A 224,797-nucleotide genomic window follows, 5' to 3' on the forward strand; every position below is an offset into this window, starting at 1 on the left:
TTTATTTAAACTAATGGGATCCTATTATATGAGCTGTTCTGTGTTTTTTTTTTTTTTTAATTTTATTTATTTATTTATTTTTGGATGCGTCGGGTCTGAGTTGCAGCATGTGGGCTCTCTAGGTGAGGTGCTCGGGCTCAGTAGTTGCAGCGTGCGGGCTTAGTTGCCCCGTGGCATGTGGGATCGAACCCAAGTCCCCTGCATTGGAAGGTGGATTCTTAACCACTGGACCACCAGGGAAGTCCCTGTTCTGTGTCTTTTTGTTTTTTAATTTTTTAATTTTTAATTTTTAAAATAAATTTATTTTATTTCTTTTTTTTTGGCTGTGTTGGGTCTTCGTTGCTGCACGCGGGCTTTCTCTAGTTGCAGCGAGCAGGCGCTACTCTTCGTTGCAGTGCGTGGGCTTCCCATTGCGGTGGCTTCTTTTGTTGCCGAGCACGGGCTCTAGGTGCGTGGGCTTCAGTAGTTGTGGCACGCGGGCTCAGTAGTTGTGGCTGACGGGCTCTAGAGCACAGGCTCAGTAGTTGTGGCGCATGGGCTTAGTTGCTCCGCGGCATGTGGGATCTTCCTGGACCAGGGATTGAACCCGTGTCCCCTGCATTGGCAGGCGGATTCTCAACCACTGCGCCACCAGGGAAACCCCTGTTTGTTGTTTTTTTAGTTTTTAGGGTATCTTTATGTAGTAACACATATAAATCCTACCTCCTTCTTTTCAATGGCTACACAGTATTCCATTGTATGCTTGTTCCACAATATCGTGAAATGATGGTTATTTATGTTACTAATTGTATTTGCTATTATAAACAATGATATAGTTAACATCTGTGTGCATAGATCTTGTCAGCTTGTATGAGTTTACCAGTAGGATAAATCTCTTTTTCTTCTTCTTTTTTTTTTTGGCCGTGCCACGAAAATTGTGGGACCTTAGTTCCCCAAACAGGGATTGAACCCGGGCCCTTGGTAGTGAAAGTGCAGAGTCCTAACCACTGGACCGCCAGGGAATTCCCCGGATAAATCTCTAAAAACAGAAGTGTTGGCACAAACAGTATGTGCACTTAATATTTTAATAGATCTTGCCAAATATCTACACACTAATGGTGGGGTGCCTGTTTCCTTACATCCTCACACCATTATCAAGGTTTTTTTTTTTAACTTATCTGATGGGTAAAAATACTTTATTATTATTTAAAAATAATTTAAAATAATGGTACATGTTGCAGCTTCTTTAGTTCACAACCACGTGTTGCTGGGAGTTCTCTTGGTAGACAGCGTTACCGAACAAATCAGAATAAATCACACAACTGTCATATGTTGGGGTCCTGCTCTTGGAACCGAGTTTTCACAAGCGCTTCTCTTGTAATTTTTTTGGTCATCATCTTGCTTTTCAGAACTTGTGCAATGGGAAATTCAGTCTAGCCCTTGAGACAGCGTGAGGGGGGAAGTGATCAGGGCACTGTAAATCACAATGCAGATGTGAGATGTCATTTTATCTCCATCCCAAGGTGTAGATTCCCAACCAGTGTGGGTCTGCTGGCTCTGAATACCATGGCACCCTGTCTTCCTGGAGATCAGAGTGTCCTTCTCTGCCACTGTGCTTTGTCCTCACCTGGTTTATCAAGGAAGCAGAGGCTAATCTAGCCTCCCCTTTGAGGCAAGGTCAACTGAAGCCTCCAAAGAGCACATGACCTGCTCAAGGTGATTCAGTGGTCGAGATAGGAGGAGAGCTGAGCCTTACGGGGCCAGTACTGATGCCAGCTTATGTTGTCTGGAGTGGGGGAGGATCCAGGCTGAATGATCTAGTGCCTGCTTCTCTCGGGACATCTGTTTCCTCAGCTTCCTGTAACTGCCTCATCCCCACGCCTGGGAAAGGAGCTTGTTTCATCTTTTACCTCCTGCTGGTGGCTGCGAGGACAGAGCTGCTGAAGTGGAGGAAACCACACTGTCTCTCCCTTCCCTCCTGCCCTCAAGGGACTGCAGATATGATGGAGGGGCTCCTGGCAGGGGCCTGGGCTGCCTCTCCTCCTCTGATCCCAGCCAGCTTTCTCCGCCCCACGTTTCTCTAAAATCCAGAGAACTGGGTGGGTTCCCTGGAGCTCTGTCCTGGGGTTGGGGCTCTGGTTGGTACTTGCTCCCTCAGCTGGACCAGAAATACCCACAGGCCTCCACCGGGGAAGCCAGGGCCTTGTGACTTGATGACCCAAAGTGGGCCCTTCCTCTGTGGAAGGGCAAGGAGCAACCTCAGGTGAGAAGGACTCAGGCATGTGCTCTTTCCTGCTTCATTGTTGTTCTTTCCTGGCTGTTGAGCTGAGCTTTGCTTTCAGGGCCTTCGTTTCCCCATCTGTAAAATGGGCGTTGCGTGAACTGGGCATTGCTGTAGGTTCCAGAGTCAGTGGGGCAGGTTTGATCTGATGATGCAGATCATTGTACAGAACAGTGGCTGAGAACTTGGGCTCTGGAATCAGACCTGGCTCTGCCACCATCACACAGGTTCCTTAACCTCTCTGTGCCTCAGTGTCACCGTCTGTAAAATGGGGATAAAGTGGTGCTATCTCAGAGGTGGTTGTGAGATTGAAAGGTCAGTGCTGACCCATGGTCAACTCACAGTCACAGCGCTGCCCCTGGCCCCCCTGTCCCCATAGCTTGTCCTTAATCTCCACCCTGACTGCCCACATGCTGAGTCAGCTGAGGTTTGGGAGGAAGCTGGGCTGTGCTTGGTGGGGCAGGAGGGCTGGGCCTGGCACACAGCGTGCTTCTCTTTTCTCTTGACTTGCAATCCTTCCCAGAGAGCCATGGACTCCTCGCTGCCCACCTCCACCCAGAAGAAGAACAGAGGGGTCAGAGCAGGGGCAGCTGGAAGCTGCGTAGGACCGAGGGAAGGGGTGGAATCATAATAGATAGTACATATAACAGCTCCGGTAATGGTATGGGAGCCCTGTGCTGTGTTTACGTTCATTTATAGTCTTGTGAGGTTGGTGGCAGCCACCCCCTATTATGGAGGAGGAAACTGAGGCCTAGAGAGGTTAGGTAAGTTGCTGGAGGTCACACAGCTCCAAAGCTTGGGAGCCTGAGCACTGAGGAGAGGAGAGTGGATGAGGCTCTAGAATGGCTCTCACCTCCCTCCCGAGCTTATGCGGTAAAATTGAAAGCTATCTGGGAACTTCCCTTCTCTTTCTCTGGGCCCTTACTCTGGGGGGCGAAGAGGGCACCGGCCCTTCTGGACTCTCAACTTCAAGTCCAGGCTGTGAGTCCTGTGCCCTTCCTGCTGATGCAGCCAGGCCATTGCCGCTCCTTGGTCAGGTGTCTGAATGAATCCCATGACCCCGTGTCTTTTGTGGCTGCCGTGCAAGGTGGGAGAATCCAGCCTGGTCTTGAAATGCTCCTCCCTACCTGGTCCTTGGGCTGCCCTTCTGACCTTCAGATGCTTGGGCTTGGGCCTGTGTCCCCTCTGGGTCTGCGAACATTTGGCCCAGGTGGCCTCCTACCTGGGTTTTATCTGGGTGTCTTGGCAGACTAGGAGGGCCAGAATCAGAGCATCTCTCAGCTGTGTCTTCCCCTAGAATATGTTGGTGGACAGCAAGCACACATGATCACATGTGTGTACAGATAAGAATAGATAAGACGGAAGGCCGGAAGTGCCCAAGCTTGCTGTGACTGCAGCCCCTCCTCTCTCTCCCACATGGAAGCGTGTCAGATGATGTGCTCCAATGATGGGCTCACTAGGAACTCCCTCTAATTGATAAAAAAAGTAAGTACTTTGCAAAAGGAATGTGGGTTATTAGTTATTAGTAACCCATATGACGCCTGGGCTGAGGCTGTGAGCCGTTTCTGGCTTACCCTGGTGCTCCATCCTGTGGTTCAGCAACCCTGGGGAGGAGAGGGGGGAAGCATTGAGGGAGTGAGTCCTGTTGTGTCCGATTAGGTCTCCTGCCCACTCCCAAACCAGTCACTGCAGCCAGGAGGGTGAAGCCCTGGTTGGCCAGGCCTGGCCAGGTGTCCCGCCTGGGGGCAGATATGGAGCACAGAGCTGTCTTGCTCAGAGGGAGGCCAAAAGGATGCAGGACAGGCAGGACCCAGGGTGTCCATGGTACCTGCTGAGCATCTCCTGAGTGTGGGGTGGGTGCAGTAGGGGTGACAGATCTGGGTGGAGTGGACGTCCAGTGGGAAGCCGGTGGTCTATGCAACCCTAGGGAGTGAACCACTTGATCCTTCCTTTTCTGATGAAGGTGAGGGTGGAGGGTGCAACCTGAACCAAGGACCACCAGGCCCCTGCTGAGCAGCCAACTGCCCTGGAGCACAGGACCCCACACTTGCCACCCGTAGCCCTGAACTCGGTCAGGACCCTGTGCTGCCCCCATAGGGCCTGAGGCCCCTTGTGTCCCCTGCAGCGGAGGAGTCAAGAAAATAAAAATGCCGGTGCCCTTTGTCCACAACCTGGGGGTGGCCCTCTGGCACCACAGTGCGGACCTGACTCCCAGCTCCGGGGAAGGTGGGCCAGTGGGAAAGGCCAATGGTGGAAGCTTCTCCACTGCTTGGGAGGGGCGGGGACCTGGCACCCCGCCTGTGACCCTCTACCCTAGGCTGCTGTATGTATGTGCTGCACTCTTCTACGGGGCTCTCATTAGTGAGCACCTACCGTGTACCAGGCACGGTCAGCACTGGTGCAGACAGAGATTAGGACTAGCCTGTGGTTCCAGTGAGAAAGGCAAAGACGTGCACATCGGTGCCACCTGCCACCTCTGCCACTGCCGGCAGGAGCTCGGCACTGCTGACCTCTGTCTAGACGCTCAAGGGCATCTGAGCAGTACAGATCTGTGCCTGTGCCTGTGCCTGTGTACGTGAGGGCGCCTTGTAGGCGTGTGTGCGATCTGAGCGTGCGCCTAGGTGTGTGCACGTGTATGATGTATGTGTGAGCGTGTGTTTGTATGGGGAGTTGTATGTGTATGAGTGGATGTGTGGGTGTCTTTGTAAACGTCACATGCACGCACCTGCATGTGAGCGTGCAGTACCTGCGTGCACGTGTGTGCCGGCGTCTGCTGATGTATGTGAGCACGCGTGCGCCTAGGTGTACCCGTGGGTTCTGTGCGTATATGTGTGCACGTGTGTGTGCCCCTGGGCCCACGTGGGTGCACGTATACTTGTGTCCACATGCGTGCACGTGTGGGGCAGGTTCATCTGGTACGGTGGAGGCAGAAAGGCCAAGGTCCCGCCTCCGGCAGCCCCAGGGAGTCGGTGTGGGCCCGCGTCGGCCCGGCTCCCTATGCCTTCCAGCCAGGTCTCTCTCCCCCTCCCAGGCACAATCATGGGAATCCTCGGGCCTCCTTGGGTTCCGGGCAGCCTGGGCTGTGTGCGGCAGAGCTGCCAACCCGGGCTGTGGTGCAATCTGCCGGCCGAGCCCCTTCCGGAGCTGCGGGTTCCTCCGGGCGTGGGGAAGCTGCCCTCTGCGACCTCCCCTGCCTGTCTTGGTGCGTCCTGGGGGGCAGGACACCCCTCCCACCCCGCGGCCTCACCCACAGGAAGCCGGGCTGGGGGGCAGGCGTTGGGGGAGGTGCCACGCCGGGCGCCCCGCCCTTTGCCGGTGGCTGTCGACCCCGCTGCTCCAAGGCCGCAGCAGTCTTGCCAACAGCCCCGGGGGCATCGCTGGACCAGGGGCCCCTCCGTCACGACCATGTTTGGCAGGAAGCGCAGCGTCTCCTTTGGGGGCTTCGGATGGTGGGTAACAGATGGGAGGGCGGGTGAAGGGGTGGGAGCGAATCTGGCCGTGAAGCCCGGTTGAGCCTGTGGCTGCGACCTGGTCTGTAGGGGGCAGTGGGGGGGTACTTTCAGATGCTTGGCGGGATGGAGATGGACGATCCTGTGGGGGGAGCACCAGGCTTTTCCTCACTGTCCCTTGGGTACAATCTTCTAGGGAATTCAGAGGTCGGAGCTGGAGCCAGTGTGAGTGTGACTCTGACGGGTGAACGTGGGCCTCTGTGTCATGTGTTTCCATATATGTGTATGTGCATCTGTGATGACTGTGAACACGTGTGTATCTGGGACTGTGTGTTTAGGTGTGCACGTCTGTGCGGCCGGGTGTGAGGTGTGTGCCTGGCTGGGTGGGTGTGCTGGCGCGTGACCACGTGTGCACTCTGTGCTTCTGAGCGGATGCCGGTCTGCGCCTCGGAGCTTATGGACCTGTGTGTGCTCTTGTCTGTGCATGTGTGTTATGCTCCTGTCTGGGTCATCTCTGTGACTTCGTGGCCGGGAGAGTGTGTGGCCTGCTCGGCCTTTCGGCTGTCTCCTCTCTGCAGGGGTGAGCAGTGAGAGGAGGGGGCAGGCCTGTCGCCAGGGGCCCCTCCCTGCCCTCCCCCTACAGCCAGTCTGGGCAGCTGGGGCTGTGCCCCAGCGTCTTGCCTGACCCTCTGGGCCACCTTTTGCTGCTAAGTTTCTGTCTGGGACAAAGGAGAGGCTCTTTCCTCCCTATGGGGCCATAAAGTGGGGAAACTGAGGTCAAAGACTTGTCTCTGGTTACCAGCTGCCGGCAGCTTCTCCTCAGCTGGGGAACGGGGTCTAGTGGTTTTCATTATCAGTTTCCTTTCAGCTTCTAGGCTTGGAGCATTGTCAAAGAAGAGGTTCCCACTGCTGAGGTGGGGAGGGTGGCCAGGGCTGTCCTGGTGTGGAAGCTGGGTGGCCAGTAGTGGGGGGCATAAGAGGTGAAGGAGAGTGGGAGGGAGCACAGGGGCTGCAAGACATGGGATGGCAGAGCTTCCTGGTGGGGCTGGAGGGTTAGGGTGGCTATCATACGGGGATGGCTTTCAGCAGGGAAGGGATATTGCAGTTGTTTGAGGGCTAAATTACAGATTCCTGGAGCCCTGGTCCACTCCAGACAGTGAAAAGAATCTTGGGGGTGGTATTTTCGGAGCTCCGTTGGATGCCAGGGTGGTTGCCCACTAGCATTGGTGGACAAGGTGATGAGAGTGAATGGGATGGGGCAGGGGAGAGAGGAGAGAGATGGCACCTGGAAGAACCTGGGGACCTTGGTTTCCTGAAAGGGAAAAGCTCAGTGTCACAGCGCTGCCCTATCTCCCCATCTCAGCCCTGCCAAGCCATAGACCCTGCCCTCCGAGGCCACACCCCCGTGGGAGCCCGGTTGACTGAGTAGGTGTGGATGTGGGTCCCGGGACCGGGGCTGCTGTGGCCCAGAGTGTGACCCAGAGAGTTGGTGGGTGGCTGGTGGCGGGTGGTGGGGTGAGAGGGCATGCTGGGAACCCTGGGTTAAGGAAGGTGCTGCTACTCTTCTGCTCTTTGAGGAACCCAGATGGGACACTTCCTCTCTCCAGGTCTCAGTTTCTCCATGTGTAAATGGGGAATTTCTGCCTTACCCACAACGAAGGGATGTTGTAAGAATTTAAAAAGATTCCTAGGGAAAATATAAAATGTAAGGGCTTATGGATAGGGCTTCCAGTTGGGTTGCTCTGGGTGACGGATGTTAGAGCAGAGTGCAGGGATCTGCTCCTGGGTCCACCTTACTCCCTTTCAGTGAGTTGAATGGGAGAGGAGGAGGGTCTCCATACCAGAGGGGGTTAGGAACCCAGTGAGACCCCTGGGGGCCTCGTGGAAGCACCAAGGAAGGGGCCCAGGGGGCCCGTGGGGAAGAAGCTGGGAGGAGGGACCTGGGCCAGGAGCCTCGGGTGTGGCTTATTTTGCTGTTGGGATCAGAAGGTGCTGGGAGTTTACTCAGGGTGGAAGGATCCCACCCCCCAGCTCAGGGGCTTGGTGCTGACTCGTGATTGCTGAGGCAGCTCTGCGTCCTCACCGTGTGGCCCCTGACACGGCTCCCCTCCTCCCTGGGGCCCCAGTAGTCGCGTGTATGGGGAGCTTGTGGCAGAGCTGAGCCGCTGGACAGAGGTGGCTATAAGAACTTTCCAGGGTTTCAAGCCTCCTGGAGGTGGTGGTGATTTTGGTGGCATTAATGGCAATGATGACATGGCGCAGTGGTGACACTGATGGTGATGTGACCCTGGTATTTGTGACCCCCTAAACAAGAGGAGACAGAGAGTGGGAATCTCGCCTACCTTTCTGTCTCTGGAGAGAGGAAGGGGCCTCTTTTACCAGCCATAAGGGCTGACATATGCAGAGGGTAAAAATAGAAGCCTAGCAGCCCTGCCTTGTCTTCCAGCAAGGGTGGGCGCAGGCTGGGGTAGAGTTGCTGGCTGCCAGGACAGTCTGCCGCAAACGTGATCTTCCGGGCTCTGAGCTCCTGTGCCCGACAGATCCCACCTCCTGTGCACCCTGGCACCTGCTGTCAGGTTCTGTCTCAGGAGTGGCTTATGCCTTCTTAGAGGAACTGGCAGCTCCCAGAGCAGGAGGGTCCCTGGTGCTGGAGGTTGTGGCGTCTTTCTAAAGCAGAATCCCAGGCAATACCCATGCATTGATTGTCCAGCCGCTGTGACCCATGAGGCTGGGTTGCAGAGTCCTCTTGTGGAGCTTGGGTAATGAAAGGAGAGATGGCATACAAAGTGCTTTAGATCCCTGGGTCTGGAGTCAGATACTGGGATCCAGACTGGGCCAGTGATTGTATCCTCCCGAGCCTGTTTCCTCATCTCTAAAATAAGGAGAATAACAGGACCCATCTCACTGGGTTATGAGTGGCTCCAGCCCTCCCAGAGCTCCCAAGTCCTCCCTTTCTGGGCTGGAGGAGGACTTCCTTCCTCCTGAAGCAACATTGTCCAGGACCCTGCAGGGCTGGTGGTCTGGGCTGGCCCCGGGACCTGTCCCCTGCAGGTGCTAGGTGGGAGCCTTCAGCCCTGGCACTGACGGAAGCCCTTGCTTTTCTCTCGGCAGGATCGACAAGACCATGCTGGCGAGCCTGAAGGTCAAGTAAGTAGCCACTTCCTGTTACGTAAAGGTCAGAGGTAACGGCAGATAGAGCTCTTCTGGGGCCCTCATTTCCCTCCTGGTTGTGGAAAACGTGAGCGGGACTGTTGCATTTGTCAGATTCTCCGTCTCAGTCCAGGGACTTGTGGACTTGGAGGAGGCTGGACTGAGCTCTTGATTCCTGAAGTATCCGGGAAAAGGCAGATGCTGGGAAGCAAGCAGGGGGACCAGTGTGGTGGAAGTGTGTACGGCAGTGAAACTTTCAGGCCACAACTCAAGGGTGTAAGAAAGATAATTGTATTTTCCATCACTTTAATTTTTATATTTTAATTTTCCATCACTTATAATCATTTTATTTTTATATATAATTTTTATAGCCCCAGGTCCCAAGAGGCTATTTTTTTTTTTTTTTTTTGCCGCACTGCACAGCATACAGACTTCCCTGACCAGGGATCGAACCCGTGCCCCCCTGCAATGGAAGTGTGGAGTCTTAAGCACTGGACCGCCAGGGAAGTCCCAGGCTGTCTTTCTGACATTCCCACCTACCTGGAAAATTGTGCCACACAGTTCTAGGACCTGGCAAAACACCCCAGTGTGTGTGTGTTTGTGGGTGGTCGGTTGGTCATCGAGTCATCTATTACCAGACGTCTGTCATCCTGATCAGCCTGGCCCTGAGGCTCTCTGAGAATTCCAGCACCAGATTCAGGGTCTGGGGATTGATTGTCTGCCTCGGTTTACCACGTGTCTGCTGGTCTGTCTGGGGAGCCCTGAGCAGACACCCCTTTGTCCTAGAACCTCTGACTGCCCCTGTCTCATCACCTTCGTTCTTTTCCCTCTGTGTTTCTGGCCAAACCATTTTGTCTGCATCTGGATCCTCTTTCTCCCTTGAGACTTAACAAAAGTCGGTTCCCAACTGCATCCCTCCCTTGGGCAATGAGTACTGACCAACCACCTTCTCCAATTAAGTGACTTAAAAAGGAGGGAAATTTTAGGAGGGAAAAACAGCATTGGTCACTAGCTCAAAATATTATCCTGCCACATGTGAATTGGCTCAAGCATGAAAAATTCCTCTACTAAGTGTCCTCCTTTTCAGGCAGCCCCTCCTGCTTGTAACTCCCCCATGCCATGCCATGCCATGCCATTTAGTTGCCAGCACTGACTGTGCATCCCCTGGGTACACTTCCCTGGGCAGAGCACAGCCAATCTTGTGAGTTGGCATCTAAGGGGGGTCAAAACAAGGAAGCTTCCCACTCAGGTTTGTTTTGCTCAGAAGGGTGAGGGTGGGCAGTTAGCAGGGCAGGGATGGATGGAAAACTGTCCCTGCCCTCTGAGAGTTTTCAGTCTCTCTGTAGAGTTGTTGCCAGGGATGTAGTGGGAGCAATCTTGGAAGACTGCCAGGAGGAGGTAGCTTCTAAAGTAGCTCTTCAAGATGGGGCAGGACAATGGGCCTGTCTGTGCCTCTGCTGATTGGCGTGGGGTGTGCATCAGGGCAGTCCAGCATTTAGGGCAAGTCACTCTTGGGCAAGACAGTTAACTTCTCTGGACTTCAGTTTCCGTATCCTTTGTCCAGTGGGCACAGCGATGTCTGGCCTTCCTAGAGCTTCCTATCTGCGTATTGCATGAGATGCTAGGTAGGAAGCTGAGTTACTAAGGGGTGTAGAGTGGCCGGAGTGGGTTTTTTTGGTAACATCTTGGGACATCTAGTTCAATTTCACAAGCATTTATTGAGGGCCTGTTTGTTTTAACTAGTAAAGATGATACATGTAACCTGCAAAGGAACTAGTTACAAGGTGGAGTGAAGGGCTGGGGGCATGGGCCAGTGTTGAGACTGGGACCCCAGTGGCCTCTCTGGGTACGTGGGGGACAGTCTGAGGTCTTAGGCCTTGGGGAGGTGGTGTTGAGAGGGTTGTTTGGGACAGTGTGTAGGACTGTGTTCCTACTTGTACTTGGTTAAGATTCTTTTGATTTCAAGAAACAAAAACCCAGTGTAATCTGGTTAAGCAGAAGATGGAGTTTATGGAAAAAAATCCCAGGTGCCTCAGGGAACCCAAGGGGAGGAGGTGGAGCTAGAGCTCCGGGAGCGTTAAACAGGAACTGGAAATGCATCCCCATCAAAATCCCAGCTGCCTTCCTTGCGAAAATTGATAAACTGATCCTAAAATTCATATGGAAATTCAAGGATAATCTTGAAAAAGAAGAACAAAGTTGGAGGACTGTACTTCGTGAGTTCAAATTTACTACCAAGTGACAGTAATCAAGAGAGTTTGGTAATGGCATAGAGATAGGCATACAGATCAGTGGAATAGAATTCAGAGTCCAGAAGTAAACCCTCACATTTGTGGTCAATTGATTTTCAGCAAGTACAATATGTCATGACAATTCAATGGAGAAAAATAGTCTTTCAACAAATGGTTCTGGGACAACTGATATCCACATGCAAAGGATGAAATTGAATCCCTGCCTCACACCCTATACAAAAATTAACTCAAAATGGATCAAAGACCTAAATGTAAGAGCCCAAACTATCAAACTCTTAGAAGAAAACATAGATGAAAATCTTTGTGGCCTTGGATAAGGCAGTGGTTTCTTAGGTATGACACCAAAAGCACAAACAACAAGAACAACAAATTGATTAATTGAACTCCTTCAAAATTAAAAACTTTTGTGTTACAAAGGACACCATTAGGAAAGTAAAAAGACAATGCACAGAATGGGAGAAAATATTTTCAAATCACATATCTGATAAGGAACTCATGTCTAAAATATATAAAGAACTCTAACAACTCAATAATACAAAGACAAAAAGAATTTAAAAATGGGCAAAGACTCTGAATAACCATTTTTCCGAAGAAGTTATATAAATGGCCAATGAGCACATGAAAAGATGTTCAACGTCATTAGTCATCAGGGAAATGCACATCAAAGCCACAGTGAGATACTACTTCACACCCACTAGAATGACTATAATCAAGAAGACAGATAATAACAAGTGTAGGTGAGGATGTAGAGAAATTGGAAGCCTTACACGCTGCTGGTGGGAATGTAAAAGGGTGCAGCTGCTTTGGAAAACAATTTGGCAGTTTCTCAAAAGGTTAAACATAGAGTTACCGTATGACCAGCAATTCCATTCTTTTTTTAAAAAAATTTTATTATTTATTTATTTATGGCTGTGTTGGGTCTTCGTTTCTGTGCGAGGGCTTTTTCTAGTTGCGGCAAGCGGGGGCCACTCTTCATCACGGTGCGCGGGCCTCTCACTATCGCGGCCTTATTGCGGAGCACAGGCTCCAGACGCGCAGGCTCAGTAGTTGTGGCTCACGGGCCTAGTTGCTCTGTGGCATGTGGGATCTTCCCAGACCAGGGCTCGAACCTGTGTCCCCTGCATTGGCAGGCAGATTCTCAACCACTGCACCACCAGGGAAGCCCCAGCAATTCCATTCTTAAGTATACATCCAAGAACAATGAAAACATATGTCCATAGAGAAACTTGTACGTGAATGTTCAGAGCAACATTATTAATAATAGCCCCAAATGGAAATAATCCAAATGCAAAGATACAGTCTTCTTTTTGGGGTGATGAAAATGTTCTGGGACTAGTTCATAGTAATGGTTGTACAACCTTGTGAATATACTGAAAACCATTGAATTATAGACCTAGAACTTGTGAATTCTATAGTAAATAAACTACATCTCAATAAAACTGTAAAAAAATAAAAGAGGGAATCTGATTGGCCCAGCATGGTCCAATCAGTTTAGCTGGAGAGATGGGGTTTATGGATAAAATATGTCTGCTGCAGCCACCTCTCTCTGTGGGAGGGGTTAGTTCTCAGAGAAGAAGGATGAGTTGTGGGCTGGGCAGATACCATAGGAGGTTTTATCCCGTCACCCCCATGACTCTTAGGACTAAAAGGAAGATCAGTAGCTGCTCCCTCATTCTCCTCCCCACTAATACCTAAGAAGAAATTCTGCCTGGGTGCCCAGGATATGGCTCTGCTTACTGACAGGTCCTTAGGCAGCCAACTGCATGTGCTAGGGCTCTTCCAGGTACCCAGATGCTGCCTTCCTTCGGCCTCTGCTGGGTGAGACATCTTTCTGTACTAATGCAGCCCATTGGCTTCTCCACTGAGCACCAGATACCCCTGGACTGCAGCCCACGCTCCCGATTGCCTCAGCTCCTTTCCCAGGGACCTGGTGTCCTTGACACGAAGAGAGTCAGCCATACAACTCCTGGAAGTGTCCCTGAGCTATGCAGCTCCGAAGATGGGGGTTCTGGCACCACCATTATTGAGCACTTACTATGTGCTCACTTTTCATCACACAGTTTCCCTGAGGTTTCACAACCATCTCGGGAAGCAGCTACCACTACTGTCTGCATTTTACAGAAGAGAAAGGGAGGCTTGGGAGGTTAGGAAACTTGGTCAAGGTCGTCAGGGAGTAGGTCATGTAGCTGGGATTTGAATCCAGGTCTGTACTTCATGGCTGGTTCAGTCCAGGCTGGAGCTAAATAGTTCTCAGCACCTCTCTCCGCCCTACTTTTCCACTCTTTTCCCGATTTAGATAGAGAGTCTGGTGCTTTGGCCGCAGAATGCACCCCTGCCTCCACAACACTGTGGATGGGAGGGCCCAGCCCCCTGCTGGAGGCCCAGGTTGAGAGTGGTCTGGGGTACCTGAATGATGAAGACCCTCAGAGGCAAGGGGTGCTGGGGGCCTGGAGCCACACAACAACACTGGATAGGGGGGTGGTGGCAGCACATACAGGAGAAAAAATTGGGAGGCGAAGACTAACAAATTGTTAACCTCTCCAAGCCTCAGTTTTCCCATCTGTAAAGTGGGAGGGTTGGACTGGTGCCCAGTCTGCTCTCTTCTAGCTTTGGCTTTCTGGGAGTTCACCTTCCTGCCTTTTGTCCTTTTGCATTTCTCTCAGGACCTTGATGATGGTAGGTGCTCGCTGTTGACTAAGCAAATGCATGCACGAATGAATGAGTGTCTTTGAGAGCAGAGGTTCTGCATACTTCATCTCTGGCTCCCCAGAGCCTTACACCATGCTTGGCATATAGCAGGTTCTCAGTCTACATTTGCTGGATGAATTAATTATGGGTCATCTTGGTTAGCCCATCACATGAGATGGGGCGCTGGAGAGAAAGAGGCAGGGACAGCAGGTGGGGAAACGCCCCTTCGCCAGCCTGCTCCCAGGCCAGCTTGGGATACGGTCTGTGTTGCAGTGGTTGAACCATAGTCTGACTGGATTCCCACAGGGGGAGCCTAGGTTGGCAGGGCCATGTGTTTGCTCGTGGAGGTCCTTGAAGCAGCATCCAGAGGGGATGACCTGAACTGGGAGCCTCTGATACTTTTCTCCACTCTTTTTTTTTGCTGCCCCTTGCCCTCCCTCTCAGAGACTCCTGCTTCTTTGCTAAAGAAAAAGATGTGTGTGTGTGTGTGTGTGTGTGTCTGCTGCATGGGCTGGTAAGCCGTGCTCCAGCCGTCTGAGATGACTGTGATACACAGGCACTGGCCATCGTGGGACCGCGTGAGCGTGGAGATGATTCAGTGCAGCCTGTCTCTCCTGCTGGGGGAGGGCATCATGCACATTCTTGATGACCGGGAAGTTAGAACCCACTGCCGCGCAGGGGAAAGAATCCAACTTTTTAATTGATGGTCCTTGCTCTTGGTCACTAGAAGTGGGCATCTCTAAATAGAGAGAAAGCGCGTTAAGAGGGCCCAGAGGTCACTGTGGCGTCTTATTTCTTCCTCAGGAGAAGGAGGGAGAGGGCCTGGAGGAGCTGTCTTCCCAGCAGCCTGGCTGGGGCAGCATTTCAGCTGTCCTGTGGTTTGGTCAGAAGACACCACACAGCCATCTGTACTCTAGGTTTCAGATTTCACCAGCTAAGATTTAAAATCTTAGAAGGGAGGTGAGCACGTAGGGCAGCAGCAGACGCTGTGTCTCAGCGTAACTTCCCTTGGGCCCTGGGGTCCCTGATGGCAGCTGCTGGAGCCGTTGTCCATGCAGGCTGGGGGCTTGCCACATCTAGAAAGCTCAATTTCTTGCTATGTCACAGCCCTTTTAAACTCAGGGCTTCAGTCCCCATCCTATGAGGATTACGTACAAAATCTGGGCGATTCCCTGTACGGACATCTGCCTCTCCAGGTTCTCTTGGTGTTGTTAGCAAGGCTACATTCTCGGGGGTGCGGGGAGAGCAGAGTCAGGGCCCAGGCAGCTGTGCATCAAGTCTCTGCCTCAGCTTTCCAGCCCTACCAGAAAGCCCATCCCTCCACAGTCCACCCCTTGATTCCGATGTAATGGCCTTTTTTTTTTTTTTTTTTTTGGCTGCATTGCAGCACGTCGGATCTTAGACCAGGGATCGAACCCACAACCCCGGCATTGGAAGCACAGAGTCTTAACCACTGGACCACCAGGGAAGTCCCTATAATGGCTTTTTTTCATGCATCGGTTGAGGGTCACGATCACCAATTCACTTCTCCCATCTTTGACCACTAGGTCTTTGTTTACTGTGGATTACGAGACTCCTTGAGGCACAAAGATGCTTTAGAACCTTCTGAGCCTGCCCCATCTGAGTCAGCTCATCTCCTACATATCTAGGGTGTCTGCTGAGTTTGCTGGGGTTGCCAAAGGCAGGGGGAACTTGATGTTTTGTGGGGTTAGAAGGCTGAATCAGTTAAGCTCACATTTATTGGGCACCTGCATTCGAAGCCCAGTGCTAGGCACTGGGGCTGGTGGGGAAGCAAAGATGAAAAAGACACAGTCTCGGGACTTCCCTGGTGGTGTAGTGGTTAAGAATCCGCCTGCCAAGGCAGGGGACATGGGTTCAATCCCTGGTCTGGGAAGATCCAACATGCTGCGGAGCAACTAAGCCCGTGCGCCACAACTACTGAAGCCTGTGCTCTAAAGCCCACGTGCCACAACTACTGAAGCCCGCGTGCCTAGAGCCTGTGCTCCGCAGCAAGAGAAGCCACCGCAACGAGAAGCCCGCGCACCGCAATGAAGAGTAGCCCCCGCTCACTGCAACTAGAGAGCCCGTGCGAGGCAACAAAGAAAAAAAAAAAAAAAGACACAGTCTCTGCTCATGAAAGCTTATAGTCCCATAGGGAGACAGACAGACAGACAGTTGCAATGGAATGTGACAAGTGCTAGCAGAGATGTCCTCAGAGAGGATGGAGACGGGCTTCCTGGAGACTTGGTGATGCCTCAGCCATCTCCAAAGGTGAGTGAGGCCAGCCCGGAGAGGAGAGAGGCACCCAGGGCAGCAGCAACAGCACGTAGGCAGTGGGGTGTGAACGGCGTGGGCTGGGAGGGACCTGGGTGCGGTTATGACACCAGACAGATCACTGGGTGCGACTGCCGGGTCAGGCTGGGCCACGTCCAGGAGTGTGGGAGGGCTGTGTGGAGGGCTGGGCTTGCCCCTCTGTGTGGCCGGGAGCCATGGAAAGGCTTTAAAGCAGGGGAGTAACGTGGCCAGATTTGAGTCTGAACGCCCCGCTGGCTGCCATCTGCTGACTCACTGGAGAGGCTGGAGGCCAGAGCAGGGCCAGTGGGGTTGGGGAGAGTGGACAGACTGGAGAGCTCTTGAGGAGGTGGACTCCCCAGCCTGGAGCTGGTTTGGATGTAGGAGGTGGGAGCAAGGGAAGGGTCTGGGTGAAGACTCAAGGTTCTGGGTGAGCCTTTGAGCGGATGTTGGTCCCGTGTACGGAGACGGGGAGTTCGGGCAGCTTGGGGTAGAGGGAGAGAGTAAGGCTATGAATACACAGTCTCTGCTCCTCCTTTCCCCTCTCCCCTCCCAAGTGGCTGGCTTAGGTCCTGACCTTTATACCTACCCCCCACCCTCCCATAGAAGGGCACAGAGGAGAGAAGCAGCATCCTGAGGGGTGAAGGAGGTGGTCGGCTGCCGGGGAAGCAGGCTGGGCAGTGCCCTCTCCCTGGCCTTGCAGGCAGAGCTGGTGGTGGTCCCGGGCTCTGCAACCCCCCTCCTCCCCAGCTCCAGGTGTGCCTTGGCAGGTGAGCACCAGGTGAGCCCTAGCTGGTGCCACTGCTCTTGTAACCGACAGCTGGCCACACGGGACGTGCAGGGAACCCACTTCCAGACACGTTCCAGGTGGGGCCGAGGGGAACCTCCCTGTTTCTGTCTAAAGTATCAACCCTGGTTCATTGATTCTTTAGGATGATCCCTGAGCCTGAGAACAGTGCTGGCGCGTGTAGGTGTGTGTCGGCGTGTGTGCAAGCTTGCCCGTGCAGGTGGACATGAGCTTTGAGGGCCCATGTGGGTGACTGTGTGGTGCCTTTTTTGGCTGTAGCGAGTTCCTATGGTAACCACGAACATGCCTGTTTTGGGATCTGGAGTCGTGGGGCGTGAGTGGCTACGGGGAAAAGCAAGGCAGGCGGGTGCTTAGCCGGCGTTTGGGCTGTGGCCTGATTTCATTGCCAGGCACTGGGGGAAGCACCTAAAGGTGCCATTTGCCAGGCAGCAAGGTCTGCAAACCCCAGGGATTTGTGTGCTCCTGGCCCTCATCCTGGCTGGTCCCCATCATGCCCAGGAAGCCCTGGTGAGTCCCTGTTCTGATTTCTTGATGGACAAGCCGCTCCCTGGGTCTTGACCAGGTCTGGTGGGTATCTGATGATGGGCAGCAGGGAGCTGGCTGGCAGCTCTGGCCAGTAGGTACTGGGCACTGGGGCTCTTCTGAGATGGGTGCGGGATGGTGGGCAGGAGGGGCTCTGCTTATTCCTGGGGCCCCGTGGGGGTTTTTCCTTGTGGCTGGTGAGCTGAATGGTGCTTGTTGATCCCGTGGGACAGGGCTAATGGGGACAAGGGCAGGGATGCGGGGGATCAGAATGCATATGGGGCAGCCTGTGGCCTGCCAGCCCAGGTCCAACTACCCTGGGGGGCCCCCCTCACTCCAGCTCCCTGAAAGTCCTTGTGGACGCTCAGGGCTCTGGCCATGCCCTTGAGCTTCTTCAGAGGCCTGCTGGCCTGTCCTGGATGGGAAGGCTCAGGGTCCCGTGGGGAGGAGGCCAGAGGGCTCTGCCTGGCTCACCGGGAGCTGGATTTCGCCAGGGCTAGGGGAGAATTGCTCCCACTGGGCTTTGGCGAGAGGCTTTGGCTCCCCACGCTGTGCATCCCTTGTGCTTTCTGTCCACACACTGTGGGCCCTTTGGGTGTGTCCGGACCCCTGCATCCTCTTGGAGAGGCTCCTGATGGACAGGTGCCCAGGAAACACTCCGACGTGTCCGGAGTTGGGGGAGTGCTTGCTTCTATCGCCGTCCTCCTGCTGGTTTCTCTGGGGCTGGGAGCAGGGAGTGGGGATGGGGGTGTCAGGAGGGGATGTAGATGGCCCCTCTGGCTTGTGCTGGGAGCCCCGCTCAGGAGCTAGCTGCTCCCCCTGCCTCTGAGGGGGTGCTGGGTGAGGCTGCGCTGGGATGGGGGCTGTGTGGCAGGGGTTGCTGGGGGCTGTGGTCCTGGTGAAGGGCAAGGGGAGCAAGGAAGTAGACGTTCTATGCTTTTTCCAGACCATCTCGGCCTTCCCTCTCTGGAAGAGTCTAGAGCCTAATCCCCAGCACCTTTCCTTGGGAGTGCTGGAAAAGGGAGAGGGGAGCCTTCAGGAGAGATCCCCAGATCTCTGGAATCCTTGAATCTTAGGGCTTGAAATAAAAAGGTCAAATTAGCCACTATGTGAATCCCTTGTGCCCCTAAAACTAGTCACCCAGCCTGAGCTTGGTTACCTCCAGTGACGGAGAGCTCATTATCGTGTAAGGATGCCTATTATATTGCAATACAGCTCTGATTGTTCAAAGCTGACCATTATTTTCGTCTGGAATTTCTGTAACTGCTACCACTTGGTCGCTCATCTCCCACCCCTAAACAAGGCTAATAATCCTGCTTTCTCCTGAGAGCCCCTCAGAATTTGGAAGATGGCTCCTGTTCCTTGAGTCTTCTGTGCCCCTGGCGGGTCATCCCTGGCCTCCTTGGCTCTGTTTGGGATTTCTCACTGCCTGGCCTGATCTTTGTTGGAAGTGTTCAGGTTTTCTAGGCTTCATTTCAAAACCTGGCCAAGGGGATTGGCCCTGGGCAGCCTGCAGGAGCCTGATGGACATGAGGATGGACGACGAGAGATCAAGGGCTTCAGCCTCCTTGTTTACAGATCAGTACACTGAGACCCCAAGTGGGGATGTTCCTAACTTGAGACGGCCCAGCTCAAAGGCAGTGGGTGCAGGACCAGGACACCGGAGGTCGGCTGTCGGCCTCTGCGCGGTGCCTGGCCCCTTTCCTGCTTTCCTGTCAGCTCCTCCATCTTCACCACTTTCTGATTTAGGACCTGGTCTCTTCTTTCTGAAGACAGACCTGATACCTGCAGGGATCCGGCAGGGCCTAGTACAACTGCCAGGGGGGGCCTGGGGGCACCGACAAGCACACATCTGTGCTCTGCAGGAATGCCACCTGTCTCCCCAGATCTTCCACGTTACAGGAGAAGCTGGAAATCTGGAGTTTTGGGCAACATCTTGACAACTAGCTCAAGAATTAAAAAAAAAAAACAAAGCCATATGTCACCCATCCTGCAGGCCAGATTCACCCCACCTGTGCGCCACTTCTGCTCCAGGTGTGTCAGCCCTGCGGGTCTCAGTTCCTATCTCCCTGTGGCCTACTCCCTGGTCCCTTCTCCCCAAGTCACCCCTTCCCTGGTGCTCTCACCACTGCCTTCAGCCACTGACTGGTCATTTCCTGCTCTGGCTCCAGACTGGACTCACTCTCAATTAATCATCTTTTCTTTCTTCCTAATCCAGTTCTTTCTCTGTCACTGGGTTGTGAGGCCTCTGAGTCACGGGGATTGGTCCTCTCCTGCCCTCCTCCCGGTTCAGGCCCATTATCTCCTGCCCAGATGGTGACAAAGGCTCTCTAATCAACCTCCTCCTCGGGCCTCCGCCAACTCTAATTCATCATCCCCACAGCCGTCTCTAACTGCTCCAAGGAGGCCCGTATCCACGGCACCCATGGTAGACCTTGTTAGCCCTGATTCTGCATATGGGCTTGTCCCCGGGACCCTGGGTGGGGACTGGGCAGTCTTCTTTTTTTTTTTTTTTTTTTGAATTAACTAATTAATTTTATTTTGGCTGAGCTGGGTCTTTGTTGTGGCACGCGGGCTTCTCTAGTTGTGTCGCGTGGCTTTCTCTAGTTGCAGCGCGTGGGCTCTAGAACGCGTGGGCTCAGTAGTTGCGGGGCGTGGTATATGGGATCATACTTCCCTGACCAGGGATCGAACCCAGGCCCCTTGCATTGGGAGCACGGAGTCTTAACCACTGGACCACCAGGGAAGTCCCCCTGGGCAGTCTTTGTTTGTGTTTACTCCCCAATGACTTCTCTTTCTGGCATTAGAAAAACTAACTGTCCATGGTCCACAGAAGATAGTTGGATCCTCTGTGCCCTCAACCAAAGCACTGGTTCTCAAGCTTTTCTGCACTTTGGTATCACCTGGGAGGCTTAAAAAAGTTCTCATGCCCAGGTCGCACCCAATTCCAGGCTTGGAAATCAGAGTATCTAGGGTGGGACCCAGCATCAGCACTTTAAAAAGATTCCCGGGTGATTCCAACGTGCAGCAAAATTTGGGAACCCCTGTCCCAAGGGATAAACGAGTGTGATGAATGTCAATGGCTCAGGTGGGGCTGGATGTTAAAATGGGCTGTAGGTGGGTGAGTCTCTCTAGCCCAGGGTTTCTGTTGACAGTTGGGGCTGGAGAATTCTTTGTTGTGGGGACTCTCCTGTACACTGTAGGGTGTTCAGCAGCATCTCTAACCTCTGCTCATGAGGTGCCAGCAACCTACCCCCTAGTAGTGACAATCAAAAACGTCTCCAGGCATTGCTGAGTCTCCAGGGCAGGGGTGTAAGAGCTCCCCCAACCCACTGAGAAACATTGCTCCCAGTCCAAACAGGTCCACCTCTACAGCATTCTAAAGCATGTGCAGAAGAAAAGGCTACCAGCTGGTGAGCCCCATCTTAGTGGTTAATTCATGGGCTTTGGAGTCAGGCAGCTTATGTTTAAATCCTGATTCTACCAGCTGGGTGACCTTGGGCAAGTTATTTAACCTCTCTGTGCCCCAGTACATATCTAGTTGTTCCCCCCGACCCCCTTACAACTGTGTCTGCTCTTGACCTTTAGCTCCAGCCGGGTGATGTGATTTGCTGTTTCCTGGCACTTTTCGGCCTGGACGTCTGCTTATGCAGAAATGCCCGGCATGAAATGCCTTTACTTCCTCCTCTCCCGTCAGCTTCATCCCACCTGTCCTTCCAGGACCAGCTTAGATGCTGCTTCCTCCGTGAACACCTCCTTCCCTTTGAGGACAAAGCACTCTGTTCCTTGTGCTCCTGGAGCAGCTGGAACCTCAGGGGTTCCACATTTAGCTCCTCCTGCCCTGTGCTGGTCCAGTGGTTTCTGTCTGTGTCCCTCTCGCCTTGAGGGCTGAGGCTGTGGGAGCCTCTGGGGTGCCCAGCCTGGGCTCCGTCACTGTTGGCTGTCCAGGTGAGGCGGCTGACCCCTCCCTGCCTCGGGCTGAGCTGTGAACGGGCAGGTTACCGCACTGTCATTCTCCACCCACGGCCCAGCTCATTCTGAGAGGGTGGAGTGAGCGGAAATCCGTGCCCGGCAGGCCACAAAGCCACATAACTGAATTTTGGAGCCCTGCCCTGGGGTGTGTGTGTGTGTGTGTGTGACAGCAGCTATTACCTCTCTCTTGGTTGCCTTGCCACCAGCTGATGCCATCTGGAATTGAGGAGCATTGAATCACAGACTTTCCCAGGACCATTTCTGGGCCGAGGAACAGCCCCTGACCCCACCCTGCCATGCCTTAAACAACCCTATCAGTCAGCTGAACCCAGGGGACCACTAGTTATCCACCCTGGCCGCGGTGCAGACCCACCCTGGGGACTCTGCTTCCTGAGGCCTGGGTGGGGCCCAGGAAACCTGTGTGTTATCAGGGCCAGAGGTGGTGCTTCTGCTGCAGCAGGGTTTGCAGCTGTTTGGGAACTAATGACATTTAAAGATCTCTTTTCCCCACAGTACAGATTCAGTGGTTAGGTTCATGTGCTCTGGGAGATCTTGGGCAAGTTACATAACCTCTCTGTGCCTTGATTTCTTGATCTGGGGATAATAATAGTACCTATATGTAGGTACTGTTGTTGTGAGGTTTAAAGGAGATAATCCAGGTGAAGCATGGAGCACAGTGCCTGCTACATTGTTAGTGCCTGGTAATAATAGTCCCCTGCTGTAATATTTCTGGTATTGGTAGTAATAGTCCTGGGCTGGGTAGATACACGTAACCATGTGACATGCCCACATGCATGCAAGCACACCCCCATGGGCAAACCAGAGCGATGTGCACCCAGACCCAAGCCTGCTGCTGAGGACAGACGCATGCAGGTGGCAGTCACTGCAGGCTCACGCGTGAACACATGGTCCCTTGATAAATATATCAGGCGGGCAGAGGTATGTGTACACGAGGCCCAGATGATCGGGCTTTTTATTTCATTCGCACTCTGACATTATTCCTGGAGTTAGCAGCACCTGGGCTGAGCTCTGGGAGCTCAAGGTGCCCCTTGTTTCCATAGCAACCACAATGCAGTAAAAATAGGAGGACCAGGGAAGAGATGGAAGAGGCCTGAGCCAGCTGCGAGGCTGTGGGCCTGGTCTCCACGTCCTCGACCACACCGAGCCTCCTGTTTTGTTAGTTTTTTAGAACAACGACATGGCAAACCGCTGAGGACTCATGACCCAGAATTGACAGTTGTTAACATTTTGTTGCATTTTCATCAAATCTTTTTAAAAAAAAATTGTGGTGAAATATATACAGTGGCAGTAAGTACATTTGTAATGTTGCCCAACTATCACCACTATCCATTTCTAGAACTTCTTCATGATCTCAAATTGAAACTCTGTACCCATTAAACACTAACTCTCCATTCCCTGCCTCCCGCCAGCCCCTGGCACCCACCATTCTGCTTTCTGTCTATGAATTTGACTACCCCAGGGACCTTATATAAGTGAAATCATGCAGTATTTGCCCTTTTGTGACTGACTTATTTTTCTTAGCATAATGTACTCAAGGCTTATTCATGGTGTAGCATGTGTCAGAATTTCCTTCCTTTTTAAGGTTGTGTATTATTTTATTGTATGTAAATGCTGCATTTTGTTCATCTGCTCGTCAATCAATAGACGCTTGGGTTGCTTCCACCTTTTGGCTGTTGTGAATAATGCAGCTATGAACGTGGGTGTACAAATATCTCAGTCCCTGCCTTCAGTTCTTTTGGGTTATACCCAGAAGCTGAATTGCTGGATCATGTGGTAATTCTATATTTAACTTTTTGAGCTTTGTTTTTTTTTTTTTTTTTTTAATTTATTTATTTATTTATGGCTGTGTTGGGTCTTCGTTTCTGTGCGAGGGCTTTCTCTAGTTGTGACAAGCGGGGGCCACTCTTCATCGCGGTGCGCGGGCCACTCTTCATCGCGGTGCGCGGGCCTCTCACTATCGCGGCCTCTCGTTGCGGAGCACAGGCTCCAGACGCGCAGGCTCAGTAATTGTGGCTCACGGGCCCAGCCACTCCGCGGCATGTGGGATCTTCCCAGACCAGGGCTCGAACCCGTGTCCCCTGCATTGGCAGGCAGGCTCTCAACCACTGCGCCACCAGGGAAGCCCGAGCTTTGTTTTTTTAAGAAAAGAAGTAAAACATCATAAAGTTAAGTTCCTGGAATCACTCCTTCTTGGCCCTGTTACATTGCCTCTTCCATCAGTAGAGGTGAGATCTGTCAGCAATTTGCTGTGCTTTTCTCAGTCCACATTTTTAATACTTTCACATTCATAAGATAGGTATCTAGAAACACAATATAGTTTTTTTGTGTGTATTAAAAATTCACCTGCATGATGTCCTTTTGAATTTATACGTCATGGTGGTGTTCTGCCATCAGCCTGCCGGGGTTCAGGTCTTGGCTCTGCCACTTAAGAGCTGTGAGACCTCAAGCAGGTTACTTAACTTCTCTGTGCCTCAGTTTGTTCATCTGTAAATGGGAATAAGGGTAGAACCTAAAACCTTCTTGTAGGGTTATTTTGGGGATTGTGCAAATTTACATATGTCAAGTGCTTAGAACAGGGTGGGCACGTAGAGTACACTAGATGTGTTAGTTGTTACCATTATAGTTCTGCATTTGTGCCACTCCACATGGATTTTGGAATCCATCCATGGTATCAGAGATAGGTGTAGCTCCTCCTTTTTAATTGCCACGTAGTATTTTTTGTTTTTCTTTTCGCACAAACATATCACATTTTTTGTTTCCCCCGTGGTATCTCCTACTGATGGAAACTTAACGTTGTTTCCATTTTCTGATGTTGCACACAATGCTGCAGCCCTGTCCCCTCACCTGGCCCTCTCTGCATTTGTGTGAGAGGTCACCTGCAGAGGGACGTGGGGGGGTGGGGCTGGGGGGTTGCAGCTCTACCGGATGCAGCCAGATTGTCCTCAAGAGAGGTTTTACCATTGACACTCCTACCAGGGATGTGTGAGAGTTCTCCTAGAGTCCTCTTCCCCACGTCCTCACTGATATTTAATTTTTAAATTGATGTGATGGACCACAGCACATTTTATTTTATTATTTATTATACAAACATTAATTAATTAACTCTGAATAAGTGAATGAAAACTTTCATGACCTCTTTGAGTCTCTCTCCACAGACCTGTATGGATATGCTTCTGTCCTTTTTTTCTTTGTTGTAGCACAAACATTTTCCCATATCGGTACAGTCTTTTTTTTTTTTCCCTTTTAAAACTAGCATTTTTCCTGATGATAAAAATAAGTAAGGGCTCACTGTAGATTTAGAAAATACATACAAATATTGAGATGAAAAAATAAAAAGCCATTACCCACCACCTAAAATGTTTTCACTTTGATGTGTTTCTTTAGTCTTTTTGTGCTTTTAGCTTCCTTTTAAAACTTACTATATAATGACATTTTCAACACCATTAAATAGTCTTTAAAAACATAATTAAAAATATTGCATACCATGCTATCATTATGATTTTCCATAGTTAATTTAATCACTTTTATTTTTATTTTTAAATTTATTTATTTATTTTTGGCTGCTTTGGGTCTTCATTGCTGCACGCGGGCTCTCTCTAGCTGCAGTGAGCCGGGGCTACTCTTTGTTGTGATGCACGGGCTTCTCATTGCAGTGGCTTCTCTTGTTGAGAAGCACGGGCTCTAGGCACGCAGGCTTCAGTAGTTGTGGCACCCGGGCTCAGTAGTTGTGGCTCTCGGGCTCTAGAGCGCAGGCTCAGTAGTTGTGGCACATGGGCTTAGTTGCTCTGTGGCATGTGGGATCTTCCCAGACCAGGGACTGAACCTGTGTCCCCTGCATTGGCAGGCGGATTCTTAACCACTGCACCACCAGGGAAGTCCCTTATTTTTAGATGTTAATGTTGTTTTTAATTTTTCAAAAAAAACACTAAAAAGAAATTTTTTTTTGGCCGCACCGTGTGGCTTGCGATCTTAGTTCCCCAACCAGAGATTGAACCCAGGCCCACGGCAGTGACGCCGAGTCTTAACCACTGGACCGCCAGGGAAGTCCCTGTTATTATTATTATTTTTTTAACATCTTCATTGGAGTGTAATTGCTTTACAATGGTGTGTTAGTTTCTGCTTTATAACAAAGTGAATCAGCTATACATATACATATATCCCCATATCTCTTCCCTCTTGCGTCTCCCTCCCACCCTCCCTATCCCGCCCCTCTAGGTGGTCACAAAGCACCGAGCTGATCTCCCTGTGCTATGCGGCTTCTTCCCACTAGCTATCTATTTTACATTTGGTAGTGTATATATGTCCATGCCACTCTCTCACTTTGTCCCAGCTTACCCTTCCCCCTGTTATTAATTTTTAACTATTAGTTTTTAATGCTGCAAAAACGTCCTTGAATATAAATCTTTGTGTGTATCTTTGATGATTTCCTTTGGCTACCAATAAAGGTTAAATGTTTTCACACATTTATTTTTTAATTTATTTAAGAAAATATTTCTTAATGACTCTTGCCTATTTTTCTATTGGTATATTCATATTCTTCTTGTTGATTTCTCTCTTTTAATTAAAGCTGTTAACTCGTTGTCATTCATATTTTTATTTACAAATAATTTTTCTCAGTTTACCCTTTGCCCATAAATTTGACTCTGTTGTTTTTTGGTGCAAAAGTTTTCAATTTTAAGATAGCAAAATCTGTCAGTCTTTTTATTTGTGACTTCCTTTTTTACTTTTATGCTTAGAAAAATCATTCTCCATTCAGAAAGTTTGTGGTTGCCTGTATGTTCTTTTTTTTAAAACAATAGTTTTATTTCCTTTTTACATTTAACTTTTTAATCCATTTGAAATTTAGTTTGGGGTAAGATGAGAGATAAACTTACACTTTCATTTTTTCCAAATAATCAGTCAGTTGTTCCAGCACTAGACTTTAGTTTTCCACTTGCACCACTAAATTCTTGCATATCCAAAGATACCTTTTTGGGCTTCTGTTTTATTCCATTGACCTGTCTCTTGAATCTTGTACGGCCCAGAGGTGAAAAAGAGCAAGTTTGCTCAGGGAGTCGGTGTGGCTGGGGTCTCAGAATAATGAGGATTCAGGTCCAAGAGGTGGGGGCCTGGTTGTGCTGCTGGGCCCTGAAGGTCAGACTTCAGAGTGTGTGTTCAGTTTATGGGGAGATAGATAGTTGGAGGTTCTGAGTAGAGGTCTGGAGGGTCACTGTGGCTGCTAAGGTAGAGCCAATGGGACCCCACTGGAAGCAGATGGACGTGGACCAGTAACCGCTCAAGAGAGAGATGAAGGTGGCTTCAGGTGTGATGTGAAAACAAGATGCTCCACGGTAGAATCTGCAAAATGTGGAGACTGGCCGGACTTGGGTTGGGGAGAAATGCGGGAGCCAAGGACTATGCCCTGGTGTGGCAATCCAGATAATTGTTCTATTAATCAGTTTGGTTTTTTTTTTTCCGGCTGTAAAAACTTAGGTAATGATGGTTGGATGTAAAGCTATGTAGGACTAATAATTATTTTAGCAAACACTGAGTGCTTGTTCTGTGCATCTGTACTGTGTGAAATACTCTTATATGCATTCTCTTAACCCTCACCCAATCCCTGTAAGATATGTGCCCTGATTCCTATTGCACAGATTAGGAAAATTAGCCTCAAAGAGGTTGTCACTTGCTTCAGGTCACACAACTGGCAATCTGGGAACTGAACCAGATTTATCTGTCTCCAAACCCATGCTTGTGTCTGCAGTATAAAGACACAGAAAGGCCCTGGGTAGCTCTCCAGTCATGTGGGGTCCCAGCTTTTCCAGGATTGGGGTGTGCAGCATTCTGGAAGCGTGGAGCCCTGCCTTGTACCCACTAGCAGCTCCAGGGGCGTGGGCCCTCTTGTCTTTCAGTAATAGGCGTCCATGCCTTCCTCCTGCCTTCCCTGAACGTGTTTTGTATTCATAGGCCCTAGAAGAGGACCCATTTGGGTCAGTTGTTCATCATCTGATTGGTCAGGACTCTCGGTGGAATTGGCCAGAACCCAGGTCTCACCAGCCTACCTGAAAAAGGGGTGTCTTGGTTTTTGTAACTGGAAGAACCAGGGAGTCAGTCTATCTGCCCCGAGGCAGAGCTAGATTCCAGGTCTCAAACAGTGCTCCAGACCAGTGCTGTCCAATACGGTCACGTGTGGCAATTTAAATTTAAATTACTTAAAATGAAGTACAATTAAAAATTCAGTTCCCCAGTCACACTAGCCACATTTCCAGTGCTCAATAGTCACCTGTGACTGGTGCCTCCTGTATTGGACAGCACAGATACAGAACATCTCCATAATTACAGAAAGTTCTGTCGGACAGCGCTGGACAGACTCCCCTGGAGATCTCCAGACAAGCCCAGAGATTCTACCCAGTCTGTGACAGGTCAAATGCTGATGTTGAGAGAAATTCCCAGATCTCCAGGCCAGAAGATATCTGCGCTGCATAAATCCGGAGCCACTAGGTGGCGCCAAGGAGGCAGCCACAAATTTGATCTTTGGAAGCTGGGAGCTCACACCCAGCTCTTGCCTCCCTGGGCCTGAGAACAGAACTGGTCCATACCCAGTTCAAGTGTATTAAGTCGTGGGTCCTGGCTTCTGCATTCTCATTCAGACACTCCAGCCCCCCCCGCCAGCCACACACACACACATACACACACACACACACACACACACACGTCGTTCAGGGCTACACTCTGAGAAACACAACCCCTAAAAGGCACGAGCTTGGTCGATGCCACCTTATGTTATAACAGCAACAAAACCAGCACCAGCTTTGTTACCTCATTCCACCCTCACCACTGTCCTGTGAAGTGGCTCTTGCTGTTCTTCCCATTTTAAAATGGAAGAAACCAGGAACTCCCTGGCGGTCCAGTGGTTAGGACTCAGCGCTTTCACTGCCGTGGCCTGGGTTCAATCCCTGGTCGGGGAACTAAGATCTCACAAGCCGCTCAGGATGGTTAAGTGACCTGCTGGGTCACATAGCTGGTACGAGACGCAGCGGGTTCCAGCCAGGGTTATCTGACTCAGAAGGCTCTGTCATTCTCTTCTCTTGATCGTACTTAATTCTGAGCACAGGCCCAAAGGCAGACCCAGTGATCACGCTCGAGACACATTCAGGCGTGGAAGGGTAGAACTGTGCTCTACACTCGCACAGACACACATCGACGCCGTTGGTCCCACCGAGACTCGAGGGGCACATGGAGTAATGGAGGGAGTAGAACGGGAGTGACGGCTGCTGCTTCCCAGGGGTGCGAGGCATGGTGTGTGGAAGGTCTCCTGGTGAAGTGTCAAATGCTGTGAACAGTGGTGATTGTGCCTGGGTCCGAAGTATTCTGGTGTTATGGGGATGGAGGATGGGGATGACCTCTGACACTTTCTCTGTTTACGCTTGAATCCAGGACCTCCAGGTGCAGCTGTGGAATCCCTATCAGCCAGGAAGCTGGAGCCACTCCCTCTTTCCCTTGGGACCATGTTAGTTTTTGGTCGTGTGGGTCTGGGAGGGCTGTGTTACAGAAGACACTCAAGACAGCTATGTTTTACGTGGTGTGGTGTCCCACGCGGGGGCCTAAGGTCCTCGCGGTGAATGGGACCCAGGCTGTATCAGGGGAGCCCCAGCAGCGTCGGCACGCCTGTCGCCCAAATGGCGTGGGTTCAGGACCTTGTAAGTGTCTGAGACAGGAAGACTGTTAGGATTCTAAGTCCGTTAAAAAACCATTTCTGCCTCTATCTTTTTTTTTTTTTTTTAACTTTTTATTTTATATTGGAGTATAGTTGATTAACAATGTTGTGTTAGTTTCAGGGTACAACAAAGTGATTCAGTATACATATACATGTGTCTATTCTTTTTCAAATTCTTTTCCCAATTCGATTGTTACAGAATATTGAGCAGAGTTTCCTGTGCTATACAGTAGGTCTTTGTTGGTTATCCATTTTTTAAAAAATAAATTTATTTAATTTAATTTTTATTTTTGGCTGCGTTGGGTCTTCGTTGCTGCGTTCAGGCTTTCTGTAGTTGCGGCAAGCGGGGGCTACTCTTTTTTTTTTTTTCTTTTTTTTTTTAACTGATTGATTGATTGATTGATTGATTGCTATGTTGGGTCTTCGTTTCTGTGCACGGGCTTTCTCTAGTTGCGGCAAGCGGGGGCCACTCTTCATCGCGGTGCGCGGGCCTCTCACTATCGTGGCCTCTCTCGTTGCGGAGCACAGGCTCCACACGCGCAGGCTCAGTAGTTGTGGCTCACGGGCCTAGTTGCTCGGCAGCATGTGGGATCTTCCCAGACCAGGGCTCGAACCCGTGTCCCCTGCATTAGCAGGCAGATTCTCAACCACTGCGCCACCAGGGAAGCCCCGGGGGCTACTCTTCGTTGCGGTGCGTGGGCTTCTCATTGCGGTGGCTTCTCTTGTTGCAGAGCACGGGTTCTAGGCGCACGGGCTTCAGTAGTTCTGGCTCACAGGCTCTAGTAGTTGTGGCACGCAGGCTTCAGTAGTTGTGGCTCGCAGGCTCTAGTAGTTGTGGCATGAGGGCGCGGTAGTTGTGGCTCGGGGGCTCTAGAGCGCAGGCTCAGTAGTTGTGGCGCACGGGCTTAGGTGCTCTGCAGCATGTGGGATTTGCCTGGACCAGGGCTCGAACCCATGTCCCCTGCCTTGGCAGGCGGATTCTTAACCACTGCACCACCAGGGAAGCCCGGTTATCCATTTTTTGAAAAAAATTTATTTTGGCTGCACCAGGTCTTCGTTGCAGTGCGCAGGATTTTTCAGTTGCAGCAGGTGGACTTCTTACTTGTGGCATGCATGCGGGATCTAGCTCCCTGACCAGGGATGGAACCCGGGCCCCCTGCATTGGGAGCACAGAGCCTGTATCTTGTCTTATCTCACAGTCCACTCTTAGTCAACGGCAAGTGTGGAGCAGGTACGATTGTGTCTGCCGTGGAGGGGCCCTGAGCATCCAGAATGATGTGGGCAACTTCAGCTTTCTAACGAGCTGCACGCTTCCTGCTCCCCTCCAGGAGCTCTTGGCCCACACGCCGACTGAGCCAAGGCCAGAGGAGGCAGCCATTTCCCTGAATGGCTGTGTACTAAATAAGGCAGCTGGAAAGAGTGCAAAACAACATAGAGCATTTACTAATTAAACAGTGTGGGGAAACAACGAAATTGAATAGGAAATGGTGTATTGGCCGAAAATTCTGTTGCCTGAGCAGAAGTTAGGAGGCGTGGTTAGAGAAGAGGAAGGGGCGGTAGGTCGAGATGCCTGTGGCTATTCTGAAAGGAACATCTGGAATTTTTACAGGATAAACAGTATCCAGTTTTAGCTAAAAACTTATCATGCTCCCCTTCTCCTCCTGTTTTTAAATATAGGCTTATCACTTGTGTTTCTCTACCTGTCACGGCTGGGTCATTTTTGGCTCACAGTGTGGATGGGAGGAGAGAGAGGAAAAGAGGAGGAGAAACTTTGCTAGTATAACTCGGTCAGACTTGGAACAGAGAAAGCAAGAACACAGGACGTTCATGCCTTTGAGCTGTGAACAACGCTGAGGTCCACTGCAGGAGAAATGAAGGCATTCGTTTTTTTTTTAAATAAATTTATTTATTTTGTTTTTATTATTCATTTTTGGCTGCATTGGGTCTTCGTTGCTGCATGCGGGCTTTATCTAGTTGCGGTGAGCGGGGGCTACTCTTCATTGCGGTGCGCAGGCTTCTCATTGCGGTGGCTTCTCTTGTTGCGGAGCACTGGCTCTAGGCATGCGGGCTTCAGTAGTTGTGGCTCACGGGCTCTAGAGCGCAGGCTCAGTAGTTGTGGCGCACGGGCTTAGCTGCTCCGCGGCATGTGGGATCTTCCCGGACCAGGGCTCGAACCCGTGTCACCTGCATTGGCAGGAGGGTTCTTAACCACTGCGCCACCAGGGAAGCCCGCATTCGTTTCTCTAATGAATATTCACTGGGCACCTACCTTGTGTCAGGTGCTGTTTTAGGTGCTGGGGATCCTGGCTCTGCCACCCAGTAACGGGGTTACATTGGACAAACCTCGAACCTCTCTGAGCTTCCATGTCCCCATCTGGAAAGTGGATGATGAGAGTTCCTTCCTCAGAGGGATGCTTGAGGATTAAATAAGCCAACACATGAAAGGCACTTAGGATAGTCCTTAGTGCTCACGATTACTGCCAGTACTGAAGACACTGAGAGTGGTTAGGTGATTCAGGGCCTGGCCCCTGCACCCCAAGAGCTCACAATCTATGGAGGAGACAGACATTTAAGGGCCAACCACAAAGTGCAAGGCATTGCCGGTAGAGACATGGGAGGAACAGTGAATATTTCCTGGTGGAAACAGGGAAGGCTTCTTGAAGGAGGTGGCATTTGAAGTTTGAACAGGAACCTTCTAGGAGGGGAGGGTTGCAGGGGGCATTCCAGACTGAGAAAATGGTGAGAGCAAAGGCATTGGGTGGGGGAGTGTATGAAGCTGTTTGTGTAACAGTGAGTCAGGTACTGAGGCAAGTGGAGGGTGTGCTCAGGGAGGGTCTCAAGTGTGGTACTGAGGAGGTGGCAGGTGCCCTGAAGACTGGGGTGGGGAGCCGTCTATCTCCTTGGTGGTTGGGGAAGGCATCTTTGGGAGTCCTGGGGATGGATTAAGGAGGTGAGGAAACTGTCACTCTTGAGGAACTGGGAGGTGGGGACTGGGCTGGGGAGGGAGGGTGGGGTGGAGCGGGGGGGGGGGTCCCTCCACAGCGGGGGGCGGCCCGGCCAGGGCCGAGTGAAGGTGGAATCTCCAGATGAGGTGTCTGATCCACGTGAGGAGAGTGAGAGGAGGAGCCCCCTAGAAACCGGGGTTTCACGCCCAGAGGATTTGCAAAGTTGTCACTTGCGGGCACGGAGCTGGGAGCGCAGGAGAGAAGCCCCGTTTGCAGGGGAAGATAATGACTTTGGCCTTGAACAGGGTGAGTTTGAGGAGCTTGAGGGTCATCCCTGTGGAGTTTGAAGTTGGGTCTTTGTGCTCAGGAGAGCTCAGCTGAATGACTATGGAGTGGTTCAAACAACAATGCTCATTGCCAGGGCCAGTTCTGAGTGCAAGTCATATAAAAGTGGACCATTCAGACCTGGTGGGGCCTCATGGTACTTTCTAATGGGGGAGGCAGACAGGAACAGAATAAAGAATTCAGGTGGTCTCAGATAATGCCCAGACACGCTTGTGAAGGAAACAAAATAGTGAGGTGATGGGGGAGGGGCACAGGGGCTCCTTGAGGTGGGTGGTCAGGAGCAGCCTCTCCATAGAAGTGACGTTTGAGCGGAGACCTGAAGAAAGAGAAAGAGCCAGTCATGAAGATATTTGGGGGAAGAGCATTCCAAGTGGTGGGAAGAGCACATAAAGAGGCCTTGAGGCGGGACCAGGCTTGGGAGGTGTGAAATGAGGAAGCAAGAGGGGCAGGAGAGGGGATGGGAAGTTTGCATCCCCAGGGGGTGGGCAAGATGGGAACATAGACAGTTCTCCCCAGCACCAGCAGGTGGCGCTGTCAGCCCAGGACTGCCAACTCTTGGGTGTGGCCAGTCGGGCAGGTGGGCGAGCAGGTGCTTTGACTTGAGGTTTGTAACTTGGAATGTGTACCCCTGCCCTCTGGGGAGATTGAGGTGGGCACACGTGGATGCCCTGGCCAGGGCCAGCAGACCAGGTGATAATTTCCTGACTGTTCTGCTCCCTCAGCTGTATCGTTTTCAGTGTTCCTTTGCTCATCTCTCCTCTGGCTTCTGGGTATCTGCCTCATTTCCCTCTCTGCTTCTCTGTCTTGCTCTCCCAGTCTCTGCTCTTCCCCTCTCCCATTGCTCCCTGGTGCAGCTGGTTCCTATCTCAAAGATTAATTACTTTCCTGATGGTAGCTCTGATGGAGGGCTTGTGAGTTAGAGTCGGGAATAATAGACTGTTCCTAATCTCTGTGCCTGCCTCTCCTTCCTGAGGCTTCAGTTCTCCAGGGAAGGCCAGGGCTCAGGCACTGACCTTCATCAGAAGAGAATGTTCCTAGGACTCCTCACTCCAGGACCCCTCGGGCCTGCCTCCCAGTGCCAGGCCTGTTTTACCTCTGGCACCTCCAGCAAGCAGCCCTGGCCTCATATCATCCCTGACAGTGGGAACCAGGGCTTGAGCTGAGACCAGAGATCTGGATAGCAAAGCAGATGGCATCAGACAGCAGAAGAGCGGTCACCTTCAGGGACTGTTATAATGGGTCATTTTAGTCGGCAAAGATAAAGCGTCTCCCTTACCCGCGTTGGGACGTGCTTTCTGAATTATTTCTCAGTGGAGACTGAACTGGCCGCAGCCTGGAGTTGACCTCCTGGCTGTCATTATCAGGGTTAAGGCTGTTGGGTGAGCACAGTGGTTAAGAGCTTAGTGTTCTAAAGCTTCCTGCTGGGTGGGAAGTCCAGCTCTGCCCCTTACCATGGGACCCCCAGCCAAATGCCTAACCTTTCTGTCCCTTGGCCGCTTCATCTGTAAAATGGGAGCAATAGTAACACCCATGTAGATTGTCATGAGGATTGAGTCAGCATGTGTAAAGTGCTTCCCACTGCAGACATGGTAAATGCAATGAAATTGCTTGCTCTCATAACTTCATCTTTTTTTCAAAAAATAAATTTATTTATTTTTGGCTGCGTTGGGTCTTCGTTGCTGCGCGCAGGCTTCTCTAGTTGCGGGGAGCAGGAGCTACTCTTCGTTGCGGTGCGTGGGCTTCTCATCGCAGTGGCTTCTCTTGTTGCGGAGCGTGGGCTCAAGGCGTGCGGGCTTCAGTAGTTGTGGCTCGCGGGCTCTAGAGCGCAGGCTCAGTAGTTGTGGCGCATGGGCTTAGTTGCTCCACGGCATGTGGGATCTTCCCGGACCAGGGCTTGAACCCGTGTCCCCTGCATTGGCAGGCAGATTCTTAACCACTGTGCCACCAGGGAAGTCCCTACATCTTTTTTATTAATAATTAAGACTGCATTTTTACTTACAATATATTATTAATTAATTGATGCTAATATAATACCAGCAATGGAATGGTAACATATTATTAGTATAATATAAAGAGCTTCCTGGTCTACCCCCCAGTTAAGACTGAGACATTTGCTTCCAGCAGAACTCACTCTCCCATGCTTGTACTTACATATAAAAATCATTGTCCGTGCCTGTGGATATCCATGCATGTCAGTGTCTTTACTGGGAGGATAACATAACCCACTGTTAAAGAAAACATGAGACAAGTGAGCCAGAAAGCTCCTGTGATTAATCTTCCCTCTCTAACACAGAAAGTATTTACAAGTTTGCATTGACACAGAGGACAGTAGTTTTCAAAGTGAACCACCTGGGGTACTTGATAAAATTCAGATTTTGGGCTTTACCCCAGACCCACTGAACTGGAATTCAGAGGGTGGAGCCAAGGAATCTTCAGCTGTCATGATGACCAGTGGTTCTGCTGAGGCACACAGAGTGTGAGGCTCAGGCTGGAAACCCTGAGTGCTGGCGGGTTTCACCTGTGCTGACAGTTATTCCATTCACCTGCACTAAATTGTCGTTGTGCTGACACCCATGTTTGGCCCGTGTGTGTGTGGAGGCTGGTGTGGAGGAGCATCCCTAGGGAGCGAGCCCTGGACTGTCCAGTGGCCTTGTCGCCAGAGCATGAATAATAAGCTGATCCCCCACTAGTGGGCATTTAGGTCTCTTCCAATTCTCCGCTATCAGAAACACCGCTGGAACGACCATCTTGGTGCATGTAGTTTCTGCATGTGCAGGATTTATTTCCTTAGGATATATTCCCGAGAATGGAATAACCGACCCCAGGGGTCTGGACTTCTGTTTTTATGACTATTGCTGATTGTCTCCACGATGCGATCTAATGTATTGTGGTTATCCTGACTGGTCTATTTATTTATAATTTATTTATTTTTTAAAAAAAAATTATTTATTTATTTATTTTTGGCTGTGTTGGGTCCTTGTTTCTGTGCGAGGGCTTTCTCTAGTTGCGGCGAGCGGGGGCCACTCTTCATCGCGGTGCGCGGGCCTCTCACCATCGCTGCTTCTCTTGTTGCGGAGCACAGGCTCCAGACGCGCAAGCTCAGCAGTTGTGGCTCACGGGCCCAGTTGCTCCGCGGCATGTGGGATCTCCCAGACCAGGGCTCGAACCCGTGTCCCCTGCATTGGCAGGCAGATTCTCAGCCACTGCGCCACCAGGGAAGCCCTGTAATTTATTTTGAATAGTAGATATATTTACACCCAAATACATATTTGGTTCAGAAACCAAAGCGATTAAAAAATATATATGGTGAGAAGACTTGCTCTTACTCCAATCCACCTGGTCACCTCCATCTTAAATCCTCTTATCAGGTATTTCCAGTGCTTCTGTATTCCTATATAATACGAACATTTATTCTTCTTATCTCCATTTCTTACATAAGAAGTAATATCCTACGCAGCAATGGTGTTACATCTTACTTTTTTCTCACTGGAGAATATATCTTGCAAATCTTTCTATAGCCGTCCATTGAAAGCCTCTTCCTCCTCCCCCTTTTTCTTATAACTGTGTATCATTTCACTGTGTGGATTTACTTTTAAAAATTGATGATTCTTTTAAGAAATTTAATTCTACATGACACAAGTAATATAAGAATACATTTTCTTTTAAAAAAAATCAGAACATTAAAAATACAGTCTCCAGGTGGGGGGGAGAGATAAACTAGGAGTTTGGGATTAACATATACACACTGCTATATATAAAATAGGTAGATAAGAAGGTCCTACTGTATAGCACAGGGAACTATACTCACTATCTTTTTTTTTAAAATAGATTTGTTTTATTTATTTATTTTTGGCTTCATTGGGTCTTCGTTGCTGTGCGTGGGCTTTCTCTAGTTGTGGCAAGTGGGGGCTACTCTTTGTTGCGGTGCGCGGGCTTCTCCTTGCGGTGGCTTCTCTTGTTGTGGAGCACGGGCTATAGGCGCGCGGCTTCAGTAGTTGTGGCTCTCGGGCTCTGGAGCACAGGCTCAGTAGTTGTGGCGCACGGGCTTAGTTGCTCCGCGGCATGTGGGATCTTCCCAGACCAGGGATTGAACCTGTGTCCCCTGCATTGGCAGGCAGATTCTTAACCACTGTGCCACCAGGGAAGTCCACTATCTTATAATAACCTATCATGGAAAAGAATCTGAAAAAGAATATATATATATGTATAACTGAATCACCTTGCTGTACACTTGAAACGAACACAGCATTGTAAATTAACTGTACTTCAATAAAAAAATACATATGTTACAAAAAAAAAGAAACGGTCTCCTGTGGCCACAATGCCAGTCGCTTCTTCTCCCCAGAGTAGCCACTGTTCAGAGTTTGGTACGTATTTTTCTAAACATTAAAAAATATTTTTACGTGTATCTTAAGTAACTGTCAATGTCCGTACATATAGGTTTAGTTCATTCCTTCTAAACAATGTACAGTATCTAGCTTATGAATATATCACATCTGCTTAGCAGTCTTCACTCTAAATGGTTGCTTCTGGTATTTTTGACTCTTTTCCCAAAGTGCCGCAGTGAACAGCCTCAGACTCATCTCTCTACACACATGCGAGTGTTCCTCTGGATCTGAGTAAATCTTAGAGGTGGCATTGCTGGGTGATAGGGTGGGTGACTTTTTATCTTAGTAATACTGCAAAATTGCCCTCTGGTTTCTACGCCCACCGCTAGCAGGCGTGTGCATTTTGCCAGCCTGTTGGGTGAAACGCCCTCTTTGTTGTGGCTGCATTTTTCCGGTTGCTCACCCCTGAGTTTCTCCAGCTGTGTGTTGCCTGCCACACCCTCTGCTCCTTCCGACACCGTCCTCCCTAAGTCAGTGGATTGTTGCCCTCTGAAGTTCCTGCACCTGCCTGGGATCTTTGCAGGATGGTTTTTTGCTGAGAGTATCCTCAACCTCTCCTTTTTCAGAAGCCCAGGAACCCGGAGAGCTTTATTAACCGGAGGGGTGGCCATCGATTTGTCTGTGAGACTGAATGCACTGACTTCCCCAGCCAAGTTCAGAGGGGTTGGCCTTGGCTTTTCATTGGTTCACACTTGTTAAGGCACTTCTGCCCTGAGGGTCCCTTGGGCACAGCTTGGAGCCCAAATGCATTTCCTTTACTGATTGAACCGAGAGGCCAGTTCTCATTAGGCTGGTCCTGGATATTGCCTGTTGATCTCAAACCCAAGTTCAAATTCTAAGGTTCCTTGAGAGGCCTAGAACTGGGCAATTGGGTGGGAAGGGGGTGACCTTGGAGACAGTTTCTGTCACCTACACCCACTTCCTTAGAAAGGAACCTTAAGATAGAAAAGACCATCTCATCTAGGCCTCTGGCTTCAATTCTTAACCCATTGAAGCACTACTCCAGTACTACTCCATCCACCTAAATGCTCATACTGCGTCTCATGGGTGTATATAGCATTTTCAGCCCTCATTTTACAGCTGAGAAAATAGACTAGGATAAAAGGATGTATGGATACCGAGAGGACAGATCTGCTCCAGAGGCTGGTTCTGCTGACTCAGGCCCAGTGCTCTTTGCACACCCATCTGTTGGGTCACAGAATGCATGTACGTGTGTACATGCATGCTCCCTGCAGGCGTGCACATATGTGTGCAGATTTGAGGGCACGTGTCGGCAAGGGTGATGTAGTTTCTTTTCAACTTTTTGTTTTGAAAATTATCAACCTATGCAAAAATGAGAAGGATAATGCAATGAGCAGCTGTATTCACCCAGATTCACCACTTATTAACATTTGCACAGTTGTTCTCATTTTCTCTGTATAATGAGAGTAAAGTAGAGAAAATAAGTGGCAGACATTAAGATACTTCATACGCAAATATTTCAGCAGGTGTCTCCCCCAAACAGTATCATTTTCTGATATAACCACAATACTATGATCACATGTAAGAAAGTGAATATTAATTTAACCATGTAATTTAATATACAGTCCATTTCCAAATATAGTATTTCCCAAATTTAAATGTGGATTGTATATTAGATTATGTTATTGGCTTATTATTAATGGTCACTCTTTGTACTTGGTTATCACATCTCTTTAGTTTCTTTAAATGTGGAACAGCAGACCTGACAAAGTTGTTTTTGTAGAATGTCCCACATTTTTAGAATTGTCCAAATGTTCCTTTTTTTCAGTGTTTTCCTTGAATAGGCCTTGATTTTACTGAAGAAAGATAAAATGAGTGACCCACATGCTGACAGTGAGGAGGAAGGGAGAAATTCCTGTTTTATCTTCAGGGTTGGATTTAGGCCATTCTGCCTTCCCCGTGAGTAGGGTCAAGAGGATTGTCCCCAAGCCTGTCACTCATGGGCCGGGTTGGTGCCTCCAGGTCTGTTTGGTGTTCCTAGGGGCTCCTCCTGGAAAGACGTTCCTATGGACCATTTTGAGGGATGCTCCCCTCGGGTAAAGGAGTGATGTGCTTTTCTTACTTGTCTAAAGCTATTATTTTGCATGCCCATTTTAACTAATTTACTAGTGACAGAAATCTAACTCAAACTAGTTCAAGGGGGAAAAAAAAAAGACACCAAAAGGAAAAACAGATCTGAGAACTGACTTCAGGAATGGCTGGATCCAGGTGGGTCAAAATATATCATCAGTCTGTTTGTCCCTATCTCTTGGCTCTGCTTTGCTCTACATTCACTTCACTCACAGGCAATTCTCCTCTCATAAGACAGTTTAAACATAAGACATTTGTGGTGCCAGCAAAAATTCAGGTCTTCACTTGTTTGGACCTACTAGGTTTATATGCCCATCCCTGAAGCAGTCATTGTGGCCTGATGAATAGAATACATGGATTGGCCAGGCCTGGACCATGTACCCACCCTACAGCTCAGGGTGGATAGGTTGAGAAAGGGACAGTCCCATCTGAACCACAAAAACCAACAGTGGTGTCAGGGTATTCCCCAAGGGAAAATCAAGGCCTGTCGACCAGAAGAAGGGGCCTGAGTGCTAGGCAGGTGGAAAAGCCAACTCCAGTTTGTCTGGTGACAGGCATGGTGAGCCTCTGATTGGTTGTGTCGTCTCCTAATCCCTTGGGATCTCTATCCTCTTCATTATGAATTTTGTGGGAGTCAGGAACTATGGAGACCTGTGTCTGGGTCCCAGCTCTGCTTCTTAGGAGCTGTGTGATCCTGGACAGAAGAGTTAACCTCTCTGGGTCTCAGTTTACTCATCTAGCAAATGGGGATGATATTAATATTCCTTCTTTACAGAGTTGTGAGTATCCAATGGAATAAAAGATGTGAATGTGCTGTAGCTGTGAAATGCTGCATCAGGGGGGTGGTGTTTATTCCCCTCCGAGGTGATTCTCCTGCTTCAGGGTGAGCAGGGCCTGCCCTCGGAGCTGCTCCTTGGATACTTGGGATGGTGACCTACACAGGGCCATGGACCCTCGGGATGGGTGGGGTGATTCCTCCATAGGTGACCATAGAATGGGGCACAGCACTGTCCCCCCAGGGGACCATCTGAGCCCTTTGGTCATTCTTTGATGAGGAAGGGAAGATGGTGGAAGTAAATGGGCCAGAGGAGAGGGCTCCAAAAATACTGCATTTCCTGCCAACCCTAGAAGACTTATTTATTTATTTATTTATTTATTTATTTATTTATTTATGGCTGTGTTGGGTCTTCGTTGCTGCTTGCGGGCTTTCTCTAGTTGCGGTGAGCGGGGGCTACTCTTCGTTGCGGTGCGTGGGCTTCTCATTGTGGTGGCTTCTCTTGTTGCGGAGCACCAGCTCTAGGCGCGGGGGCTTCAGTAGTTGCGGCGTGTGGGCTCAGTAGTAGTGGCTCGCAGGCTCTAAAGCGCAGGCTCAGTAGTTGTGGCACATGGGCTTCAGTAGTTATGGCTCGTGGGCTCAGTAATTGTGGCTCGTGGGCCCTAGAGTGCAGGCTCAGTAGTTATGGTGCACGGGCTTAGTTGTTCCGCGGCATGTGGGATCTTCCCGGACCAGGGCTCGAACCCGTGCCCCCTGCATTGGTAGGTGGATTCTTAACCACTGTGCCACCAGGGAAGTCCAGAAGACTTTTTAAAAGGTATTTTTAGAAAAATAAAGGAATGTAATTTGTTTCATACCCAAGGGTGAGTGGCCAAACCCCTACCTGTCACCCAAGTGTGGGCCCCAGAGTTAGACCAAGCTTGTCCAGGGTTGGCCCTAGAGAGGTCCCTCCCCTCATCTATAAACATGAGAAGGAGACTAGTACCCTCCTCCGTAGGGTTGTCTGACAGTCAGGGGGACTTTCGGGTGTCCTGAAACAGACCTTGGAGTTGGACCCACTGATCTGAGGTTTCTCCTTGCCAGACTCTCGAGGCTGTGCCAGCCTGGAGTGGGGCTTTCAATGCAGGCATCCTTTTAGCCACCCTATCTGAGTTTTTGCACCGGTGAGAGGGTGGAGGGTGGGTCTCCATCCCTGGAACAGCGATGTTCTGCCCTCCCGTCCAGGCAATCCAGTTCAATTCCAGGACACATGGTCCTCCTAGTGGGAATTCCCTCCCTCACTTCGTTTCTCTCCTCCTCCTCCTCTCCTTCCTCACTTCCAACAATATTTATTGAGGGTTAGAGTGCATCAGGTGCCATTCTGGGCACGGGGTGAAGAGGGAGGAGGTGACGGTGACCTCTACGATATGTACTGTGTCTGCGCTCATGGGGTTTACAGTCCGCTGGGGCAAACAGACCCAAAAAACCAGCAAACAGACAAATCAGTACCGCCCGCCCCGCCCCCCCCATCCCCTCCCTAAGCTAGAATAATTGCCACAAAGGAAACAAACCAGGGGCTAGATGCAGAATAACTAAGGGATGTACTCTAGGTGAGTAGTCAAGGAAGGCCTCTCTGGGGAGGGTACATTTGGACAGGTCAGCAACTGGCAAGATTAATTTCCCCATTGGATTGTCGGGGATTACACTGCCAGTTGCCCCTCCTACACTAATTCCCACACATCCCACGGCCTCGAGGGCTGGATGGGTTGAGACTGTTTCTGCTCCAGGTTCTCCAAGAAGGGACCCTCACAAAGGTCACTGCTGGCCTTGCCTGGAGACGGTCTGACAGCATCTTCTTACGTGTCCTCTGCATGACAGGTTTGATGGATGGTGTTCACACACAGCTGGCTGCTGAGCCCAGCTCCCCGTAACCTTGAAACTGCTCTAATGCATTAAGAAGAAGGAAGTAATTGGGAAACTTTGGTCCTTTAGTTATTAGCTGTGACACATGCAGCCTCATGACTATGAGTGAGGGGGGCTGGGCAGGGGAGAAAATGGATGGAAGCAAAGAGTTTGGAGCCTTGGGGAGAAAGGGAAACAGCTGGTGGAGTTTCTGAAGCTGCTTTGGGACTTGGAGGAGGGGTAAGATAGTGGGAACTAAATGGGGTTTTCCCAACGATGGAGGGAATTATTCACCAGAAGAACTTAGATTACAACAAGAGTGATGCAGGCTAGACAGCTGGAAGAACTTTTCCTGGTGGAAAGGGCAGAAAGGCCCCAGAAAGCAGTCCTGGCGAAAAGCTTGCAAATTGCAGACTCATAGCTGCTCACTGGGAGGCTCAAAGCTTGGCTCCTGGCTGGGCGAAGCTCAGGGAATCTGTGTCTACAAGGAAGATAAACTTTGTGTTTGTCTTTAAGGCTAATAGGACTTAAAGTCATCATGGGAAAGAGCAATGAACACATCAATGAGTTAGATTCCAGAGTCCGTTGTGAAGCAAACTCTAGTTTGGGTTAGGTAAGAAAGCGTTTGATTATGGCCGCCTATAGGGACAATTTCCCTCTAGAAAGGAGTATCCGACCCAGAGTTCTTCCGGGACCCATAGAAGCAGGAGATTAGTTCAGACAACAGGAAAAAAAATTAGGGTTTATTAGGAATCAGGTCAACAGGGCCACAACCTATGAATTTTCTGGTTGCCTAGACTTGTGAGTGATCTGCAGTGTACACAATCCACACAATGTGATCTTCATGTTCTGCTTGGTACACACACACACACACACACACACACAGTTGGGCTGCACCCCGCAGGCCTGCAAGCCGTGTACTTGCCCAGCCTTGAGACGGAAGAAAGAGCCTGGAGTCAGCGAGAGAGACATCGATGGTTTAATGGACAGGGGATCTTACATGTCTGAAGCAAGGTCCTGGAGTGACACCCCACTGTGTGAGGCAGACGAGGGCAGGACAAGGCAGCAGTCTTCACTACTGGAGGGGAGAGGGAGGTTACCAGTTATAGGGGGAATTGATGTCAGGTTGGCTCATCAGTTACCAAGGAAACGAGCAGAGAAGCATGCCCATCACCCCCTTTGATAAGTTATTGTACAATCAGTAGCTGGGGCCAAGGGGAAGTCTGTAGGCATTTACTGATTAGGAAGGTCAGTCATATGAGTAGGGAGTAGAAGAAGCAGGGGCTGGTCGAGCAGGGGATGTACAGAGAGCAAGAGAACAGCCATCTTGGGCGGCCTGATCATACTCTCTTCAGGACGTGTAAGGTCTGTGTGTCTGTGCAAGTAAACACTCGCCTGCTTGCTGGTACCCAGGATGCTTGGCCTAATTGTTGTCAAGCTCAGTTACAGGCATACCTCATTTTACTGCACTTTGCTTTCTTGCGTTTCTCAGATATTGCGTGTTGGTTTTTTTTTTTTTTTACAAATTGAAAGTTTGTGGCAACCGTGTGTTATCAGACGATGGCTAGCATTTTTTAGCAATAAAGTGTTTTTAAATTAAAGTATGTGCATTGTTTTTTTAGACATTATGCTATTGCACACTTAGGAGACTACAGTATAGTGTAAACATAACTTATATATGCACTGGAAAACCAAAAAATTCATGTGAATCGCTTTCTTGTGATATTTGGTTTATTGCGGTGGTCTGGAACCGAACCTGCGATATCTCCCAGGTACACCTGTATTTGGTTTCCCAGGGAGCAGTCACTGTGAGCAAGGACTTAAAACAGCGCAGTGAGAAAGGCCACTTAAAGAGTACCTGCGAGGTGTTTTTGCATGCATTCTCCTTTAATGAATGATAACATCCATCTTTTTACTTATTTACAAAACTAACATGTAGTCCTTATAAATTTACAGATAGAAGAAAAGCACAAAGACAACAATAAAAATCATCATAATTCCATAGATAAACACTATTAACCTTTCTTCCCCCCACTATGAACATTTTCTTTTTACTTTTTTTGGTCACTCTGTGCAGCTTGTGGGATCTTAGTTCCCCAACCAGGGATCAAACCCGTGGCCCATGGCAGTGAAAGCGCCAAGTCCTAACCACTGGACCACCAGGAAATTTCCTCTTTTTATTTTATATTGTGGAAAATATCAAGCATATACAAAGTAAATGGAATAGTATAATGAACACCCCCCCCTAATTATCAACATTCTGCCATTCTTGTTTCATCTATACCTCTACCCACTCCACATCCTCCTTCTATTATTATTAATTTCAGTTTTTTGAGGGGAAATTTACATATGTTGAAATGCACAAATCTTAATTATACAGTTTGGACAAGTGGATCCCACCATCCTGTCCTAATAGAGAACATTTCCATCTCTCCAGAAAATCCCCCACCCCCAGAGGCAACCACCGTTCTAATTTTTTGTACCTTAGATTGTCTGTTTTAGAATGTTGTATAAATGGAATCATACAGTAAGTAATTTTTGTATCTGGCTTTTTTTCACTCCATAATGCTTTTGAAATTCAGCCATGTTGTTGCATGTGTCAGTGTTTTGTTCCTTTTTATTGCTGAGTGGTCTTCCATGGTGTGGATAGACCACGGTTTGCTGATGGACCGTCTATTTTGAATAAAGCTACTACGACCATTTTCATCAAGTCTTTGTGTGGACCATGCATGCTCATTGAAGCCTTGCAAGAACCCTAGGAGGATGGCACTGTTGTTATGCCCATTTTACAGATGACCAAACCAGGGCTCAGGGAGATGAAATTTCTAGCCCACGGCCACACAGATAGTAAAAGCTGAGGATAGGATTCTAGCCCAAGTTCGTCTGACTGCGGGGTCTTTAAGTTTTTGTTCCCTCGCTGTAGTGTCTTCGCATCACAGCTGATCGAAGTCATTAAGTATAGAGACACATGGGTCCTCACCTCAGTGACCTGTTGTTCATAACTGAGTTTTAGCTTAAGTACAGTAGGTGGTATTGATAATAATGGCTCTGAGTCACCAAGAAAAGTTTCCATTAAACCTATATTTGAAGTGGACAAAAAATCTGTAAGCCATTTTAGAGAAATTTCTAGCCAGGGTCATAACAATAAAAGCAAGCAAGCAAACAAAGAAAAGTTTTGCTACTCAGAACTCTGTTGTCTGGAAATCTCACTTAGCTGTAATACGTCCTCTCCTGAGGAAGCCAGCACAGAAGGTGTTACTGGGTATATAGACTAGTATATAAATAATGCACATATAAGAAACCACTCTGTTCTTTGTAGAGCCAAACAGAATAGATTTTTGGAGAGTCTGCTGGTTCTTGCTTTGAAAGATGTTGCTAAGCAATGTTGCTAATATTATGGAAAGACAGCTTTCCTCCCCACTTTTCCACTCAGCCCCAGAAAGCCTAGAGTTGGAAGTGGCTCCACTGGTAGCAGCAGCTAATCAGTGAGGTGGGGAACGACTGGGGACCCTGAGCATGAGATGACTGTGCTGCAGGCCACCCACCCTTGGCCCCATCTGCTCCCGATTCTCTGGAGTGACCCCTGGCAGCCTCCATGCAAAATCTGCTTCCTGCTCATCAGAAATTTCACACATGGAAGAATCCTTTTGAATGTTTCTACTGTGGGAAAAATTATAGCCATGCCGTTTAGATTCATGGATTCAAAATTCCATAAATAAACCAAAAAGAAATATTTTAAATACCTTCAGTAACTCAAGAAATAGGTGAAGAACTCCTTTCTTCTTCCTCCTACCCCCTTTTTTGTAATTCCTGAACAGGAAATCAGCGAAGTTCTGATTATCATCATGCATTGCAGGCTCTGGGTACTAAATGATGTGCAGCCCAAAGGCTGGATGCCTGCCACTGAGTGGGATCTGTGGGTTTCCTCAGGCATGGTTTCCTCTCCCTGGAGCTCGGAAATGCCACACAAGTCACCGAGATCCCTTTCCAAAATCTGAGCCAGTTTCTCGGCAGATCCTCTGTTCAGTGTGACATGTGTGGCTCCGGGGAAGTAGGCTGAGCTGTGGTTCCCAAGCTTGGCTTCCATGCCCAGCCTGGTCATGGCCTGTTGCTATCCCCAAAGGAGCCTGTTGTGGTGGGAGGGACCCCTTTGGGGGCTGGTCATGGGCTCTGAGAGGGGAGGTTAGGAGCTGGGAGGAGAGTCAACGTGTGGCAAAGATCCCTCCTGCGTCTCTCTCTCTCTTTTCAAAATAGAAACTGCTTCCCCACTTCAAATGACCTTTCCAATCTTTCCCTTCCCTCCCCTTTCCCTCTCCCCCTTCCTCTTTCTCCTTTTCCTCATATGGTGGTATCCCAGAGACGCAACTGTAACATGGTCCAGCAGGGGGTGCTGACGTACCTGCCAAGAATGAATGTCAGTCTGGCTCCTTGCAAGCACAGGTGTGAGTGCTCTGCAGAGAGACATGAGGGGGCTTCTGAGTGATTTCTCTCGGAGCTGGAGCTGGTGTGTACCCCCAAAGGCATAAGAGAGTGGGGATGCTGGCCTGTCCTGAGCAGGTCTAAAGTTGTATAACTCTTGAATTTCTCCAAAGGTTGTGTGATCCACGGGATGGCTGGGCACACTGTCCCCTGTAGAAGGGGAGAAGCAAGATATCTGAAAATAGCTGGTTTTCGTAAAAGGCCCTACCCCGTAGCTCCACAGTCCCTGTTGCCTCACATCTCCCCGTGATCCTAGCCAAGGAGGGTTGAAATCCTTTTGGGGAGCAGTGGAGGCACTGGTAGTGGAGGTGGGGTGGGGGGGTGGGAAGGAGCGCTTGCTTTGGCCTCTCTCTCAGACCTGGGCGCTGGCAGCGGGACTGATTCCTGCTTTCACGCGGATGTGTCTCCTGGAGCGGCTTCCCAGGCACAGAAAGCCCTTTTCTTCAGGACCAAGCATGCGTGTCTGTCTGCTTCACCCCACTGGCCCCTTAGGAATGGGCTGTGCAGCTGTCTGCCCTCTGTTCATGATTAACTGCCCTGTCCCCTTCCCCACCCAGCTCCCACCCAGGCCCCCTCAGCCTTTGGGTTTCCCCGGATTGGGACAGAGACCCAGGCTGGCAGCTGCCTGGCACTTTGTTCTCAGGGACTGTGGGCTGGGAAGGGGGGAGGGCTGGAACAGAGGTCCTGTGAGCTGGGACACTGCTGAGGATAAACTGCTGCTCAGTGGCCTGGGATCCGGGAGAAGACCCCTTCTCTGACCACTGTGGTCCTCACTGACCTCACTCCCTGTGGTCTGGAAGTGTCCAGTCTTCTCCGTCCACCCCAAAGTGCCCCATGGATGTGGCCCTAGAAGACCTTTGGGTCACTTATCTGAAAAATCGTTCCCTTTTGGTTCTCTTTCAAATTTTGTGATTTTTTCAAGGACATTGTCTTCATTTGGTGCAAGTGTGTAGCTAAAAACTAATGCTTGTCTATTTTTCTCTTTTAACGAAGGTGCTTCAGGTGCCGAGCCTTCACCAGGCAACAGAATTGAGCTAGAATTTACTAAGTTTGTGTATGTTTTCATGGGATGAATGACAAGCAATAATAGATTTTAGGGTGGTAATAATGTTTTCTTTTAAAATTAGTTAAGTGAGTGGATTTAATTAAAGCAAAGTTAATAAGTAAATAACTGAGTAGTATGGTATTAAGACGTTGTGAAGGTGGTATGCGAATGGCCTAACTTGGGGGAACAGTGGCTGGGTCACATTGGATAAACTGGATAAGCCACGAATGGGATGGTTTTGTGGTTTCATGTGTGTTAGCCCTGCTTATTTTGAGCAAGGATGGTCTTACATTTCTCTTACCCTAGTTTCTTGCACAAAGCTGGATGCATCCTAATTGTTTCATAAATGTTGGTGGAATGGCCAAATCTAGCAGATGGCCATTACATTCTCTGCCATTGATGGGTTTCCTTATGCTTTGGTGTTTCCTGTGTGGGTTGTGGGCAGAAGGAATGGCTCTCCCACCCCCAGGAAACTTCTGCCTCTTAGGGCGCTAGGAATCAGATCAGGTTACGGTCTTCGGGGGACAACCTTATATTTTCAGCCACATTGGGGCTGGAAACATTGTGGTTGTAGATGAGTTGAGAGGGCCTGGAAGCCCAGAACCACAATGAATAAAGTCACCTGCTTGGTGGAAAGATTTTTCACTTTCATCCCAATGCCCTGTTTCTCACTGATACACTTGACCTAAAATACCTACCTGGAAGTGGGGCATAGGTGGGAGCCATCCACATTCACCCACCTGGAAGGGAGTCAGGTCTTGCACCGAGGTGTACTCTACCTGTGTGTGGATAAACACCCCATGCTGGCCTAGACCTACAGCCAGTGCCTCCAGCACACTCCTGGCCATGGAGAGGTTCTGTGTATGGCAAAGGCTGGAGGAGCCCTGGGCTGTATGTGCTGCAACGCTGCCCTCTTACCCACTGAGGACATACTCATTTCCCCATTCTTCTTCCAGACTGATTCTCAGGTCACTTACTGGTGTAGTCCTTGAAGCCAGGGTAGCTGCAATCCCAGGGGTGGGGCCTGGGACACTCCTCTCTGGCTATAGATAGATGTCCATGGCTATATCTGTGATCTCCCACCACCCAGGCAGGCTCAGGGGGGGCTGAGGCCATTGCTAATGGATACTTCATAAATAAACCAGGCACATTTTGGCACCACTCCGGCGCTCCCTACCCTCCCCCCAGTTCCAATGCCAGCAAGAAGCTGTGCCCACTGGAGAGGTGGGGTTGAGGCCTCAGGCCCTTGAATTCATTCGCAGCCCCCGTCCCCTCTCTAGCAAGGTCCCCTTCCCTGTCTGGATTTTCTCTGCTTGCTTGAACTGCAGACTGTATAAAAAACAAGGCAAATTGCCTCAGGGACCTCTTTGGCCCCAACAGGGCTGTTTCCAAAGATGGACTAATTGGCTTGTTTTAATTCCCTCCAGTCCTCTGCCCATTCCCTTCCCTAGGGGGATGGAAGGAGAAGCAAAGCCAGTAGTTAAGCAGGGGGTGGGGGGAGGTGAGGGTGGTGAGAGGGTGCTAGGCTTCCTGGCAGCAAATGGAAGTGACTGAGTGGGGCTTAGGAGCGCCCCACGCCCGTAGTAGAGACCGGGCCAGGGCCCTTTCCCCACCGCCTGGCTTCTGAAGTGAAGAAGAAGCGTGCACGCGGTGTGCAGGAGGAGGGGAAGAATGCACGTTTGGGTGTGTGAGGCGGCCCGCGCTGGGGCCCCGGCTGCCGTGGAGTAGGGTCCCCCTCCCTCCACCTGCGTCTCCCTGGCAACCTGGGACGCGAGGTGCAGGTGTAGCAGCCAGGAAATCTATCATTGACCCTATGTTTTGTCAAACTCCCAGGGCCGGGAAAACAAATGTTAACCGGGGGGACTGACCCCAGCCCACATCGATGCGGACTCTGTAGTAGATCCCTCTACCCCCGCATGACAGTCCTTTCCCGGATTTGGGGAAAGGTGAGAGGTAGCATATGGCCGAGTCAAAACGCCAGGGATCCCTGGCCCGGGAGGGCGGGCGCCGCGCGCTGGGCACGGGATGCCCTTCTAACCGCCCGGCAGCCTGGCCGCGGGCGGAGGAGGCCCGCGGCGGTGCCCGCGCGCGAAGGCAGTTTCGCTTGGACTGAGGACGCGCGTTTCCTCTCGGTGCATGTTTTTTCTCCCTCTGTTTTAAAGACAGTGACAGCATCGGAGAAGTATCTCGGCGGGCCGGGCTGGGAAAGCGCGTCAGCCGCCTTTGCCTGGGGAGGGAGCCCGGGGCCCGGCCAGCAGGGGCGGGGGACACGGAGCGCTGAGGAGGGGGCCGAGGAGAGGCGAGGGAGCCCTGGGGCCTGGCCGCCCGGCGGGACGGGAAGGAGCCGGGGCGCGGGGCGGAGGGCGAACGCGGGCGCCGAGCCCCGGGAGCGCTGAGCGCGAGCCGGCCGCCTTCCTCCGGGGGCGGCCGGGCCGCTTGAACCGCCCGCAGCCGGGGCGCCCCGGGCCGGGGCCCGAGAGGCGGGTCCGGGGCGGGGTCCGGGGCGCGGGCGGCGCGTCGAAGCCAGAGCCCCGGAGCCGCCCGTCCGGGCCGCGCCCCTAGCGAACCTTGGAAATGCCCGCGCTGGGGGAGCGGGCACCGGCCGCCTGGCGGGCCCCGAGGAGACACTGAAGGTCGCCGGGAAGTGAGCACCCAGTCACCTGACCCCCAGGGCGCACCTAGGCGGGGCGGGGCCCATGCGAGGCGAGCAGCCGGGGACCCGGGCGCGGGCGCAGGGGCCGGGAGCGGGCGGCGCGGAGCGCGCGGAGCGGGGCTTGCGGGGGCGCGCGGCGGGCGGGCGAGGGCGCGGCCGGGCACCGCCGGCGGCCTCGCCATGTCCCAGCCGGCGGGGAGGATGCATTGCCGAAAGGCGGGGATCCGCGCCGCCGTGGTGCTCATCGGACTCCTGCACAAATCCCGAAAACAGAGTAAAGAGAAAAGGTAAAGCCTGGCAGCGCCACCTCCCCCTTCCCGCTGCTTTCGGGCTAAATTCCCGTTTTCTTTGGGGTGGACTTTTCCAAGAGGGCGTTTGGCTCCGAGCTGGATGGGGAAAAGCCTCTACTCCGGGCGCTGTCTGGGGAGCGAGTTCGAAGCTTAGCCCCCGACACTGGCTGTTATGGGAAAGCCCGGGCAGGGCATTGGCTGGGTCGGAGGGCGGCTGGGAGAACCCTTCGGACTTCATCCCCAACAGAGGGTCACCAAGTCCTTCACTTCCACTCCCCGAATTTGCCTATCGCGGCGCCCTTCCCAAAGCCTGCAGCGCGAGTAGCATTGATCCGACCCGGGCGACCGTCCCTGGCTCAGGCCCGAATGGCCCAGTACGCTGGGGATGCCATTTGCTTCTCTGCAACTTGGCTGAGCCCGCGAGGTGCCGGCCAGGTCGGGATCTGCTAGCTTTGCGCAAGGTGCCGGCAGGCGAGGAGCAAGTTTGGAGGTTGCTTGCCACATCCACCCCTGCCTCCGTGTCCCTCTGTCTTTGGGTTTTTCTGTCTTTGACTCTTCACCTTTCTTGGGTTTACTCTCTTAATTGTTTAATCCTGGGTGTTGAAAATCGTTCTCTCAGGCGGTTTCAGAGATAGGCTGGAGGACCTATGGGGTGAGAGATGTGGGGTTTGGGATGGACAAAGGAGTTTTTGGGGTTGTTTCCGGGGCTGCAGCCCCCAGCTGCAGACGTGATGTCCACGAGACCCCAGGGAGCTGCCCGCACAGGCTGGCATAGCCTCCCTCCTCTGCTAGGGTATATGAGCCCCAAGCTTCCCAGCAACCGGGGGTCATTAGAGTTGACTGTCCACAGAGATGCTGTGGGGATTTGGGGTAACTGCTGGTGGCCCTGCGGCATCCTAATTTCCAGAGGAGTTCGGAGTTAGTGCTGCGTTCTGCATTGGACAAGGGCTAAGACAAGGGCAGTGGAGCCATAGATGCCTGGGTGGTGACTGGTGGCCCCTGGGCTTGCCCAGAAGCTGGGTGTGCCTGTGGGAGGTGACGGGCAATGAACTAACTGGGGCACTTGGAGAAGCTGGCATGGGTTGCCGCTTATGGTTTGGTTGTCTCTCATCCCTCCTGTTCCCCTTCCTATAACGTAGTCTAATTTGATGTTTCCCACAGTGCAGGATGAGTCTTCAGTGAAGTAACTGAAGGTGGTTAAGCATGAAATAACATTGAGTCACCTAGTGAGAAAGTTCTTCCCTTTTCAGTTCTCTGCTAATCCCTGTAATTTCTTCAAGGGGAAAGTTTTAGATTGGTGCTAGTCTGGCTTTAACACCTTTTTAACACTTGCTAATCTCCCTTTTATAACAAAGAGAGCAGACCTCTGGCTCAGGGCCTTTAAATTGGGGAACAGTGCCTGCCTATAACTTAGGTTGTTTTTGTACTATTTATTTTTAGGATTCTCTCCTGGTTTTGGCCAGTGATACTAATTTTCCCTCTTGCAGTGGTGATATAAAGCATCCCTTTAAATTAGATGTATCAAGTCACAAGAATGAGCCTATTTAGTAGAAACAGTAGTAATAGTACAAATGGTATAGAATATGGCAGAAATTCTGCAGGTGATCTAGGAATGACTGATGCCCAGGGAACACTTGTCTAGCAGAAGAAGCTGCCAGCAGGACTCCGGAGCTCAGGGCTCCATGTCTGGGCCCCATTCTCCCGTAGACTTTGATTCTCATCTATTCCGTGCCCTTTGGCATTTTATCTGTACAGTGGGGGTAAACAATCCAACCCTCTGAAGTCAGAAGGATATGGGATGGCTGTGCTGAGACAACCTGGACCTGTTTTGAGGGATGAGAAGGGAGACGTGCTCCATAGAAAGGCAGATGCATCGGAACACATCTGTCTCTGAGTGTAGAATGTGGGAGCACGGCAAAAGCCCTGCACAGAGGGCTAGAAGCTCTAGTCCTGGCTCCTCCGTTGACTGTGATGTGATAGATTTCATCTCTTTGAGCCTCAGTTCCTGCATCCACACAAAGGGCGTGCAAGGCTCAAGGGCGATAACGTGGGTAAACGTGCATCTGAAAGGTAGGAAGTGCTGCATGGGGATGGAGAGGTTTGATTGGAACTGCTCCCATTCTCCTCTCTCTGGGCCCATGTCCCAGAAACGAAGGTAAGATGTTTGGTGACGACAGCCCCACCAGGAGTCCAGACCAGCCATGCATGGGCCGAGGAGGCAGCCAGGCAGGTGTGGACCTGGGCAGAGATGGTCTTGGGGTGGGGGGCTGCAGTGAGGCGACAGGGAAGGACGTGGACAGGGGACAGGAAGGGATTGGCCGGGGTGAGGATGTCCCAGGCTCAGGGTACTTGTCTTTCCTCCTGGATGCACTGTGCTCTTCCCTGCAATGCAGGCATACAGTGGTGACCCTCCTAACCTCTGCCTTTGTCCTAGTCTTCTGTTGCTCCTGCCATCCTGATGGCTTTGGCCATGGATTTAACCTACCAAGGAGAGAGAGGGCTTGCTTTCATGTTTGTGCTAAATGACCTTTGCTTCCCTTGCTGTTTGTTTTCTGGAGTTCCTTTGTCTTTAAGCGTCTGAAATCAGTGCCGTGTACATGATTGACCCTTGCTCTGCAGGCACCGGCCATGGGGGGCCTGGAGCAGGCTGCAGCTGCCAACCTCTCTTAAGCACTTCCTAAACTCCATGATGAGTGTTAAATTTGCCGAGTTCCTCCTTCCTTCCCCCTCTCATCACAGGGTCAGGTCAGATTCAGGTCCCCTCCTTATCCTTCCCAGAAGGCTTGATTCACCCATCGATCTTCCCAGTACCTCTACTGACAGGCTTGTGCAGATAACGCTTGTGGCTGTTGGCCATAAGGGATGTTAAGTACTGTGTGTCTTGCAGTAATGGCCCAGTGGTCCTTGTCACCTTCCTGTCCTCCGCAGGCCACTTGGAGATAGTGTATATGGGGGGCAGGTAGGTGTGCCAGGGAGAATGGTAACGACACAGGTAACCCATAGGGGCTCAGAAGCAGGAGACTCCCAGGCACTCTTGGTAGGTCCTGAGAACTGTACCCAAAGCTCCAGCCTCAGTTGGAGCTGGAGAAATGTGGGTAGGGCTCATCAGCCTTGACCTGACGGCTCTCTGGGAGTTGTGGGACAACCTGGAGGTTCTGCTTCTTTCCCACCATCTTCCAGGGATTCCATCACCAGCGATCCTACAGAAACAATGTTTTGTTTGAGAGGGGACTGAATTTGAGCATGGTTCCAAAGAGGCACCTGAATGAAGACTTGCTTGGAGATGGAAGTTTGGAAAGCCCTGTAATGGAGAGCTCCTTTAAAGCGCTCTGGGGGCTTCCCTGGTGGTGCAGTGGTTAAGAATCCTCCTGCCAATGCAGGGGACACGGTTTGAGCCCTGGTCTGGGAAGAACCCACATGCCACAGAGCAACTAAGCCCGTGCGCCACAACTGCTGAGCCTGCGCTCTAGAGCCCACAAGCCACAACTACTGAGCCCGTGTGCCACAACTCCTGAAGCCTGTGTGCCTAGAGCCCGTGCTCCGCAACAAGAGAAGCCACAGCAATGAGATGCCCGCGCACCGCAACGAAGACCCAACGCAGCCATAAATAAATAAATAAATAAATGTTTAAAAAAAAATCGCTCTGATTTTCAGAGCATATAGATGTGGCAGAGCAGGGTAAATCCAGAGCACCCCTTCAATAATAATAGAAGTAGATGGTGAGGGGAGTGGTGCCCTCTGAGGGGGAAACGGGGATCTTTAGCTGGAAGGACTGAGGTAGAGGAACACAGTCAAATTTTGTACCTTCTGAAATGTGTGGGTAAAGTCCGTGTGGCTGCGGGTATGACATTCTGAACTGGAGAGAGGTCAATTAGCATAAATGAAAGAGAAATCCACATTTTACAGGGGGTAGTTATTTTGGGACAACTCTCACCATGGGATTTATGAGGAGGAAAATATAAATTCACTCATCATTCAGCAAATCACGAATGGCAGGCTGTGGGGAGGCGGAACAGTGAATCTAATGAACCTGGTCTCTCCATTGTCGGTAGGATGTCTAGTGGGTTATTCCTGTGTACGGTATTAGAAAAAGTTTATCCCTAGCTTAAAAAAAACCCTTTATTGTGGAAATTCTCAAGTGTGCTGCAAAGTGGAGAGAATAGTGTAATATAATACCCAGTTTCAACCCTTATCAACTCATGGCCAATCTTGTTTCATTTATTTACCAATCCACTCCCCCACAAGATTATTTTGAAGAAATCCCAGACATTATATCGTTTCATTCTTAAATATTTCATGTATCTTAAAGATAAGAATTCTTCTAAGAAACTAGCAATTATCAGACCCCCTTAGTTAACAATAATTTCTTAATATCACATTCAGTTGGTGTTCAGATTTCCCTAATTGCCTCCTAAAAGTTTTTCAAAAGTTTTTTTGGGTTAGGATTCACAAAATCCAGTGTGATTGGTGATATGTCTCATTATAAGTTTTCTCCTCCAACTCTTTTTTCCCCCTTACGACTTCTTTATTGAAGAAACTGTGTTGTCTTGGGGAGTTCCCCAGAGTCAGGATTTTGTGGATGGAGTCTCTGAGTGTCATTTAACATGTTCTGCTGTCCCCTATGTAACTGTAAGTTGGTATTTAGTTCTAGAAGCTCCATCAGATTTGGGTTTGATTTTTTTTTTTTTTTGGTAAGACCATGCCAGTGGAGGTTGTCCAGTTGTCTGCTTTTGTGATGTTAGCAACCATTGATTGCTTTGTCCTTAGGGTTTGAAGGCTGGTGTCATGGATGATACTTGGGTTCTCACATGGGAGAGCCGGTGACAGCCTTGCAAGCTGCCTGGATGAGGGTGTCCGAGCCTCAGGAGTGTCCAGGAGTCCTGGCCTTGGAGTCCCAGAGTCCCAGGGCTGGAAGGGGCACAAGGCAGGAGCTAGTCTGCTCCCAGGCCCCAGAACAGATGGCTGTTTGTTCTCTTCTTAGGAGGTGGCTGGGTCCTGCCCTCTGTGGAAGGGCCTGGTACTCGCCCTCTCTTGTCTCATGTTTGACCCGGTTGGCTGTCGTTGCTTTAAAGAACAAATGTCTCCCTTTAACCAGCTTCCCATTTCTAACTTCACTGCGAGTCTGAGGAGTTAAGGAACAGAATTTGAGGCATAAATGAGTTTATTAGATTCCTTTTGAGCCATTATTTTAATCTCCTATTTGGTCTCCTCGCTTCTCGTCCCCCTTACCCATTCTCCTGATGGCGGCCACAGCGGAGTTTTAAAAGTTCAAATAAAATTAAGTCTGTCTACTCTGTAGGCTTTCCATTACACTTTTTTTTTGTTTTTTTTTTTTAGAAAAGACCCTGATTATTTTTTTAAAATTTATTAAATTTATTTATTTTTGGCTGTGTTGGGTCTTCGTTGCTGCACACAGGCTTTCTCTAGTTGCGGTGAGCGGGAGCTACTCTTTGTTGCGGTGCGTGGGCTTCTCATTGAAGTGGCTTCTCTTGTTGAGGAGCACGGGCTCTAGGCATGCGGGCTTCAGTAGTTGTGGCACATGGGCTCAGTAGTTGTGGCTCGCGGGCTGTAGAGTGCAGGCTCAGTAGTTGTGGCGCACGGGCTTAGTTGCTCTGTGGCATGTGGGATCTTCCCAGACCAGGGCTCGAACCCGTGTTCCCTGCATTGGCAGGTGGATTCTTAACCACTGCGCCACCAGGGAAGCCCTCCATTACCCTTTACTTTAAATTTTTTTTAAAGTTTTTTTTTTTTAATGGCTTTATTTTATTTTTTTTGGCCGCATGGCATGTGGGATCTTTGTTCCCTGACCAGGGATTGAATCGCGCCCTCTGCGTTGGAAGCATGGAGTCTTAACCACTGGGCCACCAGGGAAGTCCCTCCAAGACACTTTAAGTTAAATCTAAACTCTGAAGCTGGGTCTACTTCCCCTGCCTGGTTCTGTGAACCTGTCTCTTAACACGTCCCCCCTCACTCACTGTGATCACTGTACTTCTGCTGCAAAGGCCTTCTCTCTGTTTCTAGAACATGCCAAGCTTGCTTCTACCCCAGGCCCTTTGTACATGCTCTTTACAGTGACTTTATTGACTGTGCTTCCTCATCATCGGGCTCTCAACTCAAATGTCATCTCCTCCAAAAGGACTTCTCTGACCATCCAACCTAAACAACTCACTCCAGCCGTTTTTACTTTACTCTGACTTATTTCCTCCATGGCACTTATCATTCACTGATATCATCTACCGTAGGTAATAAATAATTTATTGGCCATTCCCTCCCCTAGAAGGTGAGCTGTCTGAGAGCAGGGACTTTGCCTTTTTCACATCATTGCCTACATTAGGAGCGCTCAGTAAATATTTGCTGAATGAATGAATGAATGAATGAATGAACTCACTGACTCCCCCGGTGAAATGTGCCCATTGCTTCTTACCTCGAGGTCCTCTTAATACTGCAGTGCCCTCTGACACAGGTTTCAAGATGCCCCTTTTCTTGTCTGAAATTTTCCCCCTTTCCTCTCTTTCCTTCCCTTCCGGAAGAGATTTTGGAGAGAAATGAACCTGATTGCTTGCACATGTGTATTTCCATTGTTAGTCCTCTAACTCCTTCCTGCCTCTGCGTGGTTTGGGGACCCATAGATGTGAGGGTCCAGGCTGAGTCCAGCCCACCCTGAAGCTGGGTCTGGGCGCCAGGACTGTCCTGACTCTGGGTTCCTAGATTTGGGGTCCTGGGGCTGCTGTCTGATAGGCAGAGGCAGGCTCCCTTCATTTATGCCCAAGAGGGGCCAGTGGGCGTCTGAATTAGCGAACAGTCGCCATTAGCAAATATACATTTTTTTTCTAAATGCAGCTTTATCTCTTGGGAGCCTGCGTGGTGCACAGATGGCTGGTTACCAGGATGTTGCCAAATAGAGGGCTTGCCAGGCCTGCTCGGTTAAACCAACGAAAATCACTTCTGTGCAAACGGGGGCTGCTGAAGGGCGCAGGAAGTTTCTCAGTCATTTTAAGCAGATGAGACCCGCCTCCCGCCCCTACCCCCCCATCTGCTCAACAAACGGAGTTTATTTGCCTCCCAGATGCACAAAAAGTAAAGGAGGTAGGCAAGATGATTTCAGGTGGACAAGTGCTTTTTATTTTAACAGCTATTTAAAAAAAATGAATTCTGTCAAGTGACGTTGTTTTTCCATGTATGACAGTTACATAACAGTTTTTAAAAGTAACTTTGTTTAAGTAAAAAATGGCGAGTCATTTAAAGAAAAGTGTTAAGAAAAGTAATAGGTGGTACATGGATTTGGGGAAAATTGGGAAGATGGTGAGGAAATGCCTGCGGTTTAGGGAGCGCTGTTGGCAGGAAGGGGACACTTTTCTCATATGTTACAATGGACCCTACAGCACCAAAGTCCCGGGTTGTTGAGGACTGAATGATTGTAACAAGTCAACACCTTTTTTTTTTTTTAAATTAATTAATTAATTAATTAGGTTGCACCGGGTCTTAGTTGCAGCAGACGGGCTCCTTAGTTGCAGCACTTGGGCTCCTTTGTTGCGGCAGGTGGGCTCCTTAGTTGCGGCTTGCAGGCTCCTTAGCTGTGGCATGCGAACTCTTAGTTGCAGCATACACGTGGGATCTAGTTCCCCGACCAAGGATCTGAACAACGGCCCCCTGCGTTGGGAGTGCAGAGTTCCAGCCACTGCGCCACCAGGGAAGTCCTAGCCAACACCTTTTTTTTTTTTTATTCCTTTAATGTTGTATCTATTTTATTTATTTATTTTTGATTGCATAGCGTCTTCGTTGCTGTGCGCGGGCTTTCTCTAGTTGCAGTGAGCAGGGGCTACTGTTTGCTGTGGTGCGTGGGGTACTCATTGGGTTGGCTTCTCTTGTTGAGGAGCACGGGCTCTAGGCGTGTGGGCTTCAGTAGTTGTGGCACGTGGGCTCAGTAGTTGTGGCTCATGGGCTCTAGAGCGCAGGCTCAGTAGTTGTGGCGCACGGGCTTAGTTGCTCCGTGGCATGTGGGATCTTCCCGGACCAGGGCTCGAACCCGTGTCCCGTGAATTGGCAGGCGGATTCTTAACCACTGTGCCACCAGAGAAGCCCTAGCCAACACCTTTTGAGGCTTACTGTTTTTGAGGCTCTGGGCTAAGGGCTCACGTGCACATCTATCTTAATTCTACCAGTTGTTATCTTTGTTTTCCAGGTGAGGGACAGAGGCTCAGAGGTCGAGAAGCCTGCTGGGGGCAGAATCAGAGGTGGAGGAGCAGGGATTTTTTTTTTTTTATTAATTTATTTATTTTTGGCTGTGTTGGGTCTTTGTTTCTGTATGAGGGCCTTCTCTAGTTGCGGCAAGCGGGGGCCACTCTTCGTCGTGGTGCGCGGGCCTCTCACTATCGCCGCCTCTCTTGTTGCGGAGCACAGGCTCCAGACGCGCAGGCTCAGTAGTTGTGGCTCACGGGCCCGGTTAGGAGCAGGGATTTTAACTCGGTTCTATTGAGGTCCAGAGACTGTGCTCTTAACTCTTACATTATCTGGAACCCAGGATAAGCACTTATGCAGTGCCTGGCTTCTGAGAAGTGCTTCCTCCATGCTGTTGCTGTTATTATGAATGTCATGAAGGGTAACATCCACATAGTAAGTGCACAAGCCTTAAAGGTACAGCTCAACGAATTGCCACATATGTATCTGCCTGTGTAGACACCACCCGGATCAGATGTAGCACTTTCCAGAACCCCAGCAGGCTCCCTCAGGCCTCTCCACATTCCAGTTATAATTACTGTGGAGTCAGGCCCAGTGCCTCGCATCTGGGTGGTACCTGGGGTAGCCTTGACACCTGTGATAAAGGGAACTCATGTCATGAGGTGGTATTTCTGAGTGGGGAGTCCCAGTTCAACCGTGGTGGATGGGGTCAGACTCCACACTGGTTTCTAGGGGTGAGGGAGCCTGGTTTCACCTTCCCTTCTCCTTCCAGACGTGCTCAGTGGGGGCCTGGAGCCGATGCTGTGTTTATTTGCTGCCCTTGGAGCAAGGCTGGGTTGAAAAATTGTCACTTGCTTTTAAGCTTATCAGTTATGAACACTGTTTCATGAAGCCTGGAGCTCTGGCCAAGTCCTTCCCGGAGCCCTTCGGGGGTGGCCTGACCCTGCGGGGCCACTTCTCCAAAGGCAGGAGGGAACCGGCTGTTGGTTAGAGCCATCCCCTCCCCTGTCCTTCTCCTCCTCCCCACTCTTCTGTTTCTTTACTATTAAGATCTTTACCAACCACACTGAATGTGTGTGGTAGAATCAGGGCGCTGTGCTGATACCTGTTGTCATAAGTGCTTACTCTCGGGGCTAGAACAACTCGTAACAGCCCCCGAGCAAGGCGCAGCTCTCACCGGGTTTAGAGGACAGACCCTTGTAAGGGTGGAGGCGGGACCCCCCTCATTTTTCGCTGTCATGTGCTACAATACCACAGTGTTCTGTCTGCAGAGAGTGGGGACAGCAGAACTGCTGGCACCTGGGAGTTTGTAATCTGAGGCAGAGGTGGGAAACTGGCCCCTGCACACTCTTCAGATCCTCATGAAGCCTCCACTGTGTACCAGACACTGTTGCAGGCGCTGGGGAGGCCGCAGGGAACAGCACAAAGCCCTGCCCGTTCTCAGGGGGGCTTGTTAGACCCACATATGTTTTCTACTTTTAAGCTGATTTTTTTTTTTTTAAGCTGATATTTTTAAATTGGAAGGTTCCATGTTACAAATGTGTATTTCCATCTTCTCTTGAGAAATCAGAAGCCATGGCAACATTGGCTGGGCCCGCCTTCCTCATGGCACCTACAGTGCCAGCTGCCGGCTCCATACGGGGCTGGTGCCCTCCTGCTCACCCCAGCACCCATACCTGGCTGCACCTGTGTCACCTACCCCAGCCCTGAGGGATTGGATGTACAGTGTGGGAAGCAAGAGGCTCAGAGTTGGGGAGCTCTATGTGTAATTAACTGAACGTGGAGGCTGGGGGTTGGGTCTCAGCCCTGCATGCCCTTTGGGTCTCCTTGGTTTGGGGCAGGTCCACTGTGATTGGAAATGAGGGGTCCTGGCAGCCCGGCTGGGTGCCGTGCAGGAGCTGGGCTGCAGAATAGCCACTGTTAATTTGCCTGTAGATGTTCCTCCTCCCTTGCCCTCCCTAATTACCCACAAATAAAATAACAGAAATTATGCGAGGCTGGGTTTTACAGAACAAAAACTCAGGAATCCCAAGAGAAGGGACAGGGAAGGGAACTAATATTCAGCTCCACTCTGGGCATGGCACTGGGCTGGCACTTAAACCTCACTAATTTCTTTCTCTGCACGACTGATCATTGTCATCTCAATTTCTCATGGAGGAGAAAACTGATGTTCAAAAGGGTTGGCAGGGGACTTCCCTGGTGGCGCAGTGGTTAAGACTCCGTGCTCCCAATGCAGGGGGCTGGGGTTCGATCCCTGGTCAGGGAGCTAGATCCCACATGCATGCTGCAACTAAGAGTTCTCATTCCACAACTAAGGAGCCTGAGTGCTGCAACTAAGGAGCCCTCGAGCTGCAACTAAGGAGCCCGTGAGCCGCAACTGAGGAGCCCACTTGCCGCAACTAAGACCTGGTGCAACCAAATATAAATAAATAAATAAATGAAAACCATAAAAACCAAAAAACAAAAGGGGTGGCATATTCAATGTCACTCAGCTTGTATAGCAGAGCTGTGATTCAAACCCAAGTCTGTTTACTGCCAAATTCTAGGCTTTTCTCCTATCCCTATTACATGGTGACCCTGGCCAAGTTACTTGACCTCTTTGCCCTTGACTTTCACCTTCTATGAAGTGGACTGTAATGCATCTCACCAGGTATATGAAAAGGCTTCAGGTGATATTGAACTATGACACTTTAGCACCTTGTTATTTTGTAAGGAAGGGACTGGATAGGTCTCTCGGGCAGCTGGGCTTCTTTTGAACACCAGGCCTTAGCCGGGGGGTGGGGTGCGCTTGGGGGACTGTGGAGCCTTAGTTGGGGGAGGGGTCTGTCCTGTCAGGCTTCAGATACGCTGAAAGGTCTCTTGGCTGCTCTCCTCACTAATTAGAACAGAAATTCCTGCTCCTTTATGAGAACAGGAAGGTCTGGGTTGGAGCCCGGGTTACCCGTGCCATCTGTATTTTAATAGAACGTTTATTTTAATAAGATATTTAATCTGAGATGCAAAGGCAGAAACAGTATGTAAATCAAGAGGTAACTGAAACAGGCTGTCTGAAAACTCTATCTGCAAATGTGCCAGAAAGGGCTTTTGAGTGTGACCTCAACAAAGACCGGTTACTGATAGCCAAGAAGGTCCCCCAGGGGCACAGCCACGCGGAGCAGGACACAGGCTGTAGTGCAAGTGATGGGAACAAGGCCACCTGGCTTCTGCGTCTCAGGTCTTCTGACCTCTCCCCGCTTCTGGAAGGTGCTGCCACCCCCTCTGCAACATTGCCTTCTCTTTCTTCTCCGTAAATGCAAATGCAGGTGGCAGTCCTGCTTCTAAATGAGTTGGGTTCCAGACATTCATTCGTGCTGTTTCAGTTCACGTCCATCACTATACGTGGTGCACCGGATATGTACCAGGCCCTGGACAACAGGATCCAGGAGGAGAATGAGACACATTTCCTGCCTCAAGCAGTCTGTGTTCCCAAAGGAGAGACCAGACATGTAGTGTGAACCCAAGACCGGAGATGGTGGGTGCTGGAGAAGAGGTGCCTGGTGCCCTGGAGGCCACCCGAGGAAGGCTTCATGGAGTTGGTGGTGTTTGAGGTGGGCCATGGAGCCTGGACAAGATTTCTGAAGGGAGTGGTGAAGTGGGGAAGTACATTCTAGTTAAATAGGATATGTAAGCAAAGGAATGGAGGTGGGATGAGCAGGGGATATGCTCAGAACCCAGTTGGACTGTGGCGTGGATTTCATGTTGGGGAATAGTGGGAAATGAGGCTGTCAGGGTCACCTGAGTCCCTTTTGTGGTTGGTGCTGAGTGTTGGGGAGAGAAGCGCAGGTTAGACAATGGGAGGCTTCTATGCTCTGGGCCTCCCCCAAACCCACGTGGCAGTTTGGTACCCCAGTTAGCATAGAAAAGCAGAATCAGCGTTACGGTTGAAATAGAGTTCTGTAATATTTGTTTTATCGCAATCTATTGAGTCAGGGGTTTGGGGCTAGAGGGTCTTTGTGTTGGAGGAGGGGTGGGTGGTACCTCCAAAATGACTCTTTTGCTGGACAATTGAGCTGAATGAGTCAGGGATCTTTTGGTTTCAAGTGACAGACCCCCATTCCAGTTAACCTAAAGGAAAAAAAGAAATGTATTGGTTTAGGTCAACTGGAAAGTTCAAGGGAGCACAGATTCAGGAATGGCTGGATCCATGGCTCAGTGGTGTCCTTGGGCACCAGTTTTCTTTCTCTGTCTCTAGGTTATGTTTTTCTTTGAGTTGGCTTCATCCTCAGGGTATCCACAAAGTTGGGTGATGGCTGCTTCAAGCTTACATTCTCCCAGTTTAGCAACACCAGTAGGAAGAGCGAACCTATTTCCCAATAATTTCAGCCGGAGGGCCAAGGATGACCTACTGGATACAGTGGGTAGTGCGCCCACCCCTGACTTTGGCCAGAGGGATAGGATACACTGATTAGCCAGGTCTGGGTCTTTTGCTCACTCTTGGTTCCAGAGATGGAGTCGCTTGGGCTGAGACAATAGGAGGGGTGGGTCACCTAAGGAAATTTGGTGTGTTGCTATCAGAAGATGAGGGGATGGAAGCAGGGCAGGAAAAAACCAACAGCTGTCCACTCTCCTGGCCCTGGTGTTCTAGCTGGTGGTGGTCTTGGTTCAGTCTTCGCTGGAGGCTGCAGCTGTTGGTACTCTCTTGATGCCTCCTTCCACCTCTGCGGGTGAGGTGTTCACTCTTCTTCCCTGATACAGCATATTGGATGCAGCCTTAGTAAACATGCTCCCTGGGCCACCTTTTCCCTGAGTCCATCCTGAACTTTGAGGCAGTCAGACATGTGACTGTGCTAGACCTTGTCCCAGAGGACAGCCAGGCCTCCCTCAGGGTTGGCCCTCAGCTCTGGGGTTGGATCATGCTTTGAGTCCTCTTTTGCTGATGTTCAGTGGAGCCCAGTTGCTTCTCAACCCAGAAAGTCTGGATTCCTTGCATACAGATTACAACTCCCTCCAGCCATGTAGCCAATAGGTGCTCTTGGTCACAAGGCCCCGGCTAAGAGTGATCCATCCCCCTGTTGGAGGCCCAGACCCAGCAGAGGTCTCAGGTGTATGAGACGTAGGGACTCCTAGGTAACAAGGATGTAACTGCAGGAGGGCAGAGGGGCAGCCAGAAGCCTCACGGAAAAACCCAGGCAAGCAACACCATATGTGATCCTTGATGCATAGGGTGTTCAAACTGTAACCCTCAGTTTCCCTATCTGTGAAATGGGACTAGAACTAATGAATGATTGTCACTTGTTCTTTAATGGAATTATTTGTGTAAACAAAAATCTTATTCGGCAATTCCATTCCTAGGTATATGCCCCAAAGAATTGAAAGCAGGGACTCAAACAGATATTGGCACACCCATGTTTATAGCAGCGTTAGTCACAGTAGCCAAAAGTGGAAGCAACCTAAGTGTCCTTCTGCTGATGAATATATAAACAAAATGTGGTATATCCATACAATGGAATATTATTCACCTATAAAATGGGACGGAATTCTGATACGACATGGATGAACCTTGAACACATTATGCTAAGTTAACTAAGCCAGACACAAAAGGACAGAGATTGTATGATTCCACTTACATGAGGTACTTGGAATAGGTGAATTCATAGAGACAGAAAGTAGAATAGAGGTTACCAGGGGTTGGGGGGTGGGGTGGGGAGAGTTATTGCTTGATGGATACGGAGCTTCTGTTAAGGGTTCTGGAAAAAGTTCTGGAAACGGATAGTGGTGATGGCTGCACGGTACTGAATTACACACTGAGAAATGGCTACAGTGGTGAAAGAAAAAAAATCTTATTCAGGACCCTAAAATGTAACGCAGATAAAAGAGAGTGTTTCCCTGGGTGGAGATGGGGTAGGCAGGTGGAGGTGTCTCTAGTCCCATTTCTGTGAAAACTGAGATGCGTGTGGAGCCAGAGTGCCTGGGGGACTCCAGGGAAGGGACAGCCCTTCCTTCCCTAACAGTCCATGTTCTAAAGTTGGAGGTCAGAACAAGGCCACTGTCCTGCCCAAGCCTCACTCCCCACTGATTATCTTGTGGTGCTGGGGAAGGTCAGCCCAGGGACCAGACGCCGGAGGGATCGGGCCACCTCATGTGAGCTCTCCTTGTAGTCCGTGTTTTCTTTTCCTGAAGTCAACAGCTCAGGGATGGGCATTTGCCAGTGCGTTATGGGGCTCTCCTTGGAGGCTGAGGGGACCAGGGGTGGGTGGGGACTATGCGGGGGTGGAGCTCAGCATGAGCTGAGTATGAAGAAAGGAGCCTTGGCTCTGTGCTGACCTTGGGCCACAGACCAGAGCCCACGGCCACACAATGGAGGGCTGGGGTTTGTGCACACACAGTGGCCTGAGATGGGCAGCAGCCACCCCAGGGGGCGCGGGCCATGCAGAGCAGACATCTCTGCTGTTCCTGACCATGGCACGTGCTCAGAACCTTCTATGAGTGCTCTCTGGGCTGCTTCTTGCTGATCTGATTTTTTAAGGAAACGTTTATTATATTTTTAAAATCCATGCTCCTTGCAGAAAAATTGGAAAACACAGAAAAGTACAAAGACTAAAATAAAACTCATCTGCAATCCCAGATGGGGGAATTGCAGAGATAACCACTATTAACATTTAATATATTTTCTTTGGTCTTTTTTCCTATCCAAACACATACCCTCCCACACAGTATATTTACATCTGCATCTACATCTGTTTCTCTCTATTTTAACACAATTGGGATTATACTTTATACACAGTGTATTAGTCAGGACTCTTGAGGGCAAGTGACAGAAGCCCAGGTTGAATAGCCAAACAAGATCAGAGGATTTAATTGGCCGGCATAACCTATTTGCAGAAACGGCCTCAGGAACAGCTGGATCCAGGACCATGAACAATCTCTCTTCCTCTCTGTCTCTTGTGTCTGTGTCTCTGTGTTGGCTTCATTCTCTTGGGCCATCTCTCCCCATGATATTGAAACCACAGTTGCAGACCACTGTGGCTTTACATTTTAATCCCTTTTCCTCCAGAGAGGGAAAAATAGCTCCTTTCCACCAATTCCAGTTAGACAGATCCCAAGGAGGAGTTCTGATTGGCTTGGATTATGTGCCCATCTCTGCATCAGTCCCTGTATGAGGGTGAGGGTGGGGAATGATTATGGCCCCCCCTGAGTCCGGGGATCATTCCTGTGGCCATTGTGGGTATTGTGCCTACAAGAATTCTTTTCGCTGGGAGAGGATCAGATCCCTGAAGTAGGGGTGGGGAGTTTTAGTACTAGAGGAAGGGTAAGAGTGAGTTGGGCAGGTAAAACGACAGACAAAAGCTGCTTTGGCATTGGTTCCAGACACAAGGGCTAGCACAGTGTGTGGGGTGAACATGTGGGCCCTCTTTCTTTTCTTTCTTTTTTTTGGGGGCCATGCCGCCTGGCATGTGAGATCTTAGTTCCCCGAGCAGCGATCGAACCTGCGTTCCCTGCAGTGGAAGGGCAGAGTCTTAACCACTGGACTGCCAGGGAAGTCCTGGCCCTCTTTTTTTTTTTCTTTTTGGCTGCGTTGGGTCTTTGTTGCTGCTCGTGGGCTTTCTCTAGTTGCAGCGAGTGGGGGCTACTCTTCATTGCAGTGCGCGGGCTTATTGCGGTGGCTTCTCTTGCTGCGGAGCACGGGCTCTAGGCACGCGGGCTTCAGTAGTTGTGGTGTGCGGGCTCTAGAGCACAGGCTCAGTTGCTCCGCGGCATGTGGGATCTTCCCAGACCAGGGATCCAACCCGTGTCCCCTGCATTGGCAGGCAGATTCTTAACTACTGCGCTACCAGGGAAGTCCCCATCCCTCTTTCTTGTACCAGTTTAATGGGAGATCAATGGGTACCATCCTATAAGCAGCACAGTTTGGCAACAGTTGTCATCATTATGCATGCATATCCCCTTTGACCCAGGGAACCACTTTTGGGGATTTATCCAGCATGTATATTTCCATACTTGTGGAATGGTGTAGTACCAGGTCAATTCACCACAATGTTATTTGAAATAGCAAAACGTTGGAAACAACCACATGCCTATCAGTAGAGAACTGGTTACCTAAATTATTTCAAATTCATGCCATGGGCTACTATATTACTTAAAAAAGAATGGTGAAGCTTTCTATGTAGCGACAGAAAGTTCTTCCAAGATATTTTGAGTAAAGAAAGCAAGGTGCAGAGTGGAATGTATAATATATTAACTTTTGTGTAAAAAAAAGGGGAATATAGGACTCCATCTTTGTATTGGTTTATATTTGCATAAAGATGCTGCAGAAGGATGTGTAAAAACCATTTCATGGGCCAGGTGGGAACTGGACAGACTGGAATAGGGGTAAGACGAGGCCTTTCACTGTACACCTTCTAATAATTGTTGGCTTTTGGACTACACGAATGTATCACTCATTCAAAAATCAACAGGTCAGTTTCCTTTGGGGGTGATGAAAAAGTTCTGGAACTAAAACCTTCCTGGTGGTCATGGTTGGACAACATTGTGAATATACCTAAAGCTACTGACTTGTATACTTTAAAATGGTCAGTATGGTAAATTTTATGTTATGTATGTTTTATCACAACTAAAAAAAGTGAAAAAAGTCAACAGACCAAAAAAAAAAAAAAAGTGGAAGAAACCGAAAAAACATGGTATGAGGGTCCTGGGGTCAGATTGCCTGGGTTCAAATCCTGACTTTGCTACTTCCTAGTTTTATGATTGGATAGATAAATTACTTAATTTTTTGGAGAATTAGTTTAGTCATTTATAAAGGGTGGATAATAAAAGACTGTATCCTGAGAATTGGATGAGAGGTGAAGGATTTAGCTGGGGAATCATAGGCCTCCCTGTGGGTTAGCTGTCCAGAAAGATGAAGATTGTAAGGGCTGCCTGAGTTGGCTCCCTCCTTCTGGCTAGCTGGGACATTTGCATTTTAATGGAGACTCTTGAAGACTAAAAACAATCAAGACTCAAAGGGAGGAATGGTTGGAATTTCAGAAAAATTTATAGTTCCCAACTGGGGAAAATGAGGTCTTTTCATTTCCTGGGCAGAGTTAAACTTTTACCTTGTCCTCACCTGTGGCCCCAGATGGATGAGTTGAAGGTAGCAGAGGTGGGCTAGGAGAAAGGAGAGAGGAGAACTGAGAATCAGACCCAAGACTGACAGAGCTTGAACCAAGCCTAAGGTTTGAATCTGGAGAAAATGAGACAGCCCGTCAATCAACCAAGAAATCGTGTAACCCCACCCCGCGCCCCCCCCCCCCACCCCAATCGCATGTCCACCTCCAGCTACTGCCCCTGGCTCTGCTCCCCACCACAGTGGCTTCTCTGGTTGCCAAATCCAGTGGTTACCTTTGGGCTCTCACCTTAGTCATTAGACACTGCTTAATACTCCCTCCTTCTTAAAATGCTTTCTTCGTTTTGCTCATGAAAACACCCTCCTGCTTTCCCTCCATCTCCTGGCCAGTCTATCTCAGTCTCACCCTCCTTCTCCTACGTGGACATGTGCCTGGGCTGATCCCTCAGTGATCTCCACTTGGATGTCTGAAAGACATTCCAAACTGAACACGTCCAAAGTGGAATCCCTGGTCTCTGTCTCTCCCCGCTCCCCCAAACTCACCCCTCCTGTAGCCTTCCCTGTCTCAGTTACTTAGGCCAAATTCCTTGGACCCATCCTTCATTTCTCTACATTGTCCTTATCCCACCCTCCGCCCCCATCCAATCCATCAGCAAATCCTGTTGGCTCTGCCTTCATTCTCCACCCAGAGTTGGACCACTTCCCACCACCCCCACAGCAGTCAATCTAGTCCAATCCATCATCAGCTCTCACCTGGGTTATTGAGGTAACGTTTTAACTGGCCTCCCTGCTCTCAGTCGTTGCCCTCTTACAGTCTGTGCTCAACACTGTAGCCAGAATGATCCCCTGAATCCGTAAGTCAGATCACATCTCTGTTCTGCTTACAACCCTCCCTCTCATGGCTTCCCATTTCTCTGCAATAAAAGCCGAAGTTCTTACTATGCCACAGGCCTTACATGATCTGCCCCCTGTGGTTTCTCTCCCCTCGGCTCCTATTCTTTTCTCATTGCTCACTTTGCATCAGACACACCAGCCTCCTTGCTATTCCTTGACCCACTAAGCTATGCTCCTACCTCAGGGCCTATGCACTTGCTGTTCCTTCTGCCTGGAATGCTTTTCCCCCAGATATTCTCATGGAATGCTCCCTCCCTACCTTCAGGTCTTCCCTCAAATGACAGCTTCTCATTGAAGTCTTCTCTTGATGACCCTATTCAAATTTGCAAACATTTTCCTGCTTTATTTTTCTTTGTAGCATGTGTCACCACTTGATAAACCTCATATTTAAAGCTTTTACATCATTCGGTTTTTATTATCTCTTTTTCTCCACTAGAATATAAGCTCCACGAGGGCAGGGTTTTTCATCTATTTTGTTCACTGTTCTCTTTCCAATGCCTAGAACAGTGCCTGGCACATAGAAGATACTCAATAAAAATGCAGTGAATGGATGCATGACCTTCGGTCTTCATAATGAGGGGAACTGGATGCTATTTCAAGGCCTTATGTAGGGGACTCCTTTGATCAGATTTACATTTCAAAGGGTCACTCTGTCTCCTGGGGGAGAAGGTATCAGAGTGGGGCAAGAGTGGGGCTACGGAGATTGGTTAGGAAGATGTCAGTGGCTTGAAGGTGATGGTGGAGGGGGATGGAAAGATGTGGATGGACTTGAGAGAATTGGAGGAGGCAGAATGAAAGGATTGTTGATCCTTAGAGCTGCGCTTCCTAGACTTTAATGTGCACACAAGTCACCTGGGCCTCTTGTTGAAATGCAGCTTCCTCTGCCATATGATCCAGCAATCCCACTCCTGGGCATATATCAGGAGAAAAACATGGTTTGAAAGGATACAGGCACCCCAGTGTTCATTGCGGCACTGTTTACAATAGCCAAGACATGGAAGCAACCTAAATGTCCATTGACAGATGACTGGATAAAGAAGATGTGATACATATACACAATGGAATATTACTCAGCCATTAAAAAGAATGAAATAATGCCATTTGCAGCAACATGGATGGACCTGGAGATTATCATACTAAGTGTAGTAAGTCAGACGGAGAAAGACAAATCTTCTATGATGTGGCTTGTGTGCGGAATCTAAAAAAAAAAAAATGATACAAATGAACTTATTTACAAAACAGAAACGGACTCACAGACTTAGAGAATGAACTTGTGGTTGCTGGGGATGGGGGGAAGGGTGGGGAGAAGGGATAGACTGGGAGCTTGGGATTGACATGTACACACTGCTATATTTAAAATTAAATGCCTTTCCATTAAAAAAAAAAAAAAAAAGCAGCTTCCCATTGGTGGGTCTGGGGTGGGCCCGAGAACCTGCATTTTCAATGAGCTTCCAGGTGATGCCCCTGCTGCAGGTCCATGGATTCACCTTGGGGTTGGCTGTCAGGCATAAGGCAGGAGGAGGAGTCAGGAGTGCTCGGGGCCTTTGATTGGGAGACAGAACCCAGCAGGAGGAATAGGTTAGGGGAAGTGTTGAGGTCACTTTTGGACACGTTGAGTTTGAGGTGCTGTGAGATCCCAGAGGAGATGTCCAGCTGGCAGTGGGATCTGACTCTCAGAGGAGAGGCCCGAGCTGGAGGCAGAAAAGGGGGTCATCACAGGGACGGCAAAGGCAGCCCCGGCGTGGGTGAGGCTGAGTGGGGAGAGGGTGCGCTGAGGGGGGACACAGGGCTATGGGGAGACCTCTCCCTCCCTGGGAGATCCATTGCCAAGGGAAGGGCCTTGGTTAAGACACCCGACCAGACACTGGGCGTGGGACAGGTGTTTTCTTCACTGGGCTCATTCAGTGCCACCCTGACCTCTCTGGTTCAACAGCCCCACAAAGAAAACGGCAGGAGCCTTTTCCTTGAAGGAGGCGGCCAGCCTGAGGGCACAGGAGGGAAGCCAGACAACCCTGGTTCTCGAGGAGGCGGGACATTCTCCAGTTTTGGTGCTGCTGTCCCAGGGGGCCTGTCCTGGAGCATTTGGGTGTCCCTGCTGCCTGGAGCCCCATTGCGGACTCAGGCAAACCTGGGCGCAGCTCCCACTTCACCCTTTGGTAGCTGGGTAACCTTGGGCAAGGCACTCCACCTCTTCGGACTTTGGTTTTCTCATCTGTATGATTGGGGTAGTAACAGTGGTGGTTGTGAGGGTCAGCGAGATGGTGTGTCTAGCACGTGGAACCCAGAGGCTGGCGCTGGCCGGTGCTCAGCAAAATTATAATTATCTCCAGAGGGTGTGGCGAAGTCAGGATGGGCACTGGCTTTGCCCACTCCCTCCCTGCCTGCCCTCTGCATGCACTTGGCTTAGCCCCACCTCCAAGCACTTCTCACATCGAAGGGGCCCTGCTTCCTCCTTGGTCCCTCCCCTCGGCTTGAACCCCCAGTCAAATTAGTCCCCATGATCTCTCTTGCTTTGAATCCCACCCCTGTTGGTGCCCGTGCATTCAAGCTGGTCTCTTGTCCATTCACTTTTCCCTTCTGAGCTGACTGTAAGCTCCCTGGGGGCAGCATAATTGTCTGTCTGTCCATCCATGTCCCCCATTACATATCAGTCCTTGAGCCTGGGTAGGGGCTGAGGATCCAGCAGGGATGAGGCAGGCCTGATCACTGCCCTTTCGGAGTTCATAGTCCGGCGGGTGGAGCTGGGGAGCTGGGGAGAATGGCCTTTTGGTGAGGGTCTGACTTGATGGGAGCCATCAAGGGCTGAACTGGCAGCTCTGAGGGCAGTGAAGCCTATTCTGAGCTCCCCCGGCTTGGGCGGAAAGCACTTCCTTTCCGCAGGTCACTGGGATGTTAGGGCAACCGCTGCCGCTCCTCAAGGTTTCCTCCATTCTTGCCACTTCTTCCCAGAAAGACCTGGCCCAGCCCTTTGTGTGGTTCCACTGATGTTCCCGCCACAAGCCTCAGCTCTGGGTGCCTCCCCCGCCTGCTGGGGCTTCTTCAGCTCTGTGGCCTTTTAACTGATGGATTTTGGCTGTTATGGGGAGGGAAGTGTCTTCCATCTAGAAGCTTCTAAAAGCTTCCATTTTCTTTCTTCCCCCTCTCTCCACCCTTTCTTTTCTTCCTCTTTTTTCATTCTCTGCCCTGTCCCCTTGCCCCCACCCCCAATCCCTGTTCTGTAAATTTGTAAAACAAGCACATTAAAAAAAAAAACAAACTCATTTACCTATTCCATCTGCAGCTCAGAGCAGGATAAAGCTGCCGCCTCCCTTGGGAGTTGGCTTTTGCGCTTTGGGCGTTAGTCAGCTCTGTGCCTGGGGCGATTGGCGGAGAATCCCAGGGCCCTGCCATGTGGCCTGGGGCCTCGTCAGCCAGGCCTCAGAGGCTCTGACCCAGATAGGCGGGTGGATGGCCCTTTCACTCTGCGCCCGTGCTCACCTTCTGATCTGGAGAGGGACCCAGAAAGGACAGGCAGGGGACTGGGAGACGTCAGCCAGCCTTTTGAGCAATAGCAAAGCTAGGACGGGCTACCGCAGTCACCCCTGGTCTGTGTGGACCCTGGGCTCCTTGTCAGACTTGGCCTCTGCCTGCTGTCCTCTCCCAAGGGAGAGCTGGGGCTACAGGGATGATTTGCGGGGGGCCACCTCCACCTGATGGCTTGCGTTCCTGACCTAAGCGGACAGCACACGTGCTGCCTCAACCAGGACACGGCCAAGCCCTTTGCTTGGCCAGACAGGAATTCATCGTTCAGCACTGTTGGAGGTGCGGAGGGTGAGTGGTAGCTGTAAGGAGCTCAGGGTGTGGTTCTTAGAAGCCTGCCTGGAGTTTGCACTGTGAGTGAGGACCATCCTTACCTGGCGGGACCCTGACTGAGCAGGGAAAACCAGGTGTAGTGGTTTCCGTGCTTTGCTGAGGAAAGGCAGAGGTGGGAGAGATCAGAGGGGACGCAGCTTCCCTTTCCTTCATTCTTTCCTTCGCTCATTCACTCCACACATAAACAGGAGAGCTCAGCCCACAGACATTGAGTCATTCTTGAGTTTGAGTTCTAGTCTCTCCACTAACTCGCTGTGAGTTCTTTAGGAAATCATCCCGCCTTCTCCAGGCCTCAGCTGACTCATCTATATATAAGACGAAAACATCACGCCTTGTCCTGATGATCTTCACCAAACCGTGCTTGGCAGAGAAGGTGATGATAAACGTCGTCAGTGCAAATTGTTATATGAATGTAAGGTCTTAGTGTTAACAGACAGTTTTGAGGGTCTGCAGTGCTGCCCTGGGCCCTGTGTGCTCTACGGAGGTGGCCAAGACAGTTCCCGTCCTCAGATCACTTACGGCCTAGTCTGTGAGTAGATTCATTTCTTGGAGGATCTGCCTGGCGAGTTCTCATCATGCTTCCTCATGGGGTGGTGACCCGTCATAGCCCTCAAGCTCTTCAGTTCATTCAACAGATAGTTACCGAGTGCCCAGAGGAGTCGGGTGATGTGTGGGGGGCAGGTTGGAGGCCAGCAAAGGGCCCTGGTGCCCCACTGAGTCTTTTCTTTTTTTAATTTATTTTTGGCTGCGTTGGGTCCTTGTTGCTGCGCGCGGGCTTTCTCTAGTTGCAGCAAGCAGGCTACTCTTCATTGCGGTGCGCGGGCTTCTCACCGCGGTGGCTTCTCCTGCTGCCGAGCATGGGCTTCAGGCGCGCGGGCTCAGTAGTTGTGGCTCGTGGGCTTAGTTGCTCCTCAGCAGGTGGGATCTTCCCGAACCAGGGCTCGAACCCATGTCCCCTTCATTGGCAGGCAGATTCTTAACCACTGCACCACCAGGGAAGTCCCGCCCCACTGAGTCTTGAAGCTGTGCCCGGCTCCTCTAGCAGAAAGAGCTGTGTCCTCTCCCCTTACTTGCTCCTCCCATCCCATCACACACACTAAGTTCCAGCAGTGCCTATTTATCAGATGATTTTCTGGCTGGCCCAGGAGTGGCCTCTTCCTGTCTCTCTTTGGTCTACTCCTTGGGACAGGGAGATCTGGGAAAGGACAGCAGAGGTCCTGGGCAGGGACCCTTACTTCTCAGTGGCCCCAGCTGCCTGTCGAGGCTGACTTCATGCCTCCTGGGGAGAATAAGGCCATGTCCATGGGCAGACCCTTCCAGCATTATTGATGTTGATGTATCATCTTGTCACTTAAGTGACCAGGGCAGCTGGAAATGATTCAGCAGGAAGGCTGAAACAGCAGCCTTTTCTCAGCCCTGATTCCCTGTGGCAGGTGCTGGGTCTGCTCCCTGGGGCTTCGCCTGCTCTGGTTTGATGGGTTGCATCAGAAGAGCAGAAAGCAGATGTGGCAGGGCCCCTCCCTGCCCCCAGTCCACTTCATGAGATGCCTCTGGATCCTCTGAATTTGTTCCCAATGAGTTTCTATTAATATTTAGGATAAAATGTGAAAATCAGAATTAGAATGGTAGTCTCTCGCTCGTGGTGTCCTTTGAAACAATCCAGAATAGATTCTTTGTATTTAAAGGGATATTTTTTAGGCATTTAGCAAATGAAAAGTAACTTTCTCTTAAAAAAATACTCATCCCAGGCCCCTTTCCCAGCAGCGTTGCTTTTGGACCCCAGGTTGTTGTAGGAGGGAACTTCAAGGCTCTTGAACTACTCTTTTCCCAGCAGAATGTTTAATGAATGATCCCAGTGCCCTAGCTGCCAGCTCTCAGAGGCCAGGGCTGCAGGGCTGCAGAGCTGAGTACCAGGATTGATGCTGAGGCCACCGAAGCAGGAGTGTAACAGAGGGGAGCCATCTAGAACTTGCCCTCCAGGGCCCCTTAGAATCCCAGCTTTGTTACTTACTTGCTGTTGGACCTTCCACAAGTCACTTAACCTCTCTGAGTCTCAGTTTCTTCATCTGTAAAATGACAGAATAATTCTGTATCTACCCCATAGGGTTGTTGAAAAGATGAAATGAAATAATGCATGGAAAGAGCTTCACATAGTACTAAATACATCTTAGCTGGTATGATGAGGATGACGATGATGATGAAGGATGCTTCTTGTATGTCCGCTATCCATGTCCAGAGGAGTAATCCAAGCTCGGAAGCAGAATCAGTTACCAGGGAATGACACGAGCTTAGTAACAGATCAAACTGGTGGGGAATGGGTTAACTGTGTCTCAGACTCCTGAGCAGGGCACTGAGGTCAGTTGAAGCCACAACAGTGAATAGACCAGATTGTAGTGGAGATAGCAGCCTCCTGCCCCATGCTGCTCTAACTTAGCCCTCTAGGTCTGAAGGTCTATGAGTTTCTCATTTTCTTATTCTGAACTCTTGAGTTCATTCAGTGCCAGCTGCTATGCTGGGAATGGGCCAGTGGGCAGGGTACATGTTAGAGACCTGTGAAGGGGCCAGACAGAGGTGGCTTCTGTTCTCACTGATTCAGGAGGTGGGCCTGGCCTGGGAAGTAGGTTTCTGCTCCTCACTTGGGGCTCTTGGTTATCCAGGGGTGCTCCAGGCTGCCAAGCCCTTCTTCTGAACCTTCTAGTCATAGAATACTGCAAGGATCACACCCAGATTCCAGGATGCTCCTGGAGGCTTTCACAATTATCCTTCCTTTCCTAGTGTCCACTAGAGAGAGGCCAGTGCTGGGAGGAGAAAAGAGGTTTGATATTGCTGGGTTTGGTTCATCTGCTTGGGTTCCATAGGCTGGGTCAGAGCATGTTGTTGGTAAGATGAGATTGTAGCCCTCGCTCCTGCGGGCTGAGTCAGCTATGGTTGATTTCTTGGCCCCAGGGGGATCCCCCTTGCCTTGGACATTCATCTCCCAGTGGTGCAAGAATGAGGGTGGGCCATGTGCCCTGTCTCGGTCCTGGAAAACAGCTCCAAGCATTTGTCTTTCTAATGAGTGAAATTTTCAGATAGGGAATGACATTATTAATTGAAAAGATCAGACATACTTACCCTGAACTGCTATGATCTCTCCCCACTGAGACTATCATTTAGTTTGAACCAATGATGAAAATCCTTAATCTGGTATATCACCAAGTAATAACTTATTCGGAAGAGTTAAGAATTAAGAGGCAGAGTCTTGGAGTGATCGCTTAGCTGGGAGGCTGGTTTGCTCTGTGATAGGGTGACTCCTAATGCCAACGTCTAGACCGTTGGGTGGTTTCTTAGCATGGATGGTTTAAAACACCCCTGTGTTGGGCACTCTGGAGGTGGGATCGGGGGGTTGCTCCTTCCTTCCCAGGTTCTACCAGGAATTCAGCCAAGACCTGGGGCCACTTAATGCACAGTGTATCCTTCCGCTAGCACCATTTTTTTGTTTTGTCTTGTTCAATTCAATAGTCCATGTTTACTTATTATAACTGTGTAAATATTATTTATTGTTGAGCCAAAGAGGGTGCTATAATTGTGTTTCCCTTCTTGTATAACCTTTTATTTTTCCGAGAGTTAATGAGCAACTCATGTTTCCCCCATTAGTTCAGTTTTCTATATACCTATCTTTAGTTTTCTTTTACTATTTTAATTTATTCTACCATAATTCCTTTAATAACTTTTCTTCCCCCACCCCAAAGCTTATACCCACTGCATATCCTGTCAGTTCTACTCTTTCTAACAGGAGACCTCACTTCCAGAGCTTTCTATCTTCTGCTGGATTGATTGCTGCTTTTTAACAGTAGCCTTCCAAGAAAGGGTGCAAGGTGGTAAATTTTTTGGGCTTTTGCATATTTCAGAATATCTTTGTTCTACTCTCACAGTTGCTTGATAGTTTGCCTGGGTATAAAATGTTAGGTTGAAAATAATTTTCCTTCAGAGTTTTGAAGGTATTATATCATTGTTTATACTAGATTCTATAATTGCTGTTGAAAAGTCTGATGATATGCTGATTTACATTCCTTTGTATATGGTGTGTTTTTATATTTCCTTTCTGGAATTGTTGATGATTTTTCATTTACCTAGGCATTCTGAAATGCCCTGACAATGTTTGGGGTGGATCCTTTGTCATTTACTGTGCTGGGTGCTCAGTGGACCCAGAGACTCAGGTCCTTCCTTCAGTTCTGGGAAGTGTTCTTGTACTGATTCTCTGATAAATTTCTCCTGTTAAGGTGAAACAACAACCATTTTATTATGCTCAAACTCTGTGTGTTAGGATTTTAGGTAGTGCACATTGGTGATGGATGGCTTATCTCTGCTCCACTATGTTTGAGACCTCATCTTGCGTGGCTCAGATGGGTGGTGATGGTTGGGATGCTCAGCTGGGGCCATATGTCTGGGGCCTTGGTTCTGGCTTGGTTCCTCGGTTCTTCGCATCTGCTGGGGGTGAAATGTCCAAGATGGTTTCTTCACTTGTGTGGACTGAGATGTCTGGGACGTCTGAGAGCTGGCTGGGTGTCTCTCCATGCAACCTCTCCACGTGTTAGCCATAGCACGGCAATCTCAGGATAGTCAGACTTCTTACATGCTGGCTTGCTTTCCCTAGAGTAAGTGTTCCTAGAGATCGAGGTGGAACCTTCAAGGGTTCCTATGACTCAGGCTTGGAAGTTAAGTAATATTATTTCTTTCCCATTCTGTCAGTCAAAACTGAGTCACAGGGCCAGCCCAGATTCAAGGCAGCAGCGGGGGCGGTACAAGTGCATCAATACCAAGAGATATACTCACTGGGAGGCCACCTTTGGAGACTAGCTACCACAACTCCCCTCTCTCTTCTCTATTACCTCTTTCTGGAAACTATTGGTCAGATATTGGATCCTCTGATGTTTTTACCTTTTCTCTTTCATTTTCCATCTTTTTATCTTTTTGTCCTACTTTTTGGGAGACTTCCTCAACTTAGCATTCCAATCATATTTCTCTTTTCTGAGATCTCTTTCATTCCTGATCATTCCATTTTTACAGTGTTCTCTCCTTGTGTTGTGCATGTAAAATCTTGTCTTATATCTGAGGCTGTATTACTTTATAGTATATTTTGAATTTTCCATTGGTTCCTTGCAGTGTCTGTTTCTTTCAGGTTCCTCTTGTTTATTTTGATGTCTCTTGCTTATATTGGAGGCTTTCCTCAAATGTCTGGCCACCCTTAGCTGTCCCTCGGTCCTTAAGAGTGAGGTACTGGAAGTGGGTTGGGAGCCCTGTGTGCTTGGGCTGGCGTGCACCTGGCGGTTTCCATGCAAGGTGATGATTGGGTAGTAAGCTGCCCTTTTCATTGGAGGAACCTAGACGTTGTCTTTTCTTAGGAATGGTTCAGTTTCTCGTGGTGGTGGCGGTTGATGAGGTCATGTGGTTGGTGAGGAAGTGAAAGGTTGGGGGATGGGGTCCAAAGACTTAGTGTCTCAAGTATCAAACACTCCCCCAGGTCATCCATCCCCCATCCTTCTTCCAGGCACTTGTAACCTCTTCTAGGCTGGATTTTCTTCTTCCATTGCATCTGCTTGTGTCGTTTCACACCTTTTTAAGGGGCTTCAGAAGAAGCAAAATAAATGCATGGGATCAGTCTGATAGGTTCATCATAAAGTCTCAGCAGGCTTAAGAGTACATCTATCTCTATCTCTATATCCATATCCATATTTATAGTCATCTCTCCTAAAGGAAGTGAGAGAGAACTGCTTAACAATTATTTTTTATTGTGATACACGTCCTATGTCCAAACTGATGCGCGAAATGAGCACCCATATACTTGCTATCCAGGTCAGGAAATCCGCACAGGTTGGGAAAATGCTGATATTCTGTGCCTTTGTGACTCCGTGGCTTTGTGCTTTTGATCCTGAAGCTGTCTGGGGCTGTGACCTTGTGAGCTGGCTGCCTTTGCTCTGACCATGATGTAGCTCCCTCAACTGAGGCCAGGCAATGCTAAGCAGAACCGCTGACCACGTGAGGGAAGCTGCTCGCTCAGCAGTTTTCAAGGGATGCAGTACGTTAGGGGCTGGATGACCGACAGGGAGGTCATTTCCTCAGTGCTAAGGACATGGAGCCTCTTGGACAATGGGGTGACTTGCCCACCATCGCTTCCTTGGCACTTGCCCTTCGCTTGGCTTCCAAACTCCATCCGGGCATGGTCCTCCCTCTCACCTCTTCTTATCTGCCCTGCTGAAGGCTTCTGTTCCTTTTTGCTTTTTCAGCCCTACCTGTTCTCCCTGGGGGCCTCCTTTCCTCTCATGGCCTCAGCTCCTGCCTCTGTTTTCCTTACACCTGTGTCTCTGTTTAGGCCACAGTTCTTTTCTGATCCCACCTGGGGATCCCAGGGGTTCCTGAGCTGCAGCACATCCAGAATGAACGCTTTATCATCTGCCTCTGCAAGCCCAGTTCTCCTCCTCTGTCTGTGTCATGGTTGAAGCATCACTCAGTTTTCTGAAACCCAAGTCCTTTCACGTTTTTGGCTGTCTCTTCCTCCTTTTCTCTTAGTCACCAAGTGCCCTTAATTTTGGCTATGAAATGCCTGATGGATTGGACCCTTTCGTTTCATTTTCGTGACCATAAGCAGAATGGAGCCCCTCCCACGCTGTTCCTCCCTCCGCCCCTCCCCTTCCAGTCACTGCGTCCTCCGCTCTGCTGCCTGGGCCCTCCAGCAAAACCCTGAAGGTCAGCCACCTGCCTTCCACGTCCACGCTCCCCTTTGCCCATGAGACAGAGTTCAGCTTGCTCAGTGCCTGTTTCCCAAACCACCTTCCATGCTTCTGTCATGTCTGTGTGACACCTGTATCCGTTACTTAATAGTTTTCTTTAACTGGCTCAGTTTTAAAAACTTGAATGAACTCATTTTAGAAGGCGACATTATGTCACTAGCATAAAGGCAAGATCAGGGTGGCCTGCCACAAGTAGAAGATCAATAAGCGATTACTGCAATAAAGAGCACCCCAGATCACCTCAGGGGCCCGCAGGGAAGCGTGCCCCCCACTCTGGGAAAGTGCGACGTGGATGCTTTTCCTGAGCGGGCGCTCGCTCTTCCCGGCAGGCAGGGTGGCGCCGTGGTTAACATCGTGGACTGCGGAGCCAGACTGCGTGGGTCCAAGCTTTGCTCTGCTACTTTCCTGCTGTGGGAACTTGGGCGAATAACTTAACCTCTCTGAGTCTCAGTTTCCCCATCTGTGAAGTGGGGTTAATGATATTTGCTGCAAAGGGTTGTTGTGAGTATGAGACGAGATAGGATATGTGGGTCACTTCCAACAGTACCTAGTACATGAGAAGCCCGGAGGCCTGCTTGCTAGTTTTCACTTTTCCTTTTTGAGGGCCTGTTAAGTGCCGGGCATGTGTTCCTCTGCGGCCCCATAGTGCTCCTTGCTTTCGCTCCTCTGTGCCTCTGTTGAGCGCCTTTCCCCTTCCTCTTTCTCTCCCAGACAGATGCTGGCCTTTCCCTCCAGGTCTGGCTCAGCTGTCACTTCCTCGGTAACCTTAGCTGATCTCCCAAGGAGACCTGGCCCCCTCTTTATTCTGTATCTGTTTTAACCTATAACCCACAGTGCACATTTGGCAGATGGGTCTTTCACGTGGGTGCGCTGTGCCTCCAGGATGGCTTTTGCATTTTCACTTCTCCCTCCTGGATTGTCTTCTCAGAGGCGTGTAAATAATCCTGATGTCACCGCCCACGCTAAAACACATAGCCCATCCTTGGTCCCCAAGAGCTCAAGCCCAAAGGACGTGGAAGCTGCTGGCCGGTGTTCTCCTTTCAGATGCTGCCGTGGCACTTGGGCCCGGCAGAGCTGGCTTTCTCATTGTGACTGGAAGGAATTGGAGTCGGAGATCTTGGGGTTGAGGCCCGACTCTCCAGTTGTCTGGCTCTGTGACCCTCAGGCCCACATGGAACCCCTCTGAGTCTCCGCTTCCTCATGTGTGAACCCTACGGCCTGAGTCAGTTCTAAAGCTTATGTGTTCAGTAAAGGTGCATTTTCCCGGGAGTGTGGAGGTTTGCCCTGTGGACGGGTTGGTCCATCACCTCTGAGCTGGAATGCCGGGAGGGAGGCTGTGTCCCCCCCAGCCGGGGGCCACAGCTGGTTCTCATGGCTGGTTTGCCCTGTCGTGTGCTGCTCCTCCTGAAACCTGCCCTTTCTCCTACCCCTGGCCCAGTTTAGGGATTCAGGGTCCGCCAGGGAAGGGCAGTGCCCTCCTCCCCCTACACACCCAGAGAGACGCCAGCATGTTCTTTGCAGCTGCAGGCTCGGAGCATCGCCCCGGCCTCCCCTTGGTCCCACGTGCTGGCCTGCGGCTGAGTCACACCGGGCACACCTGCGCAGCCGTAGACCCGTAGATCCCCGGGGCCCCTGCCCCACCTCTCCCCTCACACAGGGCCCCGGCACTCATGCTTTATAAATGTCTGTCCGTAAACCAGCCGTGCTTCCTCAGGTTCTTCCTGAGATGTCGTGACCTGCTCACCTCCCACGTTCATGCTGAGGTGACGGGGGAGCCGCAGCTCTTCTCAGGAGAAGAAGAGAGAGGCTCGCTGCGGGGTTTGGGCATCTCCCTCTGCCTCTTCGGGCCTCAGTGCCCTCGTCACCATGATCAGGCTGGCGGGTGGCTTCTGTTGGTTTCTCCCGGCTCTGCTGGTCTCTGCGTCTGTGAACCCTGGGATTGGGTGGGCATGGTGGGGTGGGATTGGGGTTGCATTCCCTGGGGAGTTTTGCATCCTCGAGGGTCCAGAGTTGTGCTCTGAGTCTCCTGGACCCTCTTAGAGTGTGCATGGGAATGGGATGTGTCACCAGAGCCAGCCCTGCCAGGTGCGGACAGGTGAACAACACCTGCTCCTTCCCAAGGGGCTCTCCAGGGGGGGATCGGGACTCAATCCCTCCACGTGTTGGAGCCTCTCATTCCTGAATCCCGTGTCCCCTTCCCTCCCTCTGTTACCCCGCCCGTTCTGCTGGGCTGGCATCCTTCTCCCCTTCTACACTGGCCCCAGCAGAGTGTGGAGAGTAATGTCTTCACCTCCATGTCTGGGCCCTTGGGGCTTGGGATCAAGCCATGTGCACAAACCCAGGGCCTGGCGGCCCACCCACAGTGGCTGGACTCTCCTGTCTGAAGTATGTGGGCATCCAGGTTCCCTCGGATTTGAAGCCGTCCCTGCCTCCTCTCTGCTCTCTGATTGGCTTTCTGCCTTCGTGTCCCCGCCACCATGCCCATTCCCTCCAGCTTATCTGACGGCAGCCTTGGCAATGACAATGGTGGCCAGGTATTATGTTTTTGCTGTGGACCAGGCACTGTGCTAAGTGCTTTATAGGCCTTATTTAGACCACCCAAGGAGGTGAGTAGTATTATACCATTTTACAGATGAGGAAGCTGAGGTGGGGAGAGGTGAAATAACTTGGTCACGGTCACACAGCTAATCAGGGGTGGCACTGGAATTCAAATCCAGGTGTGTTGGACCAGAACGCCAGGGCTTTTGATCCACTGTACACACTGCCTGCCCGCCTCCCTCGAGGCTGGAGCCTGGCCCTCTACTCCAGCATCTACCAGGCTGTCCTGCCATGATGGACAGAACTTCTCGGACATGTTTCCAACCACAGGGATGCCCCAGCACTGCTGGCTGCTGGAATGAGGGCTACGTGATTGTGCCCCTGGCCTTGGGTCTCTGTAGACAGCAAGGTGGATTCCTCTGGGCAGGGATCCCAAGCCCATACCCAGCCCGGTCCCTGCTCGTCCCTCCCCGTCCCTCCCCCTGGCCCGGCTTGCCCAATGACCACACAATTCTCTGCCACCACGAAAACTGTCTAAGACTCTAGTCATAGTGAGGAGTTGAGCGCAATTTTCCGAGTCCAGTGCAGGGAGCAGGAGTTGGGGGTTAGCCTGCCCATTCTGCAGAGGGGAAAGCAGAGATAATAAGACTCTGAGGGTCCAGCTTGTCACGGCTAGAGCTGGTGGGCACCAGTCCTGGCTTCTAATTCCCTTTTCTTCCCATTGTATCTCCTTCTTATGATGATTTCTCTGGAAGCTTTTTAATTTCATTTTGTTTTATTTCCTATCGTTTATGGTCTAGTTGGTTATGCAGGGTTTGGAAATGTGAAAAGTTGGAACCCCAAAACCCTCTCCTAAGTTCTTAAGTACTATGCTGCAAGTACTTAAGAACGCTGGGGGTGGGGAAGAAAGGCACTGCTTTCAACAGGTGGGATTAGTCAGGAAACCGTACTCAGCATCTTCAGCATCTCCAGAATGCAAGACCCTGCACACAGCCCGGGGCCCTGGGGCCACCAAAAGGCAGCCAGAGAAGAAAATTAAGCAGCAGGAATGACAGAAATGGAGCCCATTCAGCCCCTTCATCCTTATTTCTTTCTAAAAAATTGAGGTATTATTTACATACCATGAAATTCACCCTTTTAAAGTGTACAATTCAGTGGTTCTTAGTATGTTCACAGAGCTGTGCCATCACCACTGCATAGTTCCAGAACATTTTTATCACCTCCAAAAGAAACCCCGTACCCATGAGCAGACCCTCCCTACCCCTTCTCCTTCTGCCCCTGCCCCCTGGCAACCACTCATCTGCTTTCTGTCTCTGGATTTGCCTATTCTGGACATTTCGTATAAATGGAATCATGTAATAGGTGGCCTTTTGTTTCTGGCTTTTGTCATTTAGCATGTTTTTGAGGTTCATCCATGTTGTAGCATGTATCAGTACTTCATTCCTTTTTATGGCTGAATAATATTCCATTGTGTGGAGGAACCGTGTTTTGATTATCCATCCATCGGTTGATGGATGCTTGGGTTATTTACACCTATTGGCTATTGTGATAATGTGTCTCGTTCCTTTTGGTTTGGTTTTCCTGGGAAGCTCTTCATAGCAGCCAGCTGTTTGCATTTCTCTAGCTTGGCTACTTGGAAAGCAAGAGAAAGCAGGGCCGAACATAGGGTGGCTGGGGAGCTGGTGTAGTGGGAGATGCAGACAAGGGGAGTGTGTAGGTTTGGGAGAAACTCTGTACCAGAGAGAGGGCTTAAACCTGGCCCCAGAGCCATCTGCTGTTACAGGGGATTTTTCCTGTTGTTGATTATTAACCGATAGTTACGATCCTGACGGTAGATCCCCGGGGCTAGAACTGGTGCTTATTTGAGATGCCAGAAATGTTTTCAAAGACACATAAACAGCCCTGGACCCTTGCTTCTCTCTTTCCACTTGGAAACCTGATCACCATTTTATGAGTTATAATAATAATGGTCTACATTTGTATAGGACTTTATATATTATTTCACAGCCATTATGTTTAATTCCTCAGAACATTATCACCCCCATCTTTGCAGAGGAAGGAACTGGGACACAGAGAGGTGAGGTAACTTAACCAAGGTCACACAGTGGGGTAGCAAGTAGAGACAAACATGAACCCAGGAATCTCTTGATTCTTAATGTAGGTCCTTTTCATAGAAATGTGGGAGAGATGATAGCTGCAATGACTTCACATGGTCTGGGGCAGAGACACTGGAGGCTGGAGGCGAGGACCCTGGAGGCCTGGGTGCTGTAAGTGGGGTCTTTGCCTGGAGGTCTGCCCAGTTCCCTGTGAACAGCCCCATCTGGGTGAATCATCCGCCTGCTTTCTCAGCTTCCTCTCCCGCCTCTTTGATCATTTCCTCCTGAGATTTACATTTGGCTAAAGCCAGATACGACCTCTCCCGGCCTCCCTGAGCTCTCCCAGCTGGGGAGAGAATCGCAGAGTAGAGAACCTCAGCGCCAGGCAGCTCTGGGGCAGAGGGGTGCTGAGTGGGCTGCGCCTCCAGGACCCCAGCGGCGGGAGGCTCTTCTGACCTGCTCATTCACACCTGCTCTTACCACCCTTCTCTTATAGCTGAGTGTGTAATCTCCCTGCTTCCCTCCTCTGCCTCTATCACCAGCCCCTCTTCTTGTGGGTTCCTGGGTAGGCCTGGGACCCTGAGGCCTTAGAGCTGCCTGTGAGCTGGCTTGGCTCGAGAAGCAGTTTTCACCCTTAGTGCCATGACCCGTGTCAAGATCACTGTGGGTTACAGGAAAGTCATTACAAATAAGAGGGAGGATACCATTTCTGCTAATAATTTACCTTTTGCTTATAATAAATTAGAGCAGATTCAAGGTTATCTCTTGAGATAATCATGTCACTTTCACCACTCAGTATGTGTGATGTGTTTGGCTGAGAAAGGGCTGGAACTGCATTGAGTACCATGTTCTTACTCTGTCTTATCTTAGCACCAGCTGGTGGCTAGGCCCGGCCGGGCTGTCCTTGGGAGGGTGGCTCACATGCAAATGCCATTGGTTGTGAGGTCTGGGGCAGGGCGAGGTGGAGCCCAGCTGACCATAGCAGTGGTGGTGAGGCTGAAGCAGGGATTTCATCCTTTTGGGTTTTGGTCTTCCAATTACAAAGCCAAGGCTAGAACATGGGACTTGGGCAGTGTATTTGTTTCCTAGGGCTGCTCTAACCAAGTACTACACACCAGGCAGCTTAAAACAACAGACATTTATTGTCTCAGTTCTGGAGGTGAGAAGTCCAAAATCAAGGTGTCAATATGGCCATGCTCCTCTTTAAGGCTCCAGGGAAGAATCTTCCTTGCCTCTTGTAGCTTCTGATGGTGGCCTGCAATCCTTGGCCTTCCTTGGTGCTCCAGGTGCATCATTCCAACCTCTGCCCCTGTTGTCACATGGCATTCTCCCTGTGTGTCTGTGTCTTCAGGTGGCCACCTTCTCCTCTTATAAGGACACTAGTCATATTGAATTAAGGGGTCACCTTAATGACCATATCTTAACTTGAGTACATCTACAAAGACCCTATTTCCAAACGAGGTCACATTCACAGGTAGGTGAAGACTTAAAAATATCTTGGGACTTCCCTGGCGGTCCAGTTGTTAAGACTGTGCTTCCAACGCAGGGGGCGCGAGTTCGATCCCCGGTCAGGGAGCTAAGATTCCAAATGCCGCACAGCGCGGCCAAAAAAAAAAAAAGACTTCGAAATATCTTTAAGGCAGTTCATGATTCAATCCATAACAGGCAGTCAGCTCTTAAATAAGTACCTTTGGCTCCTAGGAGGGAGGGCTGAAGTCGAGAGTAGGGTTTAGTGCCGTGTGGCCCATTCCCTCCCGTAAAGCCATTCCAAGCCATCTAGGTACCAAGGCAGGGTAGTTTCTAATTTGCGGCCATCGGTGTGCGTGTGCTCTGGGTTCCGATCTTTTTGAGGGCAGTGGTCATGCCTTCTGCCCAGCCTGGTGTCCCCTCTGGAGTCTTGGACAGGGCCCTGGAGCTAGCAGGAGGCCGAGAGCCACTGGTGCTCCTTCCTGCTCCAGCACCTTCCAGGCTCCAAGCATCATTTGGGAAATCATTCTGGCAGATGCCCTGTGCTCCCACGTGATAGTCCTCACCGCTTCCTGGAGACTGGTCCAGAGAGAACAGACTGGCTCAGGGGAGAGAGGCTTAGTCCACGAAGGGCTGGGTACGAGGGCCCTTTGCCTGGGACTCGGGGACCTTGATAATAATCTCAGCTGCTCTGGTCCTGCGGGCGTGGACATCTTCCACCTTATGGAGAGAACCGGCCAGTGTGACTATGTATATGAGGGTCCCCCGACCACTGATATGAAAAACCTGCTGGCATTGCCCTCCTCTAGGGTTTGTGTTCCCAGAGAGCCAGGGTGGCTACTGGTCAAGTTTGCTCACAAGCCATCTCCAGGGGAGTAAGCCAGAGGTCCTCAGCTAACCCCACACAGTCCTGTAGATGCTGGGTGGGGGCTTGCCTCCCCTCCCTTCCCTGCATGGTTTTCCCTTCCAGGCTCCCAGACCCACCGAGGAACTGCCCTGTCCGTCCTCACCTCAGGGGACCTGAGGGTAATGCTTCCCTTCCCTGAGCATCTTTCCTCCGTTCCTTTTCTGTCATCATGAGTCTCGGGCTGCAGGCCCATTGAGGAGGAGCAGTGCCTGCTTGGAAAGGGAGGAGTGGCTAGCGGAAGCAAGCTCGTTTCCCACCCAGCTCTGTGGGATCCACAGGCAGGCGAGGGCCAGAGCAGCCAGACGTTACCCACAGTGGTAACATCCAAGGCCATAAATGCAAGGGGAGGCTGGTGGCCCTGACTGAGAAGTAGAAGGAGCTGCGTCCGTTCCTTTGTGTGTGACCGTGTGTGCGCGCATGTCTTGAGTGTTGAGTCTTGGCTCTTTGGTTCTTGTGTTAGTTACAGACTGGATCAGGAGGGAGGGGACCCCACTCTCCAGTCATCGGAGTGAGTCCAAGGTCCAGGAATAAAGGAGGAGGAAGGCAGATGGAGGTGCAGAAAGGGATTGGCAGGGTTGAGGTTAATGGGGTCACATGGGTCCTCCACCAAGCCAGATGTTCACACAGCCTCCTTACCTGGCTTCCTGGAGGACAGGTGACAGGGACAGGCAGGGGCTGTGCCAGGGTAGCTGGGCCTGCCTGGGCTGACGGGAGCCAGGCTGGGGTGGTGTCTGAGCCCCAGGGCCAGGGTTTCCTCTGGAAAGAGGGAGGGCGGGGGTCTGTAGGGAACATGGCTTCTCTCATGAAGGGGGCTTGGGGTTGGAGCTGTCACCCTCACTGGCAGGACATGGGCTGGAACAAAGTACAGAAGCATTCTCTCCAGGTGGCAGTGGGGGTCCTTTGGTCATTTAAGTGGGACCAGGTTGGGGTCTGACTCTTGGCTGCTTCAGGGTGGGGCTCTGGAGAAGCAAACAGTTGCAAAATTGGGGGCTTTGTGGCTCAGCCTGGTCTTCTTAGGCTCTTAATTCTGTTATCCTTGCCTCTCCCTCCTGTCCCAAGATATAGCCAGGGCATGTCCTGGACACCAGAGTCCCTCGTCCGGAGACTCCCCCAGGTTCTGCCCAGCTGGCCCTGTGCGTAACCATTGCTCTGAAGGCTTTTTCGTGGCACGCATTCTCCCTACTGATTGGACTGTAAACCAGCACTCCCTGGTCACCAGCAAGGGCCAGATGGAAAGTGGGGAGTGTGTGAGAGCAGCGGACTTGTCACAATTGTGTTGTCATGGTGACACAACTCTGTTTAGCTGCCTCTCCACGGTCCTAGCCCACATGGACTAAAATAAGTTTTACCTGCAGTATACACAGCAGGCAGCCCTGTCTTCCCAAAGTCTGACCAGGACGTGTGTGTGTGTGTGTGTGTGTGTGTGTGTGTGTGTGTGTGTGTTTAGGGACAAAGGGGCCCCCCCAGGGAGGATGAATTGAAAACGTTTACCCCTCTCCCCTTCTTTTCCTTCCCAGTCCTGGATCTCTTTAGACCTGTGGTTCTCAGACCTCAGCATTACAATCACCTGGAGAGACTGTGAAAACACAGATTCCTGGGCCCCATCACCCTGGAGTCTGGTGTGCACCTGAGGATGTGCATTTCTAACAGGTTTCTGGGTGATGCTGGTGCTGTGGTGCAGGAACCGCACTGGGAGAAGCCCTGCCTAAGATTTTAGCACATCCTGGCAAAGAAATGCACCGGCTCTATTTTCTGCATGTGTTAGACTGTGTCCTTCAGCCCAGCTGCTGTTAGAGGAGAGAGGGGAGGGGCAGACAGGCCCCCACTCACCTCTTCTGTGTTCTGTGGCCTAACAGGAAGCAGGAGCTGGCCAACAGCTCGGATGTGACCCTCCCAGACCGGCCGCTGTCCCCTCCTCTCACTGCGCCTCCCACCATGAAGGTAAGAGGCTTCCGGCTGGTAAGTGGGGAGGGGAAGTGGGCGACGAAAGTGCTGTTGCTTTGGCCCCTGGCGCGGCTGCTTCTGTCCCCATGGGGGCCTTGGAGTGTCTCCACACCTCTGAAGGCAGCGTCCACTTGAGATTACCAGTGTAGGAGGAAAGTGTGATTGTGAGATTCAGGGGTGTCAAGGGGCAGTGAGGAAATAGACTGGGGCTGAATGGGGTGGGCGGGATGCTTGGTGATTAGCGAGAGGCCTTGTGGAGCTGTAGGTTCCGGCACAAGGGGCCCAGGCGGGAGTAAGTGGAGACACTCAGAATGCAGCTGGGAGCCTTACGGGGCTACTGCCCAGAAGGACTGCCTGGGGCTGGGACCCTCCTGGGACTTGAATGGCACTTGTGTGCTGCTCTACCTGCCTCTGACTGGCCTCCTGGGCTGGCCCTGTCACCCTAATCTCTGTGGGAGAGTTGCCTTGGAGGTTCTGGGAGCCAGTAATTCTTTTCCTATTAGCACTTCATTCACAAATCTCTTTCCTGGGAGACTACATCCCAGGACCCTGAGGGGGCTGCATCCTCTCTACACCGAGCTCTTCCCCTTTACTGTTCAGTCTTCCTGGCAGGGTGGCCACATGGGCCTGAGCTGGCCCTCAGGGAGGACTTTGGTTCAGCCAGTATTCCTGCCTAAGCAGCAATGCACCTCCCTCCTTCCCTCACTTTGCCAGGTGAGGACTAGCTCTGAAGACGTTACCTGAGTCATCTGAGGGGACATCTAGGCCAGCCCCCATCTCTGTCCTGGGGTTCTGCTACAAGGTGACTCACAGGGAAATAATTAGGTATCTCTTTCCTGGGAGTCCCTGTTGTACCCCCTCTTCCCTGACCTAATCTGTTGCAAAGTGATACCCTCAAAGGAGGTAGATAAAAGCCATCTTCCCATTATCATCCCACATTGAATGCCCATCACACACAGAACTGCGGGAGAATATCACAGAATGGCAGTCAGAGCCTGTCCTGGTTGAATTAGGAATGCAGGAGTGGGTAGGGTGCAGGGCTGACCTAGGAGACAGCTCTGCTCTCCTCCTGGTGGGGTACCCAGGGGCATTGAACGCCAGACCACCTTCATCAGCCTAGTCACAGTGCTGGCATCCGAGCCAGGTGCTGGGGTGGCTTGTTTGCACAGGGAATTACTGACACATATCGCCATTCTGAGTTTTAGTCCCTTGGTCTGCAGAGTTGGGTGTGGGATGTTTGTCTCTTTGCTCATGGATGGCGGGAGTTTGCAGGGAGGAATTCTGAAAGTCTCCTAGGAGGAGTCACTGAGTTCTCTTGGCAGGCTTTACTTATGTGCTCATTTAATTTACCCAACACCCAATATTTATTTAAATGTTGTGTTAGTCAAGACTCTTGGTGGCAAGTGACAGAAACATAACTCGCTTTGGCTTAAGCATAAAAGAAAATTTATTGCCTTCATAATGGCAAGTATAGATTCCAGGCACGGCTGCATCCACGAAATCCGTCTCTTACCATTTCTCTTCTGTGTTTCATCCTCTGTCAAGCTCTGGCTCTGTGGTGGCAGATGGTGACAGTAGCTCCTACTTGCTAAGTAACTCCAGTGGAAAGAAGAGTATCATTTTTTCCCCAGTAGTTCTAACAAAAGTCCCAGGGAGGAAACTCATTGGCTGGGCTTAGGTCACATATCTGTCTCAGAGATGGAAGGCTCTGATTGGCCAGACCTGGGTCTCTTGCCCACCGTCTAAACCAGTTGTCCCCAACTTTTTTGGCACCAGGGACCGGTTTTGTAGAAGACCCATTTTTCCACAGACCGGCAGTGGGTGGGGGGGTGGAATGGTTTCGGGATGATTCAAGCGCATTTCATTTATTGTGCACTTTATTTCTATTATTATTACATTGTAATATATAATGAAATAATTATACAACTCACCATAATGCTGACAGGAGGTGGAGCTCAGGTGGTAATGCGAGCGATGGAAAGCAGCTGTAAATACAGATGAAGCTTTGCCCACCACTCACCTCCTGTTGTGCGGCCCGATTCTGAACAGGCCGCGGACTGGTACCGGTCCACGGCCCGGGGGTTGGGGACCCCTGGTCTAAACTGTAAGAACGGATAATGGGGGAGGGGTGGCGGTTTAAAGGAAAATGGAAGGTGCTACAATGAGAGGAAGAGGAAACAGATGCAGGGCAGGCAAGACCAACAGCTTTCTACTACACGTGCTGACCATGTGCCAGGTCTAGTGCTGAGCACTGGGGACCTAGTAGCAACAAGGCAGTATGATCCCTGTTCTCTTGGAGTTTGTCATCCAGCTACGGAGACAAAAGTTGAAAAAATAATTTCAGGAATGAGGGATGGACAGTTACGTGTGATGAATGTTCCAAAGGAGAAGCACAGCATAGCTAGGACAATATAAGGTCTGTGGAGGGGAGATCTAATCGAGTCTTGGAGAGGGTCAGGGAGGACTTTGAGGAAGTGAACCCTGAGAGTGGAGTAGGACTTAGTGAAGCAGAAGTGCAGTCAAGGTGGAGGAAAGTGTTCTAGATGCTTGTCACTCAGAGTGAGGCCAAGAGAACAGCTGCACCTGCCTCATTTGGGAACTCCTTAGAAATGCAGTCTCTCAGGCCTCACTGCAGACCACTGAATCAGGACCTGCATTTTACCAACATTCCCTAGTGATTCACATGCACATTACAGCTCCAGAAGCACTACTGTAGGCTCCGTCCTCCCTGAGGCAGGAGAGAAGGTTATTCTCAAGGAACAAGAATGGCTAGAGCACTCACAGTTAGGGACAAAGGGGCAGACCCTTGGAAGTTTTGCTCAAGATTTTGGGCTTTATCCTAACTAGGGGCATCGAAGTCATTGAAGATTTTAGTCAGAAGAGTAAGGTGACAGGACTTTTGCAAAGTAACCCCGGCTCGTGTGGAGGATGTGTGGGATGGAACGGAGTGGAAGTGGGGTGAGTTGGGAGGCCACTGCAGGAGTCCAGTGGGAGAGGACTGACTCTGAGGGGCCTGTGACCACCTGGAAGTGATCAGATCTCAGAGATCTCCCAGGAGGTGGATTGGTGAGATATGAGGATTTGGGGAGAGGTAGGAAGCAAGAATGGTCCCAGGTTTGGATCAGCCGGATAAACGATACAGCCATTCTCTGAGAGGGGGTGACCCAGGAGGGAGGATGAGGATTTAAGTTCTAAGTGCTGACTTGGACATGCTTGAGACACCGATGGGGGTGTCATTGGGGGCCAGGCTCAGAAGAAGGGTGTGACTGGAGATAAAAATCTGGAGCCATTTTTGCAGAGATGGGAATTGAAGCTGGGGGTGGAGGGGTGGGTGGGTTGGTGAACTCTCCAGGGAGAGGATGGAGTGAGAAGATGGGAGATTCCTGGGGTGGCCTCCCCAGGGAAAGGCTGGTGTGGACGAGGCTGGGGACAGGGTGAGAGAGATGGGCAGGTGTGTCAACTACGGTGGCGAGGCCAGGTACCATGTGGAGCTCACGGTGGCCTCTGGGGTCAGTGTCCCGGTGGCTACTTACAACTACGACGCTCATTTATGTCTCCCCAGCCTGCTCAGCACGGCGGGAGCAGCCGTGTCGGGACTGCATTTACCAAGTCATGTTGTTAGCCCAGCGCGTCCCTGCATCGAGTTCAGGGCAGCGACTGCGTCCTGTTCTGTGGGTTCCTGGTTCTGGTAGATGTTTATGGTGTGTTGAGTATTCTGGAATCCAGGTTGGAGGAGCAGGCACTTCCCTTCCACTCCTCTGGTTTTGTCTGAATCTCCTATCCCAGCAGACCCTCTTTCTCCAGGTAATACTTTTCTAAATTAAGCCAGAATACAGGGACTTCCCTGGTCGTCCAGTGGTTAATCTCCACGCTTCCACTGCAGGGGCCACGGGTTCGATCCCTGGTCGGGGAAGTTCTCATGCTGCACGGTGCGGCCAAAAAAAAAAAAAAAAAGAAAAGCCTGAATACATGTGTTCTTCGAGATGTGGACTGAAGCCCCCTCCTTCCCTATCAGTTTCACCTGTGGAGTCACCTGTGTAGGTCTGGGCTCCCGCCTGCGATGTCCTCTCCAGGGTGGGATTAGGCCTCTGCTTTGCTGATACCTCCCAACTTCCCCAGGTTATTACTGCACGTCGAGGTCTGAGACACTGAGGGTGGAGGCTGGAATCTCTCCAGGGTCACTGGCCCTGGAGTTCCATCAGCCCCCCACCCCTCCCAGCATCTGGGCAGTGGAGGAGGGTCTCATTTGGTTCCCTTGGCAGTGTAGGCTTGGGTTAGGGGTGGCAGTGGAACCCCTTTGGTATTGATTAGCTTGGGAGTCACAAAATGTCAGGGATGGGTGATCCATTTCCTTTTTAGGGAAGCTGGAGGCCAGGAGGTGGGGAATGACTTGGCCAAGGTCCCATTGAAGATAGCTGTGTTCCTCCTGTAGTCATAGAGTAAGTTCAGTTCTAAGACCCAAACCATTTTTGATAAGATGCTCTCATCCCACCCCACACACCAGGGACAACCTCCTCTAGTTGCTTCCCCCATTGGGAAGGGACTGCTGGAGCAGAAGCTGGCCTCCAGCCCGAGAAGCGCCCCTCCCTCCCCAGGCCCCTGCCCCCCACTGGCCTGCCTGCTGCAACTGGTCCTTTACGCCCCCTTCTCCACCTCGTTGTGTTTGTGGTTTTCAAGGGAATTTTTTTTTTTCTCGCTAATATGAAACTGAGAAAAAGCCACCAAAGAGATGCTGAGCAGATGGGCAGAATGAGAGCCCAGTTCCCAGCCGGAATTCAAACTGTGGATGGCTCAGGGTGGGCTGGGAGAGGGGCTTGGGGCTGTCTCCCTGGGAATGCTGTGGATTGTTTCCAAGCCCACATCTTTTATGATCTGGTTTTCATGCCCAAATGGATCACCAGGCACCAAGGAGAGCGGGTGTGTGCCCAGCATTGCGCTAGGCCCCGTGTGGTCAAACTAAGGCCGCCGTCCTCGTCCCTCAAAGAACCGGCTGTCTTCGGGGGGCCTTAACCGAGCAGAAGAAACCATATGGCTGAGCATGTGACAAGTTGCAGTGTGTCATGTGGCTTCTCAGTGGGGGGGAGGGGAGTGAGGATGGCTTCATGGGGAGGTGGGTGGGGGAGTTGGAAGGGACCCTAATGGCAAGCACGGGGGTTGAGTGACCCCCTGGAACCGACCATACAACAGCCTTTTGGGCTTGAAGGGGTTGGGATTGACCCTCCTGATCCTTTTCCAGCTCACAGTAAGTGCACGGGGCGTTCTGTCGAAGGTGGTGATGCTGGGACTTGGCGTGTCCTTGATCTGAATTGTCACACTCGTCTCTGGAGCCCCAGCAGGCCTGGACTGGCCCGATCAGCTGGGAGGTGACCCTTTCTCAGCCTTCTCCATCCCTCTTTGTGCCAGTCTGAGGGCAGCCTCCTCCACCCCAGACCTTCTCCTTTCCCGAAGAGAACAAGGAGGCCTGGGGTGCCCGCTGTGGGGGGAGCAGAAAGTCTCACGCCTGCTTTGCCCCCCTGGTACTTTGCTCTCCATCACTCACCGATGCCCTCGAAACCCTCAGTGATGGGTCAGGCAGGTGCAAAGTCCCCACATGTTGGGGAAGAAAGTGGAGGTCAGAGGTGCCTCCTCTGCACTCCCTTCATTCCCTGTGGGCAGAGCTGTGCTGGGTCTCTGCCTCCTGCCCTCCCAGGCTCCCTAACTGCCCACCAGCCACTTTCTGTCCTGGGTGGGGAGGCGCTGGGGTTTCCTTTCCAGCTTGTAGCACTGCCCCAGGCCCGATGCCATCTCTTACTTTGCCTCTGGTTCCTGCCCTGTCTTCTGTTCTTACTGAGAGAAGAGACCACCCACCCACCTCTGTCAGGGTTGAGTCAGGGGGTGTCAGCCCCTGTCACATCTACCAAGTTTGTATGGACGAGGTGAGGAGGCGTCTGTGGGAAGGATGTTGGGACCCCTCTTGGGCGGAGGCAAGAAGGGCTCAAGGACACCAGCAAGGGGGTTTGGTTTCCCCTCTTCAAGAAAGCTCTGCAGTGGGGGGCGTGACAGTTGGGGCAAGCATTTGTTGCGGCCCATGACCACCGCTGCAGGAGGTTCAGCTGGCTTTCTTGTTGGCCCTCCTAGGAGAGCTGTCTCTGGTCCCCACACAGACCCTATTTATGTCGCTGGTCCAGATGCTGTCTCCTCAGGAACCACTTCCCAGGAGGCCTCTGATTTCATACAGGCCAGTGGACAGGGGAGCCCAAGGGCAGCGCAGATGCGAGGGGGGCTTAACCTGGCTCTGCATCTGTCGGGGGGCACCTTGGAGGCTTAGAGAGCCGGGAGATGTCTGTGTGTGCACCACCTGCATGAACCCACCCCTCATGTGTGCACATGTGTATATTGTACCTGATTTTGTTCATTGTTTTAAGGCCAATGAGCCTACACTTCTTGCAAATTACTTTAGGTGTAACCGGATTTTTAAAAATTTACATACATTGAAATGCATAAATCTTAACTTTGTACTTTTATTAGTGGATACACCCATGGGACCCATACTCTGATTCAGATAGAAGACCTTTCTCTTCCCCCAGAATGTTCCACTATGTCCCTTCCTAGTCAACCCCAACCCCCGCCCCTCAGGAAGCAACCAGTATTCTGATTTTTTATTTCCACTGTAAATTAGTTTTGCCTGTTCTAGAACTGAATTTAAAAGGAGTCCTGGGGACTTCCCTGGTGGTCCAGTGGTTAAGACTCTGCTTCCAGTGAGGGAGGCCCGAGTTCGATCCCTGGTCAGGGAACTAGATTAAAAAAAAAAAATAAAAGGAATCACATAGTCTGTACTTGTTTGTGTCCAGCTCAGCATAATATCTGTGAGATTCACCCATGATATAGAGTGTTATCGGTAGTTTGTTCCTTTTTATCCCCACTGTATGAATACAGCACAGTTTGTTTATTTTCCTGTTGAGCGACATTTGGGTTGTTTCCAGTTTTGAGCTATAATGAATAACCAAATGCTCTGAATATTCTGGTATAAGTTTTGTTTTGTTTTGGACATGTGTTTTCATTTCTCTTAGGTAAATACCTAGAGGGAAATGGCTGGGTCAAAGGGGAGGTGAATGTTTAACTTTATATGAAACCGCCAAACTTTTAGCCAGGTGGTTGTACCATTTTATGTCTCTACCAGCAGTGTTATGAGAGCTCTAACTGCTTCACATCCTTGTCAACATTTGCCATTGTCAGTCTATTTAATTTTAGCCGCTTGAGTGGGTGTGTAAGGAGGGATATTTCATTGTGGCTTTAATTTGCATTTGTCTGATGACTAATGACGTTGAACACTTTCTCATATGCTTGTGGACCATTCTTACAGTTCCTTTGCCCCTCCTCCCCCTTTAAAATTGGGTTGTTTGTCTTCCTGTAGGCATTCTTTACATATTCTAGATACAAGCTCATTCCTTGTCTTAACAGTGTCTTTGATGAACAGAAGTTTTAATTTTGATGATGTCCAATTTATGGATTTTTTTTCATTTTGTGTCTGTAGCTTTCTTTGCTTATTCCATATCACAAAGATTTTCTTCCATGTTTTCTTCTAGAAGTTGTCTAGTTTGAGCTATAGATCTAAGATCCATCTCAATTTAATTTAATTGTATGGCATGATATAGGCATTGTTGGGCAGCAAGCCTTATACTCGCCCAGCCTCGAGACAGAAGAAAGAGCCCAGAGTCAGTGACAGAGCCATCGATGGTTTAATGGACAGGGGATCTTACATGTCTGAAGCAAGGTCCTGGAATGACACCCCACTGTGTGAGGCAGACCAGGGCAGGACAAGGCAGCAGTCTTCACTACTGGAGGGGAGTGGGAGGATACCCGTTGTAGGGGGAATTGACTTGACATCAGGTTGGCTCATTGGTTACCAGGGAAACCAGCAGAAGAGCATGTCCTTCACCGCCCCTTTGATACGCTATCATGGTGGAGGTGTTCTGATCTAAAGAATAGAACTAGCTGCGTCGGGGGGGGAGGCAAGTATGTAGGCATGTACTGATTAGGCTCTATGACTAAGAGGGAAAGTCTGTCAGGTGAGTAGGGTGTAGGTGAGGCAGGGACTGGTTGAGCAGGGGGATGTATAGTGAGCAAGAGAATAGCCATCTTGAGTGGCCTGATGGTACCGGTGTCTAGGTCCATTTATTCCCATATGGATATCCAGTCATTGAAAAGACTTAGGGTTGCTTTGGTACCTTAGTCAAAAATCCGCTGGCTATATACACGCACCCATGCATGTGTATGGTTGTCTCTGTAAGCCGTGATGTTTCTCTAGATCAGGGCTGGCAAATGTGTGACACTTGTGCCATCCCACCAGGCTTCTGCCCCTATGGCAGATGTTAGTCATGATCATGGCACCCTTGCCCATGAGTTTAGATGTGGATTCAGAATCCTCTCCAACAAAGCCCTGCAGGTAGCTACCACCAGTCATTTGGAGCTGACACTTGAGATGAATTGCTTCTGGCATCTCTGATTGAACTTGGCGGAAGAGGTTAAGTTGTTTGCTCGATGTCCCACAGCTGGTGAGGGCAGGGCCAGGATTTGGACTCGGGTCTGTCTGTGTGGCTCGGAAGCCTGTGCTGTCTTAACCACACTCCAGACTGCTTTCCGTGAGTCATGGGAGCATGTTACTTAATCTCCCTGACCTCCGGTTTCTTCCCCTGTAGGATGAGGACAATGGCCACCTGGAGGAGCGGGTGTGAGGAGTAATGAGGTAAACCATGACGCAGCTAGTGGAGTGCTTAACACATAGTGGGGACTCAGTAAGTGGTTGTGATAGTAATGATGATAATAATGATGGTGATGATGGTGATGGTGATGGTGATGATGATGATGGTGGTGTTGATGGTGATGATGATGACGATGATGATGATGTAGTTCTTGCCCTTGAGAAACATACAGAGGGCTTCTCTCTAGGGAACTGGGAGCCACCAGCACATGAGAGTCCTTTGCCTGTTCCCGTGGAGCCTTCTGAACTGGAGGCCCCGGGGGGCGCCCTGCCTCCTAGAAATTGCGAACGGAGCCCAAACCTCAGGCTTTGGCTTAGGCATCCAGTTCACTAGGGCCTTATTCCTCCTCTCCTTTGTTTCAGGCGAGCGGGCCAGCTGGGCTTCCAGAATGGTCTCTCTGGGAACCCTACCTCTCTCCTTTGATTCTCCAGCCCATCTCCCTTTCCTTCTGACAGGCCACATGGTCTCCCCCATCATGGAGGTTAATCCAGTTCCTTTGACCTGGACCCAGATCCCTTTGAGGCTCTTTCTCAAAAAGGTGACACATATGGAGTAGCAGTTAAGAACACAGTTTCTGGAGCCAGCTTGCCTGGCGTAAGGCTTTGCCACTTCCTAGCTGTGTACCGTCTCTGGGCCTCAATGTCCTCATCTGTAGAGTAGGGATATGAGAGTACCTGCCACGTGTGGTTGTTATGGGGATTAATTGAGATGATGTACATTTATCACTTAGAGGCACGTGGTGTGTGCTGCAGAAATGTTAGTACTTATTATTCCTCCAGAGAACAGCAGTGCTCGGAGGGGAAGTCTGGAAGGAAGTACACTGATTTTTCTATTGCTAGTATAGTTCCTCCTCAGGACTCCCTGATGCCCTGCCTGGTACCCAGGACTGAGGTGCCTCTCCATAACCAATGAACAAAAATTGAAATTGCATTTTGTGTGACTGGCCCCACCTGAGCCCTATGTATCAGACCCAAAACCCTGCCTGATAAGTATGGATGACAGTAAGGGTATTGGAAAAAGGCCAAAACCAAAGATCCTGCCCAACAAACTCAGATGGACCTAGGGGAGGGGTCTTTAGGAAGGAAGCATCCCTCTGGATCATGTTCCCATCACTTGAAGTCAGGCTGCCCTGAGCTAATCAGTGTTCACAGACCAGGTGGTCCCCACGGTGATAGGGAGAACCTGTAAGGCCAGTGTCCTCATGAAGGATTTTAGGATTGGACTGAGTGGAGATCTGGATAATTCAAGGCCATGGAGAGTCCCGGGGTTGGCCTTGGAATGCATTTTATAATCTATTTGTCCCCATCAGAAGGTTCCTTCCTAATTCCTTTTGCCTGCGGCTAGTATTGAAACGAGGCTATATTTCTAGACAGATACTAACCTTGTGCCCTGATAGAGCACTTGGCATTCAGGGCGTCTCCTTGGGGATGCTTCGAATGCTGCTGTAGCCCTAGTCATGCCACCTGCCTTTGAAGGCCTGGCAGCTGTCCTACCCCATAACTTAGCCTCTAGTTTACAACATCCCTGCTTGTTTTAGGTCCTGCCTTCCTTGATGGACCATCCTGGGTCTGGCATACAGAGCCCGGGCCTGGCCCTGGGCCTTAGTAACAACTGTGTGACATTGTGCAGTTCGGTCATATCCTAGGAACCTCAGTTCCTTCATCTGTGGGACTAAGCCCACCCCGTAGGGTTGCTGTGAGGATTACAGGAGGAAGCGGGTGGGCAAGGGCTTCATACCAATGTAACACCACACAGGTGTTATATTGGTATGTGATGGATACTCGTGGTTTTTATCGTGGGCAGTGAGCTAAATGCTTGTGGGGTGGTTTCGTTGATTATCCCACTCCTCTTCTGGCTGCCATAGACACTTCTGCACTGAGACCGGCTCAGGAGTGGGGTCCTGCCAGATTCCATGCCCCGCCTCGCATCCCCACCCCATGCGTGCCTGGGGGTCATGTCATTGACCTGACACTCAAGCCCAGTGTGTCTGGTGCTTTGTGGGACAGCGGACAGTGGGTTTTGTGTTTGTTCCTGGAGGGAGTCACCCCCGCAATATGAGTCCCGTAGGTACCTCCTGTGTGTCCCCCTCCTGTTGGCTTTTTTCCCCTGGACCCCTAGTAGATTCCCTGTTCTTGGATGAGTGTGGAGATGGAGTTTCAGGCCTTAGGGTGTGTATTCATTTCCTGGGGCCACTGTAACAAATTACCACAAACTTCATGGCTTAAGACAACAGAAATTTATTCTCTCACAGTTCTGGAGGCTAGAAGTCTGAAATCAAGGTGTCGGCAGGGCTGAGCTCCCTCCAAAGGCACTAGAGGAGGCAGATCCTTGCTTGCTTCTTCCTGTAGGTGTGTAGGTGGCTATAGGCATTCCTTTGGTTTGGGCCTGCATGATTCCACTCTCTGCCTCCGTCTTCACATGGCCTTCTCTTCTCCCTGGGTCTGTGGGTCTCTTATAAGGATTTAGGGCCCACCTGGATCCACCTGGCTCTCATCTCAAGATGCTTAATTATACCTGCAAAGACCGTTTTTCCAAATCAGGTCACATTCACAGATTCTTGGGTGGACATATCTTTTTTGGGGGGCACCGTTTAACCCACTATAGGGTGTGAGCGGCCCTCTTTCAGGAGCCCCCGATGGGAGCCTGGTGAGGCCCAGAAACTATGCCAGCACCTGCTTACTCTTGTGTAGTTGGAGGTCATTCAGGTGTGACTGCAGGTGTGTGTATGTGTGTGATGGGGCAGGGCGTTGCTGGAGCAGGACTGGGAGGAACTGGCCCAATGCAGCTCCAGCTCCATGGCCCAAGGGGGCAGGACATGTTCTCCTATCCTTGTTGTCACAGGGCCTGGTACATAAAGGGCCCAGAGCAGGTGCTTCATAAACACTTAGTGGTCGGTGCTTAATACATACTCATAATAGGTGATTTATGAATTCTCATCGATTGATCCAGCCTTGAGAATGTGGCATTGAACTAAAAAAGCCCAGTATTTTCTTGGAGAATTTTTTTAAAAAAATTAATTAATTTATTTATTTATTTATGGCTGCGTTGGGTCTTCATTGCTGCACGCGGGCTTTCTCTAGTTGTGGCGAGCGGGGGCTACTCTTCGTTGCAGTACGCAGGCTTCTCATTGCGGTGGCTTCTCTTGTTGCGGAGCACGGGCTCTAGGCATGCGGGCTTCAGTAGTTGTGGCACGCGGGCTCAGTAGTTGTGGCTCGTGGGCTCTAGAGCACAGGCTCAGTAGTTGTGGCGCATGGCCTTAGTTGCTCCGGGGCATGTGGGATCTTCCCGGACCAGGGCTCGAACCCGTGTCCCCTGCATTGGCAGGTGGATTCTTAACCACTGTGCCACCAGGGAAGTCCCATCTTGGAGAATTTTTATAAGATTTTTTTTTGCAAGTGAACAGCAGTCCCTCACTCTACACCCTATTTATTTTTAAATAAAGTGATACATGCTTCTTATAAAAAAATGTAAGCAATTTTAAAGTATAAAGTAAAAAAATCCAAAACAAAACTCTAGTAATAATCCCACCATCCAGCCATATTCATCATTACCATTTGCTAAACCTCCAGACATCTCGGCATCATGCACACAGACAGAGGCATAAATAAATGGGATCTGACTTACTTCACTCTGTATGACAGACTCTAGGTCCATCCACCTCACTACAAATAACTCAATTTCATTTCTTTTTATGGCTGAGTAATATTCCATTGTATATATGTACCACATCTTCTTTATCCATTCATCTGTCGATGGACACTTAGGTTGCTTCCATGTCCTGGCTGTTGTAAATAGAGCTGCAATGAACATTGTAGTACATGACTCTTTTTGAATTATGGTTTTCTCAGGGTATATGCCCAGTAGTGGGATTGCTGGGTCGTATGGTAGTTCTATTTTTAGTTTTTTAAGGAACCTCCATACTGTTCTCCATAGTGTCTGTATCAATTTACATTCCCACCAACCGTACAAGAGGGTTCCCATTTCTCCACACCCTCTCAAAGTGAGAGAGTGGCATGGACTTACATATACTACCAAATGTAAAATCGATAGCTAGTGGGAAGCAGCCGCATAGCACAGGGAAATCAGTTTGGTGCTTTGTGACCACCTAGAGGGGTGGGATAGGGAGGGTGGGAGGGAGAGAGATGCAAGAGGGAAGAGATATGGGGATATATGTATATATATAGCTGATTCAGTTTGTTATAAAGCAGAAACTAACACACCATTGTAAAGCAATTATACTCCAATAAAGATGTTAAAAAAAAAGAAATTGCATAAATGAATAAATAAATAAATAAACAAATAAATAAATAAATAAATGGGATTGCACCGTTTGTGCTCATTTGTAATAAAAAAGAGTTAAATTCGATTTTATTTGCATTTAACCAGTGAAGAGAAAACCAGGTGGCTCAGAAGGAGTCACTGAAGTTTAGATAAATGTTTCTGCTCCAGAAGAGATAATAACCCCTGTAAGAGTCCTCTAAAGATGAGGTAAATTATTCTATTAAATTATTTTATTAAAAAAATACAGACAAATTTTTGGTTTTCTTTTTTGGCTGCGTTGGGTCTTCGTTGCTGCGTGCGGGCTTTCTCTAGTTGCGTTGAGCGGGGGCTACTCTTCGTTGTGGTGCGCGGGCTTCTCATTGTGGTGGCTTCTCTTGTTGCGGAGCACGGGCTCTAGGTGCGTGGGCCTCAGTAGTTGTGGCATGCAGGCTCAGTAGTTGTGGCTCGCAGGCTCTAGAGTGCAGGCTCAGTAGTGGTGGTGCACGGGCTTAGTTGCTCCACGGCCATGTGGGATCTTCCCGGACCAGGGCTTGAACCTGTGTCCCCGGCATTGGCAGGCAGATTCTCAACCACTGTGCCACCAGGGAAGTCCCCAAACCAATCTTTGAGGGTGGTGACATTAATTTTTTTTAAATAAATTATTTCCACTTTATACATAGTGTTTGGCTCCCTTCTTTGGGATATGAGGACCAGGTGATTTTGGAGGAGCGGTAGTGCAGTCTGTGCACGGTGTGGCTCACTCCTTTTGAGGGGAACTGCCATGCCCTTACCAGCAGCCTGGGCTGCCAGGGTCTGCATCTCCAGGTGTGTGGAGAGGTGGAGGAAGCCTTTCAAGAGCTCCAGCCCAGGTCCACGTGGAAATGAAGCAGAACCTGTTGCGGGAGTGAATTGGGTTTGCTAGCAAATGAGACGGCTGAGCTGATTTGATTTGGCAGCAGGACCGAGAAGCTTCTGAAATGTCAGATGTTAATATGATGGCTGGTTGGCTCTAAATGGGAAGCCAGGAGTGAGGGGTGGGTGGCCCGGTGGCATCATCTGCTGTGGAAGGGGAAAAGAGGAGGGACTGGGGAGAGGGGAAATAGGAGGGGGGAGGGGAGGGGAGAGGAGAGGGAAGGAGGGAAAGCAGGTGGGAAAAGGCAGGAAGGGGATGAAGGAGGTGAGGTGGATGGGCTGGGTTTGCTTCTTTGAGGATCATGAGCTGGTAGGCCTGAGCCCAGTTTGCCCTCAGATATGCTTTGTTTGACCAACATGGTATTAAAAAATTGATTTCCGTACTATTGGGAGGGATGTGCTCTCTCCAACTATTTTGCCTTATATCCTCCCTGTGCCTAAAGGTGTCCAGGTTTAGGACCTTTTCCAGATGCTCTGCTACTGTTTCTAGAGTTTTCCCTTCCCAGGGGCTCACCCTGGTGGGTGGCCTGGGCTCAGAGGAGACCAGCATTGCATCTCGCCCCAGAGATGATGATTCTGAAAATCCACTGGACCCCCGATGGCTCCCAGCATCACTGCCTTGTGGATGTCCAGTTGGGTTTCAGGACAGCATTTGAGGGTCCCTTTGGGGTGGTTATTCCGTGGTCGGGAGAGCCAGGCTGTGGGATGTAGGAGACAGGAGCTATGCCGTGTGTAGCTCCGTCTCCTCATGCTTGATGGCCCTTTGTTGAACTGGGAAGATGTGATGCCTACCCTTTGAGGGTATGATGGCTAGGAGGAGGCAAAGCCCCAGAAACCATCTCCGAGAGTGACCCAAGATGGGACATGACCTCCACTGAGTGGTCTGGTGGTCCCTGCTTGGGTGTGGAAGCAAGGGTGGCCTGGGTATGCTCAGAAAAGCAGAAAATCCTTGGACGATCCTCTCCCTGTCACTTCCCCATGAGGGGATGTGTCCTGGGGTCTGGGGTGGGGGGAGAGTGGGTCCCTCAGACATTAGGATAGTGAAGGAGAAAGCAGGTCAGGAACCATGGTGAGATCTGAAGAGCAGGAAGGTGGGTCTTCAAAGCCTGGGAGGATTCAGTAAGTGTCAGGGATGGGCCTTGTCACCCCGAGGGCAAAGCTGAGCCACGGATCCAGAGCCTGGGGGTACCTGAGGTTAGTGCTGGCAGCGGAGGTGGGAACCTTGAAACCCAGGCCTCCCAGGTCATCGGTCCAGCCTGAGTTGTCATGGATAGGCAGGGTCCCAAGTCCTGCTGGCATGGCATGGTCCTCTGCCATCTCTTGGGCAGCCTTTCTCCTTGCTTATGGGTCCCAGGCCCAGTGAAGGTCAGGAGTCCACACCTGGTTTCCTGAAGATCAGCAAAGAGCTTCAAGGCAGTTATCAAAATATCAAAATAACGTTCATCCCAGACTGTGAATATGTGTCACAGAACATTTCAGTTTTACAGAGCAGGGGCATGGTGCTAGAGTGTCAGAGTTCCTTCCTGCCCATGGTTATATTGGACTTATATCTGTCGAGAGGTCTGTATTAGTGTTTTATGGCTGCTGAAACAGATGATGACAAACGTAGTAGCTTAAGACAACACAGATTTATCATCTTAGAGTTCTGGAGGTCAGAAGTCTGAGATGGGTCTCATTGGGCTAAAATCGAGGTGTCCATGGGGCCGCATTCCTTCTGGAGGCTCTAGGAGAGAATTTATTCATTGCCTTTTCCAGCTTCTAGAAGGCCACCTGCATTCCTTGGCTCCCAGCCCCATTCCACCATCTTCAAAGGCAGCAACATTGATTGGGCCAGGTCCTTCCCACACTGCCATCTCTCTCATTCTCTCTCTTCTGCCTCCTTCTATTATAAGGACTCTTGTTTATATTGGGCCTACTTGGATAATCCAGGGTCCTCCTCTCACCTCAGGGCCAGCTGATCAGCACCCTTAATTCCCTCTGTCACCATTAACCTCACATATTCACAGGTTCTGAGGATTAAGGACAAGAGCATCTTTTGTAGCTGGGTGTTATTCAGCTATGACTAGCTCAGGCCACCTTCATGGTTCAGTAGGAGAGGCTGGGTCTTTTTAGACCTGGGTTCCTTATCTGTAAAATGGGGGAGATTTTTTTACCCCTAGTGGAAACCCTAGAGGCCCAGCACACAGTAGGTCTTCCATCTGTGGTATTCTATGATTCTATGACTGATACTTTGCTTGCCTGATTTCATTGCTTTGTGAGCCCATGACTGATTATATGATTTCAAATGTCCTCCCCTGACCATGGGGTTTGAAGGGTAGGCATGTCACATGTCCCTAAGCTTTTCCATGGAGAAAAGAAGGTCACACAGTGCTCACATCGTCAATCTAGAGCTGAGATGTGACCTTGATTTTGTTACCTTCAGTCAGCAACTTGCCAATCTCCCATCCAGGTGGAAAGATAACCCCTCATGGAGGAAAAAAATGACACACGTGAGCTTCCAGCCCTGATTTGGCGTTGTCCAGTCTTCCCTTGAAAGGAGGTGCCATGGCCTGTCTCCAATCACACGTGTTCATCTTCCTCCCATCTAACCTGAATTTTTCTTCCTGAAAGTTCAGCCTGCTGGCTCTCAGTTTGGCCGGCAGGGAAACAGCAAAGCTGGCCACCAGGTTGATAATGACACCAAATCCCAGTGATCTGCTTCTAACAGATCCCATTCTAAAGTGTCACCACTTCGGTTGCAGGACCACCCTCTGCTTCTTGCTGTTAGAGTGGACCGTGTGTTGTGGGTGTGAGGTCACCTGGGGGCTGAGGGTGGGAAGGAGTGGGAGGGGAGAGAGGCACTTCATTGTGCTGAGACTAGCTGTGCTTAGATAACCCTCCCCAGGTGACCTGCCTGGCGTGGAAAGTCCCCCTCCTGGTCCCCCAGGTCAGATAGTGTTGCCTGGCTACGGGGTAGCCAGCCAGGCTCTGGCAGGGAGAGTAAACAGGCACACACGTTTAAAATTTAATATCCCTAGGAGGGTAAACACCCGAGCAGGGCCTTACAGCGCACCGATAATCTCTAATTCTCCTTGCTGCATGAGTGTGTGTGTGTGTTGGGGGTGAGGCATCACCAAGACCCAGATGGTCTCTTCTGGGAATCGGCCATCAGCTGTTGTGAGGGACGGGCAGGGGTGGGCGAGTTACAGCTTCAGTCCCATGACGACTGTCACCCTGGTCACCTGGGCAAGACTCCTGGGAGACCCTGGCGTAGCCTGGACTCCTCCGCTGGGATGGAGCGTTGAGGGCACGGGGATCTGGGGGCGGCTGGTCCAGATTCTGCCTTGGACTGCAAAGAGATCGCTATGGTGGGCCAGGCCCCCATGGAAGGCATGGACCACACGGGGCACCCAGCATCAGGGATGAGTGGGGGCTGAATTCGGCAATCTGCTGGCCAACTGGGTATCTTGTGAGGGGCTGTCTGACGAGAGGGAAGGATGCCTTTTTCCAACTGGTTCACCCAGAGGGGTGCCCTGTTCTAATTCCCACAAAGGCACTTCGCAGGCAAGCCTTGGTCCTGCTAAAAGGAAAGTCATTATGCTGGTTGAGGCCCAAAGACAACTTGCAGAGTGCCAAGCATCACATGGCTTGTTCCCAGGCGGCTCCCTTCTCTCCTGAGGAGGAGCAGGGGTCCCAGCAGCTGTGGGATATGGGGGAGGTGGGCAGACTCACTCCCTCTGTGTGGGGTGGGAAAGTAGGTCAGCATCCTCTTAGCTGGAGGTGCACAAATGGCTGCTTGGGGCATCTCCCGGCACTTGATTGGGGAGACTCTGGGGTGGTGTCCTAGTAAGGTCATTCCTGGCAGGGATCATTTGACAGCAGTGGGTGGTCTACAGCCAGTGAGGCTGATTATTTTCCTGGCATGTGCTTCGTGCTTGCTCCTCTTCCGTTGCTTGGGCTTCTTCCTCACCCCCCACCCCGCAGCCTCCCTCCTTCTTTCTAAATCTCCTCACTCAAAGGTGCAGCTTGGATGCCACCTCCCCCATGAAGCCTTCCCTGAGCTCCTCCAGCAGGAGTTTGTATTGGTTGGTCTCCTGCACAAGAACACCTTACACGTGGAAGTGCCAGTGAAATCCCTTCATTTACTTGGCTAGTATTTATTGGTCACCTGCCATGGATTAAGGACTGCTTTAGGGCCTGGGGACACAGCAGGGAAGCCAGCAGACACGATTCCTGTGGACACGGAGCTTACTGTCCAGTGAGAGAGACAGACGGTAGGTAAGAAAGTCATCAGACAACAGCAGCTTCTGATCAGTGCCCCGAAGAGAGACACAAACATGGTGTTTGGGGCGGGGCATCATTTCGAGGGTGCTATTCGAGACTATTGTGTCTGTGGGAGGGAGAAATGGCTTTGCCTGGGGGCTCAAGGAAGGCCTTGAGGAGGTAACATTTTAGCTGAGCCCTGAAAGATGAGAAGGAATGGCCGTGTGAAGAGCTGGGAGGGTGTCTGGGTGCCAGATATAACAAGTGCAAAGGCACCGAGGCAGGGAAGAGTCTGTTCCTTTTTTTTCTCCTTTTCTTCTTTTTATTGAAGTAGAGTTGATTTACAGTGTTAGTTTCAGGTGTACAGCACAGTGATTCAGTTATACATAAATATGGGATTGGCCAAAAAGTTCGTTCGGGATTTTCCATAAGATGTTACAGAAAAACCCGAACGAGCTTTTTGGCCAACCCTGTATGTATATATGTATGTGTGTGTGTGTGTATATATATATATATATATATATATATTCTTTTTATTTTTTTAATTTTATTTTTGGCTGCGTTGGGTCTTCGATGCTGCTCGCGGCCTTTCTCTAGTTGTGGCGAGCAGGGGCTGCTCTTCCTTGCGGCGCCTGGGCTTCTCATTGCGGTGGCTTCTCTTGTTGTGGAGCACGGGCTCTAGGCGCGCGGGCTTCAGTGGTTGTGGCACGCAGGCTCTGTAATTGTGGCTCGCGGGCTCTAGAGTGCAGGCTCAGTAGTTGTGGCACACGGGCTTAGTTGCTCCGCGGCACGTAGGATCTTCCCGGACCAGGGCTCGAACCCGTGTCCCCTACATTGGCAGGCGGATTCTTAACCATTGCGCCACCAGGGAAGTCCTAGATATGTTCTTTTTCAGATTCTTTTCCATTATAGGTTATTACAAGATACTGAATATAGCTCCCCGTGCTGTATAGTAGTAGGTCCTTGCTATTTGTGTGTCTGCGCTTTGGAAGAACAGAAAGGAGGCCTGTGCAGCTGGAGTAGGGTGAGCGAGGGGAGAGGTTGCCGAGAGGCAAAGCATCCAGGCCTGTGGGTCCTGATCAGCAGAGTGATGTGATTCATCTCTGGCTGCCACGTGGAGAATGGGCTGTAGATCAGCAGAAGTGGAAGGAGGGAGAGCAGATGGGAGGCTATGGCTCTAGTCCGGGCAAAAAGCGAAGGGGGCTTGAACCCGGGAGGGTGTTGGCAGTGGAGATGGAGAGAAATGGGTGGATTAAGGTTATGGTGAGGAAGTCGAGACGACAGGAGGTGTGGTGGATTGGACCTGGGAGGCGAGGGAAAGGGAGGAATCTAGATGTCGCATCATCCTAGATGAGACTTGAGCAATGGGTGGGTTTTGGTCCCATTTTTCTGAGGAGGAGCCTGCGGAGAGACAGGTTCAGGATGGAAGATCAGGGACTCTATTTTGGACATGCCAAGTTTGAGATCCCCATGAGACAGCAAAGTGTAGAAATCAAGTATGCATTTGGAGATGCTAATTTGGATGTTCAAGGAGAGGTCAAGGTTGGAGATATTCATGTAGGGGAAGCAGCATGGAGATGGAATTAAATTCAGGGGAATGGATGGGTACCCTGGGAAGGCAGCAGAGACAGAGATGAGGGAAGGTCCCAGGTTGAGCCTTGAGGGTCTCTACAGAGGAGGAGGAGCCTGCGAGGAGAGCTGAAGGAAACCCCAGAACGCTGCAGGGAGGAGGAAGTGGTGCTGAGGGATGAGGATGAGGGGAGAAGTTCTGGGATTTGGCAACATGGAGGTCACTGGTGACCTTGACAAGACCAATTTCAGGGGAGCTGCGGGGCCAGATTTATCGACTGATGGAGGCAGGAGGACTCTGTTGCTTAAGGTGTGCAGAATTCCACAGCTGACCAGAGTGGCCAAGCGTAGGACGACCGTGACTCTGTCTGCTCCAGCTGGAGGTGGGGTCTCCCATGTGTACAGTCAGGCTACCCTCCTGGTAGCTAGGACCCCATGACCACCCTGCTCCTCGAAGGCACCAGGCTTCCTTCACGACTCGGCACACAGTTTCCTTGGGCAGAACAGATCCAGACTGCTTGGTGGTTCTAGGAGGGGATGGTCATGAGGGTGAGTGCCCAGCCTGAGCCGTGTAGGTTCAGCCAAAATCACGAATGCACCTTCCTTCTGCATGGCTTATCCTTTAGGCCTGGGAGAGCAGGGTCATGATTTCACCTCCTGGTGGCCCTTTCAGACTGGTCACTCCCTGGGCTCCAACTCACCCTTCCCTCTGCATAGCCATGTGGCCAAAGGAACTCCCAATTCAGTGTAAACGGGGCTGTGTCTTGGGACCAGAGCATGCCACCTGCCTTTTGGGGAGCTGAAAGGAGCCTGGAAGTGTGTCTGGGACTGGAAGGGGCCAGAGGTCTCTTGAGATAGATCTGCTTTGCAATCATCTGTCTTGGTCGCATCCATCCACATAGCAGGGAGCTACCTGGATCTCCACCTGTGGGTCTGGAACTTCCATATGGCTCACCTGGCCCCCTTGTGGCTTATACCATCAACACCAGACGGTAGGCTGGGGGGAACTGGGGAGCAGTGACAAGCCCACCAGCTGCCTGCTAAGCCATCTGGGCAGACCCAGGGGGTCAGGCTGCCAGGAGCTGGGGCCCCACCACTGTGCCCACTTCCATCCTCCCCACTTGGGTGTCCCTGGAGATCTCCTTAGGGGAGACCAGGCCTGGGTCAGAATGTATCCCGTGTTCCCAGCCTCACAGGCTCCTCTGCTGTTTCAGTCCTGCCCAGCCTACAGCTTCAGGGAAGGTCTGAAAGGTGACACGAGCTCTCTGAGCCAGGCACCAGCACCACTTCCAAAACGTCTACTGGGGACTTCCCTGGTGGCGCAGTGGTTAAGAATCCACCTGCCAATGCAGGGAACATGGGTTCCAGCCCTGCTCCGGGAAGATCCCACATGCCGCGGAGCAGCTAAGCCCATGAGCCACAACTACTGAGCCCGCGTGCCGCAACTACTGAAGCCCGCATGCCTAGAGCCCGTGCTCCGCAACAAGAGAAGCCACCGCGATGAGAAGCCCGCGCACTGCAACAAAGAGTAGCCCACGCCTGCCGCAACTAGAGAAAGCCCGCGCGCAGCAACGACGACCCAATGCAGCCAAAACTAAATAAATAAAATAAATAAATTTAAAAAAAATGTCTACTGGACACACGGATCTCTTTTGGTGGAAAAGGGACGGATTGTGAGAAGCAGGCTGAGGTCTCTAACTTCGTGCCTCCTTCCCTCTGCGTGCCTCCTTTGTTGTCTGTCTGCTTTTGAGGAGGGGACCACTGGGCAGGCAGATTGCAAACAGCAAGAGATGGTAACTGTTTATAGTAGGAGGGCGTGTGCAGCTGGTTAACGGTCCTTGCCTTGGTGGCTCATAAGCCTCCCGAGGGCTAGGTGTGTGTGTTTGCGTGAGTGTTTACGTGGGGTGAATGTGAATGTCTGGGTAGCTCTTTGTTGTACCATCGTGCCCTTGGGGGGACTGTTCGGAGGTGGGCGCTGTGGGACTCTGCGTTGGTGGGAGTGTGGTCGCCCCTGAATGCTTCCCCAGCCAGGATAGCTCGGCCTGGGACGGGCAGCCCAACGGCCCTACCCCAGACCTTGTGAGGGCCTGCGTTTGCCCCAGCACCCCGTTCATTAGCCCCAGCTGGCGAAAGGGGGCAGGGCAGGGCAGTCGTGTTAGTTGACATATGGTTTATGGGGAAGAGAGCTGTTCAGCGTCCCCCGCGCTGTGTATGTATAATTAGGCTGTTGGAGCTCGGGGACCGACTGTAAGAATCACTTGGGACCGAAGCATTTATTTAGGTGATCATTAACTAGAAGATGGGGAAGGAAAAGAACGTGCAATTTGCAAACATCCCCTTCCTGCAGGTTAGTCTGAAGTGAACCCCCCTGCAGCCTTCCTCCTGCCATCTCCTGCCATCTGGGGAGGGGCATGTTGGGGTCCTTTAGGGGCTGCCCAGGGCTGAGGTGGGATGCCTCGGATGGCATCTGCCAGGCACATCCGGGAGCGTGAGCCCCCAAAGTTGCCAGTTTCCCATGACTTCTTTTCTGATACTGCCCTTTGCTCAGCCGAGCACAAAGCATGTATTGATTTATTCACTTCTCAGCCTGGTACATCTGATGAGAATCGGCTATGTGCTAGGCAAGGGACTGGCCCCAGCGAAATCCCAGTAACCTATTGTCCTGGGTGGAGACGAGCACAGATGATTGAAATTCTGACTCAGATAATCTCTAAACCTTGTTTTTGCCACTTACTAACAGTGCTGATGCGAGCATGGGGGGCGGGGAGCTTTGTTTTTCTTCATCTTATAATAGAAGTGGTGCATTTGGGACATTTCGTAGGCAGGAGGGTGTTGGGAGCAGCAAACAGCTTGCTGCTGGTGATAGGGCACCTAGTGGTCTCTCTGGGGTGACAGCTCAGCCCTGATGTAGGGGAAGGGAGGGCGGCTACCTTGCATACTCCGTAATGAGTGTGGAAACTGAGGCACAGAGATGGTAGAGGCCTGTGGAGAAGGTATGTTGGTATATGGTATATGTCTTGGTATGTGGCACCTTCTACTTTAGAAATGTGTGAGGTTGCGTCCTTGCACTCACTCAGTCTTGCCCAAACTGCCCTAAGGGTGAGCTGGGCAGTGAGAATAGGATGCATGTTTGTTTTGGAGATGAGTCAGCTGAGCCCCGATCACAGCCACGTGACTGGCAGCATGAGGACACCCCCAGCGGTATCCGGGTATGTTCATGGGTCCCTGAGATGACACTAGACTCTTCCAGGAGGGCAGGGACACTCCTATGGGTGGGGGCACCTGGAGGGGGAGCGCTTGGGCAGCTTCTGGGATCAAGGAAGAGGAGCAGGGTCTGCCGGGGGGCCCCAGGTTCCCCATTCATTCTGTGATGGGTTCTCTGTGAATGGCAAACCCAGGAGCTTCTGCAGCTTCTTTTCTCTCCCAGGCACACGTCAGGGCCAGGATTAGGGGAGGAGGCTAATCGGTCCCAGGGTCCTTAGTGCTTGGTTATTTTATTTTTTTCATTGAAGTATAGTTGATTTACAATATTGTGTTAGTTTCACGTGTACAGCAAAGTAATTCAGATATACACACACACACACACATATACACACATATTCATATTCTTTGGTTCTTAAAACTTGTTTTGTGGAGGGAGAGGTGGAGAGGTGGTGGCTGGGCTTCTGCTGCCCTTGCTGCAAACCCAGAGTCCGGGCGCGCTGGTAGCATGACTGCAGTTTCTACCCTCAAAGAGCCAGCAGGAAAGTGGGCAGAATTGGGAGGGGAAGGCAGGGGGAGAGGGGAAGGAAGTGTAGTAATGTGCGAGGATAAGTCGGAAGGACGCTGGCTATGCAGGAACCTTGCCTGGGGAACAAGGACCACCAAGGTGTGATGGAGGGAGGGAGCCGTGCCTCTGACACTCAGCCAGACACCCACCCACCCGTGCCAGTTAGGAGAGACACAGCTGTGGAGCACCAGCCATTGCATTTCAGGGACAAGGGGGCTGGGAGTGAAGCAGAGATTTTTCTGGGAGGCCAACACTGCCCTTTGGTCCTACCTTCTCAGCCTCAGTGTTGCTTTATTTCCTATGCCTCTGGACAGACGCAAGCGGGGGGACCTGGGCCTCTTGCCTGGGCCACGGGTGTGGCCACTGGTGAGACCAAAGCCAGACTCACCCCCTCCTCACTTTTCTGCCTCCAAGCCTTTGTTGAGGCTGTTGCCGCCCCCAGGGTCCCTAACCCTTCAGTTCACCCTGTTGCAGACCCAGCAAGGTTTATTTCAAATCATCTGATGAGGTTTATAGGCTATTTTTCCAGTCCCCCCATGGTGAGGCTCAGACCTGAAGCCGAGCCCGACTTTGTTGGAAGACTGGAAGTTTCAGGCCACAGACTAGATCAGAAGCAGAAGCTCTGCCAACTGGCACCCCCAAGCCTGGCTTGGAGAGCCTCCATGGTGTGCACACCGTGATTCCCGAACCAGTGCTGGGCTGGGACCTAGTAGTGCCAAGGTAGGGACAACTTGGAAGCAGCAATGCCAGTTATTTCCTAGAAGACAGGGCTGGATTGCTCCAAGGCGGCCACACGCTCACAGAGCCTCTTGCAAACACACACAGGGTCTGCTGGTGTCGCTCCTAACCGCTGAGGGTGCCCATCGTCTCCTCTTCATGCTGTTTACGCTGTAGGTTGGTACAGTAGTTGGTGCAGCTTATAAAGCACTTTCTTGAACTCTCCTGGTTCTCACAGCCACAATGGAAGAGAAGAACTATTTTGCCCACTGTAGAGATGAGAAAATTGAGTCTTAGAGAAATGCAGCCCTCTCCCCTTAACCAGCTGGTAAGACACAAACTTGAGGCTCGTGATTTCAAGTTAGCATTCTTTCTCCTACCCTGAGAAATAATTACTGAGTACAAATAATTACTGAGTATCTACTACTGTATTTCATCGTTGTGAAGACATACTTTTCCCCCCTGTCTCATTTAACATCTCTGAAATCAGGCTGCATTTCACTACCAATAGTGCCATAGTTTGTAATTGGTGGTGTTTTTGCTTTGTTAGTGGTACATAAAATAATATGTATCTTATGATGGGTGTCATTCAAAATTTGATGAAATGTGGCATGTGTACAACTCTGGGGTGTGCAGACATGGCTTCTGCCTGCCAGGAGTTTTCAGTTAAGGGGAAAGATCAGACAGTCCTAGTAGCCATTCAGATAAAACAGAATATAAGGAGAATTCCCTGGCAGTCCAGTGGTTAGGACTTGGCGCTTCCATTGCTGTGGGCCCGGGTTCAATCCCTGGTTGGGGAACTAAGATCCTGTAAAACGTGTGGCACGGCTGAAAAAACCAAACAAACAAAAAACCCCAATCAAAATATGATACCCAAATCGAGTCAAGTGCTCTGGGAATTCTGACTGAGGGGTTTCAGAAAGACTTGAGGGAGGATGGGTGGGATTTGAGCATCCTGCTTCATGTGGACCAATCAGCTGCTCTGAACAACATATCCAAGCCCTGTTAGTGTGGTGGTTCAAAGCTTGGATGCTGCAGGCTGTCTGTGTTTGCGTCGCTGATGCCACCTATTGACTAGTTATTTAACTCTCAGCCTCAGTTTTCACGCCTGAGAGTGGGGATGGTAATAGTGACTGCCTCGTGGGTGCTCATGGGGATTAGATAAGAGGATGCATGTAAAGTACTTTGTCAAGGGCCTGGCACCCATAGTGAGAGTTCAGTAAATGTCAGCTGCTCCCGTCACAAAATTAATCCCATAAATCCAACAGATTTAGAGCCAGCCGACATTTGTTGATCAATTGTTGTCCCTGTGTTAGGTGCATTCACATTTGTCATCTCACTTCATTGTCAACAGAAAAGTGGGGGTCATTATTCCAACTTTACAAATGACGAGAATGGGGCCCGAGGTCACAGCTGGCCAGAGGCTGGGCTGGGATTTGGATGCTGGTCTGTCTGATTCCCAGTCCGGTGCTCTTTTTACCGGACCACAGCTGCTGGTGAAAAATTAACAGGCAGGGAAGGAAACCCTGCTGATCCCAGTGGCCTTGCTGCAGGCAGGGTATTTTATAATCAAATTACTGTTGGGCATTCTTAACAGTGGATTTTCTGGTGTTGAAGGAAGAGAGGTCTCATTCAGAGGCTTGGAGGCTAATTTGGTGACAGAGGGGAAATGTGTTCAGACCTTAATCTCTCCTTCCCGTCTCCCACTGGTCAGTGGGCACTTTTGCCCCACCAGAGCGGCTGTTGGTCTCTCTGGCGCTCGTTCCTTCTTCTGTGTTTGCCTGTCCTCAGGCTCACTTTCCTGGCGTGTGCACTCCCCTACTGCTCGCCCACCCTGGAGAGGCCACCAGTGTGGGGTCATGCTACCACCGCTGCTCATGACCCTGCCAAGGGCTGTGGGCCTCCTCGCCTGGAGTCTCCTTCCTGCCCCCTGAGTTTAGCACAAACACACTTACCTTCTCTCCCTCCCTGTCCCCCCTCTTCCTCGCCATTTTCTCCACCACATCCCCTCTTTCACCTAGAACACTTGGCTCTGCTACTAACAGGCTGTGTGACCTGAAGCAGGTCAATTGCCATCTCTGAGCTTCATTTCTCACCTCCTCCCCACCTGAATTATCATAAGGGTCAAGTGGGAGGTAGTGGGAATGAATCCTGGGCCTGGATATTGACTCCTGCTCTACCACTGTGTGTCCTGAGATGCAGGACTTGATTTTCTTGTACCTCCATGGCCTTATCTGCAAAATAGGGGGAGTAGCCTCTTTCGGAAAGTCCCTCCTTTGCAGCACAACCATTGTCCACTCCTCTTTGAGTCCATACAGGCGTTGGCTCATCCCCATTACTGTTCCTATTTTATTGGTTTCTAATTATTTACTTCTGTGATTGTCTTAGTCTTTAGATGGAAGTCAGTTCCTTTATTCAGTCCTTCATTCAGCAGGTATTTATTGAACACCTACGTGCCAGGTGCTGAGGTTAACAGATGAAGTGGGGGAAACAGACAATTAAATGAGAAATTATAATGCAGAGAGATAAGTGACTCGATAGGGTATATGCAGGATACTATGGGAGTACTACCTGGGGGAGGGGTGGATGCCAGGAAGGCTTCCTGGAGGAGGTGACCTCCAAGCTAAGGCCTAAAGGACAAGTAGGAGTCAACCAAGTAAAGGGGAGTAGGTAGGAGGAGAGGGACTGAGGCTGATCTTCCCAGGGTCCCCAGCCCCGAGCCAGTGCCTGGCCCAGAGGGAATCAGTATGTTAGTTGCCTATCTCTCTTCTTCCTCGCCGCCTCTGGATGTGTTCCTGTGCAGCAGAGGCAGGGGCTTGGACCACAAGGCTTCCTGGGCCCTGGTGTGCTGTGGCCAAGGGCCTTGCAGAAGTGTTCTGGATGTGGCATGTCCTGGAGAGCTTGGCTGCAGGGGGTGGGGGTGGGGCCCTGGTATTGACTCATTGGCCCAGAGCAGGAATGTAGATGAGCCAGAAGCAGGTGTGGGAGGGAGCAGGGAGGATACTGAGGCTGCAGGAGCCTTATCCAGGGTTCCTTTCTCCCGGGGAAGGAGAGAAGGGCTCGTTAGGGACAGCCCAGTGGGACCCCTTTTGGGGCAGGGAGGCTGGTGAACTTGATCACATCCCTTCTCCTAACATGACCTTTTATATCAGAATTGTAAGAGCTGGAAGGGACATTGCCGGCCTTCTCTGTAGCCAGGGTTTCCTCTATCTAGCACGTGACTCCTCCAAATGTGTGAGATGGCCCAGTTCACATCCTAGAACCCTGTCCCCTTCCCCCCTTCCCTGACCTTCATTGTCACTTGATGCCCCCAGGGATGGACTCATGCCAAGACCTTCTTTGACCTCGATTGAGCTGTGCCCTCCCCCAGTCCCTGGGGATATTTCCTGGCCTCTCTGATCTCCCACGGATGCTATTGTGGTTTCTGGGGCTCAAACAAGCTCAGGATGGGGCTGGGCTGGACAGAGGGGGTGGGCTGTGTGTCTGGCAGCAGGCTGGGCTGGAGGAGGGAAAGCAGAGACAAGATCGGCTTCCTGGGTTTGGCTGAGCAGGTGGTGGGGTAATTTTCACACTGTCTTGGGGGCCGGGGCATGAAGAGTGAGCACGGAGCCTGCACTGGGATGAAGGAGTGAAGATCATCATAGTTGCCCTTTACTGAGGGTATTTGTGCCCCACCCTCCCTGGACATATTATATACACCATACCTTATCCTACAGCCACTGTGCAGAGTGGGTCAGATTTTTCCATTTTACAGATGTGGAAACTAAGGCTCAGAGGCTGAGTAACCAGCCTTGCACAGCTTGTAATGTGCAGAGCTGTGGGTTAAAACCTTGTCTGCTGAACACTAAGTCCAGGGCTATTTCTTCCACACCATGCTGCCTTTTTTTGAGGGATTTAAAAATTCATTCCTTTCCTTTTGAGCTGGGACATTGCTTTTCTCCCAAAGCTGGAAAGGGACCGAGGGTCGTGGATGGATATTAAATGTGATGTGTTTATTAGTGTCGGAAGAGACTCCAAGACCCAGGTGAGCCCTGGGCTGAGCTCTGGGGCCTGGTTTCTCACTCTTGTTAATAGCACATCACTCGGTGCTCTGGGCCCTGGGCCGTAGATGCAGTATGAGTTTTCCCAAGCCATTTGCTTTATTTATTTTTAATTTTCCTTGTGGGATAGCCACAGGACATGAGGATCGCTCTCTTTTTTAAGGCACATTAAAAATTTTTTTAAACCAAAGTAATACATGCAGTGATTAAAAAACAAAACCCAAGCTGTTTTGTGAAAGAAAGGCAGTTCACCTTGCCTCTGCCCCCTCCTACAAGCCCCACCTGCAAAGGAACCATGTCTTACTCTTTTAGCTGTTTCTTCAAACCTCTGAGTAGGAAGTTTTGGGTTCTGTGAGGGCCATGTGAATGCCTTTAAAGGTGCAGGCACCTGCTTTCTTTTTTCTACTTCGTTTTTATTCTCCTTACACATAGAGCTTCTCAATTCGCAGATGGAAAATTGAGGTCCCAAGACAGTGGGGCCTGCCTTGAGTCCCACAGCATCCTGTGCCCCAGTCTTTCCTCTCGTCACGCATCACAGGCCAGCAGCATTGAGAACTCACTCGAGATAAGAATGGAGGGACTTCCCTGGTGGTCCAGTGGTTAAGACTCCGTGCTTCCACTGCAAGGGGCATGGGTTCGATCCCTGGTCAGGGAAGTAAGATCCCACATGGCGCATGGTGGGACCAAAAAAAAAAAAAAAAAAAGGTAAGGATGGAAGGACAGGAATGCTTCCCACACCCCTAAATGGGTCTCCCCTTACAACCTGCTGGCGTGGTGCCTCTCCCCTGGGATGGACCCCTTGCCCTTACTACGTATGATGTGTGGTGGCTCCACCAGCCCTGGGTTCCCCAGAAAAACAACACTGGCGAAGGAGGGGTCAAAGGTCAGGTCTAGTCAGTGTGGAATAATAGCTCCGGGCGGACACCCAAATCCTGCAGTTCCTTGTTTAATTTTAAGGAAGTTGTTCAACGTCAGCAGCAGCAGAAGCAGCAGCTGGGGTGGTGGCAGCCACAGCTACAGTGCTGCTCAGACAGACGGTCAGGGCCCCCTGACTCGCCGGGGAAGCCACTAGTGGAAGATGACGGATTTCTTAAAGAACTTTTTGGTGAGTGCACCCGGGCTACGGGGCAGTGCCTGTCCACAGCGGCTGCCCGGAGTGGCTGGGTCAGGGAGGAGCCAGAAGCCCTCCTGCTGTCACCTGGCAGGGGGCCCCTGCTGCCTGCTGGCCTGTCGTGGGGAATGGAAGCCACCTGTCACTCAGGGGAAGGAGGAACAGAGATTAGGGACAGAGGGGATTGTGTGTGTGGAGGGGACATGGGAGGGCGTGGGACAGAATCGGGGACCAGAGCCTTTCCTCCCTGGCATGGAGATCTGAGGTGGCAGTCCTGGCATGAGACCGGCCAGAGCTCACCTCTGTGCTCCTCTGTCAAGGCTTCCTGATGCTGGGAGAGGGCCTGAGGGGACCCTCAGCCAACTGCAGGCTGTGCCAGGTGGGGTGCCAGGGTGGGAGAGGGAGGGACTCTGTCGCTGGGCTTCCGCCTGGCTCCAGGCACTCGGAGCCGGCGGGCCAGCCCTGTGGGTCCAGCCCTCTCCCCTTGGTGCTGTGTGCCTGGGATGGCCCCGGCAGGGGACTGTGTCCTGTCACAGAGCCTCCGAGCTGTGCTGTTAGTGTGACCCTTGGGAGCGGTGTGTGTGACGCTCCTGCTGGCCTGGGAGTTAAGGTCCTTTCCTGCCAAGTCAGATTGTCCCTGGAGGCTCTGTGGGCCCCCCTGTTTCAGCTCTGCCAGGCCCCTGTGCACATGGGGGCCCAGGCTGACTCGGCCAGGTTAGAACTGCTGGCCTCTTCTCCTTCACGACCTACCTGCTGCAGGCGGGGGTGGGCTGTGTTCTTTCCTTTCTTTCCCTTCCTGGGCTGTGACAGTTCAGGTATGAGTGTGGGGAGTGATAGGACACCTGTTAGGGGGTTGGACCAAGGAGTCCCCCAATCTCAGGCTGTGCCACCACTGGCTCCGGAATGGGGGGCAGGCTGTGAGCCTGGTGACACTGTTACAAACGGAAATGGCCTGACGTCCCTGGACCTTGGCAGGATATGGAGTGGTGCATTGGAGGGTTTTAAGCTGGAGACGGATGTCATCTGATTTATCTTTCAGAAAGACCATGTGGCTGTTGTCCGGGGGGCTGATTAGGGAGGCATCGGTGTGGAGGCTGCTACATGGTCCTGATGAGGGGCAGTGAGAGGTGATGGAGGTGGGGGAGCTGCTGAGACGTGCTCAGACTTGGGATATGTTCTGACAGTGGACTTGCAGGTCTGTTGGGTGTGGGGAATGAGGAGGAAGAAATCAGTGATGACCCTGGGGGTTTTCTCCTGAGCGTCAGGATGGGTGGATGATGGGGAGACTGGCTAAGGTGGAGGAAAGTTTTTGAGGGAAAGAATTAATGATAAAAAAAAAGAGTTAAGGAGTGTTCTATTGGGCCTAGTTAAGTCTGAGATGTCTGTCAGACACGCATGTGAGATGTGGAGTTGGCAAACCCAGATAGATCTGGACCTGAATCTGGCTTCTGCCTTTACTAAGTGTGTTCACTTTGGGCAAGTTGCTTAATCACTCAACCCCTTCCACCCCTCTAACCCTCCCTCCCTGGGACTAATGGGGTGGCATTTGTACTAATGGGGTGGCACTGATTCAGTGCCCTGGTGCCTGGCATGTCACGTGTGCCCAAAAGAGGATACCTTGGAGCTCCCTACACTTTCCTTACATCGTCTCATTTTCCAGCTCAGGAACATTCAATGGCTCCCTGTTGTACAGAGCAGAGCTTGGAAGTTGTGTCCTGTGGACTGACTTGGCTCATAGATGAATTTTGTTTGGTCCACATAGAGATTTTGAAAACTTTTAATTGGTTACCAATGCATAAAAGTTGGGAGAGTTTACATACAAATTTGGATTTCTGGCTTATCCTGAAAAGTTGAAAACTCTGGTAACATTGAGCTTGCATTTCCTCTTGCAGCCTGGCAGAGATGAGCAGCAGTTGCCTCTTTTGGAAGGAGCATGTACTCTTCATTTTACCGTTGTTTCAGTCCCCCAACTCTTGTTGTTGTTGTTGAGGGGAAGTTTTCACAATGTAAAATTAATCATTTAAAGTGAATAATTCGGGACTTCCCTGGCGGTCCAGTGGTTGAGACTTCGCCTTCCACTGCAGGGGGTTCGGGTTCGATCCCTGGTCGGGGAGCTAAGTTCCCACGTGCTTCGGGGCCAAAAAACCCAAAACATAAAACAGAAGCAATAGTGTAACAAATTCAATAAAGACTTTAAAAATGGTCCACATCAAAAAAATAAAATAAAATAAAGTGAATAATTCAGTGGCATTTAGTACATTCACAATGTTTTGCAACCATCACCTCTATCTAGTTTTAAACTATTTCCATCACCTCCAAATAAAATCCCATTAAGCTGTTGCTCTCCATTCTCCCCCAGCTCCAGCCCCTGGCAACCACTCACCTGCTTTCTGTCTCTATGGATTGATTTACCTATTCCAGATATTTTACAGAAATGGAATCATACAGTATGTGACCTTTTGTCTCTGGCATCTTTCACATGGGATGTTTTTGAAGTTCATTCACATTGAAACATTTATTAGCACTTCATTCCTTTTTATGTCTGAATGATATTCCGTTGTATGGATACACCACAGTTTGTTTATACATCCAACAATTGATGGACATTTGGGTTGTTTCCACCTTTTGGCAAGTGTGAATAGTGCGGCTCTTTAGTGTACAAGTGAAGAACATTCTTGTGCAAGTATTTGTTTGGGTACCTGTTTTCAGTTCTTTGGGTATCTACCTAGGAATGGAATCGCTGGGTCATATGGCAGCTCTATGTTTAACTTATTGAGGAACCGCCAAATTGTTTTCCACAGCAGCTGTACCATTTTACATTCCCACCAGCAATGTATGAGGGTTCCAATTTTTCCACATGCTTGCTAACACCTGTTATTTTCTATTTTTTGATTATAGCCATCCTAGTGGGTATGAAAGTGGTATCTCATTGTGGTTTTGATTTGCATTTCCCCATGACTAATGACGTGGAGCATTTTTTTCATGTGCCTATTGTCAATTTGTATATCCTCTTTGGAGAAAGGTCTATTCAAGTTCTTTGCCCATTTTTAAATTGGGTTGTTTGTCTTTTTGTTAAGTTGTAAGAGTTCTGGATGCTAGGTGCTTATCAGATATATGATTTACAAATATTTTCTCCCATTATGTTGGTTGTCTTTTTACTTTCTTGATAGTGTCCATTAAAGCACAAAAGTTTTAAATGTTGATGAAGTTCAGTTATTTATGTTTCCTTTCTTATTGGTGTCATATTTAAGAATCCATTACCAAATCTAAGATCATGAAGATTTAACTTATGTTTTCTTCTAAGAGTTTTACAGTTTTAGCTCTTAGGTTTAGGTTGTTGCTTTTTGTATTTTTGTATATGGTTTGAGGTATAGGTGTCCAACTTCATTTCTTTTGCATGTGGGTATCCAGTTTTCTAGCACCATTTGTTGAAAAGACTGTTCTTTCCCCATCGATTAGTCTTGACCCCCTTGTCAAAAGTCAGTTGGCCATAAATGCATGGATTTATCTCCGGACTCTAAATTCTATTCCATTGGTCTATATGTCTATCCTTATGCTAGTACCACACTGTTTTGATCACTGTAGCTTTGTAGTAAGTTTTAAAATTGGGAATTGTGAGTTCTTTTTCAAGAATGTTTTGGCTTTCTGAGTTCCTTGAGTTCCCACATCAATTTTAGGATCAGCTTTTCAATTTCTGCAAAGAAATCCAGCTGGGATTTTGATAGGGATTGGATTGAATCTGTAGATCACTTTGGGTGATTACTGCCATCTTAGCAGTATTGAGTCTTCCAACCCATGAACAAGGAATGTCATACCATTTATTTAAGTCTTCTTTAATTTCTTTCATCAATGTTTTTTAGTTTTCAGCGTATGAATCTTTTACCTCCTTGTTTAAATTGTTCTAGGTATTTTATTCTTTTTGATGCTCTTGCAAATGGAATTGTTTTCTTAATTTTATTTTCAGATTGTTCATTGCTGGTGTATAGAAATACAAATGACTTCTGTGTGTTGATCTTGTACTCTGCAATTTTGCTGACTTCCTTTATTAGCTCTAGTAGTGTTTTTGTGGATTCTTCGGGTTTTCTATATTGGATTATGTCATCTGCAAATAGAGATAGTTTTATTTTTCCTTTTCAGTATGGATGCCTTTCATTTCTTTCTCTAATTGCTCTGGCTAGAACTTTTAGTACACTGAATAGTAGTGGTGAAAGTGGGCATCCTTGTTTTGTTCCTGGTCTTAGGGGAAAAGCTTTCAGTATCACTGAGCATGATGTTAGCTGTGGATTAAAAAAAAAAAGCCCTTTATCATGTTGAGGAAGTTCCTTTCTATTCCTAGTGTTCCGGGTGTTTTTATCAAGAAAGGGTATTAGATTTTGTCAAGTGCTCTTTCTGCATCAATTGAGATGATTATGTGGTTTTTCCCTTCATTCTACGAATGTGATATATTACATTGATTGATGTCCTTATGTTGAATCAAGCTTGCATTCCTGGGATAAATCCCACCTGGTCACAGTGTGTAATGTGCTGTTGGATTTGGTTTACTAGTATTTTGTTGAGAATTTTTACATCTGTATCCATCAAGCATATTGGTCTGTAGTTTTGTTTCCTTGTAGTTTCTTAGTATGGTTTTGGTAATGCTGGCCTCATAGAATGAATTAAGAAGTGTTCCTTCCTCTTCAGTTTTTTGGAAGAGTTTATGTAGGCTTTGTGCTAATTCTTCTTTAAATGTTTGGTGAAATTTACCATGAAGCCATCTGATCCTGGACTTTTCTTTGCTGGGAGGTTTTGGATTACCGATTCAATCTCTTATTATATCTTCATTCTTTTTTGTTACTTGCCTGGTACTTGTAGTCATTTGCATTTTCAAATCCTCTCTTACAGATTTAAATATAAATCTGCCTAATTTTTAAGATGTCCTATAAAAACCAGCCATCCTCCCACCCTTCCTCCCCGCCCAATCTCTGCTCTAGCCAGGTTGGTCCCTTTCACACACACCCTGCATTAAACATTATAATTCCATAGGTCAGTGGTTCTCACAGTGTAGTCCCTGGATCAGTAGTATCAGTATCACCTGGGAATGTGTTAGAAATGCAGATTCCCTAGGGGTGGGGCCAGAAACCTGTGTTTTAACAAGCTCTCCTGGTGATTCCGTTGTATCACCATTGCCATAGGTAATAGAGAGCCTTGTAGGCTCCTGGCCCAAGTTGACACAGTTGAAGCTGTGCCTCTGCAGGACTCAAGCAGCTGAGGAGCTATGTTCAGTGTGAGCTGGTATGAAGGGAGACCAAAGAAGGGAAAGAGAAGCATGAAGGTTGCACAGGGGAGAGGGGGGAAGGAGGCTTGGTTGGAATAGGACCTGGATGCAACTTACTGGGGACACCTGTTGGCTGTCCAGGGTGAGGGGTGCAGTCTGTGGCCAGAGAAGAGACAGCCCTTACTAGCACGTACATTGGCCTGTCCTGCCCTGACTGTAGCCATCCTGAGGAGATAGCCCCGGCCACCCACAGGCCTAGGAGTCAGTCTCCCCTGCCCACTTCATTCTCATTCATTCAGGAAATGTTTCTGGAGCATCTACTCTGTGCCAGGCAGCTGTAAGTTCAGGGATATAGCAGTGAACAAAATAATCAGAGCCCTACCCTCAAGGACCTTCTAGTCTAGTGAACCACCCTTTGCCTTCTTCTGCAGGTTCCAGCAACCAGAGTGGCGGCCAGCTGGCCCTCATCCTGATGTCCTCTGGATGGGGGCCTCTGTGCCAGCAGCAGAGCCAGGGCAGCGCAGCATGTGCTGTGCTTGGGCGGCCTTGGGACACATCCGGTCTGGCTCCTGATGGGGTGTGTGCTCTGGGTTCCCAACTCCCCCAGCTTTCCAAAAATATCTACAAAACTCTCCAGAAATCCTTTTCTTTTGTGGTGTCTTCCTTCTCTGTGTAATGAGAAAACCTGCTCAGACCCGTTTTCTTCCTCTCCTCAGCACCACCCAGCCCACATCTCCATCCCATTCTCCTGGGACTGTGTGGGGTGGAAGACACCTTGTCCTCCATCCTTGTCTTGTTTTACCGTTTCTGGTTGCTGTTGACATGCCTTTGCCTCCTCGTGCATGTCCTGGTTTGAGGTGGGATAAGGAGACAATTGCTGCTGTGCACGGAGCGAGTTCTGCGTTGGGTGCTGTGTCCGGCTCTGCAGACTGGCTCACGTTATCCCACCACAGCCCTGTGAGTCGGTGCCATTTTGAGCCTTGTTCCAAGGTGCAGACGCTCAGACGGCCTCGTCCTCTGTGTGAGCAGTGGGCGTGTGGTACCTTCTGGGCAGGGGTGTAGGAAGACTGCTCACACAACAAATACAGCCTGCCTGCAGGAGGGGAGCAGAGGAGCCCAGAGCTAGGGCAGGACCCCCAGCAGGGATCTGGTGGGCAGCAGATGGATGGCAGTGGGTGCTACTTCTCCAACTAGGGTCAGAAAGGACGAAGAGGAGGAGGGAGAGGGGAGTGTGCTGGTGGGGGCCCTTGCTGCGATGCAGCAAGAAGGAGAGAACAGGTGGCCGCCCATCTGCCAGGAAAGGTCACGTCCACGTGTAGAGCTGCTGTGGACCAGAGAGAGGCAGGCCAGGCTGCTCCTGCCCGCGGGAAGGGCACAGGGTGCTGAGATGGGGTGGTGGCCCTCCTATACTCACACACGCTGTATTCCTTCCATTGCTTCTACTTCTTCACCACCTGGGCAGGGGGCTGGCACCAGAGTGAACAAGTAGGGGCATCGGGCAGATTCCTCAAGGCTGGCCTTGCAGTTCCTGTTCGCTTCTGTTCCTGCTACGTCGGACCCCCTCTGGCCTTCTCCCCGCAAGGACTCATTTTGTCCTTCTGAAGGAAGACTGGTCGGTTTCTATACTGAGAAGTGGGAGGACACGGCTTGAACCCGGACCGAACCTTGGGGCCCAGCCTGTGGTTTCCTTGGCTGGGTGCTGGCTCTCGGTGATTATTTCACATCCTACTTGACTGGCTGTTAAAGCAGAGCCCAAGGGGAAATGCTGGCCGCTGCTCTGATTTGGGTGTTGATGGCTGTTGCTAATAATAAATTAGACAGCTGGGCCGCTGCTATTGATGAGAAGGCCGAATTACATTTCTCTGTGAAAATCCAGCGCCTGACTTCCCAATGGAGGGGGATCCCCTTCCGAAGAATGCTTTAGGCATTCTGTCCTAAAGGGCCTGTGGGACGATGCCAGTGAGTCAGTGAGTGTTTATTGAGTGCCTGCTGTGCGCCCTTGGCCGCGTGAAGCAACCTCAGGGGGTGTGGACGAGGGTGGGACTGAGTGGCCGGAGCTGCCTTTCCAGGCTGGCCTGAGTCACCCTGCTTCTGGGTGGAAAAGGAGACTTGCTCTTTGCCAAAGTTGGAACTGTCCCATTGGAAAGTTCAACAAGTCACCCTGAAGTGGGGCTGGGCCAGCTGGGGCCAAGTTGCCGCTGGCTGATTTCTGCTCCTGGACGCTGTCCACGCAGCAGTTGTCCATCCATGTGTTACTCAGGGCTGAGGCTGAATCACAGCCCTTTCATCTCACCACCTGTGCCAGCCCTGAGGCCATGGAGCATCTTCATTCGGGAAATAGACCCATTTTTAACAGTAATCTAAACACGCTGCCTCTGGGAAGACCAATGAAGTCAAGAAAAGCTAAATCAGGAAAAGCTAACTATCCTGAAGGTACTAGACCATCTCCCAACTGGACCAAGCTTGTTTCCAGAGCGAACTTTCTAATAGTTCCTTATAGTAGTTGCTGTTTACTGAGGGCTGGCCGTGGACCAGGCCCTGGCACTTCTTGTCTACATTCTTACTTCATCCTCCCATGAGCCCTGAAAGGCAGGGGCTGATCCTGCTTTCAGGTGAGGGAAGTAAGAGAGATTGAATCACGTGCCTTGTGCCACACAGCCGGCCAGTAGCAGGTCGGTCACTTCCCATACCTGGCTTTGACTACTGGATTCTACTCCCTCCTGTTGAGTTGGCCTTCTTTATCCACGGGTTCTGCATCCACAGAGTCAACTAAAGATTTCGATTTTGATCCCCAGTTGGTGGAACCTGCGGATAAAGGGGGCAGCTGTGCTATGCCATTTTAAATAAGGGACTTGAGCATCCTCGGATTTTGGTATTTACAGGGGTCCTGGAACCAATCTCCCACAGATACTGTGGACGACTTTATCTTTCTACTGTACCCAAACCTCAGTAGCTCTCCAGCACCTTCCAGATTAAGCCGGAATTCTTGGCGTTCGGAATCGCTCAGGCCTAAACCCCAGCCCTCCTTTCCAGTCTGAACTTCAGGATGTTGACCCAGAGGCCTCAGGCAGCCAGGTTCATCCACTCACCATTCACTGAATACACACCGTGCTTCTCCACCTTTGCCCTCACAGTTACCACTGCCAGTAATGCCCTCTCCACCCTCTCTATCAAGTGATTTCTGTTTATCCTTTAAGGTCTGGTTGGAATCCAGCCTCTTACAAGAAGACTTCCTTGATGTGGTAGTTTTAAAATATGTCCACAAGTTCTTTGATACTTTTCTCCTTCAGAACCTAATTCCCCTCCCCTTGAGTGAGGGCTGGTCGTGGACACTAGCTTCTAAAGAATAGGATAGAAGGGAAAGGATGGTGTAAAGGTAGTATAGCTTCCTTCATGCTTTCTCTCTTGGATCACTTGCTCTGGGGGAGTCAGCCGCCACTTTTTGAGGATACTCAAGCAACCGATGGAGAGGTCCGTGGGATGGGCAACTGGGCCCTCCTGCTGACAGCTTTGTGAGTGCGCCATCTTGGAAGCAGATCCTCCAATCCCAATCAAGCCTTCAGGTGATGCAGCCTCTGCTGACATCGTGAATGCAACCGCCTGAGAAATCCTGAGCCAGAACTGACCAATGAAGCCACTTTTGAATTCCTGACCCATGGACATTGTTGTGAGTCACCAAGTTTTGGGGTAATTTGTTCTACAGCAGTACAGAACTAATATCCTTACCTCCCAGCAAGAAGTGCTTCATGCCTCCTCTGAACCACTGGTCATCTGTAACATAACCCTGTGTAACTTTGTCTCATAATTAAGGTCAAGTACCCTAGAAATGGAGCCCTTGCCTAGTACTTCCAGTGACCAGTCCATGCCTTGCCAGCGCTTAATCATTTGGGGTTAATTGATTAACCAACACAAGGGCATTGTGTAGGAACACACCTAAGGTATTTTTGGTTGCCAGTTTATATGGATCCCAGGGGGTAAGCTGGATATAGGGGTGACTCTTAGTCTATAACACACAGGGCCATGGTTAGACCTGGAAATGAATTGGCCTGAATTCAGGGGCTTTCTGTGGGCACAAAAGGCTGTATAACTTGTGTCCTTGGGCACAGCGTCTTATGAGGGTACAGGAAGGGCATGTAGCAGGAGTTGGGAGAAGCAAAGAAAGGCATGCCAGAGCCTCTGCTTATGTGTTGAAGTCTTTACAGTTGATTAATTGCAAAAATAATTTATAATTGTTATAGATAATTTAAAAAATACTGAAAAGCAAAAAGGAAAAAAAATATCCTTAGCTTATAACTCATTTTGGCATATATCCTTCAAGATATTTTTCTCTGGAGGGGTGATGTGTGTATTTAACATGAAGACATATATGTTGAGAAAAAAAGGGGTCACATTGTTCTAAACCCTACTTTTCTCACTTAGCAGTACAACGTGAATCTTCCTAGTAGCATAATCAATACAAATCTCCTCTTAGAGTATTTTATTGTATGGGCATACTTCCTTGTATGATTTATTCTTTCCCTCATTAATGGGTACTTCGGCTCTTTCCACTTTTTTTACCCATAAACAGTGTTTCGACAAATATCCTTGTATACATATCTTTGTGTAGTTGCCCAAATATTGCTTTCGGGTAAATTCCTTTAAGTGGGTTTATGGGCCAAAATACATGAACATTTTTCAGGGTTTGGACACATAGTACCAAATTGCCCTTCAGAAAGTACCAGGCGTACACTTACTACAGTCCTTGCCAACACTGGACTTTCTTTTTAATTTTGGCCAATCTGATAGGTGAAGGATGTTATCTTACTATTATATTAATTTCTTTCATAACTTGGGAGGTTGGGCATGTTCCATTTGTTTATTGGTCATTTTATATTTCTCAATTAGCAAGTTGTTTGTTCCTGTCCTTTGCACATTTTTCTGTTTTCCTTTCCAAAACTTATTTCTTTGAAATTGAATTATGCCAGTGATGTAGGTCTACCTGCTTGTGAAGCAGGCTGTGTATAAAGCAAAACCCCCTTCACTACTCTCCACCTTCTTGATATAATCACTTTTTGATAGTGTGAGGTATATTCTTCTGTATTATTCTCTATGCATTTATATACATACATATAGGTCATTTTAGGTTTTGTTTTTATTAAAAGGGGATCGTATTCTATGTGATGTTCTGATTTGCACCCCCCCCTTAATATATCTTGGTGAGAATCTTATATAAGCAATATAGATCTACTGCTTTCTTTTTGAATAACTGAGTAGTTTTTTTTTTTTGAACAGCTTTATTGAGATATAATTCAGTACCATAAAGCCACCCATTTAAAATATACAGCTTAATGGTTTTTAGTATATTTACAGAATTGTGTAACCATTACCCACAGTCAATTTTAGAACATTTTCATCAGCTCAGAAAGAAACCATATATCCCTTAGTTATCACCTTCCAAATCCCCCATTTCCCTCAGCCCTAAGCAACCACAAATCTACTTTTTGTCTCTATAGATTTGCCTATTCTGGATATTTTATATTAATGGAATCATGTGGCTTTTTGTGTCTGGCTTCTTTTACTTAGCATAATGTTTTCAACGTTTATCCATGTTGTAGCATGAGCCAGTACTTCATTCTTTTTTTTGTTACTGGCTGAATACTATTCCATTGAATGGATATGCTACAATTTGTTTATTCAAAAGTTGATGGACTTTTGGGTTGTTTCCGCTTTTTGGGTATTATGAATATTGCTGTTGTGAACATGAGTGTACAAGTTTTTGAGACATATGTTTTTAATAAATGTTTTCACTTCTCTTGGGGGTATATACCTAGGAGTGGAATTGCTGGGTCAAATGGTAGTTCTTTTTATGTTGCTGGATTCAGTTTGCTAGAATTTTGTTGAGAATTTTTGCATCTATTTTCATAAGCTATATTGGTCTGTAGTTTTCTTGTGATGTTAATTTTGGTGTCAGTGTAGTACTAGCCTTATGGGATAAGTTGAGAAGCGTTCCCTCTTCTATCTTTGGAAGAGTTTGTGAGGAATTAGTATTACTTCTTCTTTAAGGGGTAGAATTCACAACTGAAGCCATCTGGACCTGGGCTTCTCTTTGTGGGTAGTTTTTTGATTACTAATTCAATCTCTTTATTTAATATAGGTCTTTTTAGATTTTCTGTTTCTTCCCAAGTCAGTTTTGGTATTTGTGTATTGCTAGGAATTGTCCATTTCATCTCAGTTATTGGCACACAGTTTTTCATAGTATTTGTATTTTATTCTATGTAGCTTATTCTAACCAATTTCCTACATTTAAGTTGTTTCCATTTTTTGCTGTTACAAAAAATGCTGCAATGGCCATTATATTGTATCTATCTTTGTGTTCATGTGTAAGTGTGTTTATAGTACACATTCTTCGAAGAGGAATTGTTGGGTCAGAGGTCTGTGTATTTAAAATGTTGATTGTTTCTACCTCCTTGTCCTCTTTTTGCTCATCTTTCTAGCCTTACTGATCTGAATAAGTTCTTCATGTCTATTATTCTTGGTATCCTGGAGATTGGAGTTGGTAAGAATACACAGAACAAGTGGGAAGGATAGGTTTGAGAGCTGGGTGTTTGATGGCTGCTTCTGGTCAAGCGTGCTTGATGTGGGTGACCCAAGCTTGTCCTCAACCCTGTACATTCACAAGTGGGGTTTCCAGACCCTGGCACCTGAACTGCTGGGGGGTCAGAGACTCTTTGCCTCTGATGGGCCACCTTTAGCCTGGGAGAGGTCACCTGGAGTCTGCAGCAGGGCCAGGTCTCTGCAGGTGACTCCACAAGGGTCCTTTCCATGGTGATTCTCTTCTGGGAATGCTGAGGGTGACGGGGCTGCAGGCAGTTTTGGCCCATTGGTGCCTGCAGAGGAAAGCAGGGTGGATGCCCTGCCTCTGCATGAAGAAGTGACAAGGACATGCTTCCTTTTCACTGCTTTCTTTTGTTTCCTATTCATCTGGGGACTGTCTCTTCTGGGCGCTCATTAACTCCTGGCTTGCCAGTGCCCCGATGTGGGCAGTGATCTTATGACAAAAAAGTGTAGCTTTTTTCACAGAATGAGAAGTGGGGACACTTCTGGGGCAACCTCTGCATGTGTTTGTTAGGGTAGAGCTTTCAGTCCCTCACCCTTCCATTCCATTTTTTCTCCTTTTGGTCTTACCTGGAGTTTACAAGGGTGGCACCAAAGTAGGTTAAAAGTTTGGACTTATGTAGTTTATGATTTTAAAAATAACCCATCCAGGCCACTGGAGGCTGCAGTTCAATGGTTTTTAGGTTTTGCTCACCAGTTCTTGGGTCCCAAAAGGTGCCTTGGGGACAGGGGACAGGGACGGGCAGAGGTGGCACATCAGGGGCTCTGCCTTGGCCAGAGCAGCTGTGCTTTTACTGGTTTTGTATGTTGGAGTTCTAAGTGAGACTTCTGTGAGAAGACAGCAGAACTGTGTGTTGCCACAAAAGTTGGAAAACTACTTGTGTGGGACATCTTGGCCTCACTGTTGGGTTGAAAACATCCCAAACACGAATCCTGCTGGAGGCTGAATCCCAGGGCCGACAGGCGTTTTGGAGACCTTGGCTTTTCCCAGGGGCCCCTCCCTCTTGACAGAGACTGAGTAACTGTTCTCCCCAGGGCCATTTGCCAGCCCGGGCATGCTTTTTTCCCTCTCTTGTTGTATGGGGTATTCTGGCCCTCCAGCCCTGCAAAGGCAAGATCAAATTATCTTCTCTCTTGATCCAAATGAATTTTGTCCCTGGGGAAGCCCTGGGTCGAGCTTCCAGACAGTCAACGGAGAGGCTGTCTCAGCAGACCTCCTGGCTGACGCCCCGTCTTTCTCTCCCCGCCCACTTTGTGTCTTTCAGTCAGCGGAGTTCTTTGAGATGCTGGAGAAAATGCAGGTGAGCATCCTCGTTGTCGGGGAGCCAAGCACCGGGTGGGGATGCTGCAGTGACCTCAGCGGACACGACACCAGCAGAACCCACAGGCAAAACTCGGGTGCTTGGAGGGAGGGCGGAGAAGAGAGAACTCACAGTCCTGATGGCCTGGACCACCTGAGGCCATTTCCATGTCGAACGGCACAGAGGATTCTGGGACGGCTCCCGCCTGAAGGATGGAGAGAAGACAGACAGAACCTGCCAGCAGGGCAGACGGATGTGGGGAGGGTTTGAGAGGGTCGGTTGTTCGTGGAATGGGTTGGAAGGAAAGCCCCTTCTTAGGGGACTCATCTCACGTCTGCAAGGCAGAGCAGCGGAGTGGGAGACAGACCTGAGTTCAAATCCTGCATCTAATACTCGCTAGCACTAGTTCCTTCCCTTTTCTAAGCTTCTCGCTCCTGTTTTCTGTCTACTCACAGCACCGTTCTCACCTCACTCTGACACCAGACGTGCGGCAGTTTTCCCACACTAAACAGTTCTGCGAAACCAGCTGGGTGCCCTACAGTTTCACTCAATTCTGAGACTGTCTACCTGGAGATAGGGTCAGATCCCACAGGTGAAGGGCTCAGTCTCACAGGACCACCCTCCTCCCCTGACTTCGACACCAATCCCAGGTCCAGGTTGGCACCTGTGCTTCTGACTCACTGGCTATAAATCAGAGGTTCCCACGACCCCCTCCTCGGGTTCGATTAATTTGCTCGAGTGGCTCACAGAACTCAGGAAAACAGTTTACTACTAGATTATCAGTTTATTATATAAAGCTGTAACTCAGGAACAGCCAGATGGAAGAATGGCCTAGGGCAAGGTATATGGGAAGGGGTGCAAGCTTCTATGCCTTCTTTGGGCATAGCATGTGTTCACCAACCAGGAGGTTCCCAAAACCCTGTCCTTTTGGGTTTTTGTGGAGGCTTCTTTACATGGGCATGATTGATTAAATCATTGGCTATTGGCGATTGATTGAATCTCCAGCCTGTCTCCCCTCTCTGGAGGTTGGGGGTGGGGCTGAAAGTTCCAACCCTCTAATCGGGGTTGGTTCCCCTGGCAACAAGTCTCCATCCTTAGGGGCTTCCCAAAAGTTACCTCATTAACATAAACTTATAACAAGACACTCCTTTCACCTTTATGGCTCTGGAGTTGTTTCAGGAATCAAGGACAAAAGTCCAAATGCTATAACAAAAGATGCTCCCATTGCTCTTATCACCTGGGAAATTCCAAGGGTTTTAGGAGCTCTGTGCCTCAAATTGCATGAAGACCAAATATATATTTCTTATTATAAATCACAATATCACAGCTTCTATAAATAAGAATGCCTGCTTACATGTAAAATACCCACTTACATGGTTGTTGGGATGAAATGAGAAATATGTAAATACTTTGTAGGCACTGCACAAAAATCAGTGTTCAGTGTGGATTTGGGGGTCCTTTATAGTCACCCCTCACCAAGGGGTCAGGGCTCACAGATGAGAACCACTGCCCTAGGGAATATGGGGGGAGGTCCAGAAGGCTTAATAAGTGTAGGTGGGAAGAAGATGCTGATAATAGCCCACGTATTTCAAGCACTTCTCTGGGTTCAGAGATTGACAGGCATTATCTCATGTCTTCCTGACAAGGCCCACAGGAAGTAGGCATATTATTATTATCCCCATTTCACAGGTGAGAAAACTGAGGCACAGAGATATTAAATAAAACACTTAAGGGCTCAGGGCTAGTAAGTAGCTTCAAGGCTTAGCCACTGTATTACGGTGCTCTTTACCCTAAGTAGATGCTCCAGGCTCCAGGAAGGAGGATCCGGTAGTGATGGAAGCTCTAGGAGGAGAGGCAGAGAGCGTGCCCACAACGGGCCTGAGATGCAGGTGGAGATGCTGAGAAGGCAGCTGCTACCAGCAAGCGTGGTCCTCATGGGAAAGCCAGGTCTCCCTAAGGGAGGAGGGGGAGGGACTGTTTGAGGGAAAACTATTTTTTAGTGGTTGTGTCATTATCACGAGCAAGTTATTAAAATCCTGCTCTGTGCCCAGCAGTGTGTGGACTACAAACTGATTTAGGTGCGTTTAGGGAACGTACAGTCAAGTTGCGGAAACAGGGAGGGCACCGGCCTTGACAGTGAGTGATGGGAGGCAGTGTGTAATAGGTGCTCAGTAAAGCTGGGATCTTCACCTCGAGCCATGGAATCCCCGCACTCTGGCAAGCTGGCGGGGAGTTTGCGGCTCACCCTGCCTTCTCTCTGCTTGCTCCCACGATCCACTCACCCCTCCCCGCTAGCCGGGGCCCCCGGCCTCCCCAACAAAGGGCTTCTCTGATCACAGAATCCAGCCCCACTTAACCGGCCTCATCGTCCTTGTGTTTCGAGGCTGCTGGGTTGTCCTCTCAACTAGATTGGGAGCCTGGCAAGGACAGGGATCTTTTTTTTTTTTTTTGCCGCCCTACGCAGCTTGTGGGATCTTAGTTCCCCGACCAGGGATTGAACCCACGCCCTCTGCAGTGAAAACGTGGAGTCTTAACCACTGGACCACCAGGGAAGTCCCAGGGGTCTGGTTGCTTCCTGTGTGTCTCCACGGCAGGCGGCTGACACCCTTGGGCGGTTGGTCAGTTTCATCTCAGTTGAGACTGCTGGTGGCTGAAACCGGACTCCCCAGTGCTTGGACCTCTACCACGTGCCCACTGGGTCCCAGCCTCCAAGAGCCCACAGTTTCCAACTCCTCTGCCTGAATGAAACTCACATGGGGAGCGGCTTCTATGAAGTGTGGCTGGAGTCTGTGCTTGAGTGTGGGCGGCTTCTCTCGTGCTGCGGGCGTGAAGTCTGAGCCTCAGAGCAGTGAAGCATCCAGGGCACTCTGAGAGTTGTGAAGAGCTGAAACTAAGATCCAGGACTCCTGACCTCACAGACCGAGAGTCTAGGCGTTTGAAGAAGGGCACAATCCCTGTGAAGCAACAGGGGCTGAGTGCACAAGCTTTGGATCCCTTTGGTCCTAGGTTCAAGTTCTAGCTGAGTATCCTTGGTCAAGTCACTCTACCTCTCTGAGCCTCAGTGTCTTCACGGCTGGGGCTGGGGGAGGGGGGCATAATCATAATACCTGTTGCAAAGGATGACACACAGAGACGGCCCAGTGCTGCGCGGTGGCTCTGTCGTGGGGGAAGGCACGGGAGGAGGTTTGCTGTCCTGCCCAGGGGCTGTTCCCAGGCAGGGATGACTAGTGCAGGACAAACAAAACAAACTCCTGACATCACCCCCGTCCCCATCCGCCCAGTTTGCCTTCCTGGGCAGGGTCTGCTGGCCGCTCAGGTGGTTTTTTATGCCTGTGTGTGGGAAGGAGCACCTGTCCAGCGGGAGGGGGCCCTCCCACGCCCTCCCACGCCCTCTTAAACAACACCGCAGGTGACTCAGCCCAGCCAAGTCTGGAGAAGCCCAAGTCTAAGTCCACCCAGTGAGCAGGAGTCTTGTGCTCTGAGAGCTGTGGGATAGGACCGTGCACTTGTAGACACACAGCCCAGCTTCAAATCCAGGTGCTGTCACTCACAAGCTGTGTGACGTTAGGCCAGCAACCTACTCCCTGGGCCTCAGTGTCCTCGTTGGTAAGTAGGTGCTGAGGGCTTCAAAGGAGACAACAGAGGGAGCGTCATGGAAGACCAAGATCCTGAGGTGTATTATTATGATCAGGCAGTGGCCGCTTCTGGACACTCTTCTCTCTAGAGGGGACCTGTTTCTCCTAGTGTGTCCCAGTGTGTCCCAGCGTCTCACACCATCGTTGGATTTATTCAAACAATCTTTGGAACACCATGTGCCCCCCTCCCTCAAAACCTAATTAATTCAGAATGTGACTGTAGGACCAAGCCCTGCTCCCCGGAAGAGCACTTTCCAGATACCTGCAGATGATCCCCTTTAATCCAGGCCCAGTCATGGTGCCTGTCCCTTGCGGTGACACATACATCTATGAGGCGGGAGGGTGGGTGTTAGAATCTTCATTTTGCAGATGAAGCCATGGAGGCTGCAAGAGGCTCAACTTTGTCAAGGGTCATGGATAGTAAGACAGCGGCAGAGTGAGGACCGGGTGGCCTTCCTGTCACCCGTGGACCTTCCCACCAGGGAGGGGTGGAGCTGGTGTGGCATGAGGTCCAACATGTGGGCATCGATGACACCCGAAGATGCAGGTTCCCATCCTCACCCCTCACCTACTGGCTTTGAGAGAGCCTGGTGCAGATATTTAAGCCCCAAGACAAAAATGCTGCCTACCCGTAGTTTTACTATATAGTGATCACTCTTCCAAGGGCTTAGCACACTCTCAACATTTAATCTTCACCACAAGAGTAGGTGATGTTTTCGTTCCCATTTTACAGATGGGAACACCGAGCTACAGAGAGGTTTTGTGACTTGCCCAAGGTCATCAGGTCATAAGGGACAGTGTTGGGATTTGAATCCTGGTCATCTGGCTTGAGCCTACGCTCTTAACCCACTATGCTGCTGCCTTGCCTGAGGCTGCTGTGAGGCCTGAGTGTGTAAGGGCCCAGCACATTCCAGCTGTTGCTGCTATTGTTACTAACCCCCAGCTAAGGCAGCTGCTCCTGATAGACTCCTCTGTTTGGCCTGTCTTCTGTGACCTTTGCTTTTCCATGGATCCTCTTTTCCTTGTTTCTGCAGGGGATCAAGCTTGAAGAGCAGAAGCCGGGACCCCAGAAGAACAAGGTGGGCTGGGCGGGTGACAGGCAGGGGACAGAGCTGGCATGCTGGGGTCTGCTATCTTACACTAACTCTTTTTTTTTTTATCAATTTTTTTTTTTTTAAATTACACTATACTAGGTGTGCTTTATTTATTTATTAATGGCTGTGTTGGATCTTCATTTCTGTGCGAGGGCTTTCTCTAGTTGTGGCAAGCGGGGGCCACTCTTCATCGCGGTGCGCGGGCCTCTCACTATCGCGGCCTCTCTTGTTGCAGAGCACAGGCTCCAGACGCGCAGGCTCAGTAATTGTCTTACACTAACTCTTATTTTCACCAAGAGCCACTTAAGTGGCCACACTGTGTTGACCGGTGCACAGTGGGCAGCAAGGGGGGCCCTGGCTTGATGCCTTTGGGGCAGCTTCAGGGTGGTCTGGGGTGGAGGCCTTGGTGAGACAAGGCTTGTGGCTCAGCTTGGCCTTTCTGCACCTGCTCCTGCAAACTGACCGCATGCAGCACGTAGGGGTGTCAGGCTCTATGCTCCAGGCTCCAGAGGCATCACCTCTCAGCTTCAGCTTCCATTGCCAAGGCCCAGGCATGCAGCTTATCACTTAGAGGTTAACCCCCTTTCCTGGAGGGGGCTAGGTGGGACCAGAGGTCATCTTCCTGTTACAGCATCCTAGGGTGAGAAGCTGGGTCACAGGAGTGTGGGACTCAGTGCTCTGCGTACTGCATCTTCAGCTGGCAGGGTTTGCACTCAGGTTCTGTCAGTTTGGAGAAGAACTCAAGCCAGATCCCAGAGCTGCCTCTAGGCTGTTCTGTCCGGTGTTCTTCCCACTGATGCTCCCAAAGCCCTGGTGCAGCCTGCCAGGCCCCCTAGCCTACTCCTTACCCCATCTGGAGTAAGGAGTGGAGAGGGGAATGGAAACAGTGATCAGACTTTCTGGGCATTGCCGGGACTAATGGTGACATTGTCTGGTTTGTCTTGCAGGACGACTACATTCCGTACCCCAGCATCGATGAGGTAGGAGCCCCCCTGGCCGCACTGCAGCTCTGGGTCCTGTCTTTGTGGGGGGGCCGGGGTAGCTGATGGTGATGATGATGTTGATGGTCCCTGCTCCACCCCACGTGGGAGAGAACCCTGGCCCTGGGACTTGAGGGCTTGAGGCCTCTTGCCATCTTTCCCTTTGTGACCTCAGCTTTTCCATGTTTAAATTGGGGGTACCCATCCAAGCTTTGCACCTCTGATACTACAGGGTTGGTGGAGCTGGAGACGTTGTAGGGCTTAGGGGAGGGGTTCATGTTGCTGCTTTTGGCCTCAAAGACGGGATCCCCTCCTTGGAGCAGTTCAGAGGTTGGAGGGCACCCCGACTGGCACCTCTCCCCACCTCCTGCAGACCCAGGGCAGGCTGCAGTGGAAGACCCTCCCTGTGCCCCTAGGTGGTGGAGAAGGGAGGCCCGTACCCGCTGATCGTCCTGCCCCAGTTTGGGGGCTATTGGATCGAGGACCCTGAGAACGTGAGCACGCCGACCTCCCTGGGCAGCAGCATCTGTGAGGAGGAGGAAGAGGACAACCTCAGCCCCAGCACGTTTGGCTACAAGCTCGAGTGCAAGGGTGAAGCCAGGGCCTACCGCAGGCACTTCCTGGGGAAGGTGAGGCCCAGGGGGCCCGGGGGCAAAAATAGCTGCTGGAGGGGGAGGGCCCCAGGGACCCAGCATTCCTCTCCAGTTGCCCCTTTATCTCTGTCTCTCCTCTTCGAAGTCGCCCGCCCCGTCCTTGCTGCCTGCCTGTGTCCTCGTTGGAGAGGTCTGACCGACTCTGCTCCTGGGCAGGGGTAGGGCGGACGGAGGGTGTGCAGAAGTTAGGAAGGCTCTTGGTGTGATGAGTCTGGTTGGGGATCACCCCCAACAAATATTTTAGGAGGTGATGGAATGGGTAGTGTTTGGGGGTGAAGGAGGGTGGAAGGAACAAATATGTTCTCACAGCTTGGAAGTCTGTTTCTGTCAAAATGGTACAAGTCTCTCGTGTCCTCATTCATGCGGGTCCCCCTGAGTACTTGTACTGGATGATGTGCTGTGAGCCTCTGATGGCTTAAAAGTGACAAAGTTACATTTCTTTAAATATATTCTACCCATTAGACTTGCCAGGTTCTGGAAGTCCTGAAGGCAGATTCCGGAAATCTCTGGCCTAAGGCAGCTTTGCAGTCTTAGGAGCTGCATCAGAACCCCCTGGGGAAGGTGTTAAAGTGCAGATTCGAGGGTCGCATCCTGATATGGCCTGTCTGGTATGGGCTCCCTGGGCCAGGAAGAGACCCACTGTCCAGAGGACCTCCTGGCTCCCCTTGGGTGGAGGTGCCAGTGGTCCTCCTAGCTTTATTCCCACAAATATTCTGAATTGGCAAGCGTTGCCCCTGGAAGCAAGGAAGTGGACGCGATATCTTGTGGTGAAGAACTTGGGCTTTGGTCAAGACAGGTGTGGGTCTGAACCCTGGATCTTTCACTATTAGTTGTGCGACCCTGGACAGTTAACAACTCTGAACTTGGTTTACCCATCTGTGAAATGGAGGTGATGTTTTCTCCTGCATAAAGTTGTAGTCAGGATTAAAGGAGATGAGGGCGATTAGGCCCTCGGCCCAGTGCCTGGCACATCCTGGGACTCAGTTGGGCCTCTTACTGTGACCCTTCTCCTTCTTCCCCTCCTCCACCCTCCCCCCATCATCACCAATAGCAGCCACAGCAGTAGCACCCTTCTCTTCCGCATTGCTATGGGGCTTCTGACTCCTGGTGAAGGAGGTGATTTGGGGGGGAACCTGTCTGGAGGGTCCCCTCCTCCCCGCTAACACCTGATTTCCATCTCTAGGATCATTTAAACTTCTACTGTACCGGCAGCAGTTTGGGGAACTTGCTCCTGTCCATCAAGTGTGAGGAGGCGGATGGTATTGAGTACCTTCGGATCATTCTCAGGTGGGGCTTCTGCACTGTTAGAGGCCACGCCTCTAGTGGCCAGGACCCAGAAATACCAGTCTGACCAGTCTGCTCTGGGTGTGCTGGGGAAACGGACCTGGCTGGAATCTTGGGGCTATGTCTGAGTTGCCAGGCAGGGAGACCAGGTGTTTATGCCTGGGGCTGATTGCGGGAGTCGGAGTGGTGTCTGGTTCAAGGTCATCTAGACCGTACCCCAACCTGCCTCTCTGGTGGGAAGTGGGACTCTGAGGAAGATGGCTTATCCTGCTGAGATGCAACTTCAACCTGTCCTGGGAGAGGGTTTCCCAGAATACTACCTACGGTGTGCAGCCAGTCAGGGAAAATAGATCCCAAAGCATCCGAGACGCATCTGCATCTGTGTGCACCCAAGACGGAGCCGTGGTCACAACGGGAGCACGGATTCACAGCTAAGCCGGGGACCTCTCTCTGGAATATGACCTCCTCAAGGGCAGGAACTGAAACTGGTTTCTGTTTGGTGTGACTAACGTGTTTTGTAGAACCTCCTTTGCAATAATGACAGAGGGATGGTCTGTTGTCTCTGCAGGCTTATGGTCTAGTGGAGAGGAACATGGAGGAGTTTAATATGTGGCGCAATTATTATTTTAGTGATTTACACAGGATGCTGTGGGAGCACAGAGTCTGTCTTATTTATCTCTGTCCCCGGTGGGCTGGTGGAGAAGCCAGGAAGACCAGTGCTGGTGCTTAGCCATGAACCTGTCAAGCTCCTAGTCCGTATTTGTGAATCTAATTGGAAGTCCTTGAAGGTATTTGGAAAAGAGCCATAACATTTTTTTTTTTTCTGCCCAGATTTTGAGATAAATTTGGGATGGACAGGGACACATAGCCTTGCTGTAGGAGAGGTGAGAGGCGGGGTGGGGGGGGGGCTGGTACAAGGAAGTTGTCAGCACTCATCCAATTTTGATTTGCTTTTTATTAAGAAAGGAAGCAGTTTTCTTTGCTGAGGTTCACCTGGCTAGAAATGATGTTTGCAAGGCAAGGAAGAGTCCATTAAATCGCTAGAGCCAATTTTCTGAGGGAGTAATACCTGGATCCCCATCTCCTAATAGGATTTTGAGCTAGGTGAACCTCTGTAAAGAAAATTACTTCCTTTCTTAATAAAAATCAGACCCAGGTTGGGTAGAATTTCTGAGTAAGAAGATAATTGAACACAAAGATCTAACCCTCTTTTTCTGGTATATAGCCTATCTGAAATGCTGCACCTGGACTAAAAATGAGAGAAAGATGCCCAGCACACAACATACTTTGATGATTTTTTTTTGTTTGTTTGTAATCTGTGGGGTAGTTAGGACTGTAATGTAGGTGATATTGAGAGTTGAACCCCATTGCTTCTTCCTTAGAAAGCAATGTAGTGTGGGAATATATGAAATTGGAGATTTGGGGACAATTCTGTGCTGTTTAGAAGTAAGGGTGAGCCCTGGAACAGTCAGGAGTCTTTCTACATGGAACCACTTTTGTTGTTTGGGGTCAATAGCATTTGAAATCAGTGCCCTGGGGAGCCCAAGCTCAAATGTGGCTCTCCCAAACAGAAATCCAGCGAGTGGGGTGGCAGAGAGAAGCCATTCACCAGCTAGGAAGTTGGATAATCACATCGTGTACCCAGAGTAATGGCCAAATTGAAAACCAGACATAAAAAAATTGGTCCCACAGCCTAGTAACTTTACCAGGCACAAAGAAGAAATTATGCAGAGATGAAATTCCTCTGCTGGCAGTGACTCCTGTCCCAGCTTCTTCCTCATTCCCTGTAGGCTTCTGGATTATTTAATTGATGTCTTATAACAACCAGCTCTCTAGCCTAAAATCTGAGGAGAGTATTCTAACAGCATCTGTGTGTGCCATGAGAGTTGCCAAGGAGAATCTACTCACAGTTTGGAGATAAATAACAAGACTGAGTAGATGTCTCCTTTTTCAAGTTTGGATATAAAAAGAAGGAGAGGGGAAAAAAAACCCCTCATAGTTTGGTGAAAGAAAAGATTCTGCATCTAAAAAAGTATAACCTAGCATTTAGAAGGTAGGGGAATAACCAAGCTTTGAAAAGAATTTGTCATAGAAAGCCAAGTAAAATTTAGATATCTATTAACTTTGTGTTTTCAGCAGACTTCTAGAAAAAAATAAACTGTTTTAAAGACAAAAGATTAAATAAGGCAATAGAATGATATGAAGAAGGTGCTGGTTAAATTAAGGAAATAATATAAAAAAACTAAAAATGGCCAAGTAGAATTCTAAATGATATTACAAACAGTAGAGAGCAGAATCTACTTTGTGGAAAACCCAGTTAGTAATATTGAGAATAAGCTTAAGAAGCTCTCACATAATTCAAAGGTAAACACAACAACTGTAAAATGATAAGCAAAATTATAATGAATGTGGAGGATAGTGAATAGGAGTTAAACATGTGGATAATGGATGTTCTTAAGCTGATTGAAAATTTAAATCTGCAGATCAAAATGACTCACCAAATGTCAGACAAAATCAATGAAAGGAAACTAATAGCTGGACATATTCTGATGAAAATTTAATATTCCATGGATATAAAATCACTGGTAGAATGAAAACATTTCAAATAAGAAAGGATGACAAAGAAAACATACCCATATAGAAAAAGAGAGAAAATAGAGGAATCATAAATAAATAAATATGATAATGGAAATAAGTCTGAGTACATAGATGATGTATAATAAATATAAATTAGTTAAATTCCACTATTACACAGAAAAGATTCTCAGTTTGGGTCATCTCTCCAAAGGGCAAAAAAAATCAATAAATTAATTTTATTAAAGAAAGTAACTGTATATTTAAAAAGAAAAGTGTTGAGAAAAAGTTATAACAATCAAATCTGAAAAGAAAGCAGAGTGGGCAATATTAATATGGAAAAACAGAATTAAAGGCAAAACAATCAGTGTGACAAAGAGGGCTGTTGTCTATTTGTGAAAGATAAAATCCACAGCGAAGATATCTTATGAACCTTTTTGTTGTTAATAGTATATATTTTAACATAATATATGTGTATATATATATATATACACATATATATATAGTGATTAAAATATGGAGAAATTGGCAGAATACAATTGTAGCGGTAGATTTTAACATACTTCTTACCACTTGACATCGACTAGGGTAGGGAATGAGAGGGTATGGATAATCTCATTAATATTATTTATGTCAATTGTATATATGTATCTTTATATGTATCTTTACCTATACTTGGCTATCAAACTTTGGTCCTCTCATGGAGATTTCTGCTTCTTTTCAAGTGTCTATGGAATATTTACACAAATTGATCATAAGGTAGATAGGGCTTTAAAACAAAACCTAGACTTCTAGGCTCCAACCATTTAAAAAAATAACAAATTGTTATACATATATAACAATTATATATAACATATATGTGTAACATATATACACATATATATGTTATATATATACATATATAACATACATACATATATATTTGAATATAAATATGTAAGATATATAAAGACATGAATAACTATATATCTTCCCATTTCCTCATTTCCCTAGCATTCTGTAGAACCTAGTGTTCTGTAACTTGCATCTCTTAACAATATATCTAGAGTTCTTTCCATATTAGTACATAAAGAGTTTCTTAATTCCTTTCACTGCTGCATAGTATTCTATTACCTGAATGTGAAATAATTTATTTAATAGATCCCCTATTAATGGCCATTGTCAGTCTTTCAGTATCACAAATAATGCTGCAATGAATAACCTTGTACAAATGTTAATTTGTATGGACTAAAATAATTTCTCAGAAGTAAAATAGCTGGATCAAAACATAAATGCACATGTATTTTAATAGATTTGCCAAATTGCCTTCAGTAGGAGCTGTATAAATTTGAACTTGGATTTTTGCCAATCTGATAGTTGAAAATGGTATTTTAGTATAGTTTAAATTCATAATAATTTTATTGAATTATCTTGGGCATGTCTTCATGTATTTAAGGATCACATGTATTTATTTTCTGTGAACTGTCTGTTCATAAGCTTTGCTCCTATTTTTAAAAAAAGAATTGTTAGCCCAAATTTCTATTTTTAAAAATCTTACAGATCATTCTTGATAGCAGTAGATTTAGGAACCAGAGTTTTGAGCCACAGAGTAAATCTAAATAAATTTTAAAAATCAGACACTTTGGGCTTCCCTGGTGGCGCAGTGGTTGAGAATCTGCCTGCCAATGCGGGGGACACGGGTTCGAGCCCTGGTCTGGGAAGATCCCACATGCCGCGGAGCAACTAGGCCCGTGAGCCACAATTACTGAGCCTGCGCATCTGGAGCCTGTGCTCCGCAACCAGAGAGGCCGCGATAGTGAGAGGCCCACGCACCGCGATGAAGAGTGGTCCCCACTTGCCGCAACTAGAGAAAGCCCTCGCACAGAAACGAAGACCTAACACAGCCATAAATAAATAAATAAATAAAATTAAAAAAAAAAAAATCAGACACCTTGCTGGATATATTTGCTTACAATTTGACAGTAAAACTACAAATTAATAACAGTAATGTTTAAAAAACTCACTTAACCACTTAGAAGTAGGCTATCTCAACACTTTCCTAAATAGCTGTTGGGCCAAAGAGGAAATCAAAGCTGAAGTTATAGAATATTTATAAAATAATGACATTTAAAATATTACATCTAAAAGCTTATGGGTTGTGTCCAAAGCTATACTTAGAAGAAAATTAATTGCCTTAAAAAGTTCCTTATTCAAAAAGAAAGAATCATATTTGTAAGTTGTTGTTAGTAACCTCTCTGTGCCTCAGTTTGTTTACCTGTGAAATGGTGATGGTAGTATCCACCTTAAAATTATTGAATGCATATTATGTGTCAGAACCTGATACATTGTAGCTACTCAAGAATGGTAGCTGCTATTATTATCAATATTATTACTTAAAGTAAGAGGAAGGAGTTAACAAAGATTAAAGCTGAAACAAATAAATTAGAAATAAAAAACCTCATGAGATTTGATAAGTAAATCTAAACTACAGATTTATTTATAGCCTAGAAAAAGATAAACTTCTGTTGAGGGAACAAAATAACAACAAAATAGGTAACTATTCAGCTAGTCAAATACAGATAAAAAGAGAAAATAAAAATACACAAAATTAGGCATTAAGAAGGCATATAACCACAGATGTAAAGAAGATCAAACAATTTAACAATAGATGTTAATAGACATTATGTTCAACCAATGCTATTATATTGAAAATTTTATTTGAAGCAGATGCCTTTCTGGGAAAGTATACATTACTAAATTTAACATGAGGTGAAAAACCTGACCGGCTCAGTAATAATAATGGAATAAATTGAAAAAGTTCTCAAAGAATGATCTCTCCAAAAGTTTCTAGATCTAAAAAAAAAAAAAGTTTCTATATCTAGATGGTTTGCAGGTAGTTATTTGAAACTTGTAAGGAACAGATTTCCTTAGAATTTCAAAGATAAATAGGAAATATTAAAGATACTTAAGGATAAAGACAGATTATTTGTGAATGACAGCTAGGCTGAGAGCAGACTTCTTATCAGCCATGGGACAGTGGGACAATATCTTTAAAGTGGTGGTAGACAGCTGTTTCAGACATTTAAAAAAAATGAAGGGAATATATCACTTACAGACTCTCCCTGAAAGAATTACTAAAGGATGTACTTCAGCTAGAAGAAAAGAGAAACCAAAAGGAAAGATGCAACTAAAAAGTGAGAGGAAATAGGTAAACTATGTTTATAAGTTTAATTACTGACTGGAAAAAGGAAGTATTTTTTTTTTAAAAAAAGGATTCTTGAACTAAATTTATAAACAAATGTAGGAAGGACAGTGGGAGGGAAGAGTTCAGTAGCTATTGTGTCCCCTCCTTCCTCAGGAGAGAGATAGCAAGTGTTTAGAGTTTGTTGGAAAAATATAAATATGTGTATTGGAAGTTACAGGAATACAATATATAGCTCTAAACTAGCAGAGGGATATAAAGAGAATTAAAAAATCTTTATCATACTGAAGTCAGGAAAGGAGAAAAAGGAAAGAAAACACAGGGTTATTAAAAACACAAAATGATAAAAAATAATTCTAAATACATTAGCAATCACAAGTATAAATTAGCCTATGAAAATATCAGGCTATCAGATTGGACTAAAAATGCAGCTATACTCTACTTAATAAGAGACATGTCTACAGAAAAACGACATGGAAAGATTTAAAATAAAGAAATAAAAAAAGATATGCTGGAGAAATACTAACCAAGAAGGCTGGTGAGCAATAGTAATATCAGACAAAATAGAGTTTTAGGGAAAAAGTATTAGTAGGGATAAAAGGAACACTCCTTTGTAACTTGGGAATCCTTCCCTACTCCTGATTTTCTTGCTCTGTGTGGCACCCCTGGCTCTCTTCACCCTCTTGATACAAGGCTAAATTTGGGAGTAAGAACTTGATGTGTACAGCTGTGTTCTTTTCCCTTTCCCTCTTGGCTGCCCTCAGGGCATTCCCCCTGCTCTCTGTACTGTAAGTCCCACCTGAGCAGACCCCACGGGAGGAGGCTTGCCCCTGCCCAGCACTGCCTGTGGGTGTGGGTAACTCTGGGGTGTGGTCAGAAGACCCACTGCACCTCCACAGTAAGCTCATGTGCTTCCTCTTCACCTTTATCAGTGCCAAAGGAGTTATTTTAATTCCCGAATTACTTTTAATTTCTTTTTTTCTGTATTTGTTCATAACTTGGGCAGAGAAGGGTGCCCTTTACTGGACCCCTCAGAGGCCTCAGCCTACATGATGATCAAAAGAACAGTCCACCTGGAAGATCTAACAGTCATGAACTTGTATTTAGTAACATAGTCTTGAATTTAAAAAGGCAAAAACTGGTAGGAATGTAAGAAGCAGACAAATCCTCATAGTGGGAGATTTCAGTAACATCTCTCAGATGCCAATGCACCAAGTAGACAAAAAATTGTGAGGCTATAGAAGATTTGAACAACACAGTTAACAAATTTGATCTTGTAACATACATTCTTGAACTCAACAGAAGAGAAAAAAATACATTCTTTTTCAAGCTCAGATGGAACATGAAAAAAAAGTCCATGTATCAAGTCAGCAAATTTCAAATAATTAATATCATGTAGGGTATGTTTCCTGAATATGCAAAAATTAAACTAGAAATCAACAATGAAAATACTGAAAGATAAAACTCATATATTTGGAAAGTTAAAAAAAATAAAGAAAACCCTTTAAAATAACTCAGGTGCTGAAGGGGAAATCGCAAAAAACTGACAAAATATTTAGAACTAAGTGACAATGAAAATACTACCTACCAATGTGTGGGATGCAGTTAAAGTGGTACTTAGGGAGAGGTGTATAGTTTTAAATGCATTTGTAAAAAAGAAGAAAGATTCAATGTGTAAGCATGCAGGTCAGGATGTTAGGAAAAGAATAGTAGAAAAACAAAACCCAAAGAAAATAGAAGGAAAGAAATAAAAAAGGCAAGAATAAGCTAGTGAAGTAGAAAGCAAAAATAAAGAAAGAATAGAGATAATAGACAAAACCAAAAGCTATCTCTTTGAAAAGGTTAATAAACTAAACCCCCAGCAAGGGCCGACTAAGGAAAACAGAGAAAAGATAGAAACAGATACTATTTCCACAATGAAGGAAGGGACAGGACTACAAATAGAAATGAAGTCTTAAGAGAAAACCAAAAACAATTTTATATCAATGCACTTGATGGATAATTTTATAGAAAAAAAACAAATTACCAGAAGTGACTCAATAAGGAGTAGAAAACCTAAACATTCACCATTAAAGAACTGAATTGGGGCACTTCCCTGGTGGTGCAATGGTTAAGAATCCACCTGCCAATGCAGGGCACACGGGTTCAAGCCCTGGTCCAGGAAGATCCCACATGCCGCGGAGCAACTAAGCCCGTGCGCCACAACTACTGAGCCCACGCACCTAGAGCCTGTGCTCTGCAACAAGTGAAGCCACCGCAATGAGAAGCCCGCGCACTGCAACAAAGGGTGCCCCCCCGCCCCCTGCTCGCCACAGCTAGAGAAAGACTGCGCAGCAATGAAGACCCAAAGCAGTCAAAAAAACCAAAAAGAACTGAATTGATAGCCACAGGTATCCTCCCAAAGAAGAACAGCAGGCCCAGAGATTTGTCTGTGAAATCTCACACAAATTTTAGCAAACCTTTAAGGGACAGAAAATTCCTATGGTATACAAACTATTTCAAAGGATGAGATGCTCACCAGCCATTTTACGAGGCTGGAGTAACACCTTGATATCAAAACCTGACAAGGGAAGTACAAGAAAATAAAATAGGCCAGTGTTGCTATTGAACATAGATATGAAACTCTAAATAAAATATCATAAATTCAGCAGGATATGAAAAAAATAATACATCATAAGCAAGAGGAGTTTTACCCGTGGATTGAAAATATAGCTCAACAGAAATGTAATCCACCAGGTTAACAGATTAAAAACCGTATGATTATCTCAGCAGATGCAGAAAAGCATTCGGTAGAATTCAACACTTTCAAAATGTGCTGAATGGATCAGGGGAACAGGCTAAATTTAGCCTTATGGTGAATTCCTTTATAAAGCAACTTTCATCGCATTTATATTTTACGTAAATCCAGATTTTCAAATATTAGTTTTCCTTTTCATAAAGGTTTAATTGCATGTCAGACCCAAATATGTCCAGAAGCTCTGCCCAGTTCTTCTGGAGAACACAAAAAACCCACAAAGAAACAAAAAAGTAATGTCGAACTTGAAGGTAGCTATTTACATTTCCCGTGTTTCAGTTGCAGTCAGCTGTACCAGGCAGGTTCTTTGAGTATCCATTTCCCATGGGGTCCCTAAGTAGGATTCCATTTTCCAATTTGAGTGCAGTATCCAATGCCAGGGTTGGGCGGAATGAGGCAGGTCTGACCCAGGGTGACATGAAGCAAGTACCTGCCTTGTGGCCTGGCGTGACCTCAGCCACCTTCCTCATTGACTCCATTTCTGTGGACACCCCTTTCTCATCCTCATCCACGTGTGCAGGTCCAAAGTGAAGACAGTACATGAGCGGATCCCCTTGGCCGGACTGAGCAAGTTGCCCAGCGTCCCTCAGATTGCAAAGGTAAAAGCTGACACTGAGAGGAGGTGGCTTCCTCTTTTAGGCCAGGTCTGGCCTCTGGGGTGGGGGCGGAGGCTCTTCCTGGGTGGGCTCTGCCCTTGGGGAGGGGAAGGCCATTGTCCTCTTGGGCCCTTGACTGCATGGATGCAGTTGGGGGGAGCGGTTGGCGGATGCCCCCCTTTCCTCTACACCTTGCCCATCTCATCCTCGCTGCTGAGGCTGATCAGGGAACAGGATAATCCGTGGTCTCTGCCCCCAAGTTCACAGCTAGTTCAGGAGACAAGAGAAATGGAGAGACAGGGCTGGAGAATAGAGGAGGAGGGAGGGGAGGGGGCAGCTGGGGAGACTTCACAGCAGAGGACAGTTGGGTTGAGGGATGACCGGGCTGTTGATCTGACCCCAGGCCCCCTGACCCCCGCAGGTCTTGGCCTCATGCTCTTTTTCTTTGTGGTCAGAGGAGCGCAGGTGCCCTCCATGGACGTGGCCCCTGAGGTGTGTGTTTCTCTCTCCCTGCTTAGGCTTTCTGTGACGACGCAGTGGGGCTGAAATTCAACCCTGTCCTGTACCCCAAGGTGAGGACCCTCCCCCCCTCCCCTTGCTCAGGGCTCTGCCATTTGGCACGGATTTGCACGCCTGTGGCTCTGTGGGAAGTTATCTGCATCTTGGGGGGTTTCGCGGGGTCTCCGTGATAAACCTCCATGTCCCCCCCTCTCCCTGCCCACCCCTTCACAAACTGATCTGCTGGAAACCTGTCCTCAGCCATGCCTGGGTCCCCAGCCCGCTAGAGTTGGTCCCCAGCTGTGTGGAGGTGGCAGACAGGTAGCAATGTTGCAGCTTCTCAGTCTGGTCGTACCTGCCTGAGGCCAGTGCTGAGCTGGGGATTCTACCTCTAGCTGGGGGGGCTGCTGCAGACCTGGTCAGCCATCAGGAAGGGGGCGAGGGGGGCAGAAGGCAGAACCCCACTAAGAAAGAAAAGGCCAGACCTCGGCTCCCTGTTGCCAACGTTACTACAGGTCTGAGGCCTTACAAGCCTCGGCCGGCCCCTAGTTAATAAACTTGGCTGGTTCTCTGTTAACAGTTTCCTTAGGCTTGGCCTGATCTTGACCCCAGTTCTAATGTCGGGGTGTGGGTGGGGAGAGGAGCGATAATAACGAAACAAACTCCCAAGCCCGCTCAAGAGCAATTATGCTGTGAGAGGACTTAATCACCCACGGACAGTGAATTGCTTTAAATAGGCCATAGGAAGAGACCCAGGGCACTGGCTGCTGCTTTGCGAGCCCGCAGGGCCTGGGGAGAGGCCGTGGAAGCAGGGCAGTGCTTCCGGACATCCACCGTGGGCCGGCTGGGGCTCGCTGGGGCGGGCTGGGGCTCGCTGGGGCCGGCTGGGGCTCGCTGGGGCCGGCTGGGGCTCGCTGGGGCGGGCTGGCGCTGATTCGGTCCATTCCGAGTCCCAGTTCTGACAGCCAGGAGCCAGGAGGTGAGACGTTTGATGAGGGAAGAGGGGTCCTGTCCCGGCTGGGATACCCAGAACCCCCTGGAATGAAGCCTCATATCTTCACAATTGGGCTTGACACACTATTCGTCCCCATGCGGGGGCTGAGCTAATGGCAGGGTCCTCTCCTGCACAGAGGATGTGCCAGAGCCCTCCTCTCAGACACCTCTTTTAACCCCCCGAGCATCTGTAGGCGCTTCCCAGTAAGATGCTGTGCTCCATGGAATATTTTCTATCATTCAGACTGCCCTCCCCTTTATCATTAAAGCTGAATTAGTGAGGTTTAACCCAACATCAGAACCCCATCATAAAGCCCTAACTTAACTACAAGTTTGGCAATTTTTGTTGTCAAATCACAGCCACTGAGAGAACCCGATGACTCTCATTTTTGCATAGTTTTCTCTATAGCTTGGAAAGCCTCCGGCTCTGGTAATAATGGGAGAGCAGCTGTATTTTCATGTTTTCTAGATTGGAAGGACTGCTTCGTCCGGCTGGGATGTTAATCTGGCTGAGATGTGTGTGTGTTTTTACAATTCACAGAGTTTAGAATGTTCCTTGGAAGGTGTCCATGACCGGATGCCTCTTCCCGGGCAGGGCAACTGCTCCAAGCCTTTGACTCATCCCAGGCGGGAGTGGGGGGCGCCCTTTGGTGTCGGGCAGCGCTGTTCTTCCAGGGGGAGTTGAGAAGTGTCCATTTCCTTAGGCAGCTGAGAGCCACACAGAGATATGTTGGGGGTGACAACCTGACATGGGCCACATACTCTGGCCAACAAGTCATGCCTGGTTTGTTCTTCCTGTAGCAAAACGTGTGGTCGAATCCCTCCTTTTTATTGCAGAGACCATCCCAATAGTCCCCAAGTCTTGTCTTTCCTAACAAGCTGGTCCAACTCTGATCTTTCTGGAGGGTTTACATAGATGATGGTGATAATAGCTGCTGTGTGCTCAGCACTTCATGTGCTTGATCTCCCTGAATCTCCACAGCCACACGTCTCCACTGAACAGGTGAGGAGGGACTTCCCTGGTGGTCCAGTGGTTAAGACTCCGTGCTTCCAATGCAGGGGGCACAGGTTCGATCCCTGGTCGGGGAACTAAGATCCCGCATGCTGCGCAGCATGGCAAAAAATAAAATAAAATAAAAAAATAATAATAAAAATAAAGAAACACATGAGGAAACTGAGGCCCCGGGAAGTTAAGTGGCTCACTCAAAGCTGCACAGGTGAAAGCAGTGGATTCAAAATGAGAGCTTAGTGTTTCTGACCAACTCTTTGAAGCAAACTAGAAAATTAGATGGAACCAGTGGTCAGGGTTTTTTTGTTTGTTTTTTCTTTGCTTATTGAATTAGCGTATGTTCCTCCTTAGAGACCTCTTATTTTATGGATAAAGGGGATTGAAGTCTGGGCAGGAGCCGTGCCTTGCTCAGAATCACACTGCTGCTTAGAGGTGGAATTGGAGCTAGTATCATCCTCGCTGGCTGGTTTTGGAGTCCCGGCTGCACTTTTTACTCCCCAGATAAAACACTGGGGTAAAGTCAGTTGCCCGTGTCCTGCTGGACTGCCTGTGTGTCCAGGCCTTGACTGGCATATCTGGAGGGAAATGGAATGGGTGATCCAGAGGTTTGGTCACCACTGGGGGAAGTCCAGGGGCTGGGAACAGCTGAGACCTTTGGAGTTGCATCTTGACCGTGTACTTTGGACTTCACCCTTTCTCTTCCTCCATGTGTGGATGTTTCATATCAGGGGGGCATGTTCTCCAGCAAAATGGGTGCTTCCCCTTCCGCTTGCCTCCTCAGTTTGCGTCCAAGTTAATAATCTGATTTCTTCTTCCCACATTTTCCAGGCCTCCCAAATGATCGTGTCCTATGATGAGCATGATGTCAACAACACATTCAAATTTGGGGTCATTTATCAAAAAGCCAGGCAGGTAAGCATCACGAATCCATACTGGTCACTAGATCCTGTGGGTTCTCCCTGGGGACTTTTGTTTTCCCATCCCCCAAGCACAGGAGCCCTGCATTAGGTTCTTAAATACTCTGAACACAGTGACCACATTTCATATATGAATTAGACTGCAGGTGGTAGAATCTTCAAGGTGGGCTGCTGCTCTCAAAAAGGCCTGCAGATCCCTTAAATGGTAATGTAGCTTTTCACGCAGTGAATTCTAATCCTTCCTGGCTCCCTCCGCTTATATTTAACAACGAGCTGTTCGTCACAAGAAAAGTCAGATGGGGTGGAGGGAATGGATGAGCACAGGCTGCTTTCTCCTTGCCCACCACTCTCCTGGCTGGGAATTAGCTTTTGCTCCCCAGACTTGAGTAGTGTCCTGGCATCAGCTGTATGCTCTCTGCCCAGCTCTGTGTTCACTGATGTCACGCTGGTAGCTTGAAATCAGCCACGATGGAAGTATTCACACCATGGAAATGGGCAAACACCAGGGCTTCTGTTTCTTGTCTTTGGAGAGCAGGTTGTTAAAAATGTTACCGGTACACAGCGCTTGTCCTCCTCTATCTCTTGTAGCGCTTACGTGCTGCTTTGGCGTCAGTTGACCAGAATGGTGTTTCTCAAAGTGCGTTCCGTGAGACACTAGTCCAGTGAGGTACTCTGTGAACAGATGAGTTCCAGGGGGGTGGGTGTGGTCAGTTGTGTGGGAACAACTTTAAAGGTTCTAAGAACCCCCAGAGTAGAGAACTCTTTATAACTTTGTTGAACTGTGTTTCCCATACGTATTTGACCACAAACTTCCTATCCTCCTACCATGAACTTTTATTAGCATCCTGAGAAGTGGTCTGCTGAACACACCAGTATTTCCTCATCTGGGTTGTATGGAAGAAGGTTCCACACCTATTTCATCTTTGTATCATCCAAGAGCCTAGCATGGGGTGTTTATATAAATACACTCAATTTTTTGTTATGTGAATGAATGAATGAATGAATAAAAGTTTTGACCCTGTGAGTGGTAGGTTGATAATATCTTTCAATATTATCTGTGTCATCTTTTTTGCGTGACAGTGTCTTTCTCAACTGGATGATAGCTGACTTCCTTGTCTGAAGATATTAGACCACAAGAGGCATGTGTTGGCTTAAAAACACTCTAATTAATGAAGGCTTGTGGAGCTGAAAGACCAACACAGATAAATCTTATAATTTAAGGGAATTATTCAAGTAGGCACTATAATTATTTTCACATACTGCATTTTTATTTTGTACAGCTCTGATAATACAGTCCCACTAATTAAAGCTCTTTGCTTGTGAAATTTACCAAAGCAGATCTCATAAGGTGATTACAGTCCAATATTCCAGCAGAGTTATAATTACTGAACATTAACCATCCACCTCTGAGAAGGAGGCTGAAGGAGTCTGTATGTTGTTTATGTACCTGACACCGCTGAGGCAAGGTGGGGTCGCCCAGGCAGATAAAAGTCTTTTCTTAAAATATTTGGATTGTTGTTTTGCAAACCTACATTGGGGGGATTAATATGAACATTTGTTGCATGAAAGCCCTATGCTGGTCTTAGGATATAAATAAGCCCCATCTAACTCTCTGTTTGTCAGACACTTTGCTAAGTCTGTGGAGGATACAGTAATGACTAAGAACATCTCTCCTGAGTCCATGGTCAAGTTCAAGGCCAGTATAAAAATAAAGACAGTAATACCAGGCTGGGTGTAAATCCTAGAGAGAGGTGCACACCCCAGAGCATAAGCTGGATTGTTTTCTCAGGAGAAGATGTGTGTTGCTTGGAAGCAACTATTCTGCCAAACCCTAGCTTCATGACCTGGGGCATACAGCATGCTGGACTAGAGTTGGGATGCCTTCGTGGCATGTGACAGATCAGGCATCGGGAAACCTTTTCTGTAAAGGGCCAGATAGTAAATATTTTAGACTTCACGGGCCATACTGTTTGTGTTGCAACTATTCAACCCTGCCTTTGAAGTTCAAAAGCAGCCATAGACAATACTAAATGAATTGGCCTGGCCACGTTCCAATAAAACTTTATTTATAAAAATAAGCAGTGGGCCCAACTTGGCCCCCAGGCCATAGTTTGCTGACCCCTGCTAGAAAGCAGTGTTTTCCAAATTTTAGACGTTCACAAACCACATCCAAGATCGTGTCATTCTGCCCTTACATTTTTTTATTGCACCTATACCACTAACTACTTACTTTTCTTTAAAGTTTTCTTTCACCTTAAATTCAATTTTTAAAGGATATTTTATATCACTACTCTTACTGGGAAATTAGTATCACTTGCATGAAATGAAGGTAATTCTAAAAAGAAATACTATAAAAAAACAAGATAAAGTTATTGAAATCTAGCTAGATTCTGTTTCTTATTGAAGGCTTAGAACCTGAGGTCGGTTCTTTTTTCTTATAAAGCAGGCATTAAGGAGATGTTAAAGAATCACCTGTTGGAGGCTTCCTCCTTAAAGGGATTGCACAGACTGGAGTGTCTTTGTGTCATCTTCAGCTGTTCATTGCCATCTATGGGTGTTTGCAGAGCCTTCAGCTGTTTGCAGAGCCTGCCACTGTGGGCAGAACCTTTTGATCAGGCAGGGCCACTCAGTGTTTTAAGCCTGTCACGATTGCAGAGCTTGCTACTGTTTTCAGCTTTGCTTTCTATTTTTAAAAAAATGGTGAAACTTTTAATTTTTTGATATTTGTAAATTTACATGCTGTTGTATTAATAAGAAATAATACAGAGAGATCTTGTGTACCCTTTATGCAGTTTCCCCCAAAGGTAATGTCTTATAAAATGATAACACAGTATCACAGCTGGGATACTGATGGTGATAAAATCCACAGATCTTATTCAGATTTCCCCAATTTTACACATACTCATTTGTGGCGTGCCTGTGAATTATATTCCATTGTATGGATATATCACATTTTGTTTATCCATTTGTTAGTCATCGTATATAATTTTATCACACATGTAGGTTCCACAGTCAAGATACAGAAGAGTTCCACCAACACTAGGATCCTGGTGTGGCTCATGCTTTTATAACCATGCTAACCTCCCTCCTGCCTCCACGCTCCCTTCCCCGGCTCCAGTCCCTAACCCCTGGCAACCGCTGATCTGTTCTCCAATTTCTAGAACTTTGTCATTTCAAAAATGTTGTATAGGGGCTTCCCTGGTGGCGCAGTGGTTGAGAATCTGCCTGCCAATGCAGGGGACACAGGGTCGAGCCCTGGTCTGGGAGGATCCCACATGCCGCGGAGCGGCTGGGCCCGTGAGCCACAACTACTGAGCCTGTGCGTCTGGAGCCTGTGCTCCGCAACAAGAGAGGCCGCGATGGTGAGAGGCCCGTGCACCGCGATGAAGAGTGGTCCCCGCTTGCCGCAACTAGGGAAAGCCCTCGCACAGAAACGAAGACCCAACACAGCCATAAATAAATAAATAAAATTAAAAAAAAAAAATGTTGTATAAAAGGAATCATACAATATATAACCTTTGGGGATTGGCTTTTCTCCACTCAGTGAGATTCATCCAAGTTTCTGAGTGTCTCAATGGTTCGTTCCTTTTCATTGCTGAGTAGTGTTCCATGGTATACCTAGATGTACCACAGTCTGTGTAACCATTCACCTATTGAGGGATAGACATCTGGATTGTCTCCAGTTTGGGGCTGTTATGAATAAAGCCACTGTGAACATTTATATACAGGTTTTTTATGTGAGCAGAAGTTTTCATTTCTCTGGGATAAATATTTAGGAGTACCATTGCCTGGTTGTATGGTGATTATATGTTTAGTTTTGTAAGAAACTGCCAAGCTGTTTTCTAGCGTGGTTGTTCCATTTTACATTCCTACCAGCAATGTGTGAGTGATCCATTTTCTCTACATCCTTGCCACCATTTGGTGTGGTTACTATTTTTCATTTTAGCTATTCTGATAGATGTGTAATGAGATCTCATGGTTTTAATTTGCATTTCTCTAACAGCTAATGACATTGAACATCTTTTCTAATTGAACATCCTATTTGCCATTTGTATATCCTCTTGAGTGAAATGACTGTTCATGTCTTTTGACCATTTTCTAATTGGATTTTTTTTTACTGTTGAATTTAAAATTTTTAAATAACAGCTTTATTGAGGTATAACTGACCTACCATACAATTCACAATTGCATGTGATTTATATCTCAATAAAGTGTACAATTTAGTGGTTTGTAGTATGTTCACAGAGTTGTGCAACTATCACCACTAACTTCAGAAAATTTTCACCACCCCTAAAAGAAACTCCATTCCCATGAGCAGTCACTCCCATCATCCTCATACTCTATAACTCCTGTCAGCCACAAATCTATTTCTGTCTCTATGGATTTGCCTGTTCTGGACATTTCATATAAATGGAATCATATTATGTGGCCTTCAATGTCTAGTTCTTTTACTTAGCATAATGTTTTCAATGTTCATTCATGTTGTGCAATGAATCAGAACTTTATTCTTTTTTATGGATGAATTATATTCCATTGTATGGATATATCACATTTTGTTTATCCATTTGTTAGTTAATAGACATTTTGATTGTTTCTACTTTGGGGCTATTATGAATAATGCTGTTACTAATATTCGTGTACAAGTTTTTTTGTATGGACTTTTGTTTTCATTTCTCTTGAGTATATTCTTAGGAGTGGAATTGCTGGATCATATGGTAACTCTATGCTTAGTTTTTTGAAGAACTGCCAGGTTATTTTCCAAAGAGATGGCACCATTTTACATTCCCACCAGCAACGTACGTGGGTTTTGATTTTTCCACATCCTCACTGACACGTCTTATTGTCTTTCTTTTTGATTATGGTGTGAGTGGTATCTCATTGTGTGTGTTTTTTTTTGTCTGTTTGTTTGTCTTTGGCTGCACCTCGTGGCACACGGTATCTTAGTTCCCCAACCAGGGATCAAACCCGTGTCCCCTGCATTGGAAGCGTGGAGTCCTAACCACTGGATTGCCAGGGAAGTCCCTCATTGTGGTTTTGATTACTGTTGCGTTTTCAGAGTTCTTTATGTATTTTAGATACTAGTCCTTTAAAGTCAGAAGTCCAACTATTAATTTTTCATTTTTGGATTGGTTTTCGGTATCAAGTCTAAGAATTCTTTGCTTCAGCTTTGCCTTTTGTTTTTGTTTTTAAACTGAGCAGCAGCTCTTGTTCAAATAGAAAGTCCTCCTTAACCAGCCCCCAAAATCCAGCTCTGTTGAGTGAGCCTCTATTAGTCCTTCCTCCCGTGGATGACAGAGCCACTGGATGGCAAATGAGGGGGATGGGGAAAGGAAGAAAGGGACCAGGTATCTGGACAATCACATTCCTTCTCTTGGCAGCAACGAGAAGGCTTATTTTTCTGAACTCCTGTTCCTGATCCTGTTTCTCTTTCAGACCCTGGAGGAAGAGCTGTTTGGGAACAGTGAGGAGAGCCCAGCTTTCAAGGAGTTCTTAGATCTGCTGGGAGACACCATCACGCTGCAGGACTTCAAAGGGTGGGTTTTAGCCAAGTGATGGCTCTGCCCCTATTGATGAGGCCCTAGAGGAAGGGTGAGGGCTGACTGCGGAGTTTCAGGGGGTGGCATGTGAGAGTTAACAACACGCACAAGGAACATGGGATCACTTTTCAGCAAATGATCAACATTCATTGATTGCATCTCGAAGGAATCGCTGGTACAGGGGATAATCCTGAATGACAGATGGTCTGAAAGGCATTGACTTTTGCCCTTAGGATGCATGATGAAATCGTTCCACCTGAGATTTGCCTTCCTAATTACAGTTGGCTCAGACTGAGAGTAAAATGAATCCACCTTCCCTTCCAGGTGAGCAGGTCACTCACCTGCTAGGCATTCCGGAAAGAGGACCCTATGTAGTTTTGGGGGAAATGACCCATTTTAGATAAGACACAAAAAGAATGGTTAATTAAGAGTTGGTGCAAATACCGTAATCCCTCTGGCAGGAATCTATGCAATGGTGTATGGCTCTCTAAGCGGACAGAAAGAATATTGGGGCTATTTCTTGGAAAGCTCTGGCCTTTGATGTTCCTTGACAAAGGCAGCACTTGGGGAAGGCCTTCGGACCTGGCCAGCCTGTTCTCTGCTTTGTGGCTGGCACACGGCTGAGCCCTCAGAATTTCCCACCTCAGCAGCCGCATTAACAGGATGTCCTAACGTGTGAACGCACTAGCTCTGTGTCTGGCATGGAGTAGGTGCTTGATTATCACTTATTTCCTCTGCTCCCTTCTCTCCTCCTCTTCCTTCTCCTTTTTCTTTTCTCCTCTTCCTCCCCCTTCAAGGTCATCACTGCTGTCTGGAGCCAGTCACACATGGGTCAAAATCCCATCTCTGCCACTACTTAGCTCTATGACTTTGAACAAGTGACTTAACCTCTGCAAGCCTCAGTTTCCTTGTCTGTAAAAAGGGAGATAAAGGTAGTACTGACCCCAGAAGCTTGCTGGAGAATTGAAATAGATAATGCACGTGGAGCACTTAGGCCAGTGCCACGCAGACAGAGTAAGCACTGGTCGTCATTGTTATTGTTCTTATTATACCACCTTCCATTGGCTCTGAGATGCCATCCTTATAAGATATATCCTGATTTCAGAGAGGTTAAAATGGGAAAAAATGTTCCATCTTGCAACTGATGAAATGAAGTATATTAAAGCCAGGAAGGACCCCAGAGGTCATGTAATCCTATCCCTTTATTTTCAAGAGAAAGGAAACTGAGGCCTGGAGAGATTAAGTAATATGCCCAAGGTCATGTGCTGACTTAGTGGCAGAAGCTGGTCTAGAACCTGAATGCACCTAACTCCTGGCCACATGTGTTTTCCGCCATGTGGGGCTGAGCACATTTCTGGCTTGTATTACAGTGCTTGGGGTTGGGGGGACCTGATGTTCAGGATCTGTTTTACTTCATTTTCTTAAAGGAACATGTATCCCACTCTCCTTGCTGAAGAAGATGAGCCACGGCTAGCAGCCATGTTTCTATAAAGGAAGAAGGGGCAGCTCTGAGAAGCCCACCCAGTTCCTTAGTATTTTTTTTTTCCTGCCTGCAAGGAGGTAGCCAGAGAAGGGACCTCCCTGGATACCTCCCAGCTGGGTGCTGCTGTGGTGGGGTCTCCATATCTGGGGCTGGCTGGGTAGAAGTCAAGCATCTGTCCCCTCTTCTCGCTGACTCCGGATACTCCTGTGGGGCTCAGCACCATCCAATAGGATGGACGGCTGCCCTGGCTCTGGGCTGAGGACCTGGACACAGCCTTGCAGAGAGCAAAGGCTTATGCCCAGCCTTGGGGGCACTAGCAGCTGGGACGGCATTTGTCTGGGGTTGTGGATGGACGGATGATGACCTCTCTTCCCATGGTGTGGAGGGGACACAGCCAAGGCTTGGAATGGAGGTTCTGCCTTTGTCTTTTAAATAGTAATTTACGGTTAGAAGCCAGGACTCATCTGCTTAGAAGATGAGCCTTATCTGCTTTCCCAGCATCACAGTCTCTCTGCCCTCAACTCTTCCACATCCTCTCATTCTCCTGCCCCCATGTCCTTAGGGAAGGTTGTACCAAGTTGCCCACTTCCCTTCTCTCTCTTTCTCCCTCTTCCCCCGGCACTTTCCCGTTTCCCTGACAGTTTCCGAGGAGGCCTGGATGTGACCCATGGACAGACGGGGGTGGAATCAGTGTACACGATATTCCGGGACAGGGAGATCATGTTTCACGTCTCCACAAAGCTGCCGTTTACCGAGGGAGACACCCAGCAGGTAACCGGGTTCAGGATGGCTTCGGGAGCCTGGGGCGTGTGAGGTGAAAGCCTGCGTCTGGTCTGGTCTCCCTGGAGAACCGAGGCCGCCTTCCCCATTTTCATAATCAAGAAGCCCATCTGTTCAACTTTGTTCCTCTTATCAAAACCTGAACTACTGTGTTATTCCACCAAGGCCGCAGGTCAGCAGCCTGTGGGGGAGGCGGGACAGGGCTCCTGGTTATCCCACTGTGACTGATGGGGTAACAGTGGTTAAAAGACTGTTTCCCAGGTGATCAGGGGCAGAGCTGTGAGCAGAGCCCAGGTGCCCTGATCGTGTAGGCTGGTGATAAAGAGTACATGACGGGGTCTGCAGGTGGCGGCTTGAAGCCAGCTCTGCCACTGAGGGGTATGAGACTCTGGGCAAGCTGGTAATCTTGTATCCTCATTTGCCTCATCTGTAAAATGGGGATAACACCACGTACATTAGAGGGCTGTGGTGGGGATCACGTAAGGTTCTGACTGTGGGGCTCAGTACGATGCCTGGCTTGTGGCAGGCTTCCTACCTCATGACTGTTCTGTCCAGGCCACTCTTCCTGGCCCAGAGACGTCAAGCTGGTTATTGCATGTGACACCCCCGCACCCCTCTCCAGCTTGTCTAGTCATACAGCCTTACCTCTTAGGACACCTGCCGTGGGCAGGAATCCAGCCTTTTCCTTGACTGGAGAACCCTGGATGAGACCTCTGCTTCCAGTGTATTCCTCCTTTCCCTCTCATTTGCTGCTCCTGACAGCTGCATGTCCCCGGGGAGGACCTGGCTTTTTTTTCTCATTGAGCCCTGAAACCAGCAGCTGGTCCCTGGCTGTGGTCCCATTTGCCCCGTCCCACTCTTTGTACCATTTCAGTCTCCAGGAAGATAAGCAAGGAAGCTAGGCCTTTCACCAAACTCGGACCCATTTGTTTCTGAGCAGGGAACCCAGGAGGGAGCACAGATGTAATATTGTAAACATAGTGCCTGGCTTCTTAGGAAAAAAGGAAATTGGCAAAGGAGACTGCAGTTTGGCTCTAAAATAACTACTGAATGTTCCAGAAACAAATAGGAGCAGGATTCCTTTTGTACCCAAAGTAGGTTTTCTCTCAGTGTTTTACCTTCAGCTCTGTTCCCTCACAGCCTCCCTCACCCACTGCCCCAGCCTAAGACTGAGGGCTGTTCTCTGCCTGGCTTGTTCTCAGTGTCACCTGTTAAGTGGGATGTGCACAGAGCTTGGCTCTCAGCAAGGACTGAGTACATGTTAATTTCTCTTCCTAAGAAATGGGATGATGTGTGTGCCCTAAGTGAGACAATTTGTAAAAGTGCCCAGCACGGGGCTTAGTATACAGCAGGTGCTCAGTAAGTGAGAAACTCAGTGGGAAACAGAGCTTGCGTGCAGTAGGTGTTTAATAAAGGAACAAAGTGTAGGTAAGCACCTAGCCTGGATTTGGTATACAAGAGGGCCTTAACATTTGAAATCTTGCGTGGCAACAGCCCAGTATGGTTCCTGGCACACAGTAGGTGCTTGGGGATTGAGATCACCTGTGACAGCACCTGGCAGAGCTTGGGATGCTGAATCAGGGTTGTATTTCTCTCTCTCCCATGACCTCCACCAAGCCAGGTTGCCCCTAGTTCTCTGAGCATGGTTCTTCTCCCTTCTGGTGTAGGATGATCTGCCCCCTCCTTCCTGCTCATCCACATTTCCATCAAGTGCTCCCTTCTCTCCCAATCTCCTCTTCCAGGAAGCCCTCTCAGATTGCTACCAGGCCACTGATTTTGCCCTCTTCTCTGCCCCCATAGTGTCAGGCACTTTGTGGGTAGCGGCTGATTTAGCATTTGCTGGCTGGTGGCTTTGTTAGTGTTCTCAGGTGGCTCCACCTGTGTTTGTGTCTCTCCCAGATCAATTACAAGCTCTCCCAGGGCAAAACCCGGCCTCACTTTTTAACTAGTCTCCGTGAGTCCTGAGTCAGGGCTATGTCTACATGCTGTAGAGCTCAGTAAGAAGCTTGCCAGCCTCTTCCTGACAACGTAGGCATTTTCCTCATTTTTTTTCCTTTTTAGTGGCTTCTAGAGATTGAAAAAAAAAAGCTCCTTGGAGAGAGAGGTCTCAGCGTTCCAGGGTTTATGTATAATGATAGAATAATGAGGAATTTCCTATATAGACCTATTCTGTTTTCAGGATGTTCCTAACTGGCTTATAACAATGGAACACTTTTTGATTAGCTCCAGAGAAAGAGACACATTGGGAATGACATTGTGGCCATCATCTTCCAAGAAGAAAACACACCGTTTGTCCCAGATATGATTGCCTCCAACTTCTTACATGCCTACATTGTTGTGCAGGCTGAGAACCCAGGCACGGAGACCCCATCCTACAAGGTAAGGAGAAAGTCCCGTCGGAGGAGGTGCTGGGCCCAGGCACCTCACCACACTTCATGGAATCAGCGATATCGAGCAACACCGGGGCTCAGTGGCTCCTCAGACCATCCTCCAAAATGTGATAGATGTCCCACGAGTTCTCGGGTTTCTGGGGTTTGCGAGCTAGATTCTTGGAGAGCACCTTCTGAGGTCACCTCATCCATCTTGCTGCCTTCAGGTTCACAGCCTCTAACTCAAGGGTTGAGAAGCACCCCGTGTCCCTACGTGGAATCTGGTAATGCCATTTGCTAGAGCGAGGCAGAGCCAGAGGAGAGCAGAAAAGAGAAAGTGGAGAGGACTGTCAGGAAAGGGGAGAGGAAGAAGATGGTAACAAACAAAGGGAAGAAAGGAAAGGGAGAGATGTTCATGGTGAGAAGGGTGGAGAGCAGGGTAGACCCTGGCCACTGGGTGGGGCCCTCTGGTTTAGCCATTCTGGGCAAATGATCTTAATTTGAAGACTCCGAGGGAGGTGGGGTTGTGAGCATCTGGGTCTAAACCTCCTGACCCATTAGTGGGCTTTCACATTGGCTCAGAATCTTCACGAATGTAGATGAGCCTCAGCTGCCCTTATCCTGTCCCCTCCTGATGTCTGTGTCGCCAACCCTCTCCTTTGCTTCTCCATGAGGAACAATTCCAACCTCTTGGGTAACAGTTTCTCTGTATCACAGTGGTGTTGGGGGGCATGGAACCCAAGGGTGATAGACTGAGGCAGGGTTTTTAAAGTGGATGTTAGATAGTTTTTGTTATGTATTCCTTGTAGATAAGTGCAAAATGTGGAGTTCCCATGCTTCTTTGTGTTTTCTGGGGAGAGAAGCCATAGCTCAAATTCTCAGAGAACTCCCTGTTCCCCACAGTGTTAGGAACCACTCTTGTAAAGGAGAGGGAAAAGGAGCCTGGAAGAGGAAACCATAGGCCTGAAATGTTTCCTATATAATAACTTAGGCCAGTGCTGGTCCCTGGGGTTCATGAGGCCATACCACTTCATAGCCATCTTTACAGAATATCAATTTTGCTTGAATATTTTGGGAAAGAAAAATGATGTTGTATAATTGTTATATCAGCACACACCCAGGTGTATGAAGTGCAAAATTCACATCAGCTTTAAAGCCAAATAGGAGGCTTCCAAAACAAAACAAAAAAACCCCACTCTCTCTTGTTGAGGACAGCTGATTCCTTTATATGCCCACGTTCATCCTCCTCTGTCACTGAGCAGTTTTAGCTGAAAAGTTGGAGAAACCATGGTTTGGGTGTTTCCTTCAAGGCTTTCACCAACGGGAACATTCATTTCAAACAACTGGTTGATGAATTTGTTGGTGGAAGCAGGTGTCCTCATTCAGTGCCTACTGTGTGGGCACTTGGAAGTGACATAAAGAACCAGCTTTAGGGAAGGGACAGAAGGGGCTGTGAGTGCAGTTCAGCCACTGGGTCACTCAAACAGCCACCTGGTTCTTTGAACAGCCAGTGGTGGCAGAGACGGATCCTCAGAGTAAAGCTGTGTGATGGGAGGGCTCCCAAGGCCCGCCACGCAGTCATGTATGTCCGTGTGGCTCATCTGCTGGGCCTCTGCTGGCAGAATGAGGCCTCTCGTGGACGTCTAGTATTTGCTTTTAGTTCCTGATAGGAAATGGAGTTCAACTAACTGCCTCTCCACTTTCCAAGAGCTTTTGTAGAGTAGGAAAATACGAAAGAGAAAAATCAGAGACCCAAGAAAGCACCACCCCACCTCCAGCGTTGATGCCAGAAGTCTTTACCAAGTCTCCCCAGCCACCGTATCTGGTCCAGGGAAAAGCACTGTCCTCAGAGAGGTGGTGAGAAGCAGAGCTCACAGGGAGAGCGGGGCTGTCCCTGTGATGTGGGCTCCGCCTGCCAGGCAAACATCGAAGCTGGAGGGCAAGACCTGTGAGTGGGGCTGGGTCGGGGGGCAGAGGGCAGGGAGGGAGATCAGCCCTTCAAGGTGCTCCCCAAAGCTCTGTCCATCCACGGCCCCAGCAGCACCCCGGTGATGGGCAGGCTGAGGAGGACATGGTTAGATCCCTCAGGGGGGTCCAGGTGACACGGGACCTTAGCTGACCCCTGCGGGCTTAGGGGCTATGGCAAAGGAGGGTGAGATTTCCTTGGGGCCTGGGCAGTGCCCCAGGGGGCCCCCACTGGGGAGGACAAACAACAGGGAAGAAGAGGAAGGGGGTGAAGGACAGGGGTGGGAATGTGCAGGAAAGTGTCCCAGACCGAGAGGCTCCGGAATCTGGGGTTCTGGTCCTGGCCCTGCCTCTGACTGCTGTGTGACCTTGGGCCAGTTCCTTCCCTCTCTGGGCTTCTGTTGCCTTCTGTGTGAAATGAGGAAGTTGGAGTAGGCAATCTCTGAGCTCTTTCCAGTTCTGACGTGCTGAGGAGGGGAAGGAGGGGGAGTTGAGAAAGAGGGGTGTGCGTGTGTGGATTAGAAAGTGGTTTGGGGGAACTCTAATATTTCAGGTGTACTTTATTAGGTGCAGGTCAGCAGGGAAAATTAAAAAAAACATTGAGTGACAGTGGTTACCTCTTATTTGATCTGCATTGGACACTGTGCTAGGCCCTTAAGAGCAGTCTTCTTGAATTCTCCCAAGCCTCTGGCCAGGCAGGCCTCCATTGGCCCTGTTTCCAGGGGAGCAAATTGAGGCTGAGAGCTTAAGCTTCTTAAGGCCCGAGGCCACAGAGCCCAGAAACAGTGGAGCCAGGGTCCTGTCCAGGTCTGACTGTGGTCTTCATCACAGAGCTGTCAGAGCAGGTGGGAACTTGTCCCCACGATCTGCGGTGTGCATGAAACATCGCATCGAATTATGTTTCAGATGTGAATTTCATCCCCATCCTGCTAGCTTGGAAGGAAATTACAGCTGAGCCATCGCTAGGACTCTCTCCCCACCCTGTCTGAGCTCATCCTACCCCGACTCCTCAAGTTCTGCAAAGGTGTCGGGAATGTTACGCGAAGCAGACCCCGGAGGCGGTTTCCTGTCCGTGTGCCCTCTTTCCCTCACTACTGGTCTGCTGCTTGAGCAACCCTGTGGTTCTCTAAGGCTTCCAGGCCATGCTTGGACAGACGCGGGGATCTTATGAAGTCTGGAGCCCTCAGAGGCTCCCCGCCTCCCTGGTGTATTCTTATTACTTACACACCCCTGTCTCCTTCCGCTTTCCAGTTCTTGAAGAGTCTCTTCCCCAGAGTCACCTGCTGCCTCTCTCTTTCTAAGCCCTGCCCCCACCCCTGCTGGGAGGCCTTGGCTGGATTTAGAAAACAGGAAGGTGAGGTTGTGTTCAAGCAGCTTCTGCTTTCAGCTCGGCAACCCAACCGTCCCCAAGAGGAGGGAACAACAAAGGCCCAGGTGTTTCGCTGGAAAGGGATCAGGAGAGGGAGCACGTGGGGATAGAGAATAGCCATCAGAGGAAGGATCCTGTCTCCTGCCCGTCTGGCCCGGCTGCTGCAGTGGGCTCGTGGGCGCGTCTGGTTGGGAGACTCGGTTGGATTTAAGAGCTTATCTGCAGCTACTTACCCAGTCAGCACAGACTACTCCAATGCAAGCCTGAGAAGGAGGGGGCATCGGGGTGGGAAGAGGGGAGAGCTGGGCCTGGCCTCTGGCCTCATCCTCGCCAGCAGCCTGTCAGTGGCCTTCCCCCTCCCTCTCCCCCAGTTTTGGCTCCTTGGGTGGAATTCTTGACTTGTGCCACGGGTGCACGGTGGGTGGTGGAGGGGGAACTGTTTAGCAGCTGGAACCAGCCAGAAATCACGTCAGCCAAGCACATACCATTTCCTGACTCTGGGCACTGCCGTGTGGGCCATGAGGACAGTCTTGCACTTGGGGAGAGAGTCATATTGACCAGCCCTCTCCCGCTCCCTTCCCCTGCAGACCCTGGCAGGGCCTTTCCTTGGCCTGGCTCCGAGCTGCCTGCTCACCCGGTCTGGCAGACTCTGCATCTGCCCTACTTCACAGGCTGGGGAGGCTGGCGGCATGCCAGGGCTGGGCTCGCGTCCGCAGCCACCGGGGAAGGGAGAGGGCAGAGTCTCCAGAGAGGCCTGCAGCCTCGTGGGCTGAGAACAGGTGAAACCAGGGCACCTCCGTGCAGAGAGGGAAGAGGGAGGTGTGGGTCCTGTCCTGAGCCTGGGAGACCCTCACACAGAGCGCCTTGGTGTCCTTCCACCCCCAGTTCCCAGGCTGGGCCCTGGTGCTCTGTTAGTTCCAGCCTTGCCCAGCCTGACCGACCCTTTGTGTCTGAGACCAGGGCTCCCAAACACCAGTCCATTGACCACACAGAAGCTCTCCGGTGCGTTTCATAGTTGCAGATTCCTGGCTCCACCCCAAAGCTGCTGATTCAGTAGGTTTGGGGTGGAGCCCATGCAATCGGTATTTATTTTTAAACACTTGAAGTGATTCTGACGTCTGTCCGGGTTTGGGAGTCAGTGTTGTCGGAAAGAACCCCAGAGCAGGGTCGGGGCGCTCTGGATTCTCTGTTCATCTCTGGGGCTGATCTCCTGTGTGCCTTTGAGGCTCCGCGGCTCTGGGCATCTGTTTCCTCATCAGGAATCCAGGGCTAATAATTCTGCCGATGCCTTCTCTGTAGGATTAGCATCCGGTCGAATGAGGTAATGAGATAGCATCTCCTGGGCTCTTGTACTACATTAGAATTAGGGTTCCAGGCTGCTCCTCAGCCCTGTCCAGTCGTCTTGCCAAACTTGCTTCCGGCCTCCAGGAATGCAGATGAGGGTATGGGGATGGCTCCACGCGGTCCAGCCCCACTTCTAGGAACAGTGACTCGGCTGTGCTAATGATGGTTCTTTATTTGTATTCTGGGAAGGGGAGGAAGGAGAAGGGGAGTAAGTCCCCTAGGACCAGGGCTCGGAACTCTCGTCATCCTCAGCTTGGGTCTCCTCCCTCCTGGCCCACACCGAGCCTCTGTGTTTCAGGTCGCAGTCACCGCACGGGAAGACGTGCCTGCCTTCGGCCCACCTCTGCCCAGCCCCCCTGTTTTCCAGAAGGTAAGAAATTCTCCTTTCTGCTCCTCTCATGTCCGAGACTCCAGGTTTCCACGCCTGAGTGCCAGTGGTTGCAGGGGGGCTGAATTGGGCTAGAGCCTTAGGAGAACCTTCAGCAGGGTTGGGGAATCTCCTCACTTGGGGTCTCTCCCCACCTCTCCTTGTGCTGCCAGCCTGGCCCAGCACAGGGCCTTTTGTCAGGGTGTTTGATACTGGGGTTGTCTTTCTGCTAAAAGAAGGGTTTTTATGCCATGCTCCAGTCCCAGGAGCCTTGGGCACAGATGGCTCCCAGTCATGGAAATGCCACTGTGGGTGTGGAGGGTTGGTTTTCCCAGCACCAGGGAAGCTGGTTTCCATGTTAGCGTCTTAGCAGGTGGGCTTAGGCTGGGCTACAACTGATGAAATGTCGGCAAGGGACCTTTCAGGGGCTCTCCCCAGACCCCCTGTTCTGCCTACCTCTTCCTGTGGCTGAAGCCCTTTGGGCAACAGCTAAGGGTGGGGTGTCTTGTCTGTTCCAGGGCCCGGAGTTCAGGGAGTTTCTCCTCACCAAGCTCACCAATGCAGAGAATGCTTGCTGCAAGTCAGACAAGTTTGCAAAGCTGGAGGTGAGAGCGCGGTTTCTGATCTTCCTCCTGCCCTCCTGGACAGCCTTTCCTGGGGGTCTATTCTTGGGGGCTGTTTAAGGTGGGGAAGCACCATCTTTGCCCCTCTAAGCCTTCAGCCTTGTGTTGATATGGAGCTCTTTCTTCTTGCGGGAACTCCATCCAAACTTTAGGTCTAATCAACCATTCACCAATCATTTATTGAGTATCTACTGTGTGCTAGGCTCTGTTCTGTTCCCTGGGATACTGGGATACGTGAGGCACAGTTTCTGCCCTTATAGAGCTCATAGGCTGATGGGAGACAGGTATGATGCAGTGCGCTGGACTGTGATGGAGACCAGCACAGAGGCTGCTTCTGCTGATGGGGAATGGAGGGTGTGTTCAGGGAAGGCTTCTTGGAAGAGGTGGCTCTTGAGCTGCTGAGTCTGGATATCTGATGAACCTTTTGCCAGGAGGAAAGAGTGGGGAGGGTTATTCCAGGCATGAGAAACAGCATGAGCAAAGGCCGGGCAGATTCAGAGCATGACTTTGTGAGGGCGCTGCAGAGGGTTGGATGTGGCCTAAGGAGGATTCATGTGGGGCCTGGAATGGTGGGAGGCCCACCTAGGGATGCTAGTTGGGTCAGATCAACTAGAACTAGAGGTGATGAGTCCCTAATAAAGTGCAGGAGGAGGTGGGAGAGAGGATAGATTGAAGGCGAGGAGGGCAGGAAGCGTGACCAGTTAGAAGCTATTACGGGAGTCCAAAAGAGACAGTGACAGTGTGCTTACACCAGGCACAGGAAATGGTCAGAATCAGGAAGACCTGATGGACGCCAGTATATAAGGGTAGGAGTAAGTGGGATTGGTGGGGTGGCTCTTGGGCCTTTGTCTTGGGCTCTTTGCTGACATGGGGACCACTGGAGATGAGTTCTGTTTCGACCTGCTGATTGGAGGTGCTGGCAAAGGCTGGGTTGTGGAAAGGGCTGGTCCTGGTCTATGTGAATGGCGCCCCCTGGAGGCTGTATACATGGCCCTGGACGCACATCTGGATGGAGAAGAGCTGCGGGCAGTTGGGTACGTGGAGGCGGCACCTGGGGCAGAGATCTGGGCTAGGAGGCATCAAGGCAGAGCCATGGGAGGGCAGGATGGCCCAGGGAGAAGAGGCAGAGGGAAGAGTGCAGAGGGCCTGGCCCGGAGCCGTAGTGTTAGCTGCAGCATTTGTGAGCGTGGATCTCAGCCCGGATATCGGTCCATACCATTGCTGGGATGCAATTGGCCAGAAGAGCAGCCCTTGGGCCAGGTGTCGGGAGCCCCCCAGGGAGGGGGCACAGCTCTGCCGTCAGTGCCAGCTTCACAGCCCCCACCCTCTTCCCTTCCAGGACCGGACGAGGGCTGCCCTCCTGGACAACCTTCATGATGAACTCCACGCCCACACTCAGGCCATGCTGGGACTGGGCCCAGAAGAGGACAAGTTTGAGAATGGGGGCCATGGGGGATTCCTGGAGTCTTTTAAGGTACGGGCACAAGAGCGGCTGGGGATTGCTAGGGCAGGGAGGCGGGGGGTTGGGCAAACAAGGGACGACAGCAGGGCAAAGTCCACGTGACCCTGAGACCAGAGCCCAAGTGCCAGCCAGAGGTGGCAGGACCAGCAGGGGCATCACAGATGTTTGCAGAGGGCAGGGGTCTCAGGAAGTGTGAGTGGTCAGAGCAGACGACAGTGTCTCTGGCATCTTCCACATCCTTTCTTTGATCTGGATCATCTCCTCATCAGACTCCTGGAGTCTGGTAAGAAGGAACAGGGGAAGAGTTAGTAGCAGGAGAGGAGCCCGTGCAAACCAAGAACATTCCTGCTTTCATCTGCCCCTTTCTGTGGTAGGGGAGCCCAGGGCAGGATGGCAGGAGCAAGGAAACAAGCCTTAGGAATCTTCAGCAGCCAGTGTGGGAGACTGCAAGGATCATTCCCAGTTGCCAGGGCAATGGAGGACCTGGCCAGGGCTGGTGGGATGGAGTTACAAGCAAGTCCTCGGGGACTTTGCAAAGGGAAGAGCTTTCTAGCCAGAGTGAGCTACTAAAATAAGTAGTGAGCTTTCTGTCCCTGGAAGTATTCAAGTAGAGCTTGGACAGACACTTAGCTGGTATGGGGTAAAAAAGGTTCATCATCACATGCTTGCCAAGTGCATGTTGGTCCACCCAGCACTTACATCCAGCATCCGATTTGAGGCTGGCTGTAATCCTGTGCAGTTGGCAGAACTTGGGTCTTGTTATTTTTCACTCACACACAAGGGGATAGGCTGAGAGAGGCTGAAGGGCTGCTCAAAACATTACACCTACAGGAGAGGTAGAACCTTGTTTCAAACCCAGGTTTTCTGGTCTTTAGGTCAGTATTCTGCTGGATTGCCCATTGCAGAATGATTTGTAAAGCTACCATTTTGGTGGCGGTATGTGTGGGGTGAGGGTTAGACCTGCCTATATTAGAATCCCAGCTCTGTGCGATCCTAGGCATGGTCTTTAAAGTGTCTGAGCTACAGATTTCTTTTCTTTTTTTTTTTTTTAACATCTTTAGTGGAGTATAATTGCTTTACAATTTTGTGTTAGTTTCTGCTGTACAACAAAGTGAATCAGCTTTATGTATACATATATCCCCATATTCCCTCCCTCTTGAGCCTCCCTCCCACCTTCCCTATCCCACCCCTCTAGGCTGTCATAAAACATCGAGCTGATCTCCCTGTGCTATGCAGCAGTTTCCCGCTAGCCATCCATTTTACATTTGGTAGTGTATATATGTCAATTGAGCGACAGATTTCTTATCAACAGCACAGGGGTGATCAATAGGACCTCTGTCATGGAATCAGTGGGAAGACTCCTTGAAATAATGCCTGGAAAAGTACATGTGGCCTGGAATACAAGAAATGCTCAGTAGAAGTGTTAGCTGTTATTACTGTTTTCATGGAGAGTGAAAGCTTAACATACATTATTCCATCGAAAGCCTCATGACTGCCCTCTGTGCCCTGTGAGGAAGGCTATTATTATGGGCATAATAATTTTGGTATGATAATTCATACCCAATTTTAATAATGATGGGTGTGATTTTACATGTGAGGAAACTAAGACTCAAAGAGACAAAGCAATTTGTCCCAAGTCACCCAGCAGACATGGGAGTTGAATCTGGGTTTGCCAGATTCCAAAGCCTGTGTTCTTAACAGCTACATGACACTGCCTCCTGGTTCCCAACTCCATTACGATTCCACCCATGCTAGCCCAGCCCGGGCAAGCCTGGGGTCCGTCCCTCGCTGCCAGGCTGGACCACAGAGAGCAGGGCAGGGCTCTGATGGCCTAGTTGGGGCCAGCTGCTGAGATTCCTCATGGGGGTGGGGGTAGGGGCTGAGCTGCTCGCCTAGGCTGGTGGGAGATTCCTGGGGCATCTGTTTCCGTTGTGATGGACAGTGGCAGCCAGGATGAAATAGAAATTGGGAAATCAAGAAGAAAGGGGGATGAGGGATAAGAGACGAGATGAAAGGGGAGGAGAGAGGGAGCCAGGTTGACTAGCCCAGCCGAGAGAGGGGTGAACGTGACACCTGGTCATTAGGAAAACCTTGTAGGCTCTGCCCCCCATCATAGCAAGTGTATCAAACTGTTCCCGCATCCCACAGTCAATGTAATTGATGTAAGACTTGAGCTACAGTTGACTAGCTGACCTCATGTTATATTTTGCAGACATGTAATGAAGCAAATTGCTTTCAGTTTTGCAAGTTTCTTTCTGTATTTGGGAGTTAATAATTATTTTTTTCAGATTTCAAATATTTTTATAACCTGGAAAAGCTTATAGGCTGTGGACAGTGGATAAAATGGCCCAGCAGCTACAGACAGGTTGTGAGTCTAAGGGCCATTTGTCCAGGCCCTTCCCTCCAGCAGGAGAAGCAGTTGATCTGTCCTTGACTCCACAGGGTCTGACTAAAGGGCTTTCCAATAGAGATGCTTCAAGACTTTATCATAGCTTGTCTTTGATCCTATAATCCAGGGAACTCATCTTTTCCGCCCTAAATCCTTCCATCTGTAGGCTGAAGATAGACCCGCTTCTGCATTCTGCTTCCCGGCTTATCTCCGAGGTAGCACTGCGGGGCGAGGGAGGGGATGGTCACAGTCACGCAGTCACGGTCATGGTCAGTCACACAGAGTAAGCCTTCAGAGCTCTGCCGGTTATGATCAGCTTTTTTGCAAATCCTGCTGGGTTTACTCTTTTGCCCTGTCGCTTCCGTCATTGCCCTCACGTCTCCCAAGCTGGGGGCAGGCCAGGCTTAGCAGCATGGAGCCCAGTGGCTTGAGGGATTCTGATGTTTGGGTCTTGCCTGTGGCCAGGCCTGTGGTCTGACCCAGCTCAGGAAACTGTCTCTAGTTCTGGTATTTCTTCATGGGCCCCTAGGATGGTGCTGTGTGTCAGAATCATTGGCATTCCCTTGGAGTTCCTCACCCAGACCTCCATGGGATCCCTCTTGTAGGAATGGTGCATGAAATGACTCCAGGAAGAAAAGTTGCACGTTTCATCTCGTTCCTGTCAAATTTTCATCTCACAGGTTCAGGGAAACATAACCAAGAATTCCTAGGACTAAAAGTGATCTCAGCCATCTCTGCCCTTGCCTCTGTGGCTGTTCTTCCCCCACTATCCAGGGCAGTGACCCTCTGTCTCTGTCCCAAGGAGCAGACCCATCACTGCCCTGGGCTGTGCTGCCTGGCACCTCACACTACTTAGATTAGCTCTTCACATCTTACTTCAGTCCCACTGGCTCTAATTTAAGCTTTTCTCTCATGAGAAACAGAACCATTGGTTTATGGACATCTACACCTGCTTCTCAAACTGAGGTGCTTGGAGATATTCTCAGGAATCTGCTAGTTCTACGAACACTTTAAAATTTAGCATTTTTACTTTAGATGATAATCTAAATATATATTTAGATTAAATATATATTTGCCATTAAACTCACAATTAAGAGACATTTCTATGGAATAAGTAGGTTTATTGCAAATGCAGCCCATGGGACCACTGCTGTTGGAGGTCCGTGGACATATTTTTGGAGTCTTGCAAGAAGTGTTTTCTTTATAAAGGAGTGTACATTACTCACCTTTGAAAAATACTGATCTCTAGACAGTTGTTCTCAAATGTCATTCTCAGGCACTGCCAGCTGTTCATGGTGTTTTTATTGGTCCATAATGAAATGAGTGATGCTACTTGATGTATCCACATGCTTTGTACCTAAAACAAATGTGAGCCATGTTTTAAGAAACACTGAGCTGGCCCTATCCTCTGCCGACCTCATCATGCAGAAAGGGGATGGAGGACCAGGGAGGGGAAGGTCACCCAGTGTCATTGGAACTGGGACCACAGCAAACAGGGAGTTGTCAGGTGACTTTCTCCCAGCGTCCGAGGGACTGTGATAGTTGATGCACTGGTCTGATCTGACCCCTAGTGGCAGGAAAGGAGCACCAGGCTGCAGAAGTCCCTGCAGAGGTACCTGCAGGCGGGGCAGCCCTGTAGCTCATGGATTGGAGCTCTGGTCTTTCGGGGTGGAGATGCAGAGGGATAGTTCCTTCTCCCGTTGGGCTGCTAGAGGGACAGAAGACCCTGTTCTGGACCTAGGACTTCCTGATTAGGAGCCATCTCAGCAGGACAGCAATTAGCATCTTTCTCTCCAAGGGCCCCTGCCTCGGTTGCTTGCCTGGTACCGATAGGCATGTCCCCTTCCGTGCTCATCCCTGTGCACTGAGTTTGTTACATTGAAACACACACGAAACCCATGTAAGCAAGCGAGGTTTGTGGTTGACCCAGAGGAGACGTGCTCCCTCGATGATACCAACTGGTGCTCATCCCCCCTGGTTGAAATGAAGTGACATAGCAGGTACCGAGAAAGTGACTCCCTCTCTCTTTTCTGACTCCCCCCAAGGAGAACTCTTTCAAAGGTAAGCCGGGAGGTGAGCTGAGGGCAGGGAAACCCTGGTGACTGGGGATGGTGATTGGCTGGGAGGAGAGCAGACTGTGAGGACAGGTAGGGACAGCTGTGTGAAATGTGGAATAGACAAGTCTAAGACTCCAGGGGCCAGAAATGGTAAGACTTCAGGTCAGCGCACGGAAGACCTTTCCAGAGGTCAGGCTGTCCGCTGCTGGAACAGGCAGCCTTGAAAGCAGTGAGCAGCCTGCCCCTGGGAAGATGCAAGCAGAGGAGTGGTGCACCATGGCCTGGATGTACAGGCGCTGAGTGGGAGCGGGTCCAGATGGTCCCTGCAGAGCTGATGCCCCTGCAAAGGCTTCACGTGCCCTTTCCCTCCTGCCTCCCTCTTCCCTGCCCTCCGTTCTTGTCTTCACCCTTTACCTGATCTTCTGCCCAGCTTGAAAAGGCTAGTACTTCCCGCTCTATATCACATTGAAACGTGGAATACTTGAGACCTTGTCACTGGGTGATTTTGTCCAAATCAAGCATTATTTTAGGGTTTTGAGGTAGCCATAGTCTCTCTCTCCTTCGGTCCCTAAGGGTGGGGGAGGAGGGCTGACCCCGAGCAAGCAGGTAACACACCAGGTGTCCGGTCATGTGGACACACCCTGTCTTATGTCATCCTCGTGTTTACAGACAAGGGGACTGTCTCCAGGAGGTTCGCATACTGTGCTGGGAAGAACCAGCATTCAGACCCCTTCCTGTTCGCTTTGAGCAGCAGATGGCCGCCCTGCACCTCCCTGGAATTCCACGTCAGCCCATCACCTCCTCCAACTTACCTTGTTGACTCAGACAGCAGCACCAAGGGCACTCAAGAAGATTCTTCCCAGACTGTTGGAGATGTCTGGGGGGAGAGGTGCTGAAGCTCCCTGGTTTCTCATCACCCTTAGTCCGTCAACCAGTTGAATCATATGTTCAATATGAACCACTTTTGGGGATCCTGGGACCCTTCTCTCTGGGACCCAGGTTCTGATTTGGGTCCTGGCTCCATCTCTTACCTGAGGTGTGACCTGGGTAATCTTTCACCTTTAGGGACCTTTTATTTTATTTATTTATATTTGGCTGCATTGGGTCTTCGTTGCTGCGCGCGGGCTTTCTCTAGTTGCGGCGAGCGGGGGCTACTCTTTGTTGCGGTGTGCGGGCTTCTCATTGCAGCGGCTTCTCTTGTTGAGGAGCAGGGTTCTAGGCACATAGGCTTCAGTAATTGAGGCACGTGGGCTCAGTAGTTGTGCCTTGTGGGCCCTAGAGCACAGGCTCAGTAGTTGTGGCACACAGGCTTAGTTGCTCCGTGGCATGTGGGATCTTCTCAGACCAGGGCTCGAACCCATGTCCCCGGTACTGGCAGGCGGATTCTTAACCACTGCACCACCAGGGAAGTGCCGGGACCTTTTCTATCAGTGCCATCCTCTCTGCATCTCAGAGTGGCAGGATTCAATAAGATCATGTATGTGGAGCTCAGTAGACCAGATACCATCACACAGGGCTTATGACCCATGTCAAATCTTCTCTGGAAAGAGACATCGAGGAACAGATTAGAATGTAAATGATTAATTGACATGTCATTGTTGATGACTGTAGTGGTGGCGGCACATGAGGGCACCAATGGAATGAAATGATACTGAGATTTATGGAGCACTTGACTCATTTAAGGAAACTTGATGTTTATCCAGGGACCCCTCAGAGTGGTACTCCACCTCTCCTGCCCTCAGTTCTCCAAAGGGTTCGTGACTTAATGATCTTTGCGGGATGAAATGAATAGAATGTGCTGGCTGTTTTAACCATGTTGCAGGAAACTGTTGCTAGGTGACTCTGTTCTGTGGTCTAGAAAGGGAGAGAGAGGGAGAGAGATGAGGTCCCTTAAGGGGTGTCTTTGGCTCAGACGGGAGAGCCTAGGTGACATCATCAGGAATACAAGGCTGGTAGGCTCCATGCTTATTTGCAAACGGTCCTCGTTTCTGAATCAGCTTCCCTCGTCAGGACAGAAAGGCAGGCGGGTTGTGGTCCTTGGCTGGGTCAGAGCTTAGAGAATTCCTGACCTTGGGGAGAGACCCCAGGGGTATCTGCTATTTGGTTTGGGAACAACATTCGTGCTAATTTCTTGGGGCCACCTTGCCATAGACCAAGCTCTTCTCTCGATACTTCAAGGGAGGGAAGGAGGTTAGTTCTTCCACACAAGACCATCTGGAGGTTGGCACGTGGAGCGGGTAAGCTGACACGTGTGTACGAGTGCGGGAATGAACCCAGTGAGGATGAGAGCAGCGTCCTTCTGCGTCAGTTTTCTGGAGCTGAGGTTCTGCTGGCTCACACAATAAGGAAAATCCATTAGTTCCCTTAAAGCAGGGCCCAAGGTGGCTCACGGTCACCCAGGCTCCTTCCCCTTTCCCCTCTGCCATCCCCTGCTCGTCAGCTTTACCTCTCAGGCTTGACCCCTCACAGCCCCAAGGTGGCTGCTATAGTTTCAGGAGCAGACATGTCACATCTCTTTTGGGAACATTGAGGAAACCTTTCCACAAAGCCCCCAGCAGATGTCCCTTCATGTTCCCCTGGCAAGGGCATGGGTGATGTGACTACCTTAGATGGATCATGATGTACTCCTTTGTCTCATGGAGGAAGAGGGGGACATTGGATCAACAGTGGCTCTGCCAGCAAGGGATGTGGGGGGAGGGGGATGGCAGCTGTATGTGAGCAACTAGCGATATCCTCATCCGTGTGTCTTTGCACATGGACCTGAGGCCCTGGGGCCTTGGATGACTAATGAATGCAGAGGGCGCACCCGCGGGCCCTGGGTCTTTAGCATTGCCCTACTTGCAGGAACGTGTCTTGTTCCCCCAGATGACTTGTATGTTCCTTGGAGGTTGGGGCTGTGTCTTCCACTTCTTTGACTCCCTTCCCGTTATTCTCCCAGTTCCTGGCACAGTGCCGGGCACACGAGAAGCACGCAACAAATGCTTATGATTAACAATAAGAATAGCCACATTTATGGGGTACTTACGATGTGCCGGGCCCTCTGCTAAGAGCTCTATATGGAAGCTCACCACAGCCCCACAGTGTAGATTTCCTCCATCCCATTTCACAAGCATGTCTCAGAAAAGATGAGGAACCTACCAGGGGCACCAGCTAATGGGTGATGGAACAGAGACCCCAGATATAAATTCTGGCAGTTGGACCCTGGCACTCCATGCTTGTGACTGCTAAGCTGCATTGCCACCTGGCCGTATTATTGAGTGACTGAATGAGTGATTAAAGGGAAGTGGTGGGAGGGTTTGCGGGTTACTAGAGAGAAACTTCCCTACCTAGACTCTCAGGTCATCTTTGAAGGCCTCCAGAACCACGGAGCGTCATCCACATGCTGGGTAGGATCCTGTGGGACTCCCCTTGTCAGGAAATCCTCCCTTGGGTCGATCTGAGAACTGCCACTGCCCTTGAGTCCAGTTCCAGACCAACGTAGGCCTGCAGGTCCCTCCCTGCTGCTGGCTCAGCAATCTTGATTTTAGCTCTTCTCATCCTTGCATGCTCTGTGACAAGCCCCTGACCGTCCTGGTTGTCCCCTCCTGGACACTTCACTGTTTGCCCACGTACTCTTTGCTCTTCGGTGGCCCTAAGTGGGCCTGAGCAGTTCTGTGCTCCCAGAGACCCCACGCTTCTGCCCGGCCTGAGTGTGCATCTCCTCCACTAGCAGCTGTGCCAGGTCGCAGGCTTGTCTTCACAACCTCTTAAGCCTCTGCAAGTGTGAGGGAAGGCTTGATGCACAGAATAGTAAGAGCTCCTTGTGGTTCAGCAAGGCGAACGTATTCCACATTGCACAAAGTGCACTTCGGCATGACGGCAGAAGGGATATCCAGTGTTTAAACACAGAAGCACACTTAGCTTGCTGCAAAAAAAGAGTCAAATTGGGGGATCCTGCATGGAGCACATCATTCCCGTTTTAGATGAGGAAGCTGTAGCTTGGAGAGGTGGTAACTAGACCAGGGTCACCTGGGTTTAGTGAGATGTCCAAACCTCACTTTCCTCACCTGTAAGATGAGGATAACAGCCTTTGTCCACCTTTCTGGGAGCTGGGGCACTGACCCCTCAGACTCCCCCTGGCCGGTGTCCCCCCTCGCCTCTGCCTGCAAAGAGCCACCCGTGCCCAGAGCATAGGATGGAATATGTGAAAATTCTCTGCAAACTGTAGTGACTGTAGTGTGGGCCACAGAGAGAGAGAGAGAGAGAGAGAGTGTGTGTGTGTGTGTGAATATGTGTGCACAGGCTGAAGGCTGTGTCTGCAGACCCTGTCAGGTGGGACAGGGTCAGCTAGAGGGACCAGACTCCAACGCTTAGGCCCCCGTCCCCTGCTCTCCCCACAGAGGGCCATCCGTGTGCGCAGCCACTCCATGGAGACCATGGTGAGCAGCCAGAAGAAGCAGCACGGCGGGGGCATCTCCGGCAGCCTCAGCGGGGGCATCTCCCATAACAGCACGGAGGCCACCAAGACTACCTTCTCGGTGAGAGCCGCAGGCCCTGGGGCAGCACGTGGGTCCTGGGGAGGGTCCCCCAGGCCTCAGCGGGGGAGGCTTGGGCCAGGTGATGAGACCAGTGACGACAGAGGGAAACGGAGGCTGTTCTGGGGGTGAGCCCAGGCCCTGCCCTCCGAAATGGAGCCTCCATCCCGGGTAGCGCCTGGGGCTGGCCCGGCCTAGAGGCCCTCCCGTTGTCCTGTTCTCTGAGTTTCCTCGACAACTGGGCCTCCTCCTGAAGGCCGACCCTGCAAAATGGGCCTGAAGCGAGTTTCTTTGCTTGGGAGCTTGGAACCCGTGACTGTGAGAAGAGTGTCCTTGCTTTGTTATTATTAATGGTAACAGTAACTGCCGTCCACTTGCTGTGCACCAGGCACTGAGTTAAGTCGTTCACAGACATTATCTCATCCGATCCTGTGACAGCTGTCTGGGGTAGGTACTGATGTGTTTGTTCTCCATTCCTCCTTGAGGAAAAGGAGGCCCAGAGGTTTTAAGTAACTTGCTACAGGCCACCCAGGTAAGCTGAAGAGCTGGGATTTGAATGCAGGTCTCCCTGATCCAAAGTCGAAGCTCTTAGTCATTGTGTAGACGGTTCCCAAGGAAAGCCTGGCAGGTCTGTGGGTTTGAGTGTGGTCTGCTCACACCAGGGGCTGGCCAGGGAAGGAACCAGTCAGTCCTTTGAAAAAGCAAAGGGACTTTGGATTTGTATAGACTAGTCTTTTCTTCCCCTTTCTTCTTTTTTTTTTTTTTTTCTCTTCTCTTCCTTTCCTCTCCCCTCTTTTTTTTCTTTTCATAGTGGAACACATCCACCATGATACCAATGATTAGTATTTTAAATGGTCTTGCATAATTCATTTAACTTACCAAATATGTTCATAGCTATTACCTTGTTCCTCCCAGAACGTCTGTGAAGTGAGAAGGGCAGAGCAGTTATCTTCATTCTGTGGATGAAGAGACTGAGGCCCAGAGAGTTTTGTCACTTACCCAAGGTTGCACAGCATGTGGATGGCAGAAGTTGGGGCCTGGGTTAGAAGCCTGGTGGGCTCTAGAGATTGGCTGTAGGCTCTTGTCTCCCCCTCCTCAGTCTCGCACCTCTCCGTGGTCCCCCTGTGTGTGGCCGAAGCAGGGCCATGTTCTTGGGGGGCTCCCTTTGCCCGGGGCTGCGTGTGGACCTGAATCTGCTGCTCCCAATCTGTCTTATTACTGTGACACCAGCTTGGACCCATTTCTTTGTGAGCAGCTGATGGAGAGTCAGGAGCCGTGGGCTCTTGTGCTCGTCTGCTGCTGATTTGCTATTACGACCTTGGCCGAGTCTCCTCACCCCTCGGCTCCTCAGCTTTTTCACTGGTAAAGCGTGAGGCTGGACCAGGCCTCTCCCCGGGCTCTCAGCTTTGTGGTTCTCAGTCTGTGACCCCGAGTCATCCTGTCCTTATAAATATGCAGGGCTCTCCTTAGGGTGGCCCTGACCCCGTGTTCCTCCAAGAATTCTGGTCTTTGGTAGATTGTTACCTGGGGCCACGAGGTTTGGCTTAAGAACACAGGAAAACATGCTGCAGGTGGCTTGAATCTTAGGGTCCCAGATCCCATTACTAGATCCCAACCTTCCTGGCTGGCTTGCTGTTTTCTGGGATCTCCTCCAGACCAGCTGGGGATTGCAGGACCTATTGTAGGCCAGAAAGGGGGCTAAGAGGAAGGAGAGCTGGGTTTGGGGGTGTGGTCAGCACTCATTCTGGCGGTTTCATTGGCAGCCTCCGGTGGCAGTGGCAACAGCGAAGAACCAGTCACGGAGCCCCATCAAGCGGAGGTCGGGGCTCTTCCCCCGTCTGCACACGGGCTCTGAAGGCCAAGGGGACAGCCGGACACGATGGTAACTGTCCCTTGTGGGGTTTGTCAGCTCTCACCACTGCTGCAGCCGTCAGATGGATGCAAGAGCCGTCAGATGGATGCAACCCATCCTTGGGGAGGGCTTTGCGTAGGTTCAGGAGATGGCTTCCTTTTGACCCTGGTCCCTCCTTCAGGGACCTGCACACCCCCGTCACCCACTCAGCTCCTTATCCACCGAGGCAGATTTGCCTGGTCTCTGCACGGGACTTTCCAAAGTTGTCCTTGTTGCCTTTTGACCCAAACTAGAAACATTGCTTGGATTTTTTTTTTTTTCTTTGCCTCCTTTTTCAGGGCTTACTCAAATGTCCGCTCTTATGAAAACCTTCCCTGATTCTACCAGGCGGAGTTCATCAAACTTTCCTCTGGGCTTCTAGAATGTTCTATCTCTCTCTCTTTTTTAAAGCAACTCTCATATTGCATCATACTTAACCAGTTCCTGCTAATGGTCTTTCTGATCCTTTAATCACTGAGCCCTCTTATTTAATTCGGCAAGCAGCATCGCTGAGTGCCTGCCGTGTGCTGGGCTCAGTGCTCTGACAGAGCTACAGAAGATGCAAACCTACCTTCCAGAAGCTTACAGTCTTATGAAGGAAAGAGAGGCTTTTAGGTCGATGTCCAGGCCTCCAAGTTGTCTGTCTGCAGCCCTGGATGGCACCGTGCCCTGAGCTTGGGCGTGCAGGACCAGGGGCAGGTTTATGGAAGGGGATGAAAAGCTCTGTTTGGAACCTGTACATGTGAGTGAGTCCTTGTGGGCCCCCCAGGAGAGAAGGGCAGAATTGGGGGTGGTCAGAACTGCAGGTCTTGAGCTTAGGAGAGAGGCCTTGACTGGAGAAGAAGCGATGGGAGTCCCTGGGGGTGGAGGTGGTGTTTAAAGAGGGACCAAGGAATACGACCACACAGGGGGGTGTGTAGAATGCCTGGGGAAGACCTGCGTTTAAGGGCAAGTGGAGAGAGAAGAGCTGGTGAAGAAGACTGGGAAGAAAATGAGAGAGGAGAGAGCCTGGAGGTGTAGGGGTGAGGGAGTGGATCTTAGAGGCCAGGAGAGGAGGCATTCCAGGAGGGAGGGGCAGCTGTGTCAGGCACGCAGAGAAGTCCAGCTCAATGACCCAAACCCCTGCTCGGGTTGACAATTAGGAGGTCATTAGCGACCTCATTAAAAGTGCATTGAGGCACCTCTCGCCTCTGGGATGTCTATAAAACAAAAAGATAAATAATAACACATGCTGGGAAGGATGTGGAGGATTAGGAACCCTTGTGCATAGCTGGTGGGAATGTAAAATGGTGCAACTGCTTGGGAAAACAGTCTGGCAGTTCACCAGAGGGTTAAACAGAGAGTTACAAAATGTCCCAGCAATTCCACTCCTAAGTATGTACCCAAGAGAAAGAATACACGTGTCTACATAAAAACTAGCACACAGATGTTCATAGCAGCATTATTCATAATAGCCGAAAGTGGAAACAGTCCAAATGTTCGTCACTCACTGAATGGGTAAATAAAATGTGGTATATCCATAGAACGGAATATTATTTTGCAACAAAAAGGAGTGAAGTACTGATACCTGCTACAACACAGATGAACCTCGAAAACACTATGCTAAGTGAAAGAAGTCAGTCACAAAAAGACCACACCATATTGTATGATTCCGTTTATATGGAATGTCCCAAATAGGAAAATCCATCGAGACAGAAAGTAGACAAGTGGTTGCCAGGGACCAGGGGGAGGGGAGAATGGGCAGTGATTGTGAGTGGGTCCAGAGTTTCTTTTAGGGGGGACTAAAATGTTCTAAAATTAGATCATGGTGATGGTTGTACAACTCTGTGGATATACTAAAAACCATTGAATTGCACACTTTAAATGGGTAAATTGTATGTGGATTATATCTCAGTAAAGCTGTTATAAAAATAGAAGTGCATTGAGGACAGGCCCATCATGTCCCCAGCAGCGGGCACCGGCTAAACAGCGGGTGTCTGTGCATGGTCTTTGGTAAACTAGAGGAGGAGGAAGCCCTGGAGCCCCGGGCCGGGAGTGGCCCACGTCCCAGCACAAGGGCCACCTCATCACCCGGATCCAGAGCGTTCATTTTACAGTCTGTGTGAAGTGTGTCCCCTGGAGTTAAGCAGCGGGTGGCCCGGCCAGCACCCTGAGGAACCCATGTGTACTGGGTTTTTTCCCTGTTGGGTGGATGTCCCAGACCCCTTCCATTCCCTCTGTGGCCTGCCCTTGACCTGGAGCTCTGCTGGGTGGGATGGCCAGCTTGGGTGGGGGGTGGACTTGGGCTCACGGACATCAAGCCAGGACTCTTGCTTGATAGGTCTTGACTCTCACCCAGGAGCCTGGAGTAGCCCCTGATGGAGCAGAGAATTCTGTTGTCTGTTGCAGTGTCTGAGGGGGGCTCGGGTGGGAATGGAGGTCCGGTGGCCGTGCTCTGGCAGGGGCACTATGCCCCACAGGTCCCCATGGTGCTGAGTGCTGGTGGTGGGTTGGGACCTGGGCCCACGGCCTCACTCCTCTTCATCCTCACTTCTTCAGCGACAGTGCATCCAGCAACCCGAAGACCCCAGAGGGCGGACACTCTTCTCAGGAGATAAAGTCCGAGACCTCATCCAATCCCAGCTCTCCGGAAATCTGCCCCAGCAAGGAGAAGTAAGAGAGTGGTGGTCGTTGGGGGGGCTGGCTTTAGCCACCTGGGGCCCGGGAATATGTGCTTTGCTCCAGGCAAGCTGAGAGTCGGCGTCTCTTGCCTTGGGAACCCTCCAGAACACAAAAGTCCACCGGCAGGTGCACGCGGGGGGCTGCTGGTGGGCGAGCTCAGGCCTGCTGGGCCTGCCTCGTCCTCAGTCCCGGGAGGGCCGTGGCGGGGGTCTCGGTGTGTGACCAGGGCCTGCCTTCCTGTTCCCCGCAGGCCCTTCATAAAGTTGAAGGAGAATGGCCGAGCCAACATCTCCCGCTCCTCCTCCAGCACAAGCAGCTTCAGCAGCACGGCAGGGGAGGGCGAGGTCATGGAGGAGTGTGACAGTGGGGTAGGTGTGGCCCCGTCCAACCCTGGGGAGCAGGGGGGGCACCCTGGGCCCAGCCAGACACCGCTCTGTGCATCAACATAGGTACTGTGGGCAGAGCCCCGTGCAGGCTCTGCAGGCAAAAGGAGACGCGTGGAAACAGGAGAGGGCCCAGTCGGCCATCGCCACCCTCTGGGAGCAGTGGTTCAGTGGAGGGGCGCAGGGTCCTCCCTCAGAGTGACAGACGAGCAGCAGCAGGGGTCAGAGGCCAGACCGAACGGTGCCCCTGCCGTGGGGTTTCCAGCTGGAGGGGGGAAGGCTCAGCCCTCTCTGTGGGGCTGGGTCAGGGCTACCTCCTGGGGGGCGGGGGGAGAGGTTGGAATCAGGGGTGAAGGCAGCAGAAGGAAAGAGCAGGTCCAAGTGGGGAGTGAGAGGCAGTGGCTGCCCGGGGTGGGACCGGGGGGAGCGGACAGCTGCCTGTCTCAGGCTGCGGGGGTGGAGCTGCGTCACTCGCCCAGCCTCTCTCCCCAGAGCAGCCAGCCGTCCACAACCTCTCCCTTCAAGCAGGAGGTGTTTGTCTACAGCCCGTCCCCAAGCAGCGAGAGCCCCAGCCTGGCGGCAGCCGCCGCCCCCATCATCATGAGCCGGAGTCCGACAGGTCAGTGGCATCTCGTGGGCGGTGTGTACCGTGTGGCCAGCGGAGGCGGGGCTGTGGCCTGACCGTTGTTGGTGGGGCACGTGCCCCAGGCACGCGGAACTGGCCCGTTTCTATTTCAGCCCCAAAGTATTAGGGCCTCCGGCGCTGCCAGCTCACCGCATCGGTTCATCACCCTTCAGAGGCCTGTGTTCTCATCCCCTCCTTACTCGGGGGGAAACTGAGGCTCAGAGAGTTCAGTGATTTGCCAGGGGAGCTGGGCTTGTGTGATTGGAAAGCTGAGGCTCTTTCCCTGACCTCTCGCCTCACCCCACCACCGACCCAGGGCCCCTCTGTCCCAGCGACCATCCTGATAATACGGAGATAAGGGGTGGGAGGAGTGTTGCAGGTGGACAGAACAGCACTAGAAAGGCCTGGGGGGAATCCAGAGACTGTGTTCCGGACCCGCACGTGGTTCAGTGCGGCTGGAGTGCACGAAGGGGACACGTGAGAGAGGAGACAGTGGTTAGGACAACAGGTTGGGGCTGCCACGGGGACCCTGGTGAGGATTTTGCATTATCCTGCCAGCAGTGGAAGCTGTTGGAGGGCCTTCAGTCTTTGAAGGTCCTTTAAGTATAGAAGCGCCATCCAAAGGAGAGAGACCGTTTTGGCGGTTGCAGCTGGCTGAACAGAAAGGATTGGTGGGGAGTGGGCACAGGGAGGGAGAGCAGTGAGGGGTCACAGTGGCTGGTGAGGGGTGACAGGGCCATGGATCTGGGGGGCTATCTGGGGCAGTGGGAGAAGGATGCGGATTCAAGGGATGTACAGGCTCACTAGTGGGGGCTCAAGGAAGGCAAGGAGTCCAGGCCTTTCAGGGTTCTGTGATCCCTGCAGTCGGGCAGAGAAGGAGGAGCCAGCTCTGGGGAGAGGGCGAGGGGTTGGAGCCCGAGGGGCGTCCAAGCAGACATGTGCTGTAGGCACCACTGGGTGTTGGGGGTGCCTGTAAATCAGAGCCTTGGTCCTGCCCTCGAGGAGGGCAGCATAGTGTGGGGCAGGACTCTGGAGCCTGGGTCCAAATCCTGGATCTTCCACTTACTAGTGATGTGCCAATGGGCAGGTTACTGAGTCTTTCTGTGCCTCAGTTTCCCCAAGTGAAAAGTGGAGAGAGGGGACTAGTTTCTACCTCGTATGGTTGGTTGTGTGAAGAGCAAAAGAGAGACTTATAAGAGACTTAGAACTGTTAACCTAAGTATTTGTTAAACAAGGAGAATAAAACAGTAGTGTAATCAGTGGTTCTCAACTGGGGCACGTTTGGCAGTGTCTGGAGGATTTTTGATTTGCATGACTGTGGGACGGGAGGGTGCTGCTGGCATCTAGTGGGCAGAGGTCAGGGATACTGCTAAGCATCCTACAGTGTACAGGGCAGTCCCCACGACAAAGGATTACCTGGCCCAAAATGTCAGGCTGAGGTTGAGGAGCTCTAATCGAAATGATAGAAACACAGGGCCAGTGGGCCCACAGGGTGGTTTAAGCCACAGTGCTTCTGGGGTTCTCATGGTGAAGGAATGTTGGCAAAAGGCGACATGTGATGTTGGGGATAAGGGGAAGGCCTGGTTCACAAGCAAACAATCGCTTGTGTAGTGCGGCAACCCCCCACCCCCCGCCATGCCTGGGCAGCTGTGAAGCTGGGTTCTAATCCTGGTGCACCATTGGCAGCCCCACCTCTCTGAACCTCAGTTTCCTCATCTGTAAAGTGGGGTAGTAATACAAATTCCCTGGTTGTTTTTTTTTTAACAAGGCTTAATTAAATACTGAAGGAATGAATGAATCTATAATCAAGACTGGATCTGACTTGGTATTAAATAAATATCAAAATAAATAAGGTTTCAAGTAAAAGGAGGTTTAGAGTATGACTTGCTGAAGATCACCCAGGGCAGAAGGGGACCTACAACGGGTCTGTAACACCTGTCCAGTGCTTATTGCGACCCCACTGCCCATGGAGTATTTAACCCTGAGGAGCTGCTTCTTACCCACAGCCCCATAGGAGTTATGCTTTGTACCCGCAGGACCACGGTGGGTTTGCGGAGATCTGGAAACCTGTTTTAGGGGGAGAGACAGGGCCGAGGAGAGGGAGATGGCTGGGAGGACCTGACATCTGATCCTCCATAATCTCCGATGCCCTGGTCGTTGGTCATTTCACACCTGGGCTCCCTGGGGCCCTGAGGGGGGCTGGTGGGTCACACCGAGAGGTGATCATAGTGCTGAGTGGAACCCTTGAATATGAAGCATCAAGACTAAGTCAGCAGCCTCCAGGTGGAGTGTACTGAGCTGTAGATTCTCTCAGCCAGAGGAAAATCAGAAAGCCAAGTGGCCCCCCCAGCCAGTGGTGTGCTGGTAAAAATGTTTGACAACTGGCTCTCCCACCATACACATACACACACACACACACACACACGCACGCACGCACACATGTTATGTGTTTACTGTAAATTTTACTGATATAAAGGATCTGAAGCACAATTTATAAATAATGATAAAATATACAATATTCTTTTTTTTAACATCTTTATTGGAGTATAATTGCTTTACAATGGTGTGTTAGTTTCTGCTTTATAACAAATGTCCATTGACAGGTGAATGGATAAAGAAGATGTGGCACAGATATACAATGGAATATTACTCAGCCATAAAAAGAAACAAAATTGAGTTATTTGTAGTGAGGTGGATGGACCTAGAGTCTGTCATACAGAGTGAAGTAAGTCAGAAAGAGAAAAACAAATACCATATGCTAACACGTATATATGGAATCTAAAAAAAAAAAAAAATGGTTATGAAGAACCTAGGGGCAGGACAGGAATGATGACGCAGACATAGAGAATGGACTTGAGGACACAGGGAGGGGGAAGGGTAAGCTGGGACGAAATATACAATATTCTTTACTATAAATCGACAGAGCCAACTGATTCTCACAAAGCACCTTTACTGATATTTGCCCAACCTTTGTATCCGTAGACACCGTAAGGTTCCAAATGACGGACAAGTATAGTTCCAACATGAATGATGATTGATATTATTTTGTCAGTGATGTGAGCAAGTTCTTTGCTGAATCAGATAATAGTTTTCAAATACTGGAAGAGTATTTTCTCGGTTTTTTGTGCCATTCACAATGTAATGGCTATAGACAAACACATTTTCAAGTCTAATCTATATTATTAACGTTTTCTCCATGAGTTTCTTAAGTCTAGACAAGAAAACAATTATTCAAGCTCTGATTTATAGTTTGCTGATTTCTCTGGTGTGAATACTCCTGGCTGACCTCAAGCGCCCATTGTGACATGGAGTTGGGAAGAACTACCGGACAGACATAATAGACATAAATAATCTTAGGAGAATAAATAATAGTAAAATGTAGTGAAATAACTAGGAAATGATAACTTCTGAGTATTTATTACCTTTGGGATATACAATTTGTTTAATTGTAAGCTTATATAATTAAAAAAAAATAACTATGTGTAACAACCAGCTCACAACATTTCTGAAAATTTGAGAGTTGGCTCTCGTGAATTGGTGCAGGTCAGCTAAAGTGCCTAGTGGAGAGGAGGCCCCCCTTCTCCTGGCCTCTGTATCCAGCCCCCACCCTGGAGCCCCAGTGACCTCTGCAGCCCCACCTCCTCTCAAGGGCTTCCTTCTTTTTTCTAGACGTCAAAAGCAGAAACTCCCCGAGGTCAAACCTGAAATTCCGCTTTGATAAGCTCAGCCATGCCAGCTCCAGCGCGGTGAGGATCTAGGGGTGTGAGGGTAGTTGGGGGAACCTCCCACCTCCCACGCTCCAGCCTCGGCCATCCTTCCTGGGGGTGGAGGAAGAGGGCGCCTCACACCTCACGTGGGGGGAGGGGGGGAGAAGCCCTGGTCAGATCTGGGGGTGCCGTTGGTTTCCCACACGGTGCAGGCATCAGCCTGGGGCTCGCCAGCCACCGTGGCCACGCTTCCTGTGTTAGAGCCACACCCTTGGACACAGGCAGGTTCCAGTTGGGAACTGTTGCTCCTGGGGTCTCATGTCCCTTCCCGGGCTCTCCAGAGAGCTGAGCACTGAATATACAGAAGCTGTAGTTGGTGGGGATTATGTTGTCTAGTTATTTAAAACTCTCATATGGATTTTTCTTGAAACAGGGTCACTAATGTGAAAGAGGAGTCCTTCGCTTGTCAAAGGTGGGTCAGGTGTTAGTCCTGCTGTGGCCACAAGGGAGGGTGTGTTACTAAGATTGGGGCACTTGTGGCCTGATAACGTGAGAATGGCCAGAGAGATCCTGACCAGCGGGTGGGCTAGTCACCTCTTCCCTGGAGCCTCTGTGATGGGGCCCAGCTCTAGATGGGGAAGAGGGCAGATGGTCTTGGGTGCCGATGGGAAGGTTTGCCTGATAGGATTGGGCCAGACTCGCTGAGTGGGTCTCCCTTCCCCACAGGAGCTTGTTGCAGCAGGCAGAGGGCAGTAGCCCAGAGCCCTCCTTCCTCACTTGGCCCCCTTGCCTCCCTGTTTCGGCAGCCTTTCCCTCCTTGGGTCTTTGGCCAGGGCTCTGGGCTGAGATGTGTCCTCCTTGTGCGTCCAGAGATGCTCTGGTCCCCTAAACATTGTTCGGGATGAGCCCAGGGAGGACCCTGCTCCCAGCCCCCAGCCAGGGGTGCATGAGGTTTACAGCAGAGCAGGGCATGGGTCCAACACTCCACCACCAAGGCCTGGCCTCCTGCTAGGGCAGTTACTAGAGACCTTTCTGACTTCCCAGCCCTCTCCCTGCCATGGGGCTCCCAGGGGTGTGAGTCACATTTGGAACCAAGGGGAGGGGCACAGCTGAGCCCACGTTATGTAACCCTGATCTATGTAAATGGGAATGTTGACACTCACTCCAACTCCCATCATGTACTTCAGATGTCCGGTTCACCAAAGTAATGTTTATGCCCAACTTCTCGGGCTGTAGAAAGTCTGCACCCTTGTATTTGGCAGCCTCTTGTCCTAAGCATGTGTAGCCATGGGCACATATGTCTCCTTCTCTTCCTTTACCTACTATTTGGTCATCATCTCCCTTCTCCTTGTTTCTTCCAGGGAAGCCCGATTCTGTCTTGGAGAGGGCTCCTATTCCAGCAGTTTGGGGGTGCCGTCCACTACTCTGACCGTCACAGGCCTGCTTCTCCACTGGTCACCTGCCCACCAGACCAGCTGTCTGTCCCAGTGTCCTGACCTGGCCACAGCCTTGCCCATCCCTGCCAGCACCTCCCCCTCTCTGGACAAGGCCTCATTCCTCCAGGCTCCCCCTGCTCCTGACCGCCTGATGTGATGTGTGTCTGGGTCTTTTGTCATCTTGTTCTGTCTGCAGGGGAGCGAGTTGGGCAAGGGGGGATCTGGGTACCGGTCAGAGTCCAGAGAAGTAGAGAGAGTGGTGAGGTGGGCAGCAGAGACTGACAGCAGGATGCTGCACCCAGGCAGGGGCAGCGCCGTGTCCTGGACACGGCAGGAAGGAGGCTGTAGCCACAGCAAATGCATTTAGTGGTGGTGGAGGGACCATTTTTCCAGGAACCCAGATTTGTAGCCATCCTCGAAGGTGTCCTGATAGAAGTCGGTTCTGCCGCTCCCACATGTCTGGAGATCCCAAACTTCTACTTGCTTCTGTGCTGGGAGTTTCTTATCCATCTGCTGACATCAGGCCCAGGTTGCCTCTGTCCCTGCTGCCTGTGTATCTTGAGCCACGAGGCCGGTTGAAGCTGAGACCCAGCTGGGGGTGTGCGGGAGCGGGCGCCGGGTTCTTCCTGGATGTCCTCATTTCCCACAGGCTCCTGATGTGGTGGCAGTGGGAGAAGCCATCAGTCTCTCCCCTCTGAGCAGACGCTTTTCCCTTGAAGGGGTGGGCAACGGGAGCGGGAAGGCATTCAGGGAGAGCCAGCAGCAAGTCCCGGGCACTTGGCCAAGGAAAACCTCAGGGCCCAGGGCTACGCCGGGATCCAGGTCTCTGCTGGTGGTGGAGGTTCGTGGGAGGCGTAGAGAGTTACTTCAGCCCACCCACTTAGGCGGGAGCCCGAGAGAGGGGTAGGTGGGCCCCCTAAGAAACAGACCTGAGAAGTGGCCTCTACCCTCTGTTTGCTAATGGGGGTGCTCTGGGCAGGATCTGAAATGTGAGGGACAACTGGTCAGGTTGGTTGGGCCATGTGTGGGTGTAGATCTTAGGTGTGGGAAGGGGTGGTGTCCTTCTGCAGTTTATGTGCCTGGCCTCTGCGGGGGCCCAGGGCTCTGGGGGGCTCTTTCCGGCTACCAAGCCCTTTGGTCCTAGCAGGGCTTGATCCCTCCACCACACTACCCCTAAGTCCTCCTCTTCCCCTCTGCAGCCACAAGAAGCCTGTAGGCATTTGTCACATCGGTGGGATTCCTGCAACCTGGGTCCCAGCTGGGTGCAGTTCAGACACTGCCTGTCACCTGCACCCTCAGCCAGAGAGACCTTTGCTGGGCTGAGCCAGCTCGCTCTCTGAGAAGCGGCCCCTCCTCCCTTCTCACCCATCTGAGTCTGCAGTGCGGCAGGTCATTTCTGCTGACTGGCCATGGTGGGGTTTAAGGCGAGGTATCCTCCAAGTTAAACAGAGTCTGAAGAGCAGACCCTTGAGGTGCTACAGCTCCAAGTGTGCATGGGGCCTTAGTGACTCAGGGCTGCCAGGGTGACACAGGCTGGGCACCTGCTTTATTGAGCAGAGGACAAGGATTTCCAACCAAATGCTTTATTTGCATTGGGATCTGGGCCTATTCCCAAGGCAAGACATATAAATGTTACACTTGTTTTTGACTGATGTGACAATTTCCCTGTTGCTTTTGCTTTTAGAGCAAAACCTTGATCCTTCATCCCCAACTCACGTGGACTTTGTGGGATCCTATTTACAGGCTGGGTGGACCTCTTCCCTCATGCTAGAAATGTGTTTACTTGAAGTACTAGTCCGGTAAGATTTATTCTAGTTAGAAGGTCAACAAATGTCTGTTTAGCTTTTATTAAAAATCCCTGTAGCGGCACCCACTGCTAGGCCTGCGGATTCTGGCAGCGTTCTGTTGGCTGGGTTTCTGAAGGAACTTGAAAGGTCAAACTGTATTTCTTTAAAAACTGTTCCAGGTTCTGGCTCGCTTCTCTGGGTAGCTGGTATTTACAGCTGCCTGGTGGTTGAGCTGTGCTGTGTTTGTCGTGGTCTGGGGGTCCTCTGGGGTTTTTAGGTTGTCTCCATTCTGTCCTACTTGAGAACCTTATAGCCACCTTCCCCCACTGCTCTGGCTGCTCTCCCTGCAGGCCCCACCTCCTGGGAGGGCTTTGCCCCCTGCCTCTGAGCCGGTGGCCAGGATGGCTGGGTGTGTCCAGAGAAACTGAGAGGCGTAGGTGGGCCCCCTAAGAAACAGACCTGAGAAGTGGCCTCTACCCTCTGTTTGCTAATGGGGATGCTCTGGGCAGGATCTGAAATGTCCCTCCCTCTGGGTCCTGCCTCACCACATCTAGAAAGTTCATTCTGGTCATTCTGGCTTCCAGACCAGCCCCCGTGAAGTCCCAGGGCTGAGGGGGAGGGGGAGAACAAGGACAGGACAGTCTCCCTTTGCCCCTCTGGACCATGGGACAGGCAGCTTGGGTTCCTGGAGGCTGCTTTTCCACCCCCCTCTTGCATCTGCTTTGCTCCAAAATGTCTTTCCTTTTATTGCCCCATCCAGTCTTGGGGCTCAAAGGTTGCTCAGGCCTCATCAGACCTTGTGACTAGACTCATCCTGATGGTGCTCTTGCTGGTATTTGAGGTGTCCCATAGGAGAAGTGTTTCCTGGACGTATCTCCGGCTCTGGGACCTGCCTGACTCACGGAAGAAACTATACTTCTCAGGCTCTGTCGGGCCTCCATATGCCTCTGCTGAGTTGATGCTTAAAAACAGATGCAGAAAGAGCTAGAGAGAGAAGGTCTCAGCTAGAGTTTCTGTCTGTGCTAACGAACGGAAATGGTGTTCTGGGAAAAATATTCTGTGGTTCAGCCTTGTCAGCTTCATCTCCATGTCCAAGCCTTCCGGGCCCCTTCTTAGCATCTAATCCGACCGTGTCACCTTCCAGATGAGAAACTTCAGCTCCAGTGAAGGGAAAACAACTTGCTTGAGGTCACATAGCCAGCTGGTGACAAAGCTGGGATGAGAACCCACAACCAGGGCCCTTTCTTTGGCACCACCTATGGGGTTGGTGGAACAAGTGACTGCATTTACTGCATTTGGAGAAGCCGGTGAGCGGGTGCCTCGGCACTGGCTGGGAGGTGTCAGCAGCCAAGGGTGCTGGTGGGCCTCAGTCTCTGTTCTTTTCATCAGGAGGGATGTTCCCTGGGATTTTTTAGTGAGAGCCGTGCGGTTTTGGCTGCGGCTTCGGCAAAGAAAACAAAGAGGGAAAGAGATTCCCAGGGACTGTTCCTCGGTGACATCAGTTCTTCAACCCTTGTCTGTAATGGGGGTGGAGACCAGGGGAGAGATGCAGTTAACCAAACCTCGCTTTCCCCTTTTTAAGTTAAGGAGAAAAGTGGTAAAAGAAAACTCTTTGACTCTCCCTGATGCTTAAACAAAGGTGGTCAATAAAAACCTAGGCTCAAGGGACGAGAGCCGGTTTCATGTTCCTACCCTAACTGTTGAAGGTGCCAACTCATACACTACCTTCATTCAATTCTGAGTCAACAGAGACAGGTCTGTTGCGGGGGAATGATCAGGGTTCAAGTAGATCTTATGGCTACCCGTGGCCGGCAGGGACCCCACAGGTCCTCCCCCAGACACCAGGTACCCCTCTCTCAGAGGCAGGGTGAGTCAGCAGTTTGCCAGGGCTGTCCCTGCAGCCTGGGGGCCCGGCTGGGACATTTTGCTAGCCTCTGATGGCTGTTTTACCACCAGTTCCTTACCCACTGCCATCCCACAGCTCCCTCCTTTCAGCTTTGGGAGAAAACCCCCACTAAGGCCAAGGACAGAAGAGCCCTGCCTGGTGAGAGACTCCTGGGGGCAGGGGCACTGTCCTGTGCCTTATCAGCCCCAGGGGGAGGGTGTTTGGCTGGAAGACTGGAATTTAAATGCCATCGTTTCTGATTTTGTGACATTTCTGCTTGGAAGTGTCAATCCCCCCTTCGCACTCCTTAGCATGTGTGCCAGCTCTCCCCTGTCCTGGGCATTGCCTTTCCACACTCCAGCCTGGGCAGTGCTGCTGTTTAAGTGTGAAGAGATTCCTCTGTGTGCTAGAACCTGCAAAGCGTAGCTTGGAAATGATGATCCGTGTGATGATGACTTTTCTGTCTTTCCTCTTCGAGAGGAGGTGATTCATAGACCCCCGACTGCGTATGTAATGTAAATAGTGTACATTTAATTTATTGCTATGGTAGCACATTGTATTTGTTAATGTATAAAACAAATTCTAAAAGGTTGACAAATGTATATTTTGTTGCTTAAATGTGTCTTTGCAGAAATTGACAATAAATACGATATTTTGTGTCCATCAGAGTTCAGACTTCTTTGCTTGGGATCCCAGTCCTGAGCATCGCCTTTCAGGTCACCAGAGGTTGAATCCATATTCCCACGGGCTGCATCTGGCCTGTAGATGTGTTTATCAAGAATCCTCCCCACTCTGACCACCCACCCGCCTCAGTCTTCATCCTCGATATCCAGTCAAGTTGCTCTTCCCTCACCCTTGCTAGCTAACCAAGTTCCTGTTAATAATTTTCCATCCAATTCCTCACCCTGCCATGGGCTAGAAATCCCCATTTGTCCCTGTTGTATTTGGAGTTGAGTTCAATCTCTCTCCTCTATCACAGTAACCTCAAATAAAGTCTTCCTTGCCTTTTGAACTCTGGGGCAATTTTTCTTTGACAGGTAGCTAACTGCTCCCCAGCCCCTCTTTCTCGTCTACACGTCCACACCAGTGTTGGATGGGGGAAGAGGGAGGCAGAAGACAGGAATAAGACATTTATTAGGCAAAAGGCCTGTGGAAAAAAATGGGGAGGGAGCTGAAGAAAGCTGAAGAGCTGTCAGACTGCGATACAGGTCTGACCCCGAGTGAAGGAGAGATGGGAGGAAGCAAGGTGGGGTGGAGGCATCTTTTGATGTCAGTTCATTTCTAAGAAAATTCTAAGCAAGATGATTGCGGAGTCCCCTAGCTAAAGTCACTCCCCAGAGGAGTCCTGCGTATCACAAGAATGAGTCTAAAATCACTATCCCTGCCACGCCCAGGCATTGGGTGGGAGCAAGCCTGTGGGAAGTCTGGCTTTGGTGCCAACCATGGAATACAGAGATGGCTCTCTCAGAATGCAGCAGCTGGGACCGTTGGTCAGTGATGCCCCCTGCAGCTGGAGACTGGAGAGGCACATTCTTGTGGTTGCCATATAAACTCGCCCCAGTTATGGTTGGTTACAATTTCCCCTTATTTGTGGATAGGGCCACCTTAGCACAGGGGGTGGTTATAGCTCCTTTCTCTTGGTTCTCTCTGCCTCTCTGTCTGATATAAATCCTCCGTTGGTTCCTTGTGCTTGGCAGGCATTCAAATGCTGCTGTTTTGTCATAAAGTCCCCATGATGAGAGAAATCTACCTGCAGCCTTTGCTTAATGGTGTAAGAATTTCAAGCTCTGCTACCTTCTTGGTGTTCACTCATCTCTCAGGATGGTCCCTTATCCTCACCACCCACGCAGGTACCAATGTCTGCTGCTCTGTGCCATAACCTAGCACTCTTTCTCTTCATTTAGCATTTACCTTCTCCTTTCTCCAGACCCTAGCAGTGACAGGCGGTCTTGGCAATGTTAAGACAATCACCATACTTTGACTCATTGGAGGATACGTTTGTAGGACACTCAGTCTTGTAGGAATAGAGAGGGACAAGCCAAATGCTCTCCTTCTTTCATGGAGCAAGTCCCCCCCCCCCACCCCTTATATCGCCTGGGGAATGAAGTAGGGTGTAAGTTTTATTGCTGGTTCTAATGAAATGGTACCTCTCTGCAAGCCTGGAGGGGCTCTCCATGGCTGGCTCCAGCGACCCAATGATTCTCTGAATTTGCAGTGCGGACTTGGTGGGTCACTGCTATGGCTGATTCCAACATCTGCCCTCAAACATTTAATGGTACCCCTGTGCTGCCATGGCAGACGCTGTTTATGGGAACCAGAGTGAAGTTCCAGAGAGAAACTCTGAGACGTAGTTATGACACCTAAGGGCAGTGATCCTCCACAGGGTACCCCCAGTCTCCATTTCTTCAGGCAGAGATAATACCTGTTGGGAGTATCAGGGTGTGGAGAAACCTTGTAGAAGGTCATCCCCACTTCAGACCAGCTCCCTCTACTCTCAGAACAGAAAATTGCTCTCATCTGGGGATGGCTTCTTAAGCATTTTTGCTTTAGGGTGCATAAAAATCATCTGGAGGGATTGTTAAAATGCACATTTCAGGCACCATTCCAGAGGTTAGAATTCGATTGGGCTGGGTGGGTCCCAGGAATCTGCATTTTTAATGAGCACATGAAGAATTCTGATGCAGTCTTTCACTTTGGGAACCACTGATCCAGTTTGTAGTCTCTATATATGTCCCTCTCCTATTACAATAGTCTCAGGCCCAGTGAGAAAGGGATAGGGAACAGTGAAGGTGTGAGGGGTTTGAGAGATGCCAGTCCCCCACCTAAGGGGACTGTCATTATCATTATCACAAATGTGGGAGAAATGTCTGTCCCAGCAAGACACAAGCTCTTACAGGAAAATGAAAGGGAATCACTAGAGAGAACAGAATAGAGAAAGATAAATAAAACATGAAACTTGTAAGGAATAGCTTAAGATTAAAATGCATTATGGCTGCATGAATGACCAGGGCATCTTGTAATAAGACACACTGGGAGAAAAGATGAGGTCACGCATGAAGCAGAGAGAAGGAATTTGGTGAAAAGAAAAAAAAAAAAAAAATCAGATCCTAAGAACTAAAAATTAAAATACAGCTAGAGCCTCTTTCTCCAATCCGAAACACATTATCAGATGAGAGATGTGATGTGAGACTTCAGAAACCCACTGGCAATCTAGGAAGAAAAACAGCTGCTGGAAAGGGCTGAAGACAGCACCCCTGGGTGACATGTTCCCGGTCACTAAGGATGTTAGAGGCAAAGTAATCTAGTAACTCCAGTAGGTAAACAAAAGGATGTGGTTGATGAATGGACTCCATCAAGGGGAATAAGAACACGAAACAGCCCGTATAAAAGAAAGAGCAGAAACAAGTTGCCACATAAATGGCTCCACACGAAGACATACGAATGAATGATTAGACAGACATAAGTGAGACTGTGTTACAGAAAAATGCAGACACTTTATGAGAAAGACTAGAAAACGTGCTTGAATTATTAGATCGGATGAATTTTACGAATCACCTATAAGACATTATATTAACAGTTTTAAAAAATATAAGAGTAACAGCGAAGTCTTCATAACCTTGCTCTAAAATATCAGTTGGTAGGTTTTACAAGAACTTATCACTAATAAGGAATCTGAGGAAAAATCCAGGGAAAATAGACAACAAAGCCCAGATGAAATCCAGCTATGCCACTTAGTATAATAGTGAATGTAACGGAAAAGGATTTTAACTTGTTTAATTATAGAATTTTCTTTTTTTTGGCTGCACCGTGTGGCTTGTGGGATCTTAGTTCCCCGACCAGGGATCTAACCCAGGCCCATGGCAATGACAGCACCAAGTCATAACCACTGGACGGCTAGGGAATTCACTAGAATTTTCTACTAAGGAAGAGAGTTTCCAAAAACTAGAAAGGATAAATTTCCAGCAGATACTAAGAACTGGAATCTATTACAAGGATTCAGCAATGATAAAATTATTATCTAAGATTTTAATTCAGTGACTAATTAATGCTAGCCCATGTTGACTAGGACGACTTTGCGGAGCGTGAAGCCAGTTCAAACTAGTTTAAGCTGACAAAAAAGGAGGCATTTATTAAAAAGAGACGGGGTCTATACAAAAAATAGATAAGCAACAGAATTTACTGTATAGCACAGGGAACTATATTCAATATCTTGTAATAATCTATAACAGAAAATAATCTGAAAAAAAAAACTGCATCAATTTGCTGTACGCCTGAAACTAATACAATATTGTAAATCAACTATACTTCATTTAAAAAATGAGAAAAAAAATAGACATGTGATGTCTCCTAGATTCAAAAAACAGGGATGTAGCTGGGCCACCAGAAGGACAGCAAAGGCCATCAGACCTTATGCCTCTCACCTCTCCTTTCTGCATTTCTCCGTGCTTCTCCGTTATTTTTCTTTCTATTGGGTTGTCGGTCTCTTCCTTATGAATATGTGATGGCTTTTTGTTTAGCTTTATTCTCTCTCTGAAGACTAGCTAAGCTGGTCTCAGCACCATTTTCCCTTCACTGCCTAGACCTTAAAATGATTGGGGTCCTTGAAATGTTTCCTTTGCCAGCTGGCACGATGTTAAGCTTTGTCAGTGGAGGGTGCAAGAGAGACATTGCAAAAAGAAAGGAGCTGTGTTTCTGGTACTCCTGTGCAGGCATGGCAAGCTCTTAGGCCTCGCGTGGAAAACCCTTGGAGCACAGGCATACGCGGTGGCTCCAGGCCATTTGCGATTTCTCCTCATAAAGAGCTGTCTCCCCGTCTGAGGTAGAGCGCTGGCAATCTGGTGATTTTCCTCAGAGTGTGGTCTCTCTGTCTGAGGTGGAGAACCGGCCATCGGGCGCTTCTCCTCACAGAGCTCTGTCTCTCTGTCACAAACACTGAGCTGGCCGTCATCCCGAATTTCGCCTCAGAGAACGCTGTTTCTGTCTGAAGAAGTCTGTCGTCTCTCTAGCACTTCACCTTCTAGAGAGCTGTGTCTGACTGAATGGTAGTTCTGAACCTCCAGCCTTTCTCCTCAGAGAGCTCTGTGTCTCTGGGTGAGCTGGAAGTCTGGCCACTGAGCATTTCTTCTCATGAAGGGCTGTCTTTTTGTTTGCTAAAGCAAACCAACCATCTAGCATTTCTCCTCTGTCAGCAGCGTCTGTTTTTCAAGGAAGAGTTTTGAGTCTTCGGCCCTTCACCATACAGAGAGCTGTCTTCATGTCTGAATAAGAGAGCTGGATATCTCTTTTCTCCTCAGAGTATTTTCTTTCTGTCTAAAGAAGGCCAGCCATTCAGGATTTCTCCTCATAAAGAGCTGTCTCACTTTCTGAGGTAGAGTGCGGGCAATCTGGAGATTCTACTCAGAGTGTGTGGTCTCTCTGTCTGAGGAGAACTGCCTATCGGGCATTCTCCTCACAGAGCTCTGCTTCTCTCTCGGAAAAAGTGAGCTGGTCATCCTGAATTTCACCTCACGGAGGCCTGTGTCTGTCTGAAGAAGCCTGGATCTGCCAGCAGTTCACCTTCTGGAAAGCTATCTCTGACAGGATGGCAGCTCCGAGCCACCTGCCCTTCTCCTCAGAGAGCTGTGTGTCTCTGTATGAGGTGGAGGGCTGGGTGCTGGCATGTCCTCACGGAGGGCCGTCTTTCTGTTTGTAAAGCACACTGAGCACGAAGCACTTCCGTCGTGTTAGCGCTACCTGTGGAAGGAGGAGGACTCCGCCTCCGGCATTTCACCTCAGAGAGAGCTGTCTCCCCGTCTGAACAAGAGAGCTGGACATGTGTCTTTTCTTCACACAGCTCTGTCTTCTGTCTGAAGAAGATGGCCGGCCATTTGGGATTTCTCCTCGTAAAGAGGTGGCTCCTTTCTGAGGCGGAGCGTTGGCGATCTGGCATTTCTCCTCAGAGTGTGGTCTCTCTTTCTGAGGTGGAGAACCGGCCATCGGGTACTTTTTGTCACAGAGCTCTGTCTCTCTGTCTGAAAAAGGCAGATGGCCGTCAGGAATTTCGCCTCCCAGTGTGCTGTGTTTGTGTGAAGAAGCAGCCTGGCTCTCCAGCACTTCACCTCCTAGAGACCGTCTCGGACTGAATGGTAGGTCAGAGTTGCCTGTTTTTCTCCTCAGAGAGCTCTCTTTCTCTGCATGAGCCGAGCGCCAGGCTTCGGGCATTTCTCCTCAGAGTGTGTTGCTGCTGCCTGAGTCGGCGACCCCGCTCTCAGGCACTTCTCATCTCAGAGCTCCTTCTCTGTCAGGAAAGGTGAACTGCTCACCCTGAATTTCTTCTCACAGGGCGCTGTGTCTGACTGAAATGAGGTCAGAGTCCGCGCCATTCTTTTTCCAGCGCGCTCTTTTTTTTGTCTGAGGTGGAGCCCACATAGCTTGCATTGCTTTCCCTCCAGTGCTGTCTCTCTGTCGGAGGCGGAGTTGTCACCACTCAGGCTATCTCCTCACAGAGCTCTGTCTCTCTGTTAAAAGAGGAGGGTCGACTTCCCGCGATTTCTTTGCATAGGACACTGCCTCTGTGTTGGAGGAGGAGACCAGCGCTTTGCCATTTCTCCTCCTAGCCAGCTGTCTCTCTGGAAAAGAGTGCCTGCTGGCCCCCCAGCATTTCTCCTCATAGGGGGTTTTCTCTCTGTCTGAAAGAGGGAGCCGGCCGTCCAGCATTTCTCTTCATAGAGCGCTGCCTCTGTCTTAAAAGGAGGGCCGACACTCAGGCATATCACCTCGCAGAGCGCCGTTTCTCTTTCTGAAATAGAAGGCTGGCGTTTGTCATTTCTCCTCATTGTGCTCTGTAAAGCAACAATACGCCAATAAATATTAAAAATAAAAATAAAAAAGAGGGTCAACCCTTCGGCATTTCTCCTCATAGGGCTCTGTCACTGTGTAGGCCAAGAAGGCGTGGGCGTCCTGCATAATCTCCTCAGGAAGCTCTCTCCCTCTCTCTCTTTCAAGGGGAGTGCCGGCCACCTGGCATTTCTCCTCATAGTGCGCTGTGTTTATTTCTAGGTGCTGGGCTGTCCATCGAGCATTTCTCTTCCTGGAGGGCTGCCTTTCTGGTTTTTCTGCGTGCGCTTCGCAAGCTCTCAAGCCTCACTTGACAGACCCTTGGAGCGTAGGCGCATGCGTCGGCTGCCGCAGGACCTGGCGCAGGCGCCCAACACGCAGGGCGGTCAGGCTGTGCTCGTCGCGTCCGAGGAGCAGTTCAAGGTGTTCACGCCGCCCAAGATGAGCGCCAAGACCAAGTTCAAGCTGACGGCCCACGAGGGCTGCCGCGTGCGCAAGGTGGCCCTGGCCACGTTTGCCAGTGTGGCCTGTGACGACTACGCCGAGACCTGCCTGGCCTGCCTCACCAACCTGGGCGACGTCGTAGTTTTCCCGGCACCGGACGCTTGCAGCGCGCACAGCTTCTCCAGTGCCCGGGGCCTGCGGTGCGCAGCGGCCAGCAGCACCCAGTGGCCGGTGGCTTCTCCCAGCGACAACCTCTTCTTGCACCTGCTGGTTCGTCCCCTTCGGAGTTTGCCGTGAAGTCTGAAACTGGCACCCTCTACGTGGAGGGCAAGGAGAGACCGAAGAAAGAGGCAGACCACTCCAGATTGGTAGGTGCAGGTTTAATAAGCAAGGGAACTTACTCCCGAGGTTTATCTTGGGTGGCCGCGAGAGAAGTAGATCTCTGCATCTGCCTGGCGGAACCTTAAAAGTGTATACAGAGGTCTTAACTCGGTTCAGTCATGTACAGCCAGACCTCTCAGCTACACATTACTATCTCAAGGCCGTGTACCTGAGGCAGCTTCTAGCAGGGAAGGCAGCTGGAGCGGAGGGTGAGGAGCCTCAGATTTCCTGGGTCCAGCTCTTGGGTCTGCCAGTGGTTAGGTCCCCTCAGTGGCCTCCTCCATCTCCCCCCTTCCTGCCTCCCCCAGTGCCAGGTGGTTTATAGCCGTGTGCCTCCAGTGAAACACTTCCCTGAGAACAGAGGGTGGGTTTCCAGCAAGTTCTGCTGGTGTGGGACCATGGTGACTCCTTTTCTTTTTCCATCGAGTGACCCAAGGCCAGCAGGCTCTGGGTCTCAGGCCTAGGGGGAGCCCCTTCCTCAGGCACTAGATCTCAGCCCCAGGGGTTGTGGCTGCTCCTTATTTCTGCTATTCCTGTATTCTTTAGCGTTCTCTTCACTTCCCAGCAGTCAGTCCCTCATTTCTCCAACCCCCTGTTATAGTTAGTAATTCTTTTTGTTAAACTTTCCTTATTCAGGCTACTATGTGGTTTCTCTCTCCTGATTGGACCCAGACGGATAGACCAGGTTTCTTATTTTCTCGGCTAAAAACCGAGAAAAAACTTTAAAAAAACTTTCCATAACACACAAGCCCACATCACTCTCATTTAAGAGTCAGTCCGGGGCCAGTATTTAGTTCTATTCAGAGTCCCATGAGGGAGAATCTGATTGGCCCAAGAAGGTCAGGTGATAACCTCCTAGTCCAATCAACTAAAGCCAGGGGATTGGGGCATGTGGCCACCACAAAGAGCAGTTAAAGGGTCGTTGGGACCTGGGCAGGTTCCCAGCAGGTGTCTACTACAGAACCCTGTTTATTAAAGATAAATGAGTGTATGGAAACCTGGGACACGCTGATAACCTAAAAATACCTGGCCATTTAATGAATGTGGAAAAATTAATAATGATGCTGGAGAAATATTGATACTGTACATGTTCTTACTGACCTTTTTCCTACTGACTTTAAAAAACAGCTTTATTAAGGTATAATTGACAAATAAAAATTGTAGTATATATTTAAGGTATACAACTCAATGTTTTAATATATTTGTATGTTGTGAAATGATCACCACAATCAAGCTAATTAACATTTTTGTGACCCCACATAGTTACCATTTCCTCCTCCGCTCCCTCCTCTTCCTCCTTCTCCTCCTGCTCTTCCACCACCTCCTCCTTCGCTTCCTTCTTCTTTCTCTCCTTCTTCTTCTTGGTGAGAATACTTAAGATCCACTCTTAGCAAATTTCAAATACACAGTACAGCACTGTTAACTATATTACTATACTGTACCTTAGATCTCCAGAAGTTATTCAAGCTTCGTACCATTTGACAAATTATCACCTCATTCACTAACCCTCTCCCTACCATCTGGCAACCACCATTATATCTCTGCTTCTGTGAGTTTGAATATTTTATTTTATTGAAGTATAGTTGATTTACAATATTTTATTAGTTTCAGGTATACAACATAGTGATTCGATATTTTTGTAGATTATACTCCATATAAAGTTATTATAAAATATTGGCTATATTCCCTGTGCTGTGCAATATATCCTTGTAGCTTATTTATTTTATACATAGTAGTTTACACCATTTAATCCCCTACCCCTTCCCTCTCCCCACTGGTAACTACTAGTTTGTTCTCTATATCTGTGAGTCTGCTTCTTTTTGTTTCATTCATTCACTTGTTTTATTTTTTTTAGATTCTACATATAAGTGAAAACATACAGTATTTGTCTTTCTTTGACTTATTCCACTAAGTGTAATACTTTGCAGGTCTATCTATGTTGTTGCAAATGACAAAATTTCATTCTTTTTTATGGCTGAGTAATATTCCATTGTATATATGTGAATATATATATATATATCTCACATCTTCTTTATCTGTTGATCTGTTGATAAACACTTAAGTTGCTTCCATATCTTGGCTATTGTACATAATGCTGCTATGAACATTGGGGTACATGTATCTTTTTGAATTAGTGTTTTTGTTTTCTTGGATATACATCCAGGCGTGGAATTGTTGGATCATATGTTAGTTCTATTTTTAGTTTTTCAGGGAAACTCCATAGTCTTTTCCATAATGGCTGCACCAATTTACATTCCGACCAACAGTGTCCTAGGGTTTGCTTTTCTCTACATCCTCACCAGCATTTGTTATTTGTAATCTTTTTGATGATAGCCATTCTGAGAGGTGTGAGGTGATATCTCATTGTGGTTTTTATTTGCATTTCTCTGATAATTAGTGATGTTGAGCATCTTTTCATGTGCCTGTTGGCCATCTTCTTTGGAAAAATGTCTATTCAGGTCTTCTGCCCATTTTTTAAATGGGTTTTTTTTTTATATTGAGTTGTATGAACTGTGTATATATTTTGGATATTAACCTCTTATCAGTCATATGATTTGCTAATATTTTCTCCCATTCAGTAGGTTGTCTTTTCATTTTGTCATTGGTTTCCTTTGCTGTGCAAAAGCTTTTAAGTTTAATTAGGTCCTATTTGTTTATTTTTGCTTTTGTTTCCTTTGCCTTAGGAGACAGATCCAAAAAAAAATATTGCTATGATTTATGTCAAAGAGTGTTCTGCCTATGTTTTCTTCTAGGAGTTTTATGGTTTCCGGTCTTACATTTATGTCTTTAATCCATTTTGAGTTTATTTTTGTATTAGTTGTGAGGAAATGTTTTAATTTCATTCTTTCACATGAATTTGACTATTTTAGACTCCACGTACAAGTGAGATCATGCAGTATTTGTTTTTCTGCGTCTGGCTTATTTCCGTTAGTGTAATGTCTTCCAGGTTCATCCATGTTGTTGCAAATGACAGGATTTCCTTCTTTTTTCAAAAGCCTTAATAATATTGCATTATATATATACCACATTCTCTTTATCCATTCATCTGTTGATGGACATTTAAGTTGTTTCCATATCTTGGTTATTGTGAATAATGCTGTAGTAAACATGGGAGCGCAGATATCTCTTCAATATTCCGATTTCAGTTCCTCTGGTGATATACCCAGAAATGAGATTGCTGGATCATATAGCAGTTCTATTTTTAATTTTTAAGGAAACTTCATACCGTTTTCCATAATGGCTGTATCAGTTTATATTCCCAACAACTGTGGATAAAATTGGACCCTTATTTCACACCACATAAAAAATCAACTCAAAATTGATTAGACTTAAATGTAACACCTGAAACCTTAAAAACTATTCTAAGAAAACACAGGGAAAAGGCAACAATTATTTTGGGTATGACAGTAAAAGCATAGGCAACAGAAGCAAACAAGTGGGATTACATCAAACTAAAAAGCTGCACAGCAAAGGAAACAATCAACACAGCAAACAGGGAAGCTATCAAATGGGTTTTGTAAGCCACATACCTGATATGATGTCATGTCCAAAATGTATAAGGAATTTATACAACTTAGTAGCAAAAAACCAAATAGCCCAATTACAGAATGGGCAAAGGGACCTGAATAAACATTTCTCAGATGAATAGTTACAAATGGCCAATAGGTACAAGAAAAAGTGCTCAACATGACTAATCATCAGGGAAATGCAAATCAAAACCACAGTGACCTAGCACCTCATATCTGTTAGGATGGCTCTTACCATAAAGCAAAAGATTACAAGTGTTGGCAGGAATGTGGAGAAAGGGGAACCCTCCCACTGACTTCTAATAATACTACTCTACCCCATTATTTAAATGGTTGCATAGTATTCCATTTTATGTATGTTTGAGTGATTATTTAACCAGTCTTTTGCAACTGCAAGCAGTGCTACAAAGACTATTCTTCTACATAAGTCTTTGTGTTTCCAGGCAAGTATATCTACAGAATAAATGCCTGAAGTATTATTGTAACAAGGGGAATGTGCATTTTGCATTTTGATCGGTTCTGCCAAGCTGCCCTTCACACAGCCTACATTAATTTACCACTCTACAAGAACGTATGAAACTACCTTATTTCCCTCACTATCAATAAACTTTTATACTTTTGCCTTTCTGATACGTGAACTATAATATTACATTATAGTTTTAATTTACATTTTTCAAAACTCATGACTGTCATTGAGCATCTTCCCTATGTTTAAAAGATATTTGCATTTCTTTTTCTGTGAATTGTTAATGCCCTTTGTCATTTTCTCTTGGGTTGTTGGTCTTTTTCATACTGGTTTGATTTTTTAATATTAAGGAAATTAGTCCTTTGGCTAATGTTGGCAGTGTTGCTTCAGTTTGTTCTCATCTTTTTGGCTCCTTTTATGCTGTGCGAAGTTAAAATTTTTTAAGTTTAGTCAAATTTATCAGTTCTATCAGCTAGGAATATATTCAGCTACAGGAAATAAAAAGCCAACTAACAATGGCTTGAAAAGATGGGAGAATATTTGTTACATGCGACATGCAGGGAAAAATTAGGGCATCAGCGGAAAACTGCATTGTCTAGAACACAATGGGTTATCTGATTCTGATTCTATCGGATTTATTTTACAACTTTGTAAGTTTTAGATAACTGATAGCAAAACAAAATAATTCTAGTCTATAGACATACAAATGAATTATGCCCAGTAGAGGGACAACTCTCCTCTACTGTCCCCCTCAATGGAAAAACCAGTTTGTTTGTACATTTCAATATTCCTCATCTAAATATGTATCTGTTCTTTGGACTGTAACACCTTGGCAGTGTTAAAATCTTTAACACAGGTTCATTTTTATAATATATGAGAGCCATGATTTTACCTTACTTTGAAAATTATCTTTTAACAAATATGAAGTCTGAAGGTAGGCAGTTTAGGGGCTCAGTGATGCCATCAGGGAACCAGGGTTTCGCCATTTTTTCTGCCTCACTATCGTTTTTTTAAAAATTAATTAATTTTATTTTTGGCTGCGTTGGGTCTTCGTTGCTGCGTGCAGGCTTTCTCTAGTTGCAGTGAGCAGGGGCTACTCTTTGTTGCGGTGCGTGGGGTTCTCATTGCGGTGGCTTCTCTTGTGGAGCACGGGCTCTAGGCGCGTGGGCTTCAATAGTTGTGGCTCGCAGGCCCAGTAGTTGTGGTGCACAGGCTTAGTTGCTCCGCGGCATGTGGTATCTTCCCCGACCAGGGATCGAACCCGTGCCCCCTGCATTGGCAGGCGGATTCTTTTTTTTTTTTTTTTTTAAATATGGTTGAAAGTGTTACTTGTTCAGCATTAATCTACTGCAAATGCATTTTCATCCCCCATGTTTTATTTATTTATTTGTTTATTTTTGGCTGTGTTGGGTCTTCGTTTCCGTGCGAGGGCTTTCTCTAGTTGCGGCGAGCGTGGGCCACTCTTCACCGCGGTGTGCGGGCCTCTCACTATCGCGGCCTCTCTTGTTGCGGAGCACAGGCTCCAGACGCGCAGGCTCAGTAGCTGTGGCTCACGGGCCCAGTTGCTCCGCGGCATGTGGGATCTTCCCAGACCAGGGCTTGAACCCGTGTCCCCTGCATTGGCAGGCAGATTCTCAACCACTGCGCCACCAGGGAAGTCCCGGCAACCACTTTTAACTCCTTAAGCATTTAACTCCCCTGGTTGTTCCTGCCATATTGTTTGATGATATGCTTATATTGATATTTATTGATCAATTTTAGTATATTCAGTGTCTTTCTCTAAGGACAGATGGAATTAGTTCTCTTAACCCTCCTTCCCTCTTTCATCTCCCCCAAATACAGCAGTATTTTCAGTTATGTGAGCAATCAAGGTGTACTAGTCATTATAATGATATAAATTTTGCTCACTGTAAAGTATAATTTCGTTTTCTTTCTTATACAGCTTTATGTTTTTCCCCAGCGAGAACAGTTACCTCAGTTGTAACTTATCTACTTTCTCATATACAGTCTCATTTCTTTCTTGAAGTCCTATTGAGTTTACTTTTTTCCTGGCAAAAAGCTTTGTCTTTTTGCTCCAGTTTGTCCTGGTTGCTTTCTAGGTTTACCTGTACAACCATTATACTGGGATTTCTGTTTTGCTGCTCTCCTGGGTTAAACCTGTGCTTTTCTGGATCCCATGAACTCCTTGTTCTTGATTTAACCCTTGATTTTGCTGGGGCTGGTACCCCCAGGAGCTTCTTAAGAAAGAATGGAGACAACCTTTTTGAGTCCTTTCATATCTGAAAATGTCTCCATTCTGCCTGTACACTAGATTACCATTTTGGCTGGAAATTCTGGATTGTAAATATTTATTTCCACAGAAATTTGAAGGCATTACTCCACTGTCTTTTAGCTATCAGAATAACCATTCTGATTCTTGAATCAATCAATACAGTTGATTATATTTCTTTTCTTGAAGAGTTTATGATCTTCATGTACAATTGATGTGAAATTTCTTTTTTTTTTTTTTTTTGGCTGCACCATGTGGCACGTGGGAACTTATTTCCCCGACTAGGGATCGAACCTGTATCCCCTGCATTGGGATCACAGAGTCTTAGCCACTGCGCCAGCAGGGAAGTCCCCTTCACTATCCTCTTATTGTTACTAATAGTTTCAATTGACTCTCTTTATGTTTACAAGTATACATTTATCTCCATATAACAAAAATTTTGCCTTCCCTTTTCTGGTGAATGGGATCTTCTTTTCCTCCACAACATCTTTTAAGTCTTTGACGCTAGAATATAGGAAAGCCATAGCCTTCTTTCCTTTTATTTCTTTCCCTCTTTCTTTCTGTATACCCATACATAACACATTCTGCACACAAATATATCTTTCTTCCAAATACCTTGCTGAATTCTTTAGTTTTTAGTGGATTTTTCAGGTATAAATCATTTTACCTGACATACTGATAGTTTCTTTCTTACTTTTTTCTTTCCAGTTAACTGCCCTGCCCCCTCTAAAGTCTTATAGCTCGGTCAGGCTCTCCAAAACTTTAAATGAAATTGATGAGAGTAGGGGTATTAATATCCGTCTCGACTTTAACAGGAATTCTTCTGGTGTATCACACAGTTTGAGATTCATTGTGGTCTTCCGAGTCTTTATTAAATTAAGGTTTCTTTGAATCCCTAGTTTACTGAGAATTTTTTTGTTTTTAAACTCAGTAACCGATGTTAAATTTATCAGTGCCTTTGTTCGTTTAACGATCTGACTGTTGTCGTTGTGCATTGTTTAAAAAAATGTAATCCTGGACTTAATCTGCTCGTATTTTATTTAGAAACTTTGTATCAAACGCCTTCACAAAGGAGAGAGCCCGGGCAGTGGGAGCGGGCGCCTGGTGCTCGTGGAAAAGAATTACTTAGTTTTAAGGAAGGATAAGAGGGTCCGGGACTATTTGCTCCCCAGTGGACCGGGAGGGTCAGCAGGGACATCCTTTCTTCTGAGCTTGGGGAACACTACGAAGGTTGGAAGCAGATTTTAAGTTTCTAATAATGACGCTGAGATCTCTGCCGGACCGCCACTGGATGGCGCGCGCAACCAGCGGAACCAGCGGAACCAGCGGGCGTTGCTCCGCGGCGTTTGGGGAAGGATAATTAGAGCGCTCCTCCGAGCTTTTCATTAGCTAGTTCTGCAGGAGTCCCGCCTTTCCGGTCTCCTCATTGGCTGTCGGCCCAGGAGGGGTGTGCGTCTTTGGTCAGCCCTTCGTGGGGTCTTTTTTTTTTTGCATTTCAGTAACTTTATTGAAAGATATCCCTTAGTACCAAAACATAATGGTAGTTGGGTAGGTTACCTCTGCCAACTCAAAATTAACACTGATGTATTAAAAATATTGAAGTTTATCAGTCTTTTGGGAAAACTGGAAAGTTATCCATAAAACATGTTACAAAAGTATAAGATACACTGTGGTTCTTTGGTTTATTTTCCAATGCGTATCTCCCCATAGCATGATGTCAAATTTGGGAACAGCCATCCTGGATGGATTCAGGCTACACATTCCACTAACTGTTTATAACACTTTAACACAGATCTCCTTAGGTTCACTGAAATCCTGAACACTACCTCAGCAACCTAATAATTATGAAGATGCCTACTTACCTTTCTTAATACTTTCTTTTGGCACAGTAGGGGCAATTAATGAAAGTATATTCTCTCCCTTTTAAGCAAAATTCTAAATTAGAAGCAATGACAGTTTCATAAAAACAGTGCTTAGTAAAAACTTCTGGAGTGTTAAATCAGAAATTTTTCAGAGTGACGTTAATTTGTTTTGAGTTACTACTACAATAAAAACTAATTTTCTAATTTTCTTGATGGGACTAGACTGAGGCAGTAAATTTTGTATAAAACTTTTTAAATCATGGATATAAACATCACCTGTTTTCTAGAAAAATATTAAAGATAACTTAATATGCTGAAATTAATAGGTCTGTAGTTTTGCTTTATATAAAATGCCCTCAAATTTAAATGTGATTCCCATGTAGCAATAAAGTCCACATCTCTGGATTATATATTACTTGCATTATGGGTGCCAAGAAACCATTTTCACTGCCTAGAATACTGACCCTATCATGCCTTAAAAGTGCATTTGTGAAGTGGTGGTTTTGATGTAAACCTCATATTTAAATTTAAAGTTTAAATTTAAATTAAGTAGGTTACCATTTTTAACATCACCTAAATACAATATATTGACCCAATACAGAAAGTTGGATCAATGTTAGAAATGAAGATTCACAGTTTACCTTCCCAGGCTTGTCATTAGCATTTTACATTTATGCTGTTAGCTTTGATTTGTATGCTTCACAGGTGAATTCAAATGTGAGTAATTCCACTATAGGGTAATGTTAATTAGGCAGTGTTCCCAAATCTGAGAACACCAATGTTAATCTACTTGTGATGTTTTGAGGCTTCACAGCTTAAATCCGTTATAACATTATGGAATCCACAGCTCAGGATTGTGGAGAAAGGCTTCAGGAGAGTTTTTTGTTGCTGTAAGAATCCAATTAAGGGACCATTTCAGGAATTGTTGGAAGGTGGGTTATTCTGTAGTAACTATGCTTCAGTTGCCGTGCAGTTCGCCCAGAAACAATCCATTTCAACTTCTGAACATTTGGTTTGGAACACTTGTTTGATGAATATTCAGTTAAACACTTGGATACGAGTTCTTGCCAGAAAGTCAAATCTCTGCCATTGATCTTGGAATGTTTCTGAAGACATTCTACTCCTTCTGTTAACTCTACACACTTCTGTGCCTGGATCTCCAAGGCAATGATAGACAATGCCAACACAGATGGCTTTGCTTTAGAAAATATGATCCTGCAGTAGCATGCCTTAAGTTGAGCTTCTAGTCTTTCAAAATTAAGGCTATTCCTCCTTTCATATGGCAAGTTCTCTTGAAGGAGTGAATAATAGAGTTGTAGAAACTGAAAGGCAGTAGTAGCTTTGACTTTCCAACACACCTTCTCCAACACAATCTTTTCCATTCTCATCAAGTCTGAAACCTTGAACCTACACTGGCTTATTCGGATCAAGTCAGTTGCCAGTGGGACATTCCTTTCCTCTTCTATTGATTTTACAGCCAAATAGAAGCAGCTCAGTCCAACACACCCAAGGTGCTTGGGCTGTACCTTCATTTTAGACAGGAATCTGTCCAGTAAATTCACAGCTAGAGAAAATGTGTCCGTGTCAAAGCCAAAGAACTGAGTTAGACGAAGGAGATCTTTTACTTCAAAGTCCCTCAGTCTTGCAGTCATTCTAAGGCCATTATCTTGTGCAGATCCAGTTAGTCTCAAGCCGCAGACCTTTGGCTGACATCTCAACTCCTGTTCCAACAGGGCATTCAGCTGGTGTAGCAGTTTCTGAGAGTCAGTTGTTGTCAGTACCTCTATCATCTTGATCGCGACTGCAGCTCCTCAGCGGTAACCACCCTCCCCGGGCCTGCTCTCACCTCACCCCAAGATATTAGAACCGAGAGGCCTACGAGGTGAGAGGGCTCACGGGCAAGACGGGAAAGGCCCGGGGAGGGGGAGCCGTCTTGGGTGGAGGTCTCTGCAGCGCTGCCGAGACGACAGTGCCCTCCTCGGGGTCAGCTCGGAGCCCCCTCGTGGGGTCTTGAAAGGGGTGAAGGACAGACCGAGAGGTCCGGATTTACAGGGATCAATCAACCAGGGCCTCCCGTTGGTCAAACAGGAGGCCCCCCCCCCCCACCCAAGACTTCCCATTGGCTGCTGCCCCGCGCCTGTCGCTTTGGCTTTGGCGTGGCCGAGGTTCTCCTTAGCACTTTAGCCGGGCTTCCTTGGCGGAGCCAATGCACTTCGGATGGATTTTATCCCTCTTTGGTGCTGTTTGCCTTAGACCCGCGGCACACAGGGCTGGACGAGCTTCGGGAGTCAGCTGGAACTGGGGCGGAGTTGGGGGGCTCATCAGTGCCTCCCTCGGTAGAAAACGGCTGGAGCGGGGGGAGCGATGTCTTTCCTATGGGCTAGAGAGCTGGAGTATGGGGTAGAGTCCTGAATGGGGAAGGAGATCATTGTGGGCAGCTCCTACCCTTTCCTGCCAGAGCTGGGAAGGCGTGTTCCTTCACTTGTGTCTATCCCTAATAAACACCTTACACTCCAAACTCCATCTCAGCAGCTGCTTCTGGAGAACGCAACCTGTGACATTGCCTTGATGGCATCATCGCCCACCACTCTAATTATTTCAAACTGCCTAAAACTCTTTGCATATACCGTGCTGTTTAAAGTTCCTGTGCTTTTATTCATACCATTCTCTTTGCCTCAGTTTTCCTTCTTACTTTCTTTTTTTATCAACATAACTCCTTTTTCCTGTCCTTCCAGACCCAGCTCAGGGGATATCTCCTCCTTGGCTTCTGTCCCTTGGTTTGGTTTGCCTCTCTATGCTTTCTCACCTCCCTGTGTTTACAGGATACTACTGTACCTGGTGGGTGCAATATGAGGTGTGTCTTGCACCCAGAAGTGATGGACTCTAGAGCAAGAAGGGACCCAGGACTGCCGGACAGGGTGACTGTGGTTCTGCAGTGGGAGCAGCAATAGTGTAACTCCTTTGGGTCAGGTAGCAGTGAGGGGGTTATTTGCCTGCAGGTGAGAGGGACAAAGTATGGAAGGTCAGGTTGGAGACAGAGACGTGCCCTGAGTTGCTAGTGAAATCTGGGGAAAACAAGGAACACTCATACTCAGAGGAACCAGCTGCTGCAGTCCCTTATCCTGGTAAAAATTCTTATTTAGACCCAACTCTTACCAAAAACAGTGCAGAATGCAGGCCTCCATTTTAACTTCACCCAAGCCAGTGATACACAGAGACAAAAGATAGTTAAATAGGGAACCTCAGCTACAAACAGAAGTGCATACATCAGGAATCACCAGCTATTTCAAAAACATAAAATCATGAAAGTGTGATGATGAATAGAGAACTAAACAAAAGGAAGAACTTATACCCAAGGAAATAGACCAAACTGAGCAAGAACAAGACCTCCAGATAATAATAAGAGTATCTTCAGAGAAATATCGCAGGGTAGCAATCCATGAAACAAGGACAGTTGTGCAAAAGATCCAGTTGGAGTTCTTGCAAATGAAAAATGTAATTGTTAAAATAAAAAAATTGAATAAATGTTCCAAGTAGCAGAATGTTCAGATCTAACATCTGAAGTGAGGTAAAAGGTCAGCCTGATGATTTTTCCTAAGTCATGGCACATAGGGATAAGGAGATGTGAAATATGAAAGGTTTGAGGGCAGGGGGTTCACTTCCAGCTATGACTTTGGGTCAGAGGGTGGAAACTTCCCAGGTTCCATTCAGCTCTTATTTTTCATGCACAGGAAGTCCAGTTCTACATCCCACGAGATGAGTCCTCTGACTTCAACTCCTGGCTTGATGGGAGGTAAAATCCCAAACCCCTAGGCTTCTCAGTAGTCCCAGAGGCCACCAGTTCAACTCCTTACTGCTGAGGGTTCGCTTTCCACCTCTGGTATCTGGTCATTTTTCCTTCTAGTCTTTCAAAAGACTATTTTTAAATTAAAAATATATCATCCAGATCTTCTATGTGTTTAGAGAGAAAATACATGTGTTTCCCACATTTTGATCAAACCCAATGGTAAATCATACTTTCAGATCATTTAAAAATTTAAAAAATTAATTAGGAATAATTTCAAACATACACTACAATATGGGGAATAATTTTAGATGCATATGTACTCTCTACAAAAATTAAATTATATTATTTTGTTACCTTATTGTGTCACTTCTCTCTCAAAAAAAATTTAAAATGTTATAAATACCACTAAAGCACCATTCCAATTCCGTTCTCAAAGGAACCATTTTCCTGAATTTGATGTGAATCATTTTCGTGTATATTTGTATTTTAGGAGAACATATCTCAAACTACTTTTGGTTTCAGGATACATTTACATTCTTAAAATTTTGAAGACCCCCAAGAGCTTTGGTTTTTGTGATTTGTAAATGTATTTATTTATTAATTAAAAAACCAATAATGTGCCTTTTATGTTATCATAAGAAGGACTTTATTATTATTATTTTTAATAGATCTTTATTGGAGTATAATTGCTTCACAATACTGCGTTAGTTTCTGTTGTACAACAAAGTGAACCAGTCATATGCATACATGTATCTCCATATCCCCTTCCTCTTGAGCCTCCCTCCCACCCTCCCTATCCCACCTCTCTAGGTCATTGCAAAGCACCGAGGTGATCTCCCTGTGCTATGCTGCTGCTTCCCACTAGCTAACTATTTTACATTCGGTAGTATACATATGTTGATGCTATTCTCACTTCGCCACAGCTTCCCCCTCCCCCCTCCACCGTGTCCTCAAGTCCATTCTCTATGTCTGCGTCTTTATTCCTGCCCTGCCACTAGGTTCATCAGTTCCATTTTTTTTAAAAGATTCCATATATGTGCGTTAGCATATGGTATTTGTTTTTCTCTTTCTGACTTACTTCACTCTGTATGACAGACTCTAGGTCCATCCACCTCACTACAAATAACTCAATTTTGTTTCTTTTTATGGCTGAGTAATATTCCATTGTATATATGTGCCACATCTTCTTTATCCATTCATCTGTCAGTGGATATTTAGGTTGCTTCCATGTCTGGCTATTGTAAATAGAGCTGCAACGAACACTGTGGTACATGACTCTTTTTGAATTATGGTTTTCTCAGGGTATATGCCCAGTAGTGGGATTGCTGGGTCGTATGGTAGTTCTATTTTTAGTTTTTTAAGGAACCTCCATACTGTTCTCCATAGTGGCTGTATCAATTTACATTCCCGCCAACAGTGCAAGAGGGTTCCCTTTTCTCCACACCCTCTCCAGCATTTATTGTTTGTAGATTTTTTGATGATGGCCATTCTGACTGGTGTGAGATGATATCTCATTGTAGGTTTTTTTTTTTTTCTGAAACATTTATATTAACATATTTCCATACATATTTCCATACAAATACAAATATAAGATTTTTAGAAATTTCATGTAATGTCTGAAACATTTATATTAACATATTTCCATACAAATAACCCAATGAAAGTTTAGTATTAGTTGTTTTGTTTGTTTTTTTATACTGCAGGTTCTTATTAGGCATCAGTTTTATACACATCAGTGTATACATGTCAATCCCAATCGCCCAATTCAGCACACCACCATCCCCACCTCACCGCACTTTTCCCCCCTTGGTGTCCATATGTCCATTCTCTACATCTGTGTCTCAACTTCTGCCCTGCAAACTGGCTCATCTGTACCATTTTTCTAGGTTCCGCATACATGCATTAATATACGATATTTGTTTTTCTCTTTCTGACTTACTTCACTCTGCATGACAGTCTCTAGATCCATCCACGTCTCAACAAATGACTCAATTTCGTTCCTTTTTATGGCTGAGTAATATTCCATTGTATATATGTACCACACCTTCTTTATCCATTCGTCTGTTGATGGGCATTTAGGTTGCTTCCATGACCTGGCTATTGTAAATAGTGCTGCAATGAACATTCGGGTGCATGTGTCTTTTTGAATTACGGTTTTCTCTGGGTATATGCCCAGTAGTGGGATTGCTGGGTCATATGGTAATTCTATTTTTAGTTTTTTAAGGAACCTCCATATTGTTCTCCATAGTGGCTGTATCAATTTACATTCCCACCAACAGTGCAAGAGGTTTCCCTTTTCTCCACACCCTCTCCAGCATTTGTTGTTTGTAGATTTTCTGATGATGCCCATTCTAACAGGAGTGAGGTGATACCTCATTGTAGTTTTGATTTGCATTTCTCTAATAATTAGTGATGTTGAGCATCTTTTCATGTGCTTCGTGGCCGTCTGTATGTCTTCTTTGGAGAAATGTCTATTTAGGTCTTCTGCCCATTTTTGGATTGGGGTGTTTGTTTCTTTGATATTGAGCTGAATGAGCTGTTTATATATTTTGGAGATTAATCCTTTGTCCGTTGATTCATTTGCAAATATTTTCTCCCATTCTGAGGGTTGTCTTTTCGTCTTGTTTATGGTTTCCTTTGCTATGCAAAAGCTTTGAAGTTTCATTAGGTCCCACTTGTTTATTTTTGTTTTTATTTCCATTACTCTAGGAGGTGGATCAAAAAAGATCTTGCTGTGATTTATGTCAAAGAGTGTTCTTCCTATGTTTTCCTCTAAGAGTTTTATAGTGTCCAGTCTTATATTTAGGTCTCTAATCCATTTTGAGTTTATTTTTGTGTATGGTGTTAGGGAGTATTCTAATTTCATTCTTTTACATGTAGCTGTCCAGTTTTCCCAGCACCACTTATTGAAGAGACTGTCTTTTCTCCATTGTATATCTTTGCCTCCTTTGTCATAGATTAGTTGACCATAGGTGCATGGGTTAATCTCTGGGCTTTCTATCTTGTTCCATTGATCTATGTTTCTGTTTTTGTGCCAGTACCCTATTGTCTTGATTACTGTAGCTTTGTAGTATAGTCTGAAGTCAGGGAGTCTGATTCCTCCAGCTCCATTTTTTTGCCTCAAGACTGCTTTGGCTATTCGGGGTCTTTTGTGTCTCCATACAAATTTTAAGATGATTTGTTCTAGCTCCGTAAAAAATGCCATTGGTAATTTGATAGGGATTGCATTGAATCTGTAGATTGCTTTGGGTAGTATACTCATTTTCACAATATTGATTCTTCCAATCCAAGAACATGGTATATCTCTCCATCTGTTGGTATCATCTTTAATTTGTTTCATCAGTGTCTTATAGTTTTCTGCATACAGGTCTTTTGTCTCCCTAGGTAGGTTTATTCCTAGGTATTTTATTCTTTTTGTTGCAATGGTAAATGGGAGTGTTTCCATAATTTCTCTTTCAGATTTTTCATCATTAGTGTATAGGAATGCAAGAGATTTCTGTGCATTAATTCTGTATCCTGCAACTTTACCATATTCATTAATTAGCTCTAGCAGTTTTCTGGTGGCAGTTTTAGGATTCTCTATGTATAGTATCATGTCATCCGCAAACAGTGACAGTTTTACTTCCTCTTTTCCAATTTGTATTCCTTTTATTTCTTTTTCTTCTCTGATTGCCGTGGCTAGGACTTCCAGAACTATGTTGAATAATAGTGGTGAGAGTGGACATCCTTGTCTCGTTCCTGATCTTAGAGGAAATGCTTTCAGTTTTTCACCATTGAGAATGATGTTTGCTGTGGGTTTGTCATATATGGCCTTTATTATGTTGAGGTAGGTTCCCTCTATGCCCACTTTCTGGAGAGTTTTTATCAGAAATGGGTGTTGAATTTTGTCAAAAGCTTTTTCTGCATCTATTGAGATGATCATATGATTTTTATTCTTCAATTTGTTAATATGGCGTATCACATTGATTGATTTGCGTATATTGAAGAATCCTTGCATCCCTGGGATAAATCCCACTTGATCGTGGTGTATGATCCTTTTAATGTGTTGTTGGATTCTGTTTGCTAGTATTTTGTTGAGGATTTCTGCATCTATATTCATCAGTGATATTGGTCTGTAATTTTCTTTTTTTGTAGTGTCTTTGTCTGGTTTTGGTATCAGGGTGATGGTGGCCTCATAGAATGAGTTTGGGAGTGTTCCTTCCTCTGCAATTTTTTGGAAGAGTTTGAGAAGGATGGGTGTTAGCTCTTCTCTAAATGTTTGATAGAATTCACCTGTGAAGCCATCTGGTCCTGGACTTTTGTTTGTTGGAAGATTTTTAATCACAGTTTCAATTTCATTACTTGTGATTGGTCTGTTCATATTTTCTGTTTCTTCCTGATTCAGTCTTGGAAGTTTATACCTTTCTAAGAATTTGTCCATTTCTTCCAGGTTGTCCATTTTATTGGCATAAAGTTGCTTGTAGTAGTCTCTTAGGATGCTTTGTATTTCTGCGGTGTCTGTTGTAACTTCTCCTTTTTCATTTCTTATTTTATTGATTTGAGTCCTCTCCCTCTTTTTCTTGATGAGTCTGGCTAATGGCTTATCAATTTTGTTTATCTTCTCAAAGAACCAACTTTTAGTTTTATTGATCTTTGCTATTGTTTTCTTTGTTTCTATTTCATTTATTTCTGCTCTGATCTTTATGATTTCTTTCCTTCTGCTAACTTTGGGTTTTGTTTGTTCTTCTTTCTCTAGTTTCTTTAGGTGTAAGGTTAGATTGTTTACTTGAGATTTTTCTTGTTTCTTTAGGTAGGCTTGTATAGCTATAAACTTCCCTCTTAGAACCGCTTTTGCTGCATCCCATAGGTTTTGGGTCGTCGTGTTTTCATTGTCATTTGTCTCTAGGTATTTTTTTATTTCCTCTTTGATTTCTTCAGTGATCTCTTGGTTATTTAGTAACGTATTGTTTAGCCTCCATGTGTTTGTCCTTTTTACGTTTTTTTCCCTGTAATTCATTTCTAATCTCATAGCGTTGTGGTCAGAAAAGATGCTTGATATGATTTCAATTTTCTTAAATTTACTGAGGCTTGATTTGTGACCCAAGATGTGATCTATCCTGGAGAATGTTCCGTGCGCACTTGAGAAGAAAGTGTAATCTGCTGTTTTTGGATGGAATGTCCTATATGTATCAATTAAATCTATCTGGTCTATTGTGTCATTTAAAGCTTCTGTTTCCTTATTTATTTTCATTTTGGATGATCTGTCCATTGGTGTAAGTGAGGTGTTAAAGTCCCCCACTATTACTGTGTTACTGTCGATTTCCTCTTTTATAGCTGTTAGCAGTTGCCTTATGTATTGAGGTGCTCCTATGTTGGGTGCATATATATTTATAATTGTTATATCTTCTTCTTGGATTGATCCCTGGATCATTATATAGTGTCCTTCCTTGTCTCTTGTAACATTCTTTATTTTAAAGTCTATTTTATCTGATATGAGTATAGCTACTCCAGCTTTCTTTTGATTTCCATTTGCATGGAATATCTTTTTCCATCCCCTCGCTTTCAGTCTGTATGTGTCCCTAGGTCTGAAGTGGGTCTCTTGTAGACAGCATATATATGGGTCTTGTTTTTGTATCCATTCAGCCAGTCTATGTCTTTTGGTTGGGGCATTTAATCCATTCATGTTTAAGGTAATTATCGATATGTATGTTACTATGACCATTTTCTTAATTGTTTTGGGTTTGTTTTTGTAGGTCCTTTTCTTCTCTTGTGTTTCCCACTTAGAGAAGTTCCTTTAGCATTTGTTGTAGAGCTGGTTTGGTGGTGCTGAATTCTCTTAGCTTTTGCTTGTCTGTAAAGCTTTTGATTTCTCCATCAAATCTAAATGAGATCCTTGCCGGGTAGAGTAATCTTGGTTGTAGGTTCTTCCCTTTCATCACTTTAAGTATATCATGCCACTCCCTTCTGGCTTGCAGAGTTTCTGCTGAGAAATCAGCTGTTAACCTTATGGGAGTTCCCTTGTATGTTATTTGTCGTTTTTCCCTTGCTGCTTTCAATAATTTTTCTCTGTCTTTAATTTTTGCCACTTTGATTACTATGTGTCTCGGCGTGTTTCTCCTTGGGTTTATTCTGTATGGGACTCTCTGCGCTTCCTGGACTTGGGTGGCTATTTCCTTTCCCATGTTAGGGAAGTTTTCGACTATAATCTCTTCAAATATTTTCTCTGGTCCTTTCTCTCTCTCTTCTCCTTCTGGGACCCCTATAATGCGAATGTTGTTGCGTTTAATGTTGTCCCAGAGGTCTCTTAGGCTGTCTTCATTTCTTTTCATTCTTTTTTCTTTAGTCTGTTCCGCAGCAGTGAATTCCACCATTCTGTCTTCCAGGTCACTTATCCGTTCTTCTGCCTCAGTTATTCTGCTATTGATTCCTTCTAGTGTAGTTTTCATTTCAGTTATTGTATTGGTCATCTCTGTTTGTTTGTTCTTTAATTCTTCTAGGTCTTTGTTAATCATTTCTTGCATCTTCTCAATCTTTGCCTCCATTCTTATTCCGAGGTCCTGGATCATCTTCACTATCATTATTCTGAATTCTTTTTCTGGAAGGTTGCCTATCTCCACTTCATTTAGTTGTTTTTCTGGGGTTTTTTCTTGTTCCTTCATCTGGTACATAGCCCTCTGCCTTTTCATCTTCTCTATCTTTCTGTAACTGTGGTTTTTGGTCCACAGGCTGCAGGATTATAGTTTTTCTTGCTTCTGTTGTCTGCCCTCTGGTGGTTGAGGCTATCTAACCTCATTGTAGTTTTGATTTGCATTTCTCTAATGATTAATGATGTTGAGCATTCTTTCATGCGTTTGCTGGCAATCTGTATATCTTCTTTGGAGAAATGTCTATTTAGGTCTTCTGCCCATTTTTGGATTGGTTTTTTTTTTTTGATATTGAGCTGCATGAGCTGCTTGTAAATTTTGGAGATGAATCCTTTGTCAGTTGCTTCATTTGCAAATATTTTCTCCCATTCTGAGGGTTGTCTTTTCGTCTTGTTTATGGTTTCCTTCAATCATTCTTAAAGTCCAAAAAAACATTAATCATTTATAAGACTGCTAAATTTGCCTGCATTAAAATTTAAAATCTCTACTCATCATAGATGAGTAATTTGTAACTTTTTTAAAGTGAAAAGACAGTTACAAATTAAAAGAGATTTGCATCATATAGAGCTATCCTGGCGTATCCAAAATATATCCCAAACTTCTACAATCAGTTAAAAACAAATACAAGGGATCCAATAGAAAATAGACAAAAGATATGAACAGGGATTTCACAGAAGAGGAAACACAAATAGCCAGTAAATTTAGGAAATGAAGTTCAGCCCTGCTTGTGATCTAGCAAATGCAAATTAAAATCACACTGGAGAGACACCATTTCACACTCAATATATCGGTCTAAATGAAGAAATGAGATAACAGCAAGTTTTGATGAGAATATAGAGTAAAAAAGAAAAAAAATCTTATACACAGCTGGTAAGACCCTAAAATGGTACAAGCCCTTTGGGGACAGTTTGATTTTATCCTTTAAATCTGAAGATGCACAAACTCCATTTCTAATTAGGAACCATAGAGAAATTCTTGCACATGTGCCCCAAAAATATGTACAAGAGTGTTCACAGAAACAAAATACCTTGAAACAGAAAAGGAATGGTAAATTGTGGTGTATTCATACCATGCAATGCTATACAGCCTTTAAAACATAGTTGTAGACACTAATATGAGAATCACACAAACATAATAATGAGTTAAATAAACAAGTCAAAGAAGAATAACTATTGAAGGATCCCATTTATATAAAGACCAAATATAATGGTAAAATCTAGATGATGGGCACATGGGTGTTCACTGTATAGTTTTTGAACTTTAAGGTGTGCTTGAAAATATTTGCAATAAAATATTATGGGAAACCAGTTTGTCATTAAATAGAGGACCTGGCTAGATATCTTGCTATCAAATATACCAGTTTTTATAACCTTTGAAACCACTTCTAGAAATCTGTTCTAAATGTAGAAGCCATAATACGGGGAAATTTTAAGTAACTTACATACCTACCAATAAGGGAATAACCAAGAAAACTTTATATTCACCATCTCTTTATTGAAACTCTTTCTCTTCCTTGACCCAGTGTGAGTCTGGAGGTAAGGCTAGGGAGGGAATGGCACCCAAAGATGAGATTCCCTCTGATATTCTACCCATTGTCCTTGGACTTGGGCATATCGACGCTCTCTGCCCTCTTCCAGGCGGCTCTTCCATCCCTCAAGCAAATCGACCTCACTGGGACCCTCCATCACTGCCATTTTTGTCTAAATTCTAAGGTGAAGTAATTTCCATTCTCAATTTACATCCTGTTGAGTAAAATCTGTATCACTATCACCTTTAAGTAAACATGATGCAGCCATCATCATCATCATCAGTCCCAATATAAATTAAATGGTCTGAAAACTCAAGCAAATTTTCTTTTTTCTCACTGGCTGATATTTATTACATGAGGGCTTTGAATTGCCACATGTTTACATAATGAATCTTTTTTCTTTTCCTTCATAGTTAACTGAGTTAAAGTAACTTCTGTTAACTATCAAGCCAATAGGTCTTGGAGCCAGTTAAAACTTCCCTCGAAATAAGGATATAGACAAGGAATATGAAGAATATAGGTGGGGGATATGAAGAATACCTGTCTCCCCTGTTCCTTATATAAAAATATAAGTAATTTTTGCTTTTGTCATGAGGTAACAAGGAATCTAGTCTTGAGAATGTAATAGAATATCAATGTATGAGACAAGATCATTGCACAAATTGGGGCTAGAAACTACTCAGGATACAGGACAAAAATCAGAGATGTAGAGACTTGGTTGCACTATTATTTACAATGGTGACAAATTGTAAACTAAATACCCAGTGGTACAGTGAATGTTGGCAAATGCAAATGATAGATATCAGAAAGTTATTCTAAAATTTTGAAGAATAATACATTACGTGAAGCTCAAAAAATAAAGATAGGAAAATAAAATTTCATTTCAATATCATGCATTTTTGTAAACAAACAAAAATATTAAATGCGTGTGTGTGTGTGTGTGTATGAACTTCTTGTACAACAGGGGGAAACACGATGCATTTGGTTTTGTACGTGTTGAGCTTGAGGTTCCTGTGGGATATTCATGTAGAAATATCCAACATACAGGTATTAAGATCAACAGCTCAGTGTCTGGGATGGAAATAAAAACTGAGGCTCATCAGCACGCATTGCCTTTAGATTGCTATGGGAGTGTAGAGGAAGGGCACCTACCCAGCCCAGGGGCGTATGGGTGACTTCCTGGATGAGAGAAGACCTGGGATGGGTCTTCAAGGGTGGAGTTTCCTGGGTTAACAGGGTGGGAGAAAAGAAGACTGTCCAGGGAGGGAGCACAGCCTTTGTTATGTCAGGAGGCAAAGGTGTAGTAATGGGTTCCATGTGGACTCTGGAACCTAGAGGTTCCCTTCCATGGACAGCTGTCAACAGAGATCTCATCCTACTTCCTTGCCAGTGTCTCCTTGGCCTATGGCAGTCTTGAGTCACTATGAGGCTCTTCCATTGATCTTGCAAAGAACTTCTCTCAAACTTGATAACAAGAGCCAGTGGGAAGGATTTCATAATTAACAAGGAATCATTAATGTTTTTTTTTTAACATCTTTATTGGAGTATAATTGCTTTACAATGTTGTGTTAGTTTCTGCTGTATAACAAAGTGAATCAGCTATACGTATATATATATCTCCATATCCCCTCCCTCTTGCATCTCCCTCCCACCCTCCCTATCCCACCCCTGTAGGTGGTCACAAAGCACCGAGCTGATCTCCCTGTGCTATGCGGCTGCTCCCCACTAGCTAGCTATTTTACATTTGGTAGTGTATATATGTCCATGCCACTCTCTCACTTTGTCCCAGCTTACCCTTCCCCCCTCCGCGTGTCCTCAAGTCCATTCTCTACATCTGCGTCTTTATTCCTGTCCTGCCCCTAGGTTCTTCAGAACCACTTTTTTTTCTTTCAGATTCCATATATATGTGTTCGCATACGGTATTTGTTTTTCTCTTTCTGACTTACTTTACTCTGTATGACAGACTCTAGGTCCATCCACCTCACTACAAATAACTCAACTCCGTTTCTTTTTATGGCTAATATTCCATTGTATATATGTAAGCACAAATTTTATATTTAGTGATTACAATTCTGTTGGTCTCTGGACCACACTGTATTTAAAAATATTACTGCACCCTCCCCCAATAAATGTAATCAGAACCTCTGGGGAGAGGGGGTGCTATCTAAAGCTCCTTAAGTAATTCAAATGTATATTCAAGGGTTAGGGACCTCTGCATTAAATGCCTGCCCTACAGAGATGTCTTCTTTTGAAAACATCTTGTGAGATATAATAGTAATATTTATAAACGCTATCATTAATAAAAAGACTAATGTAACTGGTGAATAGCAGTCAAAATATTTCTAGAATGTGGAGAAACCATGGGAAGTTGAGAGGTGAAGAGGAGGGATAACTGAGAAACTCTCCTGCAGAACACCATACAACCTGGGAAATCAAGACCCTCAGGTTGGAAGGACCTAAGGGACCAGCTCATTCACCCTGTGCCCAACTTACCTAGCGTGTGAGGGTGACTCCAGGATGTGGACCTGAGATCCTGCTCCCCTTTATTCACTAAGGCATGTGAAATAACAGCCTCTGTAGTCATCAACTGTGTCTGCAACATCCCTTCTCACATCTCTCATTCTGCACATCCTTGGGCCTAAGAGGCCCTGGATCCCATAGGAGTCTAGAGCCTGGAAGAACTCATTAAAGACAAAGCAATTACCCAGGACCTCTCTAGGACAAATGCTCTCAGGGTCCTGGAGCAGTGGCTGATTACAGTCACTGATCACACCTGACTATACACTGGGGAAGGTGGGGATGGAGAAAAGCTCACGTATGAATGCTTCATCACTGCCTGTTTAGAGAATGGATAGTAGTCCTGTGGAGCCTATGTTTTCAGCAGTGAAAAAAGATGAATGGAGAAGCCATAAAAAGCAGGGACCAGAATGCAAATATCCCCAAATAGCTTAGAAGTATAGGAGTTTAGGCTTTATCTTATGGGCAACAAGAAGGCATCAGAGTACCACCGCGAAAGACATATTTTGCAAAGATTCCCAGGGTGGCAAAATCTCTCACTACAACTCAATTCCCCATAAACCTATCCCAGGAGAAAGATAAACCTGCAGTTAACAAGCATTTGACTTCTGTGATTCAACCATATGCAGATATATGGAAAGGACAAGAATAAGAGAAAAGATAAACTCTTCCAGATCATGTTCAAATCCTTCCTCAGGCCAAGACAGAAAAGGAAACCCTGATGTGCATCCCACTGAGGTACATCTAGCTCCTTACTTACACAGGAAAACCTTAATAGCACCTGCCACCACCATTATGTCTACTGTTCCCCACATGTGCTAGATTACCTCCTAGTTTCCAGCTCGTCCTTACCCTGCAGTTTATCACAAGGCCATAGCTAACATTTGTAGCTCCTTCTTCCATACCTGTTCCATGTTCCCTTTGTCAGTACTTCAGCTGGTGATGGGGTTCTTCCTATTCAAACTTCATTCATTGGGAATCGGAATCCTCAGTATTGTTGCCTTTATTAGGTTGCTATAGTTTTCCATTAACTTTTACTGAGTGGCACCCCAAAGAATCTCCAGAATACAAAGCCTGGTCTTTCCTTTCCTCACTGTATAGAGAAACCCAATTTTCTATTAATTTGGATTAAATTAGCCCAGTCACCATTGCAATTCTTTTGTTTGCCTGTTGGTTCAGTGACATAAAGAACCCAAAATGGCCAAGTGGCCATCTCAGCTCCCATTAGAATAGAATCATTGAAGCAATCCTGGTAGAAGCATTCTTCCCTTGAGAACTGCATCAGACACTTCTTGTGCACCACTTCAGATTCTCTCAGACATCATTTTTTATTCCAGCCACAGCTGCAGTAACCAGTTCTGCACAGATTCCAACCAGCTTCACATAGATACAATATAACCTAACTACCTCACGCTTGCTCCACCTGCTTCTTGTGTCCTGCCCTAGGGTTTCTCTGAGTCCATGGAGTAGAACATCATGGGAAGCCAGTTTAACACTCAAACATATACAACCTGAAAGTATAGGGGAGTTAGTGACCCATGGGCCAGCCCTTAAATAAAAGGTGCTGATGAATATATGCTTTCCCCTTTGATGCATTTCATCAAGCCTAGTGGTGGCCAACTCAATAAACTACCCCAGAATTGGCTCTCCCTTCTTCCCTATGTACACCCCTTTATCTGTCACTTCTTCCCATAACATAATATTCCCAAATAAACTACTTGCAAATAAGACTTTGTCTCGGTCTCTGCCTTTTGGGCAACCCAGACTATGACAGAAAGTAACATCTCGAAACCAGCAGAGCCCAAAATTGCGGGGGTGGGAAGCAAAAATTCTGTGAGTACATTATTTGGTCTAATAATGACAGAAGTCAGTCCTGCTACCAACCGTTGATTCCTAGACTCATAAATCATGTCTATGGGAGAAACAGCACCATATATGGGTTTCTGGTTCAAAGTATATACCATATTCTATAGGAGAGTAGATCATCTTTCTGGATGTGATCTCCCAACTGAACCTTTGGTACAAGGCAGTAACTATAAACTAGAGAAGAATTTGCCATCAACTCCTGCATCCTCCTTTCATGTACCTTCCAAGGGATTCCTCCACCTTGATTGTTTTTAAAGCTGGAGACTATCACCCCCCTGCACTTGCTTGCTTCATGGAACAGTGAGCAATAAAGATCTAAAGGATGAGGGCAAAGATAGGATGTACAGAGGAAAGACCAGAGTGCAGATGTGTTTCAGAAGGACAGGTCTGAGAAAACAGAGAATTAATGCAAATACACGTATATAATATATATATGTGCAAATACACATATATTATTGGGGAAATAAAGTTAAACCCTTGTGCCTTGCAACCTACACAAAAGTAACTTCCAAATGGATGAAAAAGTTAAATATACAAAATAAGACTATAAAAGAATAAGAAAAATACATTAAAAACCTTAGTACAAAATTTAACTCTATTTTTTCCAGAAGTTTCCCAGTGGTCCCCAACACCGTTTATTGAATAGTCTCTCTTCCCCACTGATTTCAGGTCCTACCTTTATCACTAAGTTTTCTATATATTTGGGTGTGTTTTTGTACTTTTTAAAATTAATTATTTATTTATTTGGTTGCACCGGGTCTTAGTTGCGGCACGTGAGATCTAGTTCCCGGACCAGGGATCGAACCCGGGCCCCCTGCATTGGAAGCATGGAGTCTTAACCACTGGACCACCAGGGAAGTCCCTATTTTTGTACTTTAAATTCTGTTATATTGTCCTGTCTATTCATGAACCAGTACCATATTTTACATGAATAAATATGCCTTCATAATACGTATTTAGTTTTTTAATGCCTGCCATTACCTTGACACTCTTTCCTTCAAATGGTGGAGCCTAATTTCCCTCCTCCTAAATGTGGTCCATACTTAATGACTCACTTGCAGCAAACAGAATGTAGTGGAGGTGATGCTATGTGACTTCCTAGGCTAGGTCATATAAAGGATAGCTCCACCTAGCTCACTCACTGTTGGACTACTTGCTCTAGGGGAAGCTAGCTACCATGTCATGAGGACACTTAGGCAGCCCTTTGGAAAGGCCCACATAGTAAGACACTGAATCCTCCTTCCAGCAGAAAGCACCCACTTGGCAATCACGTGCATCAGCCACCCTGGAGGTGAGTCCTCCTAAGAGATCCCAATCCAGAGCTGCCTAGCCAGGCCACTTATGAAATCCTGGCCCACTGAAACTGTGAGAGATAATAAATGCTTGTCATTTAAAGCCACTCATTTGGTGGGTAATTGGTTATGCAACGATAACTATAATAATATATGTTTAAGGCTTTGTAATATTTGATAAAACTATCCTCTATTGTTCTTTTTCAGAGTTTTCCTGACTATTCTCATTTTTTGATGTCTATAACCTTTAGTATTCATTTGGCTAATGTGTGTGTGTGTGTGATTTGTATACATACAGAAAGAGAGAAAGAAATTATGTTATAAATTAATTTTAGAA

The 224,797-nt window shown here is 48.5% G+C and overlaps 2 protein-coding genes across 5 annotated transcripts; one reads left to right on the forward strand and one right to left on the reverse strand.

Annotated features, from left to right (window-relative positions):
* The first annotated feature begins 49,573 nt into the window (after positions 1 to 49,573).
* RAP1GAP2 (RAP1 GTPase activating protein 2) lies at positions 49,574 to 191,745 on the forward strand. 3 transcript variants are annotated; one of them, XM_059908574.1, is made up of 24 exons: positions 49,574 to 49,703; positions 87,643 to 87,727; positions 130,205 to 130,240; positions 134,910 to 134,954; positions 135,917 to 135,949; positions 136,366 to 136,578; positions 137,786 to 137,889; positions 146,956 to 147,034; positions 147,550 to 147,603; positions 150,360 to 150,443; positions 155,882 to 155,982; positions 158,110 to 158,239; positions 160,472 to 160,627; positions 165,594 to 165,665; positions 166,181 to 166,267; positions 167,625 to 167,759; positions 176,573 to 176,710; positions 178,471 to 178,589; positions 181,137 to 181,250; positions 181,510 to 181,627; positions 182,135 to 182,261; positions 185,937 to 186,013; positions 186,408 to 186,446; positions 187,336 to 191,745. In XM_059908574.1, the coding sequence occupies exons 2-23, from the start codon at positions 87,722 to 87,724 to the stop codon at positions 186,414 to 186,416; spliced, it is 2,037 nt and encodes a 678-aa protein (XP_059764557.1). In that variant the 5' UTR covers positions 49,574 to 49,703; positions 87,643 to 87,721; the 3' UTR covers positions 186,417 to 186,446; positions 187,336 to 191,745. The 3 variants fall into 3 exon arrangements, with proteins under 3 accessions (XP_059764557.1, XP_059764555.1, XP_059764556.1); XM_059908572.1 differs by lacking the exon at positions 49,574 to 49,703 and adding an exon at positions 49,852 to 49,999; XM_059908573.1 differs by lacking the exons at positions 49,574 to 49,703; positions 134,910 to 134,954 and adding an exon at positions 49,852 to 49,999.
* Positions 191,746 to 207,432: 15,687 nt separating this feature from the next.
* Positions 207,433 to 208,790, reverse strand: LOC132354941 (cyclin-G1-like). Of its 2 annotated transcripts, XM_059907086.1 has the most exons (2): positions 207,817 to 208,790; positions 207,433 to 207,767 (listed from the first exon to the last, which is right to left on the reverse strand). In XM_059907086.1, exons 1-2 carry the CDS (start codon positions 208,635 to 208,637, stop codon positions 207,680 to 207,682), a joined length of 909 nt encoding a protein of 302 aa, XP_059763069.1. In that variant the 5' UTR covers positions 208,638 to 208,790; the 3' UTR covers positions 207,433 to 207,679. The 2 variants fall into 2 exon arrangements, with proteins under 2 accessions (XP_059763069.1, XP_059763068.1); XM_059907085.1 differs by having other exon boundaries at positions 207,434 to 208,790.
* Positions 208,791 to 224,797: the final 16,007 nt, after the last annotated feature.

Source organism: Balaenoptera ricei, chromosome 20 (genome assembly GCF_028023285.1).
Source record: "Balaenoptera ricei isolate mBalRic1 chromosome 20, mBalRic1.hap2, whole genome shotgun sequence".
Lineage (NCBI taxonomy): Eukaryota > Metazoa > Chordata > Mammalia > Artiodactyla > Balaenopteridae > Balaenoptera > Balaenoptera ricei.

Bases quoted from the DNA above. Each gene is read 5' to 3' on its own strand.
- RAP1GAP2 (XM_059908572.1), top strand. From the start codon at position 49,893: ATGTCCCAGCCGGCGGGGAGGATGCATTGCCGAAAGGCGGGGATCCGC. The intron at 155,983-158,109 runs GTGGGTTTTAGC...TTTCCCTGACAG, and splicing joins ACGCTGCAGGACTTCAAAGG to TTTCCGAGGAGGCCTGGATG. The intron at 181,251-181,509 runs GTAAGAGAGTGG...TGTTCCCCGCAG, and splicing joins ATCTGCCCCAGCAAGGAGAA to GCCCTTCATAAAGTTGAAGG.
- LOC132354941 (XM_059907086.1), bottom strand. From the start codon at position 208,637: ATGATAGAGGTACTGACAACAACTGACTCTCAGAAACTGCTACACCAG. The intron at 207,768-207,816 runs ACGGCAACTGAA...CTTCCAACAATT, and splicing joins ATTGTTTCTGGGCGAACTGC to CCTGAAATGGTCCCTTAATT.